Genomic DNA, 242,502 nt, shown 5'->3' on the forward strand with positions numbered 1-242,502 from the left:
GTAACTCGAGCGATCTCTCGAGCGCGACTTCAGTTCGAACGACTGCCATCCGCGAGTAACTTAAGCAGCCTGGCCAATTAAGGCGAGCCGGGGATTCAAGAAACTCGAACTCGAGGGCTTAATCGCAGGGAATCTAAGCTAGAGAATCGTTCGATCGTTTCCAGCACTCGCACACGACACTCGCCGCGCAGACATCGTCTCCCTCTCGCTGGTCCAAACGCGAAGAAGCAGCGGCAGCTGTTGCTGACTGGACCGATCGCGATATCTCTCCGCGGTTATTGTATCAAATGCATAAATCTCCTCTTTATTGCTGCTATATGCAAAGCAGCGCGAAACCACGGGAACCCTAAGAATAATGCATGCCTTCGTAGATCGACGCCGCCTCGTCGCGGATGGCCTCTACGCGCGTCTCTTCCACGCGTGCACACGCGAGAGAGAGTAATAGGTGAGGGGACCAAACAGAGAAAAAGGAGGAGCGCGATAGCGATCGGTGTGGACTTATTTAATTTGGGGACCGGTTGGCCTCACGAGTTGTTTGCAGAACGATCGTTAACGCTGATTTATACGCTCATTCATTTCCACGATGAATCCTGTTCTCTCTCTCTCCCTCTCTCTCTCTCTGTCTCTCTTTCACTCGTTTTACCCTAGTTCTCGCTCGTTCGAAGTTCTCTATCATTGTTTCGAGGCAATAAAATATTTTTAACCATGAATAGAATTCGGTTGGAATTAAATCGCGAACAATGCACGCTTGACTAAAGTCAGTGGTAACCTAGTTTTGATAGGGTTTAGGAACGGTTGATAACAGAATTTGTAGAGGCGAAAATTTTCTCTTTCACTCGTTTTACCCTAGTTCTCGCTCGTTCGAGCTTCTATATTATTGTTTCACGGCAATAAAATATTTTTAACCATGAATAGAATTCGGTTGGAATTAAAAAGTATTCAGAAATTGTCCTGCCAATTGGAATTAAATCACGAACAATGCGCGCTTGACTAAAGTCAGTGGTAACCTAGTTTTGATAGGGTTTAGGAACGGTTGATAACAGAATTTGTAGAAGCGAAAATTTTCTCTTTCACTCGTTTTACCCTAGTTCTCGCTCGTTCGAGCTTCTATATTATTGTTTCACGGCAATAAAATATTTTTAACCATGAATAGAATTCGGTGGGAATTAAAAAGTATTCAGAAATTGCCCTGCCAATTGGAATTGAATCGCGAATATGCTTGGCTAAAGTCAGTGGTAACCTAGTTTTGATAGGGTTTAAGAACGGTTGATAACAGAATTTGTAGAGGCGAAGATTTCGTATAGCGTTCCCAGGCCAGAGACACTGGAAATTCTAATTAGGACTTAGAGGGGACTTCGAGGCTTCCGCCTCGGTTCTCCTCGCAACCAGAACGTCAGGATTCAGATAGAGTTGGGTTATAAAGTTAGAAGCATCGAAGTTTGCGGGACCGTTTTGCGCTACCAATTAACCGAGCAACAAAATTAGGGACGCTATTCATTGCGCGAGATCAGATTAAAAATCATCTCCAGCTTCGTAATTTATAAAATGCAAATATACACTTATATTAGCATACGTGCGTTTAATAAGGGGTTGACTATTTTTCAAGCTGATCGAACGTATATTTCCTCGCGCCAATTTGCATAAATGCACCTATCGATGTTAATAAAATACGAATTCCAAAGTAATTCCCCGACTGCCTCTCGCGACGTAAAAGTCTCGAGTTTCTACGGGACTCCTTTCACGCTAATCCTGCGATATTCAGGGCGTGCACGCGAAAATTAGGTGTCACGAAAGCAGCGTGCGGTCGACGGGGCAAGGACGAAGAGGGAACCGCTGGAGGGCAGAAAAAGAACGCTGGAAACGTCGATGCAACTCCGCGGGGAGCAACGACGGATACGCGGGAATAAGATACAGGATATACTGGGGCTGTCCTGGCTGGATAAAGGGGGCGCCCGGCTGTAACAAGTCGTCTATCGGCTCGCCTCCAATTTCCACCGCGTTCGCGATGGAAACTTCCGACTTTACGATTCGATAAATTCGGCTAACTTTTCGCGGTAGACGGAAGTGGACTTCATAATCTTTCCTTACCCGGAAACTTCCTGTTCGATGCCATCTCCGCGCCATTGTAGCGGTCGCAATGGTCGGAGCGAGACTTGGCACCGTTTTTTGGGAGGAAATCGACTTTGGCGGAAGATTTGTTACATGCTCGGATAGAATTAAGGGTTTGGTCGATGCTATCTTTTAATTTACGTGTACAGTGCGTGTAAAAGGCACTTTTTATCCCCTTTCTTCGTTTACTGTTCATCTCGCTATCGAGAAAATAAAGCAACCAAAAATCTGCTTGAGAATCTCTCTCACATTTAAACAATTGTACACGTTTAATTGCAAATCGTCTACACTTATTAAGAATTTATTCTACATATCACAGAGACACGTTCTGCTTACTAGTATTGAATACCATATATACTCAGCTGAAGAAAAATGTTAAATACCACGCTTTATCGTTCGACCACAGATCTAATAAATAACCAACACGTTGATCAACTACTTTATTGCCCTAGAAAATTGATTCCACTTGTCCAACGTCCCCACGCGTCACCCCAACCGATCAGTCTTCTCCTTCAGACATCCATCTGAGCAGCGATTAACATCGAAACACCGTGGATCGCGTGCGACATCGTGTCACAGTGTGCATGTACCCAGCGACAATGAACGGCAATTAATAATGCAAACGAGACGTCGAGGCGCGAGCGGATGCGCGCGGGTTACGAAGCCGTTCGACGCGAACCGCGGGTCTCCTGCGGGTGTCTGGGCGGCCGCGAGACAGGATTAATTCGATTGGCCAGCGAGCATGGCGGCGGATTTATCGAAGAACGAAGGCGGCGGCATCGACACGATTAATTTAATTCGACGTTTCGCGAACCCGCCAGGCCTCCGCTCGCGATTTAATTACCGCCTAGCAATAACTTCGCCGTGCGAGTGTCGCGACAGACCAATCGTTGCTCTCTCCCCAACCTCTCTCTCGTCCCCTGTCCACCTCCCGCTCCTCCTTTTTCTCGCTGTCGCGTTGCCTTTTCGACTTTTCGAGCGACAGCCGGGGTTAAATTGGAATTCTGCTTTGGAACTGGTTCACCAGCGATCGATTCGACGATAGGCGACGAAGCAAAAAAAAAAAGAACGACTCGAAATAAGAGGACGTTTGGGCTTTTTCGAGGACGGAGAATGTTGTCTGTGCTACGCTTCGAGATACATCTCGATTATTATTTAATAGATTCGAAAGAGTCCTCTTAAGCAATAGGATTACACAGACACAAAACCTGTTGCACTTTTCACCCTCTCTCTCTCTCCCTTAATCAACATTATAAAATATGTACCACACTCTATCATAATTCCCAAAAAACATCAAGGAAAAGTAAAGAAGGCCATGTAGAAGGTCTTCTGAAAATAAACTGTCACAACTTCCTCATCTTACACCGCGATTTCTCACTGAGTCGCGAATCAACGAAAGCAGCAAGCAACGCTCGACAAACGCCCAAAGCCATCATCGTTCGCTCGCGTCTGTTCGCAGTTGGATCCCGCCACTTTTCCTCAATCCACGAATTCCCGCGAAATCCATTAATCCACTCGTCGAGAGTCGGATCCACGTTCGATCGTAATCCCGTTGTCGTAACGCGTCCGATTGAAAATCGGCCCCGGCTCATCGACCACGTTTCTTTCAGAGCCGCGCCACCCCCGCGAGCCCTAATTTGCATTTATATCGATCCGCGCCGCGAATGGAAATATTAAATCCATTTTCGCAGCGGAGGGACACCCACGCAGGACCCGATCCGCCCTCCCGCGACGACCACGCAGCCTCCGTCGTCCACCCCCGCTCTCGTTCGACCGAGGAAAAAGGAATCAATCGTGCAGGAAGATGTCACGTATCGCGAGCCACGCGCAAGGCTTATCTGGCTTCCACGAAAGCGTCCCGATTTATCTCGAACCGGGGCCCCTCTCCTCGACCGCCGCGGACACGTTGAACCGGGATTCATCGCCGTGTACCACGGGATTGAAAGACGCGTCGATGAATAATGCGCGGCCGGGGCCGAGACGGAGACCCTGCCGAGGGATGAGCAAGAGAATGGCGGGTTGAATCGCGATCGGGACGCGGTGGGCGGTGGAGTAAGCTGTGAGTTGGTGTTGAACATGCTTTTGCAGGAATTTTGTGCTAGTACTCCTGCATTATGCGTGCAAATGTAAATAAAAAGTGAATTATGTGTGCAAATGCAATTTTTATCAAGATAATTTATTCTTTTTTTTTTTTTTAATATTGAGGGGAAAGTGAATTGTTTTGGATTGTATAAAATCCTGCTTTGATTTTTGGAAGGATGAAGATGCTCTTATTATTTAAAATGAATTTCTTTTTTCTGATGCCAAGGAATGTGATAAAAAACGAGATCTTTAAGATTGCAAGAGTTGTGAGTGGGAAATAGAGTAAGACGAATCACTGACGCGAACTACCTAGCTAATGTCGAGGACGCAATTCTCAAAGATATATTAGGCTATTTAACGAAGAAAAGATGACGTGGCGCTTGCTAGTCATTCTACCAGCAACTCTGACTGTATACGAACGCAGACTTCGAAACTGGCGCGATGACGAATGATACTCTCGGAAATAATTGCTCCTACAAACATGCTGGTTAGAGTGAATTCTACTGAACTTTCCAAGTAACTAACGATTATGTAAATTTACAGTTACATGGAACTCCAATTACAAAATATCGATCATTCTCTATCCTAAAAAAAAAAGATTTCCAATTTGACTAAACGTTAAACTCCCATTTTCAACCTTCTCTATATTAATTCAACTTCCATCGCGGAACCAAAATCATAATTACAGATTCTCTAATATCAACTGCGGAACAAGCCACTGAAAATTCCCATCCAAACAAACGTCATCGAGTCGAGATCATAATTGTACGATAAATATGTAAACCCAATCAACAGTAATATTTGCCGCGGAACGGGTTACAGAAAATTCGCGGCTAATTTCCAGCCTCGAAATCGGAACCGTGCCAGCCGAATTTCCTCCCATTAAACATATTCCATCGAGAGCGGGACGCGCAAATGGGCGCGCAACGTTCGTTTCCGTGATTCGAAACGGGCGGCAGCGTCGAACAACGGCGAACAACCCGAGGCGTCATTGTCCCGATCGTCGAAACGTTAACCAACCTGCCGATTAAACCGGCAACAATAATAACGAAATTCTTCGTTCGCCGTCGAAACGGATCCGCGCGTTTCGCCTCTCTGTTTCGTCTTCCGCCAGGATGGAGGGCCCGCCCACAATGGGAAACATTACAAAGCAACGTTATTGTCGTCTGTTCGCTACTGATACGGCTAAAACCGTGGGCTCAGTATCAAATTAACGTTTATGGATAGGTCGGCATTCAAATCTGGCTTAAAGCCTGTGCCGCGCGCCACGAGCCACGTTGCGACTGCTCTCTCAAATATGCACGCGGATACGTGCGTCACATAAGTCAGGGTTACGTATTGGATCGCTGCGAGCATGCGAAATTACCACGTGAATTTAATGCAGCCTGACGCGAGCGTTGGGCGTCGCAAAAATTTCGTTTTCTAACGAAATATCGTTAATCGAGTAAAATTCTTTTAATTGAAACACTTGAAAAATCTTGAAACTCTTGAAAAATTATTCAAAATTTGTGCTGCGAGCATGCGAAATTACCACGTGAATTTAATGCAACCTGACACGAGCATTGGACATCGCGAAAATTTCATTTCTTAGGGAAACATCGTTAATCAAGTAAAATTCTTTTAATTGAAAAATGTGAAAAATCTTGAAACTCTTGAGAAATTATTCAAAATTTGTGCTGCGAGCATGCGAAATTACCACGTGAATTTAATGCAACCCGACGCGAGCATTGGGCGTCGCGAAAATTTTGTTCCTTAGCGAAATATCGCTAATCGAGTAAAATTCTTTTAATTGAAACACTTGAAAAATCTTGAAACTCTTGAAAAATTATTCAAAATTTGTGGACGAAGGTAGATGATATTAATGGACTTGGTAACTGAAATTGAGTGAGAGAAAATCTTTGTTGCAGGCAAATCTGGCGAGTAGAAGAGTCGTGTCTCGTGCAGACCTCGCACGTGAGCTCTGGTGTTGCATTGTAAGGTTATCGTGCAGTAAGATCGCACCGTTTCTTTTCGCTAAAGCTGGCTATGCTTCTTTTTAATCTGTCCGCGAATTATCTTCAATTTCGCGCGGTGTTTTGTAGTTCTTATTGCTTCAACAGTCTTTGACAAATTTTTACAGATACTCCGACAGCTTTATAAACTTGAGCTAAAGTGTTTTCGCCAATCCATCTTTATTTTTATTGTATTTTGCTCAATTTATTTTGAGAAAAGATACATTAAAAAGTTCAAGCTCGATATTCACCTCTTGTTAATAAATCTAGAAACTCATATAAGCAAAATATGTGCGTATAACATTATACTACTTCGAGCCGAACGAGAAATTGAAATAATAAATTCCAACGAGAATTACATTCAACGGGAATAAAAGCTACGGTTTCGAGGATTTTTACGAAAACACAGTTTTTCAGTTTTCAACGAGCAGAGCGGCAGCGGAACGATGTAATATAAACGAAACCGATTAACTGCACTGGAACACATTGAATTCCCCAACATTTAACAGTCCATTCTGTGAATTTAGAAATAACAGAGGCGCGAGCGAGAATTTCAAATAACTCCGTTGAACCGTGAAAATTAAACCCCAATGTTGGTTTAATTAATAGTCGATTCTACGGCCGAATGTTTACACCCGCCCTCGATACTTTATTTCCAGGCGCGGCGGGCGGAAAAACCCGCGAAAAATCGTGGAAAATTTCCGCGGTAACCGCCCGGACGCGATCGAACACGGTTCGCGCTTTAAATAAATTAATCGATGATTTTTCTGTTTTTATCGCGACGTTTCAATCCCAGTTTACCGGCGAAGTTATTCCTGGCCAACTGTTATCGATTTATTTCCGTTCCAGCCTCGGCTCGATGTTAAATCGAAGCGTGTACCGACTGAAAAAATGCCGCGATCGTTACGCGTTACTTGTGGACATCAATCAATTTCGAATACACGTTTCGCTCTTTATGTATCCCATCGAACGGGTGATCGACGCTTCGTATATTGTTTCAGAGTAAACCATGCGAACTTGAGAAAACAAATTCGACGATAAAAAAAAACGCGTGGAAACAATTAGGTGAGTTAATATTCGAAACAGTATCGATGAAACGATCGCAGTAAAAATTCTGACTTGAATTCAGCTTCTCGAGTAACTGGGGTAGTTTTAAAAATCGTAACAACACCGTCTTCTATGCATGCAGTTCGATTTTTGTACACGAAAGTGTCTAGTTCTGTTCGATAAAATTGAGTAGCACGCAGACAGGAAACATTCGATGTTTAATTTACATCGAACCACTCTGTATTGTAATCGCGCGTAGTTTCAAACAGCCATGATGCACCCCCGGAACAACAACTCGCACGCGTCCGGTGTAACTTTAGACGTACAAATTTGAATCGCAAATTGGGTACACTTTCACTGGTCCTGAGAATACTTTCAGTTTCGAATAAATTTGATCAGTCGCGAATCCCATCCGACCGCATATTTCGCTACAAATCATTTAGCCCCCGCCCCCTCTCCATCGTTCTCCAAGGCATTTACAACACATAATGAATAAATTTAGCATATAAATTAATCTGCCACCGTTCTGTCGGGCGTTAAAGCTCTTATGAACTCGGTAACAACTGTTTCAACCTGCCTGCACGTTATTCTGTTAAACTCGGTTTACATACCAACGAGCAGCATTCTGCCGAATATTGAAACCCTCATTGACCGGAAAACAAGCTGCCAGAGAGCTGGAACGATGGATTCGATAATCCAATAGACGAAAAGAGTATATTTTTTTAAGCGCGAAACCAGTCGATGGGCTCGATTTAACGTTGCGCTTGGTATCGCGTCTCTGGCAACGGTAACGTGCGAAAACAACCCTTATTATGGATTCGAAGTAGCGTGAATTGAAACAGTTTTAAAATAATTGTATATTTGAAAATATATGATTAAAGTTTAAATTAATTATTGTAATCTTTTGGATAAGGCCTTTAAATGTTTAATAAAAATTTTAAGGCTAATATCGATATTTCTCGTATTACGAGATGTGACATTTTTATCTTTTAATACCTGTGTACAAAAACATTTTTAGTAACGTGACAACCCCATGAAATCAATAAAAAGAATGTATCACTTGACAGAAATTGGTGGCAAAATAAACTCTACGCTTAAATTGAAAAAGTGCAAAGCAGAAAGCAAGAATATCTTCTCATCTAAACCCACAAGCATCCTCATATCGAACAGAGACCTTCACCAAGTACAACCCTTCAAGATAAATCCAGCAACCCTAAAAAAAAGCCGAATTAACAAACCCTAGAGCACGAACAATAATACTCTATCCTATAAAACCCCAAAAATGCTCGCATCGAGCAGAAACGTTCAAAAAACAAGCGCAGCCACGCGATGTGCATCCCTCCAGAATCGATCCAGAGGACCTCGCGAGAAAAAACGAATTAACGTGTCACAAAACGGAGACAAAGTCGAATTAACAAAACCTCAGAGCACGAACAATAATACTCTGTCCTACAAAACCCCAAAAATGCTCGTATCGAGCAGAAACATTCAAGAAACGAGCACCCACGCGATGTGCATCCCTCCAGAATCGATCCAGAGGACCTCGCGAGAAAAAACGAATTAACGTGTCACAAAACGGAGACAAAGTCGACACGGGTGCGAAACAAATTTCCAGAGCGTCAAAACGTCAGTACTGGCTGGGAGGGGTGGGCTCTTACGGAAATCGATAGCCGCACCTGAGCTCGACACTCTCGGCCGAAAATCTACTTAGAGGGAAGAGGTTGGGCTGGTAACGGGTAGGCAGCCAGTGTTCAGCCGCGTCCGCGTCATTTACATACGGGTCGTAGCCGAGGAGGACGGGCGACGCGCGACAGATAGGCTGACAGCCGCGCTAGAAGTCGCGGATACATGGAAAAAGATTATTCCCGCGGTGCATTATGCGGGAGCAGCCAGCTAAATGTCTCGGTTGCTTTCCGAGACGGTGAACCCGTGTCTGCCGGGTGGAGAGAACGCCTTGTCACTCTGGAAATTCCTCTTCGTTCCCCGAGTAATTTTCTTGAAGGATCTCCCTGGCGTTTGTTTCCCGCCCTTTTTCTTCCGTTACGGGTCTAGGAAGACGGATACGCGGTTTAAGGGAGGAATCAGAGGTCGTGGTGTGGATCGAGAGGTTGGGTCTCGTTGTTCCTCTGTGGAAGAAATTGTGGAAATTAATTGAAATAGAATCGATGGGGTAGAATAGTTTTTGATCTGTGTTCAAGTCAAGGGTTTGAACGACAGTGGTTGCTTAAGTCATTCGTATTAGCCTCGAAGACACCCCCATCCTGGCGCATTAGAATAGTTTCGGATTTGTGCTCTTAATTTTCTTGAAAGATCTCCCTGATGTTTGTTTTCCACCCTTTTTCTTCCGTTCCGGGTCTAGGAAGACGGATACGCGGTTTAATGGAGGTATTAGAGGTCGCGATGGGGATCGAGAGGGTAGGTTTTGTTTTTCCTCGTGGAAGAAATTGTGGAAATTAATTGAAATAGAATCGATGGGGTAGTAATGCGAGGATGCATTAGAATAGTTTTTGATTTATGCTCTTAACTCAAGGGTTTGAGCTTAGGTCATTCGTATTAGCCTCGAGGACACCCCCATCGCCATAACACATCCTGGCGCACGCACCTTATTACCAGATATCGATATTTATCAAAGAAAGAAAGAATGATATGGTTCATATTTGTAATACTCTTTTTAGTTGATTGTGAAGCTTTGTAATTATACTATTTGGCTGAACGGAAGAGCCCACGGAACGGTATCCAACTATTTACACGCAGGGTACGACGGTCGAGCGAGCAAAAAGGTAAAATAATATTTAAGTCGTGCTATATAGAGAACTCCTCGAGTCTCAAGTCGTGGGATCCGACTCGAAGTAACTCGAGACTGTGAAATCTTGGAGTTTACAAGTTTGGTGCAATGGAATGCGCCCAGTCCACTGACCTCGGATAAGGTCCAACACTGACGAGCAGAATGTGGTTCAAGAAATACAAGGAAGATGTATTCTATTTAACATCCAAGCGCGAATCGAGGACGCACTCGTTATTACGAATAGCCTCCAAGCGTATTATACTCAGACCTAGAATTCCACGCCACAATCCCATGACACGAAGCGCAAGACGCCATATTGTGACCCTAGATCCAAGACTCCAAACCAAGGACTTCGCACAAAAGATTTTACATTCTGAATCTCTGTGTCCTGCGAATTATGCACTCAGGTAATCCTAGAATTCACGATCCATCAATCTACAATAATTTGAGGAATGTCTCTCAATCCTAAACATTCCAAGACGATCCATTGGAGCAGTGAAGGTCTCCAAAGAAGGTACCACAATTCTATTTAAAATCGATACTCAAATCGCGAGAAGGAATACAGTGAAACGACGCACAAATGAACATCGCGACACGCGAAGCAGAAATTCTTAAGAGACAACGACCAGACTTAATACCTTCGAAACGGGTACTCAACGCGAAGCAACCAGCGATCTACCGATCTGCAATAATTTTAGGAACATCTCTCAATTCTAAACATTCCAAGATGATCCATTGCAGCAGTGAAGGTCTCCAAAGAAGGTACCACAATTCTATTTAAAATCGATACTCAAGTCGCGAAAAGAAATACAGTGAAACGACGCACAAGTGAACATCGCGACACGCGAAGTAGAAATTCTTAAGAGACAACGACCAGACTTAATACCTTCGAAACGGGTACTCAACGCGAAGCAACCAGCGATCTTGAGAGACTCAGGCACCGCAACCGTTCGCATCCTCGTATTTGCCCCGCTGTAACCGCGCAACTGTGTCCCTGACAAGCGGGTCGCGTCTGCGAAGGCGACACGAGCGCAGGGAGGACGTTTGGGTGGCTCAATCCGCGGATCCAAGAGGCCGTGGCAGCCACTCGTGCACGTTCGCGCTGGATTACACGATTATCCGCATCTGCGGATGAGGTTCAAGAACCACTCGACCGGAATTTTAGCCCTTCCACAGTTGAATACATCGTAATTGGTTCGCGGCGAGACATGCGCCCGCTCACCGCGTTCGGATCATTCGTATGCCGTGTATATTCGTACGCTGTCAGCCAGGCCAGACGAGCCACGAGATCCACCGATACGCGGACGTCCGCTCGATAAACCGGCCTCCCATAATTGAAATTTAAACTGAACACAGGATTACTCCTTGGGTACAAACTACGCTGCGGATGTTCTTCGACGAGGGGTTCTTTAGAGGTGAATTCAATCCTGGGTTGGATTAACCCTGTCCGGTGTTACGCGCGTCCAACTGGGCTTCTATCGCCATATTCGTTTCACATTTGTATTGTATAAAATATAGAAGATGAGAGACTTGAAATGAAAAAGTTAATGATAAATAACGAAAGAATTGGAACGCGACAGTGATAGCAGAATTAATCGTTATCTGTGGAGTTCCTGTCTCCATGCTTCGTGTTATCGTTTGTCACCAGTATTGCGTCGTCACACGTGATTGTCGATCAACGCAAACGCTCTTCGAAGCTCTTTCTCTCTCTCTATTCATGCGAATTGAAGTAACACGAGTGAGTTGAATCGAGCATCGCCGTCTCGAGACAATTTCAATTGGACTCGCTATTGTAATGGCACGCGATCCGCGGAACGTTTAAAGGGACCATCCGTATCCATTCGTAATCCATTCGAAAAGTTTCGCGAACGCGACTCGCCCCTCGTAATAACTTTATAGCGGATCCACGGAGGGCGATGAAACTCTCGTCAGCCGTGAATCAGAGCGGCGATATTTCAACGGAGGAATCGCGACGGATCCTGGCCCGCGTTATCAGGATTTATCCGCGTGCCCCTTTGTCACGCGGTTAATAACAACGCGGCGACGCAGCCGCGCGACAATTTCGCGGGCGAAAACGACGGGCAATGCGGACGATCGCGAGAAGCAGGGCCAGATGACACTCGAGGGAGCTACTAAAGTGTTTTCGTGACAAGAGATTTTCGGCTGAGAGGCGAAAAGGGCGGCCAAGGAGCCGCAGACTCTTTTGTTCTAGAGGACGTTTCATAATATCTGTCTGTTTCAACATTTCATCGCTCTTGCAGAAACTGAGAAGATTGTTTTATTCCTATCACAGATACTAAATCGTTTTATTTCTCTTGTAGGAGCCTAATTGTTTAATCGATACTTTTAATAATCTCAAACAACTTGTATCACAGTTTTTTCTAACAAATATCGCTTATTATTTTTCATTGTTCAAAAGAAGTGTTCGAGAAAGAAACTAAATCGCATGCACCCCAAAACAACCCCAATTTCGACCACGAAACCCTCACCAATTAGTATTCCTCTCCATAACCGATATTCAAATTCCACGAACGCAATTCTCCAGCGCGAATCCAGGTTCCGCAGCAAACATTCCAAGAAACAGCGAAGCGAACCGCCTCGAACTACATCAGAAGTTGGCTCGCACCGTGGCGTCCCAAGGAGCTACGTCCGTCCACATATTGTAGAACACCCGGTATACGCGCGGACACACGCGTGCACGCACACGAGGGCGTTGATGCACGTTGACAACGGCGAAGCCGAGCCCCGACGAGGCACGTACGATTCATGGGGTTGCTTACGAGCTCCCTGACCAAAATTCATCCGCCCACGCAACCCTCTCTCTCTCTCTCTCTCTCTCTCTCTCCCTAGACGACTATTCGCGGTCGAACGAAACGCGGGAAAAGGATATTTATCGCCAAGACGGTGGAATCACGAGCGACGCGTAAAAATAATGCCGAATTACTCGTCACCTTGCCATGGCACCCTTTTTTCAAACGCGTCATCTTATGTTGGTTTTAGACAAGTGGATGGTACAGTTTTTTTAGATTCTTAAAGCAACATGGAAAGAAACTGTTTTGAAATGGTCGATGTTTAGAGAGGGTTTGAATGTTTTATAAACGTTGGGTTCGAAGGAGTGAGGTGTGAATGGAGCTTCAAAGTGAGGAAGACCCTAAATTTTGCGATATAACAGAATAACGCAGATCTTATTTTCGATTGACAAGAATTTGATGAATGAGACGACAAAGCGAGGTGCGAGGACTCTAAATTTTGCGATGTAACAGAATAACAGATTTTATTTTCCATTGCACCCTCAGATAACAATTTGATCAGTGAAATATATACCAGTGATAAACCACTTTACAATGATAGTGATAAAAATGACGACTGTCCTCAACGCCACAGTCGACACCTCCAAACGTGATTACTTTTGAGGAGCGTAAGATATTTATTCGACGTCGCAAAAAGGGACCAACGGGGTGCGAAGACTCTAAATTTTGCGATGTAACAAAATAACAGATTTTATTTTCCATTGCACCCCTAGATAACAATTTGATCAGTGAAATATATACCAGTGATAAACCACTTTACAACGATAGTGATAAAAATGACGACTGTTCCCAACACCACAGCTGACACCCCCAAACGTGATTACTTTTGAGGAGCGTAAGATATTTATTCGACGTCGCAAAAAGGGGCCAACCAGCAGAAGTTATTTCGCATAGCGATCCGGAGGTAATTCGCGATCTGTATTTCCCGGAATTAAAATTGTTGGCTGTAATTAATCCTGTCCCCGGCAGACCGTTTTCATCCCCCTGCGCGGCGGTAAAAATACTTCCCCTGCGCTGACGACGGCTCATATTTGACCCTTGCCATGACAGCTTGTCGAGACGGGTTTTTAACGCGGAAAAAAGCTAATTTGACATAGTTAGAGGGCTCTCCTCGGGCGAGGGTCACATTTTATTAAAACGATAACCGCGGGAGCGTGTTTAAAAAACGATCGAAGCACCGCTGGGTATTTTCGACCCAACATAATCCTATTTTCAGGTAGACCGATGACAACACACTCTGTCTAGAATATTTTTGCAATCACTTACAGAACAATTTCTAGATTTGCACAAACAGAAATTCAGACTGAATGATAAGAATATGAGAACGATTTACTTCTAACACTTTCACCATTCGTTCTGTAAGTATTATTTTTCACGAATTAAGTAAATACAATGAATTAGTAAAACAAATGCAGTATAATCGTCACGACGGTTATAGCCGACATTTGCTTCGAGAACAGAAAAAATTACATGCTGAGCAAATGACGATTATAGCCGTCGAAAATTTGTTCGAAAAAACTGGCAAAATGTGATAATTTTCATTTCCAAACATACAACTTACAATCGATTCCATCTGGCAGTCATAAACAATCGAAAAAAATGTGTTTCTGAGGGCGATCGTAAAGTAAAAAATGTCCGTCAGCGTGTTAATTATCAATTAATAATGATAGAAATAAAATGGTAACAATTTGCGAACTGTTATTGGTAACAATATCCGTTTCCATGTGGCGATTCTAGCAGCGCAGTTATTAAATTTGAGATCACATAAACGTGGCGCGCGAAGGGGCGCAGTTTTAAAGTAGTACTCAGCGGCCAGGTGTTACGCGGCTCGTATTATTTCCTTGGCTGGGGACGGTAACAAATGGCACCTGACCAGGCTCGCAATTAATCGCGAGGGATTCATTTGGCGTTCGACTTACCGCGGCTCGAACGTTCGCACCGAGGTCGAGCCCTCGAATATAATATTTCGAATCGTTTCAAGTGCTTTGGCTCGCTCGAAACGGTACTCCACTCCACAGCCGGTGAACAATACCGTTTTCAACAGTTACGGAAGTTGCGCTCGAGTGTCATTGTCGATTTGTAGTGGGCAACTTTCGCGAGAAGGGAAACTGTGTTCTTTGATCGTCTATCACTGTCTTCGTTATTAACTTTTTAATTAAAAGAACAGTAGTTCAAGAATTTTATCTTCTAAATTACCTACTAATCATCAAACATCCAAAATTGAATCCCTTGACGTAATCATATGTAGAACTACTATGATAAACTAAAAATACTGCGAGAACCAATCGATTCCTGGAAAGGCAAATATTCAAGCCTTTAATTCGAAAATAAACCGGTTACCCGATACGTGAGCGTCGAATTAATACGATGGCCGAGGGCGGGTCCGCCGCGCGCGTATATTCGCTCCCGTAAGCTTGTAAACGGATTTACGCTGATAACGCGGTCCAAGTAGACGGATAAGGCGCACGGTTGGCATTCACCGTGCGTTCGGGTTCGAAATTGCCAATAGAACGTGTCTGGAGTGCGGGAACAGAATTCGTGGAAAAACGGCGGGGCTAGACATTAGCGACCAAAGGGTGGAGAGTCGAAGAATGAACGAACGAGCGGAGGCACGTTCCTTCCCGCGAATCCGACGAGGATGCGGCTCTATGAAATATCGCGGAAATTCGCCGTTATTTAATCGACTGCGGATTTAATCGAACCCGGGAAACAGCTACTCGATTATGGCGCCGATCGTGCCTGGAACGAGTCGAGGGGGCACCGTTGAAAATGCCGTAATTAACTGGGACAATGAACCAATCGCACGCTGAATAAGGACGCCAACCACCACGATTTTGCGATCTGCGTGTCTTCCAGAAGCGAAAATACGACGGAAGTGAAAAATAAAGAAAATCTGTCGGAAGCTTCGTTATCGAGAAAAATGAGCTTGGTTATTGTTGGCGAACGCGTGCGTCAATGCTGAGCGTCCATGATCCAATGTGATGCACATTGCATGGATGTTTAAACTCGTTCTTTTCGGAAACGGTGCCTTCAACAGGATTTCTATACTCTTGATCTTCAACTTATTTCAAAGAAACGAAACAGGACGGAAGTGAAGAATAAAGAAATCCTATTGGAAGCTTCGTTATCGAGAAAAATGAGTTTGAAAATTGTTGGCGAACGCGTGTATTAATGGTGAGCGTCCATGATCCAACGTGACGCATATTGCATGGATATTCAACCTCGTTTTTTTTTTTTAAAGCGATGCCTCCAACAGGATTTCTTTACTCTTGATTTTCAACCTATTTCAAAGAAACGAAACGACTGGTATATTACACTTGTATAGAGTTACTCAGTATAGCAATTTTTTACTTCTAAAGTACAGAATGTTACACTATACACACTCATGTATCTCATATCCGAGTATCTCACAATGACAAAACGCAAACCAGTACAGTACACTCCAAATGCTCGTAACTCTAAACAGCACCTACTATATGCATTGTCGACACCAGCACTAAACGTGTCAAACACCGTTCCCTTTCTCGCCCCAAATGATCGATCTCCACAATAATCGACTAATTTCATCCATCATCCGCCCCCTGCGTAGCAACCCTATTTCGATCGACTCGAACCGCAACGTGGAGGCTCAAGAACATTACAATCGACGGGACGCGTCGACCGCGATTATCGCGATACGAGAATACCATCCAAGAACCTGAGTGAAAAGCTTGCAGGAGAATCAAACGAGCCGCAAAGCAGGCCTCGATGAAAAGCTGCTCTTCGCGGTTAACCGTGGCGTTTAGCGTCCCAGTTCGTCTCTACTAGGCGCTCTAGGTTGCTGGTGCGCGTCTATCGCGGGGTAAACGCGGCAGGCGGTTAAAAACGCACTGCTGCGAGCTGGGGGAGAGTTTGAAAAGGGAAGGTAAACCAAAGAGGTTCGCGGTGCCGGCTCGATAACGGTTCCGTGGCGGTAGTTACCGGAGAACCGGTAACAAGTCACCGTTCACTGGCGAACGGTACTGGTATTCAGCCAGAAAAAGGATTTTAACGGGTCAAACATCTGTCTTCCACTTTGCCACAGGGCTCAGGCTCTGCGAAGATCGTTCACGGTCGAGTGTGCTGTGCAACGGCGTTCCTCGGAGGGGCGACTTTCAATTGCTTTGTGTTATCGTTAAATTTATCGTGGGTCCGCTTTTGAATTTGATACGAGCCGCGGCAGTGAGAGGGATCACAGGTAACGTCGTTACAAGGATTTCGTTTACGCGTTGAATGAAAAATTGCGTCGAGAGTTTCGTTGGTTAAGCGAATATGAGACGAAACTTGAGTGTTGACTTGAAAATTTGAGGACTAATTAAGTTTGAATAAGTATCAAGTTTAATTTGAAGAAAAAATTATGCGGAAGTTTCGAAATTTATATTTTGAACTATTCTCAAACGAACTGTGTCCTAAATTAACTCTGCTGCAATTTAAAAAATTTCCAGAATATTAAGAACATCTAACAAAAATTGTCAGCCAACAGAAATTTGGAAAGCTCTAAGGATCTCTAAAACCACCCAGCGTCCACTTAATTCCGTCTAATCACTGCAAATTTATATATTTTGAACTATTCTCAAACGAACTGTGTCCTAAATTAACTCTGATTCAATTTAAAAAATTTCTAAAATGTTAAGAACGCCTAACAAAAATTGTTAGCCAACAGAAATTTGGAAAACTCTAAGGATCTCTAAATCCAACCAGTGTCCACTTAATTCCGTCTAATCACTGCCACGGAAAGAAGGCAGGGCACTCAATCTTAAGCCGAAAGCCCAGTAGCCGGTCCATACGGGACGGCAATGGCGGTAGCTTAACGGAACAGGTCTAATTCTATCGCAATCCCCACGGACCAGGTCCCTGGACGAAAGAATCCGGCTGAATAACGATAGTGCCGATAAATAGAGCGAGCGCAGTGGCCCGGGGCAAACAGCGCAGGGTGGAAGCGGCGTAAAACAAGAGGCGCGTGTGGTTTTGCGGCTGTCCGACCTCGACCGTGGTTAAGTGTGCAGCTCAGTCGGGCCCACGTGAGAAATAGCACGCTGTGGTCTCGGTTAAGACCGGTTTTCGTCGCAGATTTTACGTCCACGGACCTATTTTCGACCACCGACTGACTGCGTTTCAGGTACGTCTATGTTCGATCGAGATCGATCGGTCAACCCCATTCGACTTTGTACTGGAGAACGAGGGAAGGATCTTTGCGCGATGGCTTTGGTCAGTTGTTAAGGGCGAGCAACCCTTAACTTTGGTAAGATATTCATCAATGATATGATATGTTACTTTGCGATTTAAATACACCCTTGTGTTATGCGAGAAGTGTGATTAAGAGTATGCAAGAGTCAGTAACAATAGTCGACGATTCTCAAATTTGCAATATAATAATTTGAAACATTAAGAAATGATCGCAGAATCCAACCATTGCATTAGAAGAATGTTTGCGTTCTCTTTTCACGATCACGATGAAAAATCCAGGAAATTTCGCCATTCCTCGCTCCCAGGAGTCCCTTAACTCTGATAAGATATTCATCAACGCTGAGTTACTTTACGATACGAATACACCCTTGTGTTACGTGTGCAAGAGTCAGTAAGAACAGTCGACGATTCTCAAATTTCCAATATAATAATTTGAAACATTAAGAAATTATCTCAGAATCCAACCATCGCATTAGAAGAACATTTTCCTTCTCTTTTCACGATCACGATGAAAAGTCCAGGAAATTTCGCCATTCCTCGCTCCCAGGAGCCTGTCGATCGCCTCGAAACGAGGCCCGCTCGCCAGGCCGTAATAACAGAAGGAGATTTCCGTACATGGTTATTATGTAAGCGTACACGTGCGCAATTGGCCGCGTGAACACCGGCTACACGTATGTAAATGCGGTTTGCACGCGTATATATATGGCAGGGCTTGCGGAGCCACTGCAAATTGCGCGCGAATACGACGTGGCCCCTCGTGCAGACCATTCTGCACGTGGGTACGCACGAACGAGGGCCGCCTCGTGAACGATGGACACGCGATGTGCGATTACGTGCAAGGAACTGCCTTTTTTTAAGGAAATCGCGGTTATTGATGGAGGCAGGGACATTGTACGCTGCCAATGTTCAGAGATACAGCGTGAAAATCGAAGTTGGGGATGGAAGGGGTTGTTGGACGCTGCAACGACGCGCTGCGAGTCAGGAAGTTTGTCTGCTGTTCAAATATGCAACAGCCCGTGAACTGCTGTTGGATTCAGGAAAAATTTAGCAGCACGAAACGAGGACATTCTGGTGGTTCTTTCTCTGGCTTTTAATTTAGAGCTGCGGTGAAATAGGGGTGGTTTTGCGAGCTTGCTTTCTGATAAATGTTTCTGACAAATGGGTATTAACATTTCTTACTTGAAGAAAGAAGAACTCGATGAGTTTGCAGAGTATTCTGTTCGAAATATTTCCAGAGTGCTACCATTTAATGTCGCGTTTCATTTCATGAGCCATAGAGCGATTTCCAGAGATCGCAGGCGATTGTCATTGATAACAGAACGAAGAGTACAGAAGAATGGCAAGCATCCTCCTTAAATGCTTTCGCGGAATGACAAAAAATTTCCTTTAAACCTCAACACTTTTTTACGCGACGCTATATTTGCTATATACATTCGCACTCGCGTACGTTCGTTTCAGGAAGCTCTAGCTCGACGCGCTCTTGCAGCAGGGGTTTGCATACACCCGCAGCCTCTCCAAAGGCGGCGCTTCCTTACGAGCGGCAGTTACGGGGAAAATTTCAGCCGGTTTACGAGCCAAGCCGTAACGTTTACGCGCGCTGGATGCTCGCTTACGTGGAAACGAACCTGGCGTCCCGCGTCGAGAGCGTGCGAATCGTGGAAAAAGCGTGGTTGTCGCTGAAAGGACCAGGCTCGAACCTGGGGGGAACGAAAATGGTCGCGCGTATCGGGAAAAGTTTCCAGCGGCCCGTGTAGTCATTTGTAACGTTCGACGTTGTATGCAAATGCGGTTTCTGCTGGTGAAACGGGCGTATTGATTCGTCTTGCGCTACGTTAGGCGATGCTGGTTTGCAGGACGAGCAATAATTGCTGGCTGTAATTTTTGTCACCCGATTCTGCTATCGAAGGTAAATCGTTCATCGCGACTGTACGATTTTTAAAGTTAAGTTAGCTCCATGGTAGAACGCGAGACTGGTAATTCTCCAATTTCTATTCAATGTCGTGAAACTTCCGCGAAACAATCCGAGGCGGCAGCCAGTGTATTCTAGCCCAGAAATCTGTGGAGTTCACCGTACTTGTCAAAACTTGTGCCAAAAGCCATTCGAAGCGCATACTAAAGGCGCCTCCGCGATTCTCTCTATGTGCACCAGCGACTGGCGCGAGGCTCTGTGCCCGTCGATCCAGGTCGTTTCTTTTCCGCCTAGCCACAGTTCCCCGGCTACGAATCAGATAGGGGGACCGAATGAATATTCACTCCCGATGCCAGGAGTCTCGTTACGTGCGCTATCTCGACGGCGTGCCCCGCCGCGAGTGCAAACAACGGTGTCAAAAGGGCCCCCTTTGAGCACGCTCGACAATGCGAAGGAGGCACGAACAGATGCTCGTCACGATGTCGAAGCTGCGACTCGTAATTAACCAGAACCTGGACCGGATGTTGATTAAACTGACCCCCGCGAAACACGGCCGTGTCCGCTTCGAGGACCGTTCTCTCGATCCATCATCAGTCACCGTTTCTCCACTCTGAATCGCTCGCTTTATGGTCCTCTAATTACAGCTGGTAATATTGATGCACGTCCATGGTATGTTGCGTCAACTTGATTCAGTCTTTTGAGTCGATACAATATAGACTTAAGCAGAAATCGAATACTTTGGCGAGTTAGAATTTGCAATAGTTTGATGATATAAAAATTAATTTATTCGTGATATTTTATTATTGGTAATATTGATGCACGTCCACTATGTGTTGCGTCAACTTGATTCAGACTTTTGAGTCGATACAATATAGACTTAAGCAGAAATCGAATACTTTGGCGAGTTAGAATTTTCAATAGTTTGATGATAATAAAAATTAATTTATTCGTGATATTTTGTTATTGGTAATATTGATGCACGTCCACTATGTGTTGCGTCAACTTGATTCAGACTTTTGAGTCGATACAATATAGACTTAAGCAGAAATCGAATATTTTGGCGAGTTAGAATTTTCAATAGTTTGATGATAATAAATATTAATTTATTCGTGATATTTTATTGTTTATAAAGATCGTGAGAGCTACGTTACTTTTGCAAACCCTAGAGTAAACTGCAATAAATCACATCCCCAATTTCGAGCTAAGATTCTACGTACAGAGCATCCCCCAGGCGATCATCTTTAACCCCAACGTTCGCCCTTACAAATGGTCAGCGTTTAATTTCCTGCTATCAACTGAATAATTAGAAAGATGCTGTCAACCACGACTATTCGTCAACATACCTCGTGAATCACTACCATCTATTCGTTCGCAGACACTCAAGCGTATACACAAAACGCAGGATCCTCGTTCGCGATTGGGAAGTGAACTCAAAGAGCGTCTCTCTTGGGCAAACTTCTCTGACCGCGAGTACGAATCCGCGATGTTCACCCTCGCGAGCTGGCGGCGTTTAATTTCCTGCTATCAATTGCAAATTAAAAGCCGCCTCGGCGGAAGTCGCGGCGTTGTTTCGCAGTCGAAGTGCCGCCACCTCTGATCCGCCCTTTTTTTCCCACCCTTCTATCTCCCCGGCGTCGTAACCGTCGACGTCGTTTCCTTTCAACAGTGTCTTCGTTCGCAATTACAGCGGAGGCGGCGGTGCTTAAAAGTCGATTACCTTCCGTCGAGGACGGGGGGGGGGGGGAAACGATTTCTGTAACGCGTACCGCGGAACGCCAGGGCAGAGGAGGAAGTGCACTCTCAGAGGTGGATTCTGTGCGCGACGTACAAGATGTAATCGCGAAAGGGAACGTGGAAGCGAAGCAGACGAAGGGTGGAAGGATTATGCCGGGTCCCTTCGAGCAATCTTGTTTAGCGCTAACCGGATGCTAGGCCCAAGGAGAAGACAACGGCGAGCGACACCCTCGCGATGTTGTCCTAACGGGAACCAGTGTCGTTGGACGACGCTGTTCGCCACTCCACTTGTTCAGCGATGCACCATCATGGCGCTGCGTGGACGAGCGTCAGATTACGTTGATCAATTCTTGACTGCGTTATTATCGTTATCGAGGACTTATGCGCGCTTGCTTGATGTCCTTATTGTTTCGTTTGATCGTAGTAAATGATGGGTGCGACGATTGTGTGACGGATCGCGCGACGGTAACGCAATAATTCGTTAATTATTGAATGACTCGCGCACCATGCGGAGTTGTGTTAATAAAATGGCTTCCAGTGAATGCACAATTGAATCGTTGCAGGGTATGATTACGAGTGGGTTATGAGAGGTATACTTGGAGACAGACGATTATAGAAATATGTTGATGGTACTGTGGTTATGCCAAGAGGAGGCAGATGACAAAAGAGTTTTTATGTGGTCATCGTAATGTTTATTAAAGAGGGACAAGGATGTCAAGGATGTGCTGGAATTAATCATCGTACGTTCGCACGTAGATCATGCAGGAAACTAAAGTTAAATAAAGTCAAAGTATAACACTGACTCAAATACAATTGACGCAACTGTACCATACGTGGAGTCAGAGGCCAAAGTAATGTCTATATGTGCATACAGTTGGAGTGCAAGGATGTGACACTGACGAACAAGCGCGGAGAAACATTCTGGCATGGAGTTACGGGGTTTTTTCTTTGCTTTTCTGGCCACAAAGGGATGCAGGAAGTGTTGGTTTAGGTAAAACCGACAAAACCATGCGCATCCGAAACACGCGTTTCGCAACAAGTACACGAAGAGTTCACAGTTCACAAACACCTTCTATATTTACAAACATTGACTAAAAGAATTGCTGACCAAGATACGCGTTTCTATCACTAATTACCCACAAACTCTCCATCTCGACTTTATCCATCGTTCAAGCATTTAGCGAAGAGACGCGAGCAAAGATTAAAAAAAAAAGAAAAAAGGAAAAAGAGGGACGCCCAATTAAATGAGACGCATTCCTCGCCAGTTCACAAACACCTTCTATATCTACAAACATTGACTAAAAGAATTGCTGACCAAGATACGAGTTTCTATCACTAATTACCCACAAACTCTACATTTCGACTTTATCCATCGTTCAAGCATTTAGCGAAGAGACGCGAGCAAAGATTAAAAAAAAAAAGGAAAAGCGGGACGCCCAATTGAACGGGACGCATTCCTCGCCATCTCGTACGTCTCGAAGCGTGCCGTGCGGGCATCTAAACCTGGCTGCGACGGGTCCCGAATAAAAATACGACGCGTGGAATCTAATTAGAGGAAGCACGCGACAGAATGGACGCGTAAGAACACACCGGGCGATTTACAACGTCGCCGTGGCCGAACGTTGTACCCGTTCTATCTTCGCCGGCCGCAGCACCGGTCCCGGGGTCCATGATTTACAACGGGGCTCGATTTTCTGGCTATCTTGTTGCGACGCGTAATGCGGTAACGAGACATCGTGTTACTCGGCCAGGGACATCGGTCAATTCGCGTGTACCCGCTAATAATCTGTCGTTCGCCGCTGCGATACCATCAACATCGTTCCGCCTCTGACACCGTCACCAGGGGTTCCACGACTTTAATTGACGGCTCGTGGGAAAATATTGTAGGCATAACTAACGATCGATTGGTCCTCGACATGTGCCAACGATGTAAGATGTACAAAAAGCATGGCAATTTTAGTTATATGTTGAATTGTCGATGCAAAGAAAATAGCCTGTAAGTGGATACTTGGCAGTCTTAAGTGGTGGAGCTTCGATAACTGCAATGTAGGACACGAAATTGTATCGAATAATTGAGTTATCTTGTATTGTTGAGCGTAATGTTAGGCTTAGCATCTTTGCATACATTTTTTATATAAAAACGCTCATTTTCTGTATTTATACTATTCTTATATCTGCAATAGTTTCTTATTTCTTTTTTTAACTATGATAAATTGTGAATTCCAACCCCCCAGATACGTCTCGAATATTTTCGACTGCTCTACAAATGTGAGAAGCTTCACGAGGATCGCTAATTTCCACTTGATCCGGTAAACAGTGGGTGATTTATATTCTTCTGGGCAATGACGTGGTCATTTACTCATTTTCTTGTGTGACTTACGCCGACGTTTAATTTCCGCGAGATAACCGATCATTACTCATGTGCGAAACGGAGGCGGAAGTGCAGACAATTTGACGTCTTTATCGTGCCGTGACTGGAACAACTTAACACGGCTTGAAATTGAGAGAGGCGAGCGGCTCTTCCGCCGTTGAAACTGGAGACGGTGGAGGACGTACCTTGAATTTGCAAAGAGCCAGATCGATGACAGTGTCAACACTTAATCGCGTGGCTCCAGGTCCGAGGGTGCGCCAGAGTGCTTAGACAGCGCGAGGAAACCGTAAGGTGATAGCAGGTCGTAATAACACTCTCGGATATCGGTTTTTTGAGAGAGGCACACACCACCGTGAAACTATATCACTCTCTGGCTATGTGAGCCTGGTCTGAACTCTGAATATGGCGTAGCATATCGTAGCTGAGCAAAGATTCCACGATTTATTCCAATATTTTCTATAAAAATTTCCACTCGAAATTCTACATTTTTCCACAGTTCAAACAAAAATGTGTAGATATTTAAATTTTGGCTAGCTTTTTTTTAGAGATAGAACGCAGAATTTTAGTAAATTTAAAGTTTGATTGGAAATTGAATATTTTCTAAATTTCAAAAGTTCTCCTGGAGCGGATTACTACGCCATTTAGGCAATAATCGTGCTCTGTGCAATCGGAAAGTTGGCCGCAAGCATTAGTTAGCTAAAAGTTTTCGCAAATTTCACGTCGTTACTACGGCAACCGCGGAACCGAATTAACGCCATTGTGAGCTACCTTCAACATTACATCATCAAAAGTTTGCGCAAATTTCATGTCGTTACCAGGGCGACCGCGGGACTAAATTAACACACCTACAAACGCTTTATCTTCAACTTTGTTGCATGGAAAGTTGTCCAAATTCCCTACGACACTTGTGCCAATCGTAAAATCGAATACCACCCTAACGAATATGAAATTGAAAGAATTCTATGCTCAAATAATACTTTAAACTAAGAAAATTATTCATTTCTATCGCCATTTTTCAGCAATTTTCACAGTTTCCGAAATTTACATATTTAAACGATTTAAAATTCAAATTTAACGCTCAGCCAATGGTCGTTCTCGAGCTAACAAAAACTGCAGGGGACATCCTGCGAGGACGGGGAGGAACGCAATTTCGTCTCCGTCTCTTAATGGCGCTCCAATATTCGAGCGCAGCCGGTATCATGGCTGACCGAGTGCCCGATAAATCTTTTAATAATGTGAAAATTAGAAGGGCATGAATGTATAACGGGGCTGGCATCGTCGTTTCGCTGAGAATTTTCGTCCTGCCGGCGGAACAATCGCCTCTACGTCTGCTCCCTTTCCATCCACCCCCTCTAGCCCCTTCTCGTCCTCCCTTTCGCGATTTCCACAGCCTGCAGCAGAGCCATACGAGCGTCACCGTAACACATCGATTTTCCATTCTGGCAAAATGTCCGCGGACGGTAATTTTCTTAAGATGACTCGTAGTCCGCGCGTTCGCTTGCACCCTCGCGGCGTAATGGAGAGGGCGGGGGCCCTGAGGGTTGGTATTGTGCTTACGCGGGTAGATCTCAGCGTTGCGTCGATTCCAGCCAGGGGACATTAAAGATTTCGCTCGCTCTCGTCTGGCGTCTCTCTTCGAGTCCACTGATAGCGGACGTGCACCTCAGCTTATGGCCTCTCCCTTTATGGCACCTAGATACGGGAAATTATAGGTGACGCGCGCGAACGTTCATTGGAATCTGATCTACCTCGCGATGTTTATGCCTCTACATTGTCGCGTAAATTTCACTGTTAGACGCGGATGATGGGTTGCGAGGTATACCGGGTGATTTTAGAAAGGGTTACGAGCTGTATCGTCGATCTTCTGGATTCTCTACGGGGATAAGAGGAACAATGGCCGATCGAGAGGGGTAATTCTTCGAAATTTTGCTTTAAGATGAAGATACGATGTATGGTTTGCAAAATCTAATGTAGCTACGAAATAATTTCAAACTTTTGACTGTCGCGATAGTACTTGAACCTTATGGAACGAATTAGAAACAAAATTGTTGAATAGTAAGTGAACCTCGCCAAGGGTAATATTTTAATTAAAAAAAATAGTTTCTTTCATGGCGCTACTGTTAACTTGGCAATTGGGAATAATTGGGGTGGAATGAGGAACGAAACGGTGAAAAGAACCGCGTAAAACGATTCGATTTGACCGGCGCGCGGGAGCACGAAGGAGCTCCTCGCGTACGAACAGGAATGGCCGCGTATTCGACGAGATCTGACATCCAATTTTCGTTCCGAATTGATATTCAAGGCACCGCCGACGCACAGGTAATTACCTGGGCTTCCTTTGTGCATAAATCCAGGCGGTCAAGCCGCTTTGCCCCGGCCCCGAATCAAATGTATCCCATAGAGAATTCAATTTGCCACATCAATCTGCGAAGTTAAGCTTTAAGGTGCTCATTATCGTCTTTCGCCCGTCGGCTCTGACTGGGACGCGTACAATTATAATAACAATGTGCCCGGTTAATAGCCATCGGGCATGTAAATGCGCTTTGGTTCCTCTGGCCAACTGATTTCTCGTTACGTCCACCGATAAACGACGCCGTTAACCGCGCGTCGCATCCGCTTCAGGGATTTCCATTCGGTTGGAGTCCCACAAAGAGGAAACACAGTTCGTTTCGAGACGAGACTGATGGGAATTTTAACTGAACCGAAAATTTAGTCGCTTTAATTAACTCGGCAAGATTTAATATCGCGTTTCACGCGACATTTCAGTGCTCGTACGTTGAAAACTTTTCTCCTCTTCTTTTTTTTTTTTAATAGATTTCCTTCTTCTTTCTTTCTGGTAATTTGTAGATCGAGGACGCAGAGATGGGACCAGATAAAACTTATAGCACATGAAGGTTTACGGTACATGGGTATGTCGTAAATGTAGATTGGACTCTTTTATATGAAATTTAACCGCTAAGCTAGCTTAAGTTTTATAGGATGGTACGGAAATTTTGTGGTACTTTCCGTTCCTTCTTGGAGCTGATTTCTTTTATGACATGTAGAATCTAGGATTCAATGTAGAAGCTTCGAAATGAAAAGAAATAGGAAACGTAAAATATGAGGAGGGGATATTCACGATAGTACAGCTTTCTCTTCTATATATTTAAAGTGTTCGACAACACGTTTTTTAAATCGAAGAAAAAGAACTAATTAATCTCCACTTTGCTGGTAGCTGACTTCATAGTTACACGGTGCAGTGGAGCATAAGTAACGCGGATTTCGCACGGTTTCTAATTTAACACTAAAGAAATAAAGGGCATCCGAGGCCACTACTTTCAGAGCACAAACACCAAATCTCGCGCCGCGGTGAAAAAAAAGCCCGCGTTCCACCCTTAACGCGGAAAGCTTTGAAACTTCTTCAACCAAGACGTTTACCAGCGTTTTTTCCGCGGAGCCCCTTAATTACCGGGGCTTCTTTTGTCCGACGAATCGTATTATTCCCAGCAATTCATGTATTTAATCGCAGTCGTCCGGATTTCCACGCCGTGATCGCGTTTCCACGAGAGCGAGGAGTTTCCGTGGCGTTTCGATCGAGACGCCGCTTTAACGCGATAATTGCATTTTTGCGCCGCGAAACACCATTTTCCGCGAGATCTCTCATTTTTTCGTTCTTTAATAGCCGGCTGGCGGCTCGTTTAATATTCACCAATTACGCGAAACGAAATCATTTCACGCGGCTGGTAACAGGCTCGATTCCGCGCGTTTTCCCAACGACAGGCTGCCAATGGAAATAGTACGCATTTACACGAGAGCATTCGAACGTTTTTGTAATATGCCTCGAACGATATGAGAACTGCTGTTGCACGTTGCGCAAATGTCTATTCAAGTAAAGCGGGGCGGTCGATGTCGAGGGTTGCCTCGCACAGACACATCAATCGTTCACCGATTCTGATTTCATTTCGTAACGAAATATCATTATTACCTATCATACATTTCCTACCTTCCAAAGTAACTAAAATCCATTTGAAAAAAAAAAATCAAACACATCAATCGCATCCAAGAAATCTAACTTGAATATATTTAAAAAATAAAAAAGTCAAGTCCAAAAACCTTCGTACACGAAAACGCTAGAATTCGTCTGGAGTCTAACACGAAACTTTTATTAACACCTCGAGGCGAATAGATTAATAAAGGGCGGGTGGATCGGGGATTGGAGGGTAGAGATCGATGCGCGCTATCATCGTCGGCGGGGGCTCGGCTTATTGATCGACAAATGAACGGGGTTAGTCTGGCCCCGGAAATATCGTTCGGCAGTCACGTCTTCGGGGCATCAGAAATTTCTGCGAGCCGCGTAAACGACAGTTTAATCATCCGTGGGCTCCGTCTACGGGGGTATTTCTCATCGGCGGAGTGGCGCCGTTTTTATGAGCACGGCCGGGCAACACGCCACGCGGAAGCTCGTGCATCAGCCCCGGTCCAATTCATGATTCCCCCATTAGAGTGCCGTGCGTCGTGTCAACGCGCGTCGAGATAGATATTTCATGGTGAAACCGGCCGTGCAGCCGCTTGCGAGGGGGGTGGCCGCGGGTACTATGAAACGTATTGTTACGGTGAACGTCTTCTTTTTTCACGGAAACCCGGCTTCCGGTTGCGTCCGGACAAAAAGAGGATTTCTATCATCGTTTTAGGAAATTTTCATGCCCAAATTAGGGTTTCCATGGAAAATTTCTACCTTTTTTCGTAGGATTTTCTATGATATTCAAAAGTATGCGAATAGAAATGAAAATTTGATTTAATGATTATAGATGAAAAATTCATGGAGATATAGGATTTTCTATGATATTCAAAAGTATGTGAATAGAAATGAAAATTCGTGTTGCAACAGATTTAATGATTATAGATGAAAAATTCATGGAGATGGAAGCATCGTTGATGTTAAAGTGGAACGATGACAAAGAGTATAAGGTAACAGAAAATGTTCGAGCTTTGTCAGAAACGCTTCGCATGTATATTTTACAGCGTATAGGTAACCCGGTTATATCGCGGCCGTATGAAGTCTTGGTGTATGGCTGCGCGTGACGGCGTTGTTACCCTGTAAACTTTTCCAAAAGATTATTCTCTGCGAAACGTTTTTGCCATGAAATATAAAACAGGAAGAACGACCGTCTGGAAATTTACTTCCGCGCGCGCATAGCTGGCGCGATGAAGAGGGACAGAAAAATGAGTTACCTCTCTATTTCCACCCCTAATATTGAACGCCATGTATAAGCGTACAAGTTTTATGAATTCTTCCACGCACTCGACAGTTGCGAGAAGAAACAACCGAAACGTGCCCTAACGAAAGCGATCGTCAATTTTTTAAAAAGCGTTTCAACAGTTTTCCGCCTTTCGACAGTTTCCATAATACGATATTGGAAAATAATTACCGCAACAATTCCGCTGTTAAACGCAACACTTATGAAAACATTTTGCTCGAGCATTTATCGAAACCCTCCATCGTATAACCACGACGTTACAAAGCACTTTACGCCAAGAACCAATGACTCGTCACTTCCCTTGCAACCCCATCCCCCGGGTCCCCTCACGTATTTCCTCGATCGTAAAACGAGAACCTTTCAAAATTCCCACGTTCACACTCTCGCAGCCCAACGCGCACGCACACTCTCCACCCAAGGTCCCTAATGTTAAAAATACAGACTTCCACGCCATATAACAGGGCAACGAACCACACCTCCTCACTTTGCGCACCCCAAACTTCCAACTTACCCTCGAAACGGAAAGAAGAAGCCTTCAGCTAGGTCGACACTATCAAACAACTGTTTTTCCCACTCCCTCCTCCATCGATCACTCGTAATTTAATCGGCGACCACGACGCGGTCCGCATTCATTAAACAGCGCGCGCACTTGCTGCACTAATAATGATCCCAAAGCCACGAAAAGCTGCGCGCGAGGGTGCAAAGGGGTCTCCACGGTAACCACGGCCAGGCCGACCGGCACAAATTTAATATCCGCTAGTTCATAATGACACTCCTGGAAAATGAGCCCGTACGCGAGCACCCCGTAAACCCGGCCAACAACCCACCCCTGTGTATACATGTAGAGGGCTTTATTTGTGTTGCGCGCGGGGGCGCGCGGATGGAAATCGCGCCGCATGGAAGGGTTGAGTCTCGAAAGGGAGAGCGGGAGAAGAGCAGAAACGAGGTTTCAAGGGTATGGAATCGTAGTTTTGCCTCTCCTTCTTTTTTTCGTGCTTGTTTCTTCTGCTTCTTTTCTTTTTTTTTTTTTTGCCACGTTTCTTGTTTCGCTTTTTTGCTTCCGTCTTTTGGAGGGTACGTGGAGGGAACTCGAGATTGAAACTCGATCGAGTGAGCTTAATTGCTCGTGCGAAGGGTGAATTGTTGATGGAACGCTCTTTGGGGAGAATGGTGAAAATTGTATTCTAAGCACGTGGTAAGTTGCTGTAATTGCGTGTTTGTAGACTCCGTTTTGGATGAGAAATTTTTGATAACAGATTGTTTCAGATTATTCGCTCGAATTTCAATAGTTCATTTTGACTAAAAAGAATCGAGAGCTTCGAGAAAGACTGCGATTATACAACTCTTTATCGTAGTATGAAAATTTCTAATAAGAATTTTTCCAAAGATTGTATCTTATGAACTAACGAGGGCGAACTTAAAATACTCCACCATTATACTGTTTAAGCTTCTGCAAAGTTGAAAAAAGTTTCACCTCGGAATTGACAAAAAACTGGAGGAAAAATTTTTTACTTCCGAAGTAGAGAATTGCTTCGTTAAGTTTTAATTGCTGCGAAGTTCCCCATGAGATTAATTAAACTCTACCTATGCTAGCCAGATACCACCACCAAGTTAGCTTTTGCGAATATAGATTGTATTATCTATCATCAGAGAATTCTCACTCTTATCTTGACTGCAACTGTTTGCAACTTTTTCTAAACAAATTTATATATCTGAAAACTATCCACTACTGACAAACTTCTACTTTCCGTGACCAGAACCCTATCCAATAATTTTCAAAAATCTTCGCATCTTCAGCAAACGTTACAAAATATAAAAATAAACATTTCTAGTGACAATATTTACGCAAAAAAAAAGAGAACTACCCTGTTTCACTTAAAAGCATGATAATTTATAAAGCAGCTCTCAAAGCCTTTCCTGGTGGCAGCAGCCATTAAATTTTCACCCGCCATCCCGACGACCGCCTTCTGCCTACCTCAATTACAAAACACCACGCACAGCGTCCCGTCAACAAGGTTCCACCCCCGTCCGATCGATTTCCTAATTATTTCTCTCGAAATCGGGGGGTGGCTCGCGCGGAACTCATTAATTCCGCAACTTCGACTTACCAGCAGCCAAAGGACATCATCCCCCACGGTGGCGTCGGTGTCACGGCTTCCACCACGGCGAGAGTACACAAACGGCGGTGGCTCGCGTGTACGCGGGACGCGCGCGAATTCCAGCGCCAAGGGTGGCTTTATTAGGGGCTGCTCCAGGTAGGGGTGGCGGATGATATCACGCTCGAACGAAGCCTAAAGGAGTAGCCCGTGGTGGCGTGGTGGAGTCCGTGGCAAAAGAAATCGCTGGGATTTCGAGCAATTAAAAGCGGAGGAGCGGCGAGTTTAAAGCGCCGTAGCATCGACTCGCGCCTTTTCGCGTCGACGCCCTTCTTCTTAGGCGGACCAAACGGCCGTGTTTGATTCGTCCACGAAATAACAAGCGAGCAACGCGAGCCCCCGCGATTTTTCAGCTCCAAGGGTGGCTCCAAGGCTGAAGGGGGACGCTGGTTCTGTTGCGATCGAGGGCTGGGTACGCGATACGAGCGACGTAAGGGTAAGTCGTTTGTTAGAATGGCGTAATCCGAGACATCAAAGGCAGCCACGTCGATTCCACGACTAGGATTCGCGCGTATTTTTTTCTTTTCTTTCTTTTTTTCCACCAACGATTCGTTCGTTCGTTCGTTCGTCCGTCCGCTTCCTCTTTGTACGCTGGTTTTAATTTCTACCCCCGGCCGTTCGACGACTGTTATGTACGTGAATAGACAGCGCAAGGGGAGAGACGACGCTTCGAGGTGATTTTAGGGACAGTTGCTGGATCGACGGACGCTCGAATGAGTTTTTTTCTTTCTTTCCTGGGTTTTAGATATTTGTACGCGCGATTGGTGTGGCGAGGGTGGATTCTTTCAGGTTGCGTCCGTGTCTCGTTGTTATACTCAAATGCGTGGAGTGAAGAATACAAAAAATGAGAATCCTGATTAACACAAACTTAGCAATTTTTCATTAAAATCGTCACTGAAGATCGACACTCGCACAATTATTGAGCTTATTAAAAAATTCTATATGTTCTTTACAATTTCGAAGGATCGTCGCCAGCGCGCAGCGTAATTTTATCGGACACCCGATACGTCCAATTGGGAGTTAACGCTGCAACGGGGATAGATAACCCAACGCTCTCACGGGCAATCAGACGATTGTTGCGCTACTCGGTAAAGCCCTGGGAATCCGGAACGAGAGCGAAATTTCAGCAGCCCGCCTCAATTATTAAAACACGCCGCGACATCGGATCCACGGCGACTGAAGTTCGAAACGAGGACTTCCATGGGAGACGAGGATTTACCGTGACCATTAAATCGAGCTGCCTGCGCTGCCCTTCGTTTCAACAGGACCGTCTATTGTTTATTCGAAATGCAGAGGTATCGATCCGCATCGAACGTTGCCCTTTAACAGGAAGACGATAGAATCGCGCTTCATCGATAAAAGATGAAGTATTTCTACAATGCCTAATTCTGTATACTTCAGAGTAGAAGAATTCGATTAATAAAGATTCATCTTGGACGATCGATGCACCAGCGCAACGAACTAGACTCTGGTCGCAGCGTTCGAAAATAGATCAAACGCGACACCAGCGCATCGACAAAATCCAAAACCCAAGACGATAGAATCGCGCTCTTTCGATAAAGTATGAAATATTTCTAAAATGCCTAATTCTGTATACTTCAGAGTAAAAGAATTCAATTAATAAGAATTCATCCTGGACGATCGATGCAGCAACGCAACGAACTAGACTCTGGACGCAGCGTTCGAAAATAGATCAAACGCGCCATCGACGCGTGCACAAAGTCCGAAAGCAAAGCGAGCCGGAACAAAAATCGATTCAAGTGTTCCTCCCTAACTGCATCGTTCCGCACTGCATCTGCAGGTACCAGTATACCCGCGATCCAGCTGAACAGTCTGACCGTGCCTTTGCAAGAATTCGCATAGCTGCGCCCGCCGTGGAGAGGGCGAGTGTATCGAAGCCGGAGCGCGTGTCGTTCGATTCGATTAGCTTTGTCCGTGAACGGCATTCGCGGCGCGCATATTAGCGAAGGCACGCAGTCGCTGGCGCTGGGGTGCAACGGGTTCGCCCAGGTATTCCTTTCGGCCGACGGACAGCAACCCCAAGCGAGTTAATCAACGAGATGCATTCAGAGAGAGGGATATAGGATCGAGGGAAGTGAGCGTCGCGCACGAAACGCGGTATGCCCAGGCAAAAAGGAGCAAGCGGACCGTGCAGACCGTCAGGCACAATGGACGAAGAGGGCCAGGATATTCAAGCAGCCGAGGTTAACCAACCCCCCACTTCTAATCGCGTGGATCCAAACGCGTACGACCGACAACCGAACGAATACACCGTTTACCTAACGCGTTTCACCAGGACCAGCCTCAAAATTGCTAGGAAACAGGGCTAGCGATAGAGGTTGAAGAACGAAGAGGGTGACGCTTCTTGCTGGGAGTTAAGAAGAAACTTGCTTGATGGAGACTTCCGTTGCTGTTTTCGAGGTTGATGCAGTGTGTGTTTTTGTGGGACGCGAGTCTTGTTGGTGGGGTGGATGGATCTGAGGGTAACGGGGGAAGAGGTTAAGTTGTGCGACAGTTGCGATGGACGAGAAGAAAGGGGTGGTATGTCGATGTGGAAGAAGAGTTTTGGGAAGGTACTGGATTAGTTTCGAGTAGGTTCTGTTGATCGTGAAATTTCATCGAGTTCGTGCAAAAGAGAAGTTTAAATCCGGTGGAGAACGAGCGAACGAAAACTGAATGGACCAGTTCGGCTCTTCAACTTTCGCGAGCAAAGTTTTTCCAAGGATCGTCGTGAAAGGAAATTTAGCTGTGATTGACTTCGGTCCGCTTCGAGTACGCGGATCGATGGCTCGAACCAGGAATTGACCCGAATTAGTTCGATATGAATTACTTGCGGCTGATATGAATTAGTGTAAACTGATTTTAATTGGGCTGAATTGGAGCGGAACGATCTGAACTGCTTGCGCCTAATTGTATTAATTACCCAGCCAATATAAGCTACGTAAAACCGAACCACCGCTTCCGCGAACTACAACAACGAATCGAGAGCTGTTTGATTTGCAAACGCGCACGCCATTCGATATTAAAGCGCTTTCGAATAACGAACAGAAAATTGATTATATTCAAATCTAATGAATACGAAATGAAGCGACATTATTAGTACTCCACACGCATATATTTGCGCGTTACATCAATTTATGCTGATCGAATACGGAAACGAGTTGGAACAGCGTTGAACCAATTTCGAGCCAACGATTTCCAAAACGCTTTGAAAAAATTGGCCTAATCCAAAGATACGAAATGGAGCTCCAACGATGCGAAGTCGAAACGGGTTGATCCAGAGTCAGAAGGAATCGTAACTGAACCGAGCGCGGGAAATCGACGCTGGTTAAAATCAAAGGGACGCCCGATCCACGCGTCATTCAGCAGAGTTGGACGCAGGACGTCACATTCGAACATTATCCTGGCGAAAAAGCTTTGCCAGGAGAGGTACACAGATCCTTTCACTGGTAACCATCGCGTCCGCTGCGAAACGCGGACCAACAAAGCTCTACCCTCGCCCCTCTGGCCCGACCTTTGCTTTCCAATTTTCCCATTAATTCCCTCTCAATCGTCCACGTCGCTCAGGCTTAGTCGCATAACCTATTCTCCGCCGCGATTATCATTCATACGCGTCCCCAACGAGCATAACGCGTAATCACGCGTTCGTATTCCGTACGTGAATAATTCTCAGATTTTTATACAATTTTGTTTGCGATTCGATGCGTTCCATTCTTGGTCTTTTTTTAACAGTCCAACGGATTTTGCGCTACGGTTTACGAGGTTGACGAACGTTGCACGCGAGCGTGTCCAATTTGAAAATTGAATACGATAGGCGTGAAAAATGACTCGGTACCTTTCTACTAGCGCAACTCCAAGGCGAAAAATGGTACGAGAGAGGGACATCTAGTCGCGTATAATCGATCGTTCGACGTAAAACAAACGCGGACGTTTGCAAGTTATTGATGGCTGCGTCGTGTGATAGATGGTCTAGTGGTTTTTCATCAGATTGTAATTAAGCTACCATTCCAGATTTTTTTCCTCGCTGTACACCCTGTTACTACATAACCCTCCTGTACTCTAACACAATTTTCTCTTTTTTAGATCTCTCGACTTGATGGAAATCGAAGCACCTTTCCCGTATCGTCGGAAAATTCAAATTCCAGAAAAACGTTCAAAGTCGCATGCACCTTCTTAACTTATCAGCAACCACAACCGTTTGGAATCATTCTTTTATGGTTTTCTAGAAAATTTCAAATCCACGCTCGACCCTTTAAAACCCAATTGGCTTCTCGTCGACTTCGAAAACGGGCGCGACATCAACACGCGAACCAACAGTGTCTAAATAGCGAACGAAATATGTGCGCCCGCACGCTGCACCGACGTATCGACACACTGAGAAGATTTATTCGCTCTGCGCGATGTACCTCCCCAATATATCGGATCGAAAGGATTAAAAAATAAAGTCACAGCGATAAAACGAAACAAAAAAAGTGCCCAATTCGAATTTAAATTCCTGCACCCTCTCCCGCGCGGCGGATTCGCATCGATCTGACCACCGTTTAACCACCCTTCTCCGTCGTTTCGCGCGTACGCGGATAAAAGAGAGCGAGGCGGAGGCGCGAAGACGAATGGACCCTGGCTGAGCCTGCGGGCAAGGCGAGGGTTATCGTTTTGCGAGGGATTTCCTGGTGCATCGAGGAATTAATTAAAATCGTTAGCAATATCCTCCCAATTCGACGTGTTCCGGCGTTATTATCGTCCCGGGGATTCACGTTCGTGTGACGGCCGCGTAAGTGCGCGGGGTTGGTCGATCGATAATCCTATATAACGTCGCATCGAGTAATCGTAATTGATGCGCACGCATGGCTGCTATTAAATTTGCGCGGTGCGTAAATTCGCTATGAAACATGATAGAGGCACGACGGTACTCGCTCGAACCTGGGCTACAATCGCGTCTACTGTTACTTGTAAATAACGCTGCGAGCGATTTACGGTTGACAGCCTCTAAACATACTGGCAGTGGCAAACAATGTTGGTCTCGTTAGTTTTCCCAGCTTATTATTGAAAATTTCGTTAAACACCTTCGATTTTAAATGACCTGCAATTATTGAAGGTTCACTTTGTTCTGTGACACACCAGGTGAGCACGATAAGACGAGTTGATCGAAATATTGCAAAGATCTCGTGTCATATACCTTGATAATTGCACACGTTCGAGTTGCGTGCGATTATTAAGGATTTATTAATTAGATAAGTACACCATAGAAATTACAATACTTTTAATACGAAGTAACTATCAGATATCCATTCATAGGTGAACGGATATTTCTATGGAGAGCAGATAATAGAAATCTCTGTGAACACCATATAAATTACAATACTTTTAATACGAAGTAACTGTCAGATATCCATTCATAGGTGGATGGATATTTCTATAGAGAGCAGATAATAGAAATCTCTGTTCTCAGTAACGTGTCGTGTAAAATGAAAGTTTCGGCGTCTGAAATTTCGCGTCGAACGTGGTCGATGAAATTTTCAATGGCAACAATGCCGCGTTTCCCTGGAAATCTCCGCGAGACCGCAGAGAACCCGTGCAACCTCGATTTTCCTATCAACATTTCGCAGATTTAAATCGAACGTTATTAATTATCAGGACAGCGGTAACGCGGCAGCTTTTCGGCTGGCCCTGGGTTGATACCATGAATTGACCGTGGCCGGATATTAATTATAACACCATGAAAGCGAACACCGCGGCGGAAAACCGTTCGCTTTCCCGGCTAGGAACCCGTACGTGTTTCCGTTTATTTCGCGCGGTCGCGCTCGGAATCGCGGTGGGCTGGGGAATACGTGATTTCTCCGGGAAATCGGAACGCATACAGTACGGGCCAAAGGTTTCGACGCGTTCGCGACCGTATCAAATCTACCGCTAATTTTCTTACCAATCTCGAGTGAACGCCTCAGGCTGGCTAATCTAGATTTATCTTCCACCCTTGAGGAAGAGGATGACTGAGGGATAATGTGATTTTCTCATTGCTTGGTTAATTTTTTTTATAGAGCAGAGTATAACTTTTAAGATAGCGCTGTCGTGAATTATCGATTTGGTTTATTAATTCGTGATAGGAAAATGTTATGTAAAAATTTCTTCGATTTCTTCAGATAAATTGGGATCCCAAACTTTTGGTCACTGGTGTACGTAAAACTCGTGACACTCGCGAACTATCGGACTTTGTACGCTAATTTTCTTATTAATCTCGAGTGAACGCTTCAGGCTGACTAATCTAGATTTATCTTCCACCCTTCCACCCCCAGGAAGAAGATGACGAACAGATAATCTGATTTTGTAATTGCTTGGTTAATTTTTTTTACAGAGTAAAGTATAACTTTTAAGATAGCGTTGTTGCGAATGATCGATTTGTTTTATTAGTTCGTGATAGGAAAGTGTTGTGTAAAAATTCTTTGGTTTCTTCAGACGCATCGCGATCCCAAACTTTTGGCCGCTGGTGTACGTAAAACTCGTGGCACCCGCGAACCATCGGACTTTGTATTCGGATATCAAAGTTCCGCTCACGTCGATGCTCGGTGTCGACAAACAATCGTAGACCAAGTATCGTTTCCGCTTTGTAAAAATGTCGAGAACGCTTTCCCGGTTGAGCCAACCGTTTAAACTGCTAATGTTCGCTCGACTTTGCGTAAAGATCGATTCTCCTTTATTCAACGCGAACGTTTTCGATATCACAATCGTATATAAAGTATCTTCGTTTCAATGCTACTGGTAATTTTTATTTTCTGCATTTTCTCTATTTTTCGCAGAGCAAATGAATCTTTCGATTAAGATATTCGAAATTTATGGAAGTCGACTCGATTTCATCGCGCGAATGGACCGACTGCGACATTATTATTACAGTTAGCGACGATCATTCGAGAGCTTCATTAAACATTGCTGGTTTCGTAAATCAGAGCTGGAAACAATAACAGAGGAGGGAAACGGGAGGCGAAAGCGTGGAGCAGTCGCTGGTTACGTACGGACGCGTGCATCGACGATGACTCTTGGAACCACGGAACGCGGTCGCATGCGAACCGACCATAAAACAGAACTCCAGAGGTAATTTTCATTCATAGAATATTTAATTTTATAGCCGAAACTGCGTCGCGAATTACCATGAACTCATCTTGTTTAATCAATCTGAGATTACGCCCGCCGTTTGCCAAGTGCTAAAATGCAATTCAAATGTCCCGCAGTATCGACGTTCACGGGAAATGGGATTATAATGCGGCGAGATCCTTGAGGGACCGCGGCCCCTGTAAAACTACCACCCTTTAATTCCCACTTTCCCGTGCGAATTCAAATTCTAATTTAGAGAACAGAGATTGTAGAGCAAAATGTTTCAATAATTTACATCGCATAATTTAGATCATGGAAAACAAACTTTTGTATCATCCTGAGACCTCGTTTTAATTAAGTTCGATAATAAATTTCAAATCTCACCTACTCCATTACTACTCTACTGTTTGAAATTGAAATATTTGAAAACCACAGGCGGGTCGCTGCAAAATCGTCTTCCCGTCGCAATTATTATCCTCGATTACAAATAACCGAACAGCGCTTGGCAAAAAACAATCCCTGAATTCCGCAATAATCACAGACAATCCGGGACGTATCAAAGGGAAGCAAGCACAATCGCAAACGTTATTTCATCGCATCCTCCCGCTCGCTCTCTTCGTCCCGCGCTTTGCACGCGTGCACAGGGGAGCGGAAATAAATTCAGCGAGAGCAGCAAAGACACAGTGGGATGCCTCGTAGGTGACGGTGTGAAAGCAGCTGCATGCCACTCGTGCATAACGAAGAGAGAAGCCACTTACCTCGCAGTCGTCAGACAAGATTCGCTAATTGGGATTAATTCGCGCTAATTAATTAAATCACGAAATGCTCCGCTGGCGTATAGCAGACGATGGTCTGCGCGCGGGCTCACCACCCAAACTCGAATGTCTCTCTGTTTGTGTGTGTGTGCGTGTGTGTATGCGAATGTGTGGGCGTGCACGCAACGAACCGAGGCCAGAACTTTGCGACATGCATCGCTGATAAAATCACCAAGTTATATCGCGAGGAGTTGCCCATGTAAATTCGTCGCCCAATCGGCTCGCAGCTGGGAATCGATCGAACGTCGGGAAATCGTTGCCGATAAGGGGTTTCGTTCCTTGATAGCAGCGTGTATGAAGCATGAACTTCATATTTGCTCGTTTTATGAGGTGTCCAGGTGGTGATCGGTGAAACAGGGTTGCTTTGGTTGGGGTTCGAAACGAACTGGCATTCACATAAACCGTAGGGGTCGAAAGGGTTGATAAAAAATTTTACTGGGCACAAATAAATGATCCCCGCCCATATTATTAACCGAAAATGTATATTGATTTGAAATCTTGGATATAAAAAATATTCACTTCGTAAAAATTAATTAATTTTTCTTCTTTTCGATCTAAGAGAATTGAGACGCTGTTTCTAGGACGCAATTTCTTCGCTTAACTATAATTAACGACATGACAAAATTTAAAAAAAATATATATATGTAAGTCAGTTGTAAAATAAATATTTAAAATACCAAGACTCCAAAAATAATCGCGAAAAGGGGTTAAAGGGACGAGTAAATGTATATTGGTCTCCGAATGTATGGAATCAGCAAGAACAGTTTGATATTCTTTCCTTGAACTGCACGCCTGCAAGAAACGATATTGATAATCGTCGTTAAGGTGGATCAAAGTAAAAAACTTGGAGCGTCGCGAATGTGCGAAGGAAAAAGCGGGAGCGTCGTTAAACGCGTCTGAAATTCATTAAAACGATCGTTAAATTTCCTCAGGAGAATAACAAGGTGAAAAAGAAAGACGGACGGCCATGGATTAAACAAACAACCGGGAAACTGCGCTGCTCGCGTTTGCAAAAAATTCATTTATCGCGAACAAACTGGAGGCACGGTGGAGCTGTCAGTCAAAGTACAAACCGGGAGTAATCCGATCGGTCTCGAACGGAACCAACATCAAACGTACAACTCCCCACAAGCGGGGCTTGATTTTTGGCCGTAGAAAAAGCAAACGAAAATCGCCTCTCCCCCTCTCTCTCTCTCTCTGTGCCTTCGTTCATATTAATTACTTTCTCCGCGGACGGCCGCCGCCCTGGCGCTCTTCGCCTCGGTTCAATAAATACAGAGGTAACCAAATATTTTCGGTGATAAAAATTTAAATCGCGAAATTGATTTTCCCTTTCATATTTCCTGTGTTCCGGCCGTGTTTGCATTCAATTCGCCGCGGTTTAATTTATCGCAGCGGGAGGCTCTTTCTTCTTAAAAATTGGTATCCGCGCGGGACGCGAAAAATGCGGAATTACTTCCTGGATTGTCCTTGGATCGCTGGCGAAATCCCTCATCAATTCGAAAGGAATATCGCAAGTATTACAATAATAGTTTTTGCTGTTCGTTACAGCTGATTTTGCATTCTTTGCGTTCTCCAATATGGAGGTTTTGGAGGAAAAACGAAAGGAACCCAATCACATAAATAAGTATTATTTGATTCTTTGCAATACTAGAATTGATATAAAAGAAAATTAGATTTCTTCTTCAGTATAAAGCAATATGTAATAAAAAAACACACGTTAACCTAATTTAGCTATATAAAGAAGCTAGAAATTGCCACACTTTCACTCTTAGAAGAGTAATTATTATCCTTCGTCGCAAAGTAAACAAGGATGAACAATATAGTAACCCACCAATACGAAACAGTGTTATTCGATTTGACGCGAGAATCGTGGAAGAAAGCTAGAAAAGAAATTACTATTATCTCGCGGTAGAGCGTGAACGAGGGTGGAATACTGAGGTACACGTTAGAATTTCATTGGCGTGCGCGCGTGGACGCGCGCGCATTTTAACAGACGAGATAATTAAAAGCGAGTTTCTACAGACGGTTTAAAGCGAATCAAGGAGGAATAAAAAGGCCGTATTCGACGAAGCTCGATGGAAATAACGACGGAAAACGACTCGCAGATGTTAACCGGCCCAGCAGACGGGCGGGGAACGCTTTATTCGCAGATTGCACCAGTTAAAAACTGTCGCCAGAAATAACAGTAACACGCGGCCGGTTGTATTCGTTTCGTTCGAGCGACGGGCAGCGAGTTAAATTTGTAAGATCCTCGAAGCCCTTATTGTTCCTTTACTAACCTGTTAACGGGAGGGGACGCTCGAGCTGCTCATTCTGAACTTCGCTGCTCCTAAATGAGCAAATTTATTTGTTTGCACAACCTTCAACTACTTAACTCCGTGGTCTTTCGTTGCTTTTAACTGTAACGTAAATATCTGCGCGCGTGATGCGTTTTATACGTCGACATAAATACGGAACGGAACCTAGCCTCGCTTAACCTCGCCGCCATTAAAGAAAACTTAAGAGTAACAGTTGGAAATATGTTATATTTTTTAATGCTATCTATACGACTATGTATCAACCCTTTAGAACGAGTTCTGCGTGTGCGTAACAAGTTGAGAGTTGAAGGAACTTCTAATTTTTTGTTTCGATCGGTCAGTTGAAGTCTTCTATCCACGCCATTTTCTTCTTTTTCTTTTCCTCGATGTGGAACACATCAAAATTCTGCGCGCATGAAATCAAAAGCGCGCGCAACTTTTAATTAAACGATCTGCGGAGCTATCCGTTTGGCGAAACTCCCCAGTTCCCATTAGAATCGAGTTACCAACGCGGAGAAGTTCCCCAGCGATCGGACATTTCGGACGCAGTAAGGTTCAGGTGTTCCGGTTAAATACAAGGCGGCATGGAGCGGGCATTCGACCGAATTAATAATCCCCCAAACGTTATTAAGGCTGTCGATAAAGAAACGCTGACGCCAGACGCGCGCGCGCGCACTTTTCCTAACTGTTTTCGCCAGGCGCGATAAACTTTCTAATTACGAAACTTCAGGCTCGGCTAAACTGTATCAACGGATCAAAGTGATACTCGAGATCACGCTGTAAAACTTCTCTTAATATCGGCTGAGGGAATATGACGCCAAACGAAACGCTAAGTTGAATAGAAAAAAAAAAAAAAAAAAATGAACAGGGAGCAACGTTACAGCTGCGCACCTTTAATTTTCTCTTGACTCGTTTCTAGTTTCTAACTCTGGGGCTTAATACCGTCGGCACGCCTTGTCCCTTGGGACACCATGCTTTTCCTGTTATCGTATCTTGCAGCCATAGCACTTGTATTACGATAACTTCGCTGTTTAATAACTTCAGCCATTTTCATTTGCGAAATTAATCGAGTCACTTGAATTCCAATTACCCTGGCTTCAAGTTTCTGCTCGTATCGATCAAGTTAATGCATTTAACTTGGGCGTTAGTACAAGTCGCTCGCATAGATCGTGAGTAACTTATATACATATGCATAGAACTATCTAACGGCAAATTAGAAAGCGAGACATTCCGCAGAAAGAAATTTACCAACCTTCTCTACCACTTCGGTAAATAGCGTACAGACGAATAAATATCCGCAATAAAACAGTACCAGGGTAAAAATTCTAAATGCAACCACTCCCACGAGACTCTTTCCCAAAGAACAAATCTGAGCAAAAAACATCGCTCCACCCTCTATTAAAAGCCCGTTCACACTTACCAGCACCATAAATCCAGGCAACCCCAGACGCGCATGCACGGCCAAGAAAAGAGAACCCAGAGACAGTCGACGATCATATAAAGAGGAACAAGACAGCCAGGACAAAATTCCTGGTAGAGTAACAGCGCAGTAAAGCATAACCCTGAACCAGAACGGAAAACCATGACCCTGGCCAAGAGGAGACGGTCTCGAACGCGCGGCGATCCCCATAAAGAACCGTCGACTCGCGTGGTCGCCGCGAGAAACGCGTTTTCCGGCTCCACGAGCCGCTTCCAAGAGGGGTGGCAGCACCGTACGAACGCGGCGACTCGCGTCGCGTCCATGGAAACGAAACGTATGCCCGTTTTAGAGGCGATTCTAAATTTAAGTTTCAGATTTATACGCCCTCGCTCGCCGGCCATTGACTTTGCTCGGACGCGCGGACGCTTTCAACCACCCCGCGCGCGCGCTCGTTTCGCCGCGCACCCCGATGCGCCATTTTTCACCCCCTGGTTCCGTCCGCGGGGCCAGGATGCGGCGACGTTAAATCACGCGAGACGCCAACCGAAAGATGACGCCTTCGAGGCGATAAATCTTCCGGACTGTTCGACTGTTCTTATCGGGGGTGTAATTGGGCGGAAGCGTCCACCGAGTCTTCGTCAGAGGGAATCGAATAGTGGCGCGTTGGTTGCGGTTTTTTTGAGGCAAACGAGGGAAATTCGATTCTGGTGTTGGGGATTTCAATGGTTATTCAATTTCGAGTCTGGTGGATCCTGTGTATTGGTTGTTTTGGGAGACATACCGAGTCTTCGTTAGAGGGAATCGAATAGTCGCGTGTTGGCTGCGGTTTTTTTGGGGCAAACGAGGGAAATTCGATTCTGGTGTTGGAGATTTCAATGGTTATTCAATTTCTAGTCTGGTGGATCCTGTGTATTGTTGTTTTGGGAGACATACCGAGTCTTTGTTAGAAGGAATCGAATAGTGACGAGTTAGTTGCGATTTTTTTTTAGGCGTACGAGGGAAATTCGATTCTGGTGTTGGAGATTTCAATGGTTATTCAATTTCGAGTCTGGTGGATGCTGTGTACTGATTGTTTTGAGAGACATGAGAAGAGAAAGATTGTGTCTGGTCTTTGGCAACATATTGGCAATGGCTACAATCTCGGATAATTAATAAAATTTCATTTATTCAAATGGTTCAATGTTTCTAGCGAAATGAAACGTTTGAATAAATTCTATTTGATTCTTTGGAAAGTTCACGAAGTGGTTGGTAAAGGAGAGGCTTTCAGCTTGGAATTTAACGTGGGATAACCATGTGGGGACACGAAATGTCGGGGTTGAGCAGCACTGATCTATTTATGGCTACCGAATCAGTGGTTATATGGAAGACACAAATTTGCCTTAAGTTTTGCCCCGAGTTCGAGTACAGAGTATTTCTGTTATGCGCCTCCGTTGTTTGCGCTCGTAAAATGTAGCACACGGAGAAATGAACGACGGTTATTGAGACATAGTTGACGTTGAGGTGCGGATGATCTCGAACGTTACGCGCTCGTAAAGTTCAACCCTTATGGATCGTCGGTGAAGAACGGTCCCATCCTTATCAAGAAACAATTTTCGAAATAAGCTTATTAATCATCAACTACGCGATCGAAACCAAACATTAAACACATCGCAAAGCATTGAATTAACTTCTGAAACCCAACAAAAATGAAATCAAACTGATCGAAATTCACTTCGCAACTCTTGTGTGCATAGAAAATTAAAACAATTAATTTCATTCGCAAGAAATCGTAATTGGTGGAAAGAAAAGAACATCGAAGCAGCTCTCGATGGTAAGTTTGGAAATTTTTAGTGGCGCGTATCGAGTCGACATGGGCGAACGCGGTCACCGAAATGGCACGCGAGCAGCTGCGTCGTGTCGTTGAAAGAGGAACAGCGGAAAGACTGGAAACATCGTTGGCAAATGCTGTGTCCCTCATCGATTTGTACGCGATGGCGACGTTAAACGGGTAAAACTGGCGGCTAGGGGAAACAGAAAAACAGGAGAGAACCGCGGAAGGCGTGCGTCGTCCGCGTGTATAATTCAGTTCGTGTGTTCCCTTCAAACTTTGTCATCGCAAGCGTCTGCATCGATCGCGTTTTCACTCTGAGCTACGGGTGTATAAATATTTCCGCATGATCAGATGCGGCTTCCACCGCTTCTGCCGTTCTCGATGATCGGCGGACCAGCGGATCGCTCGTTCGAAACTGCAGACGATACAACGACCGGGATTCCGACGCGTTTATTGCGCGACAAATGGACTCTGATATTGCCACGTCGCGGGCGAACGTTCGCCATTTAAAATGGCACGGAAAAATTGCGCTCATATTGCGAGATTGATACGAATTCGAGCGCTTTATGCTTTGTGAACGGCTACATTTCACTGAAACGCGGACAACAATTTTTAAATAATTCATTCGCGTTGACTAATATACGTGGTTTTATTATGCGAGCTTCGCTTTTAAGTGGCGATCGAATATTTCGTTTTATTTCGCGGGAAACAGACTAATAATAATAATTTCAAGCTTCGAGTTTGGAAAGTCGAAAGCTTGAAACTGATGATATTGAGAATTGAATATGTGAAACTTGAGAATCCAAAGTTAAGTAAATTTCGTTAAATAGAGATCGATGAACTATTTTAAAATGATTCAATTGCCATTCTGTTTCTCGCAAACATAAATTTGCTAAATAGTCTGCTGAGCTGTTCGTAAAAAGAGGCCATTACCAACAAGAGTTCTTTAAAAGAGGGAGCGTAGGAATGTACAGCAAGATCGGTTGACAGAATTACGCGAGGTCTTTTGGAGAACGAAAATTCAGTTCCGGTCATTATATCTAGTCATAAATTTGGCGAAACGTACAGCAACTCCTTCTCCAAGTTTCATTCTCCGCGAGGTTCGATCGTTCTTTCCTTTTGCAGTCTGCCTTCTCCTTTGCTTCCCCCTTATTTCACCCCTTGTCCGACAATGGTAAGAATCGCGCAAAAGAACCAGTTAGTAGAACGCGAAGCGAAATAAATTCGAAGTATCGCCGATAAAATATCGTCGGCGGTGTAGTTTATCACTAATCTCGAAGGAAAGCGAGGGCAACGGCGTTACTAACTCGTAGAATTATAGTTGTTAGACGTTACTGCGGGAGTATTGGTTTCTAATATATCAGAGTGAACGAAGAGAGGATTGAGACGATTATGTCACTTAAAAAATGGGAATTGGTGTCGATAGACTGGATCTTATAATTTAAAATTTCGATATTCTAGTATGTGGAAGGATGGAGAATTTAAAGATTTGGGGCTTGGGAAGCTGAAAGCTTGAAAATTGAAAGCTTAAAAGCTTGAAATGTGAAAGCTTAAAAGCTTGTAGCTTGAAGGCTTGAAACTTGAAGCTTGAAGGCTTGGAACTTGAAAGCTCGAAGCTCGAAGTTTGAAGGCTTGAAACTTGAAAGTTTGAAGCTTGAAGCTCGAAGACTTGAAGTCTTGAAGCCTGAAAACTTAAAATTTAAAACTTGAGAACTTGATAGCTTAAAACTTTAAAATTTGCGAATTCAAACTCTCTTTCCATCACATCAACAAAACTCGCATTCGCCGTTTAAAGCTCGACAAATTTACTCCATCCACACATTTCCACCCCAGCTACGAATTATTGCACGCCACAAATTTCTCAAACAATCTCTAAACTTGATCCTCCAATTCATTACTTGCTCATCCCATAACCCCTTCAGCGGCTTCCATCAGCCTTTAGACCTTCATTTTTCATCTCTACATCCTCCTAGATGCAAGGATAATCCATGAAAAATATTCTCACCATCCCGCAGACATAAGTAACGAATAAAACCTTGTACCCATTTTCTTCTTACCTTTATTCCCCGTGCACTCACATACTAAGTGACCTACAAATCGCAGAACACTATCAAACCCCAGTAAAGCTACCTTATTCGACAATTATTCCTTCACTAAATTATCTGTGCAATCAAATCTATAAAACGTAACAGATTTTGCAAATTACTTCAAAGAACAATGCACATTTGGCTTTTCGTGATCCAATCTTTGCGAATACCCTTAAAAAAAAATCCTGAACACGTACGTGTAAAAATGAACGTTACTTTTTAAAGTTCCAGCAATCACTATACTTTGATGACTTCCATGCGACCGTGTGAAATTGGCCGCGACGTGGCGCGCGGCGAATCGCGCGCTAAAGACGTAACTTCGAGCGGAACCGCGGTTTTTGCGCTCGTAAACACACCGAGACACGTCCGTAAACGTCGAAGCCTGGTTGGACGTAAGGCAGCAGTCAGCAGCAGGTAGTTACACGGCGTTTATTTCAACGGCCGCGCTAAGATGAGTAATTTAAGCCGTGGACCCGTTCCCTTTTTTCCCCTGCCCTCTGCCAGCCGATACGCGCGATATCGGGGTTAACGATCGATAGCGCTCGTTTGATCGGCCGTGCGTTATTTACGGACACGCGCGTTATCGTCCGCCCGATCGATAACCGCGGCTTATTGCCAATAAAATCGCCCCCGTTTCGACGATTATTCCGCGCCTCCCCATACCAGGCTAATCTTTATGCGAGCGTGACTCGAGGCGCTGTTAAATTGTCCCACAGTGTAGAGAACGATGCTGGACCGAAGTTATCTGAAACTGACTTCCTGTGGAAAGTATATTTCACTTTGAAGTCACGTCTATACGGGCTGTTATGAACGCGATGGTACCACGCGTTTAACGATGAATCGGCAAGTGGAATGGCATCGATTCGATCGTTTTGATGCGACGATTTTCAACGTGAATATATACTACTGATGGATACTCTCGTCTATACGAGACAATCGGATTTCATTTGTTAGAAATTCCTCAAATTTGTGCAGAAAATATTACGAAATTCGAAGACAGAGTTGTTAAAGAAATATCTGAGGTTATTTGAAACAACTTTTTCCTTTACCAAAATCTTCATTTTAACTTCATTAACGAGTTATTAATGAAAAACAGTAAAATCCAATCAGTGAATGCGTAGAGCTCACGATTGTCGTTCGAGCTCAGCCATTCGTCAACGCGGCTCATACTCAACGCTTAATATTACGCGTCCTCTGATTGGCTACTGTTTTTTGTTAATAACTCGTCAACGAAGTTGAAACGGAAATTTTGATAAAAGGAAAAGTTGTTTTAATTAATGTGAGGAGTCGTTCTTTTTAATTTAATCGTTGCTGGGGAACAGTCTCTATAGTAGTTTCTATTATATCTATATAGACGTGATTGACAAGTTAAAATAAAAAATTAGGAGTTAAGAAGCACCCAAATGCTTTTCTGAGAAGCTAATCGATACGTTAAAATAAAAAATTAGGAGTCAAGAAGCACTCAAATTCTTTTCTGAGAAGCTACGAGCAACGGAGAACAGCAGGGTGGGCCACTTCGGACTTACATCCCGCTTTATAAACATTCAACAAGTGGCAACGGGTCCATCGACTCGCGGAACTTCTCAGTTCGCCGAGTGTTCATTTTAAAATCGATCGAACTGCATAAGTATTCCCCCGGGCTGAACAGGGACGAACTTTTGCTGTTTAGCTTGCCAGATTAAACGGGATTCTTTTGTACAATTTGCCAGCGCCAGGCTGAAAACGATTTGAATTCAATGCGCTATTCACAGAATACACTCCTGATTTTTTCGACCTTTTTTTTTCAGCATCAAGTTTATCGAATTTCTCATCGCGTGTTAAATTCACGAGCTCGACTCTTGTGGAGTCGCTCGAAGTTTCCTTGAACGAAAGCTAGAACTTGGCGGTAACAACGAAAACGCGAAGGCGCGTGCACAAAAAATGGGAATTTATTACGCGAACGCGTCGCGCTCGAAACACGAGAGATGAGAAAAATGTTGACAAGCGTTTTACACTTGTCGGCGAGGGTAAAGCCGATTTCTACCTCGAACGGGCCTAAACACGAGCGAAGGGTCATTTCCAACGATCCGCGCGAAAATATCCCGTAAAGCAGCAATAAAATGCGAATTTTCTGCTCGCTGAAACGTTCGAACGCTCGAAACACCGGCTTTGCCCGTTTCAAACGCGAGCTTCATAAAAATTTGAATGCAATTCACCCGCCAATGCCCCCGTGTCTCTATGTGCGCGCGTGTCGCGCAATTTTCCTGGCTTTTTTCATGAAAATTTCTCTCCTTCATCTACGTCACACAAAGAGAAAACACGAAAGAGAGAAAGAGAGAAAGAGAGTTAAAAAGAGAGAGAGAAAAAAGGTTAAAGCGGAAACAGGAAGGGGGATCGATTCCCGCGTTTATATTTATTATACTCGTTTATCGTTTTCGTTATTCTAATTTCAACTGGAACTCGACCCGTCCGTAATTGCCAACATTTAAAAGCTTTCCACGGCGCGTACTTTAGTTTGTAAACGATCTGAAACGCGCCTAGGCCACCGTAAACCGAATTAATGGGCTCACTTTTAATTACCGCGCTCTTCGCCCCCTTCGACCACCCCCTACCACGATCCCCTTTTTTATCCGTTCAAGTTTAATTGTTCGAAACGATTACACGGCCCCGGTTTCTTTTTCTATCCTCGCAGAGGGGCACGACTGCGCGACTGTAACTTCGTCCTCGCGTCCTCCGCTTCCGGTCCCTGCGGAAGTGCACGCGAAATTGAACAACCGCGCGACGGATGAAACGCTGCGTTTTCACGCGAAGATCGTGGATCATAAATTCCCTGACGAAATGGTTTCTCGATAGGGAAAGGTTGAAACCAGCATCGAAAGTCGAATGTTGGACAGAGACATTGAAAAGTGAAATAAAAATTTCCGTGCCATCTTGACCTCCCGTTTTCGAATTTTTGCTACGCGCTCGGCTAAACGAACGGGTTGATTCGAAACATAGTAACCGGACGTTTCTAATCCGGATCACGCGTGTCCGGAATGAGATCGCACTCTGGGATAGGATTCGAACCGAGCGGTGGTTAAAAGCGAAACGAACACCTCGTCCCCGTTTTTCCATTTTCCCGCTCGAATTTCGACGCAAGCTTTGCCTTTTTCCGCCGCCAACCCCCGTCGCGCTCTCGCCCGGCGTTTTTTCTTTTGCCAGCGCAAGTGAAAAACGATCACGCGGCTGGGAAATGCGAGAACTCGCGTTTCGAGGCACGTATCGGTATTTATTTTCTAGGAGACGTAAATATTCAGCTCTCTCCCTCCGTTTCCAACCCCTGCTCTTCTGTTCCTCTCTTTCTCTCTTTCTTTTTTTGTCCACGTTTCAGGGATTCGTTAGATATGCATGGTTTGCGGTTCAATTTAGTCAGAACTGTTGCGCGGCCACGGTGGCAGTTTGGAAAATAAAATTTCGCGTTCGCCGTGTTCTTTGCGAACGCGATATAAAAGCGTTGTATGTAAATTCTGTGGTTAATACGTTTCATGGTGATTTGTTTCGCATCGTGATTGATAAATCATGTTGGAAGTAATACTGGTGGAAAGTGAAACTGAAAAATAGTATTTTCGAGCTCTGTTTCATTGTATGATCTATTTAATTATTGAATAAATAATTTATATACTAGAAGATTGGTTCTTTTAAGAATATTTCCTCTGAAAATTGACGCAGAAATTGAAGGAATGAAGTACATTCAGTGATTTAATGTTATTAGTATTTAATAACTGCAAAAAGAGAGCAGGCTATTTAATAAATCGTTAGAACTCAATCACGATGGGATAAATCGTAATTGTTTCCTTGACACCTTCTATACTGTAACACATCGTTTACTTAAACCTGATAATTAGTACATTTCCCAGAATGCACTAAATATACTGCCAATTACAAAGTAGCAGTAGAAGAGATTACAATGGTTTCATTGATTGCAAAGTAGGTACATGAATATTGCAACGCCATCGCAAAATCGTGAAACTCGTATGGTTGAAATATGCAGTAGAAGCATAACTGTAAAAATTATCACTACGGTCCTAATTTCACACGAATATATTGAAGCTGTTTATGAATTGCACTAACAAACTTATTAACCATTTTATTAATATAAAACAGAGAAACAAGGGAGACTAAACTATGTATAAAACTCGTAACAAATTCTAAGAAAATTTGTAAAACTTGTAAATGAAAATTTCTTTAAATTTGATTCGTCAATTTGTTGATTCTATAATTACTTGCGCCATTAAATATTAATATTTGATGTTCTATAAACCACTCATCGACTGAACAATATTTTACTGAAATTCAGAAAGAGAGATTATATGAGACTATAAAGAAACTTTGAATATTCGACAAGATTATTTCATTATCTGAGAAAAGATAATCGTTTAGCGAAGAGAAATTGAAATTTCTGGAAGAGTAAAGAAAAATGTCTGGCGTTACACACCTAAGAGCGAGAACGAGATTGACGGGGTGCTTTGAATGGTTCGACAAAAAAACAATGGCGTTCGAGGTTCGTATTGTGATGCAACCTCCGTGTAAATACAGCCTCTGGATAAATATGCGTTTCGAACTCCCTTCCTTATATCGTTCCTCGTTGCTTTTCATGTATCGCCGTCCCAATGTAAACAGCGCGCACCGCGATCATCTCGTGAAAAGGGCACAATCACCGTGACCATGTACCATATGCTTTTGTACCTTCGTGTATTTGCACAAAGGAAATATATCATTCGCTATTCCGATGCTTCTCGTATTCGAGTGTAAAGAATCCTTCGAACTCGCTCGTTTACGTTTCGACAGCGATACAATTTTCTGTTTTAAACCTTCTTCCGTGTATTTCGAATAAATATATATAATATAACACGAAACAAGGATATGTAAGAAAATATGATAATACAATACACATATACAAGTAATAATAAACAATATTCATATGTTTCAGAGGATAGAGAAACAGATACCAATTATTATTTAATATAATTACACTGTAGAAACAATCAAACATTTCGTTTCCAACGACACGTATATCAAAAGAAACGCATAAATATTCACGAATATATACTCTGCGAGTACTTCTACAGCCTCTCAACTTATAAATGGCGGCTAATACTTGCAACTGTTTTAACTTGCTCCAAAACTGGCTACGCATATTCATTCCATACACAACGAACAAACCTTGACACCAAGAATCCGAATCGTCCTCGCATACGTTTACGTACATCGAACGATCGCAAGAAACGAGACAAAAACCAGTAAAATAACTCGAAGAGGAGCATTCCATTGACGCTCGCGCGATAACATCGACGATTCTATTTTCTAACACCGCGACGTCAATCGTGGACTCGCTCCATTCGAGTTTTTCACGTAAATACGGAAGAAAAGCTTCCACTCACCTTTGACCACGGATGCGAGCAGCAGCACGGCGTACAGCAGGCCCAATTTCCCTCCTCTCGGTCCCATCGTGTCCTTGAAGCGGAGGAGCACAGCCACAGCAGCACAGTCAATTACGGACGCGCGAAACGGCGGTCGAGAGTCTGTCCAGGACGCGCATCGTTCGTCGATTCGAAACTAGTCCCAGCCGCGTTTATCACCCGGCAACGGTAACGAGTCAACTGAGCCGCATTCCCCAACTCCTCCAATTCCTATTCACGTGAACTCCTCGCGAGGACCGTTTCCCAGAAACCAACCTCGACTTCGACCTCGACTTCGTTTCGTTTACACTGAACGCGACGAAAGTTTGGGACACTGTATTGCTTCAGTCGATTGTAGAACGTAGTATTAAGTGTATGGTGAATAAACGAGCTCGATATCAATCACGCGAAACGTTCAGTACGAAATAACGCGTAAAGAACACACGCGACGCCTTTCGAGTACCATCCAACACTCAGGAAGATTCAAACACGCGGAACGTTCCGTTTCCGCGGGAGTCTGAACGCAGGAACGCCGGGACGCTTCGAAATAGCGCCAGCAAGGGTTAACCTTCCTCTCACTCGATCGTTACGCTACAAGTCTAAAACATTATACACTCCCTATTACGTGATTCGAACTAAAAAAGAATTAACTTAAAACAGTCTTGAAACACGTGTCCTTCGTACAGCATCGAAAGACAGTAATAAATCTCTTACACAAGATTTACTGCGCGCGTTAATTCGAAATGTAATTATTCAGTTTAATCGAAACGTAGAATCGATCGAGGCGCTTTATTACGTGTTATCAGAGTTCGAGTATGTCAGACGCGAGTACGAGAGAAGTTGTTGACCGTTTTCGTGGCACTCGTGATAGCACGCGATCGGAGTTGTGTACGAGAGCGCGGAGCGAGACACGTTCACCCTTCGACGTATCGCGCGACACTGACCGCCCTGTTACGTCGCCGTTGATACGCGAGGCGGGCACAGATGGCGCGACAGTCGCCAGCCGCGTTTGATAAACCGGGGGACGACGACGGGCATTCGGCTCCGCGGCCCGGTTGCAACAAGTTGCAGCGCGTGGCTCCTCGGCTGCACGCTTCCGGAACGTGCATTCATTGGATGCAGTCAGCACGTACGCGGACGGCATAACGAAATGCAATCGGCTGCGAGCCACCTCTGTCGAATCGCGGATGTAATAAAATTGAAACGGCTGTCTCGCGACCACCGCGACACTGCTCTGATGCCTGCTGGAATTATGTGGGCTTTGGAAGTAATTCATTTGCATGCGTACTTTTTTTTTTTTTTTACAATTGTTGTGAGAGATTGTTGGTTTGCTTGGTCGTTGGTTCTTTTCTTCTGTGCTGGAGGGAAGTTATTGACGAAGGTTCTGTTGAGTTTGAGTCTTGAATGTTGAATTTTGTAATATTTTTTGTGGCAAATAGGACGATAATTTTGTTGATCGTTTTATGGTATTTATTGCGTTTATATGAGAAAGAAGATAAATGGAAACTTGTTGCCTCTTGTTATCTGGGTATGCAAGGGCTCTCGGTGTTGGTGGTTAACGAGCCATCCGAACTGTAGTAGACTTTCTGTGGAAGTTGAAAAATATTTACTATTATATCTCGCTGGTTTATGTGGTTAAAAGTATTTATTAGAATTGCGTACTTTGATTGGCACGCGTTCCTTTCGATAAGTGGATAACGTCGCTGAAACCGATTTGGAAACTTTTCTTTTTCTGAAAGTACATGAAAAACAAAGTTGTACAAATTGAAAATCAAATTTAATCGAGATAATGTTCCAAGAAACGGACATTTGTTATCAAAATTAATTTACATTTAATAGAAACTGAAAAAGAAACACTTTTTAAAATACTATCCCAGTTAGATACTCACTGATAACTTCTGCTACTGTTACTAACGTCGACCGTATCTTTACTAGTGTAACTAATTGCAGCTAAACATCGTTCCTCGTCCGTACGACCCGGACTACGGACAAACTTGCTCCTGCAGTAGTCCTTAAGCCGCTCGAGCAACCCTTTACGAGTCGTTTGCGCTGGACACGTGTCGGGCTGACAGTACTCCTTATTTTCGTACAAGACAGCAACGCTAAATTATACAAGAGCAAAGTAATTCTTCTAAAATTTACGAAAACTTACAGAAATTCAAAATACCAACAATCACACTCCACTCTTATAATCTTAACATTAACTTAACACAAACCTTACAAACAGTCAACCCAATAGCAGAGATCAATCCATACAAATCCCACACACAAACACTCTATCGACTAATTAAAAATGTATATATAATAAATGATCCCATTTTTGTAGCCACAGTTAATTAAACCCTAAGAAACCTACGGAGGATCCAACGGATCGCAAGGCCCAGACTCGTCCGAATGTCTGACGAGGAACCTGTAGCAGACCAAGGTGAGGCCCACCAGCAACCAGACCAGCAGCGCGCTGACCACGGCGATCGATATTAATTCCGTCGTCCCCAGCGTGACGGTCGCCTCCCCGTCTGAAGCGTGAAAGACAAGCGACGTTAGAAAGCTGTGGAAACCGTTCGTAGAAAATTCGGTGGCACGATCGAGAGACGCGGATGAGAACGGTCGCTTTCACCAGGCTCACCTTTGTAGAGCGGCGGCACGCCTTCCTCGTCGGTCTCGACGAGCGGCAGCTCGCCCGTTTTGGGCATCGCCTGATGCGCGCCGCTTTTTCTTCCCTTCGTGGGACCGGTTCCCGCGCCTGCCACGGAAAAACGTCGGGTTACGCGGTACGTATCGCGTTGGAAAATTTACGAATAAGGAGATGAATCGTCGTGGGTACCGGCTTCCTCCAGGGTGGAGATCACACGGAGAACGCCGCCGAACGCTGGGTACCATTTCTCGTCATCGAGGTGTCGTTGCACCTGGAACGTAGATCGTGGTGATTCAACGACTGCTGCAACGAAGCGGAGGATTGGTGAAAGTATCGACTACGCTTGTCGCGATATTGTAGAGAGAAAATACGAATGACAGCTCTCTTGTTTAGCTTCGAGTTCGTATAATGACTGCGTTGAAACGTGTGCGATCGTATTAAGGAAAAATTGCCACTTTCGATCACAGCGACTCACAACGTACGGATTGCTGCAGCCAATCGTAAAACCGCTGGTTGAAGGCCTCCACTTCCGCCCTACCGTTCGACTTGGAGAGGATGCACTTCACGCTTGCTATGTAATATTTCACCAACACGAAGGTCGACCATTCGCTGTGCAACGACTGCAAGGTGTTCCTCTTGAAGGGTAACGCGATGCTGGTGAAAAAAAAAGGATTCAGTTCGAACGTCGCGCGTGTAGAGGAGTAGAAAAGGTGCGAGAGATCGATACCTGTTCGGATCCGCGTCGTCGTCGAGGAACGGAAGGGGGATGATAATTGGTTCGTTACCCGCGGATGCGTCTTCGTTTTCTTCGAACGATGACGGGGATACGTTTGATACAGTTCATTTGTTTATTTCGTTTTAATTAAGACGTTTACTCGAGGCAGAATACACTCACCAGGATTAGTTTTGCTTTTCTGCTTCGATGCGAGCCTCTTTTTCTGTTTGAACGTGAAATGTTTCATTTCAGCTCGTTCGTTGTAACCGGTTGAAGCTGGAAAAGAAAAAATTGTTCGAATTTTAGTAACAGTATGGTATATTGAATAAATAAAAAGTTACAATGGTATGATTTCAATCGAACAGAACTGATCTCACGCGAGGGTAGATCGAAAAGTCTGTGACTTAAAAACAATGCACCTTTCCCTCGAATTAAAGTCGAACCCCTCCAAACATATTCCAAAAGACAACGATACATTTGACAAAGAATAGTCTGATCTAAACCGCTGTCCATTTCAATAAGCACTAACTCATTCGTACACTGATACACAGTGTTTAGCGTCTCCGCGACTGTCCTATAAGTAGATTCAGTCGCATGAAGGGATCCTGGTCAGACAAAACGCTTCACGCGTGCCCCAAACTCTTCAATCTATCCACGAATAGAATCATTTCGTTTAGAGCAATCATCATTGAATAAAATTGAATAATATAGTTCAGAATGCGTTGTAAAGTATATTTTGAGTGTTATACATGCGAAGAGGGGGACCAAAGGCAATGTTCTTACAAGCAGGATAGGTAATAATGCCGTCGCAAGCCACGGACGATCTAGGCGGCGTGATCACGATCGGGTGTGCTTTCGCGTGCCTTATCTCCTTGGTGGCAGGCAACCAACCAGCCCCGTTGCTTCGCAGGAACACCTTCAGCTGCTCGTGGAGCTCGAACAGTTTCCTCGCGTTCCGATACTTTATGTTCCCCGCGTAATAGGAGCGTCTGGTTAAGGGCAGAATGTAAACCTGCAAGTAGCCGCCCATCGTGTCCGCCAACGCTTTCAGCATCAGGTGCTTCGTTTTACCTATCGACAGGTTGCGCACGCTCTCCAGACAGATGTGAAAGTAATCCATCAGGAGCGCGATGTACCGATCGTTCTCGTAATTCAGAACTTTCACCTGGATGGGAGGGGTAGGATCAGAGCCACGGGGTGGACGAGTGGGTGAGCGTGTTTTACGGCCGTGTTCCGATGATGGAACGGTCCCCGGGGTTTTTTCGACCCTTAATTAACACCCGAATGCCATCTCTATTTTTGTTACCGTTCGTTATTGCTAATCGTGCGTGGGATTTTTCTGCCCTTTTTTTTATTCAGTATAGTGTTGGAGAATAGAATTTAGTGAAGGAATTTGTCGAAGCTGGATGTTACATTGAGTGTAGAGATGTATTCAGTAAAAACAAATTTCACGTTTGTAATAATTCGCGCATTATATTTCAAATTAGTTATATTATTACCCGTAGCGATATCTCTGCGAAAAGTGCTCAAACTGGTCGTACAGCATTATCGACAGCGAAGTGAATTACTTAAAAAACTACTATCGCCATTTCTGTGAAAAGCGTTCAAACTGGTCGCACACAATTATCGACAGTGAAGTAAACTACTGAAGAACTACTAGCGCCAGCTCTTGGAGAAGAGGTGAACATGAAGATGGCGCCAGGAATAATAAATAAACATTTTTCAAACAGGTCATCCTATGCAGTTTTCGAGTGTTAATTAAAAACGAATTCTATAAAATACTTGAAAAAATTGCATTTAGAATTTGTCAATTAACAAGAGGGATTAATTGGCGCGTAATATTAATTGTATAAAGTATGATGGACATAGGAGAAACTAAACATTGAAATAATTCTAAATTAACAGAATAAAGCAGAATAAAGTTTACCTTCGGTAGCAAGTCCTGAAACATTCGACGACTATTCAAAATAATAAACTCTTCCGTGGTCCAGCAATGTTTAGCTGCATCGCATTTCTCGAACAACACCGTGCCAACATTTTGTTCGTGTTTTAAACTACTAACAGCCATCACCCTGATCAAAGAAAGCGTATATTTTCATTGAAAATGAGTCTCGACTTTAGATCATTAATTCAGAGCATTCTTTCGAAATACTATGTTATATTTCATTTTAAATAAAATAGATATGCAATGTTAATGACGTTCGTAATTACGTACCTTGCTATCTTAACGAGAGTAACTGCCACAAATACCGGAAATAACCACAGGAAGCATGATCTCATACTCCAATCGGTAAATCCCGATTAGTACGATTTTCCCTTGAAAAATTTCGGAAAATTTATACCGATCTCTTGAGCGTTCCCTAATCATCTCGCCACGACTTTTTCTCTTTTGTTATGCAACTAATTTCAGACTAATGAGCCACCAGAAATGATTAGAAAATAGTTTAGTTATTCGAACCTCTTGTGGCTATAATTTGCTTCGTTTTTCTCTCGTTAGATGGAAGACAAATTAAGAGCGGTTTACACGAAAGTATTTTTCACCAATTGCATCGTCGTCTTTTACAATATATTTAAAAAGATTCAACTTTAATCCTAGGGAAGGGTGCATTGGCCTTTACAATAATAATATGTATTTATTTTACATAATTTGAATGCTACTTTTGAACATAACAAGCAGTATAACGTGAAATTGTCGGTGTTAATGATGTCTGTATAATTTTCATTAAAAATCCCTGGAGTCCGTTTTCATCGTTAAAGACGTCTTTATAGATCCATTTTCTGGTTCGCAGTGCAGTTTTGGAATGAAGAATTACGTGTTCGGTGCCTTCATCTTGCATAGGAACCGCAAATGTAACATCTTCACTTCATCCTTGTTCAGTTTCACCACACCCTCTTGATTATCTATGGAGAGTAGTGTACCCACCGCTTCTCTGTCTTCTCCTATGATCACTTTGACTCGGTCGCCTCGCGATGGAACTACCGGTTCCAGCTCTTCGCAAACTAAGTTCACCACTCTGTCTTCCACAGGTAGAAAGACCGCGCACATGCCACCCTGTTGGCAGATTAATGACCAATTGCTCGATTACGAATCATCGTAGAAGTTTCATAAAATGTTGTCTCTTATAATATAACGAGTACTTACGGATATTCCTCGAATGACACCTTGTTGACCCGCCAATGCGGGATCCTGATGAGAATCACGGATTCGAACCTCGATATCCGTGGTGTGCCATTCGGTTCCTCCAATGATACCAGCGCCAACAGTAGTATCTAAACCAGCGCCTGGTGTCTGTGGATTGTACGGACTACCGGCAACTCCTAAAAAGCAAAACAATAATAATAACTTAGTAAATTACTTAAATTATTGCGATTAGAACAATGAAAAGTAACAAAGTAAAATTACCAGGAGTCATAGGACTGTAACCCATCGGTGAAGGCGTGGCAAACGCTCCGTGAGGACTGGTGGTGTATCCAGTACCACTTGGTGAAGGAGTAGCGACATATCCTGCAGGACTGGGACTCGCAGAGGCGCTTCCTGCTGGGCTAGGACTTGGCTGATACGAACTGAAACTTTGCTCTGAACCGTACATCGTGCCAGGCGTTTGCGGGGTGAACGGTCCGCCAGTAGGAGGGTAACCGGGTGCGTAGCCTGGAGATCCACCTTCTTCCATGCTGTATCCGTCGAAGTCGTTAGTTCTTGCGGGCGTATTGGTAACAGCAGGATCCCAGGCGCCAGATTGTCCAGGTGTGCGCGAACCATCGTGCGACGGTGTCATCGAACCATAATGAGGTGTACGAGAACCGTCTGCGAATAAAAAATGTTATGTTATCAAGTTTCAAATAGTGCTAACTCATAGTTTATTGAATAGCTATCTGTTTGAACTACTTACTTTCGTACATAGGTGTCTGGGAACCATGCATCGGTGTCTTGGACCCATCCCTGGCGTACATAGGCGTCTGGCCTGGTCCGTACGCTGGTGTCCTGTTGTAACTGCTGAAGCCACCATCTTTGGTGAGCACTGCAACGTTCGCGATGTGAGACCTGTCCACGGATATGGTTTGGCAGGTAGAATGTAACTCAACACGAGCAGTCGTCTCTGTAGCGTCCTTTACTATTCCAACGTTTCCTTTGTACGGTCCACCCGTTATCTTGATGGTAGTTCCTATTAACTCTCTGTCGCGTCTGGCGCCGCCTCCGCGACCTCTGCCTCGTCCACCTCCACCTCTTCCAAAACCACCTCTGCAAAATGGATTTTTTTGTATTGCGCGAATACAGCTATTCTGGAGGAGCGACGATAATGTTATTTACCCGCTAGGATGCATCGGCGATGCGATTCTTGGCGACATAAATCCCGCCACTGGCGTCATGGGCGATATATTGGATTTATTTCCGCCGGAAAGTTGTAAGTGTCTCGTCTTACAAACGAAAATCCCACCATTGTCGACAAACATCCTTGAATGCAGAAACGCGAAACTTCTGTACAAGTGTTTAATCTCACCGCCTCTTCCAGCGTGTGGACCATCCACCACTTTGACGATGTCTTTCCTCTGTATAGTGTTCTGCTGGGAGTCTAAAGCCACGGCGTTTCTATTCTCGCGTCTCTTCGCAAGCCCCTGAGGCCTGGCCTCTATCACCTTACCGTGCATCGAAAGTACATGGAAGTTCTCGCGTTCGAGTCGAACGATCACTCCTACGGTTTGCGCATCTAACTGTACTAAGTCACCCCATTGGAACTGACCCAAACTATCCACACCCGTTGCCATATCTGAACATAGCTGCAAGTCTCTCGGAAGGACTTCGAGTTCGTGCATGGAAAGGTCAGAAAATAGGACCACTCTGTTTTGTTCGACTCGAACTATCAAACCAGTATCACCTTCGTATCTTCCTGCTACAACCTGCAAATAATTAGTCAATGAAAAATCAAATTCTTATATAGTAAATTATATTCTACAGCCGCGTAGCGGATTTAGGTCGTCACCTTGACGTGATCGCCCATGGTGAAGTACTTTCTCAATTCGCACGCTTGGAATTCCAACGCTTGCTTAAGCTCCTCGTGTTTCGGCATCACCATGATCATGTTGCCATCTATCGAAACAATTTTCCCTTGCAAGTTGATCAATTCACCCTCACACACTTCGACATTGTCGCCTGTGCTGAAGGAATGAGTCACCGCAGCTTCCTCCTTCCCGGAAACACCAGTTGCTGGTGCTCCGCTTAAATCTAACTCGACACCCTCCGGGGCCTCCTCGAACCTCTCAAGTTCGGATAGGGTTGGTTTCACACCTTCAGCGATGATCGCGCTTGTCGTAAAATTTTTGTATAAAAATCTGAAATGCACATAAAAGGATATTCTTTCATTATAGAATTTAAATAATATATATAACGAAAGTATATTACGTGAAGCATACCCTTTTCTACTGTATCTGTTTCCTTCGAAAATCAAGAAGTCACCATCGCTAGTTACTTCTCCGCCAATAGCACGAATTGCTTCTGGGTCGAACGGTTTAGCCGGTGGTCTCCTCTTCTTCTTACGTTTCAAGGCTTCCGATTCGCTTTGAGCGGTCCTCAGTGCTCCACGGGGTCTAGTATAATCGATTCTCGGCAACAGCTTCAAGTGAACCTGATTCTGCGCCAAGTCAACGTAATCAACCTGGGCTATGTCATCCTTGTAAACTCCTCTTTTTAATCTGACCCACTGTTTAGCCTTCAAGCCTGTCTGCTCTTTGACTACGCGAAGCACATCAGTCATTTCCTTAATTGGCACCATCTGTTGTTTCCAAATACCCATCCTTAGATTTCCTACGTTCTCAATGGCGGCTTTCACGTGCGGTTGTTTGTACGCTTCTATGTAGATGTAACCCTTTACTCCTTCCGGTGCAACCACGGATTTTATTTGAAGTGGCTCGTCTAAAAATTAATTCATAGAAAATTCATTGAATTCACACTCCCTCTACCATTCAAGAGAAAGTTTAGCGTGATTATGCGTACTTGAGAATTGATATGTTATGAATTTTCGCATTAATAAGAGCACCGTTGCCTTTTCTTCTCCGATACGGCATTTTACCATCCATAGATTTGGATCCTTCACACCTGGCAGTAAAGTTTGTTGCGTAATCTCATCACTCATTTCTTCACCGCCATCTCCAAAGTGACGAGTGGCAAGAGATTCATCTGCATATTTTTTCCTCAGATATTCCTCTATTTCGTCCTCTTTTTGGGAACTGTAAAGAATATGTTGATGTTAGTTTAAGAACAAATAATATTAAAATTCAAGATACTGACTCCCAAAGATTGGTGCCTCTACGCCTGCCTTCAATATCTCTGGCAGTAGGACCCAATTCGTCCACTTCGTTTCCGACAATGCCAATTTCCTGGGCACCCTCCTCCCATTCATCGTCATCTTCAACTTCATCATCTACCTCGGCCTCATCTATGATGAAGTCACGGCATTTGTCTTTTTTCTTCTTCTTCCGAGGCCTGTCGTCGTCTTCTTCTTCTTCCTCCTCATCATATTCGCTGCTATCATCGAGATCCTCTCCTGAATAAAAAGAAATACACTTATAGCCAATGAATCTTACATTTTACATTGCTCGGTTACACATTTACTTTACCTTCAGGCTCTTCCTCAGGCTCCACCATTTCTTCATCTCCAGATCTTGCTTCCTCCGCCTCGTCTCCTCTACCATCCTCGGAACTAAAGATTTAACAAATTCTAGTCATCCCTGACAAATATCATATTCAGTAAGTAGCACGCTACGTTAGAAATTACATAATGCAAGGTGTACTGAAATATTTTCATATCTGTGGGTTGCTATTGGTTTACGACTCGAATTAGTCAGTACAAAAGATATCTCACAAGTATCCAAGTACATAAGAGTTTCATTTCTTTATGTTAATTACCCGGACGCTGAACGAGACCTCGATCTCCACCTCGACGGACTCCTGGATCGTGATCGTGACGGGCTTCTACTACGAGAAACGCTACGCGATCTCTCCCCAACGCTGCCAGCATCGCTGCCAGCTGCGGATTTTAACGAACGGTTCTCTTCTTGATCACTCTCGCTTCCACCACCGCCCCGATCGCTTTCATTGTCGGACAGATTGCTGGCATCTGAATCCGACATTTTGCACAGCGACTAGTTCGTATCTCGATTAATCAGAATGATTAAACACAAAACAGAACAGCTTGGTTAGACCAACGGAGCGCTCGCAGCACAGAATAACCAAACAAAATATCCGTGTAAGAATGTCTTAAAAGTGAGCGCACTCTATGTAAGATTGCTTAAGTTAAGAGTTGCAGGTGTTAAAATTATGATAATATAGTGATGGACGTTGTTACTGATTGTCAGTTTCTCTTACAGAACATAAATATTGTTAAACGTATGTTGTAGTTCTAATTTTCGAGACTCACTTTGGAGCGTTGTTATCATTTCTGTGTCGGTCACGATTTTACCGACAGAATGTGGAAATAGATTAAAGCGCTACCTATGATGGACAAAGTTATTACTTTTAATTTCAAAAATTTTAATTGTATAAATCCTCTGATTAGAAGTATATTTCAATTTTAAGATTCTTCATGCCTTTTCAGGAATTTAGTTCCTTATGAAACTATAGATTAAATGCACAAAGGATCAAGGCTAAATGGATATAAAATTATAAAAAATAAGAAACTATAGGAAAACAAGGAAAAATAGGGAAATATCTTCGTCAGTCCTATCTTTCACCACTATATGTTCCTTACTTTCAATAGAAGTAACAATATAAATACGCAATGCACCTTTCTTGTCACCTAGGTGACGAATAAACAGGCGTTACAATTAATTCGATCGATCATTGTTACTCTATCACCCTTGACATTCAGAAACGAGATTTCCTTTCCGTGGAAGCTTAAAACAAACTCATTTTCACGCCATGTGCGATTTGGCAAAAGACTTATTAACTCAATATTATGGAATTGGCGCTGAGCTGAGTGGCAAAAAGTTCCTGTCCATTCATCAAAGCGTACAAAATGTAAAGAACGAGGAAGAGAAACAGATTACGGAGCAAATCACCTTGATTAATAATGAAGAGGATATCTCCGATGAAGAATACCAGGTGATTTGGAATCATTTATGATCTTTATTCTCCTCATTTATTTAACTTAATTGGTTGCGTGTAATTTTCCACAGGAAGAAAATGACGATAGTCGGAAAACAAGTGTTGCAAATGGATCGCAACCATTACCATTACAAACTTTAGACAGCATGGAAGATGCATTCGACTCTGATGAAAATTTTGATCTTCTTGATATCGAGTTTGGACCAAACGTTATGTGCAATGCTTTCGAGAATTCATCATCCTCTGAGACACCGAAAGCACCATCAGACGATGCTCCTTCTGATTGTATAAGAAGAGAAATTGGAGAACCAGGTAATCTATAATAAAAATGTACTAAATTTAATTTTTGAGGCTTTCTAAAATTGATAAAGGTATACATGGGTATTAAGTGTATCTTAAATATTATAGAAATCGAAATAATTGGCGCGAAGGAAAATGGTTCGAGTTTAACATGCATCGAGGATGCTTTCTCGGATAATGCTTCGGAATGTTCTTCCACGGTATTAAAAAAACCGCGGAAATCTTCGAGCAGCATAAATTTGCCTCTGCTAGTACGCAAAAGGGAGCCTGTTTGTAACGAAACATTTGCAGACTTTTCTAATACCGACTTAAAACAATTTCCCAATGAAATATTGTACAACTTCTCGCAATTAAAGGTATACATACATTTATAAATGATTGTATGAAAATGTACAATTAAAGTACACTTTGTTCTTTTATTTGCAGATGCTGTACTTGTCGAACAATGATCTAATGGAACTTCCAGACGAGGTTTTTAGTACCTTGAAATATTTGGAATGGTTGGATGTGAGGAATAATCGACTTTCTTCTTTGCCAAGTAGTATCAAAGGACACAAGTGCTTAGAAACAATTTTGCTTCAAGGAAATAGAGTGGAGAATCTTCCATTAGAACTTTGTAAGCTTCGATCAAACGTTCCTCATTTTCTTCTTTCCTACTTTATAATTTTTTTCGCCGTTTCTAAAAATGTATAAAAATTCAGAATTATTGAATGAGCAATTAATAAGTTGATAAATATAAACTTATTTGATCTACTTTCAGGTACCCTGCCGAATCTGAGAACCCTCCATGTGACCCAAAATCCGCTTGTTACACCGCCAAAGGAGGTTGTGGCTTCCGGTTGCGCGGCTATCTTGGAATTCTTGCGTTTCAAGTGGAACAACGCGCACCCTGAAGAAAGGGTTGAACCCAAGGAAAGTGAGTGTCTGATGTTTCAGTTCAGAGAACTGAGATTGGTAAACAAATTAATTTTATTTACCTTTCCAGATAAAATTGAGCCCAAATTGTCGACAATTCTGTGCTACCAGAGTCCCTCAAAAAATAAGAAGAAAACAGTACGGTTGCAGGATAGTGTTCGTAACAAAAATGAGTCTAAAAGAGAGAAACGCAAGTTTTACAAGCCCAGTAACAGGTATTATAACGAAAAATTGACATTTCTGAGGAACCTCGATTATCCTTCAGAGAAGAAATCTAAGTCCTCTATTGATTTCTATTTACGAAAAATGACTGATTCCAAAATGAACAGAAAATTACAATACACACGAGAAAAGTCAAGATACAGTTTGTCAAATAATAAAATAGATAATTGTATCGATAACGAAATCGATGAAATGAGTGACAAAATTTTGCATCTGATGGGTCCATCTCCAAGATCACTTTATGTTAGAAACAACGTGAACATTTTAAGAACTTATCGCAAATCAGTAGAGAAAGAGTGCAAGCGTATAAGTAAAATCAAAGCACCTGTTTCTGTAGTGCCAGATAATAGCGTATCGTTTAAAAAATGTGATAAATACGATGAGGAAAGGATTAAACGCACTTTCGACATTGTTACAAAAGATGGGAAAAGATTTAAATTGAATCCGATGAGATTAAACGATTCAAATTGGATGTTGTCGTGTTTAGAAAATTATATAGGGATAAACAAATAGTTGAAATTATGTTTGCTTATAGAAATATGCAATTTAGTATAGTATAAGTAGTCGAATTGTCTAAAATATCTTTCATTTAAAAACAAATTCTTTTCAATCTTATTTTCCAATCATTTAGATGCGAAAGTAAAGGTGCAAATGTTCTAATGGAACATCGTTTGTTATGGTTTTCGAAACTGAAAGAATTGTTCTGCAAAGAGACGTCGAAACTTCAGAAAATAAAGTAAGACTTTTTATTTCATTTGCCTCGTTGAAAAGAAGATATATTTCTTTAGATCTGTTCTATTGTTTAGGGATGAAAATGTATTAAAAGAATGGAGGCGAAATAAAAGGAGTTACAGTAAATCTATGGAGAATGCCATGAAACGAAACGAAGGTATAAGAAATTTTATTATACCATTTATTTCATTCTTAAATAAAATATCATTTATTAGATAACATACCGTTTGGATTCGACATCGAAGACTATGCTTCCATATTCAAACGAAATTCCAAACCGGTGAGATTCGATATGTTTTTAAATATTTTTTTTCTTAAATTCTTCTATTCACTTACAAAATTTTACAAAAATCTCACTGTACATACGTTTATTAAAACTCTAGAAAAAGTTGGGCTCAAGAAAAAAGCAGAAGCAAAAATTTATACCTCCAACGTAAGTGGGCAATTTTATGTAAATGTTATTTTAAAAAAGAACCGTGAAATTCAAACAACATTTTGCAGAGATATTAACAAGAAAATTAATGAACTATTAGAATCTTTAAACAAACTTGAAATAAATACTGTGGACGAAACAACGCCTAGAACTAAACAAAGCTTGTTTAAAAATGAAATAGAAAAGGTATTTGATACGCTTATTTTCCTACATTAAAAATTGCAAAGTTATTACAAAGAGAAAATGTATATTCCTTGAATAATAATGATTCTCGTGCATTATTTTTGAATTTTCAGATATTACAATTCCAAAATGAAATTCAGAATTTGCAAAAATACAATGACATCGCAACGGTACCAATGAAAAACTAAAACCGGACTGTGCAGTCATTGATTCGTTTCAAAAATACAGTCGACTTCGATTTCGGCTACACCAAGTATCAGTCTTGAAGTGTTTATTTAAATAAACCAGTAATAATCACATATCGTTTCAATAGTGTTAATTACACATATGAATTACAAGTACACACGACGAGATAACTGGAAACATTATTGTACGCACATTATTCTCTTTTTCCTACCGTATAAAAAGCATCAAAAAGAATGAACCTATTTTAAAAAGTTGCTCGTTATACAAAAACCGTACCTTTGAAATATCATTCGTATTATATACAGAATCCCCTGTAAACATGTTTAGGAACGTAGTTTCAAGTGATGAAAAAAAAACATGCGATAGTATACATATATATAAATCAATCTTAAAAAGACAGTTATGAATAAAAAAAAAAAGGAAGAAAAAATGACTAAACTACAAATTAATTTTCGCCTTCCAGCCTTCCCGTCAATATTACTATTCTCATCGTTTCTACGTTCGACCGCCACAAAAAACGTGCGAATATAAAATAAGACTCGTGAACATTATCAACTTCACATAGTACATCAGAATAGATTTCATAGTTACATGAACGATTTTTACGGTGATCGAATCTTTCTTTTCTTTTCTTTTTCTTCTGTACATGGCACCGCATCTTCAAAGTTCTTCGATCGGAGTAAAAAAAAATCACACCTTAGTCTGCGATACAACTTTTCCGTTTCGTAATAGTACTATGACCGATAATAATTGTAAGGCAAGTATATATCTAAGATTTTCCATATTTATTTGAATTCTTATTCTCTCTCGATACGTGTGCATGTGTGTATGCCTAATTCGTTAATTACTTCCTATATGATTCTGTACATTTGATACACTGATGCATACAACGCGTGGTACGAACAACTAGCTTGTCGATACCTAACCAGCAATGTAAAGACGTAACTGATATTACTACTAATTGTTAGTGCATACATTTTACCTGTTCTCTCAGGAACGTAAATAAATTTACGATTGATTCAGTTACTTGCCATAAAACAGAGCAACTTATCGTTAAAAAAAATAAACAATCATATAAAACGTAACGTATAGATTACTCAGCATCTTTGACGCCATAGAATTAAATTAGAAATTATAAAGTTAGCTGCTTTCGGGTACATACGAATGCTAATGAATAAAAAATTGTATACAGTATGCCCAGCAATCATGGTACAATCCTATTACAAGCTCTCGGATCTTTAAAGTCGTTTAACGTCATTTTTCAATTTTAACTTCGATACGTTTAAAAAAAGTATTCCATATCTGATTCTACCATGATTATCAGGACCCACTCTCCATATATCGCATTCCCCTGGCTATACGTAGGTACGCGTGTACGTACTGCGATCGTAGAGACATTTAGTAATCGCCAATAATATCGATATCTGCATGAATAAGAGCAACGATAGTTAGGACGATACGTTAAACATAAAAAGGCCTTACGATAGGCGCATTAAATATCGATTATGTATATACAATCTCTTCGACGTGAATTTTTTTTGCTACCGGGCAGTACAGTACCTATTGATTAGGTGGTTTTCTTAAAAACATGGATTCCAACATTAAAACTAGACCTTGTGTTCTTTCATTTTCTTGTTTTTATGGCGTATTAGAACGAAGTTTGTTTCTCACTCTGTGTCTCGCATTCTTTCCTTTCTTCGTGTCTGCGATTTCGATAGGAAAATATCTTTCGATGGATTAAAAAGCTTCAGTTAATTTGTTAATTGAACACACATACTGGCATTTTCTTCTTTCCACTTCATTCACCACGTTATACATATATATATATACATTCTTTCGATTTTCAAGAAAATTTTCTATTAACATACAAGCATACCAGATATATCGAAATCCCATAGTGTGTTGTACGTACAAACATAATTATTCGTAAAATTAATAGATCCCCATTTTTACTTTGCTTCCACGTTCCGCCTTGCTTCATTTAATCCTTACTATTGCACTTTATAACACTTCCTGTCGCATATTCCCCGTTCAACGTTATTGCAACTTAATTCGTGCGGTAGATGCGTTCTATATGCGAGCATTTACATCATTAAACACATTTGGGTGATCTGTTTTATCCTGTTTACAGTTTAAAAAGGCAGATATCTTGTAGGTCAGATTTTTTAAAAGGAGTATGAATCCATTTGAAGATCCTATAATGTATAACCTGCCTGCGTTTTCTCTTTCTCCTACTCGCAGGGGAGTATCTGTCGACGAATCAAGTCTCTGTACGTTGCACGAAAACATACAACAATCATAGAAACCTTCCCAGGACCGTTCTCGAAATAAATACATTTCTTTAATCGTTATCATTTAAAAGTTTGCATCTCTAAGTCATAGAAGCCTTCTTCGAGGATGGTCCGAGCAGATACACTTTATTCACAAATATCACTGGCGTACTCACTCTTTGTTAGAAACTTCTACACATTGTTTTCATCCCAGGATGTTCCTCGTGCGCCGGATTCAAATCGATAAAACCTAATTTACTATAGAACTCATGGGACTCCTTGTCTGTGCTTGACATTGTTGTATGTACACCAAAGGAGCCTGAAACAGTTCTTTTAGAGTTAGCAAATATTGGAGGAGACAGGGAGAGCCTCAACTTACCATTTGCTCTTAAAGCCGCCAGAATGCACGTAATTAATCGTTTAGGCACGGATTGATCCGTAACACTTGGTAATATGGCGCATAATAACTTCGACGGATGTTGTCTACACAATTGTTCGGGTACATCCGGTACAAACGAGTGGAAGTACCGTATCGCATCCTAAATAAAAATTACAGTACAATATTTTCATATTGAAAGAATTGATAGAGATTATTAATGTTAATAGAGTAAAGGGAAATACCTGAACATTTTCTGGTAATTCATTAATACCTTCTTCCAGTGGATATTTCATTCGCAATTCACGAATCCAAGAAACAGCTAATTTCTGATTATAAGACTTTACATTTAAGGCAGCCAGTGCGTAACCTACTATACCACTTTCATCCTCGACAACCATACACAGTTCTGGACTTAAAGTCAGAAAACCGCCGACCATTCTATGATTAAAATTACAAAGAACATTACTTACTTCCTAAGGAAAATATCGTTCGTATATCAAAAATATTATTCTTACCTATCCGCCACTGCAGACGACCCAATGCAGCCACAGATTTTATTGCAGACAGTGTAAATTGCATCTTCGTCACTTGTTACATAAGGCCTGATTGTGTAGATTTTACTACTGGGCACTTCTGGTGCCTTATAAACGAATAAATCATTACCACTGTCGACTGGAATTAATCTCTGTAAAAAAATAATTGAATGTTAATTTTCTTTGGTTTATTTCTTATTTTGATTACAAATTGAAATAATCATTATTAAAGTTAGATTCTATTTTTACAAAATAAATGTACCTGTAGATCAGCTGTTAGTCCTCCACGGAACACCCACGGTTCTTGATCTCCGCTCATGAACGTTTCTTTCCATCCATTCGAGAACCCTATTCCCAAGATACAATATATGGTCTTAATAAAGCGGTGAAATACGAAACGTTATGTACGCGCGATTATGCAGTTTGCAAAATTTATGAAATGGCTTCTCCACTGCTCTGAACACTAATTTTGCTTAAAATTTGTAACATGCATAAGTGGACTTCGATCGATGGAGCTTTTAGGTTTCTTTATCTCATCAGCACTAATGATGTACCCTTTGCATTATTTAAAACGTCGAAGGGAACGTATTTGCAAGACAAAGAAATCCATCGATCGAATAGAGAAACTACGGTGCACCATTTCGTTGACGAATAAAATCATATTTAACTTGATCATGTTTGGTCTAACTGTTCATATGTGTAAAGAACAATTTTAAAATAAGAAGAACGAGAAACTCATATAAGGTAGTTTGAAAAACAAGTCTAGTTAAAGGGAGATCAATTTGTCAACGTTGAAATATTGTATATTTAATATTAATCTTGAATCAATTGTGATGAAAGTAAAATATAATAGCAACAAAAGTTGGTTTTTATAGAATGTTGCACCAAAGTTCGCGCAAAGACAAGTTCCTGAGATAATGGAAGGGAAGATGGGATTGGTAGGATGGTATAATCCAGTTTGCCAAAATGCGCCTGAAATAAAACTCCTATTACTCCTGAAAAGAATACAGTTTCTGCAACTAAAAGAAATTAGTACAGGCAAGTTGGCAAAAGGAGGATGTTCTACTGATCACTCACAATTCACGAAAGATGCTACACAATGGAAGTCTGCTTTTACAAATAATAAACTCTTACACATTTTGAAAAACAAAAAAAGAATTATAGAACATACAGCTTTTGTTGATTGTGATTGACCAGTATAATCTCAGGAAAAGCCCTTAACAATTCAGGAAATTGTCCTAACATTGCCAATTTTGTAGAAACTTCAGATGAACTTACTTTGCATGCAAAAATCATTGCTATACAAAATTCATTGAAATCTTACATTTACAAAACGGAGTAAAAAATTCATATTGTAATACAATGTTCAATTGTACTTAACTTATACACATTTTTAAATAGCAATTAATGTATAAAAAAAGTTCGAATAGGTGCTAACGCAAATGAAATTCTATACAGATACAGAGACAAAATAAAAATCGAGTAACACATTTATGTGCATTCTGCAGGAATAAAATTTCAATATACGCTTTGTGAGAATTTTTGCAAAATAAAAAAGTAGGTCCATCTTATAGCAAACTACATTATATAAATACTAGAGATATTTAATAGATCCTTCAAGACATCAGAACGCTGCTTCTACGCGCAAATCTCTTGCTTATATTAATTATAATAATGGCTTTTTTACAAAGCTTCAAACACAGGTATTATCATTATTCTCGTCAGTTTGAAGCTTTGCTGATCGCGCGCTTTTTATTGGATTACTCAGACTGATGAATCGCATACATGTGTAGCTTCCCTGGGTAAACGTTGTCATCGTCGACGGGAATCTGCCAAACGCTATCAACAAGACAGAAAACACAGAAAATGCACGTTAGTCAGTGAATTGAAGCTGTATTGTTCCTCATACATTTATACTGTTAGCAGAAACTATTTATTACAAACGTTGAATTTTTACCTTTATGGTAACAGTTTAACATAAGAAGTAGGTGTAGCACTTATAATATACATCACAAAGCAAGAAAATCCTTTTGAGTCATCGAATATATGATTTATATTATTGCAACAAATAGATTCTGCCAAATCATTATCTGTGAAAGAAAGTCAGCCAATATGTTAATAGCTGGCACAAGGTTACTTAAAACATGGTATTTGTTCAGGTCCACATAGATGCTGTTAAATAATTTCCCAAAAAGTGTTTGCTATGGAAAAACCATCTGCCGTATAATGCACTATATAGAAAGTCACATCAATTCCCTTTGTGTTCATTGTTAATTTTTATCTTGATAATACACTACAACTTATGTACAATTTTCTAGGCATGGGGAGAAGGTATGAAAGAAATAAAATTGAGAAATGTTGTGACATTCTTTGTTCGCTAACAGAACTGTAAATAGGAAGCCGTTAGTCGACAAATGAGAATATAATTTTATAATATATTGTATGTACAGTTGAAAGTAAAAAGGTTTACAGTGACATCATTCCTGTATGAGAACTAATTCGCTAGTAACTGTGTTTCAGTTTTGTATAAGAGGAAATGTACATTGTATTTGACAGTTATGTTCTGTGCTTTTTTTAGACCATGAATGTGTACAAGTAACAATAGTAACTTATATCTTTATATTGTTCTGATTTTGACTTACGGCAGTCCTGTTTATTCATTTACGCGCGCCATATGGTACATTTGATTCTAAAGCGCAGAAACAAATGTACAGATGCAATTCCATAGATATGCGATCTACGAAATATTTCGATTCCAATCATTACTGATGTATGTATCCATAGTCTTTTCCTAGATCTTTCAAAAGCTTGTCAAATTATACAAAAATTGCTTCTTCTAACTAATAAATTTGTTAGACTGACTACTTTTTAAATTCGTTAAATTGTAGTCTACTTCTCTTCCTAAATTGTCACTATAAATAATGACATTTACAACATAATAGTGGGTTACGATTGTAGTTCAATGGTACATGTAATTGCATAATGAAAAAAGAACATGTAGGATTAAGGATAGTGACATTATTCTATAATTTTGTTTAATTTGAAAATAGATTAACAAAACATCAGTAACTTATGAAATCAATGGTTCATGTTTTTTGCGTGTTTGATGATGGTATAAATTTAGTCATTTTACAAGAAAGTGCAGTGTAATAGATAATATGAACTATTGAATGATTAAGAAAAATAGTTTTGAACAACTGACTTAGTGTAATGTTTAATAAAAAAATACGTAAAAAGTTTTCTCTTAGCGTATTAAAAACAATAGAAAATTATAAGCAAGTTATAAAAGTATATTTATTTTATATATATTTGTTAGCTAAATTGTAATTTAATTCATAAATAACATGTCTTTCTTGTAAACAGACAAAATAAGTGAGTTAAAAAAACGGATAGAACATGTTACACTTACCGATACTCGAGACACTTTTGTTCTGAAATATAAGTATAGGCAATAAATTATAGTACTTTTGAGAAAAATTAATAACAGCACTCATCTGTAGTACAACAAATACGTCTACTAATCACGATAAAACTCGAAAATTAAAAAAAAATAAAATAAAATTCAATAAATTTTGTACGTTTTTCTGTAGTATATTATCGCAGTGACATTGCAAGTGATTCTTTTTCTTATCATTGTACCAGCATACTAGCATCTTGAATGAACTTTCCTTGTACATTTCAATACTAATATTTCTATAATTATATTTAAATGGAGCAATAATAAAGATTAAGAAATATCTGAATGGTAGTTTTAATACTATTTTCTACTTGATTTGGAGCTTTTTTCTTATTTCACTTCTGTTTCAAGATACATAGTGAAACACAACGAGATACTGATGAATATATTTAATTTATTATACAAAGAGAATGTAACTTACCCAACCATTTCACGTAACTGTTTAATAAAGACACGACTCCTCGCATGTCCCACACATACGAGTACAGATCATATAGCAACTCACGATTATTACAGAATGTAAGTCGCTGAAACAGTCTGTTCACGGCGTTACACATGTCATTCAACTTAGATGCCCGCATGTGCCATTCTTCGATCTAAATATTTGTTAAAATGATATTAGATATCATTGTTCTAAGAGCTACATAATATTAGAAGAATCACTTACATCAGACTGAGATGCAGATTCATCTTCTTTCGGCTTTCTCATAACGACGTGAGCGTTACTTTTCAACCAATTGAATTCTTGTAATAATTGAATGCCTTGACCACCGTGTTCAAATGGTAAGTAGAAAAGGTCGCACAGTAACGACAAATCCTCTTGTGTTAACCGTTTGTCAGCGTCGAACGATTCTTGCGGTTCTTGATCTACGTTATCGCCGCTCTCGTTCTCAACGATCATTTGGGTACCATTTACAACAGGCGAGGTGCCATCCACTTCTACTTGCATACTTCCAGAGGCTTCGCTACACGTCTGCGGAACATATTTCATTAAACTTCAAATTCTATTTCAGCCGTAGTTCAGGCTGGGTGCAAAAAAGCGTGTTTCAGCAGTATACTCAATTATATGAAAATCTGCAAACACCAGCGTGTCTGCATATCTTCGTATAATTCAATGTATTGCTAGAATTGTCAACGACGAAAACAGACACGTGTCTCACACGCTCATCTGCACCTGGCCTTAAAAAGACTTACAGAAGTGTTCTCTACCATAGCATCGTCCTCTGTTTGAATTTTGGCCGCGTGCGCTGGAGAGCTATTAGGCGTTGTATTACAATCCATCGGCTCCATGGACGACAAAGTATTCGAACTTGGTACATTCTCCACACTTGTGGAAATCGACGAGATAATGGGTTCGCTAACCACTGTGGTTTCGGATACCAGAGAGTTCATGACGGGAACAGAGGGGGGTTGTATGAAACTATCACCAGTAGTTACAGTTGAGCAAACCTCAGCCAACGCTTGAAGATGATTAGAATTATTTACTGTCGTGGACGTAGCTGGGACGGAGGTTGTCGTTGTTGTCGACGTGAGGCTCATACATGTATTCACAGATGGGATTATTGGGATTGGTATTGTCGGAGCAACGCATGGTTGCGGTTTCGCTATTACGCCCCATGCATTCCGTTTCTTATTGAATTCCACTAACCAGTCGTTAATGGCATTTTTCAATGCGTGTCGAGGGTGATATATGTTTGGAGACATTGTTGACGGTACATCCTCGCCAAGTACACCATCTTCTGTTTCAGTTTCTAATTTTATGTCAGCTGATACAGTATCATCTGCAAGGTATACCACATGAAAGAGAGAGACAGGGAGAGATGGGAGATAAATACTTACTTAAACTTAAGTCTCTTTTTCCATCTACGTTACACCTACTCCATTGAGCCAATGTATGAATTGCTATAAAGTTTGCTCCATATTCGCAATTGGGATTAGTTAAAACACCTCTCAATTTAGGAATCAAGTCGGGAGATCTACCAGAATATGGTCCTAAGAATACTCGCTTTTGATCGTAATCATTAGCATGTAAATTATCCCATATGACTGGTGGCCTTCTTAAAACTTCGGTGATCTCCTCGATGGATTCAACGGTTAGAAGTCTAGATATGACTTTGGGCCCAGTCCACATTATATCAATCTCTTGAGCTAATTTACTACCAAGAGTGTTAAGGTATTCTGAAGATGCTACATTTGGCATTGCCCGAGTTGCACAATATTGTGTTGGACACAATAGAAAACGGGGTTGGCCAAGGTGTTGGAAAATATCATTTGTAACAGAAACCTATTGATAAATTCTTTAAATTAATCACAGACAAAATACTTAACAGCTATTATATTAACTTTAACGTACTGTTAAACATAAGAGTTAATTAAATCATTTAATACACACTTGTGCATGAGCAAAAGATTGAAATACTTCTTTGTCTGCTTCACTCATTTCAGGCTCTATATCGTCGAATAACAACGCAAAAGCAGTGCAGCCAAACTGGCTAACCTGCTCCAATTTCCTCTTTAGTACTGTAACTTCTTTTACACTTGAGTAAGTGATATCCAAGCCTGGCGATAGGGCATAATAAAAAGTGATACCACATTCTCTAGCTGCTGTTATCAATCCAGTCAAATGCTCTGCTTCTTCAACTGTATATAAATCTCTCCAATATGCCCGATGTTTGTAATCATCCTTCGGAGCATACAAGTACGAATCCATTCCCCATTTTTTTAATCTAAAAATTAAGGAATAAAGGGTGTTTGAAAACTGGAGTTTCTATCATTAAACTTATTTAATTCCTATTCTTTTCTATCATTAAACTTATTTAATTCCAAACTACATTTACTTTTGAAATAAATCCTTTCTTTGCTCCGTAGTCCAAGGCCGCCCATAAAATCCTGAAATACCAAACAATACAAATTACTTTATTGAACTACGCATCAAATCATTTTCAAATCGCATTACACTACAGGCTTTTATATCGTGATACAAGTTAAACGAAGATGTCCTATTAGTTGCAAATAAATATATAGACAGTCAACGCTCCGCAGGGGTATCTATACATCATTGAATCATTCTCTAATTTTACTGAAATCACATTTAGACCTTCCTCTCGCCAACAGATACCATATTGGTTTAAACACACAGCTACATCGCTGGTCGGTAGTTGGAAGTGCAAGCGTCCCAGCACTATTGCCAGCCGCACTATCTAATCGTGTCTCGTGCCGCAGAACGATCGTCCACGTACCTTCGACGACACCGCAGATGAAGTTGCCGTTTTTTATATTCAAATTTGCTGCCCCATTCGTTTCCGCCATTGCGGATCGCGGGAGGCACGTTTTGTTTAGCACCGAGCACTACAGAAATGGGTAGGAGTTGGTGCTGTGCAAGGTGCCGTTGTTTCACTCTGGCGAACGCGGATGCAGGATCGTCGTGAATGCACTCTACCTCGCAACACGGTCCCGTTGCGCGAGCGTCACGACAGCATCACTCGTTGCCTTTGGGGGGACAAAAAAATAATCTACTCGGAACTGTGCAATTCCGACGGGTGGAATAAAAACCTAATCTCTCGGGTTTCTGACAGACTGCACCCGCTGCCCTGATCGATACTGAACGATCCCTCGACCCTCGATCCATCGACTCTATGCAGAACGATTAACGGAAAGCTCCGTCGGATCGTGGCGCCACCTGAGACTTAAATCATGGACACATTTTGGAAGGAACGCTGCCCGGGAAATTGCTCAAACGAAATACCAGTTCTACTATGCGATTGGACTTATTGGAATGTCTGACTACTGGAAGACGCGACGAAGAAACAGAAGAAAGTAATGAGACGTAGCTTCCTGCGCGTCTTTGTTTCGTAAGAGTATTATTTCTAACGATTAACCTTGAACCAACATTAAATGGCGATTTATAGTTGTGTTCGATAATATCAGTTATCTTAAGGTAAATATTTATAATAGAATAGGGATTAAGTGTTGACTTAAATACTTTGTTTAGTTGACTCGAGTGTTTTTATTTTAGATGGAAAAATTTAAGAAAGCGAACAGGAGGAAGTTCCAGAGCGCGCAAGAAGATGTCGTTAATGGATACTTAATCGTTTACGTGGTAGCCATTGAACTGCTATAAATGTAGTTGCAGTTTCAAAATTAACAACGGCGCAGATATAAAAATGCGGTAAGCTTTTGTAAAATTACATTTTATCGTATATTTCAGATCGCTTTTTTCGCATTTAGACAAATTTTTGACATCGTGTTAAATTAAACAACGTGACGGTAACATTGTCACATTGATTTAATCTTTCACATTTTGTGACTCAAACTTGATAGTATTAATATCAATTAACAAAATATTGCACAAAATAGGTAAAGTCGTGTCCATTAAGATATCCATTGAATTTCATGTATGAAAATAGTCGTATCTAGAAAATGAATAAACTCGAGCTACATAATTAGATATGTTAATAAATTTTGTATCGCAAAATGTCTTATTCAACTATTCACTGATATCGAGCGGGAACTCGATAAGCACTATCAACGCAACAAGATTTGTTTCGTCGATCGTGAAACGAACTTATAGGAGACCGTGCAAAATTCGTTCTATATATTCATACTGGTTTTATCAGCGGCATCGATTAAACGTAGTCAACGTATATGTGATTTCGGTATCGTATAACCTCAGTGTTAGTTCTTGCCGCAGGAAACGCCACATAAAGCATAGTCCTGCAATACTAGTTTACATACGTAACCAACGTTCAAACACATAGCTTCAAAAGGAACATTATTAATTGTTGTAAAGGGAGCACTATAAATTACTACGAAAAGGAAGTTATCTTAACGAGAAGATAATCAAAAGATACATGTATTTATTCATGTCCCATTATAAATGATAATTTTATTCTTTCCATAGGGTCATTAACAATTGATTTTTATCACACTTCTTCTGAACGAAGAAAACTACCAGATATTCTCGAGTACAGGTCTTAAATGTTCAATCTCTTTCGTTTCATGAGAATATCGCACACGCTGTTCGAGATTTTCCAAACCGGTTCCCCGAATTCGAACCGCGCATCTTTATTGAACGCAATTCTTCCTATAGCATAACAAATCGATAAGACCCGGTTTAAAAATATATCCATCCGCTTCCTGGAACCGCAAACGAAAATAAATTCATCAAACTTCCCATACATAAAATATGAACTTCATCATTTTTCTTCTTTCAGCGAGGAACGCAGTCCGCACAAGAGAATCATGCCGTTCCCTGCGCGTACCCCACGGCGAGCTACCCTGGCCAGGAGATCGAATCTAAGGTATCCTCGATCGGGATGTTCGTAACCCTGAGCCGGCTGCTGAGAAAGAATGTCAGGTGGCACGGGACACAGCGTGCAATTCCATCCGAAAAACGGATGCAACGTAAGTGTTTATCTACATGTAGGTTCGGCGGTCTGGTACATGCGCGTTGCGTCGGAATCGAAGGGCCGACGAGTCGCTTCGCGTGGCCACCGCGGTGAGGCGTCGCAGTCGGTTCCTCGAAAGAGGGGTGTAGCTTTTTTTTCCTCTCGTTCGCCGACGCGGCGCGGTAGGGATTGTCGAGGGGGCGGGTATGGCCCGTGGTCGTAACGACGGAGCCGTATCAGTGTGAGGCCGGCTATCAGCCGCCTAACATCGAGGTCGGGGTTACGCTTGTACACGTAACACGGCTGCCGCAGGCACCCACACATACACTTGCGACACCCGTGCACGGATTCACGCGGATTCTCTTGTCGCGGTCTTGCAGGCGAGCCAGAGCGGATCTGCGGACTGTCTTCGCGCGGGGGATCCTTGACGATTTTTTTTTTTTTTGACCGACGACGGGTGGGCAGCCTTTCTTCATGCAGTATGCGTCTGTAATCGATAAGGGACGGGAGCGGGGCGCGTGTATGGGATCGTCTTGAAGGAAACGTCGCGCCCTTCGAGTACATGTCGAAATGAATGAAAGTCGCGTGAGAGGTAGAGAGAGAGAAAGAGGGAGAGCCTGGGTGATGTGAGCGTGAGAGAGAAAGAGTAAGGGGATGGTAAAGGATCACGGGTGTCCAGGTTAAGAGGAAATCGTGACTAAAGGACGACGGGGTGGGGGTCAAGGGAAGACGGAAAAGAGAAGATCGCACGCGCGCGCGTGTGTGAGTGTGTATCTAAAAAAACAATCGGACGAACGGCACATACGATCGTGGATGCAACGGTGCTGCAACCGATTTCGTAACGAGTCTGTTTTCTCGTTTGACAGTCGCAGAGAAGGATCAACGGTGCGCCACACACGTCGAAACGAACACTCGGCCCCCGGAAGAGTGGAGTGCTGACAACCGTAGAAGTGAACCGTAGACAGAACAGATTAGAAAACCGGAGACATAGAGGGGGAGAGAAAGAGAGAAAGGAAAGAGGCTGTTGGTGTCGTCGGGGGTAAGGAAACTGCGAAACGCAAACGGGTCACGCGAGCAAGCCGTGTTATCGGTGTCCCGTGTCACCGCGACGGGGGGAAGTATCGAGATATATTGACGGTGAGTGCGGTATCAAGAGTAATTAAGCAGTCGCAGGATTATTTGGTAATAATGGTTGGTCGCGATTGACTGAGAACGACGAAGAAGCACCGTGTGTGCACGGCCACTGGTGTACACTGGCTGCGTCTACGAAGTGGCGAGTAACGCGGCAGAACGTTAACTGAAGGAGACATAGACAAAACCAGGAGCAGACACGGAGTAAAGTAATATTACATTGAACAACGCTAACGCGCGATAAGAAAAGTGATTAAGAGAGTAAAAGAACATAGACTGCTGAACAAGATCAGAGGAAGAGGAAGAAGGAAGGGGTTGCCGGATAAGCGGATCGCAATCGAAGAAAATCAGATGTCGTTAGCGGCCGTTGGCAGAATTCGAAACGGATATATCGTTAGGGACGGAGCAGCGTTGGTCGAGCGAGAGGCATAGTAAGGGAACGAGACAGGCGAGCCGTCGTGGTCCTGGTAGTCGGTGGTCGTCGGTCGAACGTCGATTCCCTCCTCCCACGTCGTTCATCGCGGAGGGAAAGAGAGTCGATGGGCTTGCGAGGAGCACGGCTGGATCGAGTCGAAGCGTGCCAGCGAGGAGCGGCGGAGCACGGCTCGAGGCGAGCAGATGATTTCCGATCGATCGACGCTTGCACAGCATCGAGACCATCGCGCCACCGAGCCCCGTTGCGTTTGTAAGCTGCCATGCCGTCGTACTGCCGTCGGAGGTGTGCACCGACGTTCAGCGACGACGACACTTAGCTGAGATGCGCCAATTTTGACACAGGACACGGCCGCAAGGGGTGAAAAACAACAGGGTTCGCCACGACATCTCTGGTTCTTTCGGTAAACGATGCTCGGATACATTGCCGTTGGAACGAGACGGTGAGATCTGTGGTAACGAGAAAGAAAAAGGCAGCAGGATAGAGACAGCGAGAGATTACTAACGGAGATATACATATAGATAGAGGCTGATAAGAGGGAAAGGGTAGAGAACAGAGCGGTGGAACACGTGAACGTGAATGAGAGGATGGCACCTGGATACTCGTGCGTGGCAAAGCCGAACGTGAAGGACCGCGTAACCGCGAAACGCAGGGAGCATCAAGAACGAAGCGAGGCGAGACACGCGACCGCAGCAACCAGTTTCCCGCGACTCGTAGTCGTGTCTCGATTCTGAGGGGTGCCGTCTTTATGTGTCCACCTTGTCAGAGCGGCGTCGAGCGACGAGGATTCGGCACATTGCCCGTTGGCCGCACGTGCGCATTGATGGTCGATAGTGAAACTCCTTCCAGACAGGCAGAGATAGACGAGGAATAATCCCTGTGCTTTCTCTCGTGTCTCCTTTTCGTGTCGAACAGGTGAGAGAAAAGGAGAGAAGGCGAGAGACAGAGATAGAAAAACGGCCGCGTACGCACACGGCTGGCGAACGAGCGCAATCCGTCCCAGAACGAATATTAATAAATAAATAACAAGAGGAAGAGAGAATACAGCAGCTGAAAAGAGCGCCTTCAGGAATTGTTCGGCGACCAACCATCGTGTCGCAAGGAGAATAATCGGTGACTAGTCGTACCAATCGTGTGCAGCGTGCACAGTACTACAGAGATAGAGGGAAAGCGAGAGCGGTGGGCATGCTTGGTATACGAGACGGTGTGATCGTTTCGAGCGAGCAACGGCAAATGCAGCAGCACATGCTACGGTGATCCGTATCAATTCGCGACTGTGATTTCTAAGCTTAAGGTTTAAACAAATATTAAAAGGTCGGAGAAGAATAAGAAGAATAAGAAGAGGAAAGAGGAGGGGTGGGAATAGAAGAGGCTGGATGGAGTATAAATAAAATATATTAAACACAAGCGAGATAGAAAAATAAAATCGTCCATTGTGATACTAAGATATATTAAAACGAGGATTAGGTGAACACGTGCGCTCAAGGAGATGGGTGTGAATGAAAGGGGGCGCGACACAGAGTGTGCCAGGCTAAAATGCGAGTGTAATTAATGGAAACGCGATGGTCGATCGTGGGGCATGCGTCGGATCTACAACAAACTGTGATACACCGATAACCACACCGAGGAGGGCCTCGACGTTCGATCACTGACGTCGAGTCGCGTGTATTCCTACCTATCAGAGGAGCAAAAGTGGGATGAATCGCCGGTTTCGAATCGCGTTCCCAGCCACCCCGTGATTCTCTCGCAGGTACGCATACTTTCATTTCTCGCATCCATTTCTCATTAACCCGGCATTATAATGCACCCACAGTGATCACAAAAGCTATTTCATTTGATCATATTAGAATGTGCTAATACTTTTTGTAACCACCACATACCTATATAATCCTGAAACGACTATCAAAAGTGAAAAATTGGCAAACAGGACATTTTAGTTAAGCAGAATATTGCAATGAGAACTTGCATACTCTGATAATAAGAATGAATAAAAATAGCGTTCATATGATTAAATAACATAATTCTGTTAATATAAAAGGATTATTAACTAAATATCTGTAGCAGTACAGAATTAATATTTCAACGACTCATTACGTGTAAGTCCAACTGGATTAACATTCAGTTTTCCTCTTCCGTTTCGTTAATGATTCCGTTTGATTAATTTTTCAATCTGTTTCATCACTCTAAAACTGGTTATAAGTACGAATAATAAGCACACGTTAAATAGGAAGAATCAGAGTGTTGCACAATACTTTTACGTGTCAGAGGATAATTAAAATCAGTCGCGTCTAAATGGAATCGTCGAATGAGTACTTATCATGAAAGTTAATTAACAATCGCCTCTGTGTTCGAACTTTTGCATCCATTCTTTCTTTCTTTTTTCATCGAAAACTCTTCTCTCGAAATAGAGTTTATTCTTGTTTTCTGATAAAATCAGGCGAAATGGGACAAACGTTTGTGAACATGATGCTGGGCGGAGAAGCGTATTGTTGCTTGAAAATTTTCATGTTATTCAAATGCTTCCTATTCGAACGCCCTTGACTTTGTTTCCGCGTTATCATTGCAAATGAGCCACGCAGCTCGAAAATGTCACTCTCGCCACGAAACCGCAGCCGTAACACACGTTCTGATCGACGATAAAAATCACGTGTATACGTTTAGTGCCGCGAGGAAATCACGCGAAACCCGTAGCTGTGCGAAGTTGACCAAACAGCTGTGCTTGTTTAGAATCGGAAAAAATCAACTACAACTGGTTGGTGTGATCCTACGCACGCTACAAGCCAAATTCACTATTACTTTATTGTGAATTTCACAAGCGTAACACAGTTTTAATTATGAGATTAATAACAACTAACGATTAAAAGTGATTGAAGAGAGAGAAACTAGTAGATTTCTTCTCGTTAAATTTAAATCTGTTCGATTGTGAACTCGAGAAGTTCGCTAACTTAGTTTTGCTAAACACATTTAAGTAGTAAAAGATTTCATGAATGTAATTAAAAGTTATACGAACGAAAAAAAGTGATTTCTTATGCAAATCTCGGTCAGAATGTGGAACAAAGTTTTTTCGTAACAAGCTTCGTCGCGGAGAAAATCGATTTCGAAAATTCATCGGGTACGCGTGCACTTGGCCAAGAACAGGTTGGACGAAATGGAGCAGTAGTTCAGCTCGTTCAGCATCGTCCCAATTGATTTTTATTTGTAGGGTTAAAGAAATAATATCTCATATGACTAATTAAGGTCATGTCTGATTCAAAAACAGATAATTATTGAACAGGAAAAAAGTTAGAATCCTAAAAAAATTTAAGTAAATATAACAGGATTGTAGATGCAAACTAATTGCTAGAGTCATTAGAGTATATTAGTCCTAACAAAACTAAATTACAAAACTCGCAGAGAAAGAGAAATAGGATTTCCTTTACCATAATATAATATAACTATCAATTCATACTAAATGCAGGTACAATATATTCAAATTTTTACTTTTCTGTAAACCCACATCCCTCAGTACACTGTGGACTTCTATGCGAATTCAGACTTAGAGGATAGTTCATTCGTTTCAAGGACATACCGCGCATTTTTCTATCACACACATCACATGCAGTCTCTACCTTTAATTACATGCTGCATAAACACCCGGAGTCCACCAAAACCGTACGCGTTTACACAAATAACTTCCTCCCAAACTATTTCCCATTCCGCAGTTAACACAAGCGCGAGCATCATTGCAAACATCAAACAAAGCGCAGGCCAAGAGTTAACCCTGGCTCGCCCATTCCGTGAGTTACCTCTGTGCCTACTGTTCTAACCCCAATCTTCTGACCCCTTTGCAGGCAGTCTAACCGCGCACCATCGCTGCGTACCGTGGGAAAAAGCGATCATCAGGATCGCAAAGCGTACAACTCGTCCGTCGAAAGCCAGCCAGTGACAGAAGCCTGAGTACAGCGTCGATGAAAGTCAGCCAGACCCTAAAGGACGCCTAAAGTCTGACAGCCGGTCGAACGGGCCAGCGACTAGCCCCGCTGGGCACAAGCGAAGCCAGACGCTTGGACGAGCGGCGAACAGGGAGCGAGAAAGAAACAGAAAGAGAGAGAGAGAGTGAGTGAGTGAGAGCGAGTGAGCGCGTAGCCGGAGCGGGTCACCAGGCACCGTGTACCACCCCCTGGCCACGGGGGGTGGGACAGAAATACCGTCAGCGTGGGTGCCGGTGCTGCAGGGGCGCGCCTGGCCCGTCGGCTCGCCCGCAGATTAGCACGCCGACTAGCGGCTAGCTCGGGCCCGTTTCGGCGTACCGGCCTGGCGACCTCGGGGGGCCTCACGTCGGCGGCGGTGGCCGTGGCGGCCACGGGGGAGCAGTCCGCTCCCCCAGCAGCTGCGCCACGCCATACCACGTCGAACGGGACAGCGAACGGATCGACCTCGAGCTCCAATCGCAAGAACAGAGCCATGTCCATGAGGAGTCTGCACCGGCGCGTCTCTCACCCGTAAGTCCACTGTTCTACTGTTCACGTTTCTTTTGCTGGCTATGTTGGACGACGCGTGATTACGGTAAGGGGCACGGGTCGAGGCTGTTCGAGGCTGTGTTCTGTTCTTTTAGGATCTGGAATGTTAAGTTTCTTTTAGCTCGATTACTTGGAAGGTTTGCTTTAAACGAGAAGCAGTGGAGCGATGTAGAATCACTTTCTGATAGCTGAACGTTTAGCAGAAATGGGTAATGGATATATAGCTAGCCTTGAATAGTCCAAATTCGTGTTCCTTATTTTGGAACTGCTGATTGAAGGTCTGTTTTATACGTACAGTACCGGAAACATAAATTTGAGATTGGGTCTATTTGGTATCATGATATTTTTGGCTTATTGGTACTGTGATGTGCAATGCCAGATAGTACTAATTTTATTATTGCACAGGTGGTCTGAAGTCTGAAAACACTTGTCTGATACTTGTACGTAGTCATCGTATTGATTTAGCGATAACTTTTAGTTATTTTAAACTGAATGTGTACGAATAGACCTTTTCGTTTTCGGTTAGTTCATGAGATTCCACGTTATACAAAAATTAGCTAAAGTAGCTATCTAAGTAACCATGGGATTGTTAATGGATGAGAAGCTTGATTTGTAATTTGGTCGTTTCTCGATCATTTTGAGATCGACATCGATTCTAAATCGAGGTTTTCGGACATCCCATCCGTTGGGGTATCTCATGAATACCTGGATAATTTTTGTTTTCCTTGGTATCTCGGGTAACCGGTACGAATCAGTAGTTCTAATGCTGACACGCGAATGGGATCGAGATTGGCAAAGGTGCATTGGAATGGAGAACGTTTTGGTTGCGGGGTTGAAACGTTTGGGGCTTGAATACGATGGGGAGTATGTACGTGAGTGAAGGAGACGAGGTTTTATAGCTGATTTCTTGGGGCGGTTAAGAAGTTTCCAGAGGGAAGATTAGAGATTGAATGGAAGTATTTCTGTTATTATTTTAACGTGGAGAGTTTAGATTTGGATCGTGTCAATCATAACAAAAGTACTAGGTAACGTTATGAACAATATTAATAACTAATTTTGATTTTTAAACAAGAATTTACAATTGATTGTATTCATTTACATACGGAATGTTACATTATGCTTTCGTTAGATTCCTATCGGATTTAGAGATAGCTATCGTACAATAATTTTTTGCGTTTAGAATCTGCTGAAAGAAATTTGTTGACGTTTTGGACTGATCGACTTCGCAATGCAATTGTCTGGCAAAAATCCGGATTTGAATAATAGTCCGATAATCCGTTCGGATGGACTTTTTTCTCCCTATGGATTGAAGATAGGGAAAATGATAGAGGAGAGATTTGAATGGTTTAACGCGGTCTAATTTCCTATATCCGAACTTTTTCTGGCAGTGAGATCCCGCAGGCATTCACAGCCAGAGATTCTTGCATTTAAGACTGTTAGCGGTTTCCCGTTGTAAACTGTTTCCTCGCGAAAAACCCTTTTATCATCTCGGCAACATTGAAATTGCATTTGTACCGAAAGAAATTTGTTATTTTCTGCTGAAAAATCTCTGTATTTCTATATTTGGAGTCTTTAAGCAGTTATTTTCATCGTTCGTTTAATTTCAAATTTCAAGCTTTGTTCTTCTCAGTAATTAAAAGTTCAGAAATTTTCGTGAATTTGTTCGCATTTGGTCGAAATGATGTTCTATTGAACGTACATATACCAATTTATCGATTTTACTTGTGTCTGACCAGGTTCAGTCCATTTATCCTTATTTCACTCGCTGCTGTATTTCAGTAGTATAACTCAATCATATTGTCTCTCTCCCTTGTATTATTTGATTTTTGTATTATTTTCGAAATACTTTCAAGCCACAATTATTCAGATTACATTGAAATTGGAAACAGATATAATTAGGATCAAAAGATATCTTCTCTCATTTCACTACTTCTTGCAATTCAGTGATACAAGTCAACCATATACTCTTCTCTCCTATAATCTTCTATTGGTTTCCTTACTCTCCTATAATTTTCAAAATATTTTCAAACAAAAGTTCTTTGTAACAATGCAATCTTTAGAAATATCAAAATTTTATAAACAATTCCTTGCCAAAAATTTTCAAAATGTACAATTACTTTTTCACCTAAAGATTTTCAAGCTTCTACATTAACACTTATCTTGCCTCGCTGAAAAGTAGAAACGAGTAAACATGGCGAAACATTCCTAGATACATATACATGCAAGGGTAAAGAATGTCTCATTGCAAGAGTCCCAAGCTTAACGAATATCAAACATCTCAGAACTTCGCGTCTTCTTCGCATTGTGCCCGTTGAAGTCGAGTTCTCCATTCGTGCAAATTTCATTTTATCGCCGTTGTAGCGCATCTTTGAAGCCGTTTCTAATGCTATTTGCTTGTTATAATACGTTCTCTCGATCCTATTCGTAGAATGCCAGCGCGTAGCAGCGACGCTTTTGAACCCTTTGACTCGCACGATTATCCGCGCGACAGAAACCGATGACTGGAAGGCGGAACTTGAATTCGAAGTTTAATTCTGTTCCCGCTTCTGAGGCGCACTCTCGCGTGCCTGTTTCATCTATTTTCCACGAACGTGGTTCAGAACTGTGCATTTAGAAAAAAATGTAATAAAGCCATCGACTCTTCGAACCGATAGATCTGTGAAGCAGGCATGGTTCGAACTGCGAGGCGTGCTTCTTTTCTGTTTCTGTGAAAAGTAATTCAAATTTCTGCTGTTTATGATTCAATGCTTCCTGCATATGAAAACGTTTCCATTTTAATTTTTGTCTACTTCAGACATGATATAATAGTTAAGAAAGTAATATTTTTATCATATTTTTGATAAATATCTACAACAGGATTGAAAGTGATGAAATATTTCACAATGTTAAATTTGCAAACTTTATGTATCTTTTTCATAAAGAATTAAGACATTGAAATGAAATTTTAATCATATGTCTTCTAGACTTCCTTGTGAAAAGACTTATACGTTAAAAATTTAAGATACTGCTTTTTAAAATCATAGATATAATTTTTTAACGAATTTTTTATTTGAAAGATACAACGAAGTCAACGGAAAACAGCTGGTGAATATTCGATTCGAGTATCTCGTACAGTTCCTTGACAAATAGTGCATAAAATTGGCAAATTTAATATTGGTAAGATAAATCTTTCCATCTCTGCTTTTAAATCAGGCACGATCGATTCGACAACGAACGATTCCAGGGATAGTTCCCTGCGGTTCTTACTCGCATGAATGAGATTCGTTTCGCTCGGAAACGACCAACTCGTGGATCATAATAATCGTCCTTCGTGAGTCTACCAACGCGAGTTCTATCCTCGTTGGAAATTGATAAGCTTTTTTTCTCTGAGACTGATGGAAGCATTAGAGAATCTCCTCGATTCTTCTTTGCTAACGTTAAATTGAAAAGGAAGGGGTCAAGCTATAGTACAACTGGAGAATAGAGTATTACTAAAGGAATTTTGTACTTTTACAACAATATTAAGTAACAAAACTCTACACAATCTCACTTGACTGACTTAATCTCCTTCAATCTTACACTTGCACTCATGAATATTCTCCAAATACTTTATTACTACTACATAAAACTAAAAATTAGAAGATACAGAGCACCTCGCTATAATTTCTCGTACAAGAAAAAAAATAATAATGACTTTCATCAAAAGCTCATCTCTACCTCCAGTTGTACTACAATTATCCCCCATATTTTATATTATTCACCAGAAACTTCTGATTTAATCATCCGTAAATGTAATCAAAGGTTTACGCTTAGCAGTGGGGAGTCATACGGTTTTGTCGTGACGTTCGTCGAAGGCGTTAAATATATTCTCAACGGCGGTCGTTCACCGATTCGTTACGAGTCCCCTTTCGCCCCGCGTCGCCGTGAATTTTCCCCGGTTTCCGGGCTCCGTGTGTCGCCAGAGAGATCTCCGGGACGCGATACACGTAATTCCTCAGGGGCGGTCTAAAAAAAGCAGCGGGCGCGAAAATAGGCTCCCGCAGCCAGCGCGTCGCGCGCGCGTTTATCAGCGCGGCAAAGCAAACGCGGCCGCCCCTCGTGCGTCAACAAAGTTGCCCGCCTGTTACGCCTTTGAGGAAGGCAAAACAAACTGGATGCACTGCTCAAAACAATTAGGGGGGATACGTATCGGCGCTACGTACGGTTGACGCCGCCACCGTGAAAGAAGTATTGTCCGGCCCGGCTACAATGCGGGAATTAATTGATGGCCGCGCGTCGTGTGTTTCTGTTTGAATCTGGGTGACAGCCAGTTTCCTGCGTGCCGGCTGCAGCCACGCTGATATTTCCAGCGCGGAATACGTTAGGTTAAAACGTTGTCGTTGGTGTTTCTTCAGTTGCAAACATGGAATCAGGTTTGAAATAGAAGTTTGTTAGCTCAGGGTGAAAATTGAAAATTAAGAAATGAATGGTGACTATATATTATCTATAATTCTAGTAATCCTCCTCCACTTTGTGCCTCGAGCAACAGTATTCTGTTTTAACAACGTTAAATCGTGTAGAAATCCACGAGAAATCCAAGTATCCCTCTTCGAGCCGGCTGCAGCCACGTTGATATTTCTAGCGCGGAATACGTTAGGTTAAAACGTTGTCGTTGATGTTTCTTTAGTTGCAAACATGGAATCAGGTTTGAAATAGAAGTTTGTTAGCTTAGGGTGAAAATTGAAAATTAAAAAATGAATGGTGACTATATATTTTTTTGTAATTCTAGTAATCCTCCTCCACTTTGTACCTCGAGCAACAGTATTCTCCTTTAACAATGTTAAATCGTGTAGAAATCCACGAAAAATCCAAGTATCCCTCTTCGAGCTGGTCAAGCCGTGAGTCGTCGTAAACCATAGCCGAAAGTCAATTACCGTAAGCTGGAAGGACGTGACTCAGCGTGACGGGCGTGGAATAATGATTAACAGGTAGCACCGTGGCGCAGGGTCCGGTGTACCAGCCGTGAACGCCACCTTTTAACGACGTCGATTAATCCTCTCGATAAAACGTCGAAACGTCTCTGTTTAACGGGCTCTCCGCGGATTGATCGTTGGGAACGTGGACGCTTTTGTGTAGTCGTGTTCTCCATCAGCAGTAGCAGCAGCCCCCTCTTTTGCTGAGGGGGAAATTCGATTCGAATATTTTTCGTATCGATATACTTTTTCGTTTTTTGTAAAGAATTGTGGATTTTTTGTGGAAATTTGGAGGCTTCAGAGCTGCAGAAGCTAGGACGTAGCATTTTAAGCACCGAAGGATCATAAGGACTGCAGGCTCGTAGGCGTTAGGATCGCAAGGGCTGCTGCAGGGTTGCAGGCGTAAGTTCGTCCCCTTTTTTCTTATCTCGTTCCTGGATTCTCAGTTCGTTTGGCAAAAACGTCTCTGGCGAACGAAATTGTGGCCTCAGGCAGACGTTCACACTTATTCGTGTCATCGCTGACGCATTGTTCGCCGGATGATACCCTTTATCAGGCCTGTGCAAATATCCTTGCGTTAAATGACGCGGCAAATCCGCGTCGAGGTGCTCCATTAATGCGCGCGAAAAAATCTGACGCGCTTCGAAGGTTCGACTTTACTGCTGATTGCATGTCATATTTTTTTTTATTAAATGGTTTTTTTAATATCTATTATTATGCAGAAGATAGTTTCTTTTTTTTGAGGAAAGAAGTCTTCATCCGTTGTGGAAGCTTTAAGTCATCTTTATATATTTTTGTAAGCTAAACTTCAAACGTCTTATTTGTAACATTAACTTACAACTTTTATATAACATTTATTTTACGACCTTTTAAGTATATTTGACGAAACTGTTTCTGGAACAATTCTTAACACGTTGCATTCGAAATGGGCTATCTGTGACCCGCGGTGGAGCTGTTAGCAGCAGCAGAAAGTTTCTTGAAACTTTGGTAAACCAAGGTGTTCTCTGTTACACTGTACGTGTAAAGCAAAACGTAAAAGAAAATGGAAATATAAGTTAAATTGAATATTCCGTGTATAATCTAAACATTAATAATTCCTATTGAAAATTCTTAACTAAATGTACGTAAACATTCTATATTAATATTCAGGAATACAAATTTTAATATAATCGTATATCATAATATTTTTTAATTGTTTACTAAATACTCCACTGTAATATGTAGCTTTTTAATGGAACGTTTGGTACGGCTGCAAAGTACTTCTTTTCCTCTTCACATAGGGAACACGTTAAGCTTTATAAAAGCAAGAGGAGGAAATCAATTTGCATAGAACTTTGAATATTCCTTTGGTTTGATAAAATTCTTTTCGCCTGCACATTCATTTCATCGTCCACGATTAAACGTTGAAGGGAAGACGCGGAGGAGCGTCAAAGGCCACGTCAGTTTCACCGGATGAAGGGCGTACCCTTTCAAATTTGCGGGACGGAAAAGCTCCACGTCATCAAAACGACCGAATCTCGTTTGCTTCGATCCGTCTCGAATTTCCTGGGCATAGATTCGATTTCCAAAACGATTCTTTCAGTGCGACAGTGTAAATCCTCTCCCTTCCATCGATCGAATTTTCAGTTGGCGAAGATAGATGAAAAAAGGGAGAAAGCGGAAATTCTTTGATGTTTCGAAAATCGACCTGGGACGATTCGGAACGGACGATTTCCGGGAATTTCACGGGAGATCTCGGGGACGATCGATTGTTAGCTCGGGTCCGTGAAAACGTGGAATGTTTCGCGACGCAGTTTTGTCTCGTAATTCCTTGGAATAATTTACTGCCGCGTAAAGAGCTCGACGGATTAACGACAGTGCGATCGTTAAGCAAAAGCTGAATGAAAAGGCAGAGATTACAATGGGACGCGTCTCGTTGGAATCAAAAGGCGCCCCGAACAAACGCGATTCTTGCGCTATTAATTCCGTGTTTGTCGTCGTTTATTCATTCTTTCGTCTCAGCGTAATGATTTTTTTTTTTTTTACATTTACAGATTTGTCTGACTGGGTCAATTGTAATTGCGAGATCATTAGAGACGTTTGCTGTAACCATAAACGATCTGTATCTGGGTCCTTATGCTATTTTTGTACCTTCTTTCGATTTACTCAAAAGTTTTGAGATTTTTACTGCGGTTTTAAAAATAATTAATTTATCGAGTCTACGGTCTTCTAAAATTAAAATATGTATACCTGAGTGTTAAAAAAATCACTGGTTTCGATTGTTAAGCAGATATCACGTCCAGTAGAAAATTTGGAGAACACTGCTCGATACTACTCGTGCACGACTCCCCTTTTATTTCGCCTTGATCGCTCCGCTTAAGACGCCATCAATTTCAGCGACACTTGGTATTAAAAAGAGAACGGGACGGGAGAATAAAGCAAAAAGGATAACGAGATTTTAAGTGTCTGTTTATTCGCGAGGTTCGAGAGCGCGTTTCCGCCACTTGGCGTCTTTTCTATCCCGTCCCCGCGAGCTCGCGCAACCCTCCATCGCGGTGCAATAACTTGCGAAATGATTACACGCGGCCGATGTGTGCGTCTATGCGTGTGCACGGCGAATTTGCATAATCCGTGCGTGATTTACATAATGTCAATATATATACACCGGTGATTAATTTACGCGGCTACGGAATGGATGGACGAAACGAGCAGAGTTGTAAAATTCGTGTCCCCCTGCGAGTGGCGTTGATAAATCGTGTTTCCCTTCGTTAAACCTTCCGTTTTGCGGGGTGTAAAATCATCCCTTCGTTCCGGTTATACGGTTCCAGCGAAACGTTCCGATTCGTTCGATCAGAATTTTGCATCCAACTCTACGATCGATTTATTATGTTTTTTAGTATACTGCTTCCTTGTTTTTTTTTTATCCTGGAGAGGGGGATGCAACGAGGGTTGAAACGCGAATGGCGGGAATAGAGAAAGCGAACCGATTCGTTGGGAATGATTTTAAGAATAGACGACTATCTCGAAGTCACCTCGTATGAAATTGCATTCAGTCTCGTCTTCAGATTTCCGAGAGTATCTTCAGACCGACCCTACTAATTATTCACTCGCGAGCTTTTTCGAGCGGATTCCTCGCCAGAAATTTGATACTCATTAATTGACTTCGTTTAAAGTGATATTTGTGTTAGCGATGCTTGAAGTAGCTATTCCTTTTCGAGATCGTACGTTACTGTTGGTATTACATCTTCGTGTACGTACTAAATTCGGGCAATAAATCAAATTGCTGCTTGTTAAAGTCCATGCGAAAGTACGCGATTGAATTTTTTCCTCATCGAATTTCCCCGTGATCCGCGCGAAGAAAATTGTCGACGGTCTAAAGCCTGATTTCATTAAAAACCGATACGAACGGCGATATTTTTTGCTCAAAGAAACATATTGCGCGGGCCAAATTGATTTTTGCGGCATGCACGCGGTCCGTTCTCGCAATTATCGAGGCACGGTATAGAAATAGTTGTTGCGTCGTAGAATGGCGGATGTTTTAGAATTCCACGGCGTGAAATTCAATTTTTCCCGCCCGCTTTTTTACTAAAGAGCAACGCGGGCCTGTTGTTTGGAAGGGAGAAAAGGAAACAGAAATGTGGAACTTTGGACGGTGCAATCGGGAGGTTAAGGAACAAAGGGAGCAGTCATGTTTCGTTTCGCGTTTTTCGCTTACAATTAGAGCCGAGCGGAAGGGTGAAAAGGGGGAGCACCACCAGGCACAGATATCACGAACACTGGATTCATTCGTGCTTAAGTTTTTCTATCCTGTGTGAATTAACCATGCCCCGTCTCGTTCGCCTCTCGTCCCAGCGTAAAGGAAACATTGAATTTGAACAAAAATTATATGAAATACTCCAAAGATGTTGCAATGATACAAATATGATTGTCATATTATTTTTCGCTGCGATTATTTATGGGGACTTCGTTCGAAATAAATGGTATAACAATGCAGAGTGATTCTAGCAGCCGAATTAACGCTAAGAGCGCTTTTACGTGAAGCTGGAAAAAAATTTGGGGAGGAAGTTTTTGCGCTGTTCAATTGTTCGCGAGTGCACGAGTGCACTTAAAAGTACAATTGCATTTTTTTTTTATATAGAGGACCGTATAACTTTATTTTGCATAAATTGATTTTTCAAGCAAAATGTATGAGTTGGGATCATTGAAACGAACAGGAGGAAACGAGGAAATTTTTGGCTTTTAATTATGAAAATACCTTTATCTCGTTATCGTTTAATTCCGTTCAGAAATGTTCCATTATGTTCAATTAAACAAAAATTTTGTTCGAGCTCCACAAATTCCTTAAATTTTCCTAAATCAAAACAATCACCACTTATATCTTGCTTGCATATAAAGTTGCCATTTCGTCCAACAAATGATTTCTGTACGTAAGAATTAGCAGAAGAAGAATCTTTAGTGCGAAATAAATTGCCACCGTTTGAAATAAGGGGTTAATCGGTTGTCGATCTGGAAGTAATGGTAAATTCCATAAATGCGAGTAGCTGTTGAGGAAAACGTTATTGCGGTGCGGGTGCCGTTCTCTGTCCCTCTCTCTCTCTCTCTCCTTGTCTCTATTTCCCTTGCTATCGCCATCTCTCTTCTAATAACGTTTGCATGCACGCCAATAAAGAGAGAGGGGTTCGACGACGTTAGAGGGTGGTAAGTGGTGGTTGCGTTTCGGAATCTAAGATAACAAGATAGAAACGGCGGAGGTGTATAGTAGGCGTTACAGAGAGTCGACCAGGGAGTAATCAATAACTGACCCATATTGTAGTCCTCGTTCTACTCTCTCTTCTATCTTCCCTCCGCGTCCTTCTCCGATCCCTCCGTTCCTTCTTCGCCAACCCCTGCTACAACATTCCCATTCTTTCCCTGCTTTCTGTTTTTGCCCCTTTTTCTTCCCTTCTTCCATTTTCTACCATCCATCTGTCATTTCTGTTATTATTCCACATATACGAACCATTCCTTCCCTTTTTCGTTTTCTTTTTTTTAATTACACGAAGCATTAGATGCTTCGAAGTAGACTTAAATCCAATGCTCCTCATTTTTCAATTTTCTTTAAAGATCATCTATTTGAATTATAAATTAGATTTTATATTTTGCAATATCGTTTCTCTTAATTTATCTTCGTTTTACTTGAAATTGTTCGTGAACCAGTTGTTCTGCACATAATAAATTAACCGATCGATCTATCAATCCCTTCCTTTCCTTCGTCTGTTTGCCTCTCTGTCTCTCCGTTTCGTTCTGTTCGTCTGCTTTCCCCTGTCTCCTCCTGTACGCAACCCTTTTCAACGGAGAAACACCCCTTCACGCGTGTTCGCGACGTTTCTCTTCCCCGTCTGTCGGTTCTTTTTAACCCGTTCGTCGTGAAAATTCGCCGGACCAACGTGAGAATCAAGTTTCATTCTCCTTCGACCTACATACACGCGAAGTGTCTCCTGCGAGACGAGAAAGGGTGAAGGGGCCAGCTAATTGGTGGACAGTCGTAGTTCCGTGAAAAATTTCACCCTGAACGGACAACCGGACGTTTTTAGGCCGTTGGAATTTGGGATCCAACCTGTTTAACGTGCTGTTAATTGAGTTACCAGTCGAGTCTCGAATGATTCGACGAATTTACGAGAAAAAAAAGATCTACGGAGAGGAATGCGTTTCAATTGATACCCTTGATGTCTCTTTAAATTCGTTTCCGCGTGGCAATTTCGAGGTTTTTTTGTTTATGGAGAGAATGCCACACTCTTTTCATATTCCAGCCCTCGGTTATTGCACGCACTTCCCGCGCTCGCATTTATCGACCTCCTTGCCAGGTTTATTTAACAAACATTTAACAACGCTAGTCAAAGTTCCATTTCCACTCTGGACTCTTTCAGTTCGCTCTGCAAACTTTAATGTTTAATGCGCGTTAATTGAGTTTAAAGTCGCACGCTGTACGCCCGGTGTAATGACGGATTTTGGCGCTCTATAGGACACTGGAAATGGGAAATTGCTGTTTCGGGCGTGCTTATTTATTTTGGTTCCAGTCCGTGCCCAGAGCTTCGCCTGGCAGACGATTTTTCGGGGATTCGAAGTTAAACGATTAGTCTCGAACCTTGACATTCCACGTGGAGCTAAAAATCCAAGCATTTTTGCATCGTCGAAACGATGTAACGTACGCCAAAGCTACGTATTCTTAACTCTGTTACATACACGCGACTCGCGTTCGAATTTCATTTTCACATAGAAATTTTTTCATCTACTTTCGTTAGAATATTTCATAACGCTTTGCATATAGTTTAATAATGTGTTTTGGGTTTATTCAACAAGGACCAATTCACATTTCTAGAAATCCTTTTACCCTTTTTTTGATAGATCAATTTTCAAATTGTTAGTGAGATATTAGTGCGTACGTTGCTTTTTTGTTAGATAATGCAATACATTTTCTCTAGTTATTTTTGAAGAATTATAGTGCAAAGTATATTGTGATAGAAAAGCCGCCATATAATTGGGGAACAACTTGCAAGCACCGTGTTGTCCTTGAACGCGAGCTGCACGCATTAAGAACACACCCTCCATGGATCGCAAATCGGTGTACCAAATATAACAGTCCAATACAATCAGAGCCAGTGGAGCTGGGCATGTGCCACCCAGCTATCCTCAAATCCTCGCTTCTTCCATGCCAAACGGTCTATGCACTGCCTTCTCTTCCACTTGCCACTACCACGATGCATCTTCCTTTTTACGAGGTTATTTCATAAATTTTATCCTTTTTTAAGTAACAATTCTTTCACCCAACCAATCTCACATCCACCTCGAGGTATCCATTTGTTGATATCGCAGTATAGTTTCAATTCCTGTTAGTTGGATTAATTTTCGTAACATCGAAAAGGTGTTAATAAGTTAATGCTCATCTATCCTCGTGAAGATTAACACCAACCTGTCGACAGATCTATATCATCAATCAAAATCAGTCTATCGCGTCCAACCTGCCGTCAGAACCTCGTCATCCCCTCAGAACTGCAGGATAACAATCAGAGCGACGACTATCAAACGATACCACCCCACTAAATCACGACTCAACGTTGCAAAAGTCGTGGAACCCATTTTTCGCGCGGTTTTGACGAGAACCCGCAGTGGATTAGGAAGACTCGTACATCAGCGAGTCGGCCAGTTGTTTGGCATACGTTCAACGTTGACTTATTCGCGTGAGGGTGTACAGGGCTAGGGGCTGGGGTTGGCTTCTGGAGAGGACAGAGGGGGTGTGCCGGATCAGCTTTATCGAACAAGGAACGCCGCGCGACGATTTCGTTAATTGTAAAAGCGTGACGACCCTTTTCTGATCGGAATCACCGACCCAGATCTCGCGGTTCTCGTCCCTTTGCCAGCGCGGCCAGGCGCCTCTGTCGCCTAAATAGGTGGCAGCCAAAGGCGTTTTTCGAGTGGGCCTGAAAACGGAGCGGACCAACCGCCAGGCGGCCGAGAAGAAGTGCTAGAATGGTTCATATCTCAGCAATCTCTGTCGAGGTTCGCAGCTAGCTGCCCTCGAGAGGGAGCCCTCTACAATCTCTAATATTGCGCTCTAACCCATATGCCGTGGTGGAGGGCCGGGTATAGGCGAACACGGCATTCTATCCGTGTTTCAAGATGAAACACGCCGTTCGCGGGATATCAAAGTCGCTATTTATTAGTTGCCGCTCGTTTCTGAACCGGATGCACCCAGCGGGTTCCTCCGGGTGCATCGTGATTGGGAATATCGCGCGTTCGACGAGGCTACGTGGGCGTTTCGACAGCCCACGTAGACTTTGCACCATTCAGCGTTTTGGCTTTCAGTTTCGTTCCTCGATTTTAACTGCGTACAGAACGTTACGTAAATTGGGAGTTATAGGACTCGTGTGGGCTAAATGCACTTAATAATGGTTACTGATGCTCGAACGAGCCGCTGGATTCAAATGGAATTGATACATCTGGCGTTGGGTTACGAATTTAACGCGTTCGCTAATCGAAGTCAGGGTATTTGGATTCGACAGCTTGATTTCTGCTAACACGTGTTAAGCTACTAGTCTACGATCTTTTTTTTTTAAAGAGAGTATGTTTAGCCATATTTAAAAATACTTCTTTCGTTATTATTAAATCATAGTTCACCCTGCTTTGCTCAGTGAAACTTTCAACACTGCTGCTGACCAATGCAGGTCGTGGATGACCCGGGCGGTGGTGGACGCGTTAAGTGTCGCTCTAGGTGAACTTTTGAACTTCTCACACTCGAGACGGGCGGTATATTGCAAATGTTTACGCTGCGCGGCGGTAGTTCGCTCTCAAAGAAAGGGATTTCGCGGTCCGAGCAAATTAACAGACAGACGGGGGAAATATTGTTGCAACGAATTAATCGGGGTTTTGGGGCGGCCAGTGATTTGTTTGTTGGATTTCTACTTAGAAAAGTTCGGGGTATTAAAGTGGGCGTAATTGAACGTGCAATTTAACGCTGTTGTAGCACTTGAGATGCAAATGTCTGTTTCACTTTAAGAGTCTTGAACCAGGCGCAGAGGAACGCCTGAAATAGTCGAGTGCGGACTCGAGTTTTCATACCTTTTTGAATTTGAATCTCTCATTCGAGGACTATAAATATTGCGTATAAATGTTCGAGGCGCATCGAGAGCGCAAAAAGCAAACAATCGTTGGAAAAATACGCTTTTTGATTGCTGTCGATTTGTCGAATGTGCGCCTCGATTTATAATTATAACGTTTATCCTTAAAATCAGCTTAGAAAACAATATTTCACTCCGTCGTCAGAGTACTATCTGCGTTCAGTTTAGGGGTGAAGTTATAGTAGATAATAATGAGGTGCGAGTACTGATCGAGTGTGATTAGACTTGTCTGAAATTAGCAGCATGGCACGAGGTGTCAGAATTTATCGTCCGGAACGAGTCACGCAAATCGTACGGTTTTTATCTCCTCTAATAGATGGAGATAAAAAAAAGACACAAAGGAGGGAAAAGTTGAATGGTTTAACGAGAGTTATCATACTATCTCATTTTTCCTCATGAAACCCATTACTACAATATTCTTACCTTTACTTGGACAACTTTCATCTGTTTTAGTCCCATTGAATCGCGAAGAAAATTTGTAATCTATAAGTTACTAAAAAATTTCTGTGATAAAAGAGACATTTTGTAAAATAAAATAGAGATTATTATAGATTTCTTTTAAGAAAATTTTTGTTTAAAAATATAAGCATTACGACCTGATGTATTTCGTAAAAAGTAGAATGTTATATGAATTAACATTGCTAATGATAATTAAATAATTGTTAATACTCTAAAATCAGTTCATGTTCCACCGATAATGTTTTAAAATTCTCGCCATTTTGAAGAAAGACGCTTGATGGTGGTGGACATTAAATACGCGCGAATTATTATTCTCAAACGACTCAAGAACGATTTTATACCAGGTTTTTAATGATACCGCTTCTTCTAATCGTACTGTCATTGTGAAACCGAGCAAAAGTCACTGATCATTGTTGTTGTTGTGTTGGTAGGAGTCGGCGTATTGTCGGGGCTTCCGGGCGATCAGCATCGCAGACTATGAGCAATAGGGTACATTGACTCTCTTTTTTCTGAATTCTTTTTTTACCCCTTCACGTATTTTTCTATTCTTTATGCCTGGATTTATTCTTCTTACTGTTTTCTGACTGATATTATATCTCTTGTTAAGATCTATTTTAATAGATTACAGACAGATTTCATTTTCTTCCTTTCTATTTTATACATGTTTCTCTATTCACACTTCTCGTTCTACATTTTTACTTTTCATTTCTTAAATAATAACATTACACCTAAGTTCATACTATATAGCGAGATACTACATTTTAACCTTCGATCTTTTTCTATCTATTTTTGTGCTCTCAGTTATTTTCGCAACGATCTGATTAATTAAGTCGCATGCATCAATATTCTCTTCCTTCTCACGTGCTCATCGATCTTTTCATTGTTCTCGATATTTCAATTACGTTCTTTTTATTGTATCTAACGTTCACACCGTATTCATAGTGCATTCGAGCGGCTAGAAGTACGTATAAATTATGTATATATATATGCTTTGTACGTATATATATATATACATATATACATACATATATATTTTGTAGGAGGCACATTGTTATTCATATTATTGACTTTCTCTTTTATCGTATTTGCATGCGCCAGACGAAGTAAAATACACTTCGCTACGATATGCTGTGCGTTATGGTATTCCATCGTATATATATTTCTATATACTTCTTTCATTTTATTCTTTTTCTTTTTTTTTTTTCTTATAATCCGATCACGAACACTTTTCGATCTCGTGAAGGTAAGTCTGTTTCAGGAGTAAGGCGGAGGTGCTGCTAACGATGATAAAATATCGATAATTCGATATTCATCATGAATTTTAATCAGTGCACGCGGGATTTGTTTCGGAGGTTAATGTACGTAATATGCAAATCTAAATACGATACAGAAATTAATTTCTATTTAGGTTACTTTTTACATATAAGCCTTTATTGAAATTACCTCCCAATCGCAATTATTATAGTAATTACTCGCTTTATTTTTAGTAAGAGGAGTCCTTTGTATTTCCATTTTCTAATTTATTATATTTGTATGATATATCGTAACAGCTAGTTAGAAAATTTTCTTCGTTGGTTAGATACAATTTTTAAATTAGAGTTGCTTTCTTGAATTAATATTTATTGCTGTCTCTCCTTCGCTTTTTTTAAATAAACAAATAATCAAGTTGCATGGAAATTAATTTCAACGAACCATAATTATAGGATTATATTATTCTCGTATAAAAATCAAGGTGTATTTCAGTGGCGCGTTTTTCAAGCAATTTCTTTTTATCTTGATACATTTCCTCGAGGGTTTCCTCTTCTTCAGTTACGCTCTACTCTATATCTTTTATATCGGTAGATAAAGTTCAACTTGTCGATATTCTGACGACGGCATCGATAAAGTTTCGTTAGCGGCACTTCTAAATGAGCATCTCTCCTTCTTTTCTGTGTTACTTCTGGCTTGTCAGACGTTGTTTCCTCGCTTATTACGATCTCACGGTTCTTTAGAAAAAGTGACAGAGAAAGAAATAGCCAACGACGCTTATTGGAAGCGATTGCTCCTCATCAAGCTGTTTCACTTCGTAATTTCCCACGCTTATCCTGTTTCTTTAATTCTTAAAGTCTGTTTTAATAGGTTTGAAGAGTAAAAATTGTTATCAAGAAAATTGCTGCGCGATATCAAATAGCGCAGAAAATGTAAATAATTTCTAACAAGGTGTATCAAAAATTTTGCACATGAACTCTGCAACGAAATCGACTTCATCACATTTTAGTGCCATTTGTAAAATTAATTTTAGAGACACGAAAAATGGGTTTACCCAGAAAAGCATTTTAGAAATCATTGCTCCATTTGCACGCAGAATATTCTGAAACAGTGATAAGCAACCTACGACCCACTGAGGATGTTTGTGCGACCTATTTCAGTCACCTAAGGTGACAGATTCCTACGCTTAAGACGCTATATGTGTCTGTCAAACAGTTTTCGAGAAAATTGTATATTTCCGGAATAGATGGTGCGATAAAAATTTCCTGGGGAGGAATTGCTCGTCACTGCGTAAAACAGATTAATAAACGCGCGGTGATAGGTCAACAATCCAGAAGCGAGTGTGTGCGAAGCGTCTCCAATGTTTCATTTGCCAGAAAAAAGGGAAGGAGAACGATTACACCCCCGGGACACCGTTGAAATTACAACGATAGCCACGGAACGTGTCAAGCGGGCCACGAAAAAGTCAGCTTCAATAGCGGTGCATTAAAAATCCGGCGCTCGCGTGGCTGGCGACGTTCGTTTCTCGATTGCACACCCTTGTTCCCCGTTTTCGTGGAAAAAAATCGGCCAATAACTTCTGAAATAAGCCTGGTAGTCCATTGTTCCCGCGGTTTGCTCTGTCACGCGGACGCGATCCGGCGAAATCGCCCACAAAGCGTCGAGAGCATCGGCTGGGCATAACTGCAACAACAAAAAAAAAAGGAAAAAAAAAAGAGAAAACAAAAAAGAGGAAAGAAAAAAGAAGAGAAAAAGATGGTGTGAAAAAAAAGAGCGAGGACAAGGGGGTGAGATAGGAAAAAGGCGTCGAACAGTCGAGCACAGAGCGAAACAATAGGCTCGTTCGTTTTGCAGTTTCGTGCACTCTAAAGCGCCCGTTGAGCCTTCGTTTATGCGGAAACGTGTATAGGTGAACCGTTCTTTTTTTTTTTTTTATTCTACACGAAAAAGAAGGGACCTGGGGAAAGGATGGAGGACAAGGGGGATGACTCGTGACAACCCTTGCCCGGGGCAAGCGGTGCACCTTGCACTTTTCCTCGAGGATGAACGCGAGACTTACCCTTGCACCCTCTATTGCGCTCTGATGATGATTAACCCTTTTGTGGCGATATACAGGCAACTCGTATAAAATGTCTCGATGGCAGCGATGGCTTCTCGAACACCGCGAATCGTTTAAAATCGTGTACTTGCGATGAAAAATTCTAAACGTTTCGAGTATCGAATTGAATTCGATACTCGAAAGCCATGGAAGCCTTGGAAAGTCTTGGAAGTCCCGAAAGTTTTGGCAGTTTTCGAGAGGTCTTGAATGTCTTGGAAGCCTTAAAAGTCTTGGTAGTCCTGGAAGCCTTAGTAGTTTTGGAAGCCTTAAAAGAGGCCCTTCGAAATCTATCAAGGAATTCGAGGCTTCGAGAATTCTCGAAAATTTTTAGGCTCCCAAGGTTTTCAAGGCTCCCGAGCCTTTCAGAGTTCGACAAGGTTTTCGAGGATCCCAGGCGTCGAGATATATTCGAGACTCGCTCGAATTTCCGGAATATTGAAAAGCCTCGGGTTTCACTCGAAAGTTCAGATTTGAACGCTCATCACTGTTCGTCAAAGGGAAACCGTTTCGCGACGTTTTACGGGGCCATCCGACCGTTCGATTCCCAGCGTTTTCAGCTCGACACTGGCCCGCGGGGATCGAGTATTTTTGGACGTGTCCGCCGTGACGGACAGATCGCCAGGGATAATCGCGGGGGCTGGTTTAGCGGAAACGTTTCAACCGGTGTTGCCAGAGTAAATTGTTTCAGAGCCGGGGCTGGGTGAGGTTGCTTTAACGCTTACTGCTGCTTAAACCGTGTACGTTCTAATGTCAACCTGTTATGCAACGACCTTGCCTTAACCTGCATTTCCTTTCCTCGTTTTAAACATTCCACGACATACGTTCATCATTTATTAATATACAACATATAATTTGTTCCTCTCACACGTCTCGTTCGTTCTCCAAATCGACGTTCCTCAATCTCTGTTTACAATTTTTATTGAACCAGGTTGTTCCAAAATACCGAAACACTTTAGCCATCGAAGATCTAACAAGACTCATAGGTTGAGAGACGCTGCTCGAAACCACCCCTATTCTTGCTTCCTCGTTTTCGACATGAACGGTATGGTCAGACCCCGAAACCGTTCGAGGATTCCGGTCACAATTATCGGCAGTTTCAAGACCACAATACAGACCCGGATGAATCGATCTAATTTTCGTGGTGGCGTTCGTTTTTCTCGTTGAACACGCGCGCTGGTGCACGTGCCGGCTCGAGGAGAGGCTAAGACGCAACCAGCGGCGGGTAGATTGCCACTAAACGCAATCAATACACGCGGCCTGGTGGCCGATCTCGTAGGAATCGCGGGGTCGTATCGATTCCGCGGCGGCCACGGCGCCCGTTCGTCTCGAATCGAATCGAATCGAATCACGAGGCTCCTTCGCGCAACTAATGAAATCCCGGTGATTAAACGCGGCACTGATTCCGCTTGCTTACTCCCAGCCAGAACTTCCTGCACCGAAACTTCTCGACGGAAGGCTATATCCTTCGTCGTAGCGAGCGTCTCACCCCGTCCTTAGACCATCCTCGTCGAAGGTGTTGTACACCTTCCCCTCGATGCCGTCGTAATTACGCTTAAAACAAAATTGCCCGTAGTTTTTCGATCGGACCGGATAAATTGAAAAACTTTCACGCGGAACGAATAATCTTCGTTGTCGCCGTTGTTCGAGGTTTCAACAATTTTCTTGCCTTTCTGCACTGCGACAAGGGTTTCGATCAGTCGTCAGGGGATTCTACTGGTTTTGGTTGCTGTTTTTGTTGGTTTATGAGTATTTTGATGAGTGGCTTGAGAATTTTTTGTTCAGCAGGGGTGGTTCTGATTTGGACAATTTGTGGAAATTTAAATTAAAGAAAAAGAAGCGAAAATAAAATTAAAGAAGCATCGTATGAAAAATAGATCCGCGATTGGTATTTTAATTTGTTTGGATCGGACACGAAACGTTCAGATCACGGAATATGATAATTAATAATTGATTGAAGCTTTTGCCATTCAGCAAAGACTTTAAATCCATAATAACGCAGGAATTTGACTGATAATCAATGGGATGCTAATATGTTAGATTAATTGGAATCGATTAAGTTTTTATGGGCGAGCGCAATCTGTTATTAAATTTAAACAATGCGCGCAGAAGTTTTGTTCGGCGAAGGGTTTATTACAGGATCGATAACTCTTTTCCGCTATTATCGCGATATCGCGTTCAACATAAACGTTGCAATTTCGAGCAATTATAATCCTTCAAACTTCATTCTTCCCGTGTTTGCGCCCTTTATTTATCCTGCAACAAAGTAAATCGTACAAATTTAAAACAGATGGAAATATACATTTTTACAAGTGAGTAAAGTTACGTTCGATTATTGAAATTAATTCGTGCGATCAAAATATTGCAGCCGCGCAGTATTTTGCAATGATAACAGAGATTTATTCATTTATGGAGAATTTCAGTGCACGAGAACGCGCAGAGAAACGCGCGATATGCAAAATTGTAATTATAAATTATGATAGTACGTGAAATATCCAAGTACACGGTTTCGCATTACCTTTAGCGTGAAATAAATTTCTTTTGGTATTCACCGCGTCTCCATTTGTATAAATATTCCAGCTGCGAGATAAATTAAAGAAATAAATGCGCGCGGTTACCATCGGAAGGCGTGACATTTGCGTGTTCAACGCGTGAAACGGTGGAAGCCGCTTTAATGGATACCTGATTGATTCATCAATTATTGGCTGCCCTTTTCACCAACGAGAAAATTTCCCGTTGATATCGCGAGACGTTTCCTGAGCATCGCCAGGGTTGTTCCGTACACCGTGTGCGGCCAGCTTTATGCAGAATGGCATAACACAGGGTGGCGCGTATCGACTGATCATCCATTAACCTTTGCCATTCCTTGATAATTTATCGAAGTCATTCGTTCACTTCCGATCTTTTCCTACCGCTCGCAGGCTCGAATTAACCCAAAGGCGACAGTTGCGCCGTTATGCGAAGAATGATCGTGCAATTTGCGAAAAACTGCTGCGCGTTCTATCGCGCGGAGGATAATTCGAAGCGCGAGGGAAGTTCGTGATAAAAAAAAAAATTGCATACGCGCAATGCAAACTACTTAAAAGTTGCATTAAAACGAGAAGACACGCTTTATAATTTTCTGCCCCGGACAGAATTTAATTAAGCATTTCCATTTTTGTTTTTTCACCAACTCGTTCTCTCTTTCTAGTTTAGCAAAATAATTTTTTAATTAAACTCTTTCGTTCCCCGGCTCGTTTGTATGATATTATTCCTTGCGATGTGTAAGGGCGTTCAGTTTACGAATAGATACAACGTATCCACGAAAATCAATATGTAATATAATGTAGGGGTAATTAATTGGCAAGCGATATAATTAATTAATAGATAACTGAGGTAGATGGTAGTAATAATTAAATGTTCGACACACATAAATCTTTCTTCTAATTAAACGGTTCAGAAATTTAAAAAAAATGCTTAAATGTTTAACGTAAAAATGAAAATGAACTAGGTTCGTTTTTCTCCTACGAAGATTTTCACACCAAAATTGTACGTTTCAAATTTTTATCTCGATCGCAAACAAAGCAGAAACTTTTGTCTCGAGAATGTTCGCGCCCCAACCCTCATTTTTAAACCAACAAGTACTTAGCGGCTGCTTAGTGCCTGCTTTTAGAAAATCCTTGAAATAGTACCCCTGGAATCGTCTGAAACCACGCGGTGGCCGTCGACTCGGCTCAGAAGAATAGACGAGAGAATAGAATGGAATCGGTGAAAAATGTTGCCGAATTATCTCTGAAAACACTCGCGTATATACGATCGCGCCAGTTCGATGCGACTAAAGCGCCATTCAACAAAGGCCTAGCGACATTAGAGGCCTCTCGTTAAACGTCGTTTTAAGTGGCTCGTAATGCGAGTGTCGGCGCACCCTCGCGAACAGAAAAAGCAAAACAGCACCCACCGCTTTACTCCAGAATCGCGAACTTCGAGCGATCTACAGATTCCACTTGAACCTTTCCACTTCTTATTCCTCGCAGCAGTGATCCAGCTACTGTTTAATTAGAACCCAGTATTTCCAAGTTCATTTTTGCGTTTAATTATCACATTTTATTAAAAATATGATAAAGTATTTTTGCAAGTCATATTTATTTTTCAATCTTTAAAAATTGGATAAATTCTTGGTATAGAAAATTTATTTTATCATCGATCGTGAGCAGCAAAGTGTTAAAGTGATAATTTCTAGTGTAGGCGTATCTCGTAGATCCAACCCCCACACTAGCCCTCATAACTATTTGCCCGCCAAATATATTTTGCTTTCCTCTGAATTCATTTCGCGCACCCACTGAAATTACTCGTAACTTCCCCGATAAACAGTACTAAAATTCGAGTGCAAATTTAACCATAGCATCAAAACATAATTTGAACCCGCTCGTTTGATCCTCGTTCGCGATAGAGAGCCAGGCATCTCTCGGCGCGAACGCGGTGGAAAAATGGCGAAAGACAAACGGGACTACTCCGGGAAATGAAGTCCACGGGAGGAGCGTTGTTGACAGTGGCGCAGCGACAATGGAAATTACGGGCATGAAACGCCGCCACGAAGAACGTCTTTCGCGCCTTTCGCCTTTAAATTGCTCGCGGTGTGCTCGACCGGCCGTGTGCGGATAGGCGGGATGGTCTTTTTGAGCCGCGCATAAAAGCTCTCGAGTCTCGAGTCTACCTTCGAGCTTCGTATCTTTGTGTGTGTGTGTGGGCTACCCTTTCGTTCCTTTCGTGCTGGGCGGCTGAACAACGCTTGGTGCTCCCGTGCACGTGCAGTCGGTGCACGCGTGCAATGAAAGGCTGCTGTCCCATCTGATACGGATCAATCCCTGCTTGAATCGCGGGCTTGACTTTTCTTTTCAGGATTTATGAAGTTGGGGCTTGGAATGAAATGAGTGGGAATAATGCGAGCCTTATTTACTTAGTACTCTTATCGTCATCAGAAGGTAACATGAAAAAAAGTGCCAAAAGATCTCGTTCTTTAGCTGTTAGAAAATTATTTTTTACTAAAGGAATTATTTTACACAGTTCTGTTAGAATTGTATATTTTTTCTTTATTTCCGTAATTTATAGCTGGTATTTAATTCGAGTAGATTGTGACAATGAAAGGGGTGAGAATTGAATTTTGTGGTTTTTTAGCAAAGACAATTTGTCCAGGATGCAGGATTTGGTTAGGTTGTTTGGAAAAAGTATTTAGAAGAAGGATGTGTGCGCGTTGGTTCCTCTAAAATATGGTTCTGACGTATAATGAAAGGTATAAAACGTGTTGCAGGAAGATTACCTGTACAGAAGTAAACATAATTCTTTGTGGCCTATTGCCAAGGAAGATAAATGCTGTCATTTGAGCAGACATTTGTAACGGTGACAACGAGTTATTACATGGCAGTAATTTAGCAATTACCGTGAAAGGGATGAATCTGGTGGAAACGACGGAAGAAATTGCTGTAATAAAAACAGAGGGTGGTTTAGAGGCGACATTACGTAAGATTGAAACTGTTTCATTAAAGACGATCTTACTACTTAATTAACGATGACGACCGACGGGAGGTCTTCCGCGTGAGACACGTGGCTATTAAAGTACCAAAATGGAAACGTCAAAGCGCAGGTCCCGCCGCGTCTTCCACCTCGAAAAGCGCCGTGAATGCGATACCCATTTTTATGAATTTCATTCGTATTATCATTCCGCTGGTTCCTTTCCGAGTGACCATCGTCTGCCTTTTGTCTTACGCTTCGCGAAAGAGGAAGATGACTTCCTGCGACAGTGAGAGGTAATTTTGCGTGATTTAACACTCGACGTAATGAGCTTTTTCCACTTTGTAGCAGTTCGAATTAGCTTGATGAAAGGCCCTCTCCATCGAATATAACTGAAGCAACTTTTTAATCATTTTTCTATTGTTAAACTGTCATTTTGAATGCAAAACATGGCTACACAGTGTGGACAAAATTTAAATAATTATCATCTAGTGACAATTAAAATTTATTCTACGTGAAAAGAGGGTAGTTACATAGTCTAGAAAAAGATGCTGCGTTTCTCCTCGTTTCCCTACTCAATTCTATTCAGTCAGTACTTACTTGTTCACTCAGTTACTCACTAATTTTCTGCTACTTACTTGCACTCATTTACTCAACCACTCGCACACTTACTTACTCATTTACTCATTAACTCAGTTACGTACTCACTCTCTCTCATTCATTCGCTCACCTTCGACCCACTCATTCGCTCAGTTGCACGCTCACTCTCTGTCACTCACTCACTTTCATTCACTCAGTCACTTACTCTCCTTTCCTGTCTGCATCTATTTCTTTCTTCCTCTCGCCCACGAATCCACTCGCTCACCCATTCACCCTCGCACTCTTCCACTCTTTCACCCTTTCTACGTATCTCTCCTCCCGCTCCCACGCTGGCTCTCGTTAGCGGCGCAAGATGCACTTCTGTTCCTCCCTTCAGACGCCGCGACGCGCCTCTTTGTCGAGTCGTCCAAGTGGTATTGTACGTGAGTTAAGGAAATTGCTACCGATCGGGTAGCCGCGTTTCCAGCCAGGTATCACTTGCACGCACACTTTTTTTCATGTTACGCGTACTCTCGAGAGAAACCCACCGCAGAGTTTCGCTTCTTTTCTCGTTTTAACGACGGAGAAGAAAAAAAAAGTTTCGAGTGCGTTGTGTTTTCTCTCTCTCTCTCTCTTTCTCTCTCTCTCTCGCTTTGTCTGCACGCACAGTTTTTTTACGTCATGCGTGCTCTCGAGAGAAACTCACCGCAGAGTTTCGCTTCTTTTCACGTTTTAACGACGGAGAAAAAAAAGCTTCGAGTGCGTTGTGTTCTTTCTCTTTCTCTCTCTCTCTCATTTCGCTTTTTAACGAGCACCGTTCGACTGCTCCAAGTGGATTTTCATGGTCGTTGAAAAATCTGATCTGAATTTCGATCTCGCGGGGTAACGCAGTTCCTCGAGGGTTGGAAATTCTTGTTTCGTAAATGACGAGGCGTCGTTTTGGGGACCCTCGATGGTTCGCGGGTGAAATTTATTTTAAGGTACGCGTTGGTTATCCGATGTGTAAAGTCTGACGAGAGTGTTGGAGCATGCAGGGGATTCATTTTTAGAATCTCCATTTAAATGAGGTTTCAAATATAGCCGCCTAGACTTATAATTATTCGCGCAAATAATTGAGGGGGTGGAGCTCGAAATATCTCTGGCAGTCGTAGAAATCGATAATTTTTCATTAATTTTCGCACTCACAAAAATACCTCGTTAAAAATTGAAATTTTTAGCTGTCCAAAGTGTTCATAAATTACTATTACCGCCGAGCTAGTATTAAACATGCAAGAATCTATAAATGCAGCGAAGGTGAGGAACAAAAAGGGATGATGCGAAGCTCGAATCTCCTTTGAACATCGTTTTCTCAACCCCTTAGTTTGTAGTTCGTTAAAAAAATTTCGCCCAGGGAACGACTTTAACCCGCTTCCTGTAATTCCATAAATATTAAACGGCACGATCGATATTCTAAACTATCCCAGTGGCACTATAGCCAGCCAGGCTCCATTGTGGCTGGCCATTCTTTCAGCTGTCACGAGATGAGCGGCCGCTCGATGATTAGCCACTCGAACCCGTCGATTCGATTGCTCCTTTTGTTTTCCCATCGGTTTATTTGCAATAAAAGGAGCGTGCACGTTAATCAGATCATCATTACCCACACACGTGCACCCTGGCTGCGACCACCGCGCATAGACACTGTACACGATGTACGTTGAGGGGGGGAGAAGGGGAGGATGGGCATCGAGTGAACTTATTGCCCATTGAACCATACCGCGCCGTAGTCACTGTAACCTATGTAGACAGGCGAAGCTCCATTGCACAAACAGAGAGGAGGCAACGTGTAACAGATCGCGTTTCCCCTGGAACCCAGCCGGTTCCTGGCGAAGCCATTTATTCACGATTTCCCAGCGTAATTTCTGTGGATCGAGCTGGCCGATGGAACGCGATTCGATCGTCCATTCGTAACGTCGTTTTCGAATTCTCATCCCTCGTCTCTCGTACGCGTCTCTACGGTGAAATTTGATTCGCGTTCAACGAGAATCTAACTTACGTTTGCACGCGAATTTTCTACATCGCTTCGCGTTTCCCTCGTGGAGGTTGACGAGTGGGGTCGCGACTTTTCAGGCTGGAATCATAGTAGGGTCTTTTAATAGCGAAGTTTGAATTCTTTTTCTGATTAGTAAAGGGTTAAGCTGAATTTTCTATATACAGTATCTTGTTAGATTTATTGTATAATAGACATAACTTTGGTAATAAGGGGACTCGCAAGTGAGAAACTTAGTTAACACGCTAGCTCTGACTAGCTCCTTGGTTAACTTAGGTTTAACCAACTGCAACAGAGTGCAATTTAGATACTAACACAGATCTAAGCGGTGCGGATAATTTATGCAGTCCCTCAGACACACTCGAGTCCAGATTTTCTGTATTATTGTAACCCGGATTCGTTCTACCTTGTCTGCGCGATTAAGACCAGAGATTCAGAGAAGTTTGTAACGCAGACTCGATTCAGGCTGCACGTGTGTCTAATTTGAAGTAAACACGTTTCGATTAGTTCTTAATCGGTGTAATAAGCCAAATTTATCACTGTTCTACCTTAGACTTGACCTAGACCTAGCATGGACCTAGAATGGCCTACACCTGACACAGATTTTAGCTAGACTTAACGTGCACTTGATTTGCATTTCACCTGACCCTTCAGATAAACCACTTTGATTTCGAATCCTAAATTTATTTGTTACATCGACTTTTTTTAAAAAATAATAGTTTTATCTATCTCATTACCCTTTCAACGATTTCAATTTCTCGTACAAAAATTATATAAGGGTAATGAAATTTATATGTCTGTAAAGGGAAGTTTGTTTAAGATCGCGGTTGTTTATTTATGGTATATTTTCTGTAAAGTTTCGTAACAAGCTTTTGAAGGATTTCGATGAAAATATTCATGGTTATTATATAAAAATTCCAGCTGGATGCGTGGGTCGAGTCAATACGCTTGATTATTTTTTAACCGAATGTCAAAGATCAGGGTGTTTCATATCATTGAACAACTCGTTTCATTAGCTTTCAAGTGAGCGGAAAGTGAGCTTCGTGAGCTGCGCGTAAAGTTACACCGGTCCGGATTAGAACGTCGTTTGTGAATAAAATCTTCGCGCGGTATTCGCGTATATTCGGAACGCGGATTGGAATTTCGTTCCTCGCCCCCCTTTAAGCGTTCAAACAAATTTTCTTCCGTTAAATAAAACTTGCGAACAGAGCGGAGAAATGAAGATTGACAGGTAATTCAGTCAACGTCAAAGTATCAAAAACTTCCAGAGGGATGCCTAGAATTTTAGTAAGGTTACAACTTTGTGAAACGGGTCGAGCCGAAAATTTCGTCGTTCAAAGTGAAATCTAGAATTTTATAGAAGTCAGAATCCTGCGAAAATTTCACCAATCGACACTGACGTTGCAGATTCAGTCAGAAATTTTATACAAACCAGAGTTCCGCGAAAGTTCCAATTTCAGAGGCAATTGTATCGAACAATTTTGAAATTCCTCTGAGACCAAAGAATCGTACAAAATTGTACAGCAAAATATAATATTAAAATTCCATTTAATCGCGTTGCATTTATTGCATGTATGAATTCGTCTTGTTTGGTCGATAAAATAAAGATGGTGCTCGCTGGGGTTGCGTCAAAAATATAACTCTATATGGCGCTGTCATTGCGGTGTGAAAAAGTAACGCAATCAATGAATTCGATTCGTGTCGTGTCCATAGAAAGACACGATACGTTTCAGATGCGCTACGATAACATTGGACTGACAGTGCGCGATATTTCGACGCCAGCGATATGTATTTAATCGGTCAAGTTATGTCACCGAATTCCTCGGAACTATCGCGATAACTCAATCGGCCAGATATTGTGGCGATCTGCGAGGGCGTGGACGTTTCTCAGCGAGAAACCTGCCACGATGTTCTGATAAATATTTCGTATTTTCTTGTCCATCAATTATCCGGGTGCCTGAAAAATTACCTCGAACGAACGCCGTGAAACGGACGGGATTAATGTTGCGGAACTAAATTTTTTTCCAACTTTCTTGATACTCTCCATCCTTCTGTACATTTCACGAATTTTCAAAGCATAATTTTCCTACCTCCTATCATTTTGCATTCAATAAATCTGCTTTTCAGATTAAGTTACATTAATATCGCGGAACTGAAGTTCTTCGATGGTAAGGCCTCCGCCATTTTGGTTCACGCTACGAGCTTCCGAATTATAGCTTTGATACGTTCCTCCAATCCAACGTATTACTTTCTGCAAGTTTAATTCTCAGCTTAGACAAGATGAAGTTAGTTTCAGATTAATATTTAAGCTAGGTTAACAGCTTTCTCGGAATTACCCAAAATATTCAGCGAGATCATTACAGAATAACCCTCTCTGCTCCATAAAAAAACCTTCTACCTCCTTCCCTTCCCAATAAACTACGCAAAGCAAACCACGAACGGTTCCAAAATTCACGTGGCTCTCTCACAGCCTCGTCGAACAACCTGCCCAGGTTCTCGACGATCGCGTAACGATCAGCGCATATCCATCAGGATCGTCGTCCTACGTACGACGCCACGTTCAAGCGGTGGTTCGTTTGCTTTCGAAAGCCCGAAGGCGCAGTCCAGGCAAATTTATATTTCAGAATTTTCATTGTGAATCGTTTTCTGGGACACGAGCGCGGGGGTTGGTCGCGAAACGAGGCGACGTCGACCGTTTGCCGTGTTCAGTCTCGGTCGTCCTATTGAAAACCGGCCGCGGACGGCCGTGAGTAGTACTGTCGTTCGATAAACGGCGTCTTCCCCGGAGCTTTCGGTTCAAAGATAAGAATCTCGGATTCGAGGTCAGCCAAGCAGTCCTCGAGGCCTCCTTTGGCCATCGGCAAATTTCGAAAGGGCGCTCGACCTCGCGCGAGGTGGCAACCGAGCTGCGACGAGAGGGGTGCAAAGGGGGTTGGCTGACAGTCTGCACACGTGTGCACGTGTCCGTGCGCGATGCACAGATGCGTTCGTACGAGACCGCCCCGCGATTGGGACGAGCTCTGGTCGAGACGATGAGGAGACGTCCGGGTGTAACCACAAAGGACGATACCTCCACAGCGTCCCTTCTGTGAAGTGTGGGCCGTCGTATTGTCGAGTAGCCTTTTCTCACCTTTTTGTTTTACCATTTCGTTTTAATACAGTCCACGGGAGTACACTTGTTCCCACCGTGCAATGATCAATTGAAAGGGAGGCACTGACAGGTGCTTGATACGTTAGGGAAGGTCAAGCGCCCTCCGGGCTAGACAATGAAGCACTTCTGCCCTCCTGGACCTGTACAATGTGTGTCCGGTCTCGGTGTGCACTCTGAATTATTTCTTCGGGCATCTGGGCTGCACTCCTGCTCCTGGAATTTATTGGATAGCTATCTATCGATGGGCATTGTCTGTCGTTTAGTGGAAGTCGGGCTGGCTCTAAGAGGGATCCTATGGGATCTACTTGATTGGACACCGTGGATATTGGGAACAGTTCTGGGTGTTGCGTGGAAAATCATTTCTTTTCAAATCTTTTTATTCATGCATTTTTATGCTGTCTTTTTTCTTAGAAGAGGAAGGGATAGTTTAATTGGAATTGTTATTTTGTTATTTTGTCTGTCGGTTGTTTACGAAAGCTTCATGTGTGCCAGGTGTACATATGTCTATATAGAAGTGACATAATCTTCACTGTAAAGGCTCTCGGGTGCAAGCCATATCCTCTTAGAAGGGAATTGTGTATTCCTGTGTGAGTCTGAGTCGTGAAATCCGTAAATCTTTGATTTCCTAAATAAATTTCCCAAGGAAGTGTATGATCGCTTCTTTAAGGGAATTTTATAGTACATTCCACTAGATCCTCTCTACTTCTGACCATTAATAATTATTACGAAAAATTCGCAGATAAATAATATTCGATTCCTCTCAAGAATGATGTATAAAAATTTTAAAAATATCCTCGCAATCAATTTCTCGATCTGAAATTAAAACTACCGAAGTCTGAAATACGTTATCAGGTTTCCAAAGCACGTTATATCTAGAAAATCGCAGAAAACAAGCGCAAATCAACGAGGATTCGAAACTTCTTCGAAATGGTCAAAACAAAAACTGACAAATCAGCGGAATAGCTACACACACACATATATATATATAGACCAGAGTTGTTTCAACCATCGTGGCGCGCGCGGCGATGTTTTTCGTACGGTAGAAAAATTCGCCGCAAAAACCACCGCCTTAAAGCCGAGCTCGGTCGGCAAATAAATCACCGCGGTCCGTGTATCAAGCTCCAATTTCAAATACACCCAGGACTCGTCCGGCGAACTCTATTTTCGCGGTGACAAGGGGGTGAGGGTGGTGGGCCGACGTCGCGGTTCGGAAACGGGGCTGAAAACATTTCGCTCTGGCAAGATGCAGCCCCGTCACGGGGCCCATGGTGAAACGGTCGATACCGGAGCTACGGAGGGTGCACACCCCCCGAAACCCCGCTGAAACACGTGGACAATATAGAGAATGTCCGGTTCGTATGGACAGAATGGATTTTATCAAGCGATGGAATCTGCGGGGGATGATGTTGTTTGGTTCAGCCAATTTTCTCCCCAAAGTACTCGAACCAGTATTTTTTTCTATTTTATTTACAATCGTGCTCTCTTCTCTTTTTTCAAACGATTTCTTTCTGCGATTTTTCTATTTCTGCAGTTTGTTTGTAAAATAATATTTCAGGAAATGTAAGAGAATATTGCGGAAGGTTCATGAATATTTTCCTAAACGATTTTTGGCGAATTTTATTTCTTGCCTCCTTTCCTCTTCTTCAGAATCGATTAATTTGGAATTTCTAAATGAATCTGAATGAAAGAAATTGTAAAAAATTGCAAAATTTGATGCAAAACTTATCGAGAATCCCCAGCAGTGCGAAACTTCATAATTCAAGCTGTAACACCACTTCACATTTTACATACCAGTGTTATTTCCCTTGCACACAAATCACCATTCAAAAACGCGCTACGCAGGCCATTAAACGCGCCTATACATCACAGAAAGCAACACTTTCCACCCCGAAACTCCGGCGTTTCAAACGGTCCACACATTTCCACTCTCGTTTCACACGCCATCCAGCGTCCTCCTCGCTGGACCAGAGTGTGCTAAAAATATGTCAGCGCGCGCCACTCGTCTTGGTACGAACTGTTCGATTCTATTTACCTGCACTCGTCCATACATTTCCACGCGTGTGTCTCACCCACGAACCCGTCCCATTCGAGCGTCCTCTCCACCCTGGATCGCGTTCCAACGCTTGACTCAGCCGCCAGCCGAGCGTCTGACTTGTCCAACCGTACGCTACTTCAACGCGATGCAAATCACCGCGCTAATGAAATGTCTAAGCATCCACAGCCCTTTTTCTCCACTTCTCGCGTCCCTTATGATGCATAGTCTCGTACGCACGTATCTTCTCGATGGAAGCCACGGAATCCCAGCCTCGTTCGTCGACCGTGCCTCGCTTGACGTCTTCTCGACGAGTTCCCTGCTGCGCGGCCATTTCTATGGAAATCTTTCTGACTTCCCCGTAGGAAACTGTTCCCCAATCGCTGTGATTTCGTTGCGAATGTGCTTGGGGAGTTAGCGAATTAGAGTCAACGTCCAATGAGAATTTTGGTGTCGTTGGTCTTTGGGGAAAACAAGGGAATTTCCTGTGTCTGATATATTTCTGTTCGTATCACTTGACTTTTTCCTCCGAATGCTTATCACAACTTTGACCAGGAATTTTTATTGCCTTCTTCTAATGAATTGCCTCGCTCGATTTCTGCGAGCAAGTTTCGTCGAATACTTTTCCTGGAAAATAAGAGGATTCCTCGTGTCTGACATATTTTCATTCGTATCACTTGACTTCTCTCCTGAACGCGCGCTACAACTTCGCTAGGGAATTTTTATTGCTTGCCTCTGTTGGATTTTTATTGAGATTCTCCTTTCACAGATTTTCGCAGTCACGAATTCTGATTTTGTAATACACAGTTTTGAGAAGAATACGTTATTCTCGCGTCTGACTTATTTTCGTTCGTGTCACTTGACTCCTTTCTCCAGCGGACACCTCGCCAAAGAACTTTTCGTCCATGATAAATATTGATATTATAGTTGATACACTTCCTAAGAATCTTTACTGGTTCGAAAATTCCAATGGAAATATTTTTGCCAAGATTTGTTTACGATAAATAGTCCATCGAAAGTATCGATGGACGATTGTGTTGCAAAGGTATTTGAAAATTTGCGAAGTACTTCTTCCGAGAGAAAGAGAGCAAATCACTTTGCTCTAACCATTTCACATTTTATTTACAATTGTACACATTCGACTTCGTCGCTGCTCTAGCTCGAAGATGGTCGCTTCAGGGTTTCTCCTAGTTTCGCCCTGACGGTCACAATAAACAGCATGTGCGGCAAAGGAATCGATAACTGGCGTCAGGATCGAGTGATACGTGTTCTCGAAGAAATTGTATCTTCCATAAAGATCGACTTTTCCTGATTCATTTTTTAACGCCTTTCGCTTCGAATCGCGAACCTCCTCTAAAGTATTTCTGCCATATACGACAACGACTAGAAAATTTCGCGACACTCCATTTTCGCCATAAAAATCGGTTTGAAAAAAGAAAACGAGCAGAGCACGTTGAAAGCTACTGGTTTTATTTATTACATTTGGAAACAATAATCCGTGACACCGAGGGGAGACAGAATTAAAACTTCCGGTTTATTTGCAACAGAGTCTCGATTAAGCGGCTTAATTGGGATAAAAAATAACAGAGTCAGCTGAACCAAAACCCAGCGAAAAGCGACAGAGGGAATATTTAAACTTGCCTTTGTTTGCAGCGTAGACTTTTTCATTTGCTTTCTGTTGTACTGCGTACGTGCTTTGTCGGTAGATTTTCTTGCGATTGTAAAGAGAATTTTAGTTCGTTTAAAGAAAGAATTATATTATCAAAAGATTTTTCTTGTAAATAAAAGAAATAATTGAGGGCACAAAGAATGCGTTTCTCATTCGCGCTTCTATTTAAATAAATCAGCAGGGGCGCAAGAAATATGGCTAAATTGCAGAATTCTTTGTACCTGCGTAGAATGTGACGAATTATAATAATTCAGAACATCTTTTTTCCCCTTTTGCGCAGTTGCCATGGAATTGAGAACCGACATGCCGCGAAACACGAAAAGCGTCCGTCGCAGAAGCTCGAATCCTCCTGGCCATTTTCCTTGTAAGTCGAAAACAAAATTATTTTCTAAAGTTTGGTCGCCTCGAGTTTGTCTCGAATCAAAGTAGTTTGTTGTCGTAACGTTGTTTGGCTTGGTTACCGAATGAAATTGTTAAAGAGAACCGGGTAGTGTGAAATGACGCCATTTCCATTGGTTATTGGAGACCCACCAAGAGCACGGGGTGCGGAAATGTCCTTTTTACGAGCAGTTAAACGTAAAATAACTGTTTCCCGTGGTAATACTTCAGGTTTTAATAGGAAATGGATGTTGATACTCCCAATGAGCCAGTTTTCCGCTTAATTTCATTTACAAGACTATACATCAATCAAATCACTTGCTGTGATAATCATTTTGTTGCATGCTGGTCATAAGTAACGCTTCTAGAGTAACCCCAAATGGATATCCACCCTTTGTATTTTTATACAATACCAAAAATAGTATTCTTCGTGTAAAATTAAACGGGCGATTAATCAGAACACTCTACACTGCATCAAAAATGATCTAACCAAATATTGAAGGGTAACAAGTTTAAAATACTCTGCGTGGGGTAGTGTGTCAGGACGTGGAATTTCAGTTTCGTGCACTTTCCGCTCGAACGAACGGCACACGAGATTGTCAAGATAATATATAGATGACAAATCGACGATAGATGATCTCGTGCAAAAAAAAAACCATCCCCCGTCCGTCCACCCTGCCCACCCCTAACGGAATAATAAAATTTCGAGCGACACGCGTCACCGATTTTTCGATGGGAATTCCACCCGCGCATCTACCCCCGGCTCGACGCCATTTTTACGGTCAATATTTCCCCTCTAGACTAGATGTCACCCCTTGCCTGGCCGTCCTCACCCCCGTCGAACTTGCGCCGCCCTCCGCGCGATAGCGCCACTGGCATGTTTCCAATTTCCACGAGGCTGCCCCTTTCCTCGTCACATTCCATCCGACGTTTTTTCCTGCTCCCGTTTCGCCAAAATTTATTCGTCGCCCAGCCCTGTCGTGGCCGCAGGGCGCTCCTCGACGCCCGTGCCGGGGACCCCGTTTCACGGAACCGCACCGACACCAACGCGGAATTTCACCAGAGATTGATGGAAAGTAAAAGTACCCGGCTGGCCCGGGTTCTAACCGGGTCACTTTGTCGCGAACCCAACTGGTTACCATGAGAAACGCGAATCGGTAACGCTACGACCGTTACGTAACTTCTTCAACGGATTTCGGGGGAGAATATTGGGGTGTCTGGCGCTTCGATTTTTATGCTCGAACGGGAGGAAGTCGAGCAGTCCCTTCGACCATTTCCAATGTATTTCCTGGTTATTAAATACTATTTCTTCTTGCGATCTGAAAGGGTTCGTAGTTATTGTTTTGTGTGAGAGATAGGACGGAAGTTTTGTTGTTGATGTATTTTGAAGGGGTTTTCTGACTCAGTTAATTTTCGGAAATTCTCAAAGGTTTTTATGATTCGTGTACTCGAGTTAATTCTTACGATCTGAAGTTATTGTTTTATCTGTGAGATATATGGAATTTTTATATTTGACATATTTCTTGGGGGTTTTCTGACTCAATTAATTTTCTGAAATTCTCACAGATTTTTTTGATTCGTGTACTCGAGTTAATTCTTGCGATCTGAGAGGATTCGTCGTAGTTATTGTTTTATGTGAGAGATACAAAGAATTTTTATATTTGACATATTTCTTGGGGGTTTTCAGACTCAGTTAATTTTCTGAAATTCTCACAGATTTTTTTGATTCGTGTACTCGAGTTAATTCTCACGATCTGAGAGGGTTCGTCGTAGTTATTGTTTTATCTGTGAGAGATAAATGGAATTTTTATATCTGACGAATTTCGAGGGGGTTTTCTGACCCACTTAATTTTCTGAAATTTTCAGAGATCTTTACGATTCGTGTACTCGAGTTAATGAGGTCTCAAGGGGTGGGAATATCGATGGGCCAGTTTCTTAGCAACAAAGTTAAGTTCCTTTTCATACGTACAACGGGATCGCATGATTTATATTTCTTGGAACATCTTCTCGTAAACTTGTGCAGAGAGTATTATGAATTCTGAGTATTAAAAGCTTTGGACATGCACGCGGAAAAGTATGTAGAATCCAATGCGAATAATTTTGGTATTTTGGCTGATGGGACCCGGAAACTGTCAGAGATATGCATTGGTAATGATCTTCATTCTGGAAAGTACAATGCTGTCGAATTTTTGGCAATGAAAACGTACGGACTGTGATAAGTCTCGACAAAACGAGAAACGAAGATGCCTTTATTGGCTGAATGGAAGTATAGTTACTTTTGCTTCCCAATATTTCATATTTTATTTTCGTCTCAGTTGAATATAAAATAACCAAATGGTTAATTCAGTTTCCTACATTAATAACGCGTTGTCGCTGAGTGATACTTATATCTTAGCACTCCAGGGCTGTGTCGTTGAATACCGCATCCGATTCGCGTAGATGCATAAACGTTACGCAAAGGAACGTGTAGTACTTAAGGGATTGATGATGTAACGCGCTCGCATCGCAAGTTCTGCACTTAGAGAATTGAAACCAACAGAACCTGGTGAAATTTTGAAAAATCCACACGTGGTACTCCTCTTCTCCACGCACACAATTAAATTGATAAATGACATCTTTCAAAAAAATTACAGTATCTTAAAAATTTGTTAATTCTCAACCCTTAGTCAATTTTCAAACAGCAACTCTGCAAATTCTACCATTCCACACTCATCGATACCAAATCGTCGAAGCAAATGAAAACAGTAGTCAAGTTAACAAAAAAAGGGAAACTCTTTGAAAGAAGGAACAATCCTATTTTTAATCGCAAGCCAACCGAGTATCCGCGCGGTGGGGGATAAATTTTGATAGTCCTCGACTGATCGTGGGCGCGCTTGACCTTAGCACTGATTGGTCGATACCTTAAAATAGCCGTGGCGGGCATCTGATAACGGGGGTTTATTTATAAATCTGACTCAACATTTTCGCGTTGCGCCCAGCAGGCCGCGTGCACCCGATGGAATTTCGTCTGTCCCGTATCAGGGTTCCCTCATTGTGTCCCTGTAATCGAGTCCGCGCCGGGACCCCAGGCGCGGAGAACATTTTTATTGATTTATCGATTCGCGCGTCTGTGACCATAGAACGAAACGAAACGGGACAGATGGGCAAGATAACCGAACGTGGGTCTGTGGAGAGGGGGTGCTGTTGGAAAAAGGACGAAATAGAGGAAAATGGAGAGAGAGAGAGAGAGAGAGAGAGAGAGAGAGAAACGGAACGCGGAAGTCGGTATCAGATAAGTGGGGACTCGTCGCGGTTACGTCGCAACCTTGGATCGGTTCTCTTCGTCTCTTTTTTCCTTGCAAATGCACGGGATCTGCCCTTGGGAAATTATTGCCTCCGCGATGAATGGCTCCGTGGATGTGTACCGCCTATAATTGGAGCGAGGGACTCGATCTTGTTGTCTTTGCGCTTTCATTGTTATTTAAGTCAATGGAGCGGTGGAGAGGCACTCGCCGCTAGACAAAAGAAAATTTCTGTACGACCAGACGGTGTATTTGCTGGGGAATATCGCCTCGTTCGATGGTCACTCTCGGTTTCGCGAAATGCGCTCTAATTGCGGTAGGGAATCTCTCTTTTTATTATTACTCCTGCTTAATTCGAGGTGTATCGGGTATTTCGTTGCGTAATACAATGGCTCGTTATCCTTAAGCGATTAACACGACAACAGTCGTTGTCGATATACAAATATACCTATTTACTACGAAAGTATGCTGTACATGCTTAATCTCTGCAAAGAAAATACTTATGCTTTACGTCTACACCTCCCCATACCTCTATCTTAGAGTATTGAATGATTACATTTACGAGATTCTAAAAATACACGTAATACGTATCACGTTTGCATTAAAATCGACTGGCTGGCGATCTGGAATTCAGCTCGTATCCGAACAATCGGGGGCGACCGTCGAGGAAAGCGTCGTTTCGCAAACGTCACGGTGCCAGCCTACACACACACACACACCTCGCGGGTCTCGCCTCGCACCGCCGCCCACGTCTCGAATTAAAGGACCTCGACCTTCCGTCATCGATGTCCGTCCAGGCGTCCGCCCCGCGCCCCCGCGAGCCGTCCCGTGTCGACGAAAAGGGAGCACACGTAGCCGGAAAAGAAGGGCACGAGAGAGGAAAATCGAGGCTCGAGGAACGGGGACCAGGCGTGCGCAGTTGCGGGACCGCTCGATGTCGCGAGCAGTCATCGTGGAGAGCCTAGAGTTTCACGCCGCGTGTACACGTATATAGCCAGGCGGGAGTAGCGCTCGTGTCCGGGTTGTCGAGGAACGCGGTGATTGGTGACGGGCAACGCTAGTGACTCCTAGTGCCAACGTTCAATTAAAACCAAATCGGGACCGATCGATCTTGGTCAGTCCGAGCCAATTCGATGCGGAGCCAAAATGGCCGATTCTGAGCACGATCGAGCCGCGCGACAGACGCGAGCGTAACCCCTTTCGCGAGCTTGTCCAGGATATGAGATGGACCTGAGGGGTGCCACGATCTTAACCAGCGATACACGCGAGAACGTCGTCGATCTCGATCGTCCCCTGCACGCTGTCGACGAGGCGGGACCGACAGGGGCAGCTGGTGCATCGATCGCGGGCGACCAGCCGACCGATCGTCGGTACGAGCAGAGCGACGCGGGCTTCCGGGAACGGTGTCCCGCCTCCTGAAAGGCAGCCACGGATCGATCCCGGAATATGACCTTCGAGTCACGTGTGCCGCGTCGCGACACGCAAGTCACCGATACGAGTGGTCCCGACTCGCGAGACGGACTGGGCATCGATCACGAGGATCGCGCGGCTCACGCGTCGCGGACGCGGGATTTTCCCTTCCGGGACGGGCGACGCGACACACTGCCAGGACACGAGTGAGAGAGAGAGAGAGAGAGACGAGATCGATACGCGTAGCGGGAAACTCCGTCCTGAGCGAGGAACCTGTCGTCGCGGACCTGCTCGACGAGGGACTCGCGCGAAGACATTTAGACGAGCGTCCTTGCGTCTGGATCGAAAGGATCGTTCCTGTTCACGGGTGTCGATGAAGACGGATGAAATTGATGGAATAGATGCGTGCATTCGGATGCCCTAGTGGGTCGTCGAGGAAATCGATGGGAAGTTCGAGGTGGAGGCAGAGTTTGGGGGGCTGGACAGCTGATGCTTAACGGTCTGGTTCCGGTGCTGGTTTGTGGTTATGTCATAGACCGATGGGGATCGACGCGGTGGACTGTTCTTGGGGAGTCAATGGTGCGTCGTGGACATTATGCGGGATGATACGTCCCCCCGGTTTCTGTGTTCTGATCGTCTCGATTTGTCGAGTCGCTGAGCGATTTTAACGAGTCCTTGTTAGCCGAGACGGTGGGCTGTGATCGTTCCGTCGAGGGAGTCCGGGTTCGACGTCTGTCGATGATGTCAGTGTTCCCGTTTCGTTGACCTCGCGTACAGGTTCTATCCACGAACGTGACTGTCTTTCGTATTAATTAACGGAATTAGTATTTCGACGTAACTCGATGACGCTTCTTCCCACGGCTCCCGAGTAAGCGACAGTGAATTGTGATTAATTATTCCATCGATAACGATCCCCAGGTCGCTCGAATCGGCTCGATCGACCGGCTAATCGTAACCATATCTCATGCCAGCAAATTGGGCCTCGATAATCGACGCGGAGCCAGTGCTACCAATCCCATCGATCTCCTGGTACGCGAGCATATGATTCCCCGTGACAGTTGCCAGTGAATCACGAACGGTGCCTGGCCAATTCAATATTTATCAACGACGCGAGTGTTCCAGTTCGACGGATCGTTGGACAATCGACCTGAATCGGCATTCAGGACGCGTTTCTCACCCGCGAGAAACTGTGATCGCTCGAATCCGATGTTAGTCAATGGCATTCGGTGCTCGAATCACGTGGCCTGCCGCGGATCAGTGGCGACACCACGGAGGACTCTCTATTTAGAACCGTTCTTCAAACTTTTCGCTCAATCGCCCGCTTTTGGGGAGGCACCAGTCAATACGTCCGCTATTCTGATCGTTCTATATTTACAAATCTCCGAAGAAAGGGAGAAGAACAAGCGAGAGAAACGAATCTAGATATACATAATCGTTATTAAACGTAAAGTACTCCGCGTAGAAACGGAGGTAAAGCGGTTGGACAATAAAAAAAAACGAACAAAAAACGCTTGGTGATACACGCAGAGCTTACTACCCGGTTCAGTTTTCTACCAGTCGCAGGGTTTTCTATTTAGCGTCGTAATTTAATCGTCGATACTTAGCCAGCGAGTTTTTTCGTACGCGAGAGGTCGGCAGACCGAGATCGATAACCGGGAGGTTCGTTTCGGAAACATCCTTGAACGAGTGCCGTTCAAGGACCAGGTTCGAATGATCGAACCACTTGACGGAGGATACCGTCGTCAGATCGATATTGTTCTTGGGTACGTGACGTTAGAGGGTACCTATCGCTCTCGAAAGTCCCTCTCCGCGTCAGAGGAGGAAGCACCGTAACGGCAACCACCCCCACGAGTGTCCGCCCCGATGAAAACGTCCACTACCAGTTACAGGTGATACCCTGTACAGTAAAAATATCCCTCCAGGTGGATAAATATCCATCCAGAATTGGCTATGCCGACTGCTGGCCTCGTCTAGCGTATCGGGTTGTAGAATGTCAGAGACTGCATAGCCCTCAGCACCGCGCATGTCCAGTGCCTTGACTACCAGCGGGACGCTTATACCTTGGCCGACGTCGCGAGCCACTTGGTTTCCCAGGGGGTTGAAGGGGTGTAACGAGAAAGAGGGAGAAAGAGAGAGAGAGAGAGAGAGAGAGAAATAACGGCGCGTATCAAAGTTCCGCCGTGTGCTCGCAATAAAGTAGCCGCGATAAAAAGCGAGCCCTGTCACTCGCGGCTGGACGGCGAAGCGTGGACGACGTGGAGAGAACGTGGAGAGCCGCGAGAGTGCTCCAAGTTTACCCAATAGTTGAAGTGGCCCGGAGAACAAAAGAAGAGGAACCGCGGCAGGGACTTCGAGGCTCGCCAGCTCGACTTCGGGCCACGCAATTAATAACCATTGGCTGTGCTGTTTACCTATCATCTGAGCTTAAATACTAGCGAATTAGTAGACGAAATAGTAATGGCCCCTTAAACGAGAGAGGACGAAAGCAGGCGAAACGGAGGAATAGAAAGATTATTTTTGCTACGCCCTTTCTAGTGTTCGACGTCCGCGCACGTGGTCATACTGAATCAACGATCCATCCAGAGAGACTGACTCGTAGCCTCTTCTCCAGTTGAACTCGTCTTCAGGAACATCCAAGCTTAACAGCGTTCCCGCTCGAATCAATCGAGAAAGATCGCGAGACTGTTTCGTATCAACCAGGAGACACCGTCCTCTCGAACAGCTTAGTCAGTCCCAAACGAGAGACACGTGGGCGGGACAAGCTTGCTCAACATGTCGTTCCGCAACATCCTGCGGAAGTGCATCGACAAGACGCGACAAATAATTGGCCACGCGCTGAAGAGGTGAACCTTGGTCTTAACTCGTGCGCACGATGTCGAGCGATACGAGCAGGTGATCGCCAGAGTCTGTAGAACTGGTACAGAGCGGAAGCGGCGCGGAACCACTCTAGAGCTGCCTGCTGGAGAGGATGACGAAGTACGGATTGGCCAGGCTGGCTCTGTGGAGGCCGCGACGATCCGTTACCTCGCAGCCGGCTAACCAGCTGGAGAACAACCCTCTGATGTACGCCGAAAGCAGCTTGTTGTATGTTGTTTGAGAGCGAACGATGTTGTCGTCGCTGCTGGCTTCCGTGGTGGTGAAAGGCCGTGTGCTTTTGGTGTCGCACCCGACCGGATGTATATCTGTTGGTCTTTTAATAAAGCCATCCGAGATCGTCTATTTCTTTTCGTTGTCGCTTGATTCCGCTTGCACTTGTCGCGGCTGCAGCTGAACGAAATCGAGGTAGCCAGGAATTCTTTGGGGGAAATTTGATATTGATCCTTGAATTTGTCACTCGTTACTTCGTCAGAGTACCGTTTTGGAAATGTAATTTCTTATTCAAACTGAATAACCTCTTTACGAGTTACATGAACATTTCGTGTATTTTATTTAATATCTGGTACAAATTTAATTCCCAACCCTCGCAGTCTAAACTGAATAACTTTTTTTTATTCACCGCGTACCATTTCAGAAATTTTATCTGATTTCTGCTTGAAACTAAATTCAAACTGCTGGAATTCGCTTAATCGTTATTCAGAGGTTTCGTTGAATTTTTTACGCGTACCGGATCCCAACTGCTTTGGAATTGAATTGGGACAACCGTTTGCTCGTCAGGTCATAAAAGAACGAGCGTCCGTTAAATAAGGAGGGGAGAAAAAATCGCAATAGAAAGAGGAAGCTGAAGGTTCCTCTCGCGAGCCCAGAAAAGGGGGTGGTTTTGTTCAGCTCAGCCACCCGTCCGTGCCCAAAATACATCCCTGTCCCACCGCGTACGTCCGCGTCCACGTAACTTGTGCTTTGTTTGTCGCTTTCAATGTGTCTGCAACATTTCGAGGGACGCCGCGCGGAGTAACGAGTAACGATCGACAGCGACGATGGCACGCTATGAACGATCGCACGCATGCAACGATCGCAATCGACGCACACACGAGAACCGCGTCCTCTCGAACAGCGAAATTAAAGGTGCGGGAGAGCGCTTTATTAGCGTTAAAGCGCGCGAGCCGTGACATTTTTTCCCTTTTCTTCTTTCTTTTTTTTCTTTTTTTTTTTGAAACGAGAGAACGAGATCCGTTGATAAAGTCGCGTAATTCGTCGCGACAGCGATTGATGAACGCGCCCCGGGGTAGTATGCGCGATCCTGATCGCTGGAACACGGTCCAATCGATTACGCAACTGCCAGACGTTCATTTACTTCCACCTGATGGATATCGCTGTTGGAAAGCACGATTTTTATCGTTTGCGGGTTCGTTTCTCTTTTCTCCGCTGCTCGATTTGTTTATTTTCTACGGTGGTTAAATATGGCGGATTATTTCTTGCAAAGGGTGATGAGACAATTAAACGAGTCTTATTTATCTGTCTCTTAATTAAATTATTTTTTTTCGTTTTTATCCTCACACTTGTATGAAAATGCAACAGAGCACATTTCCTGGTTTATAGCGCGAATTAAGAAAAATCGTTGGAAGTGTTGGCCAACTAAATAATTTATAAAAATCGGAGGATCTATGTGTAGGATAATTGAACTATAGTCGAAGACCCTCGGTCACCTAAGGACGTTCCATGAGTCACTTTCTTCATTCGCGCGACTTATGCGACGGACACGCGTGGTAAGATATTTTTAGGATAATTGTGGAGATCGAACGTGGTTAAACTTGCCTTCTGTTCTGTCGTACTTCGTCCGCTTCCTGGAACTATAATTCCCGTACGTAAAGATCGAGCGATTTTCTATCCTTTTTTGTCTGCTAGTATTCTTCAACATAATTCCTGAACACGATTCTAAATAAAAACGCATCGCATTGTACACAAAAAAAAATTAAAAAAAACCACAACTTTCTACTAGAAAGAGACACTAACTTGCCAAGAAAATCACAAAGAGGTATTCCACCCTCAAAGCTGCACAATCCAAGCAAATATGCGTTAAACATCGTCTGATAGCATTCTTTAACATAATTCCTGAACACGATTCTAAATAAAAACTTATCGCATTGTACACAAAAAAATAAAAAACAAATCCCAAATTTCTACTAGAAAAAGACACTAATGTGCCAAGAAAATTACAAAGTGGTATTCCACCCCCAAAGTTGCAGAATCCAAGCAAACGTGCATTAAACAAGCTCGATGGTAGCGTCACGGTGGAACTGGAGGAACGCATGAAAAAATCCACGCGTGGCAAATCGGTGGCATTGACAGGGTGGCAATTGGACGCGAGAGCAGCAGGCCAGGTAGCCAGCTGATGCGAATCGATAAATATTTATACACCCCTCGCCTGTGGTATAGACGGTTACGCGATGCCGTTGGTGCAGTTCCGTGGATGGTGCATGATTAATCGAGTAACTGACCTTTGCGGTTGCATTAACGCGGCGTACAGCTGTAGCGGATCCTCTGAGCAGGTGCGCGAAGAATAGGGAAATAAAAAACGGTTCAACTGGACCGATTTATGCTTCCTCGTGTCGTGAACTCTGTCCATCATTTCTCGAGGTCGTTTATTAACCATTGACGGCTCGCAAACGACGGGGGAAAGCGTGAAGGTGAATTGCCACCTCGAGGAACATAAATCGAATTCGTGGTGAACAGGTTCGAGAAAACAGGGTGTACAGATTCGAGAAAAATTGTCAAATTATGTAAAACAGTGTTTCGATTTCTATTCTTTTTATAAACGAAAAGTATTTTTATATTATCCTTATTATTAAATAGTTAAACATTCTGAAGAACAGTTTTTTCTTTTATATAAGAAATTGTAAGAGGTTGTTCTTCTTTTAAATTATTTGTCTAGTCTTCGTGGATATGGAATTTATTAATATCAGAGAAATTGCGAGAGCAAAAATATCAGCTGTTTAAGTTCGAGTAACAGATTAAGGAAGTGAAATGTGATGCGTGTCGAGGAGAAATAAGATGGCCATAAGCAAGGCCGCGATTAACTTTTTATTTATAAATGTTTATGAAAACTTTTTAAGTAGCGGGAGTATTTATAACGGCGCACAGGTCTCTAAGAATAGGACGGTGGAAAATAATTCTATCTCGCGTCGGAAAATGTTTCAGAAATTAATGCTCGCGTCCTGGTAAGTTCACCCGGTAAACGAGGGTAACTTGATGTTCCAACTTTTTTAACTTAGCGTTCTTCTCACACTTTGCGTGGCACGTGTATGGTAAAAGTCGCTGTAACCCGATACAAATATGAAACAAGTTTACGTTCTAATAAGATGGCGGTACGCGCATAATATAATGAAAAAAATGTAGCAAAAATATACATCAAGGGACATAATCCAAATTTAAAGTCACTGCACAAGTTCTTCTTTTTTAATTCCGTAAAAAAAATAGCGTAGACTTGAAAACTGTTTCTAACTGAAGAATAATATTGTCCACTGCACGTCCAATAAGCATACGACTCCCAACAAGAATTGATTTGGTGAAAAATTCAGGAACGTTCCTAACTTATGATTCATAAGACAATTACATTCACTGTTGCTCGATATTTGTTGAAAAGTCGCACGTGTGTGCTTTCTGCAACGTCATAGTAAATAACGAAACCTTTCCTGCGTTATTTAATTGATTACAGAAAGAATTTCAGTTATGAGTAACGATAACCACCACCCTTGAGAGAAAGAACAATTTTCGTCGCCTTTGAGCTCCATGGATTCTCAACGAGCCACGTGCCATGGTTTCCCATTCGACTAAGTTCAACTTGTAGGCTCATCTGCGCGACTTTGCCCTTTTTCCTTATTTCTGTGTCGCGGGTTCGCGACCGTGCCACGCTTTCGCCCGTATTGATCTGGTTTTACCCCGCATTCCACAACCCCCACGCAACCCTCTGCACCTTCTCGCCAATCTGGCTACGTGCATGCATACCTGTCTGACGACCCTTGCCCTCTCTTGTCTCTCAACAGTTCCAAGCAGTTCCAGAAAAACTTGTGAACACCGTCAAAACTCGAGCAGGAAAAGTCGAAACCCCTTGGCGGGTGATTTCGTTCAGTCTTCGAAACTGAGCACTGAATTCTTTTAGCATAGATATTGGAGATCGTTCAGAGAGATCGAAGAATATTTTTTTTGGTATTAGAAATTTGTGGATAATAAATTTGGAGTTTTGTAGTTGGAATAAATGGAAGGAAGATTAGTTGGAGTTAGACTAATTGGTAGTCGCCATTATGTGGGCCCATAAGTCCGTGCGACGCAGCCATATTGGATTATCCTAGCGCGTTCCATTAACACACTTGGTCTCTGCACGAATTTTCAAAGTCGTTTTTCTAGCAAACGAACCGTTATACGCAATTTTGTCACTCTTCGTTTTCGCGTTATTTCAGTGTGTTCAGAACATTTTTTGTAACTTTAGTTTCGAAGTTTCGAACGAGAGAAAGAGAAGATACTTTTTCTAGGATCGATGTTGTACATCATGACTGGCTACATCTGGTTAATCCATCAGTAAACATTTACGTAGCTCGTTGTACGTCGCGCGGTAAATATTGCTTATGTATTTGGTCGCGTGAACGAAAATATAGATAAAACGCGTTTCCCGTCGTATTTTTCGTTCCGTGTTCATTCCAACCGCGATTATCGAACGTCGACGCTCGTATCGTTGATAAGGAACGTCGAATGAAATGGTTATTAATGTCTGCCGGACAAATCGAATCTGCTTCGATAATTTACGAGGCATTTTAGCAATAATGCCGTTCGTTCGTGAAATAGTACCATTTTCTCCCTAATTCCTTCTGTTTTTACTAAAAAAACTTATAAATTTCTCAGATAGTGACAAGCTCGATTATTAATTACTGCATCACTTTTCTAAATAACTAAAAAATATATCTACATATAAGGTATGACAGCATTATTTTACTGTTTGATTCTGAATAATTGGAAAACGCGAAATGTCTTAGCCAGAATATTAAAATGGAACCCGTGCGAATCCTGTTTGCTAACGGATTCAGAAATTCGTCCCGAAATCGCGGCAAGGCGTAACTGGTGCGTGTCAAGATAGGATGAACCTGGTTTCACAGTCGTCGACAGTGGTGACAGAAAGTTCGAAAGTTTGATATGGAGTTGGTAGAAGTTCCACGGTAGCATAGCGGGAGAAGAATGGTCTCTCTGTTCAGACACAATTTGTACACAGTATTCCTCTCAAATAGTTTCTCGCTCCGCTGCTCTTCCCACCCTTCAACGACGCGACAGAGTTATCAACAGATAAAACGGTGACAGACAACGAATTCCGTTTTTGGAGAACCTGATTAATTTCCCACGTTCTAATAACGTGTTCTACATTTTTACAAAAAGCTCTTGGAGCTTACCAAAAGAGGGTTTCTCAGAAAATATAAAATGCTTATAAAAGTCCCTTGGACAGTGTAAAGAGGGGAAGCGTGGATTATATAAAGAAATATGGAAGATAAAGAAGATATAATTATCAACAGCTTTTCACAGACACACTTGCGTCGCGTTAATCCGTCCAGATAACAAATACCACTCTTAAGAATCTGCAAACACGCGCAAACAGTGGTATCATCAATAAGACTGTTATACCACAGGAGTCTTTTTCACTTAAACCGCTTGAAGACTCGAAGATAACCCTGTCAACACATACGACAAACATTTACCTTTTCCGAATGAATCCGTTGTGTACAGAGGTGATCCCACGAAATTTCATTAGCACGACTCGCGAGACAAAGACACGAATCGAAGCTTGATTCAATTAGAATTCGCAAAGAAGTTTTTTCGTACTTTTTCCTAGGACCAAACATTTCCTTCCAGTGAAATTTAATTACATCCTTCTGTCCTTTAAACTGGCCTTTAAACGCGAACGTGAGAAAAAGTTGGCAGAAAAACTTAATCAAACGAATTACAAACTTACACGCAACTATTGTACAATATTCGAATATGTCGCGTGACCCTGTTGTACGATACGCTCTTTTTTCGTCTGCACGACAGGAAGTTCGACCAGAATTTAATCTTCTTGCCTTTAGAGAACAAGTTTACGGTTATCTAGAATATTTCTACAGAAAGAAAAGGAAAAACGTTGAGAATTATTGAGTTAAATCGAAAAAAAGTATTGAACAACAATTTCGAGTAAATTAAAATTCTTATATCAAACGTTTAGCTTTGAAAAAATGGAACTCATAACCTAATCGTAAAGCACACCCTTACAAAATTTATAAAAACAATTATTACAGCACGCTAGAGGAATAATAATAATTTCCAATAGATCCACAAGTATCCCTCGTTTCGCAGAGGTTAGTGTCCCACGGGTTACCATCGAGGCAACCTTCATCCCAACTTGAACTCGAGGAATCATTCTTCCTCTTAAGCCAGCTCGCAAAAAAAAAAACTCGCGCGAAAACACCGGCTGCGATCCCGAAATCCCGTGAGAACATCAATTCCTTGGGAAAATCTAGCGCGCTATCGCGCGATAAAATTATCCCCCTAATTCAATGCCCGTACAAAAAATAATAGTCCACGTTCCACGAGTAAGCCTCGTCGTCCCATAAATTCTTGACCCGGGTACAGTAACCGCGTTTTATGGGTTAGCTTTTTCTTCGCCTTTTTTCTCTCGCCAGCCTTCCTCCATTCTTCTTTCGCCCTTTAATCTTTGGCTGTTTTTTTTTTCTTTTTAAGCGGGTAGAAGAGGGTGAAAAAAGGGGCGCGAAAGGTAGTTCAGGTACAGAAGGGGAGGGAGAACTGGTAACTTTCACCCTTTCGTGATCCTGACTTAAGTACTTACGTGACTCGCGATATTAATCACCGGCTCTCAGGGTTAAGGTCGTCCATCGAGCATGCCGGAAGTTGGGCCTGGTGAACCGCTCCCTGGCACGTGTGCGTTCCAGCGTAACACGCGTAGCCGATCGTTCGCGTGTTATGCGTGGCCCACATCGCCAGACGGGTAATCCCTCTTTCGTTGCGAGACTGTTCACACGCTCTCGAGCATTTTATTTCGTGTCGAGGGTTGTTGCCGGGGTTGAATCGTGCGAGAACGATTACGGCTACGATGTTTAAGTTGGACATCGCGTAATGGAGTGCCAGGCGTTTTGGCGTCGTTCGAGCAGGATAATCGTGGCAGAGGAATCGTGTGGAAAATTTCATTGAGATCTCGAATTAGTTTATGCTGTAATTTGAAGCTGAGGAGGTATATGGTTTGTTGGGGCGTTGTACGTGCATTAAAAATTATAACGGGAGTAACGAAGATAAGAAATGTGTCATTCTCTGTGGTTTACCACGTTGATAGCTGATAAAAGAGGAAACCAGAGACTCCTGTATCAACTTGTATGTATGCAGAGTATCGTGTGCCGTCTTTCGCGAACTAGTTTCTTGGGAACTGTTAAAATCGATAGAGTAATTTTCATCCCTTGAAGTTAAGAAATCTTACATCGAAGAACCATTATTGTCCTTAAAAAAATACTACCAAATTTAATTATTTAATCACCAAAAAACAATCTTCTGTGCCTGGCCCTAAAAAATGGCAAACATCAACGTTCTCCAGACAAACACGAAGATTGCAACCCTGTCTCTTTTCCACGATCAACAAGAATCGTCGCAAATAAGAGTCGTCGACAGCTGTTGGTCGCTTCCGTCCACTAAATTCGTTTCCATGGATGCGTTCCAACCGAGCCATCAGCCACGAACCCACTCGAGGCGTGTGCGCCCTGGACAGGATTAAAATATTACACGTGGCCAGGTCTGGCAAGGTCTCCCACTATATTTTCGGCTGGAGAATTGCGAAAGTATGTCCGCGAAAGGGGCAAACCGCAAGCGTCTGGTTAATTGAAAAATTGAGTCGCGAGAGGGCGAAAAAAGTGCGGTTATGCGATCCACTGACCCAAATCGGCGCGGCACACCGCGGATATATCCAGGTGAATAGAGCCGCGCATCCAGATTCGCAGTAGGCAGAAGCCCAATCGATAGCGCCGCTGGATTTTATAGGCTCGTGTATCGCCCTGAACCCAGATTGGTTCGGTTGATTGAAAAGAATGACAGCGAGTATCTTCGTCGTCCGTGTTTCAACGACCGACAAATTCTCTTTAGAACGCGGATAAACTTGCGAACAAATATTTTTGCCTCCGCGAAAGCTTTCCATTCAAGCGAGACACTCGCTTGGATTTAAGCGTCCAATTGTTTGGAACGACAAAGTATTTTGTAGAGCAATGTTGGTTTCAATTGATGAAAATTGAGATTTGCGTAATTCCTTGTTATTTTAGAAATATTGCATATTTAGCAGAAGCTTTGTAATAGATTTTTGTTAGGTTCAGTTGTGTCGTTTGGGACGACAAAGTATTTTGTAGAGCAATTGTTCGTTTCAATTGATGAAAATTAAGATTTGTGCAATGGTTTGTTACTTAAGAAACACTGCATATTTAATAGAAGCTTTGTTATACATTTTGACTTGGTTCAGTCGCGTTTTACCAGTTGATAAATTAGTTCGAACGGGTTACGAATACGTGCGATCGTGACTGTACCTCGCTCTGACCTCGCGATGCACTCAATGGGTTTGTAAACCTAAAATTCCAGATTTCCAGTAGGCAGAAGGCCAATCGATAACCTGCTGGATTTTATAGGCGCGTGTATCGGTATAAACTCGAACGCTTCGCCCCTCTCTTCGTACGTCCCGCCCTGTGCGCGGCCTCTGTAATAAAATCCGCTCCTTACGTAAACGGTCGTGTCACTTCCACGGGCACGAGAACCAAGAAGCATCGTTCTATGGCCGGTTCGAGGAAAGATTCGTTAATTGAATGGAGGATATTAGGGAAGTTTCGAAACTGCGGCTTTTCGCGGTCTTGGGGAGCGGTTTTACTTTAAGGGTTGGAAAAACTTCGCTTTTATATCTTCCACTAATCATAAGAAATTATATTCGACTTTTTTTTTTTATTTAGCAATAAACGAAGTTACGATCGAACAACAGTTTCTTCATTTTTATCGTCTCGCAAAGAAGAAATCTTTCGATCGACCAATTGTACGACGAGTCACGCGCCAGTTGATTGCTGCTAAAAAGATTTCCAGGCTATTTCATGTTACGAGAATTATTGCCATGAAATTTGAGTAAAACGAAGTCTGTTGCGTCCATTTGGAAGTATTATGGAGTAGAGTTTCCTGGGATGTTACACGTAATTGACGCGGTAGGAAATGGTAGATCTGCTCTTGTGAGTGGCAGTGGGTTAAGTGGAAGAGGCCAGCCAATGGTCAGACTACCGCCACTGAGTCGCCAATCTCTGACTCTGCTATTTTATGGGGTTAGCTTTGCTCTCGTGGTCTTCCAACTTGTTTTGGTTGACACTAAAAGCCTATACAGCATTGTTTCGTAACGTTTCATAAATCGCGATAGACAAATATTTAATAAAAATTAACAGAGACACTGTGTTGGTACTGTAATGACAAAAATTCTTGGTTGCTCACGAATGACTCGTATGACTATTAATAAAAATGAATTCACTATGTGTAGTTTATGAGTTATTCAAAATTGCAATCGATTGGACATTGTAATTATTAGAACTATTTACTAGAGAACTATTTTGTAGTTTTTTATATTTAAATTACGTTTTATCAGCTTGCTCGACGTTCTCATTTTTAACGCTCAAACGTTTCCCAGTGATACATTCATGGTACGACAGATATCATACCCTATGCTGTCTGGAAAAAGTTTTCCAATAAGATGTACATTACGAGAGTTGTTCGAGCGATAGGAGAAGCAATCGCGAAGTTTAATTGGAAAATTTTCGCTTAATTTGTCGTATGCCAGTTGCTTCCACGTCAATGTTATTTATGCGCTTGCTACAAAATGTTTGAGTCGTTCGTCGCCGTTTTCATTAAAAAATTCGCAGCGCAGAAAAAAGTTCGAACGAACAGCGTCGTCCTTACTATGTGCAAAAGATGAATCCACTTCAACTTTATGGTATATTTATATTTCATTCGTTTCCTCTTTTTGTGGTGGGAAATATTGTCATTTCAGAAGCCACATAACTGCAACGCGTAATTGTTTTCCGATATTCAGGTTTATATCCGTTCCATTCCAAAGGAAATTAAAAATATCCTTCTCTAAAGCATAATTTACCGTATCCAGCAGTAAAGGAGAAGAAAAATATTATTTTTTTATGTCCACGTTTATCCTATTTCATTATTACAATTTTTTATTTAAAATTGGATCGTTTCAGAAGAAAGCAGCGGCTCTTTCTTAATTGTGGTATATTTTACCATCGCGGTTACAAAAAGAGGAACATTATTTCTTATTCTAAGAAAGGTCGCGTCATTTTTCATTAGCGCAATTTCTTGTTTGAAATTAACACGAATAAATCTTACTAAGAATAAGTAAGCGAGTATTCAAATAAAAACACTTGTTAATCGGTTGGTAAAGTAGAAAGCTTCGCCTGCTGCCATCTGCGAACAAATTAGACGGTTGTCCTCGTGTCCATTGTTTCTTTCGTCGATACAGCTTTATTAACCGAGTCTCGTGCATAAAAAACACCTCGCAATTTCCATCTGAAACCTGTTTATTAGATTCTGTTCGTGCAATCGTTTCTCGGAAACATTTATCTTCGTCGGAAAACCGGCTGATATTGGTTATTCTTTCGGGTAACAAGTCCACGGTGTAATTACGTATTCAATTATGCTGTGTTTGCAGGAATGCGCCGTATGCATAGACGATAAAGCAGAACACTCGTAAGACCCGGATAAACGGGTTCTTCCAGTCAGTCGAATAAACAGTCGAATCATCAAAGAGCACGTGTGCGTTCAAAAATTACGCATCAACAAAACTTTCCACCATTCATATTTTTCATTTACCTCGAAAGAAAACTTTGCGAGCATAAAATCGATGTATCAAAAAAAAAAAAATACATAGGGGTTGCAAAGAATCCCTTCTACAATGGAACCGCAATTCACCCATTTTTTCTACCAATCACGATCCTTAATCATTCGGAAGACGATCACTCGTCTAACGAAAAACCAAAGAAACACCTTACACACGTCGAGTGGAAAGTTGATTAATTTGTTTCGCGATTTAATCGACTCCTTGGGGTTTCTTCAGCCGTGGTCAATTAACAGGAGGCGAACGTACGCGCGTACGCAACAGACTATCCTCGTTCGAGACCGTGGAGTGTACCAAAGGGAACGTGAGAGGCATAGACGGTGGATTTGTTTGCGTACGCGTCTATTGTTCTCCTTGAGAAAGTCAATTAGTCAATTGGCAGGGGGTGGAGGGATGGCGAGGCTGAGTCCAGCTGTTACGGGGCCGATATACATATTCCGCGTGAAACGCAAGACGAGCTCGAGCGCGTCGTTCAAGGGATCATTTAATCCTTATTAACCGGCGAATAAGCTGGCCTTTAAGCAAATTGAGCGTTCCGCGCGTCACGTTGCCGAGAATTCCCGCGCGAATTGCCCCGCTCCAATTGGAGATAAACAATGCCAGGCCGCGATATTTCCGACGATCGTCGAGAAACGTCGATCGCGCGTTATTCAAAACCGCCTCGACTGATTGGCCAGATAAGTCGAGGAACTTCTTCTGCGACGTGATCTCTCGTTTCATGATACTTTATCGTGAGCTGCTTTGGTCCTCTCCGCGTCTTCTCTTCTTTAACGCATACGACTACTTTGAAAGCTATGTTATTTTTAGTGAGTTTACGCCAGCAAAAGTTGTGAGTAATTATTTGAGTGATTAGCAAAATTTTGTGATTATAGATCAGCAATGCTTTAGACCAGGTTTCGATCAATGTTGATTCATGATACTTTATCGTGAGCTGATTTGGTCCTCTTCGCATCTTCTCTTCTTTAACGCGTACAACTACTTTGAAAGCTATGTTATTAGTAAGTTTGTGCCAGCAAAATTTGCGAGTAAATATTTGAGTGATTAGCAAAATTTTGTGATTATAGATCAGCAATGCTTTAGACTAGGTTTCGATCAATGTTGATTCATGATACTTTATCGTGAGCTGCTTTGGTCCTCTTCGCATCTTCTCTTCTTTAACGCGTACAACTACTTTGAAAGCTATGTTATTAGTAAGTTTGTGCCAGCAAAATTTGCGAGTAAATATTTAAGTGATTAGCAAAATTTTGTGATTATAGATCAGCAATGCTTTAGACGAAGTTTCGATCAATGTTGACCAATTGTGCAATGTAAATGTACGAACGTTCGAAATGCAGACACGAGTGGCTTCATTTTCTGTTCGAACAGTAGTAGAATAATTTAATTGACGATACAACACGAGTAATGTATACGCGAGAATGCGGCAGCGAGGCTTTTAATTTATTCTTGACAATTTTCAGCGGTAATTGCGCGCGATAGAAAAACGAAATGAATGGCTACAGTCGTTCGTAATATTCTATTGTATCGTATAAGAAAGGAACTCGATAGAAACCTAGCAACCGTGGAGATAGTGGGACTGATAAAAAAATAAATTATGCCGATGCAAATGTTTGCCAAGTCAAATAGAAGTGGCGAACTATACGCGAGGGGGATACACGCTCGCCGTGAGTCGGTTCGGTGCACGTGCACTCGCAGCTTCCGAAATCGATTTCCGACCGAACAATGCCGCTTCCCACTTGTCCAAAGAAACAGAACTTCGTTTGTATACATAATAAACAAGGATCACTGTTGAATGCGAAATTACAACGACAGCAAAGTAATTAATGCGTCTCCATGCCAGTTCAGAACAAATACTTAACCCAAAGTGTAAAAAATCTCTTGCAAATTTAATCAGAATTCAATTAATCGTCACAATAAAGACAAATTGCAGCGAATTTTCAAAGAACAGGAAGTAATCGTCGTTATTCCTCAATTTACGAAACGTGACCTCAAAAAATGTTCAAATTTCTTCTACTGTTGTATTCAAGGTATAACTGTTCATGGTATTTTTGAGAATGTCACGAACAGTGGAAGAAGACGATAAAAGGCTCGTGTTGGTAGAGATGGAACGTTTTGTTGCGTTCAGATCGATGTCACTGAGTTATTCACGAACGAAGACGTTCGTTGGTCGATTGATGGGGATGTAAATGGCCGCGAATCGTCCTTCGACAGTTTCCGGTTACCAGGTCCATTCACTATCACCGCGATCGGGAATATGTCACTGGCGACCTGATGTGTCATCAATTTATTATTTAGCAGACGTCGTTAGCCCGTGGTAGGCATATCAATTCGGTTCTATCGCGACGTGAAAATTAATCATTGCCAGGCACACACCTCCGTGCGACGATTTCATTTCATCCTGGTGAATTCCTTCGATCACTTTCGATCGTCTCCACGAATGGTCGACGAACGGTTCGAAAATGGTAATTTATTAAACGTTTCTCGAACTAATCGTGGGAATCGTAGTCTGTTCTTAATTTAAAAAATAATAATAATATTTTTAATTGTAAGTTGAGTGTCCAGTCCTTCTGTTTATTATAATTAGAGAATATTTGCCATTTTTGGCACGTTTTAACGGGAGAGTTTGAAAGACCAACTTTCGTTCTATTGACTCAATTGCCATTCCGTGGCTTTCCGTGCCATTTCGTGCCTCTATCAATTATCAATTCGCGATGTTTCTCACGTCCTACACAAAATTCCCTCATAGCTTGTAACCATTTTACGTGCCATTCTGTCATCGACCCAGTCCAGAACATTTTTCCATTTTGAGATTGAAAAAGTAGATTGCACTCGAGCACGCGCGATCAATAACTGAATTCAGAATCGCTCGAAAACGGTAGCTTCCAATTTCCAAACCGTCGTAAGCATATCTTGCAATTTTCAATTTCACGTCGACGCCAGGCAAACAGTGAGCTCGTATCTCGCTATTTCGATGATGCTATAAAAACAGGGAAGATATTTTTAATTTCTACGAACGCAACAATTTCTTATTCTCCTTCGTATTTGCTCGAAACTGTTTCGAGATCGGTGGAAAATTTCTCTCGCGAGCAGAAGCTAAACAAAAACAACGGGGAAATGTTCCACGGAACAAACAATCAATTTTTCACCGTACCACGCGCTTTTTAGATGAAACGCGAATTAAACGCGAGCGTGGAACGCTCGAGTTTCCGCAGGTGCGCGAGATCCAGCTAATTCGTTCAATTTTTTCACGCGAGGGGATTTCGAGATCCTTACTTAAATGCACCCCGGGCGGTGATAAATAATGCAACAGAAATTGTCCCAGCAATAAGCTCGACGGTGCCTTTTTAAACAACCAAGTGATTTAGCGTCGCATTATGGTTTTGCGGTTATCCAAGAAAAAGTTACGCGTCTCGTTTAGGACGTGGGCCACGTTAAACGCTCGACACGATCCTAGATCTTCTTCTTATTGTGAAAAAAGAAAATTATCATACGACCTGATCTAATTTTACCCGTATAAAATTTCAAAATTACTGTAATCTGCTTCCACACTCTCTTTTCTCTCTTGTCTATTTATAATCTCTATGCACAATATTTTTATCACGTTTTATAATATTTTTCTCTCTACTGCCTCCTTACACACGTTCGCGCGCTCTTCTTTTTTACGAGATGTCAAGCTATTTTTGCATCTAACTTCTTAAACCATATTCTATATATTTCTAGTTAACTTTCCTTATTTTTACATTGCTTATTTCCCTAATTCTACTGTTAATTTTCTTCGAACTATTTATAAAATATTTTTAGCAGATTTCTGCGATTTTTTATTGAATTTTAAAGGATTCAGATTAATTTCTTTTTTTAATTTAACGCGTGTTCCTCGTGCTAGAATTGGGATAAATTCAGATCGGTGGATGGAGGCACTAAACGTTGCCCGCATTAAGCGCGAATTATTAATTGAGTCGGAAATTCCAATTATACCGCGTTCCTGTTCCACGTCTGATGATTATCTCCAAAATAATTCACGCTCGCTACATTAATGCGAGCAATTAGCTTTGCGTGCACGTGGATGGAGGAGGTTCTGCTCGAACTTTTTTGTCGGTTCGTCGTGAAACGGACGGCAAATCTTTGGGAGGCAATTGCGAAATTGAGAAACGCGATCTTTCGCGATGAAAAATTCCAAGAAGTTGCAACAAAGTTTCTGCTGCCTGAGCGGAAACCGGAGAGGCGCTCTAGCGATAAATCGACGTGAAAATATGGCTGCCAGTCGAGTGCTGTTTCGCGGAGAAACTCTGCGACAGGTTATCATATATATAATTGCGTTTCTAGGGTAAATTCGGGGAAGTTTCACTTCCAAACGGGAACTGCACATATTTTCAAAAGAATTTGTAGTTGTTCGTCTATAAGAGACGAAAGTGGACGGAAATCATTCATTCTTTTGCAGATACGAAAAAATCTACGCGTAACTGTGACCTAAATTCGATCAATGAAGCTCCAATCATAATAAAATCTGTGAAAAATCTCATGAAACTGTTTGAATTCCCACACGATACTGTTACAAAAATCCTCCACTGAAAATCACGTTACTCATTCACGCAATATTTCCTCTTATTTCCCATTACTTTTCCAGAAACTAAAATTTTGATTCTCGACACTAATTCAAACCCAACTGGACCAAAAATCCTGAAAACTCTACTGCGCAATAAATTACACCCACCGTTATCTCAAATAGTAGTCAAAGACTGCAGAATTTCCCACAAAACAATCTCACGCTTCCTTACTTCCAACCAAAGCCACCCTCAAAACCACCCTTTCTCACCAACTCTTCTCACCCCAACCCCAAACACCTCGTTCTCTCAATAATCAGCGATCACTCACACGTGCACACGTTCCAAACTAAATAAAAAAGACTCGCGAAGGAACAGAAATCATTGTCGAAAGGAAAAGTGGAGGACTTGGCGGGTCAGAGACAGGTGAGTCCACATCAATAATCTCAACTTCCTTACTTCCAACCAAAACCACCCTAAAAACCACCCCTTCTCACCAACTCTTCTCACCCCAACCCCAAACACCTCGTCCTCTCAATAATCAGCGATCACTCACGCGCGCACGTACTCCGAAATGAATAAAAAAAGAGACGCGCGAAAGAACAGGAGTCATTGTCGAAAGGAAAAGTGGAGGACTCGGCGGGTCAGAGACAGGTGAGGCCTCAGCACGGTCCTCGAGCCTCGACCGTGTCAAGAAGCCCGCTTGGCAGGGAGGGCTCCCCTTTCCGTTCGATCCTCCTGCACGGCCACCCGTTCACCCCCCTTGCTCGCGGGCCAGCAGGCGCAATTCGAACCGCGTCCTGCTCTGGCAACCTCTGCTGGAGGAACTGCTCGGCCGTGCAGTTAGTCAGAGAGTCAGTGGCAGTAGTCACTCCCGGACGATCAGCTGGTGGTGGTGGTGGCGGGCGGGCGATCGTCGACGAGCACCAGGCAGCCAGGCGGCACGTGTGCACGCTCCATTCGAACCGCGCTGCCTGACGAGCTACGACACACCAGGCCAGTTCGCTCGCGTACGCGTGTCGATCCGTCGACTACGATCCTTCGTTGCGACTCGAGAGGAGGCGTTCGAGATCCGGACGCCGAGTCGAGTGTTCTCGCGATTCAGTTTCGTCTGTTCTTCGTTCGTTACTCACCGTTCGTTGCTCCAGTTGCTTGTGGTTTCGTTGGAGCACAGTTTCCACGGAAGTGATCGTCCGTTTTGGTATCCGCGAGTCTCTCGAGGGGTGCCAGGTGGGCTGTTCTCCTCGATCGGGGTGCGCTTTGACGGGGTGCCTGAATTGTGAACGCGGATAGATCGTCGCGAGTGCGTCGTTCGCCAGTTGTTGCCGCGTGAACACGGCTACAGAGGATGGAACAGTGCTGAGGAAGGCCTCGCGGTTACTGTTGGATGGCAGCCGTGTGACGAATCACCAGGACGTGGTTGTTGTGTACCCGTGAAGCGACCTTCCGCTCGGTCGACCACGATCAACAGAGTAAGTCGATTGGTTTGCTCTTTATTTTGATTGCCGGCTGTGTATGCGCGTTTTTGCGTGCTCGAGCTGTTTTGGGTGCTTCGTTCACTTTGACGAGATACATTTAAAGGTTGTGGTCGATCATTGAAGTTATAGTCTCCGTAGATTCTTTTCACTGTGGATCTCTTGCTCGATAATTGTTACTCTTGTGCTATTCTGCTGTCATCTTTGATATTCGACGTTGAATTTGAGGTGCTGAGTCGTTAAGGGTTTTTCGACTTTTCTAAGTTCAATTTGTTAGAAGACCTAAGGTATGATCGATTGTGGAAGTATAGATCGAAGAGGGTTTTATTCTGAAAAAATGATAACGTCGTTGAAATCTCAATTAGTCTCGCGCTCTATTATTATCGCGTCACTCGAAGTTCGCTAAGCAAGTTAGGATTTTCATCCCACTTCAGCCGCATCATAGAACATTCATACCCTCTTGAACTTTCCGTAAAACGATCGAAAAGTTTGCCTTTATTTCTCCCCCTCGTCGATAATGCACGCCTAAATTCGAACCCCCAGTTTCGCCTCGACGGCCGATCTGTCCATTAAATTAACGCAGCTAATCCATTTCCTTGTCGGGACAGATCCGATGTCCCACTTTCTGGCAATTATTTTATACACCCATCGCCGTCTGTCCGTGAAACTTTATTATTTGTCGACGTTATTACCTGCCATTGCCGATTCGTTTATTGGCAGGTATCGGTGCCGTCAGAGTCCAAGCTTTCACCCGAAACATCGTGTCGCGGGTAATCCATTAAGCGAATTAAACCTCGAATCACTCTTTATAATCGTCGATGATCGAACGATCGAATTATGTAACTTCGCGAAGAGAATCGCAGCTTTCCGTTATCCTGGCGTCCTCTTCCATCGTCGTTCGTGATTCATCAATCGAATCGTATCTCTTAATCACAAACTCAGAAAAAAAATCTCAGTTTCGCGTGAAAAACTTTCATTACTAAATCGCAATTGTTTCACTTTCTTGACACTACATCAACCAAGTATAAATTACCACTTAGAATTTAATCTAAAGGAAAGTTTCTATTCGTTCTTTCCGTTATCCTGGCGTCCTCTTCGCTCGTCATTCGCGATTCGTCAATCGAATCGTATCTCACATCGAACTCAGAAAAAAGATCTCTGTTTCTCGTGAAAAACTTTCATTGTAAAACCACGATCGCTTCACTTTCTTGACACCACATCAACCAAGTATAAATTACCACTTAGAATTTAATCCAAAGGAATGTTTATATTCGTACGATGTCCACTGAAAAAAGAATCTCCACGAATGACAATTAACGCGCCATTAATCTCCAACTGCACATTCCCTCGGAATAACTACGAATTCCGATCCCAGTTCGTCGCGCGACGTCCCCCTTCCAGTTAAAGAGCCGCACAGCCGTCCACGTTGGGCCAAGTCTGGATCTCAATTTTAGTTCAGCTCGCCCTACGTCTCGCGGCTTATCGTCGCTGGTTTAAATGAATAGAAACGACGCGGGGCAGAAATAGAATCGGTCTGTTCCTCGTTGAGCACGACGAGGATAATCGTCGACTCTGACTGCGCGCGTACACGCGGTTTCACCTCTGTTTCGTGAGCCTCGTCGCTGTTATTATCATCGACGCGCATCGAGCGCGCTCGAGACACCATCGCGATGGACGATCGATCAGCTGGGTTTCTGGTAACGCAAAATGTTTTCGCGATCGCGTTAATTCGCGTGTTTTACGAGAACGAACGCACGCCACTGTGTCACCCGATCGCGTTCCTCGTTGTACACTTGGTGTCTCGTTTTGATCGAGGAGACGTCGATGGCATCCGCGATGGCGCCGTCGGACATTGAGATCGCGACAAGATTTTAATGATGTATTGATGGAACTGGAGCGAGATTTATAAATTTTGTGATTTTTATCGGGTTATTTGAAAGCTGGTCTCTAGCCTGTCTCGTGGATGATAAAATTGCGACGTTTCGTTGTATATTGGGTGTCTCCTTGCGATCGATTCAAGGAGACACTGATGGCATCCGCGATGGCGCCAAAAAGAAATCCAGGTTAAGATACTTTTCTTCCCTCTTTCTCTACGTCTTTTTGGATTCCACTGGGTTTTTTATACTCTTCTCGTGTTAGATAACAGTAAATCATGTATAAAAGGGAATTTTCGATACATTTTATATTTACGGTTTGTAAGTTTCTAGAATTCTATTTTGTTATTTCAAAGAGCTTTTTGTTACCACTTTTGTGAGGATCGTAAAATTACGTTTCCCATCGTATATATACTTACTAGGTGTCTCCTTTCGATCGATTGCCACGATATCGGTGGCATTCGCGATGGCGCCAAGAGGAAATTGAGGCTAGGATACTTGTCTCCTTTCTCCTGGGTATTTTTAAGGTTCCTCCTCGTTTCCTTGCTTTCCTCCTGAATTAAATACCAGTTAATGTTATATTAGAACAAAATACCGATATTTCATGATTAAAATTTCTAAAATAGGAAATATTTTGATATTTTTAGCTCTGAGTAAGTCCAAGATTCACAACTGAAATACACGATTCTCTTTAGTTAAACAATATGGTCGATTTAGCAAAATTAAAAGCAAAGTAAACGATCCGCACCATAATTTGATTAAACCTTTTGATCGAATACTGTTCGCTTCGCTTTGAAGTCCACTGAATCGACCCCATCGTTCGACTCAAATCGAGTCGCTGATTTTCGATTTGAAAATAAATATAAACTCGCACATCATAAGTTTACATTAATCATCAAAAGAGTGTAATTAATGCATCCTCTTTCTATGAACGCGAAAGCGAGGAATCGATAAATTCGAATAACGTTCGATCCTCGAAATCATCGACGCTTCCGTCGACGCCAGCCGCGTCGACTCTTTCGATTTTCCCCGATACTAAAACACGCACCTGTTTGCCTACTTTCTAATCGTTCTTACTGAAAAAAAGACGCTGATTCTCGGAACACAGCTAATCTCCGTTGCGCGTAAGGCGTGTTCCAGAAAGATTCAGAAATGAATATTTAAATGGCTGGCGTATCTGGTTTCAAAATGCATTCTTTTCACTGGCACTTATTTTTACAAATTCAAGTGAGTTTCTCTCGCCTGTGTGAACTTTCTCGTACGGTTAATATGTTTTGCCACACCGTCCTCTGAAGCCCATTTTCTCCGACTTCTCGCTTACGTCACGAGAAACGGTGACGATCTCGAGTAACGCGTGCCTTTATCGATACCTGTTTCACAACCTCCATAACGGTGCGAACGCGTCGACTGCAGAATGCACGTGTGTACGTACCCGAGAGTGTAGCAATTTTTCTATCGCAAGCTCCTTCCTCGTCGACTTTCACATCATTCAAATATCCCTGGCAATATCGTTCATTTTCCTGGGAATGCCCGGTAATTCGCGAAACGATCGACTGGAAATAATGGTAATTATACAGTATCGTGCATTTAACGCGATAATTTTGCATTTTAAAGTACAATATCGTACAGTTCTACGAATTATCCTAATGAAAATGTTTAGTGGGAGTTCCTGATTGGCAGGCAAATTCTCTATGAATAATAATTAGTTCTATAATTAATACCTATTAAGGATAGATTGCTATCTAATTAATAGTATATTGGGCTCTTATTATGCTCGCTCCAAAAGCAGTTGCACGGTAGTGTTATCAATTTTAATTCATGTATCATCTTGACGCGACAACAATCTATACATTTAATTACTTTTTAGAGATTGTTTGAAGATGTTATATACTTTAATGTACATTTCTTGATATTCTGTAGGGCCATCTTCGATTTATCCTAGATGTATTAATAATTTGTCAAGTTTCGTGGCAATCAGTGACCAACGTTGGTCCTGTCTTCCGCGAGGCGAAGAAGAACCACAGACCAAACAGTCGTCACCAGTTTAGCTTCAATTAAAAATAATCACGGCCATTCCCAGCGGTGAAATTAATGCGCGGCCCGGCATGCGGATAAATTCGACGAATGTCATCTGTCGGCTCAATTGACGGGCAAATTGGACCGAACGAGACTGTCATGAATTATTCCGCGCTCGAAGCGAAAACGAAAAATAAAATACAGCGCATCGAACGCGACTCTTCGATGGGCCAGGCTGACATCGTTCGCCATTTTCTTCAGCGCTCTTTTTCCGGGGGGACATTTTCAGAAAAAATCTCTGCGACGTGCGCATTCGTCACGGATCCCTTTCACTCGCGATAAATCGAAATGGCAGCTAGCTTCGATGAGCGTGATTTATAATTCTGGAAAATGGAGTACGACTCCATTTGCGCCATTGTGTTACACCGCGTGCAGAATTTCTGAATTCTTCGAGTGACATTTTAGCGAAACGTAACAAGGATTTCAGTGGAGGCTGCGAGGATTCTGAAAACTGAACTAAGACGAGATTGAAGAGTGAGAAAATTTAGTTTAAGGCTTCGTTTTCGGGATATTCGAAGTCGAAGATCTCTGCGTACGCGTGCGTTGACAGGAAACGCCCGTAAATCACTGGTGCAGAGGTTCGCGTGTCTGTAACGGATTTTCAGAGCAATTACTTCGAAAACGAAGCTCCAAACGCAATTAGCAGCCCATTTTTAACAATGAAGGGCTTCAAATTGGATCATCAATTCTACTCTAAATTCAACTTTCACATTACCCAATTACCTGCGAGCCATATACAGAATGACGCAACGAAACTGAATTCTACGCAAGCCAACGTTTAAATAAAATTAAAAAAAAAAATCCACATCAAGGTGAACGACTAGTAACACCAATAAACCTCGTCAATATTAAACATAAAGGCATAAAAGGCATAAAAAAGGACGATTAAAAAAGTTGGACGATAGGAGCGCGACGTAAAGCCAGCATAAAAGACGCCTCTACAGGATCGCGCGTATATGCAGCGCGATAAACTCCAGCTACTCCCAACTATTTTATTAAAATTACACCCTTAAGCCACCGTAACGGTGTCTCGGTTTTAAAAAGCGCGCCACTTCGCCTGCTAGCTTTCGAGCGTCCCATAAAAGCGGGCCATTTACGTTAAAAAAACTGCTCGATACATCAGCGTCCTCTAATCCCATCGAGGATAAGTCGCTTTGCGCGTCCGTTTCACGCTCGCGGCGGTCGTCGAAGCATCGCGTCGTTGCTCACCGTTTTCTCGGATACGCGCACGCCTTCCACGACCCAGATTCACCCAGTTTAAACACCGTTTCCCGTGTGTACAAGTTCCGGTTGTACGAGCGCCGCGGCGTCTCCTTTTTCGAGGAGCGTCCCGCGACCTTCTCCAGCCATTGTACGGCTCTCTGGGTTCATTAAAGTTCCGTGGCACGCGCTAATACCGACGCGCGCCTTACAGTTGTCATTCATTCGCGGCAGCCGTGATCATGCCTCTGGATTATTGATCACCCGGTTGGGCTGCTGGTCTCTGTTGACGTTGTTACGTGCCACACCGTATTTATGCATGCACACCGCGGGGAATACGCCAGTTTGCAATTTATCGACAGATGGGGAGCAACCAGGACAACGATTTTTACGCTTCCATGTAGAAGTGGTTGGAATTAATAATGCTGGTTTCGAACGGTAGTTATTTAATTGGAATATTTTAGAGTTACGAATTGATAATGCATTCTATGCAAAAAGAATGAGGTGAAGTCTCCGAGGAATCAGGTTATTTGGTAGGACAAATTATTCATTAGATTTGACGATTTATAGAGTTTTGCGAATAATTGAAATTATAGAGTTGTATCCATAAAGTAGGATCTATTACAGTGTTTGCAGCGATGGATATTATTGCTGAACGTTTCGTTTAATAGCTTGCAATCTCTGCTCGACAGAGAAACAGAAACGAAACCAGTTTTTGAGGGACCAACTGAATGATGGTTAGGGGTTGTGCATATAAATTGAGATTTACCACCGATCCATCAGTTGCTGAGGCCTGACCGCAGAGAAACGTGCAATGTAATGTAACATGCGTACAATTTGTTTATGTGGGTATTACAGGGAAAAAGGTCACCCGTTCTTTGGGTCACTAGGCCTCCCTTCGAGCGATGCACTTCGCATCAACCCTTTATACCCTCGTTGGTTCTTTAAACCTCGCTTATGGAGGGCCATTACTACACGCACTTATCCACGCCATCAAATTCTAGCCAACAGTAGAGTAGTAGGTTTTATTCTACCCATTGCCATTTATATTACCTCATTTACAATATTAGTATTAACAGATCAACAAAAAATATTTGCTGCTAAAATTTTCTATCAATTTGAAAATTTCTTGTTCCATCTATTACCATTTACATTACCTCATCTACGATATTATTATCAATAAATTAACCTAAAATATTTGTTGCTAAAATTTTCTATCAATTTGAAAATTTCTTGTTCCATCCATTATCATTTACATTACCTCATCTACGATATTATTATTAGTAGATTAACCCAAAATATTTGCTGTTAAAATTTCCTATCAATTTTTATTATGGAAATTATTTTCGACACGCATTTATTTTCATGAACGTGCAGATGTGGCACAGTAGAAATCGAGTCGGAGGATCTTCCTTGAATATCCAAAAAAATAATAATAATAAATGTTCGCCAGTGAATGGAATATCTTCATAACTGGTACGTCCACATAGTTCAGGCTGAAAGTGAGGAGTACGTTCGTTTCTGGTCAGAATCATTAGCATGCGAATTACCCTGCGCGACTGGTGACCAGGATATACCACTCTTGACCCCACAATTGTCGCCGGCTGAAGGATATTTATTAAAGACTCGCGAGCGTTTAATTATCTTACTTATATACAAGAGCGTTAGCGCGTTGCGTTCACTCGCGAGCGGTGCTCAGATAAGCGCGAAGCTATCGAGAGCTGTACCAAATAAATATTCCCATTAATCGAGGAAAGTACACGTGCATTGCTCGAGTATATTCTTATTACAGTATCAGTGAAAGTTGATCAATTAAACATCCATCGAGTGCTTCGATAAGAACCGATCAATCGACCCAAATTGTGAATCCCAGTTAAGTTCTGCACGATTGAACAAGTGCACAGTAGAACCTCGATTACTCGAACCCAATCACGCATACGCATACAGCTGAAACAGCTGAACGTCTTAAATAATGAATTGGACTGATTTTCAATCAAGGTTTCAACACAACAGGTTGTTACTCATCGATAGCATCTCGATGGCTGTCTGTGCGTTTGATTCGCGATTTAAAATGAAATTCCATCGCGTGGTAGCTGCGATAGCCGATCCAGCGAAGGTACAGCGCGCAAAGTAGGAGCCAGAGATCAAACACGGGCGAAGGTCGATGGGAGCCACAAATATTAGCGATGACACGGACGGCGCGTTTGCGGTCGCGTGGAACGAGAACGACGCTGAGATAAAATAAAAAATATCGCATCGATCGTTGCGATTCGTTTCGATCTTTTTAATCGCGTACCCCCCCTCCCTCGAGACGCGCGTTCGATTCGAACAGGAAGGTGTTCCACGGTTCCAGCCGATTCGTTAGGTCTTATCATCCGTTGCTAAACGCTCATTACGTATTCGTTTCGATCCGTAATCGACGTAATTGCGATTTCCCGACCGTGACTAAACTGCGACGTTTTATGGTAAACACTTTGGTGAAGTTTATCGAGATGCTGATGCGGTGGGGGTTGATTGGTGGGAAATGTTTGCAGGAAACTTTTGCGATTTTCTCTCTCGTTCTATTTACTTATTTGATGGAAAATTCCTGTTTATGATGTCGAGGTGTGTCTAACAGGAATTATACCGCGAGATTTCGCTGGAATTTTCTGTTTGAGTGGACGTTTCGAAATGTTCAGGGCGGTACACGGGTTTTCATCCCTTAAGCAGAGTTGCGATTTTGCGTTCGGTGTTTTATTTACATATTTTGAGCGCTCCGGGTATCAGATTTATTTTATGTTAATTATACGTTAATTGAGACATCGTTGTCGAAGGCAAAAGCGTGAAACTGGGGTTGTAAGTCGAGAGTTTGGGGCTGAAAGTTTTATATATTTGTGAGAGAAGTTTGTGTAACGAAATTGTGGGGAATAGAAATGAAATGGAAGAATGAGAAGATTGGAGAATCAGGAAACAAATTAAGGAAACTGAAATTTCAAAAAAGACGAGAGCAAAGAATTTTTATGATATTGGAACGTTAAGAAATGGAGCAATAGCAGTAAGATATTCGAAATAAAACGTGAGAATCTAAGAAAACTGAAAGGCACAGAGAAAAAGCAAAAGTAAAACAGAATTTTGATACAATCCATCGATTATTAACGTATACAGCGTGACACAAAGAAAGTAACGAAAATTTCGTAGCCTCGTTTTGCCGGATTAATATCATCCATTAACTTTTTCCAAGCTTAATCAACGAGCAATTAAAGCTGAATCACTCCGGTGTACAAATATACTGTTGACTAGTTTCAAAGCGTAGCAAGTTAAACGATTTAATAAATCGTCTGAATAATGAACGATGTGCGTTATAATTGCGATAGTTTGACGTCAAAACCGAGATATTTGATTAATTGCAACCGACTAATATAATCGCGGATGGGAAAACAATTTTCGAATACCAAGAAGCTATTTGCTTTCCTTATGCGTCGTTCGCTGAACGAACTTAATTACCCACTGATTAACATTGAATTATTCGCAGAAAAAATTTCTCGACAAACGAAACACTAACCTAACCCAACGTTAGCACCATTGCAAACGTCTCGAAACGTGCCATTTGACTCTCTGAGGTTCAGTCAACCGTGTAATCAACGTTAACCCAGCCTAACCCGAGCGCAGCGCCACTGTAGAACCTTTCAGTTCGAATGGTATTCGATTTTTCAAGGTTCGGTTAATCTACGTCCACCTGGTATATTAAAAAAAGGAAAAACAGTGCGGAACACAGTGGCGTATCGAAGTTGGACCAATTCTGAGTCAACCTTGAGGAAGTAGAAGCGGATGCCGCTTCTATTCAGTCGGGACAGGGTTTGATCCGTTGCCAGTGGCGCCATTAATTTTATTAAAATTAATTTCAGCTCTCGAAAGGGATCCCCGATACGGCCCACGCTTTATCGGGTGACTCGCGTTTGAAGTATTCCAAGTAGCGCTCGAATATCATTAAACATCGAGCCGGGTAGTTGTGCCTGTGCCGCGGAGGAAATTCTTCTTTCCGTTTCGTGATAATACGCCACGTTAACTCGCGACCTTTTTATCACGCTTGATAATTCGATCTCTGGCTCTCTTTTCAGAATTCTCAATTCTGGCCAGCTCTTTCTTCTAGCTTTTTCTCTTGCGAGGAAGAAAGAGGGAGCAAAGGAAGAGGAATCTCGTGGATTCTTCTGCTTCGCATAGCTTTAATTGTCTTTGATCGTATTTCTGTGAGAGAGTGTAATACGTAATTTTATTTTGAAAAATATTGCTTTGCATTCAGGAAGAAGATGTACAATCGAAGCTATCGTGAGCTGATTTTTTAGAAAATTATTTTAGTACATTTTCAAATCGGTACAGAATGCATTGTTATGTTACGATTGTTATTATTCGCGTTCGACGCAGAATGAAAATGGTCCTCTTTGAGAGAGCGAACAGAGGATTCTTTGGGTTCGTTATTCGTTAACCGAATTGAATTATGCTCGACTGTAACGGTAATAAACGTCCGAAAGAATGGAAACAGTGAGTGATACGAGAGGGAAAGAAAAGGGGCAGCCGTGAAGCGGGCGAGGGGGGGTAGTTTAATAAGGTAGTCTGCTAAGCAGGCGTTCATTTTTAATTGGCGCGCTGACATTGGAACCAACACACATTCTGCGCATTCAGGTGGCATCAGCACGTATCCGTGTCGCGTACAGGCTCTTTCATTAACGAGGCATGTGTGCCTAGGCATTATTTAGGAAACGTAAACTTTGTTAAGCAACGACAGAAATTTTTGAAACGGACATTAATCGATATTTCTGTGTTTTCCTATTTTAATGATACAAGGCGAATATATTTGGCACAATTTGTGTGAAACGTTAGCTATAGAGTTCAATTACAAAATATACGTGAATGCAAAATTGAAGGAATAGGTTTCATAGAACAGCGAAGAGTGGAAGAAATGGCAGAAGGCAAAGTGGGAACAGAAATTCGTGGTCAGTCGTACCTTAAAATTAACACTTACTTCAGGATAAAAATTTCTTTCTATCGATCGCGCGAACCAATGACGAGGAATAAAATTGTTGTTTACGCGAAGAGAAATAATTGTCCTTTGAAGAGAATTTTGGCAAGGAAGCTGAAACAGTCTGTAGACGGTGTTCCGTTGAAGTCGAGGTCAAGGATAGCGGTGGAAAGCAAAATGAACGTGGAATTCAGACGACAGTCACATAATTTCGAATACTTTCGTAGATAAAATTCCTTCCTGCTTGACGTGCTACGCATATAAAGATTCAAACGCGAGCTTAACAGCTCCTTCCTCGGAACAGCCACGCGGAATCGATGAGATAACGTGTTTCCGTTCGTTGGTGAATTATTTTACGATTATTCTCGCATTTCAAAAAGGCTTGACAACTTCATCGGTTTATCAGATCGGCCGTTCCTTCTTTTTTTTTTTTACACGTATTTTCAACGTCAAATGAATATTTATTTCAGCGCGAAATGAATGTTAAAGTCTTGGGTGGTACGAGCTGTTTTTTACGGTTTGGCAATTTGTGGTATTCGTACAAGTTTTAACATTCTGACAGATGTAACAGTTTTTTGTATTTCACTAAAAAACGGGGTATTAAATTCTGAATTATGTCATGCCAGAATATTACGTTCGTATTAATATTCTTTAGAGAATCCTATCTCTTCGTTTATAAATTGTAGCTGATATATATGTATATAAACCTGCATTTAATCAGCATTTTTAAAATAACAGTAGTAAGTTCTTAACACTGGTTTGCTGCGCAGCAAATCGTTACGAACGTGTCACCAGTAATTCCCACCATTTTTCTTCCTTAACCAAAAATGTCTGTAAGCTTACCATTACCATTTTTAGCGCATTTCAACCGATTTATCACCGCGAGCATTCTTACTTTACGCCATTACAATTTCACCAGGCTGATTTAATCAGACAGTCGAATATCAGACGTTAATAACTCCATACTAAAAAGAAGAAAATATTAAGTCCATCCGCGAAACTTCAATATTTTCAATTATTACTACAGAGCAACGTAAATCCAAAAAATATGCTGACATTAAATATGTGAAGGTAAAAATCGCGAAGAGACTGTTCAAAATATTGATTTCTACTCGTAAGAAGAAATTTAATATGCTCGTTGCTGTTCTCAATTTCGCACGTTTTCCAAGCTGACGCGATTCGAAAAAAAATCGCAGATTTTCGCAGGTAAATTCGGAAAATTTTCGCGACAACTTTTAATCGCTCGCTCGATCCCCACCATTAACAAACGCAAATGAATTACGAGGCTCGTTCACGTTCTTCACTCGGGACAACCTGTTATTTCGACCCGCACGGCCAATCATTACCGACACGATTCGTTCTGGTCCCGTAGTTTTCACGCCTACCAGCCCGACGACCTGTTAACTGGACGCACCATTACGAGGCGCGATAATTTCAGCCAGGACGTGTCGACCGCACGATCCGTTAAGCCGCGTTCAAACGAAACGCGACGCGCGACCAACCTGGTAACTCGAAATTCGCGCCAGAATGCGCGACACTGCGCCCCACTTCTTTCTACCTCTTCCAGCTGAGATACTCCAATTTTCTGTATTTCTGAGAAACTTCTTCGCGTACATCGAGACGTTAATTAGATATATAATTAATTTAACTCGAGTGGAACCAGCCAAGGGTGCACAACTCGCCCATTATCGTCGCCGTCGCGTCTTCCGATTGGATAATTCGGCGTCGCGAATTCTCGCCAGTCGAATCAATTCGTCTCTGGTTCCTGTACCAGCGCCAGCGAAAATATCGAGACCAGAGGAGGAAGCAGGGGAGGAAATTTCAATCCGCTGGTTGTCGATGCATCGAGAGCGATCTTTTAATCCGAAAAATGACAGTACGGTGGGAGGGGGCTGACAATCTGCTCGCTCGATGGGAATTAATTAAATCCGATTTTTCTACCGCGAAGAAGCGATGCGAGGCTCCTCTCGTCCCTCTTGCTCCTCTGTTCTCCCTCAATGGCGGAGCAGAGGGACGATCGCGAGTATGGACGCGGTTTCGCAGACTCCTCGACGCCCTTCCTCGACGTGGGCGTCGTGACGTTGTTACGGGGGTGTAGCAGTGTCTCTTTTTTCCCTTTTTTTGGACATTTCTCTATTTTCAAGACGTTGAAGTATCGTAGAATAATTGTGGGTGTTCCGCGTGGGCTCTTCTGGGTTTAATTTTAGCATTCCGTGCGACGATGCGACCATTCGGACGTATTTCATGTTTAATCGCTTTTACGCGAGGGATTAAATATTGCTCGATTCTGTACGTGGCTAATAATAAGTTTAAAAAATAGACGATTCGTTCGAATGATTAGAGGAGGTGTAAATGGAGATTTCATTGGTGCTCGTTGGAGAAACGAACGTTACATGTGTACTTCGTTAGCGACCTACTTTTGAAACGATATTTTTTTTGCGATTCACCTAAGAATGGAATGTTGCGGGATATAAAGTTCGCCATGGCTAAACGGATTCGAATTACTTAAGATACCCCAGCGAGTGTTACGTTCTTTTATTAGTCGGTCGAATTGACCCTCCCGTTTACGACTATCAGTCAGCGCCATAAAAACGTTCGAAACTATCCCCGCACGTGTTCCTCGCGACCACTTGCTTTGGTACTGCTCGAAAGTAATTCGCGTTGCTCGAAATCTTCCGAAACTGCCGCCACGTCCGCTCTATTCGTCGTTGAAAATTTACGAGGGCGAAACGATCGCGAACGACCGCCGTAAGGCTTCGAGGCCGCCAGTTTTTAATGTCGACTATCGCTCGAACGATTAACCAAATTTATTCGAAACAGTGCGTCATTAACCGTTTCGCCTTGCAACCAGGAGAACGCACTCGCGATACTCTTGCAATGGTCCCTCTGGTCCAAATAAATTGTAAACCTGCTGCGATCAAATTTGGTCTCAACGAGAACGTTTCAATTCTAAAGGAACAGCCTGAATTTATGCATGCAAAAAAGCGCGCGAGATATTCAAAATAAGGTGTGTAGATTCTGACACTTAATGGGTGCAACAAATCCTCAGGCTGTCAAGATACAAGCGCGCGATTCGAGTGACGCAAAAAATTCATTTGAATAAATTAATCGCCACTAGAAACACGGCAATGAAATTTAAACATAAAAAAGAACACGTGTTGACTCATCGTTATAAAAAATGATTCTTAAGAGATGAATTGTGTCTGAGAAAAATCCTCTATTCGCTCGTGGTATGTAATGACAATTGAAAAAAGCTAATAGTCGCCAATTAAAATGATCTTCGATGCGTTTGCGACACGCATACGACAACGACAGACGAACAACCCTTTCAGTCCACAAAAAACTCACTTCGCGGCCAATCAATGGCGATCATGTCGGGCGTCAATCATTTCCTCGCGACCGTCTCGGCACAAAAACCACAGCTACGCCAATTGCTCGGCCAGCCACTCTCGTCCAGCTGTTTTTCCTTTTTTTTTCCCCTTTTTTTTTTCTTCTTTGTCCATCGTGACGCGGCAATGGAAAACACACGGTCGAGCTTTTGCCGCGTTATTGCATCAGCAGCGCGCGCGCGCGGGACACAATGCGTTCCGCAACTCATACAACTTTCGCCCGTAGCGAGAACGTCGAACCTTGGACATCCTTATGCATATTTACGTCTTTCGCGGCTTCATGCAAATCCCTTTCACGGCTGTTTGCGAACGCGGATTGCAAAGCGAGGAAGGGAAGGACCCTGTCCGACGCTCGTGTTTTTTTATTTCTTTTTTTTTTTCTTTGCCCCCTCGCGCCTTGCAACGGGCCGTCTAATTGCATTTGCATCAGTTCTTATTATTCCCGCGGCAAGGAAAATGTATTCCAAGTGACGGGGCTTCAGAGCAGAAGAATTTCTAAGGGAAGTGGCTTAATTTTTAAAAGCGTATGCAAACGGCGAATTTGCAAGTTGCAGATGTTGGGTCAGCTGATTGGGCACCTCGTTTCGCGCTTAGGTTAAAATTATTGCATTCGTCTTGGTACTCAACAGCGTTCGAGCAGTGAATGTAAAATGACTTTGTAACGAGAGGATTCGTTTTTAAAGAGCTTACAAATATGCAAATTGCGATTTTTATCAGAAATATTCTTTTTACGATTGTTCGTGGGTGGATAGAAAAATTAATATTTTTTAATAAAGGTTCTAACGATTTGTTTTACTCGATCGATAATTAAATGGTTCCACTTATACGAAATAATGTTTTAATAACCCAGCTGATCTGAAACGAGGTTATTTACAATGTTTCTTACATGACAAAGCATTAGGAATTAGTTCAGCGTATCTTTTTTCGAAACCTTACGTAACGCATACCTCCAGTCACTTAAAAGTGACTTCGACCTGTTTGTACGCTCGATTTTTGCTACATTTGTAATTAATAACCTGTTGTCGAGATAAAACCGTGTCCCATTAGCGAACTGTACTTAACGGAAAAGGTTTTCTGTCTCTCTGGAATTTCTTTGTAGTCAATAATTGTTCCTCGAAACGGCTAATCTTTGGCAAATCAAATTCCCACTCGCGCATTAAGAATTCGATCAATTACGAAGAAAAGAATTGCTAATGACTTTTGCACGGATACGAAACAAATGGTTGCTGAATAAACCGCGCTTAATCGCGGAACGCGTCTCCGCAAACCGCATAATCGTATCGCGGTGTAACTGTATATTGTTTAGTATTAATTAACTCGCAGGCGAAATCGAGATTAGTTGTACGATGAGAGGCAAGCCAGTTAGTCCGATAATTGATTCAGTAGCCGCATCAAAGTTGAATCAAAGCGACCTGTTCAGAGTCCGGTATGAATCGCGTTATGTCACGTTGCACGAAGAAAAGTCGCGTCACGTAAAACATACTCTCTTCAACGTCTAACATTTTCTGCACTTGACGTTACATTCTCGCCATTCTCCTTCTCTACTTTTTCATTTCCTAAGAACACTGCCTTTTTTTACACTGAAAAAATTAATTCTTTCGTCAAAAATTCTAACTCAACAGTTTGCAATATTCGTTTCTAATATTATAAAGGGATGCTGAGGTGGATACTTGATTTAAGGGCGTGTATACGATACTTGCCATCTAATGACGCCCTACATTACGAACTTACGTGAAAATTTTCGCTGATGAAACGATCGATGAAAATGCATACCTTGCGTTAACACAAAAATCCCAGCCCACGTTATATATATAAAACCACCTTTCGAAACAGATGAAAGGACTGAAAGATTCTACGCGAACACCTCTGAAAATCCAACAACCAAAAAACTCCTCTTCCTTCTCCAATACATCTCGTGTTCCAACTAAAACAGGACAACAACCAGTCTACTCTCTGCATCAAGAGAAACTAAAATCAAAATTGTTTAAACAAAATCATCTGACAGAAACGCGACAGTAAGTGAAACAAGAAGCAAATGCAACGTTGTAGCTATGAAACAAAAGCAACCGTCCAAAACCAGTGACATGCAGCGAGACAATGGCAAAACACCTATCACAGCCCCAACCCTCGTCCCTGCTGTCCCTTCAGAGCTTTTGATCTCGAGCGCGTGCTGTGGAACATCACCTGGGACACTCAACCATCCCCTTTCCCTACTCGCGCGCGCACACACACACACACACGGCTCTGTCTGACTCCACAGGCAAATTGGAATTGTAGCAATCGAAAGCGAACCTTGACACCTTTCGCGCAACCCCAACCCCCCACGCTCGCCTCCTGTCTCCGTCAGCCACGGTGACACAGGTTAGCCTAGTGCCGGTCGTTTTTCGAGAGGCGACACACTCGACACCTGGGATATATGCGCGCTGTTCTCCTCAGTCGACCGCATCAACCAGCGGGGGAGTTTCTTAAAATAGAGTCTAGTGCCTGGACGGAGGTTGCCGTGTGCTCGCACGCGCGCAGCTACGCTCGCGACGATGTAGCACGGACGTGTACTGAGCCTTGCTACTCGAGGGTGAGTTAGGGGGTTGAGAAAGGGTGCCGCGACTCACTGAATGCGCCTGCCACGCGAATCATCGCCACGCGGTTTAAGTGTTGCAATCGGATTTCCTTCCTTTCAGCGAGCTTTCTTCAAACTTCTCACCAATTTTTTCTTCTTTTTAACTTGCTTTCTGGATTTTCATTGGTACTGTTTCGTGTAGGTTTTTGGTTTGATGCTTTGCGGTTGGTATTCGAGAGGCTTGAAGATTTTGGGAATGAAAGGGTTGATTTTTTGTTTGTATCTGGGTTTTGTAGATCGTGTTGATAATCGATTGATCAAGAATATAGTTAATCTCTAATTATTCCTACTATTTAATCGCAGAGGTGTAAGGATTCCTACTTTGCGTTGCATGTTCTATTAGTGTATCAATAAGAGGTAACCAAGTTGATATCCATATGGATAAGATAATCCAGGATGTCAGGAGCCCTCATGAAAGATCCTCGCTCTAATACCTACACCTAAGAGGACTACCCTTCAGAGGTATCCGACTAGACAACAGATTCTCAGATGTCTCAATTGCTATCAGATACCCTTATAAATAACCTTGTCCATCACGAGTTGGACTATTCAGAAACATTCTTTTTTATAGTAAATTCTAAAGGTTTACAAATTTTAAAAATCAAAGGGTTGCTATTCCATACATCACTCGACATCCACTGCTTCAAAAAAATCGCCTCTTCCTTTTTACAGTAGATTTTAAAGGTGTAAAAATTTGGAAAATCAAAGGCTTGCTGTCTCATACATCACTCGACATCCATTGCTCCAAAAAAATCGCCTCTTCCTTTTTACAGTAGATTTTAAAGGTTTAAAAATTGCGAAAATCAAAAGGTTGCAGTTTCACACATCACTCGACGTCCACAGCTCCAAACAAAATCGCCTCGATCTCTTCGTCCCCGTCTCCTCCAGATGGTCCCTTTCGATCTTCTCGACACCCACCACCTGACCCTGCCCCTCCGTTACTTTCCCTCTTCTTCGTCGAGAGGAAGAGGCGAGGGCGCAAGGTGATACGTTCACTCGTCGCTATTTTCGCTCGACCCGCGCTCATTGTTCCCAGCCGCGTATCGGCGCTTGTTAATTGGGGAAGGATAATTAGCGTTCGATTAGGCAGGGCCTCTTCAATGGGGCGGGGAGGCGATCACAATGGCGGGCCGCGGACATGTCGGCCGTGTTACACGCGGCACGAACCGCGGAAACTGGGTCGCCCCAGACTGATCCCACGTTTCCTCGGGGACCGTCCCGTTCCGTTTGTTTTTACCCTGCTCGACCCTGCCGCGATCGCGGCTGATACGGAGGAGCGTCTGTGACGATGCATTGTTCCGAGGCTTGCACCCGACAGCCGCCGCATTGGGAATGCGGCTCTCTCCCTTTTTTTTTTTTTTTTTTTTCGAGGAACGCGAATTTGGATCGTGACGGGAATTCTTTTAGGGGTTGCGGTTTGGACCGCGCGAGTGCTTCCCGGGAAATTGGAAAATTGCGAGCGATGAAAAGCGACGTGGTCTGGGGGGACTTAACAGCTTCTGTTCAATTATCGGTACTCATTTTTCTGTTTGTTCTTAATTATAATTAGGTGCTAAATTTTCCCGTTGCATAGGGTGATACTTTGTATAAACAAGTTTATGAATAATCACGAATTTTCTCATAGAAATTCTATAAATTCTTCTATCAAAGAATTTAATTTTTATCTTATTCAATTGTAACTATCGTAGAATTCATTTATTCGTAAATCGATATGCTCGGTTTGGATACGTATAATCTACCCATACGAACTTGCATGAAAGTCCTTTGAACGTAGAATTGCGGTTTGGACCACGCGAGTGCTTTCCGGGAAATTGCGAACGCTAAAAAGCGATGTGGTCTGAGGGACTTTAAAGCTTCTGTTCAATTATTGGTACACATTTTTCTTTCTGTTCTTAATTATAATTAGGTGCTAAATGTTCCTGTTGCACAGAGAACAAGTTTATGAGTAATCACGAATTCTCTCATAGAAATTCTATAAATCGTTCTACCAAAAAATTTCATTTAATCTTATTCAATCGCAATTGTAGTGGAATTCAGTTAATCGTAAATCGATATGCCCTGTTTGGATACGAGTAATCTACCCATACGAACTTGCCTGAAAGTCCTCTGAACGTAGAAGCTTCTCGCGAGGCGCACGGAAGCCGAACTGATCCACTCTGTGAAAGTTATAATCGTTTGGTTCCCGCATAATTAAGCGCTGTGTAAACACGCTGGCTGTATTGGAGTTGGGAAATTCCCACGAACCGGAGTCGATCGATTTCGGCTCGAAACCGCGCCTAAACGGACGAGCATGCCCGCGCGAGCGTCGATCGAGACGCGGCTTTTCCGCGGAATGCCAACGCGGCGACGGAACGTTCGCGCGCGTGGCGCGCGGTTCAATAAATGCGCGAGGCCATATTCATCGCGCGACGCATGGAGCCAATAGAATTAATTCGCGAATTTATCCGCGACGCGAGGTTTCCTCGCATTCAATGAAAGTGAAATTAAGTCCGGTTCATCGGGCGGCTTGTTAAATGGCGCGCGCGTATGGCGTTGTGCAAGAGACCGCGTCCAGACGCCGTTACTCTTCTTTTTTTCCTTCTTCTTCTTCTTCTTTGTCGCGGCGAACAATGGCGGTTGAATTGGATCGAGCGTGTTGAGCGACTGATTGGGACGTGGAATTAGGGTAACTGGGTGCTTCGTTACTATTTTTCGAATTTACATTGTGTAGACCATATGTTTGGTCGTACTCTTTGGTCTTTGCAAAAGCTGATTCCTTTATGTTACCAGCTGATGACGAACATTTAAAGTTCGTTCGTTTTTATATGTATCCTCGTGAATGATTATGAAGCACACTTTTTCCTGTCTTAAATATAACACTTGTTGTCTCATGGAATGTTTGTTCAATGCAAGAGATTCTTGGAAGGCCAATACCAGTAACAATTTGTCGAATTTACATTGTGCAGAAACTTTGGTCGTATTTTTTGCTCTTTGCAAAAGTTGATCTCCCTATGCTACCAGCTGATGACGAACATTGAAGCTTCGTTCGTTTTTATATGTATGCTCGTGAGTAACTATGAAGCACACTTTTTCCTGTCTTAAATATAACACTTGTTGTCTCTCAGAATGTTCGTTCGGTGCAAGAGATTCTTGGAAGGCCAATACCATTGGACATTCAGTTCGCACGCTTCTCTTTTCCTTATTCGGCAAGAATGTGACACAAGGTTTTTCCCCTTCCGATCAGATCGGAAAAGTCCCCGACAAATGAACGTGACACAGTTGAGGAAGATGGTGCAAGCGAAGGATAGGACGAAAGACGCGCGCACCGCACCGGTTTGGTATAAATAATAATTTCCTGGTGTCCTTCCTCGCCTCGCAGCCTCCATCGCGTTCGCCAGAAGACAGCGATGGCCGCGAGAGGTGAACGCGTTTGCGATTTGTATTCTGAGAGCTCCGAGCGTAGTCCCTTGATTTAGTGCTAATAAATATTCATTGGCGTACTTGAAACTGACCTCAGAGAATTGAACGGCATTATGGTGTGTACACTTCGGAGATTAACCACGATTATTCGCCGCTCGCTGTGTACATAACGCTTTATTAAATTGCTTGAAGGGTATCTTGACAAATGGACAATCTCGCGTGCCATGAGGATAATAATGGCGGATTCAATGGTCCCGCGAGGCGCTTTTCGCGCGATTAAAAATCGCACAAATCCGAGCACGTCCGCGGAGGAGAAACAAAATCGGAACTTTTGCGCGTAGAATGACTAATGCACGGATAATCCGTTACCTTTTATCTTTCGTAATTCGAACACAGCTCGCACGGATTTAATCCTCTCGCGATTCAAAGCACAGTGTGCGTGTAATTTTCCAGTTAAAATGCAACACGGTTACTGATAAAAAAAATTACCAATGATTACCATATGATTCATTCGTCCAAAAAGTAATATCGTTTACTTAGAATCAAATAATTAATTCGTTACAAGCATCGATCTCCTAACGATTGGCGATTTATATAATAGAAATGTTGCAATTCTTCGCAATTTCGCGTGGAATTGAAAAAGTAATGGAAATCAAGTTTGGCGACGAAGTTGGTCCGAGATGGGACGGGAAAATTGGAAACAGACGATTCCACAGATAGCGTTGTATAGTTTGTGGCAGATATTTATCTGTTATTACGATCAGAGGGCAGGGTAGCTGCAGAAGAAATCGTACTCCGCAAAACGAGCTGTCGATACCAGGGACTAGAGGTCGTTATGCCCGTGTTCCTTGTCGCCGGATCTTCTTCCTCCGATCTGCTTTCATCGATAGCCGCGTTTCTTATCCTGCGTCGATTACTTTCCCGCGAGCCCTGTCCCGGACGCCTCGAACGACTTTAGAAAAATCGTGGAACCCCGCTGAGAAGAATCTCAGAACTTCAGAGAAGAAATAATTGAATTGTTCTTACAAGCTTCTGCTAACAATGGAGTCACAATTTTCTGCTACCCATTCGAAACCAATATAATTACTAAGCTATTGAAATTTTACATAAAAAATATTTAAAAAAAGATAGCTCTCTTGGTACCAAATCGAGATAAAACAAAATCTCCAAATGCACAGCTGTACGCGATTTTCGAGTTACACTACACGTTACGAGAGCTTAACCCTCTAATTTTTGTTTTAAATCCCAAAAAATTGTGGGATCGAAAAACCAGAAATCGCAAACCGATATATACAAACGAAAGCAAACTTTTAAACAATTTTATTGCGATATATTCACTTAGTGACTTTCAAACCACACCAGCCTACAAAGTTCCAATTACTTTAGAAAAATATCGATGAACTAAAATGTGACCTGAAAGTTACACAAGTCCATAGAGGGTTAAATATCGCAACAGGTAAATAAAAATCGCTAAGAAACCGAGGTATCCGTGACGCTGCATGCACGCCGCTTGAAAACAGAGCCACGAGCGTAAAACGCGCGTTAAGAACCGCTGAGCTGAGGGGTTGGCGAGAGAAAAAGGGGGTCTCGAATGACAAGCGAGGTGTGACGAACGATGTTGTTTTTGCTGTTTTCCAGGGAGGGCGAGGGTGGCGGCGGTGGCGGCCGTTCCGTGACCAGCGCTGGTGGGGGTGGAGGAGGAGGTGGAGGTCGGCGTGCACCGAGTCTACGACTGGTGAACGGAAGGGCGACAACGGGGGTCAGTTTGCACACCAGCAGCACAGAATCCGTTCGTTCACCCCATCACCACCTCGGCCAGCAGCAGGGCGGCAACAATAACAATAACAACAACAACAACAACAACCATAATAATAATAACAACAACAATAACTGCCACGCCGGTAATAACCCCGCCGCGAACAATCATCCACGGCTTAACAAAGATGACAGCATCAAGATCAGCATCGAGAACACGAACACTTGCACGGACAGCCTCGTCACTGCTTTAGACGACGAGACATTGCTCATCACCGATTTCGTAGCCGACCAAGGTGAGTGCCGTTCGTTCGATGGACAACAAGGATTGAGATAGACGCGAGGCATTCAGATTTCTCTGATAAATTATCATAAGTTATTCCGTAAGGATGAACGGGAGGAAAATTGAGAGTAGCGGAATTTTTTCGTTTTGTTGTTGAAACTTGGTCAGTAAGCAAGGTTTCCATTGGACGTCGAGTACAGTAAGTTGGAGATGCGGTCAGAATTGTTGGTGTTGTGTCTGGTAGGAGTTGGGTTTAAGATTTTGACGAAAGATATGGCGCGTTTATCAAGATTGGTTACGCTCCTCGTTTTGATACCAAAGGCGTTCAGTTACAGTTGAATCCTACCCCACCGGAAATTTAATTGCGCGGGTTTGAACATACCGTTCGTATTTCACGCGTGATTTGCGACACGTTTTGTGGAAAACCTAGAAACGGTTACTGCAATTTGCGGAACTTGATATCTCCCGCTTTTTCCAACAGTGACATCATCGAAAAATCATAGTTTTCCAGGAAACACGATTTTATCGTAATTTGTCGACAGTAAAATAGTGGCGAAATACCAAAAATTGATGTAATACACAAAAATTAGAATCAAATTCAAATATTTTTGTAAATTATTTAAAATAATTTTCCAACGTTCTGGTTCCATGTTTCATGTTTTTTAATTAACGAATGTTTCAAAAATTGAAAGCGTGTAGGTGAGAAAAAGCGTGTCGCGAAGGCCAACGTAGGTACACGACTGCAGAAAAAACAAGAGTTAACGATAATTACACTTATACTTAACTTACTTTAAACACCCACGCCGTTCCACCTACCTACTTATCTAATGCAACATAGAATTAAACGCGCACAAACACACGTACACACCCACGGAGCCAGCCGCGAATTATTATATCTCTGCCAGGGCAAGTCATCGGAACGGTTTGACCTTTTTTTGTCACACCTATGAAACGATGTTCCGTTATACATCCAAGGTGATGACACCAGACGAGTCAAAAGAATTAATCGGGAGGATGTTCCAATTATGTTGCTCCAATTAAGCGAGGCGATGAAGTAACATTTCAGAATACGTGGATATAGGGGAAAATGGAAAAAGTGAAAAAAACCTCGACCCCGATAAATACGATTTCCCGTATAAAACCCACGATCGAATGTTTCCTGGCACGTTTGACCTTTTAGGATATACGCCATCTGCATTAAACGCCTTCCTCGCACTCGTAGAATTCAATTCTCATTTTCTGCGAAATTTTCTTCCACTTTGTGGTTGTTATCAGTGCTTCTCTTCTAACAAATACCTTTCCATATATATACAACGAAAATTTTTATTGAAAGCGATCGATAATGTTTGAAATCAAATTTTGGAGCGCGTACAAACCAAGAAGCATGCAAGTCAAAGCTTGCTACGATTTTTACGAGTAATGAACGATGGTATCAAACTGGATTCAATTTCGAAACGTCGCGTTTTCACATTTGAAATCAAATTTTGGAGCGCGTACAAACCAAGAAGAATACAAGTCGAAGCTTACTACGATTTTTACGAGGTGAAAACGACGGTATCAAACTGGATTCAATTTCGAAACGTCGCGTTTTCGAATTGTAATCGCGACTCCCTGGTTTCACGGGTCAGTTACGCGCGTTAACGATAATTGAAAAATGTAAAACGAGCGGTCGACGAAGCGGCACGTGGAAATATGGAGCGTATCATAAGAATGGTTTGTTGAATCAGCCGTTTGTCAGCCGACAAATGCGCGTAACGAGCCCATTATCGGTTGTTGCAACATAGAAAAGCAATCGAGCCGGGCGTGCATTTAGTTAGCTGTTTACGGGCACGTGACCAATAGGCGCCAGCCACGAGGAAACGAAATTAACTCGATCTTTGATTCATACCTCGATTACATTCATCGACCATTTCGCTTATCTCATTCGTTCAAGAACATCCATTTTACCCGAGGAAATTATTTGCCTAACTTTAAATGTCAGATGGAAACGATCCAACTCTTGCTTGTATTTTATATTTAAATATAGAGAAAAGAATCTTTAAAAAATGAAAGGGTGCACTAAAAATGTATATTTTTATATATTTCACACGTAGCCACATTGATTTTAGTATTCTCTGTCAGATTGCTCCTATTTTCCTATTTATTTTCTTACGTTTCCTCTATTTATTTGCTTTCCCTCGCGTGACTGTTTCCCAAGCTCCTCTCGAGTCGAACCTCTCAGCTCGTTCTGTTTTTCCCTGCGCGTAGTTTCACCCGTGGCTCTCTCGGCTAGCTCCTCAGTTTTTCGAGCCCGATGTTAATTGCCGTTTATTTTAAACCGTTCGCCGGCTCCTTTCCCGGCCTCGTGATTGGAAACGATCCAAAAAGGAACGGCTGAAAGTGTCGGGATGTTTGCGGTTGCTTCGCATTTCTGGTTTCAACCGAGCAGGTTTCCCTTGCGGTCTGCGAAGATGAAAAGAGGAGGATTCCAGACGGTTCGTTACGGCCGCGATTGTTTATTTGAAAGCTTCGCATCAAACGGTGAATTGCGCGCGAGATTTCGTGCGAGATTTCGAGGAAATTCAAAAAGTATACAAACGTACATAAAACCAGAGAATAATTTCGCAGTTTCGTTCGCGAAATATATTTTTTTTTTACGCTGGAAGAAGCGTGAACGATCGCGAGAAGAAACATTTTTTCTTCTACTCTGTATAAATATAAAAATTTAATTCTGAAATAGTCAGAAGTAATCAGAGGCTACTCGCGAGTGCGATCTAAGGATTTTTATGCAGTCAATCGAATCGAACGATGTAACATTTTTAATTGCAAACGAAGCATCACGCAACGATGATCAGTTCAGTCGTAAATTAAAACACAATACGAGAGGATGTTGGATTACATTTTTTCTACGTCCCTTTTTAGAGGCAAACGTATGATAATCTGCTCGTCGAATGCGCGAACCTTTGAGCGAGTATAAACAGAACGTTACTGTGCAACGAAAAAAAAAAAAAAAGAAAAAAAGAATCTTGAATCACGGAGCCTGTTTTATATGGGCGGATTATTTGTTTCATAAGAGGCGATTAACATTACTGGTTCTCGCGGTTGGTTTTGCGGTCATTAAAAAATGTTCCTCGAGACTTCAATGGCGAGCCATTGAATAGCTCGTTTGAATCGTGAACTGCGTATGCGCGATAAATCAAATTTCTCGCCGTTCTCGAAGCGTCTCTGTGTCACCGCGTGCCTCGACGTTAAAGTTTATTAATCATCTGGATATATTCGGTATTTCCTTTCGCAGAGGAAAAAACGTTCTTCATTTTATTCGAGCGAGCAGTGATCCACTTGAATACGTACATTTTACGCGCGCACGCGTTTTAAATTGCATCAAAGGATTCTAACTTTCTCTTTGGATGAAACGAATAATTTTAAATAATCGTATGCGCTAACACTGGAGCAATTAGAGCAATTATCGTGAAAATGTGTCGGACATTGTCTTCCACTGATACGATTTTACGAAGTCAAACTTCCTGATTAAAACCTAATTATCGAACAATTTTTAAATACGCTTGAAACTATACTTTAGAAGATACTCTCAGGGAGTGAGAGATTTAAAACCCTATCATAATTCTCAACACCACACGGCTATCCCAAAACCCAATACGAGCCACCACGCAGAGACCAATGAAACACACAGACAAACGCTGTTAAAACGAACCAGACACTCACAATAATCATCGCGTCTAATCCAGTCGGCGGAATAAACACAATGGCGCTATAAATTGTTAAAAGTTCCACGGTTTCGCCTACAGAGCCCAGCATTCTAGTACTTAGTAGCAGCCTAAGCTCTCACACTTAACGAGACATGAATCATTCACCTATCGTCCCGTTATCGCACTCGAGTACCCACACTGGCAAGAATAGAACACGCATTCTCGCAATTAAGTGCTATTGAAACCTGTGCTAATTACATAAACGTCGCGCAGCAAAAATGGCGCCAGATCGGAGTCAGCGAGCGGTTCGTCCCTTCGTCGATCCCTCGATTCCTCCTCGAACGAGATAACTTCGCTTGTTTCTCGTTAAACCAGTGAATTATCCGTCGCGAGGGCGCAGGTTCGCGAATACATCGAGAAAGGAACGTTTTCCGCTGTCAGCTGACCTCGAACGTCGCGTTGAAGTCGTCCCTCTTGCGCTCTGACTTCCGCACAGCGACTGTTTTAAGTCTCTATATCCGGACACGGAAAAAGCTCTCGCACTGAAAAAAAAACGCGCTGTTGTGAATGGAAATCCCGACCCTTTGTGAAATCGCTTGGATGGTTTCAAAAACGGTCTCCAGTTGGTAGTTTTTCTAATTGCATGGTAGCTGTTGCAAAGCTCGCGTTCTCCAAGGCGGAGGAATTTGATATTCCTTTGTGAATTTAATCTTTTCAATGGAAGCGTCGTTCCTGCTGGGCACCGCGGTTATTGCGCCGTTGGGCAGCGGAGAATAAATCATGCGATACTAATTGTCTCCTCTGGCAGCCTGGAAAATAGAGATTAACGAGGGACGCAGGTGTCGCCGCGATTTCCACGTAGGAATAATTAGGAAAGTTTCGGAAAAATCGGGAACAAACGTGCGAGCAGCGAGGGGGGGCGAGTGTTGAACACAGGGCTTTATTACGAACACTTTACAAGCGGCAGTCTTAATAATTTACAGAGATAGAAGCTGAGGAACGAGCCCTACGATTTTCTACCGAATTTAAAAACTCGTGCGCGCTAGAGTCGAGCACGATAAAAATTCGAATGGGTGGCATAAACCTACTTCAACGTAGATAAAAAGGATATACTACTGCAGATAAGAGTTCGTGTTTATACAAACCTACTTCCTTTCCACTAATCACGATTCCATTGTGTATTCCACGTAAATTCCATGTTAAACCTGTGACAACCTACTCGAGAACGAAACCTTTCGTTTGACCAAATATTTGGCTCCTTCTGCCTCAAAGCGTGGATCTCGTGTTTGTTTTTGTAATGCTGGTTTTGTTAACGCGTTCGAGCACGTTCGAGATACACTTGTAACGGCGTCACTGTCATGGCTTCCGGCGCAGGCACAATTACTCCAAAGTTTCCGACAGCCAGTAATTACCAGTTGGAAAAGTTCAAGTTCAATCACCTCAGACGTCGCGGGAAACGTTCTCAGGCGAGCTACCTGCACTTGCCAGCGGCTCGGTGTTTTTAAAATACCCTCGCGCTCGGCAAGAGTCTTTTTTGAGCTTGTCTAATTTCGAGCACGCGGCATCCAGCCGTCTCTGAAGACTCGCACGCCCGGCTTCCTCGAGCGCACTCCACGCGACCGCTCTCTCGCTCACGGTTCAGACACGAGATCAGAAAAATCCGCCTGCTTCTCGAGCAGGAGCGTAAAACATTTCGCGTGCGCGGCGACGGAACAGGACGATGGCAATTGAAGACTTCCAGCTGGCTCTTGCTGTTCCTCGAGAAATTAAAACAGGCAAATTTCGCGTCCGTGTTGCGAACATTATTACCAGCTATCAATTTCGAGCTCAATTCTCTCGAAGCGATATCGCTCGATTCATTCTACCACTGAGCTAGCACATTCTGAGAATTACAAAATGGCCCCGTTACGACGAAGTAATAATATTGAATGCAACAACATTCGTCAGAAAGCTGAGAAAACTGCAGCTGAACCAACACACAATGCATCGAGCCACATGGAACGCTGTCATTTTGAAAATATCGATGATCCATAAATTGAAACAGAACCTCTCAGCAACTCGATAACGTGTAAATAAAAATTGTGAAGATTGACAACCCAATAAAGACACCTCTTCTGGACAATAATTACCAAAAAGTTACCAAACCACTCTACACCCAAGACATATACAACCACCAGAGCAGACCAACCCTTAAACACATTTCAATTACCACAGTCTCCTTCCATTAGTGTCGCCAGAGCAGATACACCCAATTTCTCCAGTTCCTCGAGCAGGGATCCACCGATAACACAACGCTTCCACCGCGTGTCCACTGTCAAGGTTGATGGCGGACTGTCAGACGCGCGCGCGCGCGTGCACGAACGAACGAACGAGCGTACGCGATATTTGCATACGCGTTCCCCTGCGAGTACATCGAAAAGAATCGAACGCGTGGTCGTTGGGTCCCACAATAAAACCGGTCAGCCGGAGCCTCTCTTTCGCTCGCTCTCCTTCGCCCTCCGTTCTTCGCCAGCCGGCTCTGTTCCTCCAGTTCTGGCTGGTGGGCTGGCCGTGCTGGCTGGCTTTCGCCGGCCGCGTGGCTTCTTTTTCCCGCTCGTCATTAGTCAACCTCTGCACCGGGTACCAGTTACACGCGGCGAACGGGCCAGGCCGTTCTCGCGACTCTCAGGCGGTTTCGTTTTTCGGGCGATGGCCGACGATTTGGCGCGCGCCATCGTGCTCGAGGAGCAGAGGAGGCCGTTGCTCAGGAAACAAAGGCAGCTCGCGGAACGTAACGAGCCGAGGGGCTGCCGCGTGCTCGTCGCGAGCTGGCCTGGGCTCTCGTGCACCCATGGGACGCAGGAATTCGGTGAGTTTACGTTTCGTCGCGACTTTCGCCGGGATCCGTCGCGGGTGTCACTTTGATGCGTTCGTACCCTGGTACCGCTGCGATCGGTTTCGATTCAGGGTCTCCCCGATCTTCTTATGTATTGTGGAGTTCTATGAGAGGTTTTTGCGTTTTTCAAAATTTTGTCAATTTTTGTGATGTTTTCTGAAACCTTTTTGTAGTTGTGGGGCTCTTCAGGGTCTCAGGGCATCTTTTCGTGTTCGCTGCGATTGTGTGTTGTACAGTTGTATGAGAGAGTTTTGCGTTTTTCAAGATTTTGTCAGTTTTTGTGACGTTTTCTGGAATCTTTTTGTAGTTCTGAGGCTCTTCAGGGTCTTTGCGATCTTCTCACGTTCGATGCGATTAGGTATTATAGAGTTGTATGAGAGATTTTTTCAATTCTTCTGCTGCAAATGTTCGTGAATGTGAATTAAATGGGAAATTCGTTGATGTGTTCTATTTTCAAGTATTCAATGTTACATAGTTTGGTACTTTCTAACATTTTTCCTGCAGCCACGAGCAGCCTGGCTTTTTATTCTTTTAAAATTCCTAGGGGAATTCTGTAATAGCAGTACTGTGGGATCTAATGGCAATAATTTATGACCAATCGTAGCAATTTCCACGCCCAGCATGATTTATTGATGGTTTTTATCACATGCTAATGCAATTTCTTGCCTTTGCAAGAAGCCATTCTTAATAACGAGCTTTCAGCATGCCTTAACATCATAATCATCATTTACAAGTGCAAAACAACTTATCAAGAATATTTCTACCCAGAACAGTTCAAAAAAATTCGTAGAAATTCGAGGCATTGTCGATTATTTTTTATGCGTATTATTAATGACACAGAAATGAAAAATAAGTTGAAAATTATCTGAGTTCACGACGCGTTGTATAATAATTTGGAACATTGACGCAGTTTACGTCCTTGTATGGTTAATAACGTCACGAAAACAGCCATTTTCCTCGTACATAATCGCGAAACATATTAACCATGTGTCTGAATTCACCTTAAAGGAACAACGATAACGAGAAATAATTGAAAATCATTTATCTCATTAAAAAAAATGGCAAAAAAATTAAACAATCCTTCTGTTGGTTCAATGTCGCGCGTACCGTCCGCCATCGTGGCCTTTTTCTCCGAATTCTCGTTCGTAATTAAATTCCAGCATTGTTTACGATTCCATGGGCCCAGATTCCGATCCGCCACTCGTTTCGCGAGACCCGTACATCACGTACTCGAGCGCAAGGAACGAAAAGGAAAAAAAAAAAAGAAATCAGAATTCCCTGGGCTAACTGTATTTAATCGAGTCGTCGAGTAAACGGTGCTTGGCGCTTTTTACGCATCGCGTGTGCTCCCGCACGGGCGTTTGGGAACTGGAAAGGAGATCGGAATGAGCTCGCGTGCGCCTCGACTCTCTTGTAGTGGGTATTTTTTTTTCACCTCGTTTCCCTTCTGTTTTTTTCTTTTTTTTTTTCATACAACTAGACATGAGCGTAATTTATCCGAGGTATCGAACACGGTACGTTCGCCACTCGATTATTATACCTCGGTGAAATTGCCGTGTCTCTCGCTCAGACACGAGCTCCGCGGCTCTGCTGGATTCTTCGAATCTCGTAAAGATGATGCACGTATACGGCGTTGCGTAAAATAAAAGGAGAAGGAGATCGTACGAGTTGATCGGTATCGCTTCGAGGAGGATGAAATATGTCGCGAGGAGAATGGAACTTTCTGACGGTACTCGTTAGAAAATAGAGACTGACGTTAGGCGTGCGAGTTTTTGCGGCTGTCTGACCGTTAGAATCGCGACAATGTCGAGTCCTGTTGGGATTCGAGTCAGAAACGGCGAAACCAATTGGTGGGTCAGACGGAGGGACGATGGGGTGTCCATTTTTGGCGAACTTCGCTGACGGCGCCCTTTTATGGCCGCTGGAACCTATCGCCATTAACCAGACAGCGAGGGGAGTAAATAATATTAGTCTCTGCGAATTAACTTTCGGAGATATGAAGACATTAATGTCCATAGAAGACGTATAACTCTGGGAGATAAGAAAAACTCGATTCTCTCGTTCTCCTCAGCATCCTTCGATCGAGGCTTCAAAGACTTACGGTCCTCGCTGAGAGAAATACGTGTCCACTCGATCCCCTCGATGTAACGTCAACTTTTCTAATTACAAACGTTCGATATCGTGCATAAGTTTTATTGCAACACAGAAATCAGAGTGTCTTGAAGAGAAGAGATGAACTTGGCCCCTAATGACTAACTCGTGGAAAATGTGATTGTGTGGACTTTGAAAGAATAGCAGATAACACGTGGAACAGCAAATTCTCGAACGTAGCGATCAAACAAGACTTATCATTAAAACAGCTCGACTTATCATTACAGCAGACCAATAATCCTCGTAACCTACTAATTACCTAATAGTCTCTCAAATTAATACCTCGACTATATTAACACCTGAAGATAAATTGTACACAAAAAAAAAAACACAACCAAACTTGACAATAAATTAATTTAGAAACGAGATACGTCCCTCTGAAATACCAAATTTTTTCTCTATTAGAACCTAACCTAACCTAACCTAATTGACGTTCTACTGTGAACTCCAAAGGGCACAGATCTCGACAAAACTGACGCTGAACTCACATTACAGACCCCTATTTTTCGCGCTCGACTAATTTAGGCTGTTCCTGGGCCCAAATACATGAGACCCTCATTCCAACTTATTTCTAACTGATCCTTCTTCATTCACGTGACGTTCGAATTCCACCCATACAGATTGTCGCGCCACTTTGGGCCTCAGCACGAAGTAGGGAAGCTAGTTGTACAAACTCGATCAATGGTGGGTCTGTCCAACTCGTGATTCGAAGATTACAGACCCTTCTCCCCCTCTCCTTGAAGCGTGACCCACAAGTTGAAGCCCCCATGCGCGTGTAAAATGCCCACGTCCTTGCTTAGGTATCCAGCTTGCAGCGTTTCGTGGGAAGCTCTCGTGTTGCCGCGAGTGACCCGGCTAACGGGTATTTCGTTTGAAATATGAAGGCTGAACATATGGAACGCGTTAGGTAGGGGGGATAGAAACGTGCGAGGGGCCTGATTCAGTGGACAGGCTCCGTCTGATCGCGAGCCTCGAGGGTTGATGACTCAGGCCCACACTGTTTGGAGTTCGGATAATCCTGGCGTAGGATAAACTGGGGAAAACAAAAGTGAGTGGGAACAGTGGAGAGTTTGATAGTGAAATTCAGTCGAACATCGCACTTTCTTTTGCTATAAACGTTCTAGCATTAGCGTCGTGAGGTTTTCTTTAATTTCTGTTGTCTGAAAGCAACTCTTGGTAGTCTTAGTCTGTGGTTGTTTAGAGAAACGGTGGTTCTGTTCTTTAGATTGACTCTGGCGCTACAATTGCTATGGAGAACGTGAAATACACCAGGTGTCGGATAAATATTGTTCGTATAGACTGTAAGTGCTTACAGTTGGCTCGATGGAAGTATTATTATTGGAATTCTGTGACGTTTGATAGATACGCGATATCGAGGGACTAGTCATCGCGAACGTTATTCGTGCTCGGGCGAAATTCTCGTCGAATAAATCGTGGCGCACAATAGCGTCGAGCTAATGGCAGCCCCTTAAAATACGTCGTCGCTAATACGGTACTGTTTCAAGCAAATATCCCTTCGAAATCTCCGGCTGTCAAGCGAACCCCCGAACTCGCATTAACAGAACGACGCTGCTAATGCACAATTTCCACGGTGAACTTTCTTAAGACGCTATCTCTGCCGGTGTCCCATCAAACGGCGCTCTCAGCTGCAAAGAAAACTTCGAACTGCCATTAACAGAACGGCGCCATTAATGCACCCACGCTTTCGTTTTGTAACGAACTTCGAATGTCCCATAAATCTTGCGCACCCTTTTAACGTTATCCCGACTTACAACCATTTTGAGCGCTACACATGTTCGTTAACGATCGCTTATAAATTGCTCTACGACCCTTCGATGGTTACGCTAATTCTCGTTTAACTGACTATTACTTTAAAGCCGCGGCTTCGATTGGGATTCCTAAAAAAAGTCGATTCCTACGTATTTATCTCGTGTCCTTAGAATTTTACTATGCTAAAAAACTGAGCATTGGATATTTGCAATTTTCAAATTAACACAGCGTCGTCTAAAAAGTATTAAGACACCCATACCAAACAGAAAAGTAGTTGCAACAGTAAGCAAATAATAACAAACCCCGCAATTATAATTCCAACGATATACTCCCTCATTTTTCCTCAGTGCCTACAATTTCAAAGCAACAAGAACACAGTCGATTCTATCACGTGTCTTTAGAATTTTACGCTGAAAAACTGAGCATTGGAAATTTTCGATCTTCAAATTAACGCAGCACCATCTAAAAAGCATTAAGACACCCATACCAAACAGAAAAGTAGTTGGAACAGTAAGCAAATAATAACAAACCCCGTAATTACAATTCCAACGATACATTCCCTCATTTTTCTTCAGTGTCTACAGTTTCAAAGCAATAAAAACCTCGTACACAGTTCACGTTCTCTAATCCTCGGGGTCTTACAGAAAAACTGACGCTAATCTTAGGGTTACGATGCAGGGTTCGCTGCGAGAACCCTGTTTCCCGTAAGCTGTGATCTAAGCCAGGGGATTAGGACTGTCCATAGATCCCTCGTCATAAATCGTTGACGATAGCATTGACGAGTGTGGGCTTACTTTTTTCCAGGCAACGAGATGAATTACAAGGGCAGCGGGAAGGTCCACTTCGGAGTGGACGATGTGTCCCTCTACGGGACGCCGAAGGAGGAGCCAGGCCCGGGGCTTCCGGGCCAGGAGGTCAAACAGAGCTTCTTGAAGAACCAGCTCCAGGCCCTGTTCCAGCCAACGGACAACAAGCTGGCCATGAAGCTGTTCGGCAGCAAGAAGGCTCTGATGAAGGAACGGATCAGGCAAAAGGCTGCAGGTCACTGGGTCATCCATCCTTGCTCCAGTTTTCGGTGAGTCCTTCCGCCAGATATCAAACCGCTTCGCCTTGACAAGCCAATGAGATATCGACCGTGTCTCGATTCGCCAACTCGATGCTTTCTAATTAGAATCGCTCCCTTGTCCCGGACTGGACCAAGGGGCTTCCTATTTTTCCCCGCGAAACGAAAGTTCCTGGGGTTATTGGTGTTATCTCTGGCGTTTTCTGCTGATCTTTAGCGAAACATTGCTGACAGAATTAATATTATTCTACGTGGATTCGATAGATTTCGAGTCAGCTAGTAAGAGAATTGTTAGTTCGACGTCTGAGAAGATCCTTCTATATAGAAATCGAATCGCGTACTCTCGATGGTGGTTAATTTGCGTGAAAAATAGAGCGCAGAGAGAGTTTCTGAGAGTGTTGTAGATATTTTTCTCATCTCTTTTTTTTTATTTCCCCCTTTTTCGTTCGATCTCAAAGCAACATTCCGCGACGAACGCTAACGAGGAGTGAATTTCGAGGATCCATCACGGGAGCTACCACTCCTGTCTGTCCTAGTTACCAATTAAAACGTCTAATTAGAGTGCCCCGCCGCGAGTGGCAGATCCAAATCGAACGGAACAGTTGCGTCGAAGGTTTTCTTCATCGCGATTGCGCGGTGATCGGCTTTGACCTAGTTCTTAGCAATCTTGCCGGAGAAAACAATCGATGATAAATCTGGCCACATCGAATAACAGACGTCTGTAGACGCGTGCAGATAGCGATACGACTACCACTGTCGAGGCACACAGTGTTCGAAGATCTTACAGCGAACGACCAACTGCAGGGACTTAACACATTGGAATCATCAACTACAATAGAGAAAAACGAAGAGAAGTAACAAAGTTTCAGGAAGATCTTACAAGTTGACGCCATTTTAAACTCGAATGACCATCATCGATCAAATAAAGTGATTAACTCGCATTAATATAAAAATGTGATCAAGTAACTTGATTCGACTCGACTCCTATGGACGAAAGCTTAGCATGAGAATTCGTGTTGGTACATACGCGACGCCCCGTATATCGCAACGGATTCTCTTAAACGTTGAACACCTGGTAACCATAAAGCCGGCCATTGGCGAAATTTGTTCAGTCGAGCCGTGTCAGCTGCATTGGAAGAATTATAGACACTTTGGGGATCCCTGGCCCCTGTCTTCCGGGACAGGATAAAGCACTTTCCCGTATCGGGGTCAAATTCCTCGTGCGGCTTGGCCAGCTCGCCTTGGCGCAACCGGAATGCGTCTCCGCCGCGAAATATTTCGAGGAAAGACAGAACAAAGAAGATATTCTTCCCGTGGGAGCGGGATAAGGCGTTCCTTTGGGCCTGCCCCCTCGATTCGGGTCAATGGAACGGTCATGGTGGTCTAGTTTTGTATTTTCCACTGGAATCCCCCTATAGAGCTCAGCAATCACTACGCGGAGTTAATCAACTTTAATCACTTACAATTCTTCATGGATTCCTCTTTCGTAAGAAATGACTTCAATTAAAAGTGTACTGATTAAATATAAAAGAAGAATTAAATTAAAGAGAAACTCGAGGAAGAAGTCGGCGTATTAAATTTCATTTTTCATTTACTTGGCAGTCAATGGCAATTTTGTAAGATTTTTCACTCTGTGCGATGATAATATTGGAAATGTTCAAAAATAATCGCATCGAATGGCTGAGAAGTGATTCGAAAATACCAGCGTCTTCAGTTTCCGTGGCAGCGCGGTGCTGGGTTTCGATCGATCGAAAATCCGTGTCTGAAGGGTCCTCGACGCGTGGGTCGTAGGTCGGGATTGGCGAAATTACCAGGCACCGTTCCGTGGCCATTCGCGAGGCAGCGCGCCGTGCGTCTGTCGTGGCAATTGCCTGAAATTGCCCCGCTCTTCCGCTCGGAATCTTGTTTAATTACTGATAATACGAGGACGCGCTGTATCCACCTTCCTAGGACGTTGGAAATTTCACTCGTGCCACCGCTAACGATCCCTCTCCGTTATCTTTTGGCGGTAGCGACGATCGCGCGAACGAGGGAGGAATCTTTCAATTATGCAGCTACCGAGAAGGACTCTAATCGCTGATCTGAATGCACGTTAGAATAACACAAGTATTAGCGACAATTGAATCCAGATTTCTAGTGAAAACCTGCTGTATTCGTGCCAAGATAACTCCACATCCAATGTATCACTTACATTACGTTCATTTTCAAGTTAATGGAGTTTTCAAACATAATTTTCTCGAAAGTAATACACATTCGAATGAAGAAGAACCTTGTACCACGTATCATCTTATTTCTCTTCAAGTATAATCATTTCTACCCTTCGATCGTGACATCATCAGTTCTGAAACCACGCTGGACGCGGTATTAAGTCCGTTATTAAGTCCATCGAGTGCACTGCGCGAAGTACCAATCCAACTCGAGCAAATACTCGAGCCAACAAATATACAAAACGAAGATGCCCACGACGGCAGTGAAACTGATTTCGCACTGCGTTCATTCACGAGAGCAATTCGTCCCTCGGTTAGGGCGAACGCTGGAGGTGAACGGCCGTCATGGCGCCCCAACGAGACGCCATAGGCGGCCCACTAGCGCCGCAAGCCAGCGGACGCGCGCGTTTTTTAAGAGCCAGACGTTATAAATACCGCCGCGGACGGTGCGATAGCTGTTCTCGCGCGCGGATCCCGCTATTTTTAGCCGAACCTTTAAACGAGCATCTGACATCTGGCTCACGAGGGATCAGAGGTCGTTTTTATAGTTAGAATCCACGCGTCCAGGCTTCCTGGACGCGGAAATCAGAATAGATCGGCCTTATTGGTCACGGGGGATATCCAATGATTGCCCGACAATTCGACGGAGATTGCGGGAAACAGGAACATTTTTAACTCGCGAGGTTATTAACGGTTTACTCGTTGGATATCGTTCGGATCGAGACTCGTTGTCGAGGACGTTAGTCAGGTCTTCTGGTTCACACTCGTGGTGTTCAGTATCGACCGCTGAAGCGCAAGCTTATTTGTTAAACCGTTCATTAACAACTCCTCTTCACATTTCATTGAGAGAATTGTTGCTCTAAAGGGTACTAAAAGTTTTATACGAAAAATACGAGCGATCTCACCCCCTGCGTTATTCGAATCGAGCCACAGACCAGTTAGATTTCGAAAAAGCGTTATTTACGACTTTACTTCTGCGCTCGACACCCGATAAATTTCTGAGCCGACAAACCCTTTTTAATTTCACGGCCAATAAAACCGCTTAAATATTTCATATCGATCGTTCGCGATGTAATAGGCGGAGGGAGAAAGGCGCTCGATCGTTCTTTGGACCGTGGCCAATCGGGCAGGTCAATGGAATCGGCTGGCGGAATGTTTAATTAATGAGCCGGATCGATCGTGTGATACGACTTCCGCGATGAATTAACGCCTTGCCATTGGCATCGGTGATTCATCGGCTGAACCGTGCCGGCGTCTCTTCAAACGCCAGCCACCATTTAACGAGCGCCTGGAACGCGCCTTTTTTAATGAACGACCACCGGGGACAAATTGCACGCGTGTTGTTCGCCAAACGTTTCGTCGACTGCCACTGGAGAACGAGAGAAAAAAAGAAACGTCGCGATGGTCGAAGTTTTCGAGGTCTGTTTGAAACGAAACAACAGGCGAACACTGTTCAATTCGTTAAAATAAACTTCGAAGGGGTTGAAATGGCATAAATTTAAATGAAGTGGATCGAAATGAAATCAGAAAGCGAAATTGTTCGATGGATTTTTTTTTTTTTTTTGGAAGATGGAACATTCATGGAGAACAAGAGAAAAAAAAGAAATGTCATGATGGTAGAAGTTTTCGAGGTCTGTTTGGAACGAAACAACAGCGAGTTCTGGCGAACACTGTTTGATTCGTTAAAGTAAACTTCGAAGGGGTTGAAATGGCATAAATTTCCTTTTCACGATAGAAATTTAAATGAAGTGGATCGAAAGTGCACGCGTATTGTTCGCGAAACATTACGTGGTCTGCCAGTGGAGAACGAGAGAGAAAAGAAAAATAAACTTCGAAGGGGTTGAAATGACATAAATTTCCTTTTCACGATAGAAATTTAAATGAAGTGGATCGAAACTGCACGCGTGTTGTTCGCGAAACATTTCATCGACTGCCAGTGGAGAACGAGAAAAAAAAAATGTCACGATGGTCGAAGATTTTCGAGGTCTCTTTGAAACGAAACAACAGGCGAACACTGTTTAATTCGTTAAAATAATCGTCGAAGGGATTGAAATGGCATAAATTTAAATGAAGTGGATCAAAAGAGAAATTGTTCGATGGATCTTCTTTTTTTGGAAGATGGAACATTCAGTCGTAATTGGAACTCTGGTTTTGTGTTGCAATAATTAGAGGGGGAATTAAGTATTCTGGAGGACTCGAAGGAGCATGGTTGTTTTTGACAGAAGTTTGCTGAGGTAACAAAGGACTGAGGTTCTTAACGGAGGAAAAAGAATGAATCGTCTCAGACGTGAATTGTTTATTGCTTTTTTTTGTAAGGAAAGCTATTAGCAATGTGGACAATGAGTAAAGCAGTAAAAAATTAGGTCAAATCAACGCAAGACACGGTGTAACGTAAAAAGTGCGAGAAATTATTGCGCACACTTTCTCTAATCACCCATTCAATTTTTCCATTAAACATCTTGTTACCATTTAGAAAGAAAGAAGGCGAAAGTATTATTAATTTTATTCCTCGCTGGCGTATATCCTGTTGCAGTCTAACTTCCGGCAAACGGTAATAATAAACTCGAATCTCGCGAAACTTGGAGGAAACTCGGCGGAAACTTCGAAATTAAATTTACATCGGCAGACAGCTTTCCTTCGGAGTGCATTTAATTTCTTCCAAACAGAATGCAATGCCACTGGTAATAAAACTACGCGACGAATAAAACTTTCAAGTTCCCTTATTCCATTCGACCATCTCAAAAATTCAATTTGCATTCGACTTTGTTTCGAGAAACAACAGTATCCAAGTTACAAGATAACCAAGTAATCCTATAAAAAACAAAAAAATTAATAAAAAAAAAATGCCAGCTTAACTCAAGTAAATAAATAAATCAAGAACTCTTCGCCTCGAACGATCTCAATTCGAATGACACGAGAAGGGAAATCTAATTAATTCAATTGAGACTTTGGGCGTTCACGATCGGATGCTTTTTGTGGAAGACGAAAAATCGGCTGACCCAATGCCGAGAAAGAGTTGAGAGCGTCGCGATCGGACAAAGGGAAGGCAGATTGAGTGGTGCGCTCATAATGGCCGGTTACATAGAATCGTGCCGACTGGCATCAGCTGTAAGAATGATCTCAGAATAATCATCCGATTAAGCGAGAGAGGCTACTGTGTCACTGCAGGCACGTTGCTTCGAGGATCGCACGTGTCCCGCGTGTGTTCGTATCGCTTGCATCACCGAGACCAACGCGAACAAATACATGCTTTTAGGCGAATTCCTTCGTACGATAGTCATTAGCTCGCTAAAAAAAATTCCTTTCTCTCTCCTTCCATCCTCGAACACTCGTTACGACACTTTCAACCGTGGAATTTAGGATGTCACTCTATATCCTCGAAATTTTCAATCGAGAAATTGTCACATGAAGATTAACGAATTGAATCTTAATTTTTTAAGCAGATCTCTGTATAAAAAATTCTGATAGTTCTAATATAGTAATAAAGTGGAGACGATGCAAAAATCGACGTACAAACTTTTCCTCTCTTTCCATTCTCGAACACTCGTTACGACACTTTTAACCGTGGAATTCGGGATGTCACTCTATATCCTCGAAATTTTCAATCGAGAAATTGTCACATGAAGATTAACGAATTGAATCCTAATTTTTTAAGCAGATCTCTGGATAAAAAATTCTGATAGTTCTAATATAGTAATAAAGTGGAGACGTTGCGAAAATTGACTCGACAAAGTCGATGTACAAATCTTTAAGCGTACTTCGTTGAAGTTGTGCACACTCGAATACTCGTGGAAGCAATTAACAGCCATTAATATATGTAAATAACGTGTTCGTCGCGTAAAGTAGAGGATAAGGAAAAATTCAGGTATTTAGTTGGATAAGGCTGGCACGCGAGGCGTCAGGCTTGCATCAGCGCGCGATGATTAGGCGTCCCGACGACAGGCGTCATTAGTCCAAATGTTTCGCGCAAGACAATGCATATCGTATCTCGTCCAGCTCATATTCACGCATACCCCCGGGTCAATTAAGACGTCTCGTGGCTATTCTATCATTCCCCGACCCTGGCTCGGTTGTGCAATTCCACGTTGAACGCGTACATGCTAACCGGTTTTGCTATTTCCGACGAATGCTCGAGAACCTCCACCGTTCGCGTTTCATTTCATGCGTTTCGTTTCATTTTCTCCTCTTTCTTTGTTTTTTTTTTTTAATTCGTTAAAGAACTCTTGAGAGATTCGACGAAGAAGAGCAAAGTCTTTCGAGAGTTGGAATTGCAAGAATAGGTCCTTTTGAAATTCAGGAAATCGAAAGAAATTGTTGTTATCGATATTTGTAATATTAATTTTATGTTAACAGTAAATTTTTGCGTTGATAAGTCTTGAAAAATAACAAAGATGGCGGCAGACAAGAATAGTTAGGGTAAAATTTACATAAATTCGTGGTTCTCCTTGGAAATGCCCCGGGAGTCGGAATTTCCACCTTACGTCCGCTGGTTCCGGTGGATTTACGATACGTTAATGGCTCTTACGAAGTAGAAAGGAGGTACGAGGCCTCCTGCGCTAATTAGAGTCCAGAGTTTCCTAACCTAAAAATAATTTGGCTGAAAGCTGTTCAAGTAGGAACAGGAAAATTCTTAATCCCGAGAACCGGGGAAAAATCACGTACGGCGGTTGTAGATTTAATATCCCGCGCAATTCCTTGCGTCTTAATCGAACTTTCTCCCATTTTGTCGAACTTATTTTAGAAACTTCTTTAAACCTTCAATTTATTCGCATAATTTATAATCCAACGAAAGGAAAAGTCTTAATTTCTTCAATTCTTGATAGTGTTTCGAATAATTATGACTTATTGACCATCTCGAGCGGAAACTTGGACCAAAACGCATCTTGGGACGTCAAAATGGTAGCAAGGAGTTTAGAAATTTCTTCGAACCTTCAATCTAATCACGTAATTTATAATCAAGCAAAGTAAAAGCTCTTAATTTCTTCGATTCTCGATCGTGTTTCGAATAATAACGGCTTATCGACGATCTCGAGCGGAAACTTGGACCAAAACGCATCTTGGGACGTCAAAATGGTGGCAAGGAGTTTAGAAATTTCTTCGAACCTTCAATCTAATCAGGTAATTTATAATCAAGCTAAGTAAAAGGTCTTAATTTCTTCGATTCTCGATCGTGTTTCGAATAATAACGGCTTATCGACGATCTCGAGCGGAAACTTGGACCAAAACGCATCTTGGGACGTCAAAATGGTGGCAAGGAGTTTAGAAATTTCTTCGAACCTTCAATCTAATCGCGTAATTTATAATCAAGCAAAGTAAAAGGTCTTAATTTCTTCGATTCTCGATCGTGTTTCGAATAATAATGGCTTATCGACGATCTCGAGCGGAAACTTGGACCAAAACGCATCTTGGGACGTCAAAATGGTGGCAAGGAGTCGGGATTAGCCCAGTTCCGCCGGTCGAAACTGCAAACTGTTATTATCGAGGGTCCCTGGAACGAGCCTGGGAAGCGGAGTGTTGCTTGTTCCTAACTGCACGGCCTATCGGGTTTTATTTCGCCGATCAATTAGGAGGAACGGTTAAAACGGGGAACGGCCCGCCGTTTCCGTTAATGTCCACCTGTTTGTTCCGCAGCTCCGCTCGCCCGTTTAAATTATAATCACCGCAGAAAATTGTTTCCCCCGCGTCCCGCGGGCAACGGTAACGCGGACAATCCCGTCGAATGCGGTGGATTCTGAAATTCCTTACGGCCGCCCGCGTCTTTGCCTCGATCTGGTTGCAATTAGAACGTTGCGGAGTTCCCAATTAACGCGCGTAATTGAAAATAATCGAATAATCGTAGGATACGCGCGATTATGTTTCGACACACGTTCGTACGAGTTGATAAATTACTGCATTTCTTTTAAATAAAATTATTTCAGATTTGCAAGATCGAGTTTTCAGTTTCTCTCCTGGGATTTTTCACTTCCGCGAACTGATATCGTTTCTCGAAACGCGAACCAGATCGTATCAAATGGTAGGGTTTACGAAAATTCTAATTACTCGTGGAGAGATGATAGAGTAGAAATTTAAAATTAATTAGCTTCCGTGTATACAAACTTCTGACGTGCTTCAAATGATTCGTATTTCATTTCAACTGGACGTTAATTAAATGACTGGGCTTCGTTGTTGAAAGTCTAGCTGGATGTAATTTAAAATTCAAGGTACCACGTTAATCACTGATATTCACGCGTAATATTCTGAACAATACCTAAAAACTCTCCTACATTCTTGAAAATCCTAATTACGATCAATATTCCAATAAAAATAACACTATATTAATTAAAAAGTATATAATTTTCTTCAAGACCAATTTTATGATAATAGTGTTAAAATTCTAGAATAAACTAACAGCGTGGCAAGTAAAGTATTCATAAATTAACACAATCTTGAATTAAAAATGGTTCCAAAGTTTTTCAGGGCCGTTCCAACAGTGTTCGATCATTAATTTAACGCGATCGTCGCAGCCAGGAAGGTCGAAGTTCAAAAGGGACGACCCCAGGCTGGATTTTTCCAGCGACGTTGCTTGAACACGACAGAGACTGAACTTTTAAACGGCATAACCGTATGATAATGGCCACGAAAATTACCGTCGCGTGTTTACATTTATTCTACAGAAGAGAGTGCTTCCTGTGGTTGGCGGCCAGCAAATGGTCAGAGCGAGCTTGGAACACATTTCAGCTGTTCCCCGCGTTTCGTGTCCCCAAGGAGTGAAATATTCCGACGAATTCGCAACGAAAACTGAAAACAACGAGCACGACGACAAGCAACGAGGAATTCTTGTTGGCTATTGCGTTAAATGAAAAATTCTTGCGTTTCTTAAACGTTTGAATGGCCACTTGATGTAATCGCTCCGTTTTTGCGGCATGTTCTTGACCCCTGCCATTCGACGGCTCAAATTGCCCTCGATTATTTCGAGTTTTCAGTAGCAGACAAGCACGGTTTCTTCGTTTCCAACGAAATTTCTTCCAAGAGTTCCTTTAACACTGGATAACTTCATTTTCACCAATTCCTCTGCGTTATATTCTCGCAATTTTATATCGCTATTTCAATTACGTTGCAAGATTGAATGGGTACAATTAGAGATCAAGACGAATCTCGATATGAGAATTTCCAGAGGTCAAATAGAAACAGAGACGAAGTACTACAAAATATCTCTCCACCACCAGACAAGCCAAATTCCTAAAAAAATTGCAGACAATCATCTAGAATAAAGTTTCTCTCATCAACCATATAAAAATGTCCCTCCACTCTACAACTTTGAATCGCAACAACAAATTCCATCGATATTTTCCAATACTCGCAACAAATTCGAGCGAATCGAGCAGAAAATAAGCGCTGCGACGAAACACTTCGCGCGATTGAACGGCAACAAGTGTCATCGATATTTTTCACTGTCCAGCGCGATCGATCCGTCGAAAATCGAGTGGAAAAAATGGCGTTTTTTCGCGGATCGTGCGAGGCAGAACGATTCCTCGTCGAGCAGCTTCAATCAGCGCCGTCACGTGGCCAGGGGATTACGTAACCTGGCCTGACCGTGCCACATAGCGGCGGTCCGCGTTAGCGGTAGGAAACCATTGTTTAAATTCGCAAACTACTTAATGATAGGACAGAGCCGAACAAGGCCTCTGCAATTTTCAACTGCCAGCCGGTTTCCGATCACATCTGCTAAGTTTAGCCGCCGACAGCCCGAGTGTCATCGCACTTGCGAGCAAGAACTGCCTACGGAGCCCCAATCACTACTGAGAACCAATTTTATCGCAATAATTTCCGTTTATCGTCGTCGCGATCAAAAACCAGACGTGTCAATGTTGAATAAAATTAAAGTAAAGCTTTAAAGCTTTACATAAAGTGTAGCCAAGAGAACTGGCGACATTAACGCCCCTCCATTCCCATAGCTTAAGTCCATGGTTGATCCAACCTCCTTTAATCTCGAAACTTAACTCTCCAACCAAGATTTATGAAGGTTCAAGAGAAACATGATGTTATCAGTCTTTTATTTTGTCTTATTTCGCCATAAAAAAAATATTTTAGATATCCTCAGCGATATCGCGATCGAAGCTCTGTTAACGACATTTTAACGGACAGTGTTTAATTGATTACAGACCGGTTTAATTAATATTGATGGGAGAAGTAAGTTTAATGGCTACTGGCGTCGAATGTTCATCTATCAGATACAAGCGATGGTTTTAATTACATTAAAGCACAATGCCGCGCGATAAATTGCAACAACAGTATGCGAGAAATCGAGAAACCATTAGCGGGAATCGATTAAAGGGGGCGTAGAAATATTAATTACTCGAAAAAATCGGGATACTTCGGAATTACCCTCATCGATCAGCGTCAATTAACGCCATCGTGTAATCCGCGATGCGCGTTATTTAAAAAATTCTCAACAATACGTTGTACAGTTCGCAAAATTTTTACAAATTTTTTGAAGTCAACAGAAATTTCAATTACGGAAATAAATTTCAATTATAGAATACTTCAAAATATATCTCCGTCAACGGTTTCGTTTAATTAGAAATCGAGGCTCCTCGTCCGTTGGTCACACAGAAAAGATAAACGCAGCAGTATCAATGAACTCGACGATGAAAGACGAACGATCGCGTAAATTCTGCTGATCCGACTTTAATGGCCGCGTAAACTCGAAACGTTACGGGGATTACTTCCTGGCCGAGTCAGCGACTCGCGTTTCCAGAATAACTCGAGCGTTTCCCGAACTTATGCAGCGCCTCGAATGGTGGAGGACGATCAGCTGATCGACTCGATTTCCTTCGCGTTACATCCGACTCTCTGAGAACACTGACTCACGAGTCAACTTAAACAGTTCTAATAATTATCTAACAGTTACTAATAACAAGATATACGTGTGAATGCGTTTAGAAGACACTGACCCGTGCGATCGAGCTGTTCTAACAATTCTCTAATAAGTAGCAACAACAACACAAGCGTACGCGATAAGTCAGGTCGAGTATCCGCCATTTTTCTAATACCAAACGAATAGCAACACTAGCTCGTAACTATTTAACTTACGCGAAGCTGCTCAAACATAATTCGCATTCGATTAATACGATAAATATGCGTAGCACATGCGTGATCCAAAATGGACGACAGGATGCTCGAAGTGGCCAAAAAAAACGCTCGCGGTGTAACGATTACCAGCGCAACGTAAACGTTCAACGAGAAGATTAACCTACGCCAATGATATCTCGCTTTAACGAGCTTGTAACCAGTCTCCCACTTCTATTACATGAAAATAATGAATAATGAATTGAAAGAAGGCTGCCGTGCAACAAGGACGTGAGAGTGCGCGGTACAACGGCCAGAGAAACCGCCTCGAACTGGCTCGTTCCTGCGCCGCGAACCCAGGCATCTCTCGATCCTAAGAGAGGAGGATCCCTCCTGCTCTTTTTCTCTCGCGTATCGTTTTACGCGCGGTGGTGGCCTGTTGTAATTCAACGACCAGCCACGCCACACCACGTGCCTCTGCGCTGCATTCCGTTTTATTTCGAGACCACGAAAACTATCCTCTTTAGACACTCCGCGCGCAGCCTTGGCGAACACGGTTGACCGTGATAACGTCGATCCGTGATTCGATCGATCGATCCATCATATGGTGTTCGATCGTCGAAGAAGAGTGAGAACAGTAAGCCTCGTCCTGTTGCGACATAATTACCAACGAATGCGAAATGATCGAGCTGAGAAATAAACCTTGCAGTAACGCAGCGTTGTAAATGAGGCTGGAAACGACAAACATTGTACAACGACAGGCAACGCAAAAAGCAACGTGACCCAGAAAAGGAGAGCGGGAAAATGAAAGGGAAAAATGTGACGCGGAGAGACGCAGGCTGTTCCCAACGGGGGCCAGCGTCGAGAAAACGGGGAACATCCTGGTCGCATCGGGCATGCATGGCGTTTCCACGTGGGCGTCACGGGGTTCCCTTAGCATAAATTTGAAATTGCAATCGACGTCCCCCTTAGATCCCAGCGCACCGGCGTGCAACGCGGCTATTTATGTATAGTGTTGACACAGTGCGCTTAATTTAGTCTAATCGAGCGTACCCGGAAGCCTGGAGACGTTATCGATCCTCCTCGAGTCAGTTCGCGGGCTCCTGAATGCGTCTGGAGTGGCGTGCATGCATCACAAACGTCAGAACATGACGCGATAGCCGAACGCGATTATTGCCGCGTCATTTATGTGACTGGAAGCGCTTACCTAATTTGACACGACGGTGTATCAGATCTGTACCATTGAAGAGACGTATCTGAAGAGATGTCTCTCTCTTGAAGTTTCTCAAGAAATTCAACGGAACGAATCAATTATTATTATAATCGAGATGAATGTTTTTAGTTGAGTAAAGTTCCAAGAGTATTAATTCGAGATTAATGTATGTTATGTGTGTTACAAATAGGTGAATAGTTTGTCATGTGACTGGAAACGCTTGCCTAATTTGACACGACGGTGTATCAGATCTCTACCATTGAAGAGATGTATCTGAAGAGATGTTTCTCTTGAAATTTCTCAAGAAATTCAACGGAACGAATCAAATATAATTATAATCGATATGAAAGTTTTAGGTTGAGTAAAGTCTGAAGAGTATTAATTCGAGATTGATATATGTTATGTGTGTTATAAATAAGTGAATAGTTAGCCTGTCTGCTGTACTTTTTCCCTGAGAATCTCTCGAAAAAGTTCGACAGACTTCTGCTTACGTAGCCCACCCCAGACCACTCTCCAACCGGAGGAAGCAAAGCAACTACTCCTAAAACCAAACAAACAGTACTATCTCCTCTATGATCTCATCGCGACGAACATTGCAACCTTACGCAGTATATTAGCGAAAGAATCGGAAGTAGATCTGCGAAGCAGATCCCTGTCGACGAGCCATCCTCTCAGGACTCGTTCTTACATCACCAATGTCCTCGACGCAGGTTCTACGTACCGAATACGCACGAATTCAAGTCCCAGTCAACTAGTTCACCTTCTCTCGGGGAGAGCCAGCGAAAAAACAGCTCGATCAAAAGGATCGTGGAAGAAAAATAGGCAAAAACGCTCGCGACGACCTTTCGAGAGCCAAAAACGTTTCGAAAGCAAGGCGAGGCCGCGTCAAGGTCAACCTTCGCTTCCGATCGACATTTTTCATGTCGATCCGCGGCTGGAGAACTCTCGTCCCTGAGATCACCTTCACCGTGAGCCGATCTCGAGGGAGTTCGCCGACGTTCGCGCGCGCTCCGCGAGGAAATGTCAAGGAGCAGCAGGTAGACGCGCGATGGCGTTGGTGTTGGTGCGACCCTGCGCCACGGTTAGGCCTTAGTTAGTGGGCCATGGCCGCCTCGCAGCTATAAGGAACAGGAGAGGCGGTTCAAATATTTTATTAGCCCGAGATTAACAGCCCTTCCACGGGTCGGTAGTTCCTGGAGGATCTGCCGTTGGCTACGACTAATCGCACGGGAATGACCGACCAGATGTACGTACTTCCTGCTGTTCCTTCGTTCCTTCTTTCAACGTTGAACGAGAAGCGTGCTTCAAAAAGGTGTTCGATTTCGAGAGAATTAAATAGAGATTTAGGTTGCATTTGTGAATTGCTGGTCTGTGATGATTCATTGGGATCTTAAATTGGGTTTATAAGTTCTGTTTGAAATGTGCAATTGATTATCGCAGTGAGTTTCTCTGTAGGGAATGATGCGTTGAAGAATTGATTGTTTAACGATCCTACGTGCATTCTAAATTGAAGCCCTCAACATCAGAGCGACGAGATGTACGTACTTCCTGCTCTTCTTCGTTCCTTCTTTCATCGTTGAACTAGAGGCGTACTTCAAAAGGTGTTCGATTTTGAGAAAATTGAAAAGAAATTGAGGCTGCATTTGTGAATTGCTGGCCTGTGATGATTTATTGGGTTTATAAGTTCTGTTTGAAATGTGCAATTGATTATTTCAGAGAGTTTCGCTGTAGAGAATGATGCGTTAAGGAATTGATTATTTAACGATCCTACGTGCATTCTAAATTGAATCCCTCAACATCAGAGCGTACAGCTCGTTACGATGGACGTGATAGACACGAAATCCGACATAATAAAGATCAGTCTGGTCTGATTCGGTTATTTCTGCTTTAAGCAATCAAGGTTACACAATGTTGCATGTGTCATGTGCTCGTCATCCAGTTGAAATTTACACGTGTTCAAACATTATTAATTTTAGCCATCTTCGCGAGACAATAAATCCCGCAGCGTTTATTATAGTAACGTTGGGTAAATTTGGTCGCGCATTTGACACGTTGAAATTAATTAAATTAATAAAAATAAATAGAGGCAGGAGCGTAAGGACGGTGTAATATTTTTAGCGAGTGTTTGGATCACGCGCGCGGCTCTGTAATGCGAACAATTTTCGCGTTAACGACGAGGTTATTTGAGTAGGTGGCTTCTTCGATTATTTCAAGAAGCGTGGTATAATCGATGTTTTCGCGGCTAGCCTCTAATTCCTCTCCGTCAGCTGACGGAACTTAATCGAGGGGAATGAATGCTTACTCGGAATCTGAGTTTCCATAGACGACTTGAAAGTCGAGCCACCTGTTTCACGAAGTTAACAAATTGAACGTGTTCCACCGTCTGACGTGCGATTTCAAGAATTTTATTCGATCATCATCGTGCGAAAGAGTTGTTCAAACTAAACGCTCAGTCTTCCTGGAACCTTACTAATTGTAAATGAAACCAAAAGCTCGGAAAGAATTTCGCGCTAAAAACAATAGAGCTCTCCAGGAAAAAAAGTTAAATATTTACCCATAAAAACTCTCGAAGTGCGAAACATCGAGAATTGTATAAGCAATGAAGCTTGAAAAATGGAACAAAAAAATGTTGGGCGACGTAATACAATTTTCATTTCGCACGGTGGAAAAAATTCAAGTCCCGGAGCAATCAAATATTTGTGCGAATCCAATTTTAAGAAGAACGCTTGAAAAGACGACGGACGGCTCTCTTAGAGCACATTATGAAGCGAAGAAACAAAGCAGACGGGACTTTCGGGAAAGCCTTTGCGCGCTGCTTCAACGGCCAACGCAACGGCGTCTTTTTGGACGTCCCTTTGCGAGGAGCGGCTTAAAACGGCTGGAATTGAGCGGTGTCAAAGACTGGCGGCTCTATCGCGTCGAGAACGAGCATTTCGTTAATTGCAGCGACGAAAATCTCACGACCAATCTCGAGATGGACGCGCTCACGCGATCATCGGTGGGATGGATGCTTCGTAAAGAGCGCGTAATGCCAGTTTTCCACGCGCAAGAGTCACTGTCATCGCTCGACCAGCGCCAATTTCGACGCAAATGCTCGCTGAAAACCAAACAGTCGACGATGCAATCAGTTCTGCGTTAATTAAAAAGTCAAAGCGAAATTTACACGTGCAGATACTTTCTGACAGTAAATTTTAAAGGTCTTCCTATGAATAACGAGGGAGACTTCAAAGAAATGATTACGTTAACTTATGATGGAGATTCTGTAGAGATACCTGGGACCAAAACCACTGTTATCAGTCGGTGGTACAGTCAGTTCTGCGTCAATTAAGAAACCAAAGCGAAATTTACACGTGCAGATACTTTCTGATAATAAATTTTAAAGGTCTTCCTATAAACAGCGAGGAAGACTTCAAAGAAATGATTACGTTAACTTATGATGGAGATCCTGTAGAGATACCTGGGACCAAAACCACTGTAATCCATATTTTGCGGAGTTCTAAATATATCAGAATTTACACCGCAACAAGGATACTTTCGCGAATTATAGCAGTCGAGGTAATATCGGGTCTTGCGCCAGTTAGAAATTAATTGAAAGCTACGAGCACATAAACTGGTGCCACCGATATTGGCGCCATTTAGCTGGCGTACTCTTGGCGCCAATAAACTTTGCATGTGGAAACGTGGCTTAACGCGGGGGGGCTGAAGATTTACTGGCGACAGATCGGTCCGTTGTTTCTCGCGTATTTCTCGTAAAATTCCCTGGTGAAAGCCGTGTTCGCGCGGCCGCCAGACAGGAAACCCATTCGTAAACTCGAAATTTCAATCGCACTTCCGGTCAGTAACGATCCCCACCTCGTAAATCCCCGGCGAAACACTGAATTTCGAGTGTGGAGCGTCGTTGGCTTAGGATGATAGTCGTCTCGTCCAGCGTGCGGAACCTTTTACTTGCGTTATGTATTTTACGAGTTGAAAGGGGTGGGTGTCGGATGCGGGTAATTGTTTGGGTAGGAGTAATGGCGACTCGAGGAGGAATTTCGATTTGGGAAATTGCTGTGCACGAACTATATTCTCTTGAACGATACTAAATAATTATTTACGACAGCAGAATACGTGTTAAAATAGATACACCTCGAGTAGACGATTTAAACAGAACCTAAAGTAAATATCTCGTACAATCAGGAAACTAATTGCTTGAGAATCAAAGAAATTAAAAAACGATTGTTTACTCCAATTATGAAACACATTTCTCTGTACACCCCACGCGTGCACAGAACGCACGGGACCCACTGAGAACGCAGCAAACGGGTTACAAGACTTACAAAGCGCCTAATTGCCGGACCGTTTCATTCACAACTCCGCCAGAGGAGGAGGAGGAGGAAAAAACGAGCTGAAACGAGAGAAGAAGAAGAAAAAAAGCGTATTGTCGCGTGAACGACAACAGGTCCGTCAGTTTTTGCCGCAGCGGTGCAATTAAACGGGGCCCACGCGTCGTAGGGCCGCTAGATGGATCCATGGAGCAATTAAGACGGACTTAATTAATTAACACGTCTCTATTCTGGCGTTAATTCTCGACGCGAGAAACCGTGACGACCGTGACCCACGCCCACCGTGTCTCTTCCTCGACTGCTATTTATTTTTTTCTTTTCTCTTTTCTCGTTCGTCTCTCTTTCTTCTCGCTGCTTCGAACGCGACGCGTCGTTGCAGACGCGCGCCAGTTTTCACGGCCAGCTCTTCCGGTTCCGAGCGAAATCGCGGTCCGTTTAGTCGCGGTGAACGTGGCGGCTGAACCAGAGAATCGCGGTTTCGCATGATATTCCAGGGGCTGAAAATGAATTTACGCGGCGCGCAATCGGTAGCTGCGGGTGGCTTCTAATTGAAATTAGAAGGGTTTCGCGTGGAATTATGAGATTGCTGGGAACAGGACTGAAATTAATCGCTGCACTGTGCAACCATTTGAGGTTACCCTTGCTGACCTACGATAAAGTATGCTATAGTAAAAAATGGAATAATGGAAATTCTCAAGTTATAACTGTACGTAGAATTACAGAAGTTCGATGTTAACGATATAATTAGTAAAATCTATGATTGATTCTGAAATCAAGCAGATCTTATGTGATACCTAAATTGAAGTTTTGAGGTTAACCATAGAAGCCAGCTGATTAGAAGTTCCATTACAGAGTTGGGTAGACTCGAAGTTGTCTGTGGAATGAGGAAGCTTCAAGATTCGAAGTAGAATGGAGAAGTTTCGAAATTACACGCGTATCTATCATAAACTTTGAATACAGCGAAAGAAAGCATGTTGTTATTTTAAATTTGAAGTCAAAATTGATAATTAACTAGCGATGAAATTTACCATTTTTGGTATTCGAGTTCGATAAGTCCCTCTTCGCTCGTACTTGGAAAGCTCTCGAGAAAATGTTTGGGAATTTAAGGGGCCTCTTCGAGTCTTCTGCCGTCTAAGAACGTCGCAAAGTGTCTGGCTAATGAGCACGACGTGATACGTTTGATCGTCCGCTGCGCGATATAACGACTCAATTAATTATTCTCAAGTAGCGTTGATCGTCGTGCCTGCGTATTGAAACGAGTTCCAGGGGCACACTGTGAACACACTTTAGCTCCCATCGGCTCTACGGTCCGTTCTATTCATTATTATTCAATAATATTTTATTCTAAACATCGTTTATCTTAAATATTTTCCAAATTGTTTCCGTCGCATTAAAAATTGTCCATACTATTTCTACTGATAGAATTAATCGTGAAACTTTCTTTAAACAACGATGCTATCAATCATTATTTGTCACAAAAACCCTACCCTAGTTTCTCCTAGTTAAAGTCTTCCTGTATCCAGATGTTCGACCAGGACTTTCACGCTTCATCAGAACTCACGTATTAAAGCTCGTTGCCTAGCTTTCCAAACAGTACCCTCATCTAACTCCTATCAACGTTCATCTAACTTCCCTCAAATTAAATATCTGTGGTGTGAAACTTCTCTTGCCTTCGAATGTCTACCAAAATTATTCTTCACTTAATTCTTATCTGACAAACTAAAAAAAATCCAAAACCTCCGTTTTCACCAATCAAGATGAAATTTTATCGTGCGTAGCATTTAACCACCCCCAAAAGAAACATCAAGGCGACGAAAAAATAGAATTAAAGATCATAACCTAGCCCACAATAAAACACTGTAAAAAAATATAAAAACAATTTCTGAAACAGAAGAAAATCGAAGAAGTTTCGGTTCGTTTTGTCACGTTTGGGGGCATCGTTCGTTAAAGGGTTGAAGAGTGGTTCGATGAAACGGAACGAAGGCAGCCGTGTGTTCGATACGGCCGATCCTATCGCCAGGCATCGTTAGCGGAGATGGATGGCGAGTGAGATCGGTCGGTCAGCTTGAAATTTGCATCGCGCTATAAAACTGTGCACGCACGCGGCCGTGCTTCTGGTTATGTCAGCATCCTCTGCCAGACAATGGACGACCCCGCGTTATTGTTCGGCACGCCTGTGTACACAGCTCGAGTGTATGGCTACTATTTCATGGTGATTCTTACTAATCGATGTAATCGCGTGTGTACGTGTGTACGCGTATCCACGTGCAACCAGCGTACGCCTGCCGAGTTTCGACGCTTTCCGATTTCGTTCCACGATTTACGCGCGCAACGGGACGCGTCGTTCGATACTTCTGCCACCCCCCCTGCTTTTTCGTTCAACCCTCGTCGCGATCCGATGAATTCCCGAGAAATTTAATATTCCACTTTTTAGGAGATACCTGAACGCGCGTGTGTGCGCTGTTCGCAACGAAACGTATATTTTTTGGTGATTCTCCAGCGTTTGGAGAGAATTGGCATTTTGCAGGGAGAGCTTAACTTTTGTTGCTTTATGGAAACGATGCTTTGAGGTTTTTTTCACCGCTGTGTACGCGTTCGTTCGTCGCTGCTGGGGTGTACGATATTTTTTTGCTATCTCTTTCGCAGAGATGGTTTATGGAAAGTTTCATTTTTTTAATCGTACGAAACGACGCTTTGGGATTATTTATTTTTTTTTTTGTGAGGTGTATGTCTATGTATATACATAGTGAAATATGTTTTTTGATACCTCTTTGCGGTTTTCTGCTACTTCTTCCTAAAATTTTTTTCAAAAATATGTTGTCTTTCGTTCGTATATTTTGAATACAGTTCAAGAATAAATAAGTACTTTGAATTATGTTTGAAAGTACCAGCTGTTTGCCGACTACTGGAGTTAACATCCGTCTATGTTCGTAATACTGAGTGCAAAGAGGTTTAAGTAAAACATTTATGGGGTAGGATTGTCGGTTGCTCATTAAAACGTGGAACCAGCCACTCTGTCGACAAATCTTATTTGGCTTACACTCTGTGCCTGCCCTGTTATCACGAATGCTCTTTGTGTTTTACGAAATGCACACTGCTGAATAGTTAACAAGCCTGTGTCAGTCTTATTAGTTCGCGTCAACTGAAATCAACCTTAATTGGCAATAAATAACACGCCATTAAAAATCCACAAAGATATAAAAATAATCATACGAATCTCTAAAAGTATTATTTACATTTTTCATTTTCATTGAACAGAATTTCTCCTTGTAATACATTAGAACACTTTAAATCTTACGCAAAAATCTCGCTATAATTATCAGATTATTAAAATCAGATAGGAATTCGCACGAATCTCTAAAAGTATTATTTACATTTCTCATTTTCATTGAACAAAATTTCTCCTCGTAATACATTAGAACACTTTAAATCTTACGCAAAAATCTCGCTATAATTATCAGATTATTAAAATCAGATAGGAATTCGAGCATAAATTTCAGGGAATTGAATATTAAATTGAATGTTATTAAAATATTTGCATAAAACGCGCAAGTATATTTCTTCTGTAAGTCGAGGGAATTACGACTCGATCGCGTGCCAGCGTTCGATAAGTCGTCACGAATTAATCGCGGAATGCCTGAGGGGGTGCTCGTAATTCTCGTCGCAGTAAAATTCATCGCCGTTCGAGGGTTGCGCCTAGCGTTCCATCAAGGAATTCGCTTCGGCTCTGCTCCTTTTCTCCTTTTTATTTGCCTTTCCGCGCTGTTGTTCGCGGCGTTGTTTGCGAACCCAGAAACATTCAGCGAGCGGCTGCAGGAATAAAAGCGCGAGATGTTTGCGAGGAAGCCTCGCGACGCGTCCATCAAGATCGCGTTCCGAATTTTTACGGGGCCTTTTAAATGGCTGCGATAAAACGGTGGACGTACAACGTTTAAACGAACAATCCTGAGCCTCGCAACGGTAATTGCAAACATAATATAACCGCGTTTAATTTTCTGATCGCAGTTTTTGTAACTCGCGTCCCTTTTTGCTTTTGATTTTTTTTTCAATTACTTCTGCGAACCACATTGATACAATTTACTGTATTCGAGCGTCATAAAAATCGACGCTATCGTGGTACTTCGTGTTACGATAATTATGAAATTGGCTAATTAAGAGCGACGGAGAGAAATTGCTAGCAACTTTTTCGCGAAAAAGAACCGCGCTGGTTTTAATTACCGTGCAGAACCGCGGGTTGCTTTCGTTGCAATTACGTTACGTTGGAAGAAATAGGCTGAACCATTAAACGCGCAGCTGAAAATGTAGAAACACCTGTGACGGATTAGTCATCCTCAAACATACTGTCTCGAGGAAACTAAACGTGAAATATTTCTACGCTCTCGAACTGTGTAACGCGCGCAAACACATAAATTAAGGACACGTTTAGCGGTAGTCACTATGGTGTTCGAATGATATTTGCGGATCGAGTAAATCATCCGAGACGTGTCTGTTCTTTCAGTTCCACGGTTTCATTATAGTTTGTACAAGTGATTATGCCAATTAATTATATACTATTTCATTAGTTGTAGATGAAGCGAATTGATGTCGAACGATCAATTTCCTCTTTAAAAAAAGTCACTACACATTCTCGCCTAATTTTTTTCGCGCAAAATAAGCTCCTCGATCGCATTTCTCGTATCCGTACGCTAATTAGCTAGCTCGTAAAAATTTCAATCTCGATTTCCTCGAGAATGGTCTCTCGAATGAAAAAATGGGTTACTCTATACTTTCGTAGTCGTGTACACAGGTTCAGTCTCTTTTCAATGGTATTACTGCGAATTGGAAACATCTTTCGCGTTATTACGCGTTTCGAGGGTGCAGAATTTTCAATTTTCACGAGCACGACTCGTCGAAGACTTGGCACGCCAATTGCTTCGTTTTTAAACACATTCACCAGTTGCAAATAAAGGTCTAACCGATCGCAAACACTCGCGCGAGCCCCCCGTGGGTCTACGATACGTTCGAGAGCCTCGTCTACGTCTTGACGCTGAAACTTAACTCGCGTGAAGAGTCTGCAGGGATTAATCAACGTCTTCGAGATTAACACGGACTGGTTCCTCGATATTTCACGGTGCTCGCGTCCGCCCTCGTACTTCCTCGCCGCTCCATGCACAAACAGCTATATCTACTTAGCTCAATTGATTTTAGCCGGCGTCGATGAAGGATTAAGTGGCCTGGATTATCGTTCGCAGCGTTTCTTGATCCGTGGTACACGATCCGCGAGGAACAACGCGAGTTTTCGCCGATCTCTCGACTCGTTAGCAAAAACTCGCGTTAACTATCCGACATTGGTATATTTCTGAATATCTCAGATCAGAATCTGAAATTTTTACCAGCCATGCTCGAATTTGGAAGCGTGGAGATTCAGTGAGAATTTTTTTTAAATCTAGAAAATCGTCGACGATCAAGTCCATCAAATATTCCAAACGCAAAGCGCAGGCATTTAACGCGTTGAACAGAAGAAGGAAACGAGAAATCGCGGTTTTGTTAACGAAGACGCAAAATGACGATGTACACAATGTTGGTACTGAAATTTATACCAGCCATGCTCGAATTTGGAAGCGTGGAGATTCAGTGAGAATTTTTTTTTAAATCTAGAAGATCGTCGATAATCAAGTCGATCAAAAATTCGAAACGCAAAGCACAGACATTTAACGTGTTAGAGAGAAGGAAACGAGAAATCGTGGTTTTGTTAATGAAGACGCAAAATGACACAATGTGGTACCGACTGCGACAGAGATTCGTACCGCAGGCAATTATTCTTCGTTTCTACATAACGATCAATGCATACGATACGAGCGGCCGTTTATGTATATTTCAGAACGAGTGATTCGGGCCAGAATTTCGCACGATTCCACGGCTACTGTATTATGCATTCTCAATCAGCGGAGTGGAACGCTTCTCTTTTCCGCGGGACGCGGCGCAACAATCCCGCTACGAGGAACTCGCAACAAAAATGGCGAAACGCTCATCTCATTCCGGCAAGCGAAAGACGAACGTCTTTCTGCTGTCTGAGAATTCCTCCTGAGCTAGATTTTATTTAATCTACGCTAAAATCACTCTCACCAATCGTGCGATTATAAACCACAATTTCTTCTTCTATAATCATCTCCCAAAATTTCTCTAAAAATAAACAAACTATACTTTACGCATGATCTATCATATAGAATACTGTATGAGATTCTACTCAGCTGTTTTGCCTTGCTGGAAATCGACCAACGTATCTGTTACTCAATATCCTCGAGCTAGATTTTATTTAATCTACACTAAAATCATTCGTACCAATCGTGCGATTAATGTTAATTATAAACCACAATTTTTTCTTTTATAATCATCTCCCAAAATTTGTCTAAAAATAAAGGAACTATACTTTACATATTATCTATCATATAGATTATTATATGAAATTCTACTCAGCTGTTTCGTCCTGCTAGAAATCAAGCATCATAATTATATACCACAATTTTTTCTTCCATAATCATCTCCCAAAATTTCTCTAAAAATAATCAAACTATATTTTACATACGATCTATGATATAGATTACTATACGAGATTCTGCTCAGCTGTTTTGCCTTGCTGGAAATCAACCAACATATCTGTTACTCAATATCCTCGAGCACAAAACTCTCAGTGCTCGCTGAAATGATCGGCGAACAGTTTAAATTGCGCAGCACACAGGCGAGCGTGTGTACAGTACTTTTGAATTCTGTATCAGCCCGGGAAGTTTCATGGAAATCTGTGCAGCATGCTGGTTCCCTTGTTACACTTCAACTACGGGCAACAGACTTCAAGGAGCGGGGAATTGATTTCAGACCGCCCGTGAGGGGACTCCTTTGTCGTAAGTCGCCTCGCAGGAGTATCGAAGGAGCTCCCGTCGCGCGTTTGTCCTCGCTCGTATGGCCAGAAATTTGCAATAATTCATGAAAGTAGAGGAGGCGTATCCGCCGCGCAACTTCTCCATGATACGACGCTCTTCGTTCCTCGAAAGCTTCTCGAGCTTGATTCACCGGGAAAAATGCAATATCCTCGACGAGAAATTGTCGTCCCTGCGGTTGTTTTCTCTGACATTTAATGGCTGCAACCCTACGGTTTATTTGCGCAGACTTACATCCCTTTTTTTACAGTACAATAAAACGAGGAGGAGTAAAAGAGACATTTTTTTTACTCTTCAAATTTTTCCCACTTCTGTCCCTAATAAAGAATTTTTATCTCTCAGTGCAAAAATATTTTGCTATTTTTATCAAGAATTCAATAATAAATTTCAATAAAAAAAATCTAAGAATTTTTGCATAATAATACAAGTATTTGATTTTAGTAATTTCTAGCTAATAATTTTTGGTATTTTGACACACGATTCGAGGTATACAGAGCAAAATAGCCTTTATTTAATACGTTGCCTCGATCTCTCACATATTGCATTATGAACGGGTTAAACGAATCATAGTTCCAACGAACAGGAGATGAAAGTTCGTATGGGAAGAAAGGGTGGGCATATAGAAGAGAGTTAGAAAGTAAAGTTTTGATGTACGACCTCTTTGTCTGCTGAATTGTCCGTAGCAAATGAAGACGAATGAGGTGGGAAAGCTGAAGGAAAGAAGAAACTGGAATATCGTTGGGCTGCTTATCATACGATGAAACATCGTGCTGAGACTGTGCTCGTCGAAAGTCTGGCTGAATTTTACTAAAATTCCCTTGCCTCATTTTATGGAGAATAATGGGAATATTTTGTTACGCGATAGCGAAGAATAAATTCGACTGTAGCTCAGTATTACTTGAGAAATGTATTTCGTTTACGATCAATCTGTTTCTCTTTCCCAAAATCAAAAGTAAAATATTGATATTACTATAGAAATTAATTAAACTGAAATTTAATTATAGAAACGACTAAAGAAATTGCAAGAATATTTGAAAGCTATGAAAGTATTAAAAATAAAAAAAACAGTAAAACATAATTTTGAGAATAGTCTTTCGACAAAATTCTGATAAAAAACTTAAATAAGAGTTAACAAATTTTTATATAATCGGTATAAAGTGATTGGAGAATGAATGCTCGAAATAAAATTAGAAGAAGAGTAATACACGCGCGCGTAGACGTTGCCACAGACGAAATGTGGGTAAATTGGTCTTTAGGGTGCAATTACTATCAATCAGCTGCGTGTTCTTACAAGTATAATACAAAATAGTCGATGCGAAGGGCCGGAAACCCTCATCCTGAATTATTACGCCATTAATCCTCATTTGTGTCAGTACATTAAGCCGGGACAATCTATCAGCATCTAACTTTAAGTATCCTTCGAAGAATTTTGAATCGCCGCGCCGCGCGATCACTTGTTGGGAACTTCCCACCAAGATTATAGACGCTGGAGATGGTTTCAAACATTCATAAAAGTTTGTTGACTTCAAACTTCACGGAAAGTGACTAGAATTTACGCGTTCCGGCGATTGATGGAACTCGCGAGTTAGCGAAGTCACTGAATCGCTTAATATCAGTCATACTCGGCTAGAAATTTATGAACTGCGAATTTTCAACAAGTAACTCGCATCTCCGAGCGATTTAATCGCAAGAGACTCGCATCGTAAACCCTATGAAGTCCAAATTTTCAAAAAATAACTCGTATTTCTTCGCGATTGAATCGCAAGAGACTCGCATAGCAAACCCTTAATAAAATTTCCATATTTTTAATTATTCAAAATTGACAAAGATTAAAAACCCAATCCATTCGTATTAGAAAAGGGACTCGCATCGCAAACCCTTAATAATATTTCCATATTTTTAATTATTCAAAATTGGCAAAGATTAAAAATCCACTCCACTCGTATCAGAAACCTCGCATTTCTTCGAATTCTCTGGGAGAAGCTTAAAAATAAAAAAAATTAGGGAGATATCAGGTAACTGAGGCTGTCTGGTCCGATAGGTCCAGTTCCAGCGGAAACGTTGGCAGGAGACAAGCTCGAGAACGCTTTAAATTGTCTCGGATTCGCCTGGCCGCTGGGCTGGTGCTCGTTAAAGCGGATCCTCGCGTAAAAAGCTGCGCATAAATCTCGGCTACTGGGGATACGGTTATCGCCAGGGCGTAATCTCTCGACGCTTCTAGGTCAGTGTCTAGTGGCACGTACAGAGCGTTAGAGAGTGATGCTTCAAGAAGGCTGTTTAACGCCAGCTATCGGCCTGGTACATCTTCAATGAATTATATTTAAAATACACGCGCGCAGGAGCCGACAGAAGGGTCGATACGTTCCCTTACAATCGCTGGCGATCGAGAATGAAACGGTGGTTAACACTTGCCGCGATAAATGGAAACGTAAACACGCTGGCGTAACAAACGCAAGCATTTCAGTTTCAATATTTGATGAGAGAACAGTGGCAACTGTGCTAAATTCCTGCTACCATTTCGAGTATGTTGTGCGTATATTTTTGTACTGATTTTTTTTTTCATGAAACGCTATGTATTATATAAACATTCGCATTACTACAGTTTTAGACACGTTTGTCAACCATCGACAGCCATGTTGTTCTAATAGGAAGTGTTTTTTTTTCTTTTTCATTCTAGTGGACTTTAAAGCAAAGAAACTAGCAGTCGTTCTATAGCCATCGAGACCTGTAATTTCTCCGCGATCAAACTCCTTCGTAATTACCTTTCTCTCAAATATTTGAGGGGGATTCTAAAAATACTCGGCTGGAGATTGAAACAGAGTGTGCGTGGGCGTTATATAGCGATTCTCTGGCTCCATCGCTGCATCGTTTTTAACCTTCTTTTATTTACGACTGGGCAGCCCACTTAATTTTAGGCCTGGTAAATATTTGGACAGCACGCGGAACGATTCTTTATTTTCGTTTCGATTCGTACGCTCTCATCCGTTCGACAAATGAATGAACTAGCAGCGACTGAATGGAATTCTGTTTGATTCATGCGTTCTAAAAAAAAAAAAAAAAGAATTTTACCTAGCAAAAATGTATTCTTCACGAAATCATAGCTTAACCACATCAAGCACGAAGAATAGACTCAAAGCACAATTTCGACTAGCTTGAAAACACCTCAGCATCGACGCAGGCAAATTTTGTCCTATCAGCGTCGCAAAAACTAAATCGCCTGGAACGTAATAAAAACAAACTACCCTCCGCGGTGTCTCGAAAAGAAGCTTGCATATTCCGCCTCGTCGAAGCCGCTGAGCTTCTACAAGGGGTGGAACTCCGCGAGAGGGAGAGTCGAAACAGGGTGGATAGGGACAGGGTAAATAGCAACTCTCGAGGCTTTTTCGCGAAGGTGTCACGGCGGAAGATCCCGCTTGTCTGTACGCGCTGACGAGGATCCGCTGCCACCCCCGCGTTCTTGGTCGTTTCGCGAGCCAAGCTGCGGCAGCGAGCTACGAGCACATTTATTGCCCCGATGTAGCTACGTTATTACTCGGCGAAGTGGGCCAATGTTGGCTGGCTGGCCTGGAATCGAACTGATTAAAGCGGACCGTTCAGAAATTGCGCTTCCTCTGTTCTCTCGCCACCACCCCCTCTTAACCCTTTTTTTTTATACAGGAATTCCTTCGTTTCTCGATGGTGCGAGGTTCGTGTTTCACTTCAGAAAGTTGCAGAATGCAATGTTTTAATATTCTTATTCGTTTCTTACAGGTGTCGCTATATAAATACATGCATATATTGTAGTTTTAATTGAGGTGCTCAGAGAACGGCAGTGGCAGAATGAAATTTCATAATATTTTCATTCACTTCTTACACGTGTCACTGTATAAATACATGCATACATTGTAGTTTTAATTGAGCTTAGAGAACGAGACGGTTGTGTTATAGTTATAGAGATTTTCGCTCCACCACAGCAATATTTTATAGTATGCAAAGTAGAAGCTTAATGTATTCAGGGAGGGTCTTAAGGGGGTGGAATTTTATGGATTATTAAATGGCCAGGGTCTCTAATAAAATATTAGAGGGACAGGTAAGTAATGCTGCTTGAGTTAAATAGAGTTGGGCTCTTGTATAAACCACAGGGGTGGGTTCTCTATTTCTACCCCCTTCACCCTACACAAAGTCATTTACCCTGAAATATATTCTCGTGTAATTTCTCCACCCATCGCACAGTGTTTTCCTTCGATTGACGATTTATTAAACGCAGCAGAAAATATTGTGGTAGTCGAGGCCCTAATCACAATCACAATTGAACGTGTTGCATTTATTATACTGAAAATCCACGCGCAAACAAGAGGAACGATAACTTCGTCTTCCTGAAACCCGCCACTCGGTTTAAATCCCCAGCTCCCTAGACTACTTAAGGCGGTGAAAAGGTGAAGCTGAAAGTAAGGTCGAAACAAAAGCGGCGGGGGCCTGTTAATTAAAGTTCCGCCCTTGGAGAACGTTTCTGCCTCGCGTTCTCCGTGTCTTCGAGGGAAAGCAACGCTCTCGCCACCGAAGGCGGTCTGAATTTTTCTGCCAGAACGACGGTGAATCGCCGTTTCCCTTATTCATCGGCGGCGTAATGATTTCACGAGTGCTTCCAGGTCAACTGAGAACGAGAAGGGCATCCTACGCGCGATACTTTCGCGCGCGCGTAACAATCGTGAATCGTGGAATCGAACGTGGATTTTAGCGCCCAGTAAATTATGGGATTTTTTCTTTTATTGATAACGCGTATTGAGATTGAAAAAATACCATCCACCTTCGCAATCGATGCAAGTTTCGTGCATTTACCGCAGGTTTAAAAGCGACACCCTTTCATTAAATCCTTCTCCACGCTCGTTGACCGAGAAACGGAACGAAAACAAGACCTCAAATTCATAATATGAGTTCTGGACAGTGAACAGAATGAGAATAAAAATCTTTGCCCGCGTTTCTGGACGAACGCATTGTGGACTCTAAAACGTTGGCTTAAACCTTGGTAATCGAGTAAAAGTTCGCTTGTAAAGACAATCCTGCGAATGACTGGTTCAAAGAAGGCTGTGGTCCTTTTTGCGCCAACTAGGTTACTCGTTGGAACTGGACTATGCGAATTTTCAATACTGCATTTACTATAGCGTGCATTTTTCTTATAACTGATGAATAAAAACCCTATTCGTTTGCCATTTGGAAATACATGAGTTTGTAATTGAAAAATTGATCTACGAAAAGAGACTTTTGTCTTTCTGATCCTCTGTCATGGAGTTGGTTAATAGTGACGCGAGTCGTAGACCACTAGGTCTGACTAATGAAGAATATTCTACTTAATCTCTTTAACTGCTTACGCTGCGCATGAGACACACGATTTGCTTAGAAATTTTTCACGAAATTGACTCTGCATCACTAACACTCTACTCAAATTTGATTTCAGATTCTACTGGGACCTCTGCATGCTCCTCCTGCTGGTAGCTAATCTGATAATTCTGCCAGTCGCCATTAGTTTTTTCAATGACGACCTAAGCACTAGGTGGATAGCCTTCAACTGCCTTTCCGACACGATATTCCTCATAGACATTGTCGTCAACTTCAGGACAGGTAAGTCCTTGCAAAGTTCACAATAATTATATCAATAAAAACAAATCAGAAATTTGCTGTCCACGATACTATCGTCAGCACAGACAAATTGTTCATAATCAACACCACCAAGCAATATTAATTACTCTTCTCGTTACAAATCTGACTATAAATTAAGAAAAGCATATTTCGTCTATTCAAATGGTTCCAACGACAGCGCGAGAATAACTGCGAGAAGTTGCACAATCGAAGGCGGAAAGAGAGAGGAGAGGAGAACGCGCCTAAAAAGATCCGAAGAATATATATTCGAACGCGGATCGCGTCTGAGAATCGCAGGAAAAGTTCCTCGTCCCAATTGAACTCGGTCCGTTTGCTCGTTCGAGGGTCTTATCGACGGTGTGCCCGGGCTATTCAACTAAAATCGTTCGATCCGCGGCCATAAAAAGCCGGGGGGACGGAGAGAGCCTGGCATTTTGCTGGGCGATCACGTCGGGACTAATGGTAACCTCGTGCCCGCTGAAGAAGGGAGCCAGGAGCGATGCAAACTTTGCATTGTCGCGTGCACGTCGATGAAAAAGTACATCGAAGAAAGAACGGGCCGACCTCGTTCCTCCTCTCGTTTCTCCGTGGCCATTCTCCGCGGGGTAACCGAAGTCGCTACTTCTGCTATTCAAACGGTGAATCATTCGCCATTGTGCATATCGCTCACATATATTTAGCCACGACTATTTTATTTACTTTATTCTGTACGTGCACGTGGCTTCGCCATAGAATTCTCATTATTATAAACATTTACTATGAAGCATCGAACAAATGCCACAAAATCTTAAAAGATTCCTCTAAAATGTATCTCTTACACGGTAGTGATTGGATAATATTGTTACAAGAACCTCTCCAAGCAGTCGACTTCGAGGTAGCGTCAGTTTCATCGCCTTGAGAAAGCTCGAGCGAAGTTTGAAAAGAAGGAACTTCTAATTGTTGACATTAAAGGGGAGGCCAGAGTTGGAGGAACAGCGAGGGGGAACGAACAGAAGCGCGAAGCCTGGAAGATCGCGATGGATCGTCGAGCAAAGATAAACCATCGGAAGGCAATCGAAAATCAGGACCACTCTGTTGAATCGTCGGATTTATGGAACGCGCGAATCGAAGGGCTCGAAAGCGAACTGAACCTCCACTGGCGCGAGCATGCATCGAGATCTCGATCGCGAATGCATCCGCGATAATTATCGAATTTGTAAGGGTACGTCGTCGAGGCACGTACGGTTGGCAGCCCCTCGAGCGGGGACATTTCCTGTGCAATAATAACATTCGCTCGACAAGGCTGGTAGACCGGCTCAGACGTACCGCCACGGGGATTAATTTGAAACGCGTTCGAGTTGGGGACCCGGGCTGGGAAATTGGGTCACGTGCTGCTCCCCCCCGTCGTCGATGAAAGCCATTGTACGCGTTAAACCGTGTACGTGGGCCGCGTCGATTCGCGATTGTTGCGAATTCTTGATCCAGATTATCGGCCGTCGACCAATATCGCGTTCCGTGCGCCGCATGCTAACACTTGAACCATGGCGCAGGCCTGCACAGTCGATCGGAAGGGGGCGATGGTGAACGGTGAAACGTTTCGACGCTAATGAGACTGCCACTTCCGGCTAAGACGACGCGTCGTCGATGGAATCGATGTTACAGACGACTCTTTATTAGAGTAATTAACCTACGAATTGATTTCATTGAAATTAGAACACCATCCTTGAGTAATTTTGTGTCGAGTCTGCGCAACGTGTCTAATACTTGCATCCTTTAAACTGTGGATGCTAAGACGACGCGTTGTCGATCGAATCGATGTTACAGACGACTCTTTATTAGAATAATTAACCTACGAATTGATTTCATTGAAATTAGAACACCATCCTTGTGTAATTTCACGTCGACTGTGCGCAACGTGTCTAATTCTTGCATCCTTTAAACTGTGGATGCTGAGCAATTTTTGATTACGCTGACTCGTTCAAAGCTTGATTATGGACAAACTGTGCTGGCAATATTAGTATGAGTTATGATTGCGAACGCGTGAAAAAGTTAAAAGGGAACAAGCGTTGAATGAAATTCTAGCTGATGAAGATTGAAACGAGTCGTGTTTCTGTTTTATCCAGGTATAATGCAACAGGATAACGCCGAACAAGTGATCCTGGACCCGAAGTTAATCGCGAAACACTACCTCAGGACTTGGTTCTTTCTCGACCTCATTTCCTCCATACCACTAGACTACATTTTCCTCATATTTAATCAAGTAAGTGCATATTAATTATCCGCGGTACGTATCGCCCAGCCTTCATTCGTTAGTCTCCGCGTTGTGTTTCTGTTCCTCTGCGAACTCGATTTATGTAATTAATCTGTTTACACGAGCCACCGCTGCACACGTGGTACTTGAACGTGCAGCCCTTTCAGCTCCACGGATGCATAAATTCTATATGTTTCTTGGTACAACAAATTAATACGCAATCCTTTCCACGGCTACAACTTCCAATTAACTACCCCATTGTACGGTTGATAATAACGTTTGTATTAATAATACACGCGTAATTAACTTCTACCGCGTTATTCGAATATTTGACGCAGCGGCGAATCGATTTACAATCGAATTAGCAGTATGGAACGCACCTAAACTGATAACCATTACCCAAACCTGATCCAATTAAAAACGACGCGGCTGTGGCTGAATTTCCATGGTTCCTTTCATTCCTCGCCACTGTCGCGTTATTTTTGTGATTGTAGTGTGGGAAAATTGTAGCGAAAACCACGTAGGAGGAATGAAATATTATAGAATCCACATTTTCATATTTATATGATCGGCTAAATTTTCAGTTTCAGGACTTTAGCGAGTCCTTCCAGATCCTGCATGCTGGCCGTGCTCTCAGGATCCTCAGGCTTGCGAAACTGTTGTCGCTCGTTAGGTTACTACGGTTGTCAAGACTGGTGCGGTATGTCTCGCAATGGGAAGAGGTCTATGTGAGTGTTTACCACTGTTTCTTAATAACAAAGCACCATTCCATTTTGGTATCTACTTTTATACATATGAATATAGTATATATACATATATATATATATACATATACAACAATTGTATATGTATATATAACCCACCCCATATAATACCCACAGCTCGTGTGATCCTTGTACAAAAATGAAAGAAACCAAGCGTCTCGTCGTCGTTTTTTTGTCAGTTTCAAAAAGTGACAGATACTTGTCTATCTCTCTCTCTCTCTCTCCACGTATATTATATATATATTATTATTATAGATATATATTTTGTTACACCGTTAAAGCCTCTTCAATGGCTGTGCTGTCTGTCTGTACAGCTTTGCGTCGCCGTTTAACCGCAGTGTTTCTATTTTTCTCGACGACGACGATCCGGGCCCTGGCTGGTCCCACGTGATTAACCGTTCTCTCTCTCTCTCCACACGCGTTTACTTCGAACGTACCACGGTCAGTTTTTCGAACTGTCCGCATTACAGAGCATCGCTGCCCACGCGTTTACCGCACGGGAATATATATACATAAATATACATATAATATATAATAAAATAAACATAGAGCGTGTGTTCACCATGGGATGCTAAAAAAGAGAGAAACTGGAGTCCAAAAAAAAAAAAAAATAACATACGATGAGATAAAATAAAGAGGAGCCCGATGCAAGTCCCACCAAACGCGTTGTCTGTCACAAGGCAACCGGACGATGTCGATACGTGCACGCATACGTACACGTATGTGTGTGCAGGTATTCTAATCGGTAGAGAACAGACGAAAAAAAAAAAAAAAGTTAAAAAAGAAAAGAGAGACAAGAAACGGAACATGGTGTGCGACCGATATCCAGTCGTGCGAGAGGAACTCTCACGCCAGTGGTGGATCCCCAATTTGCTTTTCACACGGATAGTCCCACGAGCTTCTCTCTTTGTCAGTCGGTCTCCACGTCTCGGTCAAGGTCAGCTGTCTCCCGTTCGCAGCGAAGCCAGAAACGAGCTCGACCAGTTCGTGCCTCGCCCCGTGTGTTCCTTCACGATTAGAGCTTTGATTGGGACCGGTGTCCAGCCTCTACGGTGTCTGTGCTTTTCGTTAGGCGACAAAGAGAGCCGACACAGAGGGACCCTGCGCCTCTCTCTCCCTCGCCACCAGTGGCGAGGCCACCACTGTGGGATATCCCTTGGAGGGCGGACTTGCCGCGTTATACACACGTACACACGCACACACCAACACGTTTAAATACACAGGTGTATATACATAAGTGTCCTGCTTTTACGTCTGCTCGATATGCATCAAGGGCTCCATACACGTTGAGACTTGCATCGCGACAGATGAGACGCGAGACACGTATCGAGACTGGTATCAATGTGTATGTAATTGTTTCAGTATTGGTATTGGTTCTTTTATACCTTCAGATGATATCTACAGTGCTCCAAACAGGTTTCTTTTAATGTTTATTTTGTAGGTTTTCTTACATATTCATTGGAGTCTCACTGATAGTACGTCGAGACTGATATTGATACTGAAAGAGTTGTGTGTATGCTGGAATTGGTCTTGATAGCGTTTCACGTCTCAAATCCTGACTGTTCCAATTTTTCTGCAACGAAAATTTCCAAATTCCATCAACCCATACGTCTGTCTCTCTATTTCTCTCTCTCTCTCTCTCTCTCTCTTTCTATCTCTCTGTCTCTCTATCTTTCTTCAACGCTGTTACTACTCGCGCATCGACCCGTTTCCCTGCTCGTGGCGATGGGTGTTTTCTATCAATTCCTTGAAGTTTCGTCAGTGTTTACCAGCTCGGATAATTTTGGGGAGGAATTCAGAAGTTTTATGATTAAATCGAGAGGGCGAGTGAAACTGGACAGATGAGAGATTGTGGCTCGCTTTGAGGAAGTTCGAAGCGTTGAAGGGTTCCAAGGTATGGAGATTGGAAGACTTGCGAACTGATGTTGATACTCGCGAAGTGGCTGCTAGGAATTTTCTCTCAAAATATTGAGTTATGGAATTTTAGATTTTGATACGCTGCGCGTGTAGCAGTAAAACGTTATCAGACATTAGCAAGTTGACAAAATATTAATTGATCTTGAATGAAACTGAAGTTGCAACAAAATGTTACCAAATGAATGTAATTCGCATTGTAAGGAGTTAAAGTATCTGTTATTAATAATACTTATCGCAAAAACTATCCATCTCGAATAATAAAGCAACTCCACCAAGAAAAGTCAACACTTGTACCAATCTGAACGCGATATAATTGCTTTTCACGGAAGCACGGAAACTTTTTTTGTCAATCGACACGATATAATTGCTTTTCATAGAAGCTCGGAAACTTTCAGGACTTCCGCTAAGACAATTAATTTAACCTAGATCTTTGAGAGTTTTCGCTAAGGGATTTCCAAGGGAGCTTCCAATCTCGAGGTGGACAAGGCAAAAGGACGACGTTCCTTCAATTATTTCCATAGAGTCGCAATAATTGAAAACCCATCGCCACTCGCTCGATCGTTGCAACTATCCGATCGATCCTCCTTCTGTTTCTTTCTCACTTATTTTCTTTGGTTTCGACCATTTGCGAACACGTAACTTCCCTAAAGATGGATTTACAACACTGATCCTGCGTATTGGATAAGGAACTTCCACTTTCTAACTTGAACTTCGAACAATTAGGTACTTTATGTGGCTTACTATGAGATTTTCGATGATCTTGAAAGATTATCCTGCATATAAAGATCAATGATCCCACATACGTAATGCATCAGACATCAGCAACTTGCATCCTCTTAATTTACACTGAAAAAAGTAGCAAAGTACCATTTTAAAGGTTTCAAGTTGCTCGAACTCCGTGAATATTACATATGTGGCGTCCCATCTTAATGCAAGTGATGATACAAAGTCCAAAATCGAAGAAGCAAAGAAAAGAGACGCGCGAGAGCTGATATGGGATCAGGTCGTGAATCTCGAGCGTGTATCGTTGGTATTTACGGTTCCTTGAATGTCATCGATCGATAGGCGTCCTCGCGATGGTTCCACGGCCAATCGTTTCTCGTTAGCGATAGGTAAGTAGCTTCTCCTCGAGCGGACATCCTCCTGGCTCGATCTGCCGCGGTCCAAGCGTGTATGTGTGTGTCTCGAGCGCTCACGTCGCGTTCGAATCGGATGGATCGCGAGGAAGGGTCCTCCAGTTTGATTCTGAGGTCTTCCGTTCTCTGTCATCGATGTCTCCACGAGTCACGATCGTCGATCTTGTCGTGACGAGAGCTTGCACCGATATTCTCGTAGTTCCATACATGTAAATACAGTTATTGAAGAATTCGTTCGCACTCAACCACCAATTAACACATTACGTACAAGTCCCAGCCCTGTTGCAGTCATCACACTGAAATCTAGTCGACGAACCCAAGAGACAGAACACATGTCACCAAGACCAACAATGGTACCTTATCTCGCACACTGATTTAGAGTACTTTTGTCCATGCACCGAGTAGACAAGGCAAAACTATGCAATGTTTCGTACGTAATGGGCTGAAATAACGGGGTGAATGAAGGTGGATGCATACGTGGAGTAAATGAATGAGAAGGTGTTAAGGATATATCGAAGGACCTAGCCAATGTTCAGCGCGAACGTCACACGTTTCACTACTTTCTTTTTTTTTTATCCTCTTTTTCTTTATTATCAGAGAACACGGCTGTTCACGTATGATTTTTACGAGTCCTTTCTCTCAGTGCCAGTTTGTGTCCTGCATATTAGCGTGAGCCGTGGCGCAGCGAACAGACCAACGAATCAATCAGGCCTTCGAGAGAACGTCGAGAGAGCCACCCTCTTTTCGCGTGCCACCGCGTGATTTACACTCTGAATGTAATTTCCGCTTGCGTTTTGAGAACGTCTTGTTGCCTCCCTCTGCTTTTCTTTTCTTTCCCCTCTTTTCCGTTCTGTTCGACGAACCAGACTCGCCAGGGGCGAGCTCACGTCGCTCGGTCCAATCACCGATCCAATCATCATCAGCCTCAGACGACGCTAATCGTTTTAGTTCGCAGAGAATTTTTCTGTCAGGAGGATCGTGTCGCGGTCAAATCTTCTTTCTGTGATTTCGATATTAAGGAGTTTCTTATGCTCTTAATTTTACTATTGCATAATTTTATAATCGCGCAGAATGCTTGATATAAATATTAGACGATGTTGTATCAACGAATTTTTACTATAAGATATTTTATACACTGTACAATTAAAATTCTTTTCTTTTGAGAAACATGAAAGTACATAATTCTTTTTTTAATATTTGTAGTTGATTGTTTTTTTAATGATTGAAGGAAAAATTAAAATTATATGAAACGTTTAATATCGTACGAGATACGGCTTTGAAAAGGTATCTGAGAATAGTCTAGCGATCATCCGTTAAGAAATTTGATGAAGGATCAAGTTAGGATCAGTTTCCGAGGTAAAAGATCGAAGGAAGAAGCGACCAGTAATTTCCTTAATTAACATCCTTCCTACTGTTACCGTATTAAAGTCGGATCGCCTTCAGCTGTCTCAGCTGAAATCGATTCGCGACGTCGCTTTAACGAGCACCGTTATTAGAATCGCAAGAAATTGCTGACTATGATTATCACTGAACCTTCGATAATCAGTCTTTCGACATTCACCAGAATACATTTGTAATTAAAAAAGATCATCATTCGTATCGTTTAATTACCTGGACACCTGTAGAAGACCCCAACGTTTCTAATTAAACGATCACCTTCTTCGCATCAGTCGTACACACAAATATTTCTCAATTACCAACGAGAGAATTGAAAAATATTTCCACAAATGTCCACGATCGTTATTCCTCATAGAACAGTCCAGCTTTCCTGGAACAGTGTTCGAAAACGTTGGCACACTTTCGTTCCCGTCGACGTCCCAAAAAGGCAAGCGTTCTACGAAAACGTCCAACTGCCTCGACACGTGTCGTTTCACCGGAAACCGTGCGATTCTGCGGAGTCAGCTCCGCAGAGAACGTTTCAGGGAAACGACTCGCGAGATCGCTTCCATGAAGGGTTCCGTGTATCTTTGTCCGTGGTAGCTCCGGTGGATTAGCTAAAAACGGCATGTCTAATGATACACGACACACTTGGGCGTACTTAAAGCTGATTTACAACGACGGCCCAGTTCGATACCCCCCGGAGATTAACTCCAGATGTATACTTTAAGCTCTGATTCGGCAGAACTGGTCCAGCCACGACAGGTCCACTGCCATTCAGCCGTTGTTCGCCTGGCAACTCGATTTTAGGGTAAACTGACCACGAAAGTAGCTTTTCTTCATTGCCTAACAATTGGATTTGAATTCACTAAATTTGTTTAATGTTTGTTTTAGGTATTTGTGTATATCGTAAAATTTATGTAAACGTAATTTTGTCGAGTAAGGTTGTTAATAGAAGTACGACCGATTTTTTAATAGTGACAATTAGGATTCAGTGTAATCTGAAATTATCAGTATTAAAAACTGTAATCAGATCAATTGCTATCCGTATGCAAAATTGCAAATCGAGTATTCAATATTACAGAGCTTCGTCAAGGCTGGACCACAAGATGAAATTATTACCACCCTACCGTTATTAAAATCCACATGAATTTTGTATCTCAATCACGAATTGCAATTTCGAAGGTACTCAATTACTCTTAACTGTTTATTGACTTTACCAGCAACCCATTATAAAGTACGCCAGGGCCAATACGAACCTACATCACTAGCGCTAACCAAACGTCAGCCATTCCACTGACACTACAGTCAATGTACAGTAATTTCAAAACTCTGCAGTTACATTTAACCAAATCATCACACAACCAGTTATTCTATGTCCAAAATCAATCTCTCGATACCATCGTTCTCCTAGAAACAACCAATGCAGCAATGCCCAATCTTACAAGAAACTCGAATCACAAATCTACAACCACCAAACAATTCTCCTCGCACATAAGAACAGAATTATCCTCCAACTAATTCCCCAGACTGATTCCCCAATTTTGGACACAGAGTAACGCGTGTCAAGTCTTGAACGTGCCAGGACCAACTCAAGACACGCGCGAACAGGGGAACAAGTGTGCCTGCACGCTGAAAGCAAATAAACTCTTCCCGACACAAGATACAATTGAACAATGTTTAAAAATTAAAAAAAAAAAAAAAAACAACAACAAAATGAAGTAGTAGGCGTATTGCGAGAACACGTTTCCGAATGGGTTTGCAGATCCCCCTTTATCAACAGCCGGAGAGGCACTACGAGCGTCGGGCGACACCGCCCCAACCAGACCGAACCAGCAAGGTGTGCCTGCCTAGTAACCCCGAAACCAAGGCCAAATGTCCTTTCTTGATTCAAGCGTTCGTTAACTTAAAACTTAATGTTTCTTCGTATAAACATAAATATATACATACACACACGCGTATATATATATACATACATAAACGTTAGACGATTACCATCGTGTGGCTATATCTATTCATATATGTATATATATACATGTGTGCGGTATTTATTTATTTTTTTTTTTTTTTTTTGGTTACGGTTCTGAATTATCGTTACGATGTTTATTATGACAGATGTTTTTTCGATTGATTATCGTTGTTCGTTTGGTTTGGAAGTTTTCCTATTTATACATACATATATATATATATATCTAGAGAGAACGTGCATAGTCTTGCCGTGTGACCATTATTTTCTTTGTTCTGTTCAGTCTTCAGTATCGGAGGAACTATACTTTTTGGTACACACTCGACACACGCATCGCACACTCGAACTCCACGCACACGTACACGTACAGAGTTCTAGAAGAGTGTCCGGAAGAAAGCAACGCCGATCAAGAGCTTTCTTACCGCAGCGCGGTTCTACCGTGGCCGATTGTTTCCGACTTTTTTCTCTGTATATTGGGTTCCGTTTGTTTTTCTACGCGTGTCTGTCTCTTCGTTTAATTTTATTCCAAGTTTTTTTTCCGTTTTCCAAGCTCTTTCGTTTCGTTCCTTAGATATAAATGTTGTTGCACGATCGCATAGAGGTGTGAGACGAATGAATTACTTAGAGGTTAGAAGACCGTTCCGTTCTTGTACGTTTCTGTTCTGTGTGTATTGCATCGTGACAGATTTCTTGACTTGCTGCCCGATGTTTCGTAAATAGTATACCAAGTTGTCGTTCTCGATTGTCGTAGAAAGCGGAGGGGACTTTCAGAGTTCGGGGGATCAACCTTGGACGTTGACCAGGTCTCCGTTGGCAAGGATTTCTGTGGAACAAGCTCTTGATCCGGCTAGCCAATTAGTCCCATAGTGTCGACGATTACCAAGTGTCACATGGATCGCATGAAACACTGTTTACAACCAGATTAACCCTTTCAGATCCAAGTATCTTCCATTTTCTCATTTCCAACATGATCTTAACAACCACTGATATGCAATGAAAAAACTGTAGATCAACTATTGGGTCGCAACGAAGTACGTTTTTAATCAGTGCACCTTGTGAGTCGCATATAGAGATCCAATTGACCAACTCCAGCTAAGTTAACCGTATGGTCTCTGCGAAGTTAGACCCAAGAAACTTGATCACTTGCTCTAATAAGTACTTACTGTACTTAAGAAATTTGTAGAGGTCTACAGGAGTTGGTTAGTTCGGCTCCCAAGTGGTTCGTAATCGTGAAAGGGTTAACAAGTTCGACATCCATGACACGTTGAAGAAAATGGAGGACAATTAGAATGTCGAAACAAAAAGTACATCCATGTTACACTGCCTAGCTCGATCCTTGTGAAAGTTCTTGGGAACGATTTGGTATCACATATGCTGTCATGTACTTTTTCTGTCGAGTCTTCTTGGAAAGATCCGTTCACAGCTGTTAGGTACTAACAAGCGTTCAGTTTTAACGTGTAGTCAGTGTCGAGTCGTGTCGAATCCTGGGGGCTCTTGAGCGAACTTCATTCTCGACCATCGCCGCGTCTCTGTGTCCCCAGAAGCTGTGTAACTTTCGAGACTCGTCGACCACATCACACGAACCGTGCATCGATGTGAACCGTGTGGCTCGATGGCTGGCCAATCAGCGTTCGTCTCGCGCGAACGCGAGCTTTGCATACGCGAGAAAGAAAGAGAGAAAGAGTGGAGAACAAGAGAAAATGAGGGGACGCGTGCGTGTAATTGTTTGACTTTCGACACGAAATCCATGGCGCACCGTGACGTCGACAATGATGGTACAATTCGGAACGAAGGAACGCAGCTGACGCGAAGGTGATCAAGAATCAAGAATCCTCTGAAATTCCTAGAGAAAAGGGACGTTTTCTCGTTCCGCGATGAACGAGTTACGTGCATGAAAATTGGAGGGAAAAAAGAAGGGGAGATAGAAAGATTTGGAACAAAAGGACTTAGGACAATGGCGGAAAGATTTCCGAGGTATTCGACACGACGCGCCATCCACATGGCTGCTCTACAGACGAGAAAGTTGGTTGGACTGGCCGTAGGTCTGCCTGTGAGTGTTAGGTGTATATTAACCCTATTTGCCCGACATTTTTTGGCGATGTGCCCGTGTTCAGTGTGTGCGCGTGTGCTCCCCAGTTTTCTTTCTTTTCTCTTCCCATATTTTAGCCCTATGTTTCTCTCTGTACAAAACCCATCGACTGTTACCCACTTTGGTACCAAGCAGACGAATTTTTCTGTAATCCATTTGCGTCCCAATACCCCTGTTTGCGTTTTGCTTGCTGTTCTGTGTCGTTTAGATGCCCTTTTGGTTCACCTCGGTGTTCCTCGTCGTCCATTTTCGTTTTTCTTCCTCTTTGATACCCGATCTCGTCCCCAGCGTGTGTCATTTTTTTCTGTTCTCTTAGTTCGAGAGATGACAACGATAGACAGACGTGTCGTCGGTCAGTTTGTCCGTCATAGAAATTCGTAGACATTTCCGTTGATTTGTTCGATCCTTAGATCTGGTAGTTTCTCCTCGACGAAGCAGCATGCGGTTCGACGATCGATACTCTCGGCTGTTGTCTGTTGCGAGCAGTTGCATCCCAAAGCCCGACAGTTGCTCCAGTTAATTACATCCCTGTTGTTTAATTTTCTGTTTTCTCGCTTGACCCCGTGTATTATATTTATATACGACGTGTGTCGAAAAGCCTGTGCGTTCGTTTTGTTTCGTGGTTGCTCCCTTCGTTTTTTGCCAACTTTTGTTGTCTGTTCGTGAGAATGCAGTAAGTAGATGGCAGATGGACCGTGTCGTTTTTTACCAGCCGGGTAAAGACTAGTGTAGTGTGATTTCTCGTCGTTTGTTGCACGTGTGGAACTTCGTTCACGTCGCCGTGGCGAAAGACCAGGAGAAGCGCGACTTTGCTCGAAGAGCCTCGCTCCAACGATTGACAACTTGGCGAGTTTCTCGAGACGGCGAAGCGACGCGAGTACCTTGTTTCGCCCAATGTTTGAGAACGGGGGACGTTGCTCCAAATACCTCTTTTTCGTGGAAATCTCCGCAGGATGCGGTCGTACTGATCGTATAAGTGCGCGAATTTTTTTTATTCTCGATGTCCCTCTTATTTTGCTCTGTAGCTCGATCGTTGAGCGTGCATTTATACCATCGATACCGCGGATCTCTCGTAACATCTCCTCGGTTCTCCTCGATTTTCTGTTGATCGCACCGAACATTTTTACACGCTCGCGAACAATGTAACGCAACGCTCGTTTTTTTCAGCCATTCGAAGCGCCGCCTCGGAAACCCTGACCGAAATAGATCGTACAATTAAAGAACGATTAATCATAGCTGTCGCGGAGAAATGATAAATTGCAGGGGATTCGTGCGAGCCGCCCTTCGCGTGTTGATTTTCGTTCAGTTCAGATGTACTCTGCGAGAGAACAGAGAGACCCGTTGCCTTCTGCAATTTCTGCACCCCCCTATTGGCTGATTTAAATTCGTACAAAGGGGCAGAGGCCAACGGAAAATGGGGGAAATGCCGACCAGTCGTTTCTTTAATTTACACCACGCACTCTTTGGGCAATTCTTTGAACAAAAGGGTCTGAAAGGTCAAACTCATCCTCTCAGTCGTTTAGGGGGTGAAGTGATCCTAATTTTGACGCAGTAGACAAAAGTGATTTGAAAAAATGTACAATACCAAAATGGAGTTATTAAATAACAAAATAGAATTTAATTTTGTCGCTGATTTTTATCCTGTTATGCGTCGTTTCGGCCAGTGTTATTAATAAGAGCGAAGAAACGAGACCAGATTTCGACAGACCCCGATCAATCATCCAGTCGTAATCGTTTTTCAGTTCGTTCTTAATTTAAGCGTATTCTGTGGCGGTTCTTTCGTTCTATCATTTCTTATGCCATCCTTCTGCGTCCTGATCGACATTCTACATACGGGACATCAATCAGCCACGAAAGTTTGGTACATAACACGTGAAACGAAGGTACAAAGAAAGCTTGAACTGTGCTTGTACAACAAATCCTGAACAGAGTGTTATTAATTATGAAACAACATTTTTTTTTTTCTTTCAATCCCTACACTAACGACAATCTCTGTGTGCACAAAAGCTTGACGATAACACGTCGAGCTTGATCGAATAACTTTCTAAGGACGTGCATAGGAGAAGTGCAGAAATTTATGAGAGAGAAAATGAACTCGAACAGACATTAATCGCAACGATTTTTTTATGATCCTTCTACCTTTTACTTATTATCCTTTCGTCCGCCCTAACAGGAAATAACAGTAAGAATACACTTTTTTATTTTCTCAAGCAGAACTATTCACCAAACATTTTGCCACTGGTCGAAACACTTTTGAACCTTGTCGATAACGCTAACCAGCGACTGATAACGAAGACGAGGCGAAAAATGTCGACCTACAATCGCAGATTTTCTTGCTTCGTCACGAGGGATGTTTCGCCTACGATTAAATTAATTCTTTCGACTGTTCAGCGTCGCTATTAACCCGCTAGAAAAAAATCAAGAGAATAAAAAAAAAAAAAAATGATAACGATAATACATGATATATCGATCTCTCGAGCCTTTTATTATGAGCTTTGACAAGAAACTGCGGCTTCACGCTTGGCGCGACTGCTGCAACGAAAGCTTTGATACTTAACGAATGGCTTCTTGATTCTTACTTCTCTTTAACTCACGAACTCATCAATTCTATCTTCTTATTGCCATTACATATTTATTCACACTCATTACTACTACCATCATTATTATTAATATTATTATTATTACTATTATTACTATTATTATTGTTATTATTACTATTACTATTATTATCATTTTTCTTTGATTATTATTACCGTTATTAATATTATTATTATTATGTACTGTTTACGGTCAATCTGCGCAACATTCGTTCTCCACACCGTTTTTTGATCCACACTTTTGCGCCAACCCATCATCTGCGCGTCTCGCACTCCAGATCGGCGTAACGATCGTAAGGAAAAAAAAAACAGAAAAAAGTAAAAGAGAGAAGAAATCGGTATACGAAGAAGAGAACACGTATTAACAAAAAAAAAAAAAAACGAACGAACGAAACACGAAACACCCATATTTTAAATACAACACGATTTCTTATTTATTTTTCTTTTTTTTTTTTAATTCTATTCAACCGACGACCACGCGACCACACGAACCAGCGTTCGAGAAGAGGATGGATCGTTGAGAGTGGTACCCTCGCGTGTCCCGCGATCGATCGATCGATCCTTGTCGACGAATGAACGAGTACACGCATATACGTACACGCAAATCTATAACGACCAGCCAAAAAGAACCGTTAAGCGTGGCCTCGTGTAGACTTTGTAGCTGCTGTAAAAAGCTTGGAGAAAGTGAGAGACTGCGGTCGTTAATCGGCATCCATCACGATCCGCGCAAGGCACGCGTACGACCGATGTCGCAGTCGAAACAAGCGAAAACGGCGCAACGGACGTCTTTTTAGGAGCACATCGTCGTTCCATCGTGAAAGGCACGTCTGCGTTTCACGACGAACCGTTCTTTCCACGTCGCATATGGGATCTGTTTCCGTGCCGAACGAGAGAACGAAAATAGAGAACGAAAATAGAAAAGGAAAAGATTAAGAAATGGAATGATAAGAACTAAAGGAAAGAGTAAAGGAAATTTGAAAAAAAAAAGTAAAGGAAGGAACAAAAGGAACTTGAACTCCTGTGACCTGAACCGATCTTGCTCCTTCTGTTTTCTGCTCCCTCTCTTTCTCTCTCTCTTTCTCTTTCTCTCTCTTTCTCTATCTCTGTCACACTTGAATATTTATATATATATATCTGTCTCTACTTCTGTCTACTTTTAAACAATTTGTACAGCAACAACGAGAACGTATACGACGATTATGAAAAAGAAAAAGAGAAATTGACCAGTTCTTTCGTTCTCCGCTACCATTTCGACGACGTTTCTTTACTTCCTTTTTCTCTATCTTCTTACGTTCTTCCGTTTATCAATCTGTCTCTCTATCTCTATCTCTTTCTGTATATTTCTCTCTTTCTCTTTTTTCACACACTTTCCCCCTCACTATCTCTCTCTCTCACTCTCTCTCTCTCTCTTTCTCTCTCTTTCTCTCTATCTTTCGAAACTCTACTCTTTATTACGAATCTCTTGATAACCTTTTGGCCCTTTTCTTACTACGTCTTGCTATGTCCCGCTTTCTTTTGTTTCTAGATATTGCAGAACCTACAAAAAAAACGCACTGAGCGGAGGGGGCGCCTAAGTTCTGACAATATGAGTAAAAAGAAGTCCGGTTTCAGCAAAAGCGACCTTATTTTTAAGGTAACCCGCCCTTAACGAAAAACGCGCGAGCTCGCGTCCGCTCGGGGTTCGCGAGTCGTCGTCGAACCCGCCTCGAGACCACCTTCGGTCCCGTTTTCATGAGACTCGAGCGAACCACGCCGACTCTGCCCGCCCTGTCTCGTTCTCCCCGATCGAAGCGACGAAAAGAGAGCAAAAAAAAAAAAAAAAAACGCAACGAATCACCGTGCACAAACACGGTGACGTCGAACCGTCGCACGGAATCGAAAATCGCATCGCACTTCGCGAACCCGCCTCGTTCTCGCGCCGTGTGTTCAATCGACGATAAATCGATCCCTATCGTAAAGCCAGTCAAAGCCGTGAAAACGAACCGGTACGACTCGCTGGAAGTCGGCTGCGCGCGGTGAATCGAACGAAGGAAGAGAGCACGAACAGTGAGAAAAAGGAGAGTCAGCCGTGTGTCGTTCGATCGATGTCTCGTGGAACAGGAAGAGCGATCACGAGGAGGCTGGACGCAGGAGCTGTACGCTGATTGGCTCGTTGGTTTATTACAAACATTCGCTTCTACTTTTCCGCCGCATTATACATTACATATTACCCGCAGCAATAGGCTATGCTTCTTATACATTCACCATCGGCACCCGCCTAGCGATGAGAAAGTACCAAAGTGTATTTTATCGTATCTATATATATATATTATACATGCACACATAGATATTATGTGTGATGTTACTATATATATATATATATGAATATATACCTTTTAGAGAAACTTCACCGACCAAGTCCAAATCGTGATTAAATATATTCATATACGTTTTTTAAATGATGAATAATGGAGAAAATTGTAGAAAAAGACTCATTGCTCTCGAGAAAGCCGGAGCTGATTCTCTCTGACTCGTTCTCGAGACGATCCGTCATCTCGTTGTCGAAGTTAGCGAGCTACTCGTCCCCGTGCGTGAAAAAAAAAAAGAAAAATAAAAAGAGACTTGAAAATGTTCCAACTGTATCGCGACGAAGCAAACGACTTCACGTAGAGATGCAATCGACTATTCGTGGATCCTTCCTCTCTATTTCTCTCTTTCTCTTTCTCTGTTTACTTATCTGTCTCTCTGTCTCTTTCAATCTTCCTCTTTCTACTCTTCTCTGTCTGTCACGATCTCTGCTAACCGATTGATCCGAACCGATTTGTCACCATCCACGTCTCAGTCCCCGTTCCCACGATATTCACAACGTGACTAGTCTTCTGTTCCTATCTGGGACCTGCTATCTGTCTCTCTTTCTGTCTTCTAACGCTCCATCTGAGATTACCCTCGACCTACCGTCTCATGGTGTCCCAGACGACTTTCTCAACACCGCCAAATTGTCCGTGTACGAGTTTTCCCCGTCTAGTTCCATGGTACGGTTTGATCCGACGGGCCAGAAGAACAGACGGCCCCGCTCTCTATACCATATGCCCACTGTCCACGCACTGTCTCTTTTGACACGCTTTTTTGATCGCTAGACGGTGTGCACGATCCTTTGGAAACGAGCGCACGTTGATTGGGCGTCCCTTCTCTGTCGCTTTGTTGCAAAATCGCACACTGTGCCCGCTGTTAGCGATGGGCGGTCGACTCACTCTGCTCCGGGTTCACGCGAGTACTCTCCGTGACCGCGCGACGCCGCTCGAATTGCTTCGGATGCCTGGGGACGTTGGGGATTCGACAAAAAGTCTCTAGACGGGGTTCGAAAGAGATCCAAAGACGTTCTAGTAACGCGAAGCCTTGCAACTTTTTGGATATATCGTAGGTTCAGACGCGATTCAACTGCTGGATATACCGGGTGCTCGGTACTTGTGAAAGTTTAGGGGATGATTCTTCTATCCAAACCGAGACGAAAGTCAAGAATAAGAAAATTGCGTAGGAAGCTTTCTTTTCGAGAAAAATGACTTTTAAAATGTGTGCCACGTTGCTGCACGTTAACTTTTTTAATTTTCAAAGTCATTTCTCTCGAAAATGAAGCCTTCGATAAAACTTCTTTCTTCTCGATTTTTGTCTTATTTTGGACTGTAGAATCATCTCTTGAGTTCTCTACCAACGATCGCAAGACAGTCTGTACACGTTACTTTTCGTTTTGCAAGATTAGTCGAAAGTGAAACAGTAACTGGTTATTTTATGGCCTGATACATTTGAAAAGAACGTAGATAATAAAGAAAGTAGTAGTAGTAGCAGTAGAAGGTAGAAGGAGATATTCATCCTTTTCTATTTAGAGTAAGTCAATGTTGTACTGTATGTGTACCGAATTCTTGAGGTTAATACTGTCACAATAACTGGCCCTTTCTTTTCAGATATATCAAAAACAAGTGATTAACGGATAGGTAACGTTAAACCAACATTTTTCCGTAACTGTCCTACGATCAATAACAGAATTCACATACGTCTCGACGAATCCACCATACAAACGGAGACTAATTAACTATTCTTTCAGTATATCACGTTCTACCATGAACTAATCAATTTAATACTTTCTGTAAGTATCCTCGCACACTATGTTACTCTTCCCAAGGAAGAACTTCTTCTCATGCGTATACAGAACTCTATCCGATTCCAATTCGAATAAAACCACCCTGAGAACACGAACGCTTCCAGGGACGTTCCTCTATATATCTATGCATAAGGTATATGTGTGTGTATATATATAGATCGAGAATCTTCAGGGCGCTGTAAAAGCATTCCAAGCGATTCGAGACTCGCGTCACGCGCGTCTATAGTGATTCGAGGCGATTCGAAGCGTGTCGAGCCCATCGCTAGCTATCTTCATGAGAACCCACCGCCGGAGAGAACCACCTGCAACCACCTCGAACCATCCGCCCCATTTCTCCTACGCCCACCCCACCCGCCCGCCGTTGTACGAGGCGCAACGGTGTTCTTTTTCCCTAGATGAGAGTAACGAAAACGGAAATGAAACGAAGCAGAAAGGAAACGGAATAACAATTAGGGCGCATTGTATGAGGAGTAGAGGAGCTCGCTACTCCACCGCAGCCGCTCTGCTCTGCGACCTTTACCCCAAACATCTCTCTCGCTCCTACCAATCTCTCTCACCCACCACTCGGTAACCCCTTGAGCCTCTGTTGCTTCTTGGCGAAGAAAAATGCACCCCTTTGTGATACTGGCTGGCTATCTGTTGTGTGGCTGCAAGCAGGCAAGCAGAGAAACAGGAAAGACCATAGCGTTAAAAAAAAAAGCAGTTTGAAAAAAAAAAAGAGAAATGGAAAAAATGAAACGATAGCGAGAGGAAGAGGTGGCTTGCTTCTCGTTGCTTTAGAGCCTGGCTTTTTTCGCCGCTTAATAATTATTTGACTTGGCAGCTGGCGTTTCTTTTACGTTCTCTGTCTCTCGCTCTCTCTGTCTATCTTCCTCACTATCTGTCTCTCTTTCTCTCTCTTTCTAACTCTATCTTTCTCTTCCTCTCTGTCTCTCATTCTCTCTCTCTCTTTCTCTATCTCTCTCTATCATTTTTTCTGTTGTTTTTCGTTCTTTTTATCGTGCCTTCTTTTCCGTTCCGTGTCGCGTTTTGTCTGTACCGTCGACTTATCATTTATGTTCGTTTGTTTGATCGATTTATTGTGTTTGGTTTTGTTCGTTGTTGGTCCCCGTCTGTCCCTTCACGTGAACGTCGCACTGGAGAACGTTCAGCCCCCAATCGACGATCGGTCGTCTCCCTGATGACGACTGTCGGTGCCTCGTTTGACTTTTTTCTGTTTTTGATTCTCCTGTTTGTTCTCTTTCTGTTGTTCTGTCCTCCTTTTTTTTTTTGGTTTTTTACTTTCGTTGCCGTCTCTGTCCAGGTTTGTTCAGTTATCGTTTGCGTTTGTTCGTTTTTCTCTCCTTGTTAGTTTCTGTGTTCGTTAATTTCGTTGATTAGTAACGCTGTTGCCACACCTGTACGCGAGCCGCGCGCGCGCTCATTACCAAGCGTCGTCTCGCGCGCGCGCGCGGATCGCGTGCTTGTACAATATTACAAACGCCATCGTTACTTGTACTTGACCACTCATTGATCATCTAGCTGTATCATTTATTTACCCGCGAAAAGTTGTGTTACGACAACGCTTTCGTCTTTTTTAAATGGACTTGTGACTGTCTCTTGTAGAACAGAAGGTTGGATGTTCAGTTACTTCAATGTATATGTACATGTATATCGTTCCTTTGTTTGTGTCTCGTTATCTTTTTTCCTTTTTTTTTCTCTCTTCTTTTGTTTACTGAATGACTCGAACCATGCGTATGCATATCCACTGTGCGCGCGCTCCCATGCGTGAATAGTGTACGTATCCACGTGCATTAAAACAGGAGCGTATGTATAACAATCTCGCGTTGTGCAACGAAAACAAACAGTAACAAGGGGGAAAAAAAAGAAGGAAGGAAAAGCAAAATCTGGTCGTGGTATCGTTGTGTGCCGTTTGTATCCGTGTCTCCATGCCGCGTATAGCGCGCGCGTGTGCGTGTATGTGTACAGCATGACATATATATATATGATGTTCCTTTGATTCGTTTATTTTTTATTCTTGTTTTGTTCCGTTACAATGCCAGGTAATGTATTGACACTAGTTGTGGTCTAGCAGTAAGTTCTCATCGCCCTGTTTTCTACCCGTACTGTCCAGTAGGCGCAGAAACAATACACCGCGACTTATCAGCCATCATGGATACTGAATCATGATGTAGTGAGACGCGCCGTTTCCATTCTACAGCCGTTAATTAGCCGGATTCTGTGCGTTCTGCGTCGAGATCGAATGGCGATTCCAGGATTCCTACGGATCACATTGACGGCCCACGTGGTACCTGAAACGTGCTCCTCGACGCTCCTAACGGTGGACCAACAAAGATCGATGCCCCGGCATTCCTTTGATCGATCGAGCACGTTGCTGGATATCATCTCGTCGTCGACTTCGCCATTCGATTTCGAGATCGATGACACCGCGATTGCCCGATATTCGGATCCGCGGTCCCGATTTAACGGAGAACGTCCATGGGTCCTCTGTCGTAGACCTCGTCGTTGAGGCCTCTGCGCGCGTTGGCACACGCTATCTGTGGATATTACGTTCCTCTTCAAACTGAATCGATCTTGCTTTGTGATTCGGTTCACCTGCGATGCTGGGATCACAAGAAATCGCGCTATTGCGGTTTTGTTTTGCGAATCGATCGCTGTGCTCTCACCCTTGAACACTATATCGGGGTAGTTTGGATTGGAGCATTTTAACTTTGCAGTTTTGCCCAAAATGAGAGATATATGAGAGAGAGTGCGAGAGGAACGATGACCTCGAACAGTCTAAATCCAGTGACCTTCGTAACAGCGCTGCACCTTTTTCTATGAGCAATCGTCGATCATATGGAATAACACTTCCTACAGAATTCAGTCAATCTCGTAGTACTACGTTCGTTGCGTAATCTAAACTATTACATAATATAAGAATTCTTACTATTTTATAGTACTGTTCCTGAATAAAATATGAGATGAATCATAGTTTCTAACAGCTGACGATTATTTTTGTACCGCCTGTTATTATCGCGATTAAAAAAAAAACGCGAATAAAAACTACGCTGATTGATGATAAATTACGGATAATCGCATACCAGACTGGAATTCACGTTTAGTTTTTTTCTACACTCTTAAGTAGCCTGGAAACCAACTACGAAGAACCTGATTCTATTAATAAGTCCACCAGTGTGGAGCGTAGTGTATTATTCTGAATTCTTAAATCGACGCAGTACTATAATTAAACAACCGACTATAAGGAAAAGCGTAGCGCGAGGTACAAGGTAAAAGGCACTGATGATGACCACGTTCAAGGCCACGCGCGTGAAGTACTAGCATTCCACCCCCTAATTAATAATGAAGAAACGATTCGTACTACAATTTCACCCATTAAATCGTCCCACCAGCACTCTGATGTTATCAGCTACCACAGATAGCGTGTATCGATCCTCACGACAACGAGAAGGGATCGAGGAAGTTCCTGAAGGTGTTAAAATCGGAGCATCGATGAAAACTCTAATCTCGTGGATCGTTGGCCGAGTATCGGGCCATTGCTGGTCTAAATTGAAAAAGTTGTGCCGGATCGACCACGGATTACGCGGTCACAGATCGTTATCCGCGATCAGGCATACATTGGCGTGCGCGCGCGCGTTTTCAAAAGCGAAACACGCGCGCGCACGCTGCAGTACGTGTGCTGTACATACACACGATACGCACATCATCGAAACCCTGAAACAGATCCTTAGACTTTAGCCCCTGGATCGATCGAGGGCCGCGGAGAGCACTCTTGATGGGACTTTAGAGAGCCAGACTAATCGCTAATTGGGTTATCTTGTCCTTTTTTTCCCTTTTTTTTTCTTTCTTCGAATCATTTCACTGTTCCTCCTTTTTTTCGTTCATTTGATTTTAAACTGCTGGATTTCGGGGAAAGAGCGGGAAACCGTCGAAAAAGCGGCAGAAGCTTGCTCGTACGCTACGGAACTTCGTTTGTCTATTTGCTAATGAAATTCATGGCACTGCGTAGAGAGGTCTGTGGAGTGGTACTCGTTTGGTTCAATTAATTTATATTTTCTAGCTTCCCACGATGTCGTGTGACTTGAAATTTGCGTTGCTGTGTATGCATATATTTTTTGTTCCTTTTTTTTTTTTCTTAGTACCGCATTGTTTTCTCTGCGCTGGAGTAACGCATTTATGGTAATTATGCATCCGTTTCATTCGTTGGAATGAAAAATTGTAGGCAATCAGTGATTACTTTTCGAGCGAACAAAGAAATGTACAGTGACGATGAATTAACATTTTATATTAGTTTGTTTCAATGGAACCCTAAGGTATCAAGAGTTTTAAGTCCATTGTTCTTCTACTTTTAATTTAGTTAGGATGCTAGTATACGTTACTGTTTTATTTAAGGTGAACAGTTCGCAATTACCAATGTTTGACGAAAACTTAAAAAAATCCAGGACCTTAAGGAATGAATTAATCGTAGCAACGAAAACTAAGGTTTCCTCGTACAAACGAAGTTCTGCGGTACTTTCGAGAAACGGAAACGCCATCCGCAACGCCATTTTTATTCGCTGGCGCACGGCTCTCCTTAGAAAAATCGATGTCAGCCCGCCTGTTTACCGCACAAACAGCTCGTAAATAAAAAGAAACACGCGTCGATTCATTAATAATGCCGATCGAGCAGCCGTAAATAATTCTCGTGGTATTCTGCGCGCGGCACGCAATGAAAAACGCGGCCAGCATGGCTTCGTTCCTCGTTCTGAAATTCAAATCCAGCTCGTCGAAGTTCCGTCCCGATCGAGTTGCATGAATAATTCGATAAACGATACCCTCGCCGGGAAATTTCGACTTGGCGCGCGCGTTTCGAATGGAAAAACGATCGCGCGTTTCGCTCTCCGTTCTTCCTGTGTCCCTAATGAATCTTTAATCGATCTGGGGTGGAAACCTCTTTATGGCTGTACGCATAATTAGCAGCGTCGTGGTTCGACTCTCTTCTCGAAGGCGAAGGGACGAGACGCGCGAATGAGAATCGCGGCCAACCATCTCAGATTTCGTTTCAAGAGCAAATACTAGCCGAGGAATGTATCGAGGAGTTAATCGCCGGGGTTTATGTGGGATTCCCGTGTTCCACGGACATTTTTCAAATTTTTCAAATCGCTCTGGTCAAACACCAGCTGAGTCATGTCTCGTTGCGAGCGAGAGGCTATCCGTGGAATTTGAGAAAAATAATATGGCTGTGGTTTTGGAGAGCGTCGTCTAATCTTTTCCCCGGAAATTCCAGTTCAAATGTTATGTATTAAATTTCTACCATTTTAGTTTCCTTCGTGCGAATTACGCACGCACTGTTCATGATTATTCGAATACTTTGATTAATTAATATTTAAACAAAATTTTGACAAACTTCCTCATGTTCGTAAAATTGAACAAATCAAATTAAAACTGGGAATCGAACGAGAAGAGCGCTATAATTCCAATAATTGTGAACAGCTTTTCTCACCCCAACGGAATCCAATGTTATTCGTAAAATAGAGAAAATGTGACGAAATTGAAAAAATAAGCTCTCTACCCCTCAGAATGGTTTCTGCGTCCCCCAGCTTTTTCTCTTAGCGAGGACTCGGATTCCCATATCGTGCTTATGGCGCACTGTTCAGCCGAACAGTCTGCAGTTCACGTCTCGATCGATCGAGCACGAGTGATTTGTTCAGTGTCCAAACGAGCGACAGAACTTGCCCTGAACAGGTCCGGCCCATAAGCGGGTCTGAGAATCTTGGCCTGACCAGTGCAAATGACTGATACGTACATATATACATACATAAATATATATATATATTATATACAATTTTTCTGTTCCTTCTGTTAGAGCATTCGTAGAGTAATCATTATTATAAACGTTTTTTAGGTTACATTGACTTGTTCTTTTGTGTGCCACGTGATGCGTATTTTCTAATGTAGCATGCTTTTTGAACTGAAAACTGAAACCCGGAAGTATGAACAGCGAAGACTACTTAGGAAATAAAAGACACTGAGATCGTTCGAGTTCAGATCCGAAACTTCATCTTGCTCTTTCAATTGAAAAAGGAAAAAGAGAAAAAGACCCAATCGTCCAACATTTCTCATAGATTCAACAATCTTTTCAATGTTCAATCGATAGAAGGTGTAACGTTAATGGTAAAGACGACAACCTCGGGTCTGAACGTCGCAACGTCAGGTAGTTTACTTGGCCCTTGACTCAGACTTTGGATAATAATCACTATGATATAGTTTATTTTGGACAATGTGTTCAGTGAATTAATATTTGACGCGTTTTTGTGCAACACTCGCTTATTTGCTGTACACTACGCAACCGGAGCTTTGGATAACGAGAGAAGTTTTTAACTGAACTGTGAAAGACGTCCCTGAACTCGGGGCTGACACGAGAATAAACCTCTGTCGTTGTTGTTGGCAGTTCCTGAATATGGCGTCGGTGTTCATGCGGATTTTTAACCTGATTTGCATGATGCTCCTAATCGGCCACTGGAGTGGCTGCCTGCAATTCCTGGTCCCAATGCTCCAAGGGTTTCCTAGTAACTCATGGGTCGCCATCAATGAATTACAAGTAAGTACCTCCAAGAACTATTCACTCGACGTACGACAACCGTTATAGTCCTTTCAGGGGTTAATTAATCACACTGCAAACTCATTTCCATCCCAACGAAGCGACATGACAATTTTCTTTCAGAACAACATGGCGACATATAATTTCCAGAGTTAGGTACTGTAATTTTTAATATCCTCTGGGTTTAATGAGACAATGCATTTAATCCTTATGAAAAAATCACATTGGCGAAACAAAGATTTTTTTTCACGTTCTGAATACACTTCAGAGAATATCGCGAGCGACTGTCTCCTCGAAGAGATCCAGTGAAGAATATTGGGAGACCAAGGCACACAATAAGAAATTTCCAAAGTTTCCTTCCACTTCTCATCATTTTTTGCCATACCTACAACTGATCCCTCTTCAGAAATGAGAAGCTTGAAAGAATGAAGTACAATGCGTGCCTCTGTAGAACAAGAAAAGAAGCCCTAAGCCCTTCCTTTTAGCTTCGAAATTCTTTTCCACCGGTAATGGCCTTTCCTTCTCTAATGAGTCCATTCTGTTTCCATCCCCCTAATTTAAGGTGCTCTTGCGAGAGAGTGGGACGGAACCAAAGACCTCTTAGACTGATTTTCAGCGACAACAATAATACCAAAAAAGAAAGGCTGCCCGCTAAGAGAAAAATTGTGATTGTCGTTGCGAAAGTGGAAAGTAGATAGATAGAGTCTCGTAATTTTTTCCAGGACTCGTTTTGGCTGGAACAATACTCATGGGCCCTATTCAAGGCCATGTCGCATATGCTATGCATAGGATACGGAAGGTTTCCACCGCAGTCCCTGACCGACATGTGGCTCACTATGCTCAGCATGATCAGCGGGGCTACCTGTTACGCACTTTTCCTCGGACACGCGACTAATCTCATTCAGTCACTCGATTCCTCCAGAAGACAATACCGTGAGAAGGTATTTACCGCGCAGACAATGAAGTACCAACAAATCCTTTCTGGCTTTCATCGGATATCACTTTCAATAGAGTCGGAATATTTCTTGCGACGCGTATCGAGTTGCTTAAACTTTGGCTGCGCATCGTTTTATAAGTCCTAGCTTTCGTTCAGGTATCTAAGATCGTCGTGGAAGTAACGAACTAATGATTTCTCCATGAACCAGGTGAAACAAGTAGAGGAATACATGGCCTATCGAAAGTTGCCACGAGAAATGAGACAGAGGATCACGGAGTACTTCGAGCACCGTTACCAGGGCAAGTTCTTCGACGAGGAATTGATCCTTGGAGAGCTCTCGGAGAAACTAAGAGAAGTACGAGCCGGAACGGGGGTGGCCACGGTCTATCAATTTCCGTCGATCCCCGCAATACTCTAACGCGCTTCCGCTTCGTTTCAGGATGTGATCAACTACAACTGCAGATCGTTAGTCGCGTCCGTGCCATTCTTTGCCAACGCCGATTCGAACTTTGTCTCGGATGTAGTTACCAAACTGAGATACGAAGTCTTCCAGCCAGGTACCCACGATTTCCTACCATCGTTAGAAACAACGACCACCCTCTGATCTTTCTGAAGCCTCAAACGACGCGTTAAACTCTAAAACTGTAGAATTTAGAACAGCTTTAGAGAAGCTTTTAAAAGCTCCATCCAATCTTTTTCTCAGATTACAGAAATTGTAATTAAAAAAATGTTACTTTTGAGGTTGTTAGGCTGACTTGTTCCTAACAGAAAGAGAAAGGCTAATCGAGACGGGTGATCCGCGGTTTCCAGGTGATATCATCATCAAGGAAGGTACGATCGGCTCGAAAATGTACTTCATACAAGAAGGCATTGTCGATATCGTGATGGCGAACGGCGAGGTCGCGACCTCGCTCTCAGACGGCTCGTACTTCGGCGAGATCTGCCTGCTGACGAACGCGAGGAGGGTCGCGTCCGTACGCGCAGAGACCTACTGCAATCTCTTCAGCCTCTCGGTGGATCACTTCAACGCCGTGCTGGACCAGTATCCGTTAATGCGCAGAACGATGGAAAGCGTTGCCGCCGAGAGGTATAAGCTTTGGTTAGGTTTGTTCTATCGAGTTGGTGTGCTAATAGATGTCAATCATCACTCCCACTTCCATGTTGATTTTGTTGAACATTGTGTACTGTCCGACAAAGCGAGTTCTATCAGTCATTATTATTACTATTATTTCTATTGTTTCTATTATCGTTACTGCTACTGTTATTGTCTGGGAACATTTCATGATCGCTTCTCTCTTCGACATTTCTTAACTGTTATTATTATTGTTATTATTATTTCTCTTTTTTTTTCTTCTTGTCGTTACGATCTAGTTTTTCTCTTGTGTATTTATCTGTGCTGGTATCGACACGATGTGCTTATTTTTACATACACTTTACATACACACGAAAGAATATATAAATGGAGAAAAATCTTGTTTGACTCGCCGTTCTTTTTTGCGATTGAAGAATCTCTCTTATTGAACGTGACAGTGCAGAATCTTGTGTTCTACTTGGGGAGAAAGTTTTTGCAACGAAAAAGCGCACTAACTTGCGATCGAGGGGGACGTGTATCATTTGCATACACGTCCCCAATGAGTTGAGAGGGTTTACGGACAACAAAGACGTTTTCTGGTCGACACGTGCTAGCCTGGTCGACGAGGGACCACCTTGCCGCCCAAGGGTGTCGCTGGTCGAACGGGGGGTTCTGCGTTCGAAAAGAAAGAAGAAAGCTTGAAACACCGCGACAAAATACAATTTCCACACTCTCGACACATTCACGAACATAGTAATGTTGTATTCATAAGTTTGCAAACATATTTTTATAAATGAGTTCTGGATTCTCGGTTTTGCCGCATCTCCGCAGAGTCACATTTTCTTCTTTTCATTTTCTTTAGTAAAAAAGTACATTTCTTCTGATCGATTACCTCGAACAACTTGAAGCACCATTTAAAATATTTTACGTAGCGATTTCCTTAACATTTTATATTATTTCTCTGCACTGAAATTATTTTTGTTCCAAGTCAGCTTTCGTTGTACATTTTATATGATATATTTTGAGTTCTTATAACACTGAACGATTTAACCCCTTGATACAAAATGACAGTAAACCAGAAAAAAGAAGTTAAACTCTTTATTTTACTATTACTAATTTCACTGTATTTGTTTTTTTTCTTTTTTTATATAAGAGAGATTGAAACAATTAAGGTACAAGCACTCACAAAATGTGATTCTGCGGGGCACCTTTCAAAGCTACTGACTTTCTTTTACCTCAGTCTTGTAACCTCACATTCTGAAACCTTTAGCGGTGCAAGTGGTATTAGAGACGAATAATACAACTCTGTTACAAGTCGTGGCGAGATAATCACGTTCGATTTTTTAGGGAATACCTGTACTGCTAAACGGTTTGTAAGTCGATCGATGTGAATAATCGTTGGTTGTGTTCCATGCGACATTCCCTACGCTTAATTATGCTTTCCCTGTAGGTTGAACAAAATCGGGAAGAACCCGAATCTGGTCACCCACCGGGAGGAGGACCTCGGCAGCGAGTCGAAAACGATAAACGCAGTTGTGAACGCGCTCGCGGAGCAAGCTGCGCACGCTAGCGCCAGCGAGGAATCGGTAAGATCAATTTAAAGTGTCAACACTATTCTCACAATGAAAAATAATGCATAAATAGCAAATCCTGTCTTGCTTTACCTCTTCGCAACGAAACATTAAAGATATATGTCTCTATGCGCCTGGCGCAGAGCAATCAGACTTGCATCGACCATAACGAATGAAAGTACTGCGGTTTGCTAATCGCCAGGTGATTAGAACTTGCAATGGTTTCATTAAGGAACTGAAATGTCTCGTATTCACGTAATATTCGCATAGCTAAGCAGAGAAGCAAGAAGATAGAAACGATATTGAAGAATTCATTCGAAGTTGCTAATTCTGACCTGGCTAATCATGTTGTTCATTTATTAATCGCGTGATTCCCCGATTCCAGGTACACAGCATGGAGCTGAGGACCCTTCCGGCTTGCCTATTACCCAGACCAAAGTCTGAGAACAATTTCGCGAGTCAGGAGCTCTCCCGCGAGGGGCGACGGATCTTCCACAAGAGCGACACTTTCCACAAGGACTCGTATCAATGACGACACTCGTTATACTAGCATACAGAGAGATACTAACGGCTCCATGCTCGACAGCGGCCAACTCCGCTGTCGATCGGATCGTTCGCGACCGTTTTAAGCCTAGATCCTGGACGCTACACTAGAAGCAGTCTATACATAGATATACGCCATGCCAGTAGTCTTCTAGCGATCGGTTTCTAGCGCCTTCTTATATTATAACCTGACGGCACACGTTCCAGTCCAGAATCTACGCGTAAAATCGCCAGCGAGAGGTGTTATCCCAAACGTCCTCCGATGGTGGCACAGCGTCCACAGAGAAAGGAGTCTTCGTTTCGAGGAGAGCCAACGGTTTTATTTTTCTTTTTTTTTTTTTTCTCTCCACTCCCACCTTGCTCGACGAAACGGAACGCTCGATCTCGACAGCAATAAACCGAACGAAACGACGGACTAGAGTGGAACCAGGAACGCTAGGAGCACTAGAGCGCAGCTTCGAAGCTTTAGGCTTTGCATGACAGTTGGAATGGTTCGAGATGGTGGCGAGGAAATCGTACGGTTCCGCTGTGTCATCGATGGGAGAACACGGAGCCGTTAATTCTTGCCGCGAGTCTTCTTCATCGACGACGCCGTCGCAGAAGAGGTCGGAGCTGGCCCGGAACTGCGACGACGGATGGAAGACCCCTAAACGACGACGAAGAGCAGGCCTAGAAATTTATAGAGCGTACGTAGCCCATCGTGGACTATAATAGGTAGAAAAATCCTAAATAAAAAAAGAAAAAAAAACGGCAGTGTTTAAACGATGCGTAAATTCTCTGTGATTTTGCAAAAAAAAAAAAAATAATAATTGATGAAATATAGCCGACGTTTCGCACTATAGGGGGAGATGAAATTTCAGGGGGGAAAGAGACGGGGAGAGAAGGGGGAGCATAAATCTACCATATATACCACACGAACGATTAGGATTCTGTTTTCGTTTTTTCTAAGACAATTGACTAATTGAAGAGGGTGCAGGATGGAGAACGTATCTCGTGAAACGAGGGAGAGGTATTCCAGTTATAAGTTTGTTAACGTGTTTTAACTTTTAGCTTCGTATCGTTGAATAGTGATCGAAAATGAAGGGAAGAAGCGGAGGGAAACGTGTGCGATTAATCCGGAAGCTGGCAATCGAAAGGGCGTCACCAGAGAAAGGAAGACACGTGGAAGACGCAGAGAGAGAGAGAGAAAGAGAGAAAGATGGGAAGAAAACCAGAGATGTCTCATTTATCGCGGATAACCTAATCTAATTTCGAGATCTCGATGAAGCATGCCTACAATTCGGAACTCGCTTCTTCGAGACGGCTCCTGCTTTATTTTCAAGGAGAGCACTAAACGAAGAAAAAAAGAAGAAAATGCTAAAGAACGCAAAAGAGAAGCGTCTCGAAGCGTTTCATGAGAGCAGATGCAGATATAGAAATACTACTAATCGAGCACGAGTTTCTAATTCAATTAATTTGAAGGTCAAGAGGACCGTCCCGAGACGCCATCAGAGCCGAGATAAATGAAAATAATAAATGAGAAACGTGAGAGTTTCCAGGTTGAGACAGAGACGGGGTATAGGGGATGGAAGTGTTTAAATAAAATAGAGAGGGAATTAATATTATTAAAAAAAAAAAGTCTAACTCGAAGGCCCAAAGACCGCGTGTTAACTTGTTGAGTGTTCTTTGGGCTGCCACGACTAAAATAAAACGTCAATGAATGAGAAGTAAGATTAAAGTAAATTGAAGCGCGAAAGAGTGTGAAAGGGAGAGAGAGAGAGCGTGCGAACGAGAGAGAGAGAGCGAGAGAGAGAGACGAGTATCTTTTTATTAGGGTGAGAGACGCGATGTACTATAAGAAGCGAAGAAAAAAAAAGGAGAAAAGGGAGGAAGCTATAAATATTATGTAATAAATTATTATTATTGTTACCGATTATCATTGCAATGATTATTACATCCACTACCGCATAAAAGAGAAGAAAAACACTAGGCAGATTAAACTGTAAAATGAGAGAACAGATAACACATATTATATATATATACATAATATACATAAAATATACATAAATCTACATATAAAGTATGCATAGTGGTCAATACCGTGTTGCAAAGATATTATGTAACGTTTTAAACTATAAAACGCGAGGAAGGGTTATTAGAAGAAAAAAAAGAAAAAAAATACACCGATAACTTCACGGACAGTCTCGCAACACAGTGACGCGATCCTTGAAAAAAACGTTGCTTCTCTGTTTCAGTTCACGGGAAAAACAAAATGGAACAGGAAACCGGGATATAAGATGAGATTTAAGAACGGATTTATATTATTTTTGTAGCTGTTGGTTGGCGTATGTTTTAGCGGTGTTATTCTTTGCGTCTTTGAAAGTTTAACGGGGCTGTTGAAATTTGTCTGATATTAGAGGAACTTGTAGCGAAGAAAAGGATACCGAGAGAATACTTTTCTGGCCAGTGGCTCCTGAACTCGGAGATCTCGTCGATAGATCAATTTTCAAACGAACTAGAATATTTATTTGCCTTTTTTATATATTTTATACGTTGTCTTTTTGTATATTCTAATATTCCCTCAAGCTAGACAATTACATTTTACAGGCTCGAAATTTCTCTTCTTCTGATTTTTGCCCTCTGGTACCATGATTACGAGAAGGATGTTAAATTAAAGATAGTAAAAGGAGATCCAAGAGCCACTGTACCAAGCGTTAGCTCAATCAAACGTAGAACGCATCTGTTAACAAATAATACTCTTCTTTAAACAATGAAGTGAACGCTCTAAGAGTCTAATTTCTAACTAGGAACGTTGCTTGTTACTTTGAAGTATTACATATGAATATATATACACAGATATTATGTATACACATTGACGCATACTTATCACCAACGGACACGCATAATACACATACACACACACACACACACACGTGAACACCGAGATATACACCGCGGGTGAAAGAAACGTGCCATTCGTTTCCTAGTTGAACGTGTACACCTTCGTGCATATGTGATCGATATGCATACATGTACATATATACAAATATACATATATAAATATATAAATACCCACGTAAGAGTCTAGGAATATATTATATACATGCGTTTCATACATATACATATGTAAACATATACACCTACACACGTGCGAGGAAAACAGAAGTACCTATTTTTCATGTAAGAGAGAGATAGTTTTCTGTCATTATTTTACATCCCCTCACGTCATCCTGGATAATATTATATTATATATACATATAAAGAGAGAAATGAGGATAACGATTAAATAACTAACTACGATTAATGATTATTATATTACTACTATATTATATATAAATATTGTAATAGAGCGGCGGGAGGACGGTTTGCGTGCCGTGGGTCGGAAAGGCATCCCAAAAATAAATAAAAGTAACAAAAAAAAACAAAATGCAGAAGTTACACAAAAAATATGGTAGAATACTCGTAGACCGCATGACCGACGTTTTTATAGATTAATCTATACACACATGAAAACCGGTCTAGGACTAATCTGCCAGCAAGGTTCGGGCCTAACGTGTGCGCGTAATTAATTATACAAAAATCAATGGAAAGATACGAAAGAAAGGGAGAGAAAAAGAGAGAGAGAGAGAGAGAGCGAGAGAATGAGAGAGAAGGGATAGAATTATTGTTACTATTGTCGAGTTCACGAGTTTCGACCGTTCAAGACCACCCTCCATTTTGAGAAACCAGTGGTTGCGCTAGTACTTTGTATGTGCAATTCTATAGTGCTTCGAAACACTTAAATTATATTTGCAAGTAAAATTAAATCTTTTATGAGTACTTACTTTTACTCTTAATTTTAACAGTCTGTGCTTTATGTTTTACAACTATCTATAGTGTTTCGCTTCGAATATTCTTTAGTGTGCACTATTAAAATCGACTTTAATTGCAATAACATTATATATAGCGTTTACAATATGTTTCAACATTCAGATATTATTTTTATAAGATTGTAATTCGTTGAAATATCAAAGTACTTTATCGAACTCTACATGCACTCATCCGGAATTGACTCACATTAAACTCATATTGAACTTAATCCCAAGTTTATTGGTTAACACACACATGCATTGGCAGAGATATTGGCCAAAAGCGTACGTGATCTTGAACACTTGAAACCAGTGAACTCGCGTATAATCGCGAAGAGGCGAGCGCAGAGTGAAGCAGAGCACGAACGATTGCTACGATTATTACTGTTGTTATCGTTTGTAGAACAGAAACGTGGCAGAGAGAGAGAGAACGCGAGAGAGAAAATGAAGTTGTACTCTTTGCTATCACTGCTAGAAAAAGAAAAAAATCGAAGAAAATCGATAGACAACTGCTTTGCCACTGTCTGCTAGCGTCGACAGACGGTCGTGGGCGCGACAATGGAGAAAGAGAGATGCTATCGTGTGTTAGAGAAAAACAGAGAACTAATAATATCGCGTAATTATAATTAAAATCGGTCTATGCGCATCGTGTACATAAAAACAGCATAGCATTCTCGAGGAAGAGAGTCACTAAGACGAGTTCTTGGAGAAGAACAGTGAGAGAAGTGAGGAAGGGGAAATTAATAAAAGAGAATTTAAAAAAAAAAAAACAGAGAACAATATTAGAATTAAATATCGAGCAAGCGCGAACAACCACAGTGTTTAAAAACAAAAACAAAAACAAAAAAAACAATCGCGCGGCTATTTGACGTGCACGTTATTTGCTAAGCGACAAGAGTGAGACGCGTAATTAAGCGAATTAACAAAAAAGATATAAAAGCGACAAAAGTGAAAAAAAAATAAATAAATAAATAAAGTAACATACAAAAAGGCGAAGTTAGTTTTTGTATCGATATCGAGTGGTAGGTTTTCGCGAGGTAGCAGTGAACGCGAGTGCAGGGTCCGGAAATCGGAAATGGTGCGTAAAAATCCGCGCGTGTAACACGATTCGAAGCAAAACGCGATTAATGGAGTTCGATTTAAAAAAAAAGAAGGGAAGAACGAAAGAAATAATTAGAGTGATCGAGTAAGATCGTTCACTTTTCTGGTGAGGATCGAATTGACGATGAATTGCGAGAGAAGAGAGCGTTGCTCGCCGTTGAGATACGAATAATGGATGCAATACAAGACGCCAAAACTGTCCTATATAAAGAGCCAGAGTATTAAAGTATACAACACAACAAAAAAAAAAAAGACTGTAGCGCCATGAAATGTGTATCTCGGATTTTAACATATCAGACATTTCGCTTCGAGCGAATAAGGGTTCGTTCGCGACGAGATTCTCCGCTGGACAGACACCAAACCGATTATCCGCGTGCACCACGCTTTGGACGAGTCTGGTGATGGACTAGAATTCTCTAGAAATCAGAGTGCTCACCTTGCAATAATTTAAAACGAAAAGAATGATCAAAATACAAATTCAGCAAAGATACGAACATAAAAATTCTTTAACTTCCCTCAAAATTTTCTAAAATCTTTCAAAGGCCTCTCGAATAAAATCGAAAGATTTCGATACTTCTACTCTCCTTTTATTAAATCTTCAAAGCAACGAAAAATGTTGAGAACTATGGAACGCTAGAAAAATTGATAGTTCATCGCCAGACGAGATTCCAAAGCCCCCCACCCTCTGAATCTCGCAATTCACCCAACCAATGTTCTCAGAAAAACGAATTTTCCAACAACCTCAAACAAAAAAAAAGAAAAATTCCGTTTTCGACATTATTGACTTGCGAGTTCAACGAGCCTCCCGAGATCCATCGAGTCGAGGGCGTAGCAGTGACACACCGTAGACGAAGGAACCCACGAACAACCCCTCATACACACACGCACACATCCCACACCCAACTAAAAATATAACAGAACACTTCCGTTTCCGGTTTCAAGGATCGAACACGGCAGTTAAAACTAAAACAAGTATATAAAAAAGAAAAAAAAAGCAAACAAACGATCGATAATGAAACATGCGACTGTCCAATGCCAAGTAGAATGCTAAGCTTCGTTAGTACAGTACACACACCGACAAAAATCGTTTCTCGGTGATCTCTACAGGGTGACACGCGAGACTGGCTCGCTTCTGTGTCCCGTGGATCCTTGTCAAGGCATTCCCGTGTCTCACGATCGGTATCGTTTCCGTTCGAACGCGCGCTAGTGATTGATACAACGAAGTCGAAGATATTAAAGCTCGTCGTCGCGGATCAACCGAGTCCCTTTTTAGATCTCGTTAGCTTAGCCACTGAGCCTCGTCGTATTCCACCTTTCCTCGATCTTTTCGGTGTATCTTTGGGTGTCCACCCCTTCGCGGTGCGATAAGATGGAACGAAGAGAGCAGTGTTATCGTTGACACGTTTCGAATCAATTAAAATTCTACTTAGAATGTTACTTGTTTTATTTCAAATAAACGAAGATCCATTTCGAAGGAATTCGAGAGTGCGTGCAATTTTCACTTTATAAATTGTCGCTAAGCAGCATTATTTGTGAGAACGATAACGGTCAGCTGATCTACGAAATCATTTTCCGATGGAGACGCGAACAATGAAGTTCAGTTGATTATTCGCGCGAGTATCTGTCTTGTTACACTACGGACTAATTAATGGAGAGATTGTAACAGAAACGGATCGTTTCCACTCGTAAGTGGTTGGTCCTGAAGGGCGGGACGCTCGAGTGGAAACGGTTGGCTCTGAGGGTAGTTCCGCCGTGCGTTAATTAGAGATCCAGCGGTGTGCCACCGTGTAGAAATCATCCTCGTCGCGCGAGAAACCTGCGTAGTAGCGCCTTGTAAAGAAAACGAGAAAAAAAAAAAAAAGACAAAAGAAGCGAGGATGAAACGAGAGGAATGAGAGGTGAGCGTGGATGTGCGACTGACTGTGAGGACTTGGTGCGAAAGGGTGAGAGAGAGCGTCTGCGAGAGCGAACGGAAGAGCGAGAGAAACATAACATTTTACCCTAGCGTCAATTTTCTACGAAAAGAGTTTTCTACTAAATTCACACCATAAGCGTGCATCCGCTCGCATCGCGCTTATCGTATGAATCTACGTATGTATGCTACACGCAACGCGCTGGTACGAATCTCTTGACGTTTTTCTAATTAGAACATCGTTCGCTAAGTTTGTTACCGAAAAACAAAAACGCCAGCAAAATGAAAAAAATAGAAAACGACAAAACGAGAACGCGAGTTTCACGAGAGAGGAGCCGTCGAGGAACGACGAAGCGATCGTTCGACGCGAAAGATCGACGAGAACGCGAGAGTGAGATATAGAAAGAGAGAGAGAGAGACGAGGAAGAGAGTGTGAGAGAGGGAGAGAACGAGCGCAGCCCCATTTAAAGAACAAAAAAAAAGAACAAAAAAATAATGCAAGCGTAGTAGCGGATATAAAAATTAAGAGCTCATATAGGTGCTTGTTCGAGACGCACTAAACTAAAATGTAAAATGCGAATAACATGGAACCAGACAAAAAAAAAAGAAAAAAAATGAAAAAAAAAATATGAAGTGAAGCAATTACGAACTATCGTTCAATTATTGAGTTCCGTATCGGTGTTTAACTTTTTCGCACTCGACGACTTTCCATTCGGATCTTTCGCCTCGCTACGAGACGAGAAATTAAACGGAACGCTGCGAGTAGTTGATTTACCTGTGTAACAAATAAGCACCAACGCAATTTGCTGGTAGAGAACGAGATAAATATCGATTTCAAATATTTTAGGCTGATCGAGTGCGTAAAGGATTAAAAATCGATCGAGTATTCCTATCGCTCCGTGGTGAAGTTGGGATTTCTACTGATTCGAAGACGAAGGGTAGAACGATCGTGACGATGTTCGAGAAACGACGACGTTTGCGATTTAATATGGGCTAACGTGTACTTTCGTTCTATTGTAACAAAACCGTCGTCTGACGAAGTCCAATGGTGTAGTAGACTTTGGATATACCTTCATCTAGAGTTTAAAAACGAATTTACCATTCGATCTGGCCTTGTATCGCAGCTATGTCGATTTCAGTTCCATTCGAAGCGACGTCTGACCAGTAACCGTAGAATCTACCGAGTAGAACGTCTTAACGTGGCCCTACTGTGCTCTCTAGTCGCGGGATATCGATTTTTTCTTTCCAAATCTTAGTTTCAACCCCTTTGTCGCGGCACTGTAGAGGGTTAACTGCTTCGACGTTACGAGGCGATCGAAAAATGGCGGCTAGAGAGTGGATTATCGTTATCATTTGTTAGAAGCTACACCATTGTTCGCAAGAGTGACTTAGCCGCCGCCTGGGCGAATTATAGTTGCGTTTTGCGATTGCAAAGTGAAGAAGGGGAGGAGATAAATAATGTCTACGTGTATGCTCACGTACATGTAAGAAGTGTATATGCGCGCGTGTGTACAATGATGAATTTCGTTTTGGCCAGCACGTGGCTCGAGCAATTGAGAAATAAATTTTAAACGAGGAAAAAGTGATCGTGGGCGTAGTAAATGGGGAGGAATCGAACGAGGGGGTTTTCTGATCGAAACAATTCCACTTACACATACACACACACATATATTCCGATGAAAGTCTTCGTGTTCGTTTGCGTCGAAACGCTCGAACGGACAGAGGAGGAATAAATACGAGAAAAACAGGAAGCGCGAGCAATTTTTCATTGTACAATTGTAGAATGGTCGATCGAGGTTAATTAAAAAATACAGAGGAGTAATATAATGCGTACGAGAAGACTCTATAGCGAAGGAATACGTTATACTCCTTGAGAAGACATATACGTAAACTTCTTCTTGTTTCCGGTTCTTTAGTCTGCGATTAAATGCGTTTCATTAATGAACAAACGATTAAAAAAGACACATACACACACACATTGCAGATAATTGACTAACATAAGCGTAAAAGTAAAGATGCATGCAACAAATAGCGAGTAACGCAAAAAAAAAAGAAAAAAAAAATACAGAAGAAAACCAATTAGTGGAGCCACGAATCCTAAGGCGCAATTGAACTTTAACCGCGAAGCGAGTTGGCAGCAAACGGATGCAAAACAACCACAACAATTATAATGAAACAAATGGAAAAAAAAGATATATATATATATATACATATAC

General features: G+C 42.6%; 5 protein-coding genes and 1 long non-coding RNA gene across 17 annotated transcripts; 3 read left to right on the forward strand and 3 right to left on the reverse strand.

The window, feature by feature from the left end:
• Positions 1-53,888: 53,888 nt before the first annotated feature.
• On the reverse strand, positions 53,889-57,813 carry LOC143429619 (uncharacterized; the record flags this gene model as incomplete). The annotated part of the gene is made up of 11 exons (XM_076905297.1): positions 53,889-53,954; positions 54,031-54,100; positions 54,258-54,470; positions 54,725-54,884; positions 54,995-55,111; positions 55,193-55,274; positions 55,486-55,657; positions 55,731-55,809; positions 55,899-55,994; positions 56,502-56,883; positions 57,646-57,813. Coding segments are annotated over 11 exons (1,605 nt in total), but the record flags the coding sequence as incomplete, so codon positions are not given.
• A 526-nt stretch (positions 57,814-58,339) lies between these two features.
• Spt5 (Transcription elongation factor subunit Spt5) lies at positions 58,340-62,949 on the reverse strand. Its single transcript, XM_076905919.1, has 11 exons — positions 62,620-62,949; positions 62,331-62,413; positions 62,002-62,257; positions 61,708-61,940; positions 61,128-61,626; positions 60,698-61,046; positions 60,028-60,614; positions 59,609-59,958; positions 59,122-59,523; positions 58,861-59,036; positions 58,340-58,770 (listed from the first exon to the last, which is right to left on the reverse strand). Exons 1-11 carry the CDS (start codon positions 62,841-62,843, stop codon positions 58,528-58,530), a joined length of 3,402 nt encoding a protein of 1,133 aa, XP_076762034.1. The 5' UTR covers positions 62,844-62,949; the 3' UTR covers positions 58,340-58,527.
• A 681-nt stretch (positions 62,950-63,630) lies between these two features.
• Positions 63,631-67,142, forward strand: LOC143429620 (uncharacterized). The gene is made up of 12 exons (XM_076905298.1): positions 63,631-63,813; positions 63,888-64,128; positions 64,225-64,472; positions 64,543-64,732; positions 64,877-65,032; positions 65,102-65,246; positions 65,885-65,989; positions 66,060-66,142; positions 66,201-66,265; positions 66,369-66,418; positions 66,487-66,604; positions 66,715-67,142. Exons 1-12 carry the CDS (start codon positions 63,631-63,633, stop codon positions 66,787-66,789), a joined length of 1,659 nt encoding a protein of 552 aa, XP_076761413.1. The 3' UTR covers positions 66,790-67,142.
• Positions 67,143-67,553: 411 nt separating this feature from the next.
• Positions 67,554-77,041, reverse strand: Oga (O-GlcNAcase). Of its 4 annotated transcripts, XM_076905929.1 has the most exons (14): positions 76,666-77,041; positions 76,264-76,315; positions 75,819-76,152; positions 75,266-75,710; positions 74,621-75,207; positions 74,094-74,399; positions 73,848-74,022; positions 71,755-71,808; positions 70,232-70,317; positions 69,952-70,121; positions 69,679-69,874; positions 69,437-69,596; positions 69,234-69,376; positions 67,554-69,036 (listed from the first exon to the last, which is right to left on the reverse strand). In XM_076905929.1, the coding sequence occupies exons 1-13, from the start codon at positions 76,733-76,735 to the stop codon at positions 69,240-69,242; spliced, it is 2,772 nt and encodes a 923-aa protein (XP_076762044.1). In that variant the 5' UTR covers positions 76,736-77,041; the 3' UTR covers positions 67,554-69,036; positions 69,234-69,239. The 4 variants fall into 4 exon arrangements, with proteins under 4 accessions (XP_076762044.1, XP_076762046.1, XP_076762043.1 ...); XM_076905931.1 differs by having other exon boundaries at positions 67,554-69,376; positions 74,636-75,207; XM_076905928.1 differs by having other exon boundaries at positions 67,554-69,376.
• Positions 77,042-80,208: 3,167 nt separating this feature from the next.
• Positions 80,209-84,464, forward strand: LOC143430039 (uncharacterized). Its single transcript, XR_013102592.1, has 3 exons — positions 80,209-80,828; positions 80,899-82,127; positions 84,208-84,464. It is a non-coding gene; the product is annotated as an uncharacterized LOC143430039 (long non-coding RNA).
• Positions 84,465-84,473: 9 nt separating this feature from the next.
• Ih (hyperpolarization activated cyclic nucleotide gated potassium channel Ih) lies at positions 84,474-234,772 on the forward strand. Of its 9 annotated transcripts, none has more exons than XM_076905937.1 (15): positions 84,477-84,858; positions 117,467-117,550; positions 163,265-163,677; positions 174,951-175,221; positions 204,351-204,514; positions 206,635-206,771; positions 207,353-207,490; positions 220,134-220,241; positions 229,174-229,323; positions 230,046-230,264; positions 230,469-230,615; positions 230,700-230,817; positions 231,071-231,359; positions 232,783-232,918; positions 233,289-234,772. In XM_076905937.1, exons 1-15 carry the CDS (start codon positions 84,821-84,823, stop codon positions 233,433-233,435), a joined length of 2,559 nt encoding a protein of 852 aa, XP_076762052.1. In that variant the 5' UTR covers positions 84,477-84,820; the 3' UTR covers positions 233,436-234,772. The 9 variants fall into 9 exon arrangements, with proteins under 9 accessions (XP_076762060.1, XP_076762052.1, XP_076762051.1 ...); XM_076905936.1 differs by having other exon boundaries at positions 84,478-84,858; positions 207,347-207,490; XM_076905939.1 differs by having other exon boundaries at positions 84,479-84,858; positions 231,071-231,347.
• The last annotated feature ends 7,730 nt before the right edge of the window (positions 234,773-242,502 follow it).

The sequence above is a fragment of the Xylocopa sonorina genome, chromosome 12, assembly GCF_050948175.1.
Source record: "Xylocopa sonorina isolate GNS202 chromosome 12, iyXylSono1_principal, whole genome shotgun sequence".
Taxonomy (NCBI): Eukaryota; Metazoa; Arthropoda; class Insecta; order Hymenoptera; family Apidae; genus Xylocopa; species Xylocopa sonorina.

Bases quoted from the DNA above. Each gene is read 5' to 3' on its own strand.
- Spt5 (XM_076905919.1), bottom strand. From the start codon at position 62,843: ATGTCGGATTCAGATGCCAGCAATCTGTCCGACAATGAAAGCGATCGG. The intron at 62,414-62,619 runs GTAATTAACATA...TTAAATCTTTAG, and splicing joins AGGTCTCGTTCAGCGTCCGG to TTCCGAGGATGGTAGAGGAG. The intron at 59,959-60,027 runs GTAAATAACATT...TCCATTTTGCAG, and splicing joins TCGCCGATGCATCCTAGCGG to AGGTGGTTTTGGAAGAGGTG.
- LOC143429620 (XM_076905298.1), top strand. From the start codon at position 63,631: ATGTGCGATTTGGCAAAAGACTTATTAACTCAATATTATGGAATTGGC. The intron at 66,266-66,368 runs GTGAGATTCGAT...TTAAAACTCTAG, and splicing joins TCAAACGAAATTCCAAACCG to AAAAAGTTGGGCTCAAGAAA. The intron at 66,605-66,714 runs GTATTTGATACG...TTGAATTTTCAG, and splicing joins TTAAAAATGAAATAGAAAAG to ATATTACAATTCCAAAATGA.
- Oga (XM_076905929.1), bottom strand. From the start codon at position 76,735: ATGGCGGAAACGAATGGGGCAGCAAATTTGAATATAAAAAACGGCAAC. The intron at 75,208-75,265 runs GTAAGTATTTAT...TATACCTTGCAG, and splicing joins AAAAAGAGACTTAAGTTTAA to ATGATACTGTATCAGCTGAC. The intron at 74,023-74,093 runs GTAAGTGATTCT...ACAAATATTTAG, and splicing joins AATCTGCATCTCAGTCTGAT to ATCGAAGAATGGCACATGCG.
- Ih (XM_076905936.1), top strand. From the start codon at position 84,821: ATGTCCATGAGGAGTCTGCACCGGCGCGTCTCTCACCC. The intron at 84,859-117,466 runs GTAAGTCCACTG...CCTTTTGCGCAG, and splicing joins CACCGGCGCGTCTCTCACCC to TTGCCATGGAATTGAGAACC. The intron at 207,491-220,133 runs GTGAGTGTTTAC...TTTTGTTTCTAG, and splicing joins CGCAATGGGAAGAGGTCTAT to ATATTGCAGAACCTACAAAA.